General features: G+C 39.0%; 6 protein-coding genes across 7 annotated transcripts; 2 read left to right on the forward strand and 4 right to left on the reverse strand.

Moving 5' to 3' along the window:
- Positions 1–5,026: 5,026 nt before the first annotated feature.
- LRRC17 (leucine rich repeat containing 17) lies at positions 5,027–19,097 on the reverse strand. The gene is made up of 5 exons (XM_074144554.1): positions 18,827–19,097; positions 17,811–17,897; positions 11,136–12,010; positions 7,178–7,333; positions 5,027–5,949 (listed from the first exon to the last, which is right to left on the reverse strand). Exons 3-5 carry the CDS (start codon positions 11,890–11,892, stop codon positions 5,546–5,548), a joined length of 1,317 nt encoding a protein of 438 aa, XP_074000655.1. The 5' UTR covers positions 11,893–12,010; positions 17,811–17,897; positions 18,827–19,097; the 3' UTR covers positions 5,027–5,545.
- On the forward strand, positions 16,440–57,889 carry FBXL13 (F-box and leucine rich repeat protein 13). The gene is given in 9 exon segments (XM_074167690.1): positions 16,440–16,492; positions 17,741–17,870; positions 27,584–27,682; positions 28,313–28,434; positions 28,576–28,740; positions 37,907–38,018; positions 46,514–46,645; positions 49,977–50,152; positions 57,754–57,889. Coding segments are annotated over 9 exon segments (1,125 nt in total).
- A 1,215-nt stretch (positions 57,890–59,104) lies between these two features.
- FAM185A (family with sequence similarity 185 member A) lies at positions 59,105–107,475 on the reverse strand. The gene is made up of 8 exons (XM_074144557.1): positions 106,974–107,475; positions 99,583–99,692; positions 94,557–94,649; positions 87,489–87,627; positions 80,515–80,556; positions 72,556–72,651; positions 70,105–70,239; positions 59,105–60,837 (listed from the first exon to the last, which is right to left on the reverse strand). Exons 1-8 carry the CDS (start codon positions 107,365–107,367, stop codon positions 60,722–60,724), a joined length of 1,125 nt encoding a protein of 374 aa, XP_074000658.1. The 5' UTR covers positions 107,368–107,475; the 3' UTR covers positions 59,105–60,721.
- On the forward strand, positions 107,417–195,174 carry CCDC146 (coiled-coil domain containing 146). The gene is given in 19 exon segments (XM_074144555.1): positions 107,417–107,804; positions 119,458–119,624; positions 154,500–154,582; positions 159,242–159,451; positions 168,233–168,290; positions 168,875–169,072; positions 169,642–169,715; positions 171,044–171,271; positions 172,228–172,414; positions 176,119–176,214; positions 178,143–178,313; positions 179,658–179,746; positions 179,863–180,027; positions 182,367–182,591; positions 183,217–183,445; positions 189,956–190,084; positions 191,530–191,667; positions 193,505–193,753; positions 194,971–195,174. Coding segments are annotated over 18 exon segments (2,889 nt in total). The 5' UTR covers positions 107,417–107,804; positions 119,458–119,468.
- Positions 127,614–134,115, reverse strand: FGL2 (fibrinogen like 2). Its single transcript, XM_074168799.1, has 2 exons — positions 133,368–134,115; positions 127,614–130,624 (listed from the first exon to the last, which is right to left on the reverse strand). Exons 1-2 carry the CDS (start codon positions 134,113–134,115, stop codon positions 129,918–129,920), a joined length of 1,455 nt encoding a protein of 484 aa, XP_074024900.1. The 3' UTR covers positions 127,614–129,917.
- Positions 195,175–195,445: 271 nt separating the features above from the next.
- On the reverse strand, positions 195,446–242,205 carry GSAP (gamma-secretase activating protein). 2 transcript variants are annotated; one of them, XM_074166079.1, is made up of 31 exons: positions 241,986–242,157; positions 238,854–238,927; positions 234,936–234,992; positions 234,155–234,224; positions 233,672–233,728; positions 233,452–233,540; positions 232,980–233,049; positions 232,135–232,184; positions 230,764–230,868; positions 229,773–229,832; positions 229,066–229,109; positions 227,360–227,445; positions 222,822–222,899; positions 220,487–220,564; positions 219,900–219,992; positions 218,418–218,635; positions 218,048–218,117; positions 217,262–217,344; positions 216,553–216,606; positions 212,500–212,625; positions 212,029–212,084; positions 211,600–211,631; positions 209,959–210,020; positions 208,314–208,409; positions 203,721–203,791; positions 203,076–203,170; positions 201,931–202,050; positions 200,703–200,764; positions 198,679–198,783; positions 198,436–198,529; positions 195,446–197,002 (listed from the first exon to the last, which is right to left on the reverse strand). In XM_074166079.1, exons 1-31 carry the CDS (start codon positions 242,068–242,070, stop codon positions 196,902–196,904), a joined length of 2,541 nt encoding a protein of 846 aa, XP_074022180.1. In that variant the 5' UTR covers positions 242,071–242,157; the 3' UTR covers positions 195,446–196,901. The 2 variants fall into 2 exon arrangements, with proteins under 2 accessions (XP_074022180.1, XP_074022171.1); XM_074166070.1 differs by lacking the exon at positions 208,314–208,409 and having other exon boundaries at positions 241,986–242,205.
- Positions 242,206–278,899: the final 36,694 nt, after the last annotated feature.

A 278,899-nucleotide genomic window follows, 5' to 3' on the forward strand; every position in this document is an offset into this window, starting at 1 on the left:
CAATAATTATGGAAACAAAATGTATATGTGTATGGATGAGATGCTGAAAATAAAAGAAGGGTAATCAGTCCTTATTTCTGTGCTCAGAAATCTTAACTTTGCGGCCTGTTCTGACTTAGCCATGCAAACAAACTTCAAAAGGAAATACACATTCCCAGGGCTCAATCCCACACATGCCATGGGGTGCTAATGTTTGAAGACAAAATACACCACGTAGGAGCAAGAGTCGTGAGAGGAACACCTACGCTTTCAAACAGTGCATCACATTCTTACCTTGAATTAATATGAACAAACACAAGGAAAGAGGTACTAACATGCAAAGTGATAGAAGGAAAGCAACATAAAGAGTCTTGGTATAATGAATATACATAAAAAACAAGCCAAAGGTCATAAAGCCCAGAACACTAATGAGGCATGGAAAACCATGGTTATAATTAAGCTAAAGACATAGTTTTGACAAGTCTAGAAATCAGAGTGGTATTGACACACCATGGGATCTGTGGACTATTTGTAATAAAAAAAGCTGAGAAGAGCAAGGGTGCTTCTAGCAAGCTTAACTTTGGGATATTTTTCTTCTGTATAGGAGAGCTACACATTGAAATGGATTAATAACTACTGAACTTTTTCACACTTATAACCTGAACAGAGTATTCAAGGGAAAAATCAACAGTTTCATCCCTATGATAATTTATTGATATACTTAATTGTATTATTTGTTGCCAACATGTCATTAGTAACATAAATAAGCATGGCAATGATTTTTCTGTCTATATATACAGCTACAAAATGTATGTATAAACAGATTATGCCAGAGTTACTGTTACACTGGTGAAAGGGGCAAGATGCATGCGTAGGAGAACTGTTATTTCTGTAGCCTATTTACAAATCGTATTTGAGTTTTATGATTCATTCTTCCAACTTTGAAGATACCCAGTAGTTCTTTTTAAGAATGAAACACATTTATATGAGTGTACTATTGCTATTTAGATTACTAACATATTTCTTCTGTTAAAATTAATTGATATTGATCATACAGCCTACTGTTGCCTTCTTTTGAACCTCTTGTGAATGGTTTAAAATTGCTGCAAAACTATTTCTCTATCTTTTTTTAGTGATTGAAAATCATACTGAAATTCTCTTCCTTTGACATTTCTTCAGCTAAGAAACTGTGTTGAACTGTCTGTTCAGCTATAAGCTACAGATGTGATGAACCTTTCCATTCGAACTTCCCCAAGCTACATTTCTGACCTCATCTTTCCAAATAAATCCAAGATTACACAGATTTTGGCAACATGTTTTTATTGTTAATGGTAAAACAGCAACGATATTAACTGGGGTTTAGGTCTGTTTGGCTGGTTAATTGTGTTAATATTTTTTTGTAAATTTATTAGCTGCAATTTTTAAAAATTGACTTTATGTACTGCAACTTTGATATGCGGTGTCTGCATGAAATAGTCATCATTGTTTAATATCTACATATGAACGTTATATGATTCCAGCTCAGAGTGTCTTTGGCAAATGAATGTGTTATGGTGCCGAAGAAAAATGAGCATATGAGATGCACGGATTACAGCTCAGCTGTTTGTGGTATTACTCCACCCACTCAGTGATCTTTGAGAGTCATTTAACATCCATGTGTGACTGGGAACTGCATTTAAAAGCTGCCATTCACATGCATAGTGCAGGAGCTAAAATTTCCTCAGAAGTGTTTCATTCCCAGCAGAGGTCACGGTATTGGCAGACCTGTCCATTTTTCCTGCACCCTGTCATGGCAAAACATGGCACAAAATAATCTTTTTTGTGTTTCATGCGTGCTGTGTAGAGACAGGGGCGCTGCTTCTATAAAGTTTATCCCTTACCAGATACTGCCTATCAGGAAGACAATGCACTATCATGAAATTGTTTCCTGGATATGGACAAAGAAAGAAGGGGACTCAAGAGAGAGATTACTGAAAGAAAGAACTGAAAAAGCATCTAGAGAAAGGCCCTTGATTTTCTTTTAGACGTGGAAGTGCTTCTGGGACTTTTGTGATTAAATAGCACAGAAACAAAGAAACATCAACATTAAATTGTGGTTTGTGGCCATGGTTTTACATGGAGGGTGTGCTTTAGTTTACAGTACATTTCAGAGAAACTCGGAGAAATAGCAATTAAGCCTGTAATGCTGAAGTTTTTGTCAACTGCTACTCGTTTCCCCCATATGTATGTTTTTCAAATATATTTTCATCTTTTTCCTTGGGCTTCCACCTCCTGTGCTGTTTTCATAGTTCCTGTATGCTTTTCCTGTTCATACAGTCTTATCTTGCAATTGCAATTACTGTGTATTCTGCCACATCCTCACTATGGGTGTCTGAAAACGCCAACAGGCAGAAAACACTAATGTGTTCCATCTAGTTTTTCAAAGAGGGCTTCCCTCCACCCCTTTGTTTTTAATTATAGGAAACTAAACTGCCACTTGAATACTCCTATATCTATTTTATAACAATTCTCTAGTATCCTTGCAAAAACTGAAATATGCAATAACTTTAAAGGGTAAGGAATAAAATTATAGTGCATTGTAGTTAAAAGAATAGAACTTCTAGCTACTCCTTGAAAGCTCCAGAGGCCATCTAAGGAAAATAGTAGCAAGGACAATTCCAGCATTGAAAACTTCAGTCCATTCTTCTCTTGACTGCTAGAAGCCTTTTCTCTTATTGAATCTCAGAGGTCTAGACAGATTCGCTCTTAAGTATTGAATTTCGTTTTAGTGTTATTGCAGTGTTTCTTTCATAGAGCTTCTGAGATGACACTGATTTCGCAAGTTCACACTGAAACGTTTATTTGCAGAATAGTTGTTGAACCATGTTCCTCTAGAGTGTCCTTCTTGACTTGTCCCTCACAGATTTCACACTTAATAGCTGTCACCAAACATCTTGTGCTGTTAGATATAGGCAGCATGTTCAGCTTATCATCCCCCGTGAACCTTTAGCAGATGCAACACTTTCTGCTGCTACTGTTTGAGAACCTGAGTGAACACATCCTTTCCCCCTTAACGCTGGCTTGTACTGAACAATTGTCCTATTTATCACTGCAACACCCAGGTTTTAGCCTTTGTCCTAAGAGGGACATCTTGTCATCTGTTTAGGAATCCCCAGGGCCTTCAAACTTATTATTTACAACAATTAGGCCACTGCTTGTGGTCCTCGGTCTTATCCCATAACTTTTCCAACTGGTAACCTTCTGCTGACCACAGAGATCAGAGACCTCTCACCCAGCTTTCATCCCATATTCCTTTCCTGGATTGCTTTTCCTACCCAGACTTTAGCCAAACTTGAAGCTAGTGTTTTTTTCTTCACACTGACTCTTTGCAGAAATTAACCTAAGATGGTTTATACATTCATTTTTTCCTACTCAGCTTTTCTCCATTGGCTGGGCTGCCAATAACAGCTGTTCTGCTGTGGTTCCATTGTCTGTCCTCGTCAATCATTCCCAGTAGTTCCGTTCTGTACTGAAATAATCCTCCAGAATTTGAGAGGAGGAGGAGGAGGAGTACTTCACTTAACGCTGCCTACTACTTATGACAGATTTTTTTTCTTTCAGCACTTTTACATTTCTAGAAAATGCCCCATTTAGTGAATATTACTGGCCAAATGGGATTTTCATCTGCATTCCATCTTTTCAGGATTAACTTTTAATAATTAAGATAATGGTTAAGATATTCCCAGGAGCAGGGATGAGTCAGATACTGTTGTATTTGCTATAAAGTTTTTAAAAGATGCTGCAGATGAAATGGCTGAATTATTCTCTTTATCAGTGAAGCATCATTAAATGTATTTATAATCTGAATAATGGAGGACATGAAGGAAAGCAGTTAATAATAGGATGTGTTTGCTTTGGCATTCCAACTACCCTTAATAATTTCCAAATTTTTTCTTTTTGTTGTTCTTTTATTTCATGTTAGCACAAAAGTGCTGAGTGCTTTGTATTGCACTTCTAAAACAAAATATGTGATGTTTTGGGCTTGTGGCTAAACCACCAGAGGAATCCACAAATGCGGTAACTGTGTGCAGACCTTCAAAGGACCAAATCTTCTCCCTGCAGTGTTCCAGATCTTCTTCCATGATAGCCAACAGCTTGGTTAAAGTTTTGGCCCTGAATCTCTATCCTACACTTATGTATTTCTTGCTGATCTAAGAGCAGGAGATTGGTCTAGTGCTTGAGCTGGGAATACTGAAGTTTTAACCCAGCATTTCCTACTTGTCCACCATGTGAGCTTGGGGAGTTACTTATCCTTTCCACGTGTAAAAAAGGGTTTATAATATCTGTGTTTAAGAGGCACTAGTTCTGCTAGATCATTATGAACTGATCCAGAAATTAAAAAACCAGAAGTATTATGTAAAAGCCAAGAATAATCATTCAGTAAAACCAGCTTTTCTGTAAAGGAACTTTTAGCCAGTATATTACGTAGCAAGGAATTTTATCTTTAGAAATATTGTCTACTTAGCTGGGGTATTTGTATGACTCTGTTGCCCTAGTGTTAGAATAACCACAGTTTTTAACGAATGTATATTCACACAGACAGTTGTGTGATAAGGAGATACTATAATGTGCATTTTACAGATAAGCTGGGGGAAGGACAGACTTTGAGGATGTCCCACACTTTCAGTGAGTGCTCAAAAGTGTATTTACCTTCAGTTTGGATAGGCACTGGCATGCTGGAGGCAGACCACAGCAGTCTTTATGTGGTCCTCTTCATCTAGAAGTGGTGTCATGTAATCTGTCAAACTGAACATGACAACATAAAATGCTTCCTAGAAAGACTTCAGCTCTGCCTACTGCAGAAACCAAACAAAGCAAATATAAGGACATGGAGCTGGATGTTGGGAACCAGCCGTGTCTTGCCTACTCATGGTTTGGGGCAGCTCAGGTACGGAAGAGGCAGAGGCTGAGTTATTAAGACTGAACAGGAGCACTGGTAAATCAGTGAGTAGGACCCAACTTCTGGGTTTGAATCCTGATCAGTATAACAACTGCCATTTCTGTGTTTCTAGAGCTGTATTTAAGGTTAGTCTTCAGTTTGATTTTTGGTATACAATAAAACAACAGGAAGCTGATACAAAAATCTTAGAAAAGTTTTCTGGGAATATTTCAGGAAACTGGTAGATACAAAGAACTGTCAATACATTCAAGAAAAATGAGTCTTGGTCACAATCCTGCAGCAAGTTCCATCTCAACACATAAGCTGTGTTCATATATAAGGCAGCTCCTTCCCACCACATTATGTACATTTGTGTCTATTGATTTCTACTGCATAGTTTCAGATATTTGCCAAAATATTTCACAAGAATGTCCAGAACAAATTGTCAGAAACAATTACTTGATGAAAAAGGCTGTATAACTAATGCCATTCAGTGATTATTAACTGCAATAAACAGGAATCTTTGTAATCAGATAGTCATACAAACAATAGTATAATAAACGAAAAATGTAAACAGCATGTTTTTCTTTGTCAAAGTATCAAATATTTGAATGTACCAAAAAAAAAAAAAGGGGGGGGGTTCCCTTATTAGCCTATCACAGTGACAATTACACCGTGCTTCTGTACTGTTTGAACTGATTGTTCTTTGTGTCGTTCCCATTCCTCATCTTCTTTGTCCAGATCAAAAGTTTCTGGATAAATGGGAAGCTTGTCTTTCGGGCATTCCTCGTAATAACTTCGAACATATTTTCCAACAGACCATCCTTTGTATTCCTCAGGCATTTTGCATTCTAGGCCATTGTAGTGAACATTGTAGTGATGCTTCAACCAGTAGAAAAGATAATGAATGTTGTAATCACATCTCCAAGGATTGTCTCTCAGCCACAGTATTTTCAGAAAGTAAAGATCTTCCAGTACTCCATATTCAAAATTCTGCAAGCTGTTGTTTGATAGATCCAGCTCCTCTAAGTTATTGAGGCCTGAGAAAGCAGCTAGTCAATAAGAAAAATAGTTATTGGTACCTTATAAAGATAAGTTAGGAAAAAACATGCATATCTGCAAAAGGAAAAACATTTTCATAATTACACTTCTATTAATTTTAATTTTTTTTTTAAAAGGCTACAAAAAAGACTTTTCAAACACTGAACTTGAAAATATGGCTTGTGCCTTGAAAAGTGACATATTGGTATAAATATATTGACATTAGGGGGGTTGTACTGCTGGTGAAGTTATAAAACACCTAATGAGCATGCATGAGTGTAGAATAGGGACAGTGAGGGTGCATGAATGCTTGGTTTGCTCATAGAAGTCTACTGTTACTGCTATGATACAGAAGTAGAAATATGGAAATTGATTATCTATGACATAATATGCAGGGCTGGTAATTTTTGTATGTATGTATGTATGTATTTGTGTGAGTGTGTACAGCCTTTAAATTTATATTTTAAGATGCAGAAGATAATAAATATGGACCTTCATAATAATGCTTCGGAATGACATTTCAAAGAGCAGTTTGTACTTTCTGCAAGTATACTGTTTCATTTAATGGCAGAAGTCTTAATTTAAATAAATTGACTATGTGTAATGTTAAACCTCATAAGTAGCATTTTACTGATATTACCACTTTCTACTGCTGTTTAACTTCCAAAATGCTACTAGAGAAGGCTCATTTTGCTTCATACTTTCTATCTCTCTCTCCTTGTGTCTGCTTTCATTTAAAAACCAAATACACATAGGCGATAAGCAAATTCCCAAGAAGGCCACTTGATTTCTAATAACATACAACTTAAGACAAATTATATGTAGTGATTTTTAGCCCCAAAGAGTTTGTCTATTACTTTATTGTCCAGTATAATTTAAAAACAGCCTCATATATGACATATTTTCTTAAATTTGGTAAAGATATTTAAAAAATCATGCAACTATTTAGCATTTTGGGAATTGATTAGTCTTCAGTCTGCAGAATTAAATTTTTGCACTTGATTGGTTTAGTATTAAGAAAGGGCAGCTGAAATCAGACTCTCTTCATTGACTTCCACGGTGAATACATTTCAGTGCAAAACTTTACTGTGTGAGTTGGTGGTACAAAAGGTAAAATATGCACCAACTTCTAGATTTCTTAATTATTTTTTTCCCCACATTTATATCTGATAAATCATCAAAGTTTATAATTAATAAAAAACAAATCACTTTTTAATTAATATTTAAAATTATTCTTACCAGGATCAATGTAAGCTATTCCATTACTGTTCAGGTTTAATATCTTCAGTTCACTGACATCTTCAAACTCTTTGGTTCGTAGTTGTCTAATTTTGTTGTTGGACAAATCAAGTTTAACTATATCAGGAGGTATGTTACCCGGAACTTTCTTTAAATCTTAAAAAATGAAAAAGACATAACTAGCGTCAGCTTTAGACTGTTTTTGCTGCTTGTGGTATTACAGTTGCGTACCACACAGAGTGTTGTCAGTCTAGCCTAGTTTCTCATTTTTTTACCCCTGCTACTAGTGTCAGCATGTTTTTTCAACCTCTGAATTCCATTGCTTTTTTCACTTTTATCTTTACATTTCATGTGGAAATTGCTCTCTTCACTAGTGCTTATAGTAAAGCCTCTTTCTGTGTTCTATATTTTTATTTTAATAGAACTGTACTATGCATTTGCATAGGGACAGGGTAGGTAGTGAAGACACTATACTAATAAAAAGTATGTGTGAAGGGCTTGATCATTTAAAGAAAAGAAACCAGAGTATATAAAAAATGCTAATTGGTATGTGAACATCTTCCATAATGAAACCGTGGTGTGTTGTCTTACATCATTTGTTTCATGTTGCCAAAAAGTAAGATGTTCTAAATTTTATCATCAGTAAAAATGCTAGTTGTTATAGTATTTATAGTAGTAGACATAATTATAGTTGTTATTACAGTTATGTCGTGTTTCAGTAACATTTAAGTCTTTATATTTGTACCAATACCTACAGCTGTTACATGTCCAGACAGCACAGTGGCATTCTGTCTGTCCGCTTCTCCATCCTACCTGTACCGTTGGCGTTACCAAAGTAGCTGAGCACCTCTCAGGCAGCTCCGTACGTGCTCTTACAGTCTTCCTTGCAAAAGAGTTACAGAAAGAATAACTTCTAGTCCAGTAGTAAGGGCACATTCTTGAGAAGTACAAACTGTGGTTTGAATCCTCTCAGGACAATGTTAATAAAAATAATCTCCAGGATTATGTTCACTCAATGAGTGTTCTCATCCTGGGCTGTTATTACAAGAAAATGAGTGCTATCTTTTACTTGACCATCTTTGAATGAAAGCAAGTAGTCTCTGGATTTGTGCTGAATTTGTCTTGTCAGTGTACTTCTGAAGTTCTGAGGATGTCTAATGCATCAGGTATTCTTGAGACTAAAGCAACAGATCAGAGACTTCCTGCCTTATATCTGATTTTGAGCAGAGCTTTGGTATTATAAAGACATAAATATTTTAAGTACTCCAGTCTACTCTGGTTGGAGTGCTTCCTGCTTGTGCAGATGTCAAAGTTTCAGAGCCTACTTATGATCTAATGAATGCAAATAATACATTAATTTAGAGACTTCGAGAGTTTGGCAGTACTAGAAAGCAGATTTTTTTCAACTGCTCTTGCAAATACAAATTATTTTGCAGAAAAGCAAACAGAAGTTACTTTTGCATCCAACTTTTGTTGCTCTTCTTGGTAAAACAGAATCAAGGGCATAGGATACTTTCATTCTCAAGTACTGAAAGATCTGGTGTATCACTGATCTGATGAGATATATATAAGAAGTTCTTCAAAAAGGAGAACATATACATGGTTATATGTATTTTTAAGATGTTTCTTCCATGAGCTTTCTGACCGAAAGCTGCTGACCTGTTGGCGTATCTCCTCAGAGATACATAGTACTGGTATGCTGCTCGTCACTCCATCCCCTCCATTGTAAAGGAATAATGGATGGCAGCTTTTCATGTCATCTTGCTGGTTTGGGAACTGATGCACCTTTTTTCCTACTCTAAAATCTTGTTCATGTGTTTAGAGATATTTTTATGTTTTCTCAGGTTTTTGGGTCCATTATACTCCTATTTCTGAGGAAAATTCCAATGAAATTGTGCATCTGCTGCACAGTAATCATATGCAAAGGCAGCAAGTACAATGCTTTCATCAAAGATTACCATATGTCCAGAAATCCCAAATGTCCATGGCATATCTGCATCCAGCTGTCAAGCATATGCACAGTAGATCTGATACTTCCTAAAAAATATTGAGCATACTCATGTGTCCATGGTAGACATTCAGGAAGTCCTGGAGTGATATGCTAAGTTCTTGACCTGAAGGAGGGAGTCCCTGTACCCTCTAGTGCACTCATGTAGAGATTGAAGTAACTTTATTCCTTCATTATTAGTACTAAAGATAATAAACCATTTTTTTTAAATACTGTAAAAGCCTGTGAAACTGCCATAAAAAGCTGACCACATAGAGCGTTTCTATGAACTTAGAGAAAAAAGTAACATTTTTCTTGCCAAAAGTTTTTGATTATATTAATGTATTCAGCTCATCTCATTGATACAACTAAATGGGGAGAGCTAGAAAGGCTGTCTTTTCTTATATTAAGATTATAATATATATATTTGTTGCAGTTTACAGGAGGCATAAGGTAATAATGACATAACTAAGATCCTATGAAGGATAATTAAGATTGTAATCTGTAATGTAAGAATTAAGGTCCTATTTACAGGGAAAGTAAGGTAGGTCAATATTAAGAAATTAATAAATGTTAGCCAGTAAAAAGAATAAATTACTAATAGGCGGAAAAAAGTAAAAATGTAGAATTATAGAATCAAAGAATGGTTTAGGTTGGAAAGGACCTTAAAGATCATCGAGTTCCATCCCCCCTGCAATGGGCAGGGATATGTCCCACTAGAGCAGGTTGCTCAAAGCCCCATCCAGCCTGGCCTTGGATGTAGACCAAAATGTAGACCATTTTTTATAACGTACATAGTAGATAAACTATGTAATCAAATACTGAAATCATTAATTCTTTATATTTAGGTATTGGCTCCTTATACTGACTTCTGAGCTTATGTCTGGCATTAAGGTCCAAGAATAAGGGCACACAGAGCTGTTACATAAATTTAAGTCAGTGTTAGAGCAAATAGAGGTTTAGCAAACACACTGTAAGGTAGAAGCGGGCAAAACATCCTGCAGGGATCTGATACTGCAGGTCATGCTTCACAAAAGTTGGGAAAAAAAATCCTCCCAATTTTGGCTACTTCTAGTAATGCTTTTTTTTTCCAGATTTGTAATGTTAAAGAATGACTCTTTTCTGAATCGTTTTGTTGTTTGCTTTGTTTCATCATGGGATAAAATATGGGAAATATAAAGCATGAATAAATGTGCACTTTTGTGTTGATATATGTCCCAGCTGGTTTACCCTTAAGGCTTAACTGTGGCTTTTTGGAGCCTGAGAAGGATTTAGGAATGGAATGGTTCCAAGTGTCTGAAAAACATTTCTTGAAGGCCCTTCAACTTTGAAATGTTTGCTGGGTGCTGGGAGGAAGAACAAAGAGGAGGTATTTCTTTATGAACAAAATGCAATTTCTTCCCTTAGTAGAAGAAATCTTGCACAGAAAATGTGAGGACGCAATGGCCCTCCTTTGCAATCAGCATCCTTTGGGCATTGTCAGCACAGCTGGCTCCTCCAGTCCTGCTTCACAGCTAGCTTCTGTCAAAGCTGTTGCTATCTTTGTTGTTTGTACACTGGAAAGAAGAAAAGACACTCTGTGCTTCTCTCTATCAATACAACAGTTTCAACACAGCTGTAATTTGACCAATTGGTATGTGTATAGCTGTAAAATTGGACTAGTGAGGTGCTGGTCATTCAGTAATTTAAGTAGGTGCTTAATTTTATTCCTGTTGATTTTTGTTGGTTATCTCATACTAGAGCACTAAAGAATATCTGTGGAACTGGGGCTGCAGAGTAGGGGTAAAATGCAGAAAGAATTCCTACTTGTTGCTTGTAGTTAATGGGAGAAAAACAATTAACAGTATTAGTTAAAGTAAGTAAAGCAAGTATTTGTACTGCATTAATTTGCTGTAAGTGATATGTGAATAAATGTAGTAAGGGAGCAAGAATATTAAAATCATTAATTCAGTTATAAGGACGGATACAAACCTTTTCTTCTGCAGTTCAGAGTTGGTACAGGAAACACATACATGTGGCACAAAGAGGAATCCAATTCTGGTTTGACAGCTTCAGGCTTATCCTGTTTTATGTTCTGGGGGTCCTGCCTGTCCTCTTCACTACATAGCTGTTCAGCTTTTATCTGCTTTAGCTTTTGATTTTTCAGTTCTATTGGGTGCACACACTTGGCATAATTTCCCAAATTCCTATTTGTTGGAACCTGAAGCATTGTAATAAGAGTTTCTAGTTCACAGTTGCAATGCCAGGGATTATCATAAAGACGTAGGTAGTTTAGACTGGGCGTATAAATAAAAATCTCTTCGGATAAACTCTTAATTTGGTTATGCTGGAGTAAGAGTGTGGTAAGTTTATTCAAACCAAAAAAAGCCTCGCTCTCAATTTTTGATATATCATTCTGTTGTAAATCCAGACTTTTCAGTGCTTTATACTTGGAAAACATATTATTCTTCAATTTACGAATCCTGTTTCTTGCTAGCAGCATGTGTTTTAAATCCTCTGGCCAATCAGGTGCCACAAAAATCAATTTTCTTTCCTGACAATCTAGGTATTTCTCATGAAGATAAGTGTATATATCACATGGAAGGCCTTGGGCATTGCGCTTAACAGTGCTAGATGCTCTCCTTAAAATGTTTTCTCTTTCATTGTTTCTCAAACTCCTATTCCTTGTCTTCCTACAGTCAGATGCTTTACAAAGAAGAAGTAGTAGTATAATAGTAACTACTTGCATCCTGACATTCAGCTCTCCCCAGTTATTTTCTGTGACAGCTGGAACAGTTGAAAATTTTGGACAGTCTTATTCAGTGTTGTACAGATCTGAGGAGGCACAGCTGGGGTGTGTGGGATCCCTGCGTTGGAAGAAAAGTAAAACATTAGAACAGATGGAACAGGCATTTTCATGGAGGCTTGTTAATAATATGCAGCGTTCAGTCAAGTACTCAATCATCACACTACTTGGGACTTCACAAATACTTTGAAGATTTAACATCCTACCTTTTTTTTTTTTGGTTGCTTTTACTGGCTCTGATCTACTGTTATTCATTTTGATTAAACATGGGAAACTATATGGACCAATTTCTAACTGATCTTTGTTAGAAGGCTTTCATGTATTTAGGAAAATGGCATCAGGCTGAATCTTCTTTGTATTTAAGTTCATCTTGGAAGATGAGCTTGAAAGAGGAGCTTGAAGCTGTTATTTTCCAGCTTTCTGGGTGTTGACCCACTGGAACACATACAGAGCCCGACCAGGGAAAGTCATCCAGTCTCTCTCAAACCCCCAGTTTTAGACTGCGCTGAAGTGTGGACTTGTGTTCAGGTTGAGCCCCAATTTATCATAACTAGCCCTGCTACAATCGAGTGTTATGGCCCGTGTCAGGTAGACAAAGCTGGCTGGACTGCTCTGAAAAGGACCCAAAAATAACATTTTGCAAGAGCCTATGAGGCTCTGTGTCGTCAGAGTGTGGGCAGAGTGCAAAGGGAACCTGCAGGTCCTGGCTGCGGCCTGCTTCAAACCACTTCTGTGTCTGGCCGCCTGAGGAAGGAGAGTACAGAGAGGTAAGCCGGGAGCTTTTGCCTTTCCAAGAAAGTCAAATATAGTCATTATAGAATCATAGATTCATAGAATGATATAAGTTGGAAGGGACCTTAAAGATCATCGAGTTCCAACCCTCCTGCCATGGGCAGGGACAGCTTCCACTAGACCAGTTGCTCAAAGCCTCATCTAACCTGGCCTTAAACACTATTAGGAATTATTATTAGGGGAAGACAAGGACTGCTCCCTGCAACCATGTCCAAAATTGCCTCCGTATTTTTAGTAATTTTTTGGCTTATGTTCCCTCCTGAATTTCCCACAGTACTCCTGTTCACTGCCCTTTTCCTTCATTTTTAGTGAAGTTTGGCCCCAAGGTTGTGTTTCCTTAGAAATGTTTTAACCCTTTAGGTTTAACCCTTTTTTCTGTCTCAAAAATTTCCTACTTTTGCTACTCAGTATCATTCCTTCTGAAACTTTTTTTTTTAATTCTTCACTGTTTGGCTTAACTACTTACGTACTTCTTCTGTATGAATGTGGACAACTTTATGTTATGCTCAGTCTTTTTTGACCTTAGCACCTTGGAAGGTATTGAATCCCAATCTGGAGTGCAGATCATCGCACAGATGTTCTGTTTCTAAACCTCCATTGTTTTGGGCTCAAAAAACTTGTTTTATCTGGAGGAAAGGTGGCACAATAAATCAACTAATATCAGGTGAAGTTCTTGATAGAACTTTTAAATTGGTAGATCCACATCTTGACTGTTGGGCATTCTCAGCATTTGTGCAGTTCTTACTCATTAGACAGATGGAACAGTCTGGTCTGTGTGTGCTACTGCGTTCCCCTAAGCCGTGTGGCCAGTTGTTAATGGTACCTTTGCAAGACATTGATTGGTTTCTCCACTTTGTTCCTGCAGTTGCCAGCTGTCTATCTGCATTCAGATTCTGTTAGTTCACAGTGTGAATGAGTGTTTACATTGACGACTTTGTCCATTACATGAAAAAACGAAACTTTATTTGTTACTTTTTGGCAGCTATATGCCAGTCAGTGTAAATTGATCGTGTGTTTTAATAACTTGAATCATAACTGGGATCTTCTATGTTGTTTTGAACTGTTCATTGTTCTGCTAACGTGATAGCTCATTATATCCAGGAGAGCTCGGAAACAGAAAAAAGAACTTGGGGGGAGGAAAGGCAATAAATAATTATGCTAATATTCTTTCCTTTTCTTTTCCACCTCCAGGATCTGAACTGGCATTTTATTTCTATTATTACATTCTGTCTGCTAATTAAATTATAGTCAGCCATAATACCACCATGAGTAGCTGCTTTCAGTAGCGTGGAATCATAGAATCATAGAATGGTTTAGGCTGGAAGGGACCTTAAAGATCACCTAGTTTCAACCCCCCTGCCGTGGGCAGGGACACCTCCCACTAGAGCAGGTTGCTCAAAGCCCCATCCAGCCTGGTCTTGAACACTTCCAGGGAAGGGGCATCCACAACTTCCCTGGGCAACCTGTTCCAGTGTCTCACCACCCTCACAGTAAAGAATTTCTTTCTGGTATCTAATCTAAATCTCCCCTCTTCCAGTTTGAAGCCATTACCCCTTGTCCTGTCACTACATGCCCTTGTAAAAAGTCCCTCTGCAGCTTTCTTGTAGGCCCCCTTCAGGTACTGGAAGGCTGCTATAAGGTCTCCCCAGAGCCTTCTCTTCTCCAGGTTGTACAATCCCAACTCTCTCCGCCTGTCCTCATAGGAGAGGTGCTCCATCCCTCTGATCATCTTCATGGCCTTCCTCTGGACGCTTTCCAACAGGTCCATGTCCTTCTTGTGCTGAGAACTCCAAAGTTGGACACAGTACTCCAAGTGGGGTCTCACCAGAGCAGAGTAGAGGGGGAGAATTACCTCCCCCAACCTGCTGGCCAGGCTTCTTCTGATGCAACCCAGGATACAGTTGGGCTTCTGGGCTGCAAGTGCCCGTTGCCGGCTTGTGTCGAGCCTCTCATCAACAAACACTCCCAAGTCCTTCTCTTCAGGACTGCTCTGATATTCTCCACCCAGCTGGTCTTGTGGTTGATCTTCACATATTGTGAGCTGTTCTTCATTCTCATAGCCCCTGCCTTTGCCTTCTGCAAGTTGGGCGATATGGTTAGAACCCTTTCCGGTGAAGACTGAAGTAAAAAAAGTCATTGAGTACTTCAGCCTTCTCCGTATCCTGATGACCAGGTCCCCTGTTTCCTTCTGGAGAGAGCCTCTTATCTTCTCTAGTGTTCCTTTTATTACTAACATACCTATATAAGTTTTTCTTGTTGCTCTTGATGTTCCTGGCCAGATTTAATTCTATCTGGGATTTAGCTTGCCTAACCTGGTCCATGGCTGCTCGGATAATTTCTCTGTATTCTCTTAATCTATAATGCCATATCCTTATAAAACTAACATTTGTTTTGGCAAAGTTTTGCATTTAGCGTCTCCAGTCTTAGCGCTCATCTCTTCATCAGTATTATTTTTATCATAACCTGTGTTTTCTCCATGTTGGCTGATATTTTGTCTTTTTACATTTCCATATATTTATGTGGAAGTTTGGAACAGCTGTTCTATAGCTAATCTCAGCGTATGTTATTCCGGTTACCTGAGCATGCTGTTGCCACCAAAAGTTAGAACCGTTCATTTCTTTTGATGTGTAAATAGCACGTACCCAAGAAAGAATTCTCCAGAGCAGGTGAAGCTTTCAATGCATCAACATTTAAAAAAAAAAAAAAAAAAAAATCTCCACTGACAAAACATATTTTGCAGTTAACTTGTACCTCGTTAATAAGAAATTTTCCCAGTCACACGTGATAATTCTCATTTAAAACCATAAGATACCACTGTTTTTATTGTCAATTTTTGAACAAAAAGCAAAGCTCATTGTTTCTGAGATTATGAGGATGTGTGAAAAGTTGCTGTCCTGTGAAGATTTTGATAGCAGACAAATTTCATAAACATTTTACAAGCCATCCCAAAGGCGTCAGCTCACCGCAGGTCCTATGTGTGAGGTAACTAATACAAAGTTCTCAGAGGTGGCAGTATTGCATCTCATAACACTGCATGTGAATTTGGCTGTTGTATATCAGATGTCCGTTACTGGATCAAGGAACAAGTGAAGTGTAGGCTGAGCGTGCTCAAAACTGTTGGGTCATTTTTGATTCTCTCCTGCTGTTCCATACAAACATTTTGACCTCCATATTACACAATACAGATAATCAGCTACAATTTCCCTCTCAAAAGTTCTGTTGCATATGGCATACATGAATATTGCCTATCAGGAATAAGTGTCAGAAGCTTAATGAATTTAAATTAATTGAAAAACCGGTATGACAGAATTCCTGCAGAATTTGTCTATAACAGAAAACAAGGATTTTTTGTAGTCTGTGTGCTCAAGCCTAAGTTTTAAGAAAGCTGTCCCTTTAAAAATGGCATGTGCTAGAAGAAGGCATGTGCTAAAATTCCTGGCTCATAAAAATGGGTCACATGACCTGTAAAGAAAATCAGTGCCTCTTCAAAAGTATTGGAAGGTTTTGATCACAGTCTTCAAAATACAATAAGAAAGGCCTCCCTGTATCTGTGCAACATTGCAGCAACTTATACTTTTAAAAGTCTCAGGACTACCAGAGTATAAATCCCAGACTCTTAATTTGTGATCTATTTTGTCAGATAACTTTGGAAGTGTACTCTCTCTGAGTTTGATTTTACCCCCTCATTTCTGTGGAATATGTCACTAAAATGCAAAGAGGCTTATGCTTCTACAAAGAAGGATACATTTCTGTATTTAATATGAATTAAGTGTTTCCTTTAAAAAAAAAAACACACTACAAACACGTGACCTTATATTCTAATATCTGGTTCTGTTGCACATTGTGTGTCTTGGTTCTTGTTAGATTTTTTTTTTCATGAAATGTAATGTTATGTTCAATTTCTTACTATTTTTCTATGATCCCTTTTTATAGAATAACATTCTTTTCCAGCTTCCTATCTCTTTTTTTTGGCATTCAGTTCAAGTTAGCATGTTTCCCTACTCTATATTGAAAGTATTAAGTCAGTTCCAAAAATGTATGCCACTCCTTAAGCAGTCAGCTCCTCAGTGGGTGTTCCCATCTTTCTCCAAAATGCCTACTTTTGCTGACTCGCAGAACTGCATGACTATATCCCTACAACTAAATGTCTACCAGACCAGTAGGTCCTAATTCTAGGTTTCGATTTTCTGTGTGCCTTCATTCGTGGTGCTTGTGGCAATTGTTATTTATTCCAGTTAGAAATGTAGTTCAGTAAAATGAATAGTTTTCAGTATGTTATAAACCAAAGCTGCAGATAGACACTTAAGTATATTCAGAGTATAGATTCTTGCTTTTACAGAGTGCTGTTGATTAATATTTTCCACTTATATAGTTTTCTTTCTTTTAACTAATGTTTAATATAAAGAAATGTTTTCCAAAAGAATTGATCACAATCTAACATTGGATGATTCATTTTTGGATAATTCCCTTTTGTATCTCTTTCAATTTTTCAAATACTTTTAATAGTACTCTTGTAAATAATTATATGACTTGAGAAGCTCTGACTGTATATTTATGCTTTTAACGTCTTTTGCTAGAGTCCTGGTTTTCATTTCCAGCAGGCACTGCTTGTAAAATCAATGGCAAAGACAGTCCAGCAAACTCATACTGAAAAGTCTATTTGCTTTCAAAGTATGCACACAAAAATCCCAGTTAATTAAAAAAGTATGCTCTTACAGTTATTTGAGATAACTTTAAAATGATACTGTTTTCTTATGGTGAAATATATCGTGTGATAGTGCTATTACCCAGGAATTTGCAATACAAAGAGCAGAGGAAAAAGTACAGCAAAAGAAAGGGACTTTCAAACCTCAGCAAGGAGATAATTCTATTTCATATAGAATATCTTTTCTTTACAGTAAGTTTCCAAATACTTTAACTATGGTATTTTAGGTTCTTTTGATTCTGTAACATAGCCTTGTAATAATTTCTCTCTATTTTTTTTTGTTCTTTTGCAAAGCAGCTTCCCCAGTTTACAGTATCTGAATTTAGCTCACTGCAGAAAATTCAGAGACAAAGGTTTACGGTACCTGGGCTCTGGAAAAGGCTGTCACAAGCTCATCTATGTGGACCTTTCAGGTTGCATCCGGGTTTGTAGTTCACGTCTTTCTTTCATTCTGTGAAGAAGAGAATCCTTTATATGACTGGCTGCATCCTGCATTCATGGTATACTGAAGTTGAACAAGCGCTGCAGCAGACTTCCAGGGTTTTGAATTACATGACTACAGCTGTTTAAATTTTGCTAAGGAATAATAGCACTATAGGTTTGGATCACTTCCAACAAACTGTCAGATCTATAAACAGCTAGTACTTACTGCATAATGAGAACAAGGCTTGCTTTTTGTAGCCATAAATAGACTAATTCTGTGTCATGATTAGTTAGGATTTTAAACCAGGAGCTTTGAAAATGCAGTTTTTACAAAGATATCAAAAAATAAAAACCACTCTGCACTGGAAAAATAAGAATTTACATTTTATTTCCTGAGAAGGAAATTAATTAAAAAGTGAACTTTTGTTACTGCTTTATAATGGTTTAATATATAAATATATAAAGTAGTATTTATAACTGCATTCTAAAAATAGTTAATGGTTTACATTATCTTAGTCTCCTACTAAACTTCTAAAGAAAACCAAGGTTTTAGAATATGGTACTGTTTTAGAAACTTTCAAATATATACTGTATCTGGAAACATACTTCAAAAGCAGTATGAATGCCAAACTGTAAGGCAATAAAAGTCTGCCAATGTTTCTATGAAGACTCCCACATATATTTCTTTATACACTGAGAAGATTCTCCAAATTACAAAATACATGTGAAATGATAAAGAGATGGAGTCTGAGGCATATAATGGGGTTTAACGTCCCATCTAACAGAAGCTTCTCAGAACCAAGGATGAAGGCAGATGGGGTAACAGTCGTGTTCTGACTGCTCTTTACTCTGAGTGTCTGTTTCTCCTTCCTGAGGATCACGCTGAGACTATTGTGCGGTGAGAGTGTGAAACTTGGACTGAGGGCTAAGGTTAGAGGAAAGTTAAGAACTACCTACCTCTGAGTTACTTTTTCAAAATGCCAGTAATTGCTCATTTTTTCCAAAAGCAACATTCCTGCTTGTTCAGAAGTGCAATCACGAGCTGCAAGGATCTGCCTCTAGAAAGCATGGTCGAATAGTAGTCAGAGAAGTGTGATCATCATCGAACTGGGAAAACCACAATCCTCTCCTTTCCAGAGGAAAGTGGGTTTGCTCGCCAGCGTGTTTGAGAGCTCTGAGAGGGATTCCATAGCTTCCTCCATTTTGGGTTTCCCCACGGTTCTGGAACGGTGCTTAATGATTATGACTGAGTACTTAAGTAAACAGTTAAAACCAAAAAGAGCATCAAATTACATCACTGCTGCAGAAAGCATTTTAGTAAGATGGAATTCTTTTTTTTTTTTTCCCTCATTGGATGAACTAAAACAAAAGGAACTTCTGTAAGGCTAATGTTTCAGAATTAGAAAAATATCGTGAATCTATAGTATAATCATTTAAATTATGCTAAAAATTGTTCTATAGAGCAGAATATATATTCTATAGTACATGCTTTCCCTTTTTTTTTGCATGTTTCCTGTTTTTCCTTCATTTTAACATTACAATTCTTTTTATATGAGCTCTTATATTACCATTACTACTGTAAGATTTGAATATCTATTTAGAAAGCGCATCTGTAAAATGCCTGATTATGCTAATGATTTTGCGAGGGGCAACTTAAGGACCTGGACATTTAAATAGCTTGTTAAAACATAGTTAGGCAGAAAACTGTGAATTAAGCACACATTTTCTAGTCTTTTTTCATAAAACAAGACAGACTTTCCTTTGACTATTATATTAATACATGGTAATAATACTGGATGAATTGTAGGTATATTTTTTTGCATAAAATCTCAGTAATTGAGTCTTTATGACATGGATGGTAAATATTTCCATTAATGTCTTTCAAGATATTTTCATAAAAATATAGAGATTCTCTTGTGTCCTGCTCAAAAGGTGTCCTATTATGCCATTGATATTCTCAGAGAGTTACCTAGAAAGCCTAACATTTCTCTGTCCTGTTGCTGATGCTGAACAGTATAGGTGGAAAATTTTCTGCTGTTAGACACAAAACTGAAAAGATGGAAGAGTATAAAGCAATTGCATGTCATTTACCGACATTATACAACTAGAACAGTTTGGTGAGAGATATTTTCAGTTAAATTAGAAACATGGAGATTTGCAAAGAACTTGACTTTTATTTTTGGTGCCAACATCTATGGCTAATTTTCAGACTGGAATTATTCTGGCCCAAAATGTGGTTGAGTGGTCTATCAGTTGCTGTAGTTTACAACAGCTGGATAAGAGATCACAAGACACTGGGAAAAATAAATTTGAATCTTTCATATCTTGATGTCCTGCAGTGTTTGTGGGGATGTCAGAGAAGCTATTGGCGAATGTGTAAGCTTTACAAGTTTTCACCATCTGAGTTCTTTCTGCTCTGGCCTCGTTGGCAGAATTCTTATTTTAGCAGCTGCTATCAAATTCTGTCTTCTTCAGACGTATCAAGCAGCAAAAAGGGGCCATCGCTTGGGGAGAAAAATCTAAGCCGTGTTCTTTATTTATTGAAGAAGAGGATTCATTGTTTACATTTCCTCAGTACAAACTTGTGTAACGAAAGAGTACTTTATTATGAGTTACACACGCGCTATTCAATATTCTTAGAAATATGCTAATTCAGGCGTTAATATAAGATTTTTTTCAGACAGTGGAAAATTAAAAGAAAAATAACATGTGGAGGCAAGCCACCAATGTAGTGTGCCAAACATCTGAAAGGATGTCACAATTCATTTTATCGCTCTTGACAAACACAGAATAAAAAAAAAAGATTGCCCCTTGTGCACCACAAGAGCACTTCCTCAGTCCTGAATTTCAAGTTTCTCCACTCACAGTGCATTGACAATACTAGAATCATAGAATAGTGTTTCCTCAAAATCCCTTCTGTGCTGCAGACAGTGGTCTGCCGTACAGGGTGGATTCTACAAATGCTATCGGTTCAGGCAGAGAAAGAAGGAATTTCAAAGTAGTACTGTATATGTAGCAAATAAGCCAAAACCGGAATAAAAGTTCTGTGTATTCCTATTCTTTGAAATTAAGAAACTATAAAAAAGATGAAATAAAATTAATTTTGACATTCTTACAGGCATTTAATCATTGAACTGCATTTATTTTCTAAGTTTATGGGGACAAACCTTTAGCTGTGTTTTGCTGAATGTTTGTTTTGATGTACTTTCATTTCAGACCAAAGTTTACTAGTATACAGTTAAGAAAAAAACCCAAATCAGTCTTTTAAATATTAGACTGAAGACTCCTCCCAGACAAGGAATTATATTCATATATGATTATTGCATTTACTGCTGATCCTGTACATGCAAGAAAAAAGAATACATTTCTGAGTCATGCAGGAAAAGTCAGTTTTTCAGAATTTTATAGGATATAAGACTCATAATAAGCTTCAAAGCATCCTCCCTCACAATTGTTTTGAAGAAGGAAGTTTAAGTGGTATTTTACTGATCCGGGGCAAAGAATACAGTATTAAATTCCATGTGTATCCAAACATTGATTCTTGGGTCAAGCTGTTCACTCTTGAGGCAATCTATTAAACATTGAAATTCCAAGTAAGTTGAGAAAGCAACTGTTTTACTAAAATGTGCACAAAATTTTGTATTTCTGCACCTTATCTTCGAGAATGCCTGGAGTTTCATAGATAATTCATAGGAGCTTTAGAAACAAAATTCAAGATTAAGATTTTGTTGTTCTAGGAATAAAGAAAAATAAGACAGATCCGTATGCTATTGCAGCAGGATCTAAATGTTTACTAATTTAGTTGAATCTCATCTGAACACGTTTCACACTGGAGCTTTCTCAACCTGATGCCTGAGATCCAGCTTTAAGTTAAAAAATAGTTCAAGCGAAAAAAATTTGAAACAATCTGTGCAGGGGTATTATTAGCTGCTTCAGTATAATTGTTTTTGGCTTGCATAGAGGAAAACACTAAATTGCTGCTATTTGTGGTATCAAATGGCTGTGTTAAGCAAACAGTGTTTTTCCAGACAAAGAGATTAAAAGTCCTTTAGACTGTAGTTAACATTATGCAATCATTACTGAATTCCAGCAACAGATATGCTACTTCTGCCCCTCAGCGTGGTTGGGTCTGATCTAATTACCTGTTACCTATTATCTATCCTTTTGAGAACGGGACTTTCTCTTATTTTTAGGCATCTAACCTAAGGTAGTGCCTAGACAATTACCTTAAGTTATCTATATAACAATTAGAGAGGGAGAGAGGTCTCCAGAGGTCATTCAGACCTTTTCAGGTCTGACTGGTCTTGGGATCTTTCTTGCTCTTTGCTTGCTATACAGAGATCCCAGGTTTCATAATTGTCTAACACAGACACCTCAGTTATATTCCTAATTTCAGTGGAGTAAACAAAGGCTTTAGTATTTGCAGTCTATTTTTTTAATCATTATCAATATTATTGGCACTTTCTTGATTTAGCATTTTTCCTGCCTATTTCCCTGATTTTAAAGTCCTCTCAACTGTGATTCCTCTTCTACGATTACCAGAATAACCTGTAAGCCTCAGAAATATTTCATAGAATCATAGAATGGTTAGAGTTGGAAGGGACTATAAAGATCATCAAGTTCCAACCCCTGTGCCATGGGCAGGGACACCTCCCACTAGAGCAGGTTGCTCAAAGCCCCATCCAGCCTGGCCTTGAACACTTCCAGGGATGGGGCATCCACAACTTCCTCGGGCAACCTGCTCCAGTGCTTCACCGCCCTCACAATAAAGAATTTCTTCCTAATATCTAATCTAAATCTCCCTTCTTCCAATTTAAAACCATTACCCCTTGTCCTGTCACTACACTTCCTGACAAAGAGTCCCTCTCCGGCTCTCCTGTAGGCTCCCTTCAGATATTGGAAGGCTGCTATGAGGTCTCCCTGGAGCCTTCTCTTCTCCAGGCTGAACAACCCCAGCTCTCTCAGCCTGTCTTCACTGGAGGGGTGCTCCATCCCTCTGATCATCTTCGTGGCCCTCTGCTGGACCCGTTCCAACAGTTCCATGTGCTTCCTGTGTTGAGGACTCCAAAGCTGGACACAGTATTCCAGGTGGGGTCTCACGAGCGCAGAGTAGAGGGGTAGAATCACCTCCCGTGACCTGCTGGCCACACACCTGCAGGGCGCACTGCCAGCTCATGTTGAGCTTCTCATCCACCAACACCCCCAAGTCCTTCTCCTCAGGGCTGCGCTCTAGCCATTTATCTTGCTGCTCAGTTAAATAGCTAACATTTGCAAAGTCAGGAGCCTAAAAGCAGGCTCCAATTGTAGTTGGTTACAACTGGTGCGTGCATTTAGCTGAGTCTTACAAAATCTCTTCAGTTTGAACAATAAGCAGAGCTGAATATGCCTTGTTCTGCACAAGCTCAGCTTTTGAGCGACTCTTCCTTGGGAGCAGAGTTATTTCTTCTCATTATAGCGAATCTGCTCAGCAGCTACAAGGGGAAATCCTACTGTTATAACAGCTAAAGCATACTCAAATTGCTAAACAAACTGTGGCTGATTTTTTATAAGACTGAAAACCTCAGCCTGCTTTTGAAAAGGCATCATGTTCAGATTATAATGGACAGTGTTATTATCGTGTATTGCAACAAACTGCATGGTGTAACACACCCTCTCTTCTACTGGGAATGGTTTGCTCTTTGTAGTACGTGGGCCAGGAACAAGACTCAATTACCAGAACTTCACCTCTCAAACTGAAATTTCGGGGGGGTGAGTTCTTCTATTTTAACATACTAAACTACTTGGTGCGTGTTGCAGAAATGTGCTGTCTTCTGTGGTTCTGCTTGAGAGCCCACAGTGAGGAGGTCTGTTGCAGGACTAGGTGAACTCTTACTTGAATTAATTGGTCATGCCACGTTAAAGCAATTAGTGCTTCCTGACCAGCAGAGCATGGAGGTTTCCCAATAGTTCCCTCAGGCAGCTGGTTGCGTGATGTTCACGATTTAAGCTAATCCCTTTCATACAGACAGGAGGTTTTGGGCTGAGGAAAGGGGAGATAGGATTACATTGTCCTACATTAGAGAGTGAGTACAAAATCGTGAGTATGAAACTGTAGAATCTGGACAACTGAATTTCATATTCTGTCCTGAAAACTAGCACCCATCTTTCCATGCTGACATTTTACCTTCTGGTGATCATTACTGGTTGGAAAAGAGGTTTGCCTTTGCCACAGTAGCTCTACACTAGTACTGGTTGTTTTGCAGTCATTTGGGGTAGGCAAATCCAACCTATCCGTGCCGGTGGGTGTTACCCACTGATGTGTTACCCACATCAGCCACATTCCCAAAGTCATGGTGTCCTTTTGTCCAGCAGACATGTCTTGGTTGAAGGGTGTGTGAGTGCCTGGAGTGCACCAGCAGGCTCTACATGCTCTGACCAGTTTGTGATTACAAGATGGTTATCTTTCTGTATAATCCTTTTCTGCAGCCTTCCCTCCTACCCTCCAAGATGTTGCTTTTTTTCCTTCTTCAGGTCTTTCTTACAATACAGCTGTTTTCAGAGGAGCCTGATCCACGGTTACACAGCTGCACCATATCAGACCTGACCTTGAACACTGGGAGCCAATAGAGGGTGGTTCATAGAATCATAGAATAGTTCGGGTTGGAAGGGACCATAAAGATGATCTAGTTCCAACCCCCCTGCCATGGGCAGGGACACCTCCCACTAGATCAGGTTCCTCAAAGCCCCATCCAACCTGGCCTTGAACATTATTAGGAATTATTATTAGGGGAAGACAAGGACTGCACCCTGCAACCATGTCCAAAATTACCTCAGTATTTTTAGTAATTTTTTGGCTTATGTTCCCTCCTGAATTTCCAAGCTGGCCTTGAACACTTCCAGGGATGGGGCCTCCACAACTTCTTCGGGCAACCTGTTCCCGTGTCTAACCACCCTCATAGTGAAAAATTTCTTCCTAATATCTAAGCTAAATCTACCCTCTTTCAGTTCAAAACCATAGTTGATGGGATTTATATCACCATGCATTACCTGTAAAATATTTTCTATAGTTATTTTGACGGTAGGGTTTTAATTTTGCAGGCTGTTACAGAGCCACTGTAGGAAAAAACATTCATGCTATACTTGCCCTGAGCTTAACACACATTGGACTTGCATCCACAGTGCTACCGGTGCCAGCGCGTGTCATGAGCCACACCATATTCTGCCTGTCTGCACATGAGACCTACACAAACACTTTAAGCCTAAGAGCAGATTTGAGTGACACGTAGCCAGTTCCCCTCTAGTGCTGACACCCCCCTGCACAAGGGAAAAAGTGCAGAGTGCCACAATCCCTTCTGAAGGAGAGACATTTAACATTCAGATATTTCAAACAATTTATAAAGAATTGTCGTGGTTTTGGCTGAATTTACCAAAACCGAACCGGCAGATGGCCCTTCCCCCCCCTTCCCCCCCCTAAAAGAGGAGAGAGGAGGAGAAAGAGATAAGGAGATTCAGAAGTTTAGAATGAACTAAACTACTTTAATGAAGAATTAATATTAAAATAAAAATAAAGAAGAAAAATAATGAAATAGATACAATATATACAAAACCGTATCAAGTTCCCAGGATGACAGTCACATCACCAGCAGGCACTGGGGAAGTCCCAGACTGGACTCTGTGACGAATGGGAACTGGATTCCAGCTCTGGAGTCAGGAACACACGGATCGGGATCAAAGGCAGATGAACAGACAGAGTCCTCTCTGGACGTCGGCCATCGCAGGAAAGAGGGCTGACCCTTTGATCCCTCAGCCTTTATACTGAGCATGGGGCAGATGGGATGGAATACCCCAGTTGGTCAGGTTTGGGTCACCTGTCCTGTCCACTCCTCCCCACCGATGTGACCCCTCTACGTTTTTTCCGTTTCCGACCCTCTAAGGGGGCAAATAACGAAATTGGCTGACCTTGGTTGTTATGGCAATAAGTATAAGCAAGGGCCTCCCTGCATACCATTCCTTGGCATGGAGCACAAACACTGGTCTTATCATTCTGAGAACGAGCAGTTTTCTCCACAATATGCCGTTAATTTCAGACAGTTAGAGGAGGCCTAGCTAGGATGTAAAGTTACAGAACAGAAAATTGGTTCGGTTTTACTTCAAACCGGGACAAGAATCTGTTTAAAAGGCCGCTCCAGCCTGAAAATAAAGAGCAAGCCAACCTGGCCGTAAGTTGAAAGGTGAGGCATTGTGCCAGAAAAGGAGAGACAGTCTGCCTTGATTTAACTTTAAATCAGATACTCAGTCCATGAAAAAAAAATCTCACACGCAAAAAGAACCCAAACGTTAAGTTTGCAAAAAGAAGAGCCAGAAAGCCCCTCACTCAATGCTGGAGCGGAAGGAGAGCAGGCTTGGCCCTTGGTCCCACTGGTAAGTAGTTGTGGGGAGCAGTTAAATGTGCTACCAGGGCTGGAGGCTGCAAATGCAAGAACTGGAAGCATCTTCTGACGCGCTGCTCCCATGCTGACATGTGATGGCTGACTAGCTGCTGCTTAGCTTCGAGCTTGCTTTTCTGTGACTACCTCCTGTCTGCTAGCGGCGTCCCCTGCCAGACAACATGTATACCCCGAACAAAGCCTGTGTTTCACACTGCCGCTCCCCTTAAGCACTGTCACTGAGCAAACCGGGCTGCTGCTGCAGCTGGAGAGGTGGGGCACAGCAAGAATCCCTCCCAGTACACTTTATCTTTTGAAGTTTCCTCCTTTAGATTCTTGTCTCCTCAGGCCTTATTTGGTACCCAGAAGAACATGCCAGACTGCTTTTTTTGTGGATGTTTTTGAAACGAATTCCTGGTGCAGAGCACAGCTGTAGTCTGAGCTGCACAGGACTATTATATCATACAACTTCAAACCCCTGGGAAACAGTGAGATCTCTACAGGCAAATATGAGGGGGGACTATTTCACGTGGAGGAATGGTTCACATCCATGTTGTCGGTAGAACATGAGGCTAAAAGGAAACTGTCCTTCAAACCGGATGTATATGTCAAAGGAATGGCTTTATATTCCCAAGAGTGAGCTGACATCTATTGAATTCGGGCAGTTGAAGAACTGCCTGCCTGGAGTTACTCCCCAGGGTGATAAAGGGAATAAACTGAATTGACAGATCCACCTGTCCATTCATACTATCCCTGAATATTGCTGTGAGAGTGTGCAGAGTTGGTGATGTGGTCCTACATGAAGGATTCTGTAAACAAGCTCCATGTTATTGTGATTGCATAGAATCTTTCTCTGTATCCCACCTGGATTTAACACACATTTTACTATGGATCTAGAAAAAGCAATGAAGGTATTTTACCACATTCAAACCTTGCTTCAAACTAGATGTGAGCATTTGCCATGTGTGAATACCTCATTGGGTTGGGAAAACAAAGGTAGAAGGATGTGACAATGACATTCACCACTTCTCCCATAAATGGTGTTGACTGTAGAAATTGTTGTACCTCTCTCTTGCTTGCTTACTAGACACATTTTTGGAATAGGTCCTGGATTTGGATTATGCTGTTAAAATTTCAGAATAACATGTATACCTCATGCGTCTGTTTTTCTTTTAGTGGGATTAATGCATTTCTTGTTTTAGTGACCATCTGGATACCTACGAATTTGAAGTATTGAAAAGATCTCAAGCCTTTCCTGTACTGTCTTTGTTAGGCTTGTTAAGACATAAATATTTTATTTCTTACTTAGATTTCAGTTCATGGCTTCAGAAATATTTCCAGTGGCTGCAGTAGGATTCAAGATTTGCTAATCAACAAAATGCCAGCTCTTACAGACAGATGTATTTAAGTAAGAAATTGAAAATAAATCTGTACTTTGAGAAACTTTCTGATGTTAGAACTGGGTTATTCTCTCAACTGACTTTCTTTAAAGCTATGCAGATACGATTTAAGAGGAAAATCTCTCTCCTAAAATATTTTAAAGAACTACTATCTAATTATGCTTATAAACCTTGCTGATGTGCAGTTACTTTCAGAAAATCTCAGTTGTCTTGTCTTCTTTTGCTACTTGGGTATGGCTGAATTATATCTTCCAGTTTATATATGAGAGTTTATCTTTTTTTTTTCAGTGTTAAAGCAAATGTAATATATGAGAGCAGCATTCTGCTACTGATTTTGCCCATCGGAAAAGAATTTTCAGGCTTCTGCAAAAGCGATTGTTAACTAGACCACTGTCTCAGGTGTCTGCCATACTTCATGTCTCCAGTTACTTACTTCTTTTCCTTGTGTTCCCAGACATAATATGAAGAACTTCAGTCATTTATATACCACTCATAACCTAGAAGTTACTGTTAAAATGGATTATAACTATTTGTTTGAAATCAAAACATTTGGTATGATATGCAGAACATTTGCTGATCTTTTGTTACGTGATAGCATAGGTATATGAATATTTTATTTCACCTTTTTCCCTTCGAAGGCTCTGGTTGAAAACTGCCAACAGATAATGTCTGTTGTCTTTCTTGACTCTCCACATCTTACTGATACAACTTTTAAAGGTCTTGCTGAATGTAAACTGTCATGGTCAGCATTGAAGTATAATAATTCACAAAATTATTAGGATGATGTGGTTTTAAAATTCTTTCAGAAAATTTGAAATAAATAATTTTCAACGTAGTGGGTATTTGGATCAGGCCCTTCATGTATGTCAGATGTGTTACTTCCATCTTTATATAATTCAGCAGGGAATAACAAAATTACTGCTTTAAGTTTCAAGTTGATGAGTAAATGCTGCCCATACATCAAGCACATTCATATGGCAGATTGCCAGAGGACTACAGATGCTGCTCTTAAGATGATTTTGCCATTGAAGCATACTCTTGTGCTGGATGTAGCAGACTGCATAAGGTACTATATCACATCCAAATTTCTGTAAACCATTGTAAAGGAGTTTTAGTAAAGTTAATTATACTCGTAATCAGTCCTGTTAGCACATCTTTCAGTTTTAAAAATAAACTCTTAGAATGTTAATACATCTATCTTAATATTTTAAAAATATTTCATAGAGGTAGGTTTTTGTTCCTATATCATGTATTCAAAATTCCATTAATTATTATTCCAGTTCAAGCAAATAAATCAACTGTAGAAGTAATATTACTTCTGGCATATTTTGGTCCTGGAATGTGGCTATGAAGAAGGTGAAAATGATAACCAAAGACAATGTCAGTGCCACAACTCTATTAAAATTTGGATATTGTTTGATTTAGTGAATATTAAAATAATACTTTATAACTGTCTAGCACTAAGATGTAAACAAAACTGTCTATTTTTTACAATTGTAATTTATGTTGTAGACAAAGGATATATTTTGTGTGAAGACTGTTTTCCACTTCAGGTGCGTCATGTATCAGTAGAAACAAAGCCAAATGAAAGGGCTTCCAAAGCTGGATGCTCATTCCCTGGTCTGGGACACGGTGATGGAGTCAAGGGCGGGAGGGAACAGGGAGGGCAAAAACTCCAAACGTTTCAAAATCAACACATCTATAAAATAACACAAAGAAGCTAGAATTGCTGCTTATCTTAAAATTTCTGATGTCACGTGAAGTTTAGGGTTTCTGCTTTGATGTGCAACGAAAGTACTTTTTGTGCCTGTCTGAAAATGTGATGACATCGCGTGTAGATGCGCTGAGAAGTGCTGTAGTAATACCATGATGCCATGTTGGTAGTTCAGCTGGGCAGGTGGAACAGCTGCCTGCATTTTCTGGTTTAACATTTAGAAGGCTGGATTTTCCAGTCTGTTAGCCAGATCTCGGGCTGTGAGTGTGTTCGCACATGTGTCTACTGTCTCTACGGCTAAAGAATTGCTGAATTACCTTAACAAAAGATTTTAAGCAACTGTAAAGCTATTGTAAAATCCTGTAGTTTTTTTTAATTCTTTTTGCAGACACTTGTAAAAGTTTGATCATTAACAAAGTTACAGATTGTAACACGTCTAAACTTAGTGAAGAGTTTCTCTCAACAAGTACGAAAATACAAAATGGGAATTGATAGTATTTGTGTTTCTCTTACTTGGACAGTGTGTTGCTATAAAAGTTCACATTGTGAGTTAGAAACATTCAGGAATTTCTCACAGAAATCAAGGGAAGCACCATTCTGGTGGGAGAATCTTAAAAACAGATTTTGAAATGCTCAGCCATCTTATTAGGAGCACTAAGTTTCCTTTCTTTTTTTCATTGACTTTTTATCTTAGACTAGGAGTCTAAGTTTTTCCAACTTATTCATATGGAAATTTTTTTGAGAAATGAAAGGGACAGAAAGAGCAAATCTAACAATTCAGAAATCTTAAATTACAGGAAGTATTTCATTGCATGTGAAAAACGAAGAAAATTAACTGACCATGACTATTAGAATTAAGAAATAATAGAATGTGAGTAAATAGGTGTCTGAAAATGGACACAGGTAATGTGGTGGCTCATAGCCTTGGCACTTTTTCCCAGTTTAAGTATGTTATCTTCATGTATGATAAAGCAGTGTGTGGCTTGTGTTCCCATACAGTTAATCAGCCGATTAGAGAAACTGTGTATGTGTGTATTCACAGCACAATTATTTCAAAAGTTATGTCACTATTTCAGCCCTCGACCCAATGTAGTTACAGAATACCTTTTTTCATTTTTTTAATTTTTTTTTTAAATTTTGTTTAAATTCAGTTTACTGTCTTGCCAGGCCCTGCATTCTTTACAGACTTTATGCAAGTTAATTTTTCTGAAGGTATATTTCTTAAATTTAACTATCTCGAATGAAAACCAACTGCACTGTGAAATAACACCAGAACTACCACAGTGGCTGAATTATTGCATAGTGGTTACCTTAACACTTCATGAATTATAGCTTCATCTGTAGCTTGTGGTCACACAATGAAGCTCTGTTCTGGTTCTTGTTTTTTTAATAGTGCTATTTTTACCCTTACGTTTCTAGGACTTTGGGATTTGCAGTGATTCCTGTATTGAGTGCTACCACAAACTGTAGAAGCCAAAATACGATTGTGTCCTACACAATTCTGGGATTCATTTTTCATTCACCAAGGAACACAGAAGAAACACTGGGCATGCACTGAAAAGCTAACTGTACAAGTGATGTTAAACATAGCAGAGATATGAACTGTATTGAAACACTTATCCAAATTCTAGTCAGTTCTCCATCCCTTTCAACTTGGCTGAAAGGTTTTTTATCTATCTATCTACTTAATTTTTATAACCTCTCTGTATGTTAGGAGTTAGTGATTAATGTGTGAGACATACAAGCGATTAAGTGAAACACTCAGAGGAAGAACTTAGGTTAACTCTCCATGGATGTGTACAGAACAGCTACTACATACATACATATGCTACCTATGACTTTTGCTTCCGTGCTAGAAGATAATTTTTCCTTTAAATTTTTTCAGTTCCTTAAATTAATGAAGATACTAAACCAAATATTACTATGTTTAAACAGGTTCTCATACTCTCTAGATATGTTTTCCAAGCTCTGTCTTTTGGGGTGCTGTCATATCTGAGTGTTGGAACTAACGGAAGTTCTCATAATCTCCAACAGACTTTTTTTCAGAAAGTTCTGGTTTTCAACAGGTCCAAAGAGCAGTATCTTTCTAATTGAGCTATTAATTATTCTGACTCCTTTTTGGGTTTAAAAGGCTATTAAAAATACCATTATTAATTTGTACTTATCTACCATATGGGCTGCTGAATGCAAATTGTATATTGACTTGTATGGAGTAGGAAAATAAATATAATAAATATTTTCTACATTTCTTTTCTAGAATCAGAATAGCATGTATAAGTCACATTTTTTTAAAATCAATAAATACTCTTGAACTAGATTTTATGGTGAAAACCCCTGAATTTTAGCTCTACTAGAGGCACTGCTCTACACTGTGGTCTAGAAAATAATTGCTAGTGAAAGAATTACTAACAAGGTGTCTTCAATGTGTCAAGTTGCTAAGACTCTGGAAAGCAAAACAGTGAGTGTGGGAGCCAGGTTAAACATCACAGGCCTCCACATTAGATGTTCTTGGCAGGCCCTGCCTTGTGCGCGGGGTTCAGAGCCAGTTCTGCTGTTTCTTTTACTTTTGGGGCAAACCCTTTTCACTGGACGCAGGAATCTAGGAGAAACCTCGTGAAGAAAACTTGCCATAGAGACTATTCACTCAGGCACTGTTTAAACAGAATTCTGACCAAGAAGTTTATTATTTGGCTCTACCACAGAATTTGTGCAAAAGTAATTAAAATATGCAAAAGTAATTAAAATGCCTTTATCTTTTATGGAGGCCTGAAAATAAAATAAAAAAAAAAAAAATTAAATGAAATAAAGAGGGTTGGGAAGTCCAAGATGACTTCATTTAATGTAATAATTTAAAATATCATACAATTATATATGAATGAAATTTATAATGCCCCGAATTACAGTCCCACAATGTTTCAACATAAATGTTTTCTTTCTCCTTGTCTGGCACAGCCAGTCTTTTGAAATGCAGCGTTGCTTCTTACTCTAGTTTTCACATAGCACAGCCCGTGACCTCGGCAATAAGCCAAGCTCTTTTGCTTACACTGCATTTCCAAGGCTTTTCAGCTGCCTCCCTCCCACAAGAGAGATAAATTAACCCGGAAATTGACCATTCATCATTTTTGTGATTTCTGATCTGATTGCTAGTGCTAACTACAAAACTGTTATGTTTTTTGCTGTTCGCTGTGTTGAAGTATATACCATTCACACTTGGATAATAAATACATTTTGTAATCTTAAAACATTATTTGATAAAAGGAAATCTAGCGGTCTGCTTTGTAACAAGCTACTATTTGTATGCTTTGACTTTATATTACGCATTTCATTAGCTTATAGATGAAGTTGTATTGAGATCTCTTTCAATTTAGACTTTTTAAGTATTGCTTTAAAAATGTAGTGGAAAGCACAATGTTTTATGTGCGGTAACCAAAACCATTATGTTGTGCTCATAAAGAAAAATTGCCAGGCTCGTATGGTTTCCAACAGTAGATCTCTGTTGCTTTTGCTGGCTTGCTACGTAGTGCGAAAAATGTAGAATGTGCAACATGGGTTTGCAATACAGGAGAATTTTCCTTTCTGGTTTTTCAAATGACAGCAGAATCATTCTGTTCATCAAAGCAGAGCACAATTTATTGCAATATGAATGACATAAATGAAAGAGAGGAGTAAAGATGCAGTAGAGTCACATTTTCTTACACACACATTTTCTGTGTCTTGGGTATGACTGACAATCACAATGGAAGTTTTTTCCACTGTTGGTGCCTTCCTCTTCCTCTACTGTAGTTATTGGTGCCCAGTAAGTGAATGCTCCTGTTGCGATCTCTCTTCCATTCAGGGAATGTGTTGCATTTGGAAGAAATCCCTGGAGAATCCCTGGAAGAATCCCTGGAGGTATTTAAAATATGGTTTGACATAGTGCTTAGTGACATGGTTTAGTGATGGTTTTTTATCAGTTAGGTTAATGGTTGGACTAGATGATCTTAAAGGTCCCTTCCAACCTAGACAATTCTATCATTCTGTGAAATATATTGACTCTTAGAATTGTCCCTGACAAGAGATATTGTTAATAAAAAAAAATAAATTACAGTACCCTGTAGACTCACAGTAATTAAAAAATGTAGTGCTAATAAGAAATACATTAGAAGTATCTCTTATGTTTGGAGAAGTTCACTATCCTTGTTCTGAGTCTACTCATCAACAAAAAAAACTGGAAATCGAATAAAAACAATCGTTGCATATATTCGTATTTTGGTATTGTGTAGAAAGTTATGCATTTTATATGGAGAGAAAGTGCCTAGGCAAACTTCTAAACACAAGCTAGAATAAGGCAAGTAACTCATCACATATTTAAGTTGTATGTGTGCTTAAGTGTCTTGCTAAATAAGTCAAAGACCATTCATTAACAAAACCAAGTATCATCCAATGAAGAGGATGTCAGCTTTATGCATGTGAGAAACTGGTGGCATATTGAAGAAGTTACTGTACTTTTCCCATTAAGGCTTTGACTGTATTGCTCTTACTCTCATAAAATACATAATATTAAATAACACCACCCCCCAATTACATTTTAAATATTAATTTATTAACTCAGCTATTTTAGCATTCATCCTTTTGCATTTCAGAATATATTTTCTTCTTTATTCAAAATTGATTTTTAAAAAATAAATAACACACATTTTGAAGTTTCAATAACTTTTTTTTAATAGTGGGAAGCACGTATGTTCTGTTTTTGTTATTCCTGGAGTACTAGAAATTGGTTTCTTAGAGTTATAAACAACTTAAAAGAGACTTAGAAAGGAAAAGGTTTGCAACTTAGTGACCGCATTTCTTTTAAAAAACCCCAAATCTCAATGACAGAGCAAAGATGTTGAGTTCTTTGAAAAAAACTACCTTTAAATTCTTTGAGAAAACTCCCTTTTTTCTATCTATCCCCATCCCTCATTGTTTTCCCTCACATTTTGCTCTTCTAAACTCTCTCGAATAGGGACCATAGTGTTTTAATTGTCAGTATGTTCATGAATGCATAGATAATATCACAAGTCATTTTAGATATGATTGTAAAGGTATTTACAATATATGCAAGGTGTTTAAGCTTCTATTATAGAGCTGAAAACATTAGCCAAAACGTATTTGTCTTTCTTATAAAAGCAGACTCGGTGGAAATGCTTCCACGAGTCTGAGAAGCAGTTACAAGCTTTATTCTCATACTCTCCACATTATTGTTAAAATGTCTTGAACTTCTCCTGATGTCTATATGATACAGCTTTGGCAGCTTTGCTCCAAGTCTGAGAGTCTGAAAGCGTGCGGCTGCCTGGCTTTCCTCATTTCAGCACACGCTGTTGATGCATATGGCCTGGACCACCCATCTTCTTGGGACATAAAAAAACCCCTAAGTATAGAAGTGTAAGGACATTGTCTTAAATCAAGCAGGATCTAGTCAGAAAAAGCATAACAAAGAATAATAAAAGGAGTTGTTAAAGAAACTTAGTTGACTCCTGAGTTATATAGAACATCCAGCAGCAAAAACAGTAGATGCCCTGACATACAGTCAGGGAAGCTTAATATCAGTGGTAAATTCTATGCAGTGTAATAATGAGAGAGAAAAAATTAGCCTAAACCAGAAAACTGGTAAAATACTTAAAAAATACAAAGAACCCAGATACACTTCTGAAAGCAAAGATAAAAAGGAAATATGAAGTATACAGAGAAATAATCTTTGCTTCTGCATTTTTCTGTAATGACTGTCATGCATTAAATTCTCTCTTGTAATAATCTAAGGCTTCATCCTCTCTTCTGGACGAAGTGCCTCCTCAAGAATTGTCTGTGGCATCAAGTCAGTTAATCAGCCATAGATTTTTTTTTTGTGTGCTATGTGTAGTTACTCTATTTAAAGTTGGGGATAATTTGTAATCGTTGGGAACTCTGGAGTAGTGGTTATATTGACATATAGAGTTAGCTCAACTTTCTTCTCTTACGTGTTTGTACTTGATGATCTTCAGATCCTGGCTGGTCCTAAAGGCCAGGCTGCAACATAAATATTTACTAATATTTTAATAACAATTTTCTAAATAGATGACAGAGAAATAAAAAAAACCCAGTGACGTTTTGGCTTCCTGTAGTTATCTAGAGTAATTTCTTTGCACTCTTTGTGGGATTCTGAATCTATGGTGACATTTTGGTCCATTAGAAAATTAAGCCAATGGGACTGAGCAAGAGCCTTGTATAGGTTGAGAAAGAAATATTATAAGGTCTAGTAGATATAATCAGCAACAGACTGCAAATGAATTAGTACTTGCATTTGATTTCCAAAGAAAAGGATGTAACATATCACGTGCATTCCCAAGGCAGGAAAAAGGAAATGTTAAAATATATTACAGTGGGCGCCAAATTCATATGTTAGCACTCCAATTTCCTTGGGGGAATAGAGAAAGAGAGAATTTGACCTGGAGACTTAGAAACTTAATTCTGCATAAAAATAGGAAATACTAACACAGAGAGTCATTACAATCGATGCCAGGTGTGCTAACACCCTGAGTTTCAATGCAAATTAGGAATTAAAGGAACTGAGCAATGTTGAAAATTTGGCTTGGTATTTTTACAGGACATTTTGTTACAATGGAAGCCCTGTCATCTGGACTTAGTGTCAAGAAATGTTGGCAACCATATTTTCATAAGTTGTCACCTGGTCTGACTGCAAATGGTGTTAGGTACAAAAATTAATTTTTATGGCATGGATTATACACAGTCATAAAGGGGGATTTCTACACTGCAACAGAAAAATGTTTCTACAGTTGCTACAAACAGATCTGAACTAGCTTTATATTAGCTCACGTGTCGGAAACAGTACAGCTACACTTGCTTAAGAACTTACCCATTTTCCAGAAGGCTTTTGCTGTCTGAAACCGCCTTTGTCCTTCCACATACGTAGTGTTATTAGCAAAATCATACTGCACGATAGGAGTTAAATTCTTCTCTTCTAGTGTTTAATCCATGAAACTGGTGCGTGACTGTGGGTAATCTGTGCAGAAATCTGAACATTTTAGAGGATAAACTGAGACATTTAATATTAAATGACTCAGAAATGGAAGGTGGGAGATACCTCTTAAGAGCTGTCTTCCAAGATTGGAGGTGCTTGAGGTCAATCTGTTTGGTTTGGGGTTTGAACAGGAAGTAACATCTGTATATCTCTGGAACATAAAGACACATTACAGATGCTGACCTTTAAGGTTACAAAGAGATATGGGAACAGAAATCTCAGAAGAAGTTGAAACTAGTGTAGCACATGGTTATTGTTAGCAAGAGACGGTACATTCACTGCAGTCAGCACTTGAAAGGCAGAGACTTGCAGCTTGTGAATATCAGTAATAAAGAGTAGTTCTTTGCTCTGCCATAGCCTGGTGTTTGTCTCTAGCAGGAGAAGACCATCACCGGTTGGTACGGTAGGTACTCATTTTCTCATCTGCAAAAACCTTGGTGAAGTAATAGTAAATGACCTGCAAATGTTTGTAGGCGTCAAGTAATAAAGTAAACGGAACAAAACAAATATGTAAAAACTGCTTGAAAAAAACAGCTGTTGGAGAAGAATAAGTTTCTTTTGAAGTTGTTTTCTAAATGGAGATGGTAATATACATGCTATACAAGAGATGCAGGACAAAGTCTTCCTTTTTTCCATGGCAACGGAAGATTGATCCAAGATACGTGGGGTGATTTCTTCATGTTAAAGGAGAAATGCATTTTTGGAAACACGGAGAGTGGGTGATCCTAGTCTCTATGCTGCACAGTATCTGTTTTGCCAGCTTCTATTTCCAGGAGTTCCAATAATAATGTGATAGATCGGACCATATCTTTCAAAAATGTCTGGAGGCTTAGTATAGAAGATAAAAGTCTCTAGAAATAGGTCAGGATCCTGGATGGGGATCCCTGACATCATTTATCAGGGAATACTACTGAATAAATCAGGGAGTCGAATAAAACCAGCGATAATTGGCTCCTTTGTATATGTGTTAAATACAAAAATAATAGTTAAATTTTCATATAGAGTAGACTTCCTCCATAGAGCTAGTTTGAAGAAGTTTATTTTTAAGGATGTAAAAGTTTTGTGGTTTTTCTATGTGATAGTTCCTAATGACATTCCCTGTCTTCCCTGTATTCACTCTTTCCCTTCTCAAATCCCTTCCTAATGAAACAGCTCAAAGGAGACCTTGATTTTAATTGAAAAAAACCCTAGTTACTCTGTGATTCAATATCACTCTAATCATATAAAATGATTATAAATTAACTTTAAAGTCATAGCAGCATTAGTTGTCATGTAGCAAAAAAAGTCTTTATAATATTCTTTATTATTTCATTACCAAGTATATTAAAGTGGTGCCACCTTTAAATAAAGAAAAATGCAAGAAAAAATTATGTCCATGAGGTTACACAAATCACTATAAGTCTCTGCTGTAAGGAATTCAAATTCTGACATAACCCCATTTGGGGTTTAAGTACATAATTGGGGGTTTTTTGTCTTGAATAGGAGTGTTCTGGCCAACAAAAATTTGAAATCTGTAGATTTTCATGAAGCTGTTGAAAGTAATGGTCACCACGTAACTGTGTCTGCTGAGAAAAATGCAAATTTCTTTGTTTTCGTAAGTAACCAGGGTTGGGAATCTCTATCATTGTTCCATTTTTTTGTTTTTATTCAGCCTGTGAGGTTTCAGGAATTTGCAAAATTTGAACTCCAGCCGCACTCTTCCAGCACTGTCATTACAGTGTTCACATCTGGATTCCAGACACTATTTACTTGTGCTTATTTTTTCAAGATGATATTTCTTTTCTGTGCAGTGCTGTTCACTGTCTAATTGTAGATAATTTATTAACCATATGGAATAAAATGATAACTTTGTTTTTCAGTAAAGTTGATTTTATTGATATGAAGCAGAGAGGTGTTCTGCTGTGACTATCAAAATACATTTTACAAAATCAACATCTAATTCTCCTTCAGATTAGCAAGTTTAGGATCAAAACATGATCCTGTTCCTGGTGTACAAGCAGTAAAAAATCACAAAGCATCTTCAGATCCTTTTGCACTTCTAAAATAGGAATTTATCAAAGTTTTCACCTCCCTATTGTCTCGAATATGGGGGTTGTTCATGCATCTGTGAGTGTGTGGCAGCAGCATTTCAAATCTTGTCTTGTACCATAGCTGTAAGCATAAAGCCCTTACCGGTAAACCAATTATAAAAGCAATTTTAAGATATTATTTGATTGCAGCAAATAGGATTTTGTTCTTCCAACAAAATAATTTGTGAAAAGTTCTTTCAAACCCAAATTTTGGAGATCTGTAAACGTATTTTGCTTTATGAGAGTCCTGGTCTGTGTCCTGTGGAGGTGTTTCACACCATGCCACTTTTCTTCAGTTTCTTTCTTTCTAAACAGCTAGGAAAATGTAATTTTTTTTTGCTTTCTCAATTGAATTATTTGTACTGTGCAAATTGCAGTCTAAATTGTTGGTACTATTATTTCTTTCTTGCCGCACAAGTCCTTCACCAATTTCTACCTAAAACATACTTTCCCCATCACCGCTGCGGGCTTTCAGGTCCTGCTTTCTGCTTCCTCGGTCAGTCATTTGTTGAACGCCACATTTAGATGGCTTTGCAAGCCAAGCTCAATGGAATAGTTGAATTTCTTAATCTTAATTTCTTAATAGTTGAATTTCTTAATTTCTTAATAGTTGAATTTCTTAATCTTAATCTGTTACACTTGTTTTCTCATGTGCTGCTGATACATTGCTACACATCATTATCTCTTAGTGACACAAAAATATATCTCAATATGCCTCTAAAGGCATATGTCTTACCAGCACAAATGGTACGATTACTATGATTAGAAAGAACAAATTATATTTCAATAAGAAATGCATTTGCATTTTCTCCAGATTGAATAGATGTCGTAGCTGTTTTATGGGGAAAATAGCACAAATTGCCCTGCATCATTATTTGAAGAAAATCTTTTAAAATGTCCTGTAAAAACATCAAATGCATTAAGCTCAACATGAGCCGGCAGTGCAGACTGGCAGCCCAGAAAGCCAACCGCATCCTGGGCTGCATCAAGAGAAGTGTGGCCAGCAGGTCACGGGAGGTGATTCTACCCCTCTACTCTGCGCTCGTGAGACCCCACCTGGAATACTGTGTCCAGCTTTGGAGTCCTCAACACAGGAAGCACATGGAACTGTTGGAACGGGTCCAGCAGAGGGCCACGAAGATGATCAGAGGGATGGAGCACCCCTCCAGTGAAGACAGGCTGAGAGAGCTGGGGTTGTTCAGCCTGGAGAAGAGAAGGCTCCAGGGAGACCTCATAGCAGCCTTCCAATATCTGAAGGGAGCCTACAGGAGAGCCGGAGAGGGACCCTTTGTCAAGAGATGTAGTGACAGGACAAGGGGTAATGGTTTTAAATTGGAAGAGGGGAGATTTAGATTGGATATTAGGAGAAAATTCTTTACTGTGAGGGTGGTGAAGCACTGGAACAGGTTGCCCAGGAAAGTTGTGGATGCCCCATCCCTGGAGGTGTTCAAGGCCAGGCTGGATGGGGCTTTGAGCAACCTGCTCTAGTGGAGGTGTCCCTGCCCATGGCAGGGGTGTTGGAACTCAATGACCTTTAAGGTCCCTTCCAACTCTAACCATTCTATGATTCTATGATTATTTATTCATAGCTAATGAGGAAACTAATCTGCTGTCCTGGTGTGGGGTGGAGCAGGCCCAACTTCCTGTTCGGTGAGAAGCTCTTGCTTGTACCTGTTGCTGTGGCAACCAGGGTCAGCTGACTTGGTTGTTTAGCCCAGGGAGGGGTCGCACCTGTGGGGAGGCGTGGGCAGGTCAGGTGACCCAAACTGACCAATAGGGTGTTCCATCCCATCTGCCCATGCTCAGGATAAAAGCTGAGGGAGCAAAGGGGGCAGGGTGGCTCCTCTTCAATGGTTTTTTGATGGTTCTCTTTCTTCAGTGGCTCTCTTTCTTCAATAACTGATGCCTGAAGAAGACGCTGTCAGTTTGTCTACCTTCAATCTCCATCAGTATGTTCCGGAATCCAGTTCCTAGATGGGAGTCCAATCTGGAACTTTCCCAGTGCCTGCTGGTGACGTCTCCCTGGGAGCTTGATATGGTTTTGTATATGTTGTATCTATTTCATTATTTCTTTTGTGTTTTATTCTTAACATTTCATTAAAATAGTTTAGTTTTTTCTAAAGTCATAAATCTCTTTGTCTTCCTCTCCTCAGAGTGAGAGGTGGGGAGAGCTTCTGTCCTCTTGTCATTGGCCAACTCAGCCCAAACCATGATATCTGCTAGAAAAGGGACTAAATGTATTCTAAGCTAGATGTTTGAAATATTCATCTCTTATTCTAAACACCTCATCGTGCTCACAGCAAAGCATCCATTGAGTCTCACTGAACTTCACTTTTCCCATTGTTTTTCTTTCTAAAATTATTATATACAGTGGTTTTGAAATTTAAATATTGGATTTGGGAAATGTGAAGCTATTTATTGTTCTTAAAGATTAGGTTAAAACAGCTGTTGTTCAGAGTTCTGATCTCAAAGTTAGCCTATGAACTTAGAAATTTCCCAGAGTCAATAATCTTTATAAAGTAATCAGACAGGATAATTAATTAGTAGAAAGGCAACTTACAAATTGAAGTTGCCACAAAGAAAGTTATTTACATTAATGATAAGTTATGAAGTTACACTGTGAGAAAATATTTTCTCATTTGAATAATCAGCAATTATCATAGAAATATTAATACAAATACAGTATTTTAATTTCATTTTACAATGCCTATCAATTTTTTTCTGACTTACATTTAAATGGATGTCAACAACAAGACTGGACATCCAAATATTTATTAGACTTACACTATCATCAAAGCAGTAACTACACACTAAATTCTGATTTATTAGTACTCATTGTCTAGTTTTGGTAAAATCAATTATTCGGTGTTATTTTAATTCTTTTTATGGGTAAAGCATTGTACTGGAAACTAGAAAAGATTCAGGGAGGGTAATAGGGATGATCAGAGGTATGGTACAATCTCCATAAAAGGAACAGATAAGTAAGCAAGGAACCTGTGGTCTGGAAAGGAGATGACTGAGGAAATACAATGGAGATCTGTTCAATCACAAGTGGTGTGAAAAGAGTGGGTAGGGGTCAACTTCTTGCTGTTTCCTTCCACACATAATACAGTGGGCATGGAAATTCATAATATAGTGGTTTGGAAATTCAGAATGAAGAAAAGGACATATCTGTTTCCAAAATTTATAGTTAAGCTGTGAAATTCCTAATCACAGGTTGCTTGAAGTTTACCTAAATCCTTATGGAGATTTGAAAAATTCAATATGATTGCATAGATTTACAGCTTTGTGTTTCAGAGCAATATAAGAAATAAACACTACCTGGTAACTTTACAGTAGAAAAAAAGAACCACCCATCTTGTTAGGAAGGAGAGAGGATTTGTATCTAAATAAGAGCACTTTTTACTGTAACCGAGAATTGTTCCTAACCATTATAGCAGAAACACTTAAATTATGTTCCTAATGATGTAAATTTCATGCCCATGAACATTTGCAGATCATAAGGCTGCAGGTACAGGCAATGCCATCACGTAATCCCAGTCTTTAGCTTCTACATTTTTTCCATTATAAAGCTCCAACATCCATCATTTTATAGCCATATATTGTAAGAATGAGTCAGTTGTTGCTGCACCACAAGGGATGCATCTGGATTGAATCTTGTTACCCAACATACAAGTCAGGCCTTTAGGATTTCCTTCTTTAGGGATAATTCTGACTCGCCTTTCATGAATGTTCTGGGTAAAGGTCCACATTTTTAACCAAAACAATGACCAAGTATGTACATCTCGTGTGTATCATGGAAAGTTGTGCAGTGCTAGTGCTGCTGCTTTCAGAGGAGAATATTCACTTCTGCGTTGTGCTGTGCTTATGGCTGAGAAGCTATTTCAGTTGTCTCACTATGCGGAATAAGTTTAAAAAAAGACTGTGAATAAAGAAATATTTATGCTTTGCTTTCCTGCCATACGAGTTTGAACTTTTTGAGGAAGAAAATACAGCTGGGAGTACACATAGGAGTTATGGAAGCCATGTTGTCATGAATCTAGGGAGGGCAAGAGAAAAATGAAGAGATAAGGGATTAACTTCAAATGAAATGGCAGGTCTTTCTGTGTAAATTGAAAATTTGTAGAGTAATCTCATTGCATGCTGCACATCTTGGTTATCCTTTGATTTGAGCATACGATCTGCTGGGTCAAGCAATGGCTGACTGGAAGGTCCCAAAGAGTGGTGCTCAATGGATTTAAATCCAGCTGGCGGCCGGTCACAAGTGGTGTGCCTCAGGGCTCAGTGTTAGGACCATTTTTGTTTAATGTCTTTATTGATGATCTCGACAAGGACATAGGGTGTATCATCAGCAAGTTCGCAGATGACACCAAGCTAAGCAGGAGTGTTGATTCCCAGGAGGATAGGGAAGCTCTACAGAGAGACCTAGATAGATTGGATCATTGGGACAACATCAATGGTATGAGTTTCAACAAGGGCAAGTGCCAGGTTCTGCACTTGGGCCACAACAACCCCGTGCATTGCTACAGGCTTGGGGAAGTGTGGCTGGAGAGCTGCCTGGAAGAAAGAGACCTGGGGGTTCTAATTGACAAGCGGCTGAATATGAGCCGGCAGTGTGCCCAGGTGGCCAAGAAAGCCAATGGCATCCTGGCTTGTATTAGAAATAGCGTGACCAGCAGAAGTAGGGAGGTGATTATGCCCCTGTACTCAGCACTGGTGAGGCCACACCTCGAGTATTGTGTCCAGTTTTGGGCACCTCAATACAAGAGAGATATCGAGGTGCTGGAGCGAGTGCAGAGGAGGGCAATGGAGCTGGTGAAGGGCCTGGAAGACAAATCATATGAAGAGCGGTTGAAGGAGCTGGGACTGTTTAGTATGAGGAAGAGGAGGCTGAGGGGAGACCTCATCACTCTCTACAACTACTTGAAAGGACACTGTAGAGAGGTTGGTGCTGGTCTCTTCTCCCAGGTAATTAATGACAGAATGAGAGGGAATGGCTTCAAGCTCCAGCAGGGTAGGTTTAGACTGAACATCAGGAAAGAATTTTTCACAGAAAGAGTGGTCGGGCATTGGAATAGGCTGCCCAGGGAGGTGGTTGAGTCACCATCCCTGGATGTGTTTAAGAGACGTTTAGATGTGGTGTTGGGGGATATGATATAGGGGAGAACCTTGTAGTGTAGGGTAGATGGTTGGACTCGATGATCCCAAGGGTCTCTTCCAACCTGGATGATTCTATGATTCTATATGAAGAACATTTATATTGTGTGAAAAGAAAACGTATATTAAGAGGACTAACACTGTTAAGGTAATTGCTGAAAGTTATAAAATGCCAAAAATAATGTTGACTGTACAGTGTTAATTCATTTACGATATACTATAACAGTATATAAATGCTTATGTGATCACATACTTTATAAATAGGATCTTTGGTTATTCATAACTCTGATGCTCACTAAATGAGCAGCAGTTTAGTATTCTGTATTTTCATTACTTACGCAGAATTAAAATTGTGCAAATAAGTTAGAAAATCATGTTATTTCCTTCATATGGTATTCAATTCTTTGTAGTGTCTAAATGTTTTGCAAACATCATTTATCTTCACAACCTCTTCTGTTAGAAGAACCAGGGATGCAGAGGTGAAGAGAGCAAACAAAGCTCTTTGATTTCCTTTGATTGCAAACATAATTTTGGTGCTATTTGCAAAATAATTTAGGGGCAGAGTTAAAGTTATGAGCAAATTCTGAACGTAACTTCGAAGGATATTTTAAATATGTATGCAGACAAGCTCTGCCAGTAAAAACAAGATAATAGTATCTCACAGGCACTGAAATCTTGGCTTCAGCTTGTGCTACATACCCCAGCTGAGAATGTAGTGATTAAGTCATCATATCTGAGGCCTAATTCTGAAGGGTGTGCGGTTTCTCCTACACGTGGATAAAAAAACAGTTACTGGGTTTAGAATGTTTCTGTATTGGAGGTAACAGCCTGAAAAGCTAAGACTGAAATAAGAAAGGTACAGAAGTCAAATTTTATAAATTCTCAATTGCCACTCTTACTAGTCCTAAGTTAAAGCATTTGCATCCTGCTATTTGTAAAATAAAAGGAGCCCAAGAAGCTGTGCCTTGCTACAGCTCTACTGATAGACAGAAAAAATGAAGCTAGAGTGAGGGTACAGACAAAGAGTACTAAAATCTGTGAAACAAATCTCAGATTTATAAGCTGTTTCTTTGCATCTGTTTAGGTAAGACTTATGAAAATCACACAGCATCGCATACTTTTGGGTAATGGAAGAGCTGATATTTACCAGTGATCACCATATGTTAGTGCCCGAGTTCCTGTTTTTCATGAGGAAAAAATAGCTATGTGTCAAAGGCAATGCTCGATTACTATGGATTTTTTTTCAGAATAATAAGTACTACATAAGTATTTCCTTCTTTCCCCTATAGAGATAGAATTTCCATTCCAGTAAATGACAAATTACACTGACCTTGGGCCAAGATTAGCAGACCTGGAAGATCAGCTTAGTGACAAATTTAAGGCATCTCACTGTGGCTTCAGACTAGACATCACAGAAGAGGAGAGATTCTCACTGAAGCTAAGGCTTTGCTTGAGCAGAAAAATGTTCTGCAAAGCTCGCATCATGGCACCATTAGGTGAAGAAATACCATTTTAGGTTTTTTGGTTCTTGACTTAACAAATCTGCAGGCTCTTCAAGAGAAGGTTTCCACAAGCACAAATTATGGTCTAACTTCTCCTTCTCTTTGGAGGCCCACAAGTGAATATTTTCAAGTTTGAAAAAGATTCAGGCCAAAAGGTAACAAAGTTTCAGAGTGCAAAGGATAAAAGTGTATTTTATGAATCTGTGGGGGTTTTTTTAGGAGTTTCATTGCAAGGAATAAATGTGCACAGTATGACAAAGTTATAACTACCCATGAGAAACAAAGTTTTATGTGGGATTCTCTGATGCTATTTAAAATACACACTTTAAAGTGCATTTTGGAAAACATTTGTGTTCATATGACCACCCATCAGTGGTGCAACTATGAAATACAAGATGAAAAATACACAAACACATGGAGTTGGTCAAATTGTCCCTTTGTAGGAACATGTAGAAAAACTTATGTAGAAACTGGAATATCTTAATAGGAGCAGCAATAATAATAATAATACTGTCTTACACCTATTGATCACTTGCCATCTGCAGGTCACCAAAATGTTTTGTAAACAGCTTTTGCAATTTCATAGTGTGTGAGGTTATCTCCGCTCCATTTTATAAGTTGGGAAATGTCACCGGACAGTTTGGTCTGTTATTTTCCAAAATGATTGGTTTTAAAGGGCGTACGAAAAAGCTAATACCTGAGTTACAAAGGTGCTGGAATTGAAGTCAGTACGATCTGCAGGTGCTTATTTGCTCTAAAAACGGGGATAGAAATTGTAGTCAACAGGAATCACAGCAGGAATTACCCGGCACTTCAGCCACAGTTAACTGGCCTGAGATCCACAGAGCAAACCAGAACCTAGAACTCCCAAGTGACAGTCCTGAGCTTCTTATGCATTCCTTTCCAAGAAAATAGTGTAATTTATACAAATACAGTTTGTTCATTTTAGCAAAAAATAATAATAAAAGTTAATATACACAAAAATATGCATTTGCAGAGAGTAGAAGACTAAATGTATTTGGGGCTGGTCCTTTAAGCACAAACATTTAGGTTCTGGGTTGTGCTCAATTTATAGAACCCAAATTCAACATATTTTAATATACACAGTGGAACTTACATGAATGTTAGTCTAGTGAAGACGTAGTATAATATATAAGCAATGGAAAATAGCTTCTTAATGCATCTCTTCTTCTGTCGACGTTCACAGCCAACGGCTGAGTGACTTCACTCCTAATAAAGAGTACGTAGGGAACTGAACTGCCTGAAGTGGATGAAAGGATTGATGTAAATGTATTGTAAATTGAGAAAAATAGAGTAGGCATGTCACCTAAGAATGACTGGTTTGTTTGTCACTTTTTCAGGAGTTCTGCAAGGGCACAAGATACCTGGAACACTGCCGTGTCTCTTACTGCCCTCAGCTGACGGACGAAGCTGTGAAAGCAATGGCATTTCACTGCCAGGCACTGACGTCTGTCAGCAGAGCATTCCCAAGGGTATGCGAAAGAAATGGGGCGATAGTTCTGGGATTGTTAGTGCAAAGAAGTACTTAGAATTTCGTTCAGAAATTTGACCTGCTGGCATCTGTGTTTTGTCACAATTCTACAATGGACTCAACTGATTTAGAAATCAGAGTTTAAGTTCAACTGACTTTCTGTGAGTTTTAGGTTCTGAGTCTTGGCTCTCGGGAGTGTCTGGTGTTCTTCTAACGGTTGCAGTTACAACATAAAGGTGTTCATCCTGGATAAGGTAAACGTTTGTCTCTCCAGGGGTTCATGTCTAGGGAAGGGTAAAGAGAGAGAAGGTCTTTTAGTGATGCTTCCTGCAAACACTGTCTCAGCTTCTGGTGTTTTGGGTGTTTCCAAAGGATGGTGTCTTTGTTTTATTAACTCTTGGTATTTTCATTCTTGGAAAAAGTTGTTGTAGTGTAGTGTTGCTTCCATCAGTATCAAGTGGGAATATACTAAATTTATGAATACTTTTCCAAAAGTTAATATTGAACTCACCTTTAAAATTTCATCGTATTCATTGGAACAGTTTTACCCCTTTTTTCCTATGGAAGTGCTCACGTCCCTTTTCCTTCCACAATAAGATTGCAGCCATTGCTTGCCTGTGCCTTCCTCCTCTCCGACATCCATCTCCATAACCCTTGACTATCCTTTCAGCCCTCCACACAGTTCTCATCTCCTCTTATTCACTGCAGTGGCTGAACACCTTAGCGTCCTGGCCAACTAGTTTGAGCTGACCCAGCTGACTAGTTTGCTGGCCCTAAATTATACGCATTCTGATTGGTTCTTTAGTCTTCCAAAAGTTTGTAAGTTTCTCAGCTTCTAGGCCAAAACCCACAGGCTGTCTTTCAGATCTGCCAGGCCAAGGAAGTTGCTCTGTGTCTTACAATAGCTCTTGGTTTATATCTTACAGATACCTATCGTACAGCATTAATTATTATATACCTGGGTCTCAATCTGCTGTATCCTTTGCTTTTAGATAGATAGTAAGGTATTTGTCCATAATAACAGTGATAATCAAAGCTGGCATGGAGATCTTTCCAAAGGAGTTGAAGTTAGGTATCTTTGCAAGCAGTCTTCTCTGCCATGCTTTCCACTACACCTTATAGACTAACATGGAAAAAAAACAACCAAAAACAACCTAACCCCCCAAAACCTATAAAATGGCAGTAGATGCTTTTAGGCTGGAAAAATGGGAGAGTTTCTGATTATCAGAGCAGTGAATTGTAAAATAGCACGCTAGGAAAGGAGATGGGGGCAAAGTATTAAGGAGTGTTAGGATGGCTCTTGATAAAGGAATGAACTGGGTTGTTTTTTGTAGTTCCTGCAAATGGGAACAAGAAGTAAATTCAGTGACCTAGTAATCCCCTTCCAGCGCTTTGTTCCTAGATGGTATCTTTTCTTTAAACGGTTATAAAGCCAATCTGTTAACTGCTAATACCCTACTATTTTCAGAAAAGAACATCGAGACTCTTTCAAATAAACCTACACACAAGTTTACAAGTCTTTTTTTGACTTGAGTCCAGCTTGCAACTCCATAAAATGAGATGGGTACACCTGTGGTTGTTAAAACTAATGGGTCTTTCAAATACTTTGGCCATCTCTGGTGTAAATTGAGGGGATCCAGCTGCATAGTAAGGAAATATTTTCCACTCAGAGACAGTTTAAGAATGGTCAGGAGATTAAAATAAGGATGAACCTGTTCCAAAGGATATATATTAATGTCTGGCAGTCATGTCCTGTTATACTATATAAACAAAAAAGAATTTAAAAAAAATCATAGCAAGAGAACTTGGAAAAAATCAATATACAAATACATGTCCACTAAGAATGTTTTAACATGTGCTATGCAGGTTACTCTAAAATTAGAAGAGTTTATCAATTTATCATATCTACCGGGGCAAATTAATTGTCTTTGAACAAACTCCACTGCTTCAGTGAAAGCGCAGTGAGCCTCCCTGCCACGTTTCTATATTCCTAGGACAGGTACAAGTCATTTTGCAAATGCTGATACTAAAATATTCAGCAGAGCTGTTCTGAGTCTTACGCAAGAAATGAGCCTGATTCAAGACTAATTCTTATTTCATAGGAAAAAAATGAAGTTGCTGTGGGAAACATATCCTACACATGAGAAAATATAGCAAGAACTGAATATAAATCTCTGGTTAAATGAATGAATCAGCTATATAAGTAGCAAAATTGTGAAGACGCTGTTTGATGGACAATGAATTCTTTAATTCAGTACTCTTAAGGGAATAGGATTAAGTGTATGATGAATGTAGATATCTCTTAAATGCATATGATACTGATTACTGAGTTCAGTCAACAACTTTGGTTTATTTCAGTAGGAATATTAATCTCTTTATTAATATTTTAATCTACTTAGTAATTTATTGCAGAACTAATATTGAACATATAGCTAAATCTGGAATAAGAAAAGCACAGAATTATCTCCATATTCCAGGAAGACTGTATCATGAGATAGTGTGCTATTTTTTGTTCCACACCCCAAGGTCCCAGCTTCATCTCGCCTACTTGTCCCTTTCAGATTCTCGTGAGACTGGCTGTTTCATGCAAGTGAAACTCTCATCTCTCTTTCCACCATCCCACTCTGCTGATTTTAATCAAGTGTCTTTTAAAGGTCTTACCATGTCCCCTCTTAATTTCTGGTCCTGACTGAATACGGTAATTAAAGTGTATACGTAATTTATTCTTGACTGTTTCTACTGAAGTCAGTGGAGCAATTAAGTAGCTTACATGAGTGCTTATGTACCTTAAGGACTCTGTCTCATGTGTTTCCCAAATGCAAATTCCAGCATTAATGGCAATGACTATCAGTTTAGAAAAATGGAATTGTGAGGTGAAACTAAGAGCTCTACTGCAGAGATAAAGAAAAACAACTATATGTTTGAAGGGTCTTGGTGTGAGATGCTCGTTTGTCATAGAGAACTGAGATACAAAACGGTTATAACCAAACTATAAGTGCAGCCTAATAGTTTAGTGAGAACAGTGCAACGGAGAGTCAGGCTAAAGGCTCATATATGCTACATGCAAAATTATGAGGTTGGAAAATTAAACCATTCTGATTAGGTGAAAAAAACCCCACAATACTTTAGACTGTACAGGAATCACAGTTAACTAAGACCTAATATGCTCGGGATATTTAAGTGATAGTTCCTGTAAAGCCTCTTGAAGAGATTCAGAATTCTGATGTGCCAGAAATTTTACTTCCACGAAGTATTCTAAAACATAGTTTTCCCCCGCTGTGTTTTTTTCTTTTGACTATTCAATACTCTTCTAACTTCTCTGTGTCTTGTAGCTTCATTTACAGAAGGCAGATACCTGTATCCAAAACTTGGCTGCAGCTTGCCATTATCTCCAGTTCTTGGATGTCTTGGGTTGCATTCATCTTCCTGACAAAGCACTGAGATATCTTTGGAAAAGTTGTAAGCAACTCCAGATTCTCAAGATGCCGTACTGTAGAAATATTACCAAGTAAGAGGATATTTCCTATATCTTAATTCAGAGGGGGCTATAACCCAAAACCATGAGGTTTTTTTCTTCATTGGCATCAGGGTGCCATGCTGGGTATCTGGCTTGAACCACCTCCCTTCTTTATTTACCGGGTGTCCACAATGCTGCCTCAGGAGTCCTGTGGCCTGGTGTAGGTATCTACATATCCTACTGTCAGCCAGAAGTGAAGGGAAATAGGGACCCCATCTGTCTTTATGGCAGACAATGTCCTCTCAGGGAAGTTTCTACAGACACAGGATCTCATCTCGAGGGCACATGGAACCATGAAGGAGAAAATCAGACTGGGCCTAATGCTCGTAGCCATCGCGTGATGTACTTGAGCTCACTCCGAGGGTTTGCGGGAGCCCGTTTCCCAGTGACCACATGTCAGTATACAGCAGAAGCAGATTTGACCATTGATGTGGGCCTGTGCTCAAAACGCAGCATGGCTGCAGGGAATGAGTCAAGGTATCATAAGCATAGTTTCATGAAGTACAAATAAAATATACTTGTTTTTTATCTACAACTGGAAAAAAGAGGACGCCTGCCACGATGTAATCCAGCTTCCCTACTGGCATAAATGGACCCAGCCTCTTGATTCCCCACGGCATTTAAAAGCCAGTCAGCTCTGGTCAGGTTTAGACATGATTTTTCAGCTTTGTGTCTAAAAGATGCAGATCTAATGTCTGTCACCCTTCCATGGGCATTAAGAACATCACAGACCGGGTGCCGTACACCCAGAACTGCACAGTGGCCAGACACACCAAAGGGACTGAAACTATTTTGGAAAAGAACTAAAGTTTAAGCATGGCTGATATATCTGAGTGTATAACTTAATCAAACTTTGTGACTTCAGTACGAGTAAAAAATATATAATGCTATATTATATGGAAAGTATCAACCCTAGGAGAGCTCTAACCCCACTCTGACAGGACCACTGTAGATAACACACCCTGTGCTAAATCATTCCAGGGTTTAATAGTCACTGTAGAGACCACAAGACCAAGGCAGATCTTAATAACTTCGAAGATATTTCCAGTGTGCTTCATGCTTTCCAAACCGTCCTTGGTTTCTTTCCCTCTAACTGTCTCACCACAAACAATTCTGCTGTCATTACTTTTATTTTCTTTACTTCTCTCTGACTTGGTTTTCTTAATGTCATCTCAGAACTTCCATCGCAAAACCTCTACTTCTTATTAAATACTTGTAAGGTAAAGTGTTTTGAAGGATTGGTATGCAAGAGTACGAATTGAAAAAATTATTCTAAATGAACTACACTGTTCATTCTGAAAAAAGATATTGCAAATATAATTTCCTCATAACTTCCTGATTTACAGTTTTTCTCATATTAAGCCCCAAGGGGTTTTCTTTTACCCCTGGATTACTGCTGTTGACTTGCTTTTTCTGTGACTTCATATCTGTGTTCAGAGCTTTAAATAGTGTGTCATCCCTTTTGGGCTCTGGTTCCTTATACATCTTCCCGTAGAAGTGAGATGTAGTAGGGACAGAAATTTGGGCTCAGTTCCAATTTATGTTGGGTGAACCATGATCAAAGAGCTGACCTGACTTCTCAGAAGACTGTTTGCATTATTGTAGCCTTTGCAGGATGACCCAAGATTATGCCTCTGCCTCAGAGTCCCTCATGCTATGGGTTCTCCAAACATCTCGATTAAACTCTTCTGACTCAGCCAAGGAATTTCCCAACCAGTTACTTTTACTGTAAAAAAAGCCCTGGAGAGTTGGAGATCTTTACAAAACAAAAAGCAACCACGAGACACACATCTCCACCCAGTGTTATCTTTGCCCTTTTTGTGTTTTTTAGAACTAGGCAAACTTTGCCAATTTTACTTTCTTGAGCCTGGTTTTCTGGTATGCGATGGTGGATGGTTCTTTTCTTTGCCAGCCTCAGTCCCTTTGCACCGTATGTTCAATGACAGGAAACTCTTACCCTGTGCCATTTCAGTCTGGGACAAAAACCGTCAGATCAATCATGTAGAACAATTCAGCACTGAAGATTTTTTGCTTGTTCCTTCAACAGATTTGAAGAGCCTCCCTTGACCTAGCCAGGCTGCAGAATAGATTGACCATGTCAAGATCAGAGTGACTTTTCAGTGCAGACTCTAAAATTGTCTTTAGATAGAATGATATCCAGAAAACACAGGACTTCACAGCTAGATTAAGGTATATTCCACATCCTGTATGTGTCACACTATCGAAAAAAACTTTTTTACTGTAGTTCAAGGCCAATATTGCGAAGGACAATAAGAACCATTTGTTTTCTGCCACTAACGACATGAAAAGCACAGTAAAATGTGGCAGTGATGCTACACTGTTAGTCATCTTGCAGCAGATTTTCAGTAATTACTGTAAAGGCCAATGGAATCCTGGCTGCATAGGGAAGAGTGTGGCCAGTAGGTCGAGGGAGATTCTCCCCCTCTACTCTGCACTGGTGAGGCCACAACTGGAATACTGCATCCAGTTCTGGGCTCCCCAGTTCAAAAGAGACAGGGAACTACTGGAGAGAGTCCAGTGTAGGGCAACTAAGATGATTAAAGGATTGGAGCATCTCCCTTATGAGGAAAGGCTGAGAGAGCTGGGGCTCTCTAGCCTGGAGAAGAGAAGGCTGAGGGGAGACCTTATCTATGTTTACAAGTACCTAAAGGGTGGGTTGAAGGATGATGGAGCTGGACTCTTTTCAGTGGTTTCCAGCGATAGGATGAGGGGCAATGGGCACAAGCTGGAACATAGGAAGTTCCATTCAAATATGAGGAGAAACTTCTTTACAGTGAGGGTGACAGAGCACTGGAACAGGCTGCCCAGGGAGGTCGTGGAGTCCCCTTCTCTGGAGATCTTCAAGACCCGCCTGGATGCAGTCCTGAGTAATGTGCTCTGGGCAATCCTGCTTCAGCAGGGGAGTTGGACTAGATGATCTCTAGAGGTCCCTTCCAACTCTGACAACACACCGTGACATCAAAAGCAGTGACAGTACTGTCACTTGGATGTCAGATTATATTTTATAGAACTATGTATTTCATTCACAACCTGTATGTTTTTAGTAATGAACAATAAGGAACATATTGTCAGAAAAATGAACAACAGGGCCTCAGTCTGTGTTTTCAGACCAACTCTTACAATCTTACTTGGGTTTTTAGATTTTCAGACTGCAGAGGAAAGGGCTGTTTTCAGGTGTAATTTATGTTCTGTGGGTGTGAAACACATTTCAGAGACATTTCCTTCCTTGTTTAAGGAGATGGAAGACGACATCTATATACAAATCAGATTAATCTGGAGAACTAAACATGCTAGTGGCTTAGGTTCTAAATAAGCAATAGAAGAAATGTGGTTTTAGTTTAAAGTTGCCCTACAAAATCTGTAAATCATATATACTTCATTTTGCCAAAGGAATTCCCCATTATTTATTATTAAACGCTAGCCAGTCCTAGCAGACAGCTCTTAATAGCCTGAGCCTTGCAAATATTGAGGCATATCTCTTGTATTGTGTCACATTCTTTTTCAAAGTTTTATTTTTACTGTTTCGTTAGATTAAAATAGAAAACATATGGAGCCACAAATTTCTTCAAGTTTCAGTCTGATGCAGCTTCATAGGAAACACTTACGAGCATATAAATTGTCCATTCTTTCCAGTATCGGGTAGCATTTGAGATTATATTTGCCAACACACCAGCCTGGTTCCAGGTTTATTAAATATTAGAAGAAAAAAAAGTCTATGGCCTGATACCCTGCTGCATATTTCTGTATCCAGGGGCTAAACAACCTTTTAATTAATGCCGTTTCTAAATGCCATAAAGAATCATCGATAACCTGCCTCTGGGAGTAAATGGTACTGGCACAAATGCTATCTTCTACTAGAGGAAAAGAAAGCTAATTAACTGCTTTTAAAAATGTGGCTTCTGCAGGAAAAGGCTGTATTGCTCGTGATTCACTTCGGACTAATCCTAGAAGAAATACCACACGGGCATCTTCAGAGATGCACTTCTCTTCCCTGTGAAACATTCTCCTTAAACTTCAAAGCACAAATACCCTTTAAAGTCAGCTGCAGCGCTGCGAAAGGCGTGGTGCTCTATCGACGTTTCTGGGTGCAAAGCGAGGGAGGAAATCTCTCGTTGCCTTGAGAAGCCCTCGCCGGCCGGCCCCGTGCTCTCACCAAACTGCAGCTCGGCTGGAACAGCTTGGTTCCACCAAAAGCTGTTCTTTGAGAGCAAAATTAAACACTTCCTTCTTTTTTCTCTGCACTAATAAGAAACCAGTTACAATTCTTCTAAACTCGTGACTACTCTGTTAACGAGTGACTCCAACAAATACTATTACCATTTTTGTGTTTTAAATGGAAATGACATTAGGTCTTAATAGCTACAACACATTTGACATTTGGAGAACATTCTGATTTTTGTTTTGGTTTTTTGGTGGTGTGTTTTCTGATGGTTGCTGTTGGTTAGCAAGGAGATTCAAGAACTCTGTTTTCTTGAAAAAGCAGAATTTCTTAGGTATTATCCAAATAGTCACGTCTCAAGGCAGGAAGGATTTGGGAGTCCAACACACACGTAATAGGAAATGAAGACAGCCTACACATGATTTGGTAAAGGACTAAGAATAATTACTCTTAAGTTTCCTCTTGAAGAAGCAACAAAAATACCATCGTTCTGTCTTCTCACTGACTGCAAATTGCTCTTCAGAAGTGACGGCGGCTCCTGCAGCGCCATGTTTCAGCCATCCTCTGCTCTTGAACTGGATGCCATAAAAAGACACAACTACTGCAGCTGACATAGACCTCAGAATACGTCAGATTTTATGGAGTTTTAGCACTTTTTCTGACCTGGAGCACGCTTGCAGGATTCTCTCTGCTTTTCCCATTAGCTGCCTGCCTCCACTTCTCGCTTCTGCTTAATTTCTCCTGTATTATTTGCACTATAAACAGTTCTCCCATGTTTAAATTTGTCTTTTCCATTACTTTTTACTCGATTGGTTTTTTGTAACTTTACTATTTACTCTTATTTTTTTGTAACCTCATCTCAAAAAGTCTTTTCCAAAAGCTCTGCTTTTTATTATGATGCACCCAGTCAAACATTTCTGACTTTCGGAATGGCTCGGGATTCAGCCTGTGATGCAGAACTGTGCTTCCCAGCTACTCCCTCTTAGTAGAAGGGATTGAAACTTTGGGTGAGGATTCAATTAGATATTCCAGTGCTGCTCGAGCCATGTGTTTGGGCCAGTACTTTTGTCTGACTTCTTACACCAAGAGATATTTGCTTTGCCAAAGATGTAATTATTTGCTGAAATGCCTTTATTCATCAATGTGCTTGTTTAAGACACTATGTAAATAAATAAGCAGGCTCTATCATAGCACAGTATATCTTAAATAAATGACTTATTTTGCCATGTGTTGATGATTAATGAATGGCTGTTTCTGGCAAACTAATCAACTGTAGCTCCAGGCATGGGACAGCCTGAGTTTCAAAAAAAAAAAAATAGTAACAGCTCCCCTTATACATGCTTCAGACAGCCGCCATACATTGCACTTTCCATGAAAAACAGGAATTTGGACTTGGATGAGTTGATTTTTATTTTATAGCTTAGAGCTTGTAGCTCATATAAATTGCGCACACATTCCTCAATGGCACAGGCCTCCCTAATATAAAAACAGATAGAGCCTTGTGTTCATGTGGTTCGTACAGTGTGTCAGTGTTAAGACGGTTTAAAAAAATACCCCGCAGTGGTTGCAAAGGACCCCTCCTTGCTTCACTCATTTTGTGCCTTTTGCACCCCTCCTGCTTCCCCTTTCCTGCTGTGGCGGTGCAAGCGTTACGGCGCTGCCTCTTCTGTAACCATCTTCAGCGGTTTCACTTTGGGGGGAAAAAAAAAAAAACCCCATAGTAGCATTACTGGCAGATAACAGACTGCTTTAATTTGGATATTTCTTTTTTAGTATTGTCCAGATGCCATATCTTATACTGTTACAGAGCTTAGGAAGTTGGCCAGCAGGGAGAAAGGCTACCTCGCTGCGGCTGCGACACAGCAGCTCAGGTTGAATCTCCTGCAGGGGACAGGGGAGATGTGGAGCTGGCTCTTCCCCAAGAGCACGTGAGCGGGCTCAGCCCGGGGGGACTCTCTGGAGTGGAAGAGCCGGGGCTGGGGGGAGGCGAGGGGCTCCGCGCAGCCGGAGCGGGCTGGCAGCCAAGGCACAGAACTGATGGAAAGAAAGAGACGTTCAAAAGACTGAAAGTGGCGGGTTGAGTTTCTTCAGCTCGGGAAGGCAATGAAGGCTGCTGGGCTGATGCTGCCTGGAAAGGAGGGAGAGGAGAGAGTTGCTCTCCAACTTCTTTGTAGGGTCTCTCACTCAGCAGGCCCGATTTTCTGCTGTTTCCCCATCTGTTTGCTCTAGTTCATTCTTTCTGTGTTTCAACCCTGCAGAGGGGCGCTGGCCACAAAATGCCAAGGGAGCTCAGAGGGGCCATGGGTGATTTCGGAGACCATGTGCCGTTCTCTTCTGGTTCAGCTATCACAGAAGCTGCAAAACGCAGCCTTGGGGTGAGCTCGGGGCCAGCCCAGGTACCAGTGAAGCTCTGCAACGCTGCCCCTCGCGCCTTCCATTCAGTTTCAGAAACAACGCACTTTTTATAAAGAGGTGGGTGAGAGAAGATAACTACACGTGGGGCGGTCAGCCACAAAGCAAGCAGAAGGTGTACCAGCAAAGGGTAAAGACAGTTGGAGGTGCCCCAGAGACCGTCCAAACAAAAAAGTAGAGGTAGGGACCCGCGCAGTTACTACAGCCTCCTATATAGCTGTAAAAAAACCAAAACACCACCACTCTAGAGCCACTGGGGTATCTTTTGATGTAACTGGTTTATTTATCTTGTTTGGTGTTCTGTTTCCTTCACAATACAATGCTATTATTCCAATGGCATCGCCTACTCTGTCCCAAAGATCTGTGTTTTAGGCTCCTCAGCCCAGAGAGGCGCTGACAGACTCCAGCAAGCGCCGATGGGGGCCACCAAGACCATTAAAGGGCTGGAGCGTGTGAGGTGCAAAGAAAGGCTGAGAACTGGGTTGCTCAGTCACAAGAAGAGGAGACTCGGGCTGGAGGAGACCTTACTGCTGTCTGTAACTGATCAGAGGACACAGAAGAAAAGACACGGGCAGACTGTTCTCCGAGGTGCACTGATAGGACAAGTGGCAAATGTAAAGCTCTGATTACATACAAGGAACCTATTTTTTAATCAGGAGGCTGGTCAAACACGTGAGCAGGATCTCAGAGAGGCTGTGCAAGCTTCATCCCTAGAGATATTCAGAGCTCAGCTGGCAAAGCCATGACCCACCTGGTCCAGTTGGACCAGGACTAAATGATCTCCAGAGGCCCCTTCCAACCTAATTTATTCTGTAAGTCGGTAACCTAACAAATTACCTTAGTTTCAAGTTTCCACGACATCGCTTATAACGTTGGAAGCTTCAGTTGAAACAAGAAGCTCTTGCTCATTAAACTTAGCTTTTAACGTTCTTTTTAGAAACAGCCTCTGCAAGTTTTTTTTTTTTACTCTTGAAATTATTTTTTTTTACTCTTGTTGCAGACAAGCTGTCTTGAAATACGCAGCCAAATCGGAGAAACAAGAACATAGCGATGCTGACCCTCCTTCCTGGCTTGGATGTGACCGGGATGGTAACATAGTCACCTTCACCAAAAAACACACATCAGAGCCTGAATAAATAAATTCTTCAAAATGAAAGATGAAGAAATTGCACAACATCTTCCGCAGTTCAAGGGTTTTTCACTCGAGCATGAAAAGTACACTATATTTTTTTTCTTAAAACTAATCACGCTTTAATAAAAGGTGGTTTGTTGAATTAGTAGGGAATCATTGCAAATCCTTCTGGCGGGAGCGTGTGTGCCTTCAAGCAAGACAGCCGCACTGACACAACACTGTGACCGTTCAGATGCTGATTCAAGCTGTCTTCATCTTCCAGTAATGGGAAGTTTTCGTAGTCCCATGCAGAGTAAGCAATAAATAAATCCACGTGCGTTTGGGGTTCTTGTTTGCCATGAAGGTCCTCTCCAGGACATAAACACTCTGACTCCCCACAGAAGTTCACACTTGACGCGGCTGCTTCTCATCAAGTACAGTGTTCTTGAGCAATGAAGACCAGTGAATAGGTAGTGACTACTGATTGCCCAATAAACAACTATACGTGCACATTCAGGCACAGTTCTCTGCTCCTCAACACTCACTTGCGCATCCAGAGCCCTAATTCTCGTAAAAACCTCTCAGGCTGAGGTCAGGTCTCTAAGCGAGCTGATGTTTCCACGTGCAGAGCTGCGGGCTGGCTGGCAGCTGACAGCGTCAGGAGAATTGAATGAAAAGGAGAACAGATGAGAAAAGTGTTAAAGGATAAATTTTCTCCAGTTACAAGAACATGTCTTCTCATCAAACGGACAAAAAAAAAGAGCACATATGGGATTTGCCATTCAAATCCTAATTACTGATAATCCACTAATCTTTCCTTGTCTAGAGGAAAATACAAAGGTTCGCCTCACTATAGCAGACCAAGACATTACTCAAATGTCTTCAGGGAAACTCCCAAGGATTTATCTTTCTTCAGCTCATTCTTGACCTTTATGTTAAAGTTCTAGCTGGTCTCAACGTTTATTAGCTTGGAAAGGATATAATCTGAGTAGCTTTAGTGATAGCACAGTTTTTCTGATGGCTTATTTAAACTTCTTTAAGCAAATAACTACCAATGCCAATGTTTAACTCCAGCTAGGTTCAGACTATGAATGCCTTAGCTTGCTTACATGGACAAAATAACATGTTTTCTTACTGTGCTCTCCCCTTCCAGTCCCAAAAAGCACAACCTTAGTCCCAGAGGCTGGCAGGCTTTGCAGTCCAGGTGAATAACGGAACCATTAAATGGACTCAATTTTGTGAAGTGTCTGCTACGCTCTTTTATTTTCAATGCAGTATGAATTTAGAGGTGCTTCTTTCCCTTTGTCTGCAGCACTGCACACAAATCATTAATTTCAAAAAAATTTCAGGAAATCTAACCATTGCACATTTATTAATTTTGTTTCTTTTAAAAGTAGCATAATAAAAACTACTAATAACTATTAATAACATTTCTTTTAGTAATAATATTAGTAATGTTTTATCTATTAGTGTTTATATTAAAAATACATGTAATTCGCCATACACATCAGCGCCCACCTCATCCCAACAAACAGTACACACCACAGTAAACAGAACCTGGAGTTTTAACTACCCTGAATTATAGTAAAAACGCTGCCCTTGACTACTGAAGTCCATTAGCCAGGGGCAATTATACCTCTTGGGGAATCCCACAGGAAAGGAGAAGTTCATTTCATAATGTACCATTATGATCTAAAGTACACACACGTATACACAACTCAAAACCTGAGCTGACGCTCCGAATTCCTCATTGCTGCTCTCCATCCACTCAGTTGGCAGGAATTCCAATGTTTTAGTTTTAAAACACAAATTTCAGTACTTTTTTATAAGGTGCCATATATATGTACAGAAAGGCTTTTAAAAGCTCCATTTACTTTACTGTGTGTTTGCATTATGGTAACACAAAAATCATGTATGTCCTTGTGTGGGACGTACACGCTTCCCTCGCCTCTCTCATCTGCCCTTCTGTCCCAAAGAGCTTGCAGTCCCATCACGCAAGGCTGACAGGGGAAATATATCAAATAAAAAGATTCTTATTTATTAGGCAAATACTTCCGTTTGTTGGCAGCGTTTACTTTAGGGGAATGTTCATGTGGACTCTTACCTGAAGTCCAGTTGGTGGAGCATTCCTCCTTGAAATCACCCAAATTCATTGCACTTTTGAGATTTTAAAAGCTTTTCTTCGCAGCCACAGAGTGGTAGACACAGCTAGAGCTCTTATTTCTATCCACAAATACGTGTCAGGGTGACACGGAGCAAGTTCTGTCATTTCATATAAGTAGTTTAAAACATACAGTAGCCATGGATAAGACAGAATCTGCTCACAGGACACACACCAAACGAGAGACCAAATAAGAACTACAGTTGTGGAAGTGGTTTTATCCTCTCCGCGGCACAAATAAATTGGTTGAAGAAAATCCTCTACGCTTTGCATAAACTAGCGGAATTCCCACAGTACTGAGACGTTCGATTAAAAAATATAAAATAGCTTGCAGAGTGTGTCATCTTAGAAGTAAGTGTTCGGATTTTCAAATACCAGATATTGAAAATGCTTTTTATTTTTAAATGATGGCTCCAAACTTCAGTTTGAAAGTTACCAGCTTTATAACTTGACCCACTTACCACGCCAGTTCAACAAATTCTGAATATGTAAGAACTTGTCATTCCTAAGAGGCACTAAAAGGAAACCAGACCTGTGAAGCACCAGCCACTGTCACAGGCAAATCTTGGGTTAAAACACCCTCATTTTTAATATTGTTTCTTTCTTATATTAAGAATATGCATCGAAAAAGTTTCATAGTTTTACAAAATGTTCCTTTACAATTTCTTGATTTAATCTCTTCAGGCGATTTCACCTTTAAGAACTCTTCAGCCTGACAGACTGGATCCAGCTTTGGCTTTTAAGATACACTTTGCCATTTTGTGTGTCAGCCTTAATCCATTTGTCTGTTTCATTCCTTTGATTCATGTGACCTGGAAAAGAGAATTGTGTTTAGTTTAATTTGACATCATCTTCACATTGCCTTCTTTTTTCAGGCTCCCTGGAAATACTTGCAAGGCTTTTATTTGGTAGAATTTACGTGTTTTTAACAAGGGCTTCTGCCATTTCATTCGTGATACAAGTTTTTTTTGCATTAATCTCATTTCCCATATTATGTTATCACAATAAAGTTACGGTTTTTATTATGTGGTACCAGAGTTTTTATTATGGGCTAGGAAATAAGCCTACATTAGACATTAAACTGGCTAAGTAATCTGAAAATTTTTCATCTTTATTGTAAACACGGAAGAGAGACATGGGTAGGACCTGATTTTCTAGACAAGCAGACACGTTCCTGCTATTACTGCTTTCTTAGGATAATGGGTAAAAAAAACCCCACCCAGCAATGTCTGTCTTCTTACATGTTTCACATAAACGTAGCAATCCCGGTCCTGCTCTGAAAAGCTCACCGTACAACAAACAAAGGAGAAAGTTCAACTTACCCTCCTTTTACAATTAAGAAACTGATGCCAGGAGAAAATAAGTGACCTTCCAAATTTGTACAGACGATTTATGACCAAATTGGGAATTGAACTGGGATCTTTTAGGTCCCGAATCAGTGCCTTTATCACAAGATCAGCCTCCACTTTGGTTTATCTTTACAAAATATCTTTTATTATTACTTTAGCGTTTGTGTGACTGAGCGAGTTCTAAGTTTAGAACTAATTTGAGCCTGGAATAGCATGAGGGATGGCAGGGAAGCAGATTCTGAAGAAACTTTGCAAACATGCTCTGCTCTGACCTGGAGCACAGCTGAAGTTAAGTTTTGGCCACGTCAAAACCAGTGGCGAAGCTCCAACTGACATCACTGCATCGCTTTCCACAACTCAAGCCTACGTGCCAGAGCTTTTCAATAGCGTTTCAGCACTTGGGTACCTTGAAGTGAGATTAATTTAAGGTTACGGGCCAAAGCCACATCAATTCAGCAGCAGCTTGAGGTACTGTTTAAAGTATGGGATTGTCAGACTGTCCGTCCAACGCTGACGGAGCTCTCCCGCTGAATGAAGAGGTGTTTCAGTGTCCTTTGTTCTCGGACTACGACATGCCTTTAAGGACCTACATGTGGACGTCCTAGAACAATTTCTACCCTCCCGATTGCTCCAGGCAGCAGCAGTCTCCATCACACCCAGTCTCAATACAATTCCTGCTGTGAGGCACAATCCACAGTCCCGCTCCCCACCTAATTATGGACTTAAATCTATGATGAAGATCGCAAAGTTGGACAAATGTAATGTACACGACATCTGTTAAAATCTGACACTTTGATTCCTCAGGAGGCTTTCCTGACTCATTGATTTGCAGTAGTATTGTATCAGATAATATAGATCAGAAATGAAAACAAAAATCTATCTAGAAAATCTTGCTAGAAAGTTAAAGAAGAGTTTTGAAGGCACCCAGAAACAAATTACCATGAGCTGTTTTAAAGCTCAGTTGTTGTCTGAGCTCTGTTTCTCATTTTGCGTTTGCTGTGTGAACTTAGAAAAATGTTTTGTTCCTTATGCTTTTTTTGGAGATTTGCCTGTGGAGGGAATGCAGAAAATATCAAACTGCCCACAGGAAAGTGAGTGTCAAGTTCCACTCCCTCGGGATGAAAATCTTCAAACTATTTTAAGGTTATTCAGTCTATCGCCAGTAGCAGGTTCAAATCAAGCTTAAGATATTTAAATAGCTTTGTGTCTGAGGCGCTAATCAAGCAACAAGGCTTAGTTGGAGACCTTTTGATACCGTTTGGTCTTAACTGTACTCACTGCCTGTACTCTGAAGACAGAGGGAATGCAAGTGGATTTTGAGGATGACTGCTTTTGTTGTCATTAAGACAACAGCATGAGCTCAGGAGAAGACGCTCCATGGCCACCTTTTCAATTTAACACCCAGGAAAATGGGCTTTTTTACCACGTGTGGTCTCTAAAGGCAGAGAACACCGTTGCAGAACTTAACGCAGTCAAGTACTGACTGTTTATTCACTTGTCTTCCTGGAGACTGGAGAAGTTAGAGAGCTCTGTTTTCTTATCATAAAGCCCACCAAGAGGAACATACTTTAAGAGTTTCTCACTGGAATTGTTAGGACTGTGGTACATCTCAAAAAGGCTGTGAACAGCTTGAGTTAAATGCAAGCTGAAACCAATAAAAATCTGTAGGACAGCATCTCATTTAATGTGTTTTATAAAAGTTGGATGAACTTTCTATTCGACTTGAAGGAATGTAATCTTTTCCAGATACAACCTGGATCTTTGTTTGTTTTTTTAAGATACTGCTTAAGAATCAAGGCTTCACAGAGGGACAGTGTTTAGAGGGACACTGTAAAACAAAGCTCTTCCCACTCAATTCTAGTGGCAAAGAGTCAATAAAAATTGCTTCTAGGAAAGAAGGAAGGTTTTGAAGAAGTGCCTTGAGAACAGATAAAACAGGGAGGGACTTGGCAGTGAATAGTGTTACTCCTGGGACCAGACCTGCAACTCGGAATGCAGCAGCCCCGAGTCAGTTGCCCAGTGGGAGAAGGAGCGCCGCGCTTGGGCAGCTGCGCAGTTTCGGAAAAAACTGAAGTTTCAGCAGACTGACATAATACAAGCTCTTTCAGTTATTTCCCTTTTAAAGGCAAGTTACTCGCCTCACATTATTCACTGCCCCTTCAGCCGTGTTTGTATTTAACCCTGGAACTCCAGGAACATCCAGCATGACCTGGACAGGCTGGAGAGGTGGGCAGGGGAGAACCTAATGAGGTTCAACAAGGGCAAATGTAGGGTCCTGCACCTGGGGAGGAAGAATGCCAGACACCAATACAGGTTAGGGGTGGACCTGCTGGAAAGCACTACTGAGGAGAAGGATCTGGGAGTCCTGGTACATAGTAAATTATCCATGAGCCAGCAATGTGCCCTTGTTGCCAAGAGGGCCAATGGAATCCTGGCTGCATAGGGAAGAGTGTGGCCAGTAGGTCGAGGGAGATTCTCCTCCTCTACTCTGCACTGGTGAGGCCACAACTGGAATACTGCGTCCAGTTCTGGGCTCCCCAGTTCAAGAGAGACAGGGAACTACTGGAGAGAGTCCAGTGTAGGGCAACTAAGATGATTAAAGGATTGGAGCATTTCCTTATGAGGAAAGGCTGAGAGAGCTGGGGCTCTCTAGCCTGGAGAAGAGAAGGCTGAGGGGAGACCTTATCTATGTTTACAAGTACCTAAAGGGTGGGTTGAAAGATGATGGAGCCAGTGGTTCCCAGCGATAGGACGAGGGGCAATGGGCACAAGCTGGAACATAGGAAGTTCCATTCAAATATGAGGAGAAACTTCTTTACAGTGAGGGTGACAGAGCACTGGAACAGGCTGCCCAAGGATGTCATGGAGTCCCCTTCTCTGGAGATCTTCAAGACCCGCCTGGATGCAGTCCTGAGTAATGTGCTCTGGGCAATCCTGCTTCAGCAGGGGAGTTGGACTAGATGATCTCTAGAGATCCCTTCCAACTCTGACAATTCCGTGATTCCATGACTTCTGTGACCTTAGAGTAACCAGTACAGAATTTCTGATAACGAAAGCAGCTGAACACACCCGTAAAGCCTTGTACAGAGTGTAGGAAGCTCATGCAGCCAGCTCCCTCCTTACACACTGGCTTTGAAGCAACCCTACAGGGTTAGTCCACAGCACTTTATAGGCCGCTCTCCCAGTACTGGAGGAGAAGCTGTTAACTGACCAGTGAGAAGTAAGTTATTCCTGGAGGTAGGAAACCCAAAAAGTCAGAGACAGGACAGTGGTATCACTGTCCATCTTTTTCAAGGGAATCTGTTAATTAGATAGACTGTCTCTCTCCAGAGGCACATGAGGAGAAAGGTCATCTAAGGAGTTCCTAATGATTAAAAGAATACTTGGATGCTGGATCAACCCATAAGGTAGAGGCAACATCTACCTGGAAACTTTCACAGGAGAAAAAAGGTTAGAGATTCCTCTCCATCCCCAAGACAGACATCTGAGGGAAGGCATAAGTTAACATGAAAGACAGAGGCATACTACCTGTGTGGATGGTCACCAGAAGGCATGGCTCAGAGGAGCCACTGTTCAGATATGGCTCAGCAAAGCTCTAGTGCTGTAGATGGGGTGGGATTAGTACCAAAAGCTAAAAATCCTGTTAACTGCTAAAACTATTGTCATGCTGGATGAAATAGGGAGCAAGAATGTCTTGACTTAATTGAGGGAGGCGATTTTGCCCCTCTACTCTACACTGGTGAGACCCCACCTGGGAGTTGTGCATCCAGCTCTGGAGGCCCCAACATAAGGAGGACATGGACCTGTTGGAACGGGTTTAGAGGAGGGCCATGAAGATGGTCAGAGGGCTGGAGCACCTCTCCTATGAAGACAGGCTGAAAGAGTTGTGGTTGTTCAGCCTGCAGAAGAGAAAGCTCCCGGGAGACCTTGTAACGGCCTTCCAGTACCTAAAGGGGGCCTACAAGGAGAGATGGGGTGGGGACTCTTTATCAGGGAATGTAGTGATATGATGAGTGGTAATGGTTTTAAACTGAAAGAGGGGAGACTTAGGTTAGATACTAGGAAGAAATTCTTTACTGTGAGGGTGGTGAAGCACTGGAACATGTTGCCCAGGGAAGTTGTGGATCCCTGGAGGTGTTCAAGGCCAGGCTGGATGGGGCTTTGAGCAACCTGCTCTAGTGGGAGGGGTCCCTGCCCATGGCAGGGGGTTGGAACCAGATGATCTTTAAGGTCCCTTCGAACTCTAGCTGTTCTATGATTCTAAGATTTTAAGACAATCATTCCCAAAGAGCATGTTCTTTGTAAAAGGACAGAAAAATATAGAGGTTCATTTCCCAGCTTGAGAAAGTAAGAATAGGGAGACACAATAACCTACAAAGACAAACATCCACAGCCTCTGAGGAGCACCTGTGACGCTGTGGGACTTTTACCAAGGAAACTCATGCAAGTGCTAAAGCCCAGATGGAGTAAGCGACTGCCAAAGTTAAAAGCTCACTTGGCACCAAGTAGATGGATGGCATCAGGTCAAAGGTTGCTGCTGGATATGAACTTGACACTAGAACTGGGGCCAGTGATGGAGAAAGATCTGGAATCAGATGAGTCTCTGGCACCACTCAGAGACTTAAGATTTACATGGTGTAAAGAAAGGGGTTATATTCCAGACAATTGAATTTGGAAATTGACACCATCAGCTATAAGGACCAAAGAAAGTCTCTGAACAATTGCAAGACTTTTTCCAGCAAGTCTAGTTGTCAACACACAAGCTGGCTATGGAAGTGGGCGGAAGTGTGCCCACTGCTGCATTCATCTAGTCCCCAAATTCATCCACCCACATGCCTCATAACCTTCCTCTGAGTTACTCTGGAGTGGGTGGGAGCAGATGGTCACATCAACTTAGGACAGGAGAAAACGGGGCTGAAAGCAGCCTCCTGTGGACACACAGTATTTAACCTGACACGCTTGCCTGTTCTCCACAAGCTGCAGTACTGACGCTCCTACAGCCTCGCCAGATGAGTGCTTAATACCAGAAAGTTTATCCTACTATTTAGCTAAGTTTTTTGTACAGTAAGGTCAAATCATAATTTCTAGTCCTATCGCCAGAGAACAATTTATTTCTTCCATCTCTGCAGCAATTTCTTATGTACTGGAAAAGTGCCTCTCATCTTCCCTCATTTTTCTTTAGACAAAAGTGACACGTTTTTCATTCTTCCCTCACAAATCATGTTCTTAGGCCACTGATCATATGTTCTCCTTAGGAGTCTCTACAGTTGTCCACATCCTTTTTGAAGTACAGTACTCAAAACTGGACACCTTCCAGCAAAGTATTACTAATGCCACGTAAAGCCGAGGGATTGAGTTTTACAGAACAGTCGTGTTAATTCACCGTTTATTCTTTGCAACTGTGTATCCTTATTGTTTACTGATGTTTTTATGGAACTATTTCTCCTTTTGGGACCACACAGGTAATTATTCCTACCTTTGTACTTTGAACTTAAAAGGACTTATTGGAAAAACGACCTAAAAAGCATATAAATAAAGATTGCTTGAATTTTAACCCTGCTCTTCAAAATGTTGTAACCCCTCTGGCATGACACTCTCCTACGCTCTTTTTCTGCTTGAATATTTGACGCATTTTAGCCCTTCACTTTTTCAGCCCTTCCCTTTTTCAACCCTTCCTCTTACCATATATAGTTCCAGATATAGTTAATGATCCCTACAGGCTTCTTCAATCAGCTGATTTAAGAATACAGGCAGACCTAGAGACATGGGGAAGGCACAGACATTGAGCAGCAAGGGCCAAGCAGAACCCTCTCTTCCTACCCTCTTTGCCAGGGAAAGGAAAAGAATGCCTTGACATGGTGGCCATCAGAAATCACTGGAGTTACTCAAGCACTCTCAAACTAGACAGCTGGACCAGGGCTTAGCATGGAAAAATCTGTTTTTATACCAGATTTTGTTATATGATACATACTACTTCTAGGAGTGCCTGCTGAAGTCAATGGAAACAGATACCTTATCCTTGCAAATTCCTCTGCAGAGTAAACTCCCTGGCACTGCTCTCTAGTTCCTTCCCTTTCTCGGCACACGTCCCAATTCTGCAGAAAAGTCCCTTCCTGTTCTAAAAGAGCAAAACACCTTTTCATGCTCTCCTCACTCTGCCTCTAGAGCACTCACTCCAGGCTTTCATCATCTCCCTTTGACTAAATCCCGCTCTATTCCTTGTCTGTCTTACGAAACCCTGGATACAAGTGCTTGTGGACTGTAGTGTACTGATTCCTCACTCAGGCTGGAAACGGGAGCTGTGAAGCAAGGTGATGGCAGACACCATAACCACCGTAACAGTGGTAGGGAAGGCTTTCCTTGAGCAGGTGACAGACGAGGTGCACGTTTATCCAAGTCACAGAACTCAACCCTGTCTTCCCACTGGAGAGCCTCCGCTCTGACATCTCTCACAATATTCCCAAAGGCAAGTAAAGTTTCCTGAAAGCAGCCAGTTCCTGCATTATCCACGTGAGAACCAGCCAGTTTCTGAAAATTCATCTACTTTTAAGTAACCTTTGAGCTCAGAAGCATAAAAATCTAAACTGCCATGCTCTTGTGATACAGACTTTTTTTTCCACTTGGCAAAAACCCTCTTCTCTCTCCATTTTCTATTTCTTTATTGGCAGAAGGAGGACAGCTATAGACTCTGTACCTAAAACATAAAGAGTGGACAATGTTTCTATGACATAATGATTTTAAATTATTTCAGAATCTACTTGTCCAAGAAAATTCTCAAATACCAACTTTAAGAAGAAGAGATTGTTGAGAATGAGGGGACAAGTGCTTGGCCTGCAGAAAGAATACACTGTCCCGACGGGATAAGGTAAAGAGAAGGAGAAGCAGGATGCATCTCCTGTGCCATCCCAAAGGCATGTTACCAACTTGGCACAGAAAGGGGAGGCGCTGTTTTCAAGGGTAAGAAAAGCAAAGCAGATGTTAAACCCAACAATTTCATCTCTCTTCAGGTTTGTTGCTTCTTACTGACCAGTGACAAAAAGGGAGGAGAGCACTGCTATAAATCATTGGTTACGTTATATGAGAAAACACTCAGCAAAGCTAAATGCCAGGTATAAAGACAGATGAAGATACATTACTTCAGGCCAGCACTCGTTCAGCTGAATTGTATCCTGCAGAAAATCCATTCCGGGGCCTATTTTTCATTCACCTGTATTATGATCAATTTAGATCTATGTTTAATAATGTTTTTTTATGCAATGCTGTAACCTCTTTAAAAAACTGAAAATCAGTGGCCTAATGCTGTTGCCTCTGCATAGTTCTTGCTGATCTCCATGCTTTTGGAATTTTGTTTATTTGAGGGTTAACTAGAGCTACTTTCAGCCTCAACTGCCAAGACCATTTCCATACAGAATGGTGGGTTGAAAAATTGCATCCACTTCAGCGATGACTGTCCTACATAAACACTGACTGGGTCGAGAAGCCATCCAGCTGGGTGTATTTGAGACACCACTCTTATCTTAATGTTGCCAGAGCTACAAGATGATTGACTGGCTACTGGTCCTCATTCACTGGGAGAGGTGGTGTTTTACTGCTGATGCAATTCATTCCATAGAGCTCTGCTGGAATCTGGGACCCTTCCACAGGTTTCTAGCCTGACAACTTCCAACCATAGCTTTTTTAAAAATTGTATTTAATAACCACTAGTAAATTTGAATGGTAGTTACTGTTCAGGACCAGAAGAAATACACCCATACTCTTCAAGACTACTATTTTATATAAGGCGGCTAGATATTAAAATTTCATACATACACTTCTAACATTTCTTGACTTTGAGATGATCATCTTACATGGGGGAGGAAAAGAAGTTTTGTGCACATTTTCTAAGGTATAAAACCAAAGAAAAATTCAAAGCCTCACCCAATCTGCTATCCCATCAGGTCATACTGACATAACACATTCAAAAACAAAGCTGGAGCCTTCAGACACATTACGTTAGTGTTTTCTCTTGAGCAAACCGAGTAATTGGTAACAGCAACAACTTCTAGATAGACATGTCTGGAGAGGAGGAGAGAAACACGCACCCTGACAATGAACTGTACGACTGTTTGCTAAAGCAGGAAAGAGCAAGGCTTGGGATTCCCGAGTTCAATTTTAAATGCATTAGAAGAATTCTTCCAGTAATTGCAGGCACCTTTCCATGTACTCTATTCCTCCATGCTCCAGCTTCTTCTGCTCTTCTCCTAGCTATCTCCCACCCATCATTTCTCAGCCTATCCTGCACTGTTTAAAATTCATAGGGTGCATTTTTAAATATGCCACATAGGCCTTTTACTTCTCCCTCCCATCCAACAGAGATGGATAGAGAAAACTTTTCATTGTATTTTTAATAGACATTCCCTAGCAATTTATTAGATGTGACTGCCTAAGCCAACAACACAATGAGTGAAATTCAGCCCTGGATCACCTCCCACAAATTCCTTGGAATTACGTTGAGGATGAATTTGGCTCTAAGATTTTTGTTAAAGAAGTTGTTCGCATTCACAAGTCATTTACCAAACAAAATGAAAAGTTATCTAGTAACATGGGGAGTATAATGGTACAAGCAAACATCTGAACCTGAAACAGATGAAACAAGAAGCAGCCAAGAGCAATAAACTCGCAAGGAAACATAGATGCCACTGACTAAGGCCAGACAGACATTTATTGGAAGCCAAGATGAGTAAGCCTTACCACTTAGAGTTACGTGATCCTCTTTGGAGGCACTCTGTGTTTCTTTTAACTGGATCTCTGAGCTCACATCCACTTTTCTTCCAGATAACTGTAAATAGGCTTTGAGAGAGGCAGGTACCTTGACTGTAATTGAACCTGGTATAAATTTAAATAAAAGAAAGTTAGTTTAACACTGAGATCAAAGCATGACAAAGGCAATTATTTAACTAACTTGGATCAAGGTATCATTTGTTTGGTGGGTTTGGTTTTTTTGGTTGGTTGGTTTTTTTTAAACAGCCTTCACACACAGTAACCTCTTTTTTTTTTCTGAAAGGATAAATGAAGATATCTTCATTTATCATAACCAGAATACTGTATTTCACACGTAAAAAGTGGTGTAACAGTATTTCTTTAGCAGAGATGAAAATTACCATTGACATATACTGCTGGCAACAGCTCTTGGCACAAGATGTAATTACAGGAATGATCAAGGGAAGCAAATCTAATAGATCTCACAATTATTATGACTTCAGTTTCATCTTCTTGTTGCATATTTACAGTCCCGAGCAAGGACAGGGGATCAGATTTGTTGATTAACCCAGCCACTGCATGGCACATTATGAGAGAACTGCTCCTGTGGAACGAGGAGATGCCACTTACACACTGTGAATGCTACCAGTTGTCTCTGCTTTCCTGCGCAGGGCCAGCTGTTCTCATCCCTGAACAGATGCAGTCTCAGAAGTGACTAACCAGTTTAGACTATGTATCACCAAAACGTAAACTACTAGCAAAATCACAGCTTTGGTGGCCTGAATAATTCTACCCTTGAGATTAAAAACAGAAATTCTGACCTCTGCATCCCCTAAATATGTGTTTCCATGCATCAGACTGAGGCAGATGCTGGGCCCCCAACCTGCCCATGTCAGTCGTATTTGGAATTACTCAGTCACAATGTATGGAAGCTGCACCCTACACATGAAAACAAAAACCCACTGAAATTTAGTATACTCTTTATGTATACGTGCTCCGTAGTTTTTGCACAATTCCAACATTCACTTTAGAAAAACATTAAAAAACTTCCTTAAATACACTCCAAAATCTGAAGTAGGACACAATCAGGAAACTGATGTTATAAGAACTAAGTCGCAGTCAGAAAGCAACCCTCGCTTTGCAATTTAAATTCAGCAGAATCACTTGCCTATGACAGTCCTGATAAACACATAGCTGTCAGTATAATTTAAGCCTAAGTTTTGCTGGATACACAAAAGCCTTAGAATAAGAAAGGGAAAAGGTCTTCATCTTTGGGTCCCCCTTGGAGAATTGCTCAGTAATGTGACTCATGAAATCCAACACACATGCAGCTAATTTATCATGAACAGGGCATTTTCTACACTGCAGCTGTCAGCAGTTACTCTGAATTTACAGGGTAAACGAAAACAGAACTTCATCAACTTTGCCTTTACTAAACTGTGCTGCCAGAAGTAATGTCAGGCAATGTTTTGAAAAATAACATTAATTAGATTTTATGAAATACATTCCTCTTTGCTACTAATTCAAAGAGATGTGAGTTAGTATTAAGTGATTCAAAAGGTAACTAGGAAATAATATAGAAAATATTAAATACTATATATATCTCTAATATAAAAATAAATTTCTTTGCACCAATGGAACCAGAATAGCTCGCACAAAAGATTGGCACAAGTGATTTAATGCATTTCTTTCATTGTTCCCCTTCTGAGTAACTGCTAGGCTTTAATAAGGCCCAGGCATTGTCTCACAGACCAGAGGAGGGTACCAAATACCATGTTCATTTAAACCACCTGAAGTGCCTGACATGATGGTTAAAGTCAGCCATAGAAATGCTGTAGTGGGTTTTTTGCAAAACTAGGGTTAACAAGATGTATTCAGGGCTTTGTTGTTTGCCATTCAGAAGATGTGACACTGTAAAACTATGACTCCAATTTCAGAAGTGAGTTTTTAGTTAAGAAGTTAAATTCTAGTAGTCAGGAGAAAGAAGGATGAATGTTAGGGTAAGATCCTCATCTTTGTTTTTCTGCCTTCCAATTCCAATATGGGACATTTCACCAGGAAAAGGCAGAAAAAAAAGAAATGGAAACGTGATAGTTGTCACTCTGCACATACATTTATCAGACCGTGGAGTAAACTGCACTCGAGGCAAAGTGAAGACTGTAATCCAAGTCAACTCCGCAGAATTCTGCTGGGTAGATTGCCAGGAAAAAAAGTATTGAAAAAAAAATATTCTGTAATTCATTTTAAGTATCATTGCCCCTTACAGAGTGTACTGTATTATAAGTGTTTATACACATTTTCTAATCATGAGGTAAAAAAGAATGAAGATAACCAACAATCACAAACTCCTTTTTTCCAGACAGATAAACAAAATAACCCTTTTACCTCCTTTTCTTTTACATCATAAGCTGCCACAAAAAACATTTGGTTTAGTTTGCTAACCTTTCTGGGATTTCAGATCCACTTTTCTTAATTGACTGACATAAACATCTATTGTCCCATGATGCGTAGAAGCTTTTAGACTTCCATCTGATGAATCTAAAAAAAAAAGATAAAGAAAATAAAAGAACTTCTGTATCATTTGCTATTTTTAAATGGAAATTTGCTGGAATCTTTCTTTGTACTTTGAACTGATTTTGTCAATTCTTTTGCGTTTGAGAAATATCTTATATTAATTTACTGAATATCAGACTTCTCTTAGAAAAATAGGTTTCTGAACAAAACTTCTCCCCCCCAAGTCCAGAGCTGCAGCATACGCTGGTCCCGAGGCCACAGCAGCTGTTGCTGGACTTGTAGCACCTACGAGCCCTCAAAAACACTCCCCTCTTCCTACAAGGATGGATTCATCTTTGTGCAAAGATCAAGAACCAAATCAGAACTCTAAGATCTATTTTAGTTCCCAAAAGATTTCATTTGCTCAGACTCTGCACAGGGAACTTTACCCAGGAAAGCTACACCATGCAAACAACAAGCAATTGTGCATTGTGACGTCTGTGTAACAACACGAAGTGTTACACGAAGTGTTATTACAAAACCTGTGTTATCAGGCTTTGTAAAGTCTGATTCACTACACCCAAATTTTAAACAAATATTTGAGATTAAAGCACAATAGTTAAGTGCAGCATTTGTTCTTTGCCTGGGAATAGAGACACCTACATTTTCTTCTATAGCTTATTAGCTGAAATTTATGTTAACAAAACTTTCTGAAGAAACCTTTTTACAATAGAAAGCCTTTAAGAAGCCTTAATTGTACACGTGATAGGTTATCTTTAATTACTTGCAATGTATTCCAGTTTAAAATACACAAATTTCCACAATATTACAATGAAGTCCTAAAGAGCTAACAGCTGAACTACTGAACAGACCTACAGCTGATAAAAATTGCAAAGAAATTATGAGTAACTCGAGAGAAGCAAAAAAAAAAAAAATGTACATACATGAACAAAAGGTAGTCAATGAAATAGCTTTTTAGATACACTGATAGAAAGGAAAGGATTGGCAAGAAATCTTGAAATACTGATAGAGACTGTTTTTCTTAGTTTCTGGATGTGCACAGAAAAAGAAACACAACAAACAAAGCAACAAACTTTCAGAACTAGCTAAAATAACAAAATGAAACCTGAATGAAACTTCTCATTTTAAAAGTAAAAATATTAATGAGAGAATGAAGTTGATTAATAACAACAAGGATGCCTAGCATTAATGCCTCAAGCTTGCCATACAGTTTTTGCTCTAAATACACTCATCTGAAACTTTTCTGATGCCAGATCTCAAGCACAGATGTAGAAGATCAGTGTACTACATACAGAAGTAAAAACATAGAAAGAGATTATTATCCCAGAGCTAAAACTGATTTCTTTGGAGGGGAAAGGAATTAAAAAAAGTAGACAATCCATATTTAGTCAGCTGAGAATCTGAGACTATGTTTGACGAAACAAGAAAACAATAACAACTGGAATTGGGTGGGAATGTCTTTCCCATCTCAGTAGATAGTGTTAAAGATGTTTTGTTTCAAATCTGAAGAAAAAAAAAATCAACTCTTTGTTAACTGAAATTAATGAACTGGGGAAGAAAAATGTTTTTGTTGTGTAAATCACAATGAAACATTTTATTGCTAACTTTTTAAAATGCTTGTAAGTTTGAAAATTAAAATCGTTGAAACAGAAACAATTTATATAAATCAATCTTTTTAATGAAATTTTTTTACTAGCAATAAATCACATTTTCATATAAAAGCTACTTTTGCAGATATTCCAAGTCAAGTTTAATAACAGCCAATCACTGAGATTCCACATAACCTTGACAGAGATTTTGTTGGCAACAGATACAGGAAATATCCAGCCTCTAACTCTTCTGCTTTAAACAAAACATGCAATTAGTTCCTTTACCTGCACTACGAAGAAAGGAGAGTTTCCTGTGATAGGACAGTGACTCTATCCAGGGAGAACAACTGCCATCAGCCTGTGCAACACCACCACCTGATGCTACTTTACAGGGAAAAACATTTATTCAGTGAATCCTTCCTCTTCCCACTCTTCAAATGCAAAAACCAGGAGATTCTTCACTGTGGAAAGATGCCTTTTGCAAATCTACTAGCCCACTTCAAGATTGAACAAGGAGTTTCTTTCTAGATTTTCAGTTATGTGTGTATATATATATATATGTGTATATATATATCTATGTCTATGCATAAAAAATCTGAATTCTAATTTTCTGAGAGTGACTGGATTCTGCATGTAGATAGCTCAAACAGAATAAAAGATACAGGAAGTGGGCAGTAGGCATAGGTTCACTAAGGCACAGATTTACCTTGAAAGTACAAAAAACTAAAAACCAGACCAAACAACAACTTGAGGGAAAGCAGAACACTGTTTGGGAGGGTGACTTACCAGGTTTTGACTCCCGGAGTACACCACTGACCAGAAGTTTCTTACAGCAGAAGAAAACACAGCAAAGTTTCAAAAACACTGAGAACCTCGGCATCATTAGCTAAACCCTAAAGCTGACATTACAATACTTGTTCAGCTTTGATCTATGGAAATAACATGAAATATATTTTATGGAAACAACTGAATATGATTAATGGTAGGGATTTTATGGCTATGATATTAAATACAAATACTTAGATACAAATAAGAATGCTGAGAGACTTAAAGTTGTTCATCACTCTGCAAAGTCTACTAAAGATGCTGTTTAATTTTTGTATCTCTGTAACACTAAACAAATGAGAAGAGGGGAAAAATTGAAAACGGGTTAAAAACAGCAAATATGAGGTTATGTAACAAAAAAGGCCAAGTGTAAATAAATAAATAAATGAATATTTCAACAAGAAAAATTACCCTGTGTCAAGTAACACAATCTGGTAGGAAAAAAAATGAGTTTGCTAAGGACTGACAATTCCCTGACAAGGGGAAATACAAGGATGAATCGTTCTACTGGAAAGAGAACAGATGAGTACTCTTGAGCAACTTCAGCTATTTAAGAATTTACTAGTACAGAAAAAATAAAAACAAACTAAAAAAAGCTACAAAGCAAGTTATCCTTGACACAGTTTTTGTTAAGCTTTATGAAAAATAGGTTTTCTACCACAGACACCAGCTATATTAGCCTTTATAACTCAAAAGAAGAATTCTGACTGTGGTCCCAAGACGGGCGAACCTGTACGTGCTCAGGATCAAATAGAAGTGATGTGTTCTAACAAAGATACTAATTCTCGTTAGTTAAGAAAATCAAAATAAGTTACAAAGACTGGTATGTGAAGTAATATGCTGAAACTACATTAAAGGGCATATAAATAGTGCCCAGAATTCAGTTTTCATGGAATAACCTTAAAAATAATCTTACACAGCAAACAAAAGTAGTGGTTTTCCCCCCCCCAAACAGTCCATTATCTGCATTTAGCCGTTTTAGTAGTACAGCTTGAAGAATAAACCACATTAACTGTATCGTCTTTTTCAAGTTAAGATCACTGAAAGGTCCTCAAAAGTGACAAAACTGAAATATCATTCAGAACATTCAGTATCTCTTCTTCATTTTATAGAGCCAAGTACTAAAAAAAGGAATAAACACAAGTGATCTTTCCTTACTCTAAGAAAAAACAATTACTTTTCCTAATAGCACATAACAACTGACCTTGCTTATGTTAAAATCAGCTACAAAACTGATTTCAGTAGGAAAGCACAAAATATTTATTGTGCATGGTTAAAGATAGAAGCGTAAGATTCCAACATATCTGAAGTATGAGAAAGATTTTATTCCTACTTAACCATCTATTTAGTATTGTTTTTCATAAACACTAGTCAATTTTCTTGCTTTGTTGTTCAAAAACTTTCACATGAAAAATATTATGAGAAACCGAAATGTAGACACTAAATCCACTAACTACACATATTACTAAAAATCATTAGCAGTCCTTGCCACGCTCACCATCCAGACCTGGCAAAACAAACAACATTACACAGAAAGCAAAGAAATCTCTCATGAAAACAATTAATTTGCTAACTAAATTGTCCAAGCTGTCCTTTTATCTCTAAATGATCTATTTTCTACCTTGATTTTAAAGTTTTACCCATTGGTTTTAAAGTCTCTTTTGGGTAACTTATTTTGTCCAAAAAAATCATTGCATATGTGCCTCAATCCTGCATCAGAAATGTGCCAGGTACAACTTCACCTCAACAAGCTTCTGACCTAATGTAGGCCAAATAGGATCTTCCCCTTCAAATATCTATCCACGCCGTCCATACCTATGCATCTTCTTCCATAGACTACACCAAGTTTTTAATCATCCCTGCAAATCAATTGGCTACAGATGTCTATTATTTTAAATGTTTAAGAGACTGATGAGGTGGAACTTCTGAAGAGATTCCTGACAAGATGCATGTATGAGATTGTCTATAATACGAAATCCCCACAAAACCTCTTGTGGGAGTTTCACTAAATTTTGTAAAACTGCTCAGCAGTGAGCCTCAAGTTCAAGGCCAGTAACTAGCAGCAAACTCCAGGGTCAATACTGGGTCCAATCCTGTTTAACGTCTTTATTAATGATCTGGATGATGGAGCAGAGTATACCCCCCCAATTTGCTGGTGACACAAAACTACAACAAGTAGCCGAGATGCCAGTTTTTAGAAGTAGCTTCTCCGGGACATAAGCTCTGTCCAGAACGCTATATAATATGCACTCACAAGGACAAAGAGAAGGGAGCGGAACATCGAAACAAAGGCTGATGATGAAAGCAAGTAGTAATTCAGAAATTAGCAGAACAAGGCAAACTGACACCAACATATTTAAAAAATATATAAATTAAGAGTTTCTTGGATCTCAATATACAATTTTCCTTGCTAGAGTAAGTCCCTGCTGCCCACAAGCTGGTTAAGGTTGTTTCTTCACCTCTGAAATGACACAACCAGCATAAGCTTTATCATTTCTGACTATACTAAGCGCAGAAGATTCATTACTTCAATACATAATTAGGTTAAACATAAGTAATCCAGTAAGGAAAAACAGGGTTTTTTTGAGCTGGTAGGGGAAAATTTGGCTTGGCAGCAGAGTAGAGAATATATAATCAGAGGCCATACCAGTAACATTGAGAAATAAGCTAATTCTAGCAGGACTGAACACGAGCCAGCAGTATGTCCTGGCAGAAAAGAAGCCCAACATTATCCTTGGCAGTGTTAACTAGAGCATGGCCAGTGTACCAAGGGAAGGGATTACCCCCCCTCTACTCAGCACTCATTAGACCACACCTGGAACACAGCACTGGGGCTCCCAAGAGAAGGGAGACAGCAATACACTGGAGTGAATTCAGCAGAGAAACACCAAGATAGTCAGGGTGTGGAGCACCTTCCCCATCAGGAGAGGATGAGGGATGAGGGCTTGCTCAGTCTGGATAATGGACTGCTTCAGGACATGACAGCAGCTTCCTAGTATCTGTGAGGAGGTGATCAAGACGACAAAGCCAGGCTTCTCAGAGTGGTATATGATGAGAAACAACAGACATAAGCTGAAACAAGAGCGTTTCAGTCTGTATAGAAGGAAAATCTTTTGCGCCCTAAGGACAGTCTAGCAGTAGAACAGCTTGCACAGAGAAGATGTAGTCTGCATCCTTGGAGGTTTTCAAGACCACAGGATAAAGCCCTGAGCAACCTCACAGTTGGCATGGCTTTGAGCAGGAGGTTGGAGACTAGAGACTGCTTGAGCAGGGCTCTGGACAAGATGACTTCCAGAAGCCCCTTCCAACCTCAACCATTCTATGATTTTGCAACTTCCTGAAGGCTCTTCCAACCTGAGTTTTCCTGTGAATTCACCACATAAAAATTTAAAAGATTAAGCTAGTTCTAAAAAACAAAGTACTCCATTACTTTTTGTAAGATAATTCAGATTTCTAATGACTATTTTAAGTAGTAACTTAAACTAGAAATAAAAATAGGTCCGGTTGTTTTAAATTAAGAAGTCATTAAAAACCCATAGAACATTTGTTAGAAGTAGGAAGCTTCTAGTATAGGGTTGGAAAACAATTTGTCAGTAACTAAGAAACTCACAGTATAGAAAAATTAAAAAAGGAATAATTCCTACTTCCATATTTTAACAATGTCATGTGAAACACTGCCATATGCCAGATGCTTAAAAATCAGACTGAATTTTGGATAAGAGTCTTCAAAAAATAAAAATAGATTTACACAAACAAGTAATACTCCAATAAAACAAATCCCAACAAATAAAACTATTTTATAAATAATAAAAAGGCAGAAAATTAAAGAGGAGAGACAACAGCATTGTTTTCCTGTTTTAATGCAGAATTATGCAAGAATAAGAAACTGTCAATACAGTCACTTGCATTTTCCCCAAAATATTTTGAAAAACAATCCAGCACTCACATTTGACTTGTAAAAAAACCTCAAAAGGAAAGGATACATCCTCAAAATCTAGAAGTGAGTGCATTTTTTTTCAGTTAATTGATAAAATTCTGCCTCCAGTGAAATAAATAATTACACCCCTATGAAAACCCAGCCAAGGAAGTTGGAAGATCCAAGTTGTTCTTCCTATTTCTATCAGCAAATCCCTGTCAGGCCTCTGGCAATCCAACAAGCAACCTTGTGGCATAAGTTTCTCATACACAAAAACCTTTCACTTAAAACTTTACATTTTCTTTCCCAAGTTTTTAGAGTTAAACCACTGGATTTTAAAAGTCTTTTACCTTTGGAAAAATCCATAAAAGTCTCAAGGATTTTTAATGCTCTTCAGGAAGAAATTAAGTCTAACTACTGCTTTCAGTATTGAAATCTGAAAAATAAAGTTTATTCAACTGTAAGATGTGTCCTAATGTTTAAGCTGAACCTGGTATAATAAGGAAAATAACCATCATCTGTTGATGGAAAAACCTACCTCCTGTGTTAAGAACCCTTTATTTAAACACTCTTCATACTCTATGAGTTTATTTAACAGAAAGAAAAACAGACTAGCAAGCTTAATTTAATCCTGTGGTTTAATGACTAACTCATAAGAATGTGTATTGCATTCATTTTCCAGGACTGTTAATATAGATTGCTTAGAAACATAAGAAGAGTTGTAACAGTACAGATCGTCCCTGAACAATGCTTAATGAGTGGCTATGGTTACTACCATTAGCAGAAGTCTTTGAGATTTGGGGCTATAACCAAGTTTTACAGAAGGGGAAAATCCTTCTATGTCCATTCAAGAGACAAAGCCTTGACTATGATTCTGTTACTTCAATCTTCTGTCATAGAAATAACTAGAATTTGAGTTTCTCACTTCTATGTTGATGTACTATGATATATGTTGTATCAGTTGCATTTTATAACTGATAACGCTGTTACCCTATTGCATAAAAGCTCAAGTTCTTGAAAGAAAATTTGAGCCATTTTTATTTCTGAAGGGAAAATTATGATCAGTGTAATAGTTTGGAAATGTTGTTTAAATTATCACTAGCCTTTCCCCCCCAAATATGTAATATATCAATGATTAATGCTTTGTGATACAAAAATTAAACATAGCTAATCATTGATATCGACAAATATAAGATAGAGAACTAGGTTAAAGGCAAAATGATTGCATTTGATGTACGCTTAGTGTTTTCTCAAGTCCTTTTATCCCAACTTAACCTAAAGGATGACACCTAGACTCAGTCTAAGTTGTGCAAAGCCCAGCGGGTATTGTGGTACCAAAAGCATTGTGCCTTGCCCAACTGCAAAGGGCTGACAGTCACGTTTGGAAAGGATCTCCTTCAGCTACAGAGCTACCAGTGCTATTCCTAAAAAGAAAAGAGGGCAAAAACATCCGTGAGGAATCACCTGCTTTTTACTTTCCCTAGGAGTATTTAGCTTTTAAAAAGGAGAAGGGAAGATTTCGAAAAAGAGAACTCTCAAAGAGGCGGCAGAACCTACCTACTGTGATACTCCCTGTTTTGGTCTGAAGGCTGGTGTTACCTATTAGGAAAAGAAAAGGGGGAAAAAATGTTAAAAGCATATTTTTAAACTGATTTCTGAAATCATAACAAAGGCTAAAGTAATGTGATCCTATACAAGGGCATCATAGTTGTAGTATTATATCTGATTTGCATATAAAAGCAAACTAACATAAACCAGTTATATTGCTTGAGTATTATTGCTCTACAAACAAAAATTTCAGCATGTGGGTAACAATGAGGTGATTCCAGACAGTAAAAGCACTGAGTAAAGCTTAACGACACAGACTGGATGTGAGGGAAAGAAAAGCAGAGAGCCATTGGGAGGCTAAAGCACAATATTTACTTATTTTATTTTGGGCCTTTTTTATTTTTTTAAATTGCTCTGGTGCCCACACCACCACTATGGATGATTTAAGTAGTTTAATAGCATGAGTAACACAAGCGGTTTCTATATTCCTCTCTTATATAGATACATATATGTTCCCCTCCTGTCCAATGGGGAGGACATTTTTGCTTTATCCTCAAAGGCTCCTTCCTGGACTCACTAAACACGACCTACTGCCTCCAAACTTATTCTTACATGCATGACACCCCTCGTTAATGCTTTTCATTGACTTAAGTGAGATCTGAGTGTGTTGGACAAACTGGAGAACATCAAACAAAAGAGTGCATAAAGCATAAAATGTAGAATGGTCTCCTACTGAACTTGTGACACTTTAAACAGGCACTGGTGTTCTAACCTTAAAATCTCAAAATACATACTCCTCCCCTTTACCTATGGCATCAAGACAATCTGGAAGCAGGACAGATGTACCTCATAACAGAAAAGCCATCTATAATACTAACAGTCTAACAAAGTTGGTAGAAACTTCCATAGTTGCGTGTATGTTGCACATGTATAATTGCCTAAAAATTGTTTTAAATTAAAAAAACTAAACCACAACATGTCATTTCTGCCACTCCCTCATCCTCCCGGGAGGATAAGAGATTAAGAAGTGAGGTTGATCACAGTAATTTAGTCCAATTTAGAAATACAACAATTTTCAGAGTTTTTGGAAGAGGCCTTTAAAGTTGGTGCAAAAAAAAAAATAAAAAAAAAAAAAATCAAGCTCTGCTTCCATCTTCTGTAATTGCACAGTAGTAAACAGCCATGAGGGTGGAATGAATTCCACTGTATATGACCTGTAGTGTTTTTCTTAGCAGTCTGTGGGCTGAAAGCTAGAAAAGCAGCCTGTCATCAATATTCTTTAATTCATCATTTCAAGCACATACTGTACAAAATACTTAGGGGTTCTGAAAATCAGAGTAGAAACAAAACCATATTTCAATGAACTTGAAATATATTTGGCTTTACTGTTTGCTGTTTTTAAAAGGCACACTATAATTATCCCACCCTTTTCCCCATTTTATCATGACTAGTACTTATTTTTCTGAAACCTACAAGAAAAGCCTAGGGTTTTGTCAGCTAGCAACTCCCATGGGGCTGAAGCTAGATTATATTCCGTTTGAATACAGCCCCTGGGACTTGTGGATTGGCTGGTTTGTTCTTTGTTTTCCTGGGATTTTTGTTTCCTGTTTTGATAAGCAGGTCCTTGAAAAAAACTAAGTATTTGGAAATCAAACTCTTATTAACCACAGCCTTAGATGGCAGATACAACTAATGTTGTGCAATGTAAACATACTAGTGTGATAGGCTCACCTCAAACATCTAGCTAGAACAAAAGTTGCTTTTAAAGCAGATAGGAACATCCTGCTGTGTTGAGACCTGCAGTGTCTACAGACAGTGCACAGAAGTGTACTTTTGGTTATGCAATTGTTCCATGAAGGCCAACGGTTGACTAAATTTTTAAGCTAGCCAAGAATTTTTTGAACACATCAAGGGCAAAGAGAGAAAGACCTGACCAAAGGTAATTGCTAGTTTGATTATTACATCCAACTGACTTCAGCATTGTAGTGCAATACTATAAAGTCCAAAATAGAATCACAGAATTGTCTAGATTGGAAGGGACCTTTAAGATCATCTAGTTCAACCATCAACCTAACTCTGATAAAAACTCTGAATACTGAGGACAGTTGCTTAGCATTTCTCTTTTTATTGCTTCTGAAGAAACAGTTATCTTTTCTACCATGTGCAAGCTTTGCTTCCCCATAAACACTATAAATTGCTAGTCAGGTTCAGTATAGGATTAGGGGCAAAAAATGGCTAGGGATGCAGATAAAGGTATTACTTTACACTGTATCATTTCCATTCCTTCAATTTGTTTTGAATGCTCTCAAGGTGGCAGAGTTATTCTGGTGTACAGAAAAAGCAAATAAACCCCCGTGCAGCTTTTTACCACTTTGACTTTGCATTTTAAATTTGCATCAGACTAAAGCAGAGACATGCCTAAAAAGGAAAAAAATAAAGTTTCTACAGTCCCATTTTATATACAGTGAAATCCAGGAAAATAGCTGAAATTTATGGAACATACTTTGGTATATCAGATTCTTTTAAGAAGGGATTATAGAGTATTAAGCTCAAGCATTATACTATACTAGCTTTGAAACACTGCAGATTTTTACTTTGTCTTATCCTGTCAGTGACCTGACTAAGGCAGTTACATGTTCACCTTTTCCTATATATTAATTAGTGGGTAAATATATAAAGTAACTTCAACAACCATGTTTTCCAGGGCAATTCTCTTACATAATGAAACAGCTACTAGACTATGATAGAAGAAAAGGTTGAAAGCAATTATAAAGTCCTGCACATGAGACAAATCAACCCTGTAAAGCAGTAGAAGTTGAGTGCTGACTGTTTGCAAAGAAGGTTTGCAGGTAAGGACTGGGGCATCTTGGACACCATCTTCAGTATGAGTCGGTAAAGGAGGTCAACTGCATACTGAGCTGTATGGTTAACGGTACAGCCAGCAGGCAAAGCCTTCTTGTGAGACTGCATTTGGAATATTGTGTCCAATTTTGGGCTTCCAAGTCAAGAAAGACACTGATGTACTTAAGTGATACCAGAGAAGGGTATTGAGAAGATTAGGGGCCCAGAGCACACTAAAGATACTCAGAGAACTCGGTTTGTTTTGCTTGAAAAGGAGAAGACTGAGGGAGAATCTTCTTGTGGTCTTCAACTACCCAATGGGATGATATAGAGAAAAGAAACAGACTCTTCTCATGGTGATGCAGTAAGAAGGGATAATGGCTATAAATTGCCACAATGGAAATTGTTATTAAAAAAAAAAAGAAAGTTTTTTCCCACCAGAAGGATAATTCAGAACTGGAACAAGTCACTGAGAAAGGTCATGCAATCTCTGTCCTTGAGAATATTCAGAGCTCAACCAGACAAGGCCATAAGCAAGTTTGCTCTAATTGAGCCCAATTTAAGCATTGGTTTGGACTAGATATCAAATTCCTCTCCAACCTAAACTATTTTCTGAATAAAATAAATTAATAATTGACACAACTCAATCCAACACTTTGAGACAGTTGCAAAGAAGGGTTTCCTTTTTCTCCTACGTGTCCCCCTGTGTGGAGAAGTTTCATTATAGCGTTTTTGCTACTTGGACAAAGTAGCACATTTCTCAGTCTCGGAGCTGTTGTCCTTTTGGTTTTTAAGTGTCAACTAGAAAGCTCAATGGTGTCTGACATCTGTAATGCCCATTACAGAAACTAATTAAAATGACTCAAAACCAATTTCTTCAAAATAGCACATTATTCATTTGCCACCAAAAGTATGAAGCATGCGAAAGAGCAATTAAAAATGCCTACATGCATATTCTATTACCTTTACCTTTTTTTTTTTTTTCTTGGCAAGACTGATTAGATTCAATAGGCACCATTTACCCCCTTCCCTTCAGTTGTGGGTTGGACCACAGAAAAAGCTGTGTGTACTCAGTGATATTTCCATAGATATCTTAATCCCCCATTCTAAGGGCATCTTAAATATTTTACTGACTTCAGAACTAAGACATCTGCTGGGAACAGTCCATTTCTGGACACCTCAATCTAGCTTTCTTATTGGATATATGAATTACTTAGATTTTACATTAAAACGTGCCTGCAAAATGCAAGCTATTTTGTTATTTTGAGACAGCATTTCTCAAAATCCTTGTAGTGTATAATATAGGCCATTTCAGAGATAGCAATTTTAATAGGAAAACGAGTAAGAAAGACACCGTTAAGTAAAATCTTAAATTCTATTAAGTTTTTAAATTATTAGTACATATAAACACAACAATTATGCACTGCAAGGAGTAAAATCTAGAAGACATTAAAAAGTGAGTTAAACTCAATTTAAATTAAAAGTCAAATATTCAAACTACCATTTGTATTCATCCTACTAACAGCAATATAATCATTTTATAAAAAACATGACAGTAATTTTTGGGACAGTAATAATTGGAACTGTTTAGTGTGAGGAAGAGGAGGCTGAGGGGAGACCTCATCACTCTCTACAACTACTTGAAAGGACACTGTAGAGAGCTTGGTGCTGGTCTCTTCGCACAGGTAATTAATGACAGAACGAGAGGGATTGGCTTCAAGCTCCAGCAGGGTAGGTTTAGACTGAACATCAGGAAAGAATTTTTCACAGAAAGTGTGGTCGGGCATTGGAATAGGCTGCCCAGGGAGGTGGTTGAGTCACCATCCCTGGATGTGTTTAAGAGACGTTTAGATGTGGTGTTGGGGGATATGGTATAGGGGAGAACTTTGTAGAGTAGGCTAGATGGTTGGACTCGATGATCCCAAGGGTCTCTTCCAACCTGGACGATTCTATGATTCTATGATTCTAATTTTTGTTGTATAATAAAAATATTGTTTTCAACAATGTTAAATGCACGGTGCACACAATATAAGCTCACTTTAAAAATAAAAAGCTCAGAAAAACTTTTGTTTGTCATTTGCTAGTATCATGCTGCTGGAGTTTTTTTGTCTGCTTGTTTTTTGTGACAGCAGAGATATTTAACTTCTGATGATATGCTCACGCCTCCATAACCTGAGGCACTGGACAGGAAGAACATTGAAGACAGTATCACTGTTACGGGATTGCTTAAGGACTCCAATACAGAATCATTACAGCATTTCTACATAGAGTCAGTTTTAGTCTTTCAGGTCATAATTTTAATTCCATTCAGACTCTTCCTGAGCCCAGTTTGTACTCAAGCTGACACTGTTGCAATTGTACAGTCTGAGTCTCAACTACAAAATGGATCCCAGGCAGGTTTGTAAACTTTGTGTCGCTCTGACCTTGAAGTTCTCTGTTCAGAAGCAATGATGTCTAGCTCAGTTTTGTGCACAGATGTGCTGATTTTATGCCAAGTATAATTTCAGGAGATTTTCAGCTATAGGGAAATAGAGGGTTTAATTGCCTGAGGTACAATCTATCCAAGTGCTTACAAACAAAGCTACTACTAAAATTGAGCTACCTCATGAGCAAAGACTAGAAGTAAAAGTGATCATTCTTCTCCTAACATGAAATGAGGAGTTCATTTTTTCTGCTAATATATGTGTGCGTGTGTGTATATATATATGCTATATAATAATTTAAAACACTTTAAAAGTATTTGCTCTTACTATTAAAACATGGTTGAGGAGCATGATGTTTTGCAGAAAATATTTTTGTGAAAAAATAGAAGTACTGAGCAAGTGTCAATGTGCAATTGTTTTTAAAAGAAACAGCTAAAATAACGTTAGGTGTTCCAGATCCATTTTGCAGACAGCTCATGAAAATAACTGAAGTAACTTAAGAAATATCTGTATAACTTGGATACAATTCTATTTGTTTGCACTGTTGTTCAGCTAAACAAGAAGGAAGCAAGTCACTAAGTACAGCAGTTGTAATTTCATTTTTGTATCAAGAGAACAAAAATAAACTTTTGGATGTGCACAGAAGCATGAACATGCCCACAACTCATCATTCCACAGTATCATTATATGGGTCTGGAGTTAGAAAGAATCCAAAACAACACAGCTTAGACAGAAATACTAGTAACAATACAGTCTACATGCTAGAAAAATGTAATAACAAGAAGAAAAAAAAAATTAAAGTCTTATTTCTGGTTACGCATGCTGAAGTGAACTTTACTTAACAGGTTTAGAAACCAGTCTTAAGTTTACTCTAAATGAACAAAGGAGTTGCTCCTTTAAGTCAGAGCCAAGAGTCATTTTTGAAGCAAGATGACAACACAAAATTGCTAAGAAATTGCAGCAATTTGTTTATAATGTATATAATTTCCAGGAAATCTGGAACTCTGACCCAAGGAATTTTCACTTTGTACATCCTCCAGTTTTACTTAATGTTTAATCATCACAAACACATTACAGCACAGTCAGAATTCAGTGGGAAATTTGTTAAATTACAAAACCACACCAGATTCCAGCCCTGACTGCTGTTTATATAAAAGACAATCCAGTTAATTAGTTTCAGTTCTAGACAAAGGATGGTAAAGGGTGGATGATTAGAGATGTTTTTCACCCCAAAGAACATAAACTATCACCACTCAATTAGTATAAGGTGGTAGCACACACAGACCATTTCTGCTAAAAACTTAGCAATACAACTGAGTTCTACCATAGTTCTTAGTAGATGCTGTAAAAATTACTTCTCCTATGAAAAAAATAAAGGGTGGAGAGGGGGGAAAAGTCTCTTTACTACTTTTAGTATAATTTTCACCACTGAATTTTAAAATATTTTGACACCCTTAGTATGTGCAATGTATTTGTTTCCCATAATACATCTTTTGCTATTTCACGAGTGTGCTTATAAAATTGTTTTAAAAATAAATACAGTATGCTATATGGTAAATTAATTCTCACCAATTCAGTCTCTAACAAATACAGAACTCTTCTGTCCATATGCTGTGCACAGTTGATTCAGTGATAGTCTATAGCATTAGTCCATTTGTTACTGTGAACATTATGAATACCCTCAAAGCAGCTAAATTTGTAACAGTATTTCCTTCTTACCGTGAATACTTCCCAGCATAATATCACCAGCTACTGAAGACAGAGATGATGATTCTGCATAGAGATACTTAGTTTTCAGTAGCCCATCTTCAGTAGATATGTTGATGGATGTCCCCTGCAGCTTCTCTATATTCACACTCTAAGAGAAATAAACATAATGGAAAACTTGTCATCACAGTTTGAAAAGGCAGAGGGAAGTAACACTATTAGAGGCAAAACAAATGGAAAGCAGTTGTTGGTGCAGAATGAACAGAATCAAGTTCTTAGTTAAAAGCTACACAAGACAAAACAAAAACCCTTTTCATCTAAGAGCTCTGACCAACAAGTTAATGATTCTTTACAACATTCCCAGGAATTATTATATCCATCATACAGGTGAAGAACCCAAATAGTCACAAATGGCTGAAAAAATCCTTGACTTATTTTTAAAAACCAAAACATTTCATTTTGAAAAGTTAAAAAAGGATTAGCTTTAATAATGAAGGCTTAAGGTTCATATAATATTGTGACACTCAAAGCTTTGGTAATCAGTTTTATGCCACCATATACTGAAACATCTACTGTCTTTGTTAAAAATCTGCATAAACAGCTGAATGTAACTGGCTCACTTTGTAGACATAGCTTCAGTGAAGATGTGCAAAAAAGCCACAACTGCTCTTTTTCTCAGTATAATTGTTCGCATCACCTAGGTCACTCAGGCCTGTCTTGGACTTAAGCCTCAAGCTATACAAAGTCTTGAAAAATGAGGGATAAGATCACCATTTCTTCTTCTTTTCAACAGAAATTGAGAGAAAGGGTAAAATTTTAAAAGTTGCCCTATGGATACATTTGGGGAATAAAAGGGGATAGATTAAATTATCTATGTACAAGTAACTGGTTGTATGACATAACCTACACCTATCTGAACAAAACAGATCACAAGCTTGTGCAACTACCATATGAGTTTAATTCTATTCTTCCTCAGGTAAACTTGATTTATGATGTAATCATGCAATAGTTCATACTTAACTCGCACTCAATTTGTTTTTATTTTTCTTATGCAGACTAAGTGAATTACACAAAATCCTTATTCTTTACATGAAGTGATATATGGCCTTCAAGATCAAACCATGCCCTATGTCAAATTATCTTTAAATCCATTTTGTCATTATAGCATTGCCATCTTAAAGAAAAAAGTTAATACAAAAGAAGTCTGCTGACCCTTTCAGTGTTATATTACATTAAAAAAAATATGGATGAAGTAAGAGGTATTCTGACAAATAGCAGCTAGTGTTGTGCAAACTCCATGCTCTACTGTGTCAAAAAGTGAGCTAAAGAGGCTGGTTTAGTATGGACTTTATGACAGCCAAATGATACAGTAACCTTACCAATACGTACACACTCACCTTTACGCCATCTTTACAACTTAAGTCATAAGATTACAGAATGGACTACTGTCAATACTTTTTTACATGATGCTACCATACAAAGTCAATCTCCAAGGATGTAACAAACTACCTTTAAGAAAATCCGGGGATCAAAGTGCTGTGCTAGAATTAGACATATGTGACAGTCAATATCTACAATCTCTGATAGTGATGCTGCTTAGAACCATGATACAGAACCTACGCATCAACAATAAACAAACCCAAAGATCTTAAGGCATAATTTGTCACTACTGAAGTGACAGCAATTCAGCTTTTAAATCTTCCAATGCCTCTAACAAAACTCTAACAAGCAGAGACCTTAACAAACATAAGTTTACATTGCATCTGTCCTAGGAATGTTTCCGACAGAATACTGCACTACTCCCTCACCCACAATGGCAAAGTCTAAACCTGCTGTGGCATATGGCCAAAGCAACAAGGAAAACAAAAGCCACTGTCATTTTAGGCTCTATGATCTAAATCTGTTCTGAAGAGAGATAAATGACTTGCAAAGAACCTTTCAAGTTTTAGCAGGGCTATCATTGCTATCAGCACAATGAAAATAGAGCACAGCACACTTCAAGGCAGTGAGGGGGATAAATTAAAAATATCTGCATAGCTTGGGTGCCTTGTGGCACTCCTGTATGGGAAAAGAAAAGCTCAAAAAGCTGTATCTGTTACTATGGTATGCAAGTTTTGACACTATTTAGATGTTCTTCTTATTTAAATATTATGAAGTGCTTTATTATAAACAAGTTCACATACCCACTCATTTACCAGCCTCAGCTACCTTTCTTAAAAAAGCACAGCAATAAAAAGAGTTGTCTCAGCACATGATAAAAAGAAGCACCACGCCAGCTAGTTACTATAAAAAATAAAACAAACTACCAATACAATGAACATTTGTTTCAGAATAACCTGAATCACGGGGGAGAAGTCAGACTGCTCAAGTACAAGACTAAAAAAGTATTCTAGATAGGGAAAGCATAAAAAAAAGTTTGCTTTTTACCAAGACTAAATATGTTTTTGATCCCAAATTATTTAACCTTTATGAGTTTTTGGCAGAACATAGATGTTTGGCTCCGCTAAGTAAGTGTTACAGAAAAGTCCCTGTGGCACAGATTAGCTAATGACTCCCCAGTCAAACAAATTTGATTATTTTTGTCCATTGAACCACCAGGTTTTTGTGGAAAAATTCTCTCTCTTTAGAGGAGAGCCTTGGGAATTGCAGTTACTGAGACTGACCACATGCTCATGTTCCATCAGTTTCTTACCGTTTAAAGAAAAAGTGTCAATCTATCCTCATAAATCAGACTGAGAATGTTTTTGCACCTGAGCACATTTTCTAGATGAAAATTAGCATCTTGCTATGTTTAAATATGACTATTTAAGTTGGACTAGATGATCTCTAGAGGTCCCTTCCAACTCTCACAATTCCGTGATTCTGTGATAAAGAACTTCCTCACATATTCTTCTTGGTCTTCCTTTTTGTGCTATCCTTGCTCAAATATTTTACTATTGTCTTCTCCATTTTTTCCCTTAAAAATATCCTGTTTCTCAAGTGCTTGGTGTCCTTTACCACATCCTTTCCTTCCCCACCTCTGGGAGGGGGCTGGAAATGCTGACAGAGCCGTAATTACATAATGGTGACTGCAACTGATTGAAGAAACATCTCATACAAACACGCACAGGAGATATAAGTCTAATGGATTATGAACTGAAGTGGCAATTGAGAAAGGGTATCTCACACTGCCCTTCCTAACTACCCAGCAAAGTTTGTTAATGAGAAGCTGTGATGGATGCACTCGATCCCTTAACTAAACTAGCAGTAGTTTGGTACCAGCTCCAAAGGAAGGCCTGAGCCACTGCCAGGCCAAGAACTCGTAAAAAGGGACCCTAAAGATCATCTAGTTCCACCCCCCTGCCATGCGCAGGGACACCTCCCACTAGACCAGGCTGCTCAAAGCCCCATCCAGCCTGGCCTTGAACACTTTCAGGGATGGGGCATCCACAACTTCCCTGGGCAACCTGTTCCAGTGCCTCACCATCCTTATAATGAAAAGTTTCTAACCTCTTCCAGTTTGAAGCTACTACCCCTTGTCCTGTCACTACATGTCCTTGTAGAAACTCTGTCTCCAGCTTTCTTGTAGGCCCCCTTCAGCTACTGAAAGGCTGCTATAAGGTCTCCCCAGAGCCTTCTCTTCTCCAGGCTGAACAACCCCAACTCCCTCAGCCTGTCTTCATAGGAGAGACGTCCAGCCCTCTGACCATCTTCGTGGCCCTCCTCTGGATCCACTCCAATAGGTCCATGTCCTTCTTGTGCTGAGGACTCCAAAGCTGGACACAGTACTACAAGTGAGGTCTCTCCAGAGCAGATTACTGAAAACCCACAAAGGAGTAGTGACACAGTGAGCATCAATGCATATGAGCTTGGAACACTGATCATACAATTAACACATGAATAGCAGGTGGCTTTTCCAAGCCTCATTTATCAAGGAACAAAGAAAGCTGTAGATACAAGGAGTCTAATGCATACCTTTCCCACTGCATGTAATTTGACTATGAGCCAACCAGCTTATTCCATAAATATGACAACTTAAGTGAACCTTCTTTAAACTCTCCTTGCTAGGCAGCAGAGCTGTGATCTCCCCTTGAGCTGGGACATCTCTCAAGGTTGCTCCTTGAGGCAGAGAGACCTTTTACCAACAGTAGATCTTTAGTCAGTGACTGATAGCATGCTGTTGAAACATTAGTGATCCATGTAGCTATTTGTTATTATAAACTTGGTATAGATAATTCTGTTAGACATAAACCATTGTCCAACTCTGATACTAAGATTAGACCTGGCCGCACCTAAGCTCCATCAGGAGTTTAGAAAGTGAAGGGGTCCACTCTGAACATCTTGACTCAACGGGAGGGTCTCCCTTACCCTTCTCTGTCTCTGTATGACTCGTTCTAACTTAATTCTAACTCCATTTTCCTTTGTATGTTTCTTCCATGCAGCAATTAAGGTGAACCTTACCATAAAACTTACTGAACCTTGGTAAACCACTGTTAAGCTTTGTTAAATTTCACCAAATTTATTGAACTCTGTCAAATTATTATTTTTACCTCAATAAAACCTATTGCTTCTTTCGAGTGAGGTGCACTCTGCTCTTTTGTGACAAACTGGCGCAGGCAACAGGATCCTAAATCAGGATTTGTGACACAAGTTCAATAACATAAGCCAAAATTGTTATTGTTCCATAGCTGTAAATTCCTGTTAAAATGACTCACTTCGCTGAAGTTACTATGTTACAACTGTAAGAGTGACTTCCAGCAATATTACAGACTATACAAAAATTTATGACAACAAAGAAGCACTTCAACTAAATCTGCATGAAATTTGTTTTGTTGTTTCAGAAGGACAGTGTCTGAAAAAAGTCAGATTTTTAAACAGCATTTAAAGACTCAAAGCAAAACAATTATATTTCTCACTTTCATGAACTATATTTTCACATATATATCTAATTATTTTTCTACCACTCACTTGTTTTTATCAACGCTAGCAAGGTATTTGAAAAACTCCATGTACTGTGCTGGCGTAACAAACTAGTTTGGGACAAATGCCTAAGCAGCACAACCCTAATTTAAGGACAACAGCCATGCTAGTATGTTGTGAACAGCATGAACCCACAGCAGTCAACGCACTTCCAAGATAGAACTCAATTTTATTCACTGGTAGAACGCAAGGATTCCAGTTTTCAGATCCTTCCAACAGGAGCCCTTTTCAGGAAGATGGATGACATACCAAGAAAGTTGTGAACTACCTCTGCCCTCTTTAACTCCCCATAGCTGCTAGTGGCTTAGGATGGATCCTAACTCCACTAACTAGTAATAGTCCCAAGGAAACTGCCTATCAATTAGCACTGATCAGTCCAACTTGGTATCAACAGAGCATGTCACAGTCAGACCTTACCCACTCTGCTTTATGCTGGGAGGTCTTGCTGGGATGAAATAATGTTCATGAAGAAATATCAATCATAGAATCATTTAGGTTGGAAAAGACCTTTAAGATCGAGTCCAACTGTAAACCTAACACTGCCAAAACCACCACTAAACCATGTTCCTAAATGCCACACCTATATGTCTTTTAAATACCTCCAGGGATGGTGACTCAACCACTTCCCTGGATGGAACTGTCAAAAACTCCAAGGAAAGGAGGGAGAGAGATAGAAAGATTTACAAGTTTAGAAGGAACTAAACCATTTATTGGCAGCCTGTTCCAACACTTAACAACCCTTTCAGTGAAGAAATTTTTCCTAATACCCAATCTGAACCTCCCCTGGTGCAACTTGAGGCCATTTCCTCTCATCCTATCACTTACAACTTGGGAAGAGACCAACACCTCACCTCACAACATCCATCACTCTCTTTCAGGTAGCTGTAGAGAGTGATAAGGTCTTCCTTCAACCTCCTTATCTCCTGACTAAACAACTCCAAACTAAACAACCACCACCAACAGTACAGCTACAGCAGCCTCTGGGCTCTTTTGTACATAAAAGGCAGGCTAGCATGCACTACAAAAAACGTAGGCAATTTAATGTTGACAGTTTTTGGAACATCAATGGCAAGTTGCTTAGTTTACAGCACAACATTAAGAACAGCTCACAGCTGGCTCTATGTAAGTGAACATACAATCTTGGAACCCAGTTTACAATGGGTATGACAGATGATTTTGGACTCCTAGAACTTAATAGCTTGGTCTCTATTCTATCCTTGGCTAGGGAGAGCTACCTGCACTCTTTCTGATTCTTCCCAGTGATGCTGGTTTGAAGGGTACCTGTTGATTCTGACAGAGTACTGCATGCATCCAAGCTACTTGGCTTGGCTCCACATGTTCATATAGCAATGCTTCAGATCTAATGAATCCTAATGCAACGAGTTTCATGTACATTGTGATGCCTAAGCATTCAAGCTGAGCCTAAAACGCAGACTTGGTGTGATAACTGTAGTATTATGTAGGGAGTCTACCTCTACATTATTTTAAAACATGGAGAATTGACTACCTATGGCAAGAAACAAAACCAGATTAGAGTAGCATGAGGTTTGTCTCATACTGCCATCTGCTGAAAAAGGCAAGCTACTTCTCTATGAAACTTTTCCTGTTCATGATTCTTTCTCACTGCAGGTCATAACAAGATTACATGTGATTATATTTCCTCAGCTGGAAAGAAATACACAAAACCTTCTACTCTTCCGTTCTTACAACTATGTAATGCTGGAAGCATACAGCATGTACAAGTATCAAGCCACTATCCATGAGACACTAAAATAAACTCAAAGGCCTATTGCAGAATCCAGGTGCCTAGATATCAAGTAAAAAGTTTAAAGTGTTATGTGAGGGTCTACATAACTAAAGCTTGTTAAAGATGAGTTGTATCAACTGGCACAACCTCTGTGCTGATGGAATGATCACACGCTTATTACTGCTCTGTGGAGTCTGTTTACTAAGCCAAACCAAGTATAAGATAGTATAATTGAACAGACAAATTTAACAGTGAAATGACAATCAACCAGTGAGAGTCATTAAATATTCTTCAGCACATTCTCCAAAATTTAGTCATTTTGCAACAGATAAGCTGAATAAGACATTGAAGAGAAAGTTTTACTTCTTACTTACACCCTTCTCTGTTGCACGAATATCTGTATTTCCATAAAGCGTTCCAAGACCAATTACTTTACCACCATTTGTCCGTATATCAATTTTATGGCTCTGAAAAAAAAGTTTTAAAATAATATGGTTAGGATAATTGTAATTAGAACACAATTTATCTTGTTTTTCCAAGCTGTACCACAATAACCACCTGGGATCACAAACTCCCATTTTACTGTAAAGGCTTCCTCTCAAGCGATTGCCAAATGTGCTGTTTCCAGCAGAGTCAAGCTCCCAACAAGTCACTTTTCTGTGTAACCAGACAAACAAGGGAAAAAATGATGCCAAGGAAGCCTTTCTTCTCAGTAAATGTGGGGAGTTTGGTTTTGCTTTTTTACCTAGAAAATCATTCACTCAGGATATATTAAAATAAGCAGTGGGGCAAGAAAGGGGGAACTTTGCGTTTCATTAATACTCCATCCAGAAACCAAGGTATGCATACAGCTAGTGCTGCAGCAGATGAGAAACATGAGCTGGCAGAGAAAAATGAACTTGCAAGCTGGAGCCTTCCAGTGACCTGGAACCCACAGTGTCACAGTAGTCTGCAAGACAATCATATATATACACACAAACACACCAGAGAGCTACTCATGCTTGGAGTAGTATATATAGCCATGAACTTCTATGGATGCACACCAGTGCAAACCTTTGGCCTGCAAGTAGAACCAGATCCAACAGTGCTTCATTCCAACCAGATTCTAACTCAAATTAGGTATTTTGCATACATCGGCATTACAATCTCAATTTTTTCCACAAAGAAACCAGTTTCAAATAAAAATGCTATAGCCCCTATACCTCTCAGTTGCTGCTGCGTACCACTGAGAAGAGGGGAAAAAAAATGCACAGAAATATAAACAAACTACTCTCAGAAAGACAAAAAAAATCCCAGGTCTTGAGAGTAAAACCTAACCATTTGTAAGAAGGGAGAAGAAAAAAAGAAAAAAGAAATTAAAAATCAGATATAAATAGTATAACTGTATTCATAAGCTGCAACTTCAACAAATCTGACTTTAAGAAGTCTATGGATCTCAACAGCAAAGCTCTTTTCCTTAAGTTCACTAGCGGAAATGCTAGAATAACACAGAATTAAAAAAATATTCAGCATTTTTTATACTTCATGCTGGATAAGCTTACACCCCCCCCTTCATTTTCCCATAGCACGACCTCCATTTTCAGATACACTTGTTTCTGTTGAAAAGGGTATTATTCCTGTAGATGTCATTTAATTTAGGACACATTCATTAAATTTGACAACCATGTACACCAGAAATATTCAAGATATTTAGATTATTAAACACCCGTCTGGATAAGCCATAATAAATTGCATTAACTAGGTCTAATCAGACAGCAACAGGATTAAGGACTTCTTTTAATTAAAAAAAAATAAAAATGTATGAAATCAAGTTTCCAATATGGAAGACATGGACTTATAGACTTATACTGCTCTGACACATTTCTGACAAAACACCAAGAACCAGAAATTTGATGGGGTTTCATAAGACAGGAAGAACTCTAGAGCAGTGTTTCTTAATCTTTGGGGTTCCAAGTCTTGCTTTCTTTTCTTCATTTAAGAGGCTTCCCCACAGTAAAACAGAATGCACTTAACTTGCGACTGCAGTAGTGCTTCAGACCTTTTAGAAGTTGTAAATAACTAAGCAGTTCAGTTAAGCTTCTATACAAATACAGTAAGTTTTTCTCTACCTATACAATAAACAGGATAAAGTTAAGTTAGATGCTTCAGCCAGACATCACAGTTCCTTTAAGGCAATTACATTAGGCACATTATCAGAACAACAGTTAAAGAGCAAATCCTCCAAGCATGTAACTTGAGGAAAACATGGGAACTCATAAGATTTGAAGAATTCATGTATAGCAATGACTTGCCAGTATAGCCACTGATAGTTAAGTAAAATAAAACCATGACATACACACTTAATTCTTTGATTTTTTTTTTTTTAAACTCCATAATTTTTGGGATAGAAAAAGCTTTAATAAGACACAGGTTCCTCAACCTTTTTACTCTTAAGAAAATAAAACACCAACAAACTTTCAAAGCTAGGTATCAATAGAGACATCTAACAGACAGCAGGATTTGCTGAGAGAAGACGCAAGTTGTAATTGCCAAGCAGCTTTTTCATTAAGAGGGAATATTCCACCAGCTGAAAATAAGAAGCACTATTTTGTTATAGGGCTTCTCCTAGCAAGTGAGAAATGTTTGAGTAAGGAACAGGTAAAAGGCTGTGAAAGCCATGGCAGATGATAAAAGAAAAACAGAAAAGTTTGTTCCGTTCAAAGCAAGGAAGGACAGTGGTGCAGGACAACAAATTAGGCTCACTCTGAAGACGACCTAAAAGTCATAAATGTATTTTGGAATTACTGCTACTATCAGTCGACCTAGACACTTGGAAGGGATAGGGCAAACAGGGCTTTAGCCAATTACAAAACAACAACAGAAATCAATCTCAATAAAAAACCCTCAACAAGCTCACTGGCTGGACAATGCCTACCACACCAAAAGCACTAGTGAAAATCCATTTAAAAACTCATACAGAATACTTTTCTGTTCAACTACTGGCATGCACGATTAAGGGAAGTAGATGTCAAATTGCAAGGCCTTCTGTAAAGACACCATACAGTATATCAAAAATCAGCAAGTTTTTTTGCATTACAATTATACAAACAACTTCTTGAAGTGTGTGGCAAGCAAAGAGAATTAGAAGTTGTGATGTTGTTTGCTGGTGCTCTTCAATAACCTACACATGACTAGATTTTTTTTTAAAAAAGTATTTAAAGTCATTGATCAACAATCTTTTGCTCTCTACTGTAAAGAAAGGGTCTCCTGCTTTGCTAGTCAGTGAGTTTTATGGAGAGCATGACAGCTCTTGAATCCATCCAGGGGAGGGCAGTATCACTTCAGTTTACTCAATAAAGCACATTAGCTAAAGGGGAATCGGCTCATGCTGCACTACAGAATTCAGTCTATAAGATTTTTCAGTAGCTTTGAAAAAAAACCCAAAACATTAATAATTCTGCTTCTCTGCCAATTCCTGAGAGTATAATTCCTTTACCTATAGCAGAAAAATAGTTACAGTTGTAGTTCCTAGAACTACAGTACTTCTTAAAAACAACATTAGACCAAAAACTGACTGTACAGCTAAGAGACATTGTAACTGATCAATTGTTTACTCTTGCAAACACCTACATGATCAGAAATTTCAATTCAAAATCTTCATCTCACTACTTCAGAGTCAACAAAACCAAGAGTGGTAAGGTATCTTCCCTCGTACTGTATATTGAAGGCACCACAGTGACCAGAACAAAGACAACCAATCACCACTCACAACCCAAAAGAATACTTTGGGTAACTATTTTGGTTAAAAAACCCAAAAATTTATAATCTACCAAAGCTTTGTTTTAACAAGAGTTTCAGTTGAAATCTGCAGTTCTTTCTTGATACTTTAAATACTTTTAAGGCCTTTTGGGACAAGGCCATTCCTCTCATTTGAGGCTTAACGTACAAAAAAGTTTCCTGTGGCCACCAACATGGTGGGCACATGGAGGTGCATGCACAGGGAAAGGATCATCTTTTATACCTGTAGTTTCCCTGACATTTTTGTGATTTAAGCAAGGCTCAAAGTTGACAGAGGCAAAAAACAACACCAAGCTCCTCTGAACTATGAGGCCATGGAGGACTTGGTCTCAGAAGCCCCAAACTGGTGACTTTGCAACATTCTTTTCAGTTCACTAGAGAGTATTGTTTCATTGCTACTTGAAGTCTCAAGGAAAATAAAACTGATGTTTTAATTTTTAAAATTCAACACTTCACATCTTAGATTGTATATGAGAAAATATGCCAATGAAATTAGTTAGTTATCTTTCCTCAAAATGCCTTTTCCATAACACTACAAAAAATTCTTGACAATTGTGATGGCATGTTGTGATTACTGTCACTATTGCTGGCCAAAACTACCTTGCTTTCTCATATTATGTAGTTTCTCAGGTACTTCTGTTTGCTGTTATTATTGTATAACAGAGTCATTTCTAACCAAAGCTTTAGATGGCAATAACACATATAGTAGTTAACTATTTTTAAGATTTTAGTTACCTTTTTAAGAGTAATATGGTCAGTTACACAGAATCTGGAAGATACGAGCTGTCTGTAGTTCATTGAATATGGAGTAAACCTAGATCTATTGTATATTAAATTTGCCCTTAAGTTCAGTTTCCCATATGTGTGCTATGAAATCACCTCTTACTATGGCAGATAAAAACTTTAAGTATTTTTGAGATATAAAAGATTTCTCAAACTTTGGAATTACCCTATTTGAAAAGCCCTTCTTTTGAATTTATATCCATTCCTGCAGGTACAATCCCAATTATTCAAATGAATTTGATTCCAAACAGCACCAGATTCAGATATACTTCTATTATTTCTACAAAATCCTATATCAGCAAAACTGAAAGTCTTAAGATTGAAAAAACAAGGTCATGACCATGATAGATACAGCATTTATCAAATATATTTCAGTCAGGCATTTTGGACATGTAATGTGTAACTTCTGATTGAAAATTAACCTCAAGAGTTTGTCAGCAGCACTGTTTTATCAGAATTATTTTAAAAATTTTAAAAATTACCAAACAGGTAAAAAAAAAAAAGCAGCATACTGCAAAGTCCCAGCTGAGCAAGCATAACTATTAATCTACTAGACAGGAAACCCCAGTCTATTTAGCTTTTTTCAGGGGCAGGGAAGGCAGATATCAAGGTTTCTGCCATCACTGTTTCTGTTGGCTTTGGCTATCAAAGCTACGTGGACTTCCGACTCCACATTTTTTACTGTTATTGACTTTGTGTCATAATTGCATGCAATAAATAAAGGTGAGGTGCTACACACATAGTAACACTTTGAAATATCAGAGTGCTTCTCATCTCCAGAACTAGTATTTAAGTCTTTATGATAGTGCACCACACAATCTCTTTGTGGGCTCTTTGTACCTTTATTGACTGCAAGACGCTAGTCCCCTTCTCCGTTTCTATTTTGCAGTTATCACATTCAATTTTCTGAATCTTCACGCAGCCAGTCCCTGATGTTTTGATATCCAAATCTAGAAGAAAGAGAGTTTTATTAGCAAGAGAATAAGAAGAGTCAGATCTACTTAACATAGTACTTAAACACTTTATGTAGCAACTACATATAGTAGGGAAAAAAAGCAGCTGTTTTGTTACCAAAGAACCTTCTTGCAAAGTTTGGCCACATATTTTCAATTTCATGGCTAGTCACTAGCAACTATTGACACTGAAAATTTTGTAAGCCTGTGCATGGCCATCCAGCTTTGTGAGAACATTAAGAGGCAGTAGAGTGACTGTACCCTCTGGCAAGGAATCAGCAGGGTGTGGTCCTTTAATGAAGGGGGTTTTTTTGTTGGTTTTTTTTTTTGGTTGGTTGGTTCTCTTTTTTTAACCCCCTCCCAAACTCCACCTCCATCTCATAGCTACTCTAGTCACCAATTCTATTAGAAATTCTAATGAGATATGTGGGGTGGGAAGGTTGGCAGGTTGTTTGAGGCCACGCATAGAGTAATAAGATTCAACAGTACAAACACATAGGTCTTGCTTAGACGTACGCTGCCTCAACTAGCGAGTAGCATAACACAAAAACAGGTATAGAAGAGTTTGCATGCGTCATTCTTCCCTAGCCTTCTGGAAGCCCTGACTTACCCCCCCGGCATGAAGAAGCATGTTCTAGCCTGAATCACCTCATCTTATTACTGTTCATAGGCTCCGACAAAGAAGAGTCACTAGGTCTTGTAGACAATTCTTATCAAGGGAGTAATTTCTGGACTCACAGTGCTTCATGCAGGACCAGCAAAAGTATTTTTCTGCCACTTGAGTTCACCCTTGAGTTTAAGGAACCAGAAAGAAGCTTGTGCAGTCTGGAGATTCTGACCGTATTAATATCACTTACATTAATGACCACTGTAACGACTGGCAAAAGGCAAATGCAGGAGAGGAAAAAAGTGGTTTTGTTCCTAAAGGCAGAAAGAAGAAAAAAAAAAAATTGAACAGGAGTCAGAAGCATTTGCTGCAAGACATATAACTGAAGGACTAAGAGAAAGATAGGGATCCTACTGCTCTCTAAAGAAAAGGAGATTATCTGGGAAAGAAACCTTCATTTAAGCATCTGTGAAAAAAAAATAATAAATATAAATCTTTCTTTCACCTCCACTACCTGCTAAGGTGACCAGGAGTACACAAAGAAGAATCAGAGTACATATAATGAGCTCTGCTCCAACGAGATTCCCTAAGTTGGGCCCACAACACAGCAGATGCTGAAGATCAACACTGTCATGCTGCTGCTCGGGACAGATGCTGGAACCATGACAACAGTAGCTTGCAGACCACAAAGAGAGCTCCAATTAACAATGATGGGACGTTTTGCCACCTGACAAATCAAGAGAAAAATTTTTTCCAGAAAGCTGTTTTACTTGCTGATACTACTTTCTTAGCTTCTTCACGGAAGACTTCTAAGAACGGGATGCTGTAACCAAGATTTTAATCAAATTGTGCATTTCTTAAGTTTAAGTAAAATCTAAGATAGGCTTTGAGGCACATAATAGCACAAAATCTATTATCAGAGGCTTGAGGGCCTGCATCACAAGGTTTTACATTCATAAAGCTTGGACGGTTTCACCAGATCAAGAAGTATCTGAGAGGTATCAGAGCTATTTCGGTTTCACTGATGCTGATCTACAAGTTCTGAAGATGAGACAAAAGTTTTCCATAAAGTTTTACTTCTCAGGGAGCAGTTGGATTGTTTAAACACAGTTCTTGAAGAAACACAGAGGCACTCTCCAAACATCTGTTTCAAACAGTGTGCCCCTGAGCAGCACAAACCTGGAGAGTTTAAAAAGAAAGCAATATTATTTTTGAAATACAAACTGTCTTGCTCAAAACTGCTCAGTTCACCCACTGGAAAACTGCACAGTCCTTGGGAGGATATACATCCAAGGCTTTTGCTATTTTGCTTTCTGAGAAGAAAGAGGTCCAAAAGCCAGTTCGCTTGTGCAAATCTTTGAATTCAATCAGCTTGATACCTTGTTGCCCTTATTGCTTCTGGCAAAAGGGGTGACAAAAAGGGAAAAGGCTTAAAAGTAGTCAGTTTAGCCAGAGTATTAAGACTTTTCTACGAATAAGGTTAATAAAAGCTTCTGATCCTGCAGGGCATATTATGGCCATCATTTGAAAGGTAGATCAGTGGTGTAAACCCAGCTGTAACAAAGATGGGAGCCAAACAAGGACACAAAAGTCTGGGGATTCATGAGTATGTTGTTAAGAAACATCAGGGATTCCTAAAAACATACTTTGTGCCTTGATCCTCTGCAGAGTCACAGCACTTTGCTAGCCTTGATATAGCAAAAATAAGTGGACAAGGAATGGAGCCTCTCCACAAAGAGGCAGGCTAAAAGCTGGATAATATTGCTAATGGAATTTCAACAAGCAAAGAGGAACAGGATACAATCTGTTTCAGTGCCAAAGCTCCAAAAATAGCGAGTTTGATTCCTTCTTAGCACAGATGAGGGCTGAAGCCAACTTCAGCCACACAAACCTCAAAGAGTGCATGAAGATATTTGGGGTGCAAAGGACTTGTATTGGAAATAAAGGCACACAGAGTAAAGAAAAAAAAAAAAAACAAAAACCTTTGGTATCAGAATATAGGCAGGGATACCCCAGAAAAGCCACCTTAAGTCATAGCATTTTAAAGAGACCAGAAAATGACTTGATTTTCAAGTGACTCAGCAGCTCTGGACTACTAGAAGTACTTCATCATGATCCACTTCTCTGCTCGTAACAGAACCTTACCAGTAAGCGAGCATGCATGCAAAATAATTCAGTCCAGGAAAAACTATTTGTTGAGGGCATCAGATTACAGTATTTGCTACTCTGAGGCTTTAAGTCCGCCATACTCAGGAGTAAACACTGATGATCGGTTTTCCAACTCATTAGTATGTTAAGACTTGAGAAAAATACAGTTGTAAACATTGATGTTTGCTTTCCACTAACTTTTACAAAAAATAAAAGCAGAAACAAATAGTCCCAGGAGCTTAGCTTCTCCCCTCATAGAAGTGGGCAGAAAAAATGTTTAAGTGATGCCATAAAATTATGATTCTGGTAATTCACAGAAACATTCAAGACCCATACATTCATTCAGTTTGCTTAGGTAGTTCCACAAGAATCTACAGTATTTAGCCAAAACCATAAGCAATCACATGGTCTTAAATAAGACTAATGTGGAAGAGTTAAGTTTTCCCAAGGAGAGAACTAATAAAAATAAACAAAAATTTAAAACCCCATACTGGCTTACAAGTGGGCCTAGACCAGGAGTACTTGATCCTGTGCCAGAGGTGACAGAGCTTTGGTATTCCACTCTGTGAAGCTTGGCCACTACTTCAACACTCACGGTTCTCCTCCCTGACTTTGACATAGAAGCGTCTATTCTCTTCACCACAGTATAACATGGAAAAAGCATTGGAACAGTTTGCCAAAGGTGGTTATGTAGTCTTCATTCTTGGACATTTTCAAAACCAAACTGGATAAAGCCCTGAGCAGCCTCCTCTGACCTTGGAGTTGACTCTGCTTTGAGCAGGAGATCAAACTAGACACCTCCCAAGGTCCCCTCTATGCTACTTTTGACCAAATATAATATGTACTTACTAAAGCAAAACATAACCACGTGGTAAGACAGGACAGATGATACTCAGATTCTGGCTATGCAAGACCTCAGTTGGATTTACTTCTGAGTACTCAGTCAATGTACAGTAACCACAAATTGAAGAGGTGGTTTCAGGTTTAAGTAGCATAGGCAGTTCCACGTGCCAAGACACAGGGTTCTCTATATGCTGAGGAGACTACAAACCTACAGCCATGTGCCTACACTGTCCCTGAAATAAATAGCTAATGTATACATGTGACCTGAAGGAAAATAGATAAACTAGATTAAAGTGAAATTCATTGGCATCAATTATCTATGAAGGTTAAACGTATCAGAGAGTATTATCAGCTTGTGTATGATAATGGAAGACTGTGTACAGAGCATAAAACAAGACACTAAGACAGAAATAGAGTATCCTTTAGTAATTGCCCCAATAGGCTGCTTACTAGTTACCTATGGTTTAAAATACATACTTAAGCTCATTATCTAGCATCTTCTGCACACGCTTTTTCAGGGTCTGAGGAGTTTTAGCTAACTTCCTGGATAAGCTCCAACCTAAATTGCAAAAGCGGTTATGAAATGCTGCAACTTCCAAAACGAAGAAAGAAGCTAGAATACTGTAGCGACATTCACATAACTTCTCAACTTCTTACAGGTAAGTGATAAAATAGTCTGAACAGAACAGAGTTAACATCTTCCTCACGCATTCAAGGAAGGCCAGAGAAAAGCCAAAGTGCTTGCAGAGCAACAACAGTTTCTTTCTAGTTTGAGATGTGTTTTTACATGGGATAAGATCTTTTGTTTATGCAATGATGTTTAATGGGTAATTCTTTCCTAAATAAAGAAAAGCAACAACCCAAGCACTACTACTTAGAGCCCAAAAACCAAACCAGAGCTGAAAGGACACTTACAGTAGAACCTCACTGGCAAGTAGCAATTCTACTTCTCCGAGTACAAAAAATATTTATGTTTTAGGAAACATCTCTGGATATGCGTGAAGAACAGCATGAGCAGACAATACTAACATCATGCTAACTATGGGGTGACAAACAGCAACTAGTGGAAGGGGATTATAATCCACACACTGTCCAGGGAACCTGAATCACATGATCTTACCACAAACCTAAATGGAACAGCTTAAAACTTATTTCAATAGGGAAGACTGTAAGACGGTTTGTAAGGTTGGTTGACGTTCAGAATATAATAAGAATCTCAAAGACAGGAAAAAATAGGACAAGAGCTAAATAATCCCCCCCCCCCATCAATCAGGATTCATTATTAAGACCTTTAGGAAGGTTCCCCACATTGAAACTCTTTATGAAGGCTGAGATTCTCCAGATCTTAATACAATGAATTCAGTCCCCGGAGAGCAACCAAGTCCAGAGCAACACATAATAGTCACTCAGAGATCCTGGAGAAACTTAAATATTAGATCACTAACACCTACAGTAACCAGACACACTTGGTACCAGAGAAATGAAGGGTAACAAAAGGGATGCTGGGTTTTGGTTTGATTGTCTGTCATCCTAGAACGGACTCTGTGAATGTACTACACACAAGCCAAGGTAATCTTTGCACTTATGAAGCAGGGGAAAAAAAAAAAAAAGCGGTAAGAATATAAATGACAATTCTTAGAGAAGACTTAAAATGACAACAGTCTCTTAGATAAGACAGCCCTGCTATAGTTCAGTGAAAAAGTCAATGAATATATAGGTAACAGTTGATCTATTTAAGAGAATGAACTTGGATTTTCAGATGTCTTTGGCAATATCTTTAGTCCTATGTTGTCTTTTAGCTATAAGCTATGCATCACCTTCAACACTACATGAATTCGGAAATCAGCACAAATACCAAGGTTGAAAAGTCTCATCAATGACACTGAATTATTCAGATCAGTTAAAAACTCCTTAGGAAATTGCAGAAAGATCTTGGAATACCACATACTTTAAAGATAAAATAGCGGGAAACTGAATGGATGGTATGCCTTGTGTGATTCTTTGCCAAGAGGCATGGAGTTTGCCAGGAAGCTCTCACCCTGAAACTGTTTATATCTGTAAGTGGACTCTTGGAAGTGAGACCCACAGAGGGGATGAGCCGTATCAGGCTCAGAAAATCCCCCCAGCTGAAAACAGTTGACAGCTAAGAGAATGCTTAGATGAAATATCACTTATATTTGTCCTGTTCTTACTCTTCCCAGAGCATCTGTTTATGACTACTGTTGGAGACAGGACAGTGGGCTAGCTGGACTCACGGTACAAATCAGTACAGCCATTCTAACATAGACAAAGTAAAACACAGACGGGGGAGAAGGTCCTGATTTTATTTACAGAATGTTTGTCTCCATATCAGTTGTCAGGACACAAAAGAGACCGTAAATTTTGGTAAACATATCTAAGAAACACCCCTTTGGTGTTCAAAAAAGCACTATTATCAACAGTGTTCAAAAAAAACCAAGGTAGTAAATTATAGGGATGAGTAAGACTAGAATACGAGAGAGAATGCTGCTATGATAAATCCATAGCACCTCTCCATTTTGAATGATATACAGTTTAGGTGCTTCTAAATGAAAACAAGAAAGAAAGAAAAAAAAACAAAACCAAAAAACAATATAGCAGAATTCAAGATACAGGGGAAAAAAAAGGTGTAAAAGAAGATAAAAGGTGCAGAATGTGTTTGCTGCAAGGGTTTGGAAAAGATAGATGGCTTGGTTTGATAGATGACATATGCAGCATAAGCAGAATGAGATTATTCACAATTTCTCATACAACTGCAGCAGAGCATCAAATGAGATAAAAGCAGCAGTCTCGAACAACTACTTAGAGCAAACCAAAGGACTGGAGTTTTTGTACACTGAAAAGTTTTTCCAGCATGGTGAAACTTCTCCCGCACTGTATAGGCAATTGCACAAATCCATATGAAATAAACCACGTCAATGACTAAACACAAATCTCTCTGGGTCAAGTACTTCCAAAATCTCAGCTCACTGAGGGGAATTACCCTAGCAAGCTTGCCCTTTTCCTGCCCTAAACTTAGAGCTACTGTCAGTATTTCAGTCCAGCACAGATGTTTATTGGTTTCAGCCACTACAGCTGCTCTCTCAAGTTGTTTGTAGGTTCCATACCAGAAATCCTGCACAGATTTTTGCCTCGTGAACAAAAACATAATGTAAGACTTGTACTAGAGAAGGGAGCCCTTCTCGGCATTTCATCTGTATTGTTACCTTCCAGACTTTTTTGATCCTTGTGGCCAGCCACTCAGCATAAGAACAACTACTGGAGCTGGTAGGTCCAACAACCCTACTGGGAACAACCCTTGAACCGCAGGTGTGCACAGCACATGCTGAGGGCTGCTGTCTCCCAGCTGAGCTGTAGTTATGTCTTTTCTGGAACACCAGCTGTCAGAGCAAAAATAAAAGTGTGGTTGTATCTACCACTTAATAGCATAAGTTTCAGCGTTAACTATGGCTGACAAAAAGGTCAAGACCAAGCGATGGATCTAAATACCTAAGAAGTCAGGAAACACAGGAAAAAATGTGAGGCTTTGAACCCCCTTAATTAGAGGTGGCACGATGCCATTTCCCAGTATCCGCTGCCAACAGCGCCTCCAGCCGCCGAGCCCCCGGTGAGCCACACCGGAGGGAGCGATCCCGCCGGACCCCCGCCCCCGCTTCACCCACCGAACTTCACGGGCGTCCTGACGTCCACGGCGGCCTTGCTGTCCACGCCCTCCGCCTCGATCGCCATCTGCTCCAGCGCCTCGTCGTACTCCACCCGGACGCGGTCCCGCTGCCGCCCGCGGGGCGGAGGGCTGCCGCCGGCGCCGCTGACGGCCACCAGCACTCGGTCGGCGTCTGGGTAGCGCTCCGGGTCCAGCGGGCGGACGCTCACCTGGCAGGGCAGCCGCACCCGCAGCCGCCCCCGCGGGCTGACCGCCAGCGCCCACTCCTGAAGGGGCTTACGGCCGCCGGCCTCGGTCGACCCGCTACAGCCGCGACGGGGGGCGGGCGGCCCCCACCACTCGCTCGCCGCCCGCGCCGCCAGAGACCCCCAGCGCGGGGTCAGCGCCCTCATGCTGCCCGGCGGGGCCGCCCAGCCCCGGGACCGGCGGGAAAAGCTCCCCGAGGCTGGACGGGACGGGAGCTGCTCCTCACGGCGGACGGCCGTTAGCCCCGCCAGGTCACGTGAGGCGGCTGCACACGGGGAGCGGCACCGGGGCGGCTGGTAAACAGGCGGTGGCCGTTGGCGCGCGCCCCGGCACCGAAGAGGTTCCTGGGAGTCGTAGTTCACCGGCACGCGGAAGGAACTACAACCGCCCGGCCTATCAGCGAAAGGAAAAGGCGGTACATTTCCGTGTTCTGCTACTATTGGGCGGTGGGGCAGGATGCCAGAGCCAATCAGAAGCGTAGATGAAGGTCAAGGGCCGTTGAGGAAGGCCAAAGGAAGCGAGCCGGCGTCACCATAGCAACGCGGACGCCGCCGGGCGAGGTGGGGCGGCGGCGGCCGCACAGGTAGGGCCCTGCGGCGGGACGGTGCCGGGGGATGAGCTGCCCCGAGCCACTTGAGGCCGCCGGGGTCGGGGGATGCAACACTGCGGCTCCAACGTAGGGGCGGGAAGCGAGTCCAGCGGCGCCGGGCCTGGGGGATGCCTGAGTCCGGTTTGAGGATCCCGGGAGGGACGGGGCCCATTTTCCCCACCAGTGGGTCCAGAGAAGGGCCACAAAGATGATCAGAGGACTAGAGCACCACTCCTGTGAAGAGAGGCTGAGAGAGTTGGGGTTGTTCAGCCTGGAGAAGAGAAGGCTCCACGGAGACCTTATAGCCCCTTCCAGTGTCTGAAGGGGGCCTACAGGAAAGCTGGAGAGGGACTTTTTACCAGGACACGTAGTGATAGGACAAGGGGTAATGGTTTCAGAGTGGGAGAGGGTAGATCTAGATTAGATATTAGGATGAAATTCTTTACTGTGAGGGTGGTGAAGCACTGGAACAGGTTGCCCAGGGAAGTTGTGGATGCCCCATCCCTGAAAGTGTTCAAGGCCAGGCTGGATGGGGCTTTGAGCAACCTGCTCTAGTGGAGGTGTCCCTGCCCATGGCAGGGGGGTTGGGACTCGATGATCTTTAAGGTCCCTTCCAACTCTAACCATTCTGTGATTCTATGAGTCCTCGCCAGCATCCCTGTGTGCCAGGAGTCTTCTCTCCATGGCAGTGCCAACTTGCAGGTGAGAAAACGAGGCACCTCAGGGTGTGAGGGCCCTTTCTGTGGTCCCAGTGGGCTGCTCCTGGTGCAGCCAAGTGTTAGTTTCCAGCAGTGCTGGTTGGGTTTCAGCCTGCTCAACTCCCTGATGCAGCAGACTCTGCAGCCACAGGATTTGATACCTGCAAGGAGGAGGCAGGGAAAAAGAGGAATGGGAAGAGGGCAATGGGAGGGCTTTGGGTGGCAGCCTGGTCTTTGTTATGCTTAAGCCTACAGTGAGACTGTGTGCGTTGAAATGTTCTTGGTCAGAGGATAAAGAAGCAGTTTGGCAGATGTGCTGGAAAAAGTTTTTTCAAAAATGGTATTGCGGAGCTCCAAAATTGGTCTCTGTCAAGACAGCTTGGTTAATGTGTTATTTATTGTGACAGCTTTTTAGCAGTTAACATACAGCCTAGCAGTTCTAAAGCCAGCCAAAGAAATATTTTCCTGAGCTCTGTACAAATATGTCATGAGACAATTGTCCTTATAGAGTTTACGAATAAGTGGGGAACTGCTGAGTTCAGTTACAAAGACTTTTATGAACTTCGTAGCCCATATTATCATTGTATAATAATTTAAAAAATGAGGTAGGGGATGTGGGCATAGATGAAGTAAAGTCAGGGGCTGCATTCTTGTCACAGATATAGTTTACTGACAATAATGAGAGTGAAAGATGCATAGAAAGGTGCATTGTCTTAGCTACATGGCAACACAAGTAATAATGAAATCTGGGGCTGTTACTTTATTGTTTTGCTGCCTTTTGCACTCCATGTGTTGTTTTTCTTCTTTTCCAAAAATAACTGTGCAAGCCATGCAATATGATATTTGGTCATCGAGTTGTTTTCAACTCATTAGCCTCATTTCCGTTTTTATTGCTGTCTGGCATTGATTATTTATGAATCTGAAATGAGATCTGAGTGTCCAAGAGGAAAGAAAATGGCTCTCGCTTTTTGGTCCATCTGTAATTTTCACTGTGGAAAATTAAATAAAAATTTTTATTAATCAGTAAAGCCCTTCAAGTTAAATTATTTCATTGGTTTACATTATTCAGTCTCAAAAATCATAACATGAAAAACAAAAAGGGCCAGCCTGCCATATTATATTTTAGTATAGAAAAATAGAGTTCTAGAAAGACAGAAGTATATCAAGAAATGTCTTGGGACAGGATGGGGGATAGAAGTTATTTTTTTCAAGACTTCAGAAATAGTTGTTTTTTTGGAAAAAATACTACAAAATTCTCAGTCTTGAGACCAAATGCCAAATTTAAGTGTGAGATAATTTGTCAGGGAAATGGCTACAGACCTGTCAGAAGTGTGGTGCAATGTGCTATAATTCCACTAGATGACAGCCAATTCAACAAATAACTATTCACTGACTGTTCAGAGGGAATCCCAGGTCTTTGGTTGGGTGGGGCCTCCCACTGCCACCCACTTCTCCAGAACTCAGTGCTGCTGTTTCTTATCCTCCTACCTTATGTCTCCTTATGTCTCTTATGTCTCCTGCCTCCTCTTAAACATTAGCACTGCTTTCCCACTGCCCTCTTTTTCTGTGGTATCTTCATGTTTTATGCTCCTCGTGTAGGCAGAGCTTTATCAGGTTGGCTCTGTACCATGCTATGCATCATCTTTAATATTGTCATTTTGTATAGTTAAGAACTTTGTTCAAGAAACCATTCAAAGATGCTTAAGCCTTAAGTACATATTTCACTGTTTTGTCTTGGTTTTATTTTCATTAGGTACAGTCTAAGCGTACTTATATGGTTAAAAATATTGAAGAAAACACATAAAAAGTAATTGCTAGGAGGAAGTTCTTCTTCCTCCATGCATATGAAACCTCATGTTTTTAATGTTTTACTTATACCATCTATATTTTGGCTATAATATAAATATTGATTCCATTTCATTTTCATGCTCTTGATTGAATTCCAGCTGATCCCATATCAGCTGGTATGGCGTGTGGCAGAGTCCAACAGTAAAATGAGATTTATTTTCATCTTTAAGTTTCTGACTTGTCGCTTGCAGGAAAAGAAAACTATATAAAATTTAAAAATGAAGATTTAATTCGAGCTCCAGTTTCAAGATGCCCGTGTGATTCCTTAATGAATTACAATGCTTATTAGCCATTTTACCAGATACTTAGTGTTGTTCTAAGCTAAATAATGTTCTGTATTTCATGCAAAAGACAACAAAAACTAGACCTTATAAAGTGCTATGAAATAGATTTTAAAGCCAAAGCATTATTAGAGGCACTTTTAGGCTAAGGTAAGTGAGAGAGAGATTTCAAGGAAAGAGGAATTAAGTAAAAAAGGACATACAGGATAGGCTGTAGAAGGAATACTTTTTTCTAACTTCTGTATTTGGAGTTAATCACAGAGTAAGCTCAGACAGTAAGCTTCAGGTACCCACAGGGTATAAACTTGATATGCCTGGGCAAATAGACGCATGTGCTCTAATTGTAATGAAGAATTGCTGTAATTGTAATGCCACCCTGCAGGAGTGTTCTTACTGGTGTCATGCTCATGCTGAAGCTCCTACCTGCAGATGCAAGAGGACTTCAAGTTAACACCCAGCATTTAGGCAAGGTTCACCGCACACAAGGCTAACTACTACTTACCAATGTTCCTCCATATCATAACACTTAAGAATTTTGTAGCCAGGATATTTTTTTCCAAGTTTCTTAAAAGTTCTCCTGTGTTTCTATTATGAAATATTTGTATAACACTATTTTCCTTTCTTTATTTGTATTTTGTAATTTGCATTTGTAATTTTTTTCAGTGATGTATTTCTGAACTGCTTCCTTGAGCCTTCTTAGTTCTCAAGGCATGTCTAGGCTTCAGTGGGTAGGCAAAGCATGTTTTGTTTGTTATCCCCTCGGTATTTTAGTGTGTGTGTAGTGATAGTAACCATTTCTTCTCAGGGATGGCAGAGAGAGGCAGTCTCCAAATCATACAATGGTTTGGATTTCAGGGGTTTTTTGTTTGTCACGCTACCAGAAATTTTCTGAGGAAATTAAGTTCCTCATGGAAACCACATGAAAAGGGAAGTGGCAAATCTTACCATTCAAATTCTCCCTATCTTAACCATATCTAATGAGAACTCCAGCTGATAAAGTTTGTGTGTGGCTCAGGGTGTTTCCGTCCGAAATAGCAGAGACTTGAAAACAAGTGGAAACAATGGAAGTTATAACAGAAATTGTTAAGCAGTTAAGGTATGTGGTGTGCTTTCATTTCTCTAAAGTAGTTGTCTATGAGTACAGGACAGTCTAATCAAACATTCTATTCTGAATCAATCATTCTATTCTGATATTATAATGCCCTATTGTACATGATGTAATTTTATTTTTAATGATCATTTAATGTTGGTATAGCTTTGTTGTTCCCTTCATGCTGAAGCATGGGCTCTGCTCAGTTAAAACAGAAGGCTTGCTGTTTACAAGACTGTAAGCTTTAGCTTTGGGAAAAAAGCATTAAGAAACAAAATTTTATGGGATGAAAAGATCCCTGTGTCATTGAGTAAATCCATGGTACTCCTATGTTATTAATATTATCTGTAGCTCTCATCTCTCCCCTTCTCCTCAAAGAGGATATGGTAGAACTGGAAAAGTTCTGGAGATGGATGACAAGGACAGTGGAAGGCAGAGAAGGGCTTTCATGCCAGTGACAGCAGGTAGCTTGGCTTCTTCAGCCTAGAAAAAGGATTATCAAACGAACATACAATATTAGAAAAAATCTACCGGCATAGAAAAGTTGTGATTATTCAGTCACTCATCCAGTAAAAGAATGAGGTGGCATCAAGACAGATTCAAAATAAACAAAAAACTTCTGAGGAGAAGGATCTGGGGGTTCTGGTGAATAGTGAACTATCCATGAGCCAGCAATGTGCCCTTGTCGCCAAGAGGGCCAATGGAATCCTGGGCTGCATAGGGAAGAGTAGGTCAAGGGAGGTCATTCTCCCCCTCCACTCTGCACTGGTGTCCCGGTTTGAAGTAAAACCAAACCAATTTTCTGTTCTGTAATTTTACATCTTAGCTAGGCCTCCTCTAACTGTCTGAAATTAACGGCATATTGTGGAGAAAACTGCTCGTTCTCAGAATGATAAGACCAGTGTTTGTGCTCCATGCCAAGGAATGGTATGCAGGGAGGCCCTTGCTTATACTTATTGCCATAACAACCAAGGTCAGCCAATTTCGTTATTTGCCCCCTTAGAGGGTCGGAAACGGAAAAAACGTAGAGGGGTCACATCAGTGGGGAGGAGTGGACAGGACAGGTGACCCAAACCTGACCAACTGGGGTATTCCATCCCATCTGCCCCATGCTCAGTGTAAAAGCTGAGGGATCAAAGGGTCAGCCCCCTTCCTGCGATGGCCGACGTCCAGAGAGGACTCTGTCTGTTTATCTGCCTTTGATTCCGATCCGTGTGTTCCTGACTCCAGAGCTGGAATCCAGTTCCCATCCATCGCTGGGTCCAGTCTGGGACTTCCCCAGTGCCTGCCGGTGACGTGACTGTCATCCTGGGAGCTTGATACGGTTTTGTATATATTGTATCTATTTCATTATTTTCTTCTTTATTTTTATTTTAATATTAATTCTTCATTAAAGTAGTTTAGTTCATTCTAAACTTCTAAATCTCCTTATCTCTTTCTCTTCCTCTCTCCTCTTTTTTGGGGGGGACGGGGAGGAAAGGGCCATCTGTCAGTCTGGTTTTGGTAAATTCGGCCAAAACCACGACAACTGCATCCAGTTCTGGGCTCCCCAGTTCAAGAAAGACAGGGAACTACTGGAGAGAGTCCAGTATAGGGCAACAAAGATGATGAAGGGATTGGAGCATCTCCCTTATGAGGAAAGGCTGAGAGAGCTGGGACTCTCTAGCCTGGAGAAGAGAAGGCTGAGGGGAGACCTTATCTATGTTTACAAGTACCTAAAGGGTGGGTTGAAGGATGATGGAGCTGGACTCTTTCCAGTGGTTCCCAGTGACAGGACGAGGGGCAATGGGCACAAGCTGGAACATAGGAAGTTCCATTCAAATATGAGGAGAAACTTCTTTACAGTGAGGGTGACAGAGCACTGGAACAGGCTGCCCAGGGAGGTCGTGGAGTCCCCTTCTCTGGAGATCTTCAAGACCTGCCTGGATGCAGTCCTGAGTAATGTGCTCTAGGCAATCCTGCTTTAGCAGGGGAGTTGGACTAGATGATCTCTAGAGGTCCCTTCCAACTCTGACAATTCCATGATTCCATGAAAAAGCACTGGTTATTCATGGCGTGCTGAGGTAAGAGGAAAATCTCCATTCCCCTGGATTTCGCAGATACTTAAAGTTTTGCATAAGTTCAAGGGGAGCAAGGGGTGGGTTCAGGGAAGCATCACCACACTGTGACTGGTGGATTCTTCTGTCCCTCCCCAGGCATCCGGTGTTGGCTGGAAGTATGCAGAGCTAGATCAGCTTTTGGTCTGACTAGATACTGCTGATGTTCCAACTGCATTACATAATTTTTATAACTAATCCAGCATGAAACACTGTCATTTGTTTTGTTTTCAGAGTAATTTTTATTCTTTAACATTTGCGTGCAAAAGGAGGTAATGTGAAGATGTGGATAAATATCCTGTATCATGCCCCGCTGTTGAGTTGAGGTTCTGTTCATTGCCTCCCTGCTCTGGGTACTGCCCGTGTTTCCAGCCATCCTCGCTGCCTGCAGGCAGATGGGAAGGTGCTCCTTAGCAACTTCCAGAAAAGTTAGCCAACTGAGCTCATAAGATTGATTGAAATTATTCAGGCTTCCTTAGCTGATTTTGCCTGAGAAAGGAGTCCTAAAGTTGTTCCTCTTGCAGATCAGTGTTGAAGAAGGAGGAAGGTATCTCCTCCTGCAAAGGAAGGGAGCAATAAGTAACATCTACAGATGAAGCTGGCTGTGAAAGGAGAGCTGTGTCTATGGCCTGAGCTCAAATGAATGTGAATTTACACCTATTTGTTTAAATTTGGCTAAACCTTAGACTTGTGTTCTATTAAAACAATTCCCTGTGAGTTGGAGTTCCATGTCAGTCTACACCAGTTTAACCAACCCAGCTTAACTGAAATGGATCAGATTTTTGATGAACAAAGAATGAAAGAGGGAATATATTAAGAAATTGATAATTTCCGTCAGGAAGGAAGGTAGCACACATGTCAATGTATAATGTACCATTTATAAATCCAGTTATGAACCTGCATGTAATACTAGTAATTAGCTACTTCCATGAGTAGCTGGCTCTCACTGGAGCCAGTTGGACTTTGCACAAATAACTGATCATTGCTTTAATTAGCTTAACAGACTTCATAGTCTGGCCTGATGTTATCAGACTGAAATTATAAATTACCTTGAATGTACATTTATACAAAATTTTTATTAAAGTAATTAAAAAGACATAATTTTAACACATACACTTCAATATACAACAGTTTTTGCCTCCAGCAACAGTACTGTAAATAATTTAATATTATTCAAATGATGAATTAATAACTTTAAGTGGCTGGGAAAAATGACTTGCTTTATGATTATATTTCCCCTGCTGCGCTTAAAATAAAAAAAAGCATGCTCAAGTTGGGCTTGAAGGATAAGACTGGGTGACTGGTTTCAAAATCTTGCTGACACTTTTCTGAACCTGAGTGTTTTTCTAAATAATTTTATAAATGCAAGGGATAAAGTTTAAATGGGTTCATCAGTATATACTAATGAATTTGATCACTTGAAGTGTAGTTCCCTTAACAGAGATTTTTATAAATTTTGTGTCTTCTTAATCAGTCTAATTGGTGCATTTTCATACATGGAGCTGCATGTCTTCATGTTCAGAATGAAATTTTCCTGCATTTTGCATTTGTCACTCTGGAAAGAGTCAACGCAGCGAAGCACCACCTCTCTGGATTCTGCACTGACTTGTGCATGAGCATTGCTGTTTGCTAGAGAGGCACTGAAGTAAAGATCCTGGCCTAAGTCTTGGGAATCTGTGTTCAGGCTTTTATTAGTGCTGTCCTGAAGCTGTTTCACAAGACGGTTCTCAGCCTGATTTGACCCGGGTTCCAAAACAGACTTGGAATTCCCTTTCTCTGCAATTCTGTGTGTTGGATCAAGGCTGTGATATTACTTGCAGTTCTACAGTTTGAAAACATCCATATTTGTTGAACTACTCTGTAAATTTAGAAATCATGCCAACTTTCATTTCTATTTGAATTAGACTGTTTGTTTATCAGATACTGCAAAAATACAAAATTTTCACTTTGCTTTTGAACTTTAAATATCCAATTTTGTATAAGCTGAATTTCAAATATAATTATGTAGGAGGTAATTGAAGAATGCTAAGCTTTTTTACTGTCCCATAATCATACATATCTTGTTACAATCTGTCCCCTTCTCTCTTAAAAAGAAGTGGAGACTACTGCTTATCACCTTAACTAAGGCTGTCTAATTGTTTTCCTCTGTCTCAGCTGTCTATAGTTGTGGCTTAGCGTATTATAAAATTTTCAAATATTTTCAAATCCTGAAGATTGTTTTTGTTCTCTCTCTGCTCTGTTCTCTGTCTCTGCTCTGTTCTCTCTCGGACTGGAGTCTTGGGGTGGACGCTTTTGTACTACTGTACTGCAAGGAAGTGCATTTTTTGACTGGTATCAACTGTATGTTTCACATACAAGATCGACAAAAATGCCTACACCCATCAAGCTCTCAGTTTTTGGCACTGTCCTGCTTAGAGTTTCTGCCACTGTGCTTTTCCCTCTCTCTAAATTCTTCCAATATGTTTAGAGAAACAAATAAAGCAGCAGCAGCCACAAACATGAGATGCATATGTTAAAATATTCAGGAGTTCATTATAGAAAAATTGCTCTAGTTATAAATGTGTGTACATGTTTATGTACAGTATTTCAGAGTCTGTTTCTTGGCTTCTGTGATGTTTACTCTTGTTTCACAATGTTTTGACTCCTCCAGGAGAGATCATGAAATTGCTTTTTTTTCCATAAGCAAATAGAGCCGCTGAAATCTCTCTAAAAGTCAAAATGTTCCTGAAGGAATTCCAAACAGCTCTGAAGAAAGTCATAAACTTGCCAGTTTAATTTTCACTACCTTTACAGACAAGTGACTTTCAAAAGGTGGATACACACAACATGACATTTTAATATCCATTTTCCCACCACAGTTATAAAAAGAAATTATATTTTTCTTAACAGTCAGATTTCTGGCTGTGGAATGCAAAATTGCTCTGGTGGTTTCATTGGAGAAATATGGTATATACTATTGAAATATTCTCAAAAATTTTTCTCAATTTTATTACAGTTTTAATTTTGATTTACACTAAAAAGTTTATTGTTATACTAAAAGTTTATTTATTCTGCATAATAGTTAGTCTAGAAAGATCTCCTAGTGCCGGGTAAACACTTGCAGAAGTTGGCGATCTTTCTCCCAGAATTTTGAACTAAAATACTATGATATTGATTTGTCCATTCACTTTATGTACGACCAACTTTAGTCGACTTGTGAAGGAATTCTTGAATTCCTCCACGTTTGCTCTGTCTCCACTTTCTGCTGTGTTTTGCTGTACAAATACTCTATAGCTCCCCTATTTCACTATGTCATGGCAAGATTTCTGTGTGTTTCAGAAGTCCTTCTTCCCCTCTCTTCCCTCTGTAAGATGCTTATTGCCTCTCTTCAGTTATTCCATATCTCTTATGTCTTTCTCCTGAAATGTTTGTGTCTTGTTTTATGCTGCCTTCATGCAAAAGGTCAATATTTTAAAACTCTTTGAGTATACAAAACTCTTAAGATACTGTTATGCCAGAAGGTGTTTTTGGCAGCTATTAATTGGCATTTGATACAATGACAAATACGGACCTGATGGACATTGCTGTCTTATCAGGTTACCAGGAGCATTGTACCCCTTGTATTTTACCTCCTGTTTCCCTCTTCCATCTTGGCATTTTCACACAACTCAGACAGTTCTAATGACTGATGCCTGGGAACATAATTCTCGAGTGCTGGACTGAGACAGTAAACACAAAGTGAAGTTACATGAAGTTATAATAACTTGATGACATTAGATCTCATCTTGCTCAGAAATAATTAATATTATCCTTGATCTAGTTGTTCCTAATGCAAGAATCTTAGAGATTTGGATTCCTAAATGAGAGCTATGAAAGTGGAATTTTCTCAAACGTTATTGTAGGAAACTTATCTTCTTCAACAACCTTGCTTGTTCCAACTTTCTTTTCTCTCTCTGTGTATTTATTAAAGAACTGTGTTACCTAATTTGAAAAAGAACTTTCTTTGGGATAAAGCTTATACCAAAGGTACAATTATAAAATTTGGATTTTAGCCTCTTTTAAAGCTCTTTCTTTTGGGGAACAAAAGAAGGATCCCACAGCGTATGAGGGATCAAAATACATCTTGAATCCTGTGAGTTTTATTGGTACTCTTTGTTGTGGTTTAACCCCAGCCAGCAATTAGGACCATGCAGCCTCTTGCTTATCCACCTTCCCCCACTCCGAAGGACAGGGAGAAGAGGAAGAAAAGGAGGGGAAAGGTAATAAAACCTCATGGGTTGAGAGAAAGGCGGTTTAATAGAACAATAACATAAAAGGAAAATAATAATAATGGTAAAAGAATATACAGGACACAAGTCACTCTTACTGCCTGGCAAATTGGTTGCCCAGCCTGACCCAAGCAGAGATTGTGGATTCTCACCCCTTGGCCAACCCCCATTTATATACCGAGCAAGACATCTATGGCATGGGATATTCCATTGTTCTATCTGTCCTCCTTCTCAGCTTCTATGGGAAGCTGAAAAAAGTTCTTGATAAGTATAAACATCACTTAGCAAGAACTAAAATAATATGGATTATTGACATTCCTTTCACACCAAATCTGAAAACACAGCAACCACTATAAAGAAAATGAACTGTCAGCTGAAACCGGGACACTCTTGAATTAGTTCATTTGGATATTTTTCATGGTCATATTATTTTAGGAGAAGTCACAGATACTAAAAATGTAACTTGGTACATAACTGAAATGTTAGTACTTCATAAGAGCTTTGACTTCAGGAGATCTCAGAATAATTATTTTTTCCAATATTTTTCTATGTCCTGTTCTCAGATATTATATCATGTTTTCTCATTTTCTGTGGTTTCAGGGTTTATTTGTTGGGTTTGGTTTTGTTCTTTTTGTTGTTGTTTTTTTTCAAGTTTGGTCACGCAATGACTTACAGACATTAATAACTTTAATGATACTACTTGCACAAGTTAGACCAGTTCTTGTCCTCAAGATCTCTGTGTTTTGTGAAGAGATTCCTTTTCTATGTAATTACTCCATGCAAGGTCAAGGGACACCACAAAGGGTGGGCTTGTGTTGGATGGAGAGAAGGGGAAGCACATTCTTGGACTAGTCTTATGGAAATGACAGAGAAAAGATCATAACAGACCTATAGGAGTCCCATCCACTTGGGGATTTTCTGTATAAGGACCTGCTTGAAGGCAACATCTGGACTCCCCGGTTTAACAGATTTTCAAAACTCAGCTGGTCAAAGGCTTAAGCAACTCAATTGAGTTTTGAAGTTAGCCTTGCTTTGAGCAGGAGATTGGACTAGATGACCCCAGAGGCCTTTCCAGCCTAAATCTATTATTCATTGCCTGTTCTTTAAGAAATACTGTTTTGCATGCTAACATTTATGTGACAGTAACATAGCCAACAGTACAGGATTTTAAAAATTCAACCAGTGACTGTGCAGCGTCTTAAGGAAAAATCTTTCATGAAGTTATAACTATAGACCCACCTAGATTGCTCACATTGTGACTTTTGTTGTTTGAATGTGGGTGTCACATGTTGATGTTGTGCTCTTTACACTACACATTTAACTTGCACAGTCATATATATCCCTGGATCTAATTAACTGTATTTTGGTATTTTTTTTTACCTCATAGAACTTCAAACAATGAGTCAGGCTGGTGAAGAAAGTTCCAGTTCCAGTGACACAGAATTGGAAATTGAGAACGAGCAACCTATCTGTGCTCTAGCTCCAACAGTTTACAGCCGAGACGAGGGATCCACTGATGTAACAGCAAGTCCTGCGTTTCAGTGTTTAGATGAGGTACCATGTACCCCAGCTTTCTCTGTCTATAACAGTGAATATTGTGTCCAAATCAATTAATTTGAAATGTATTATTTTGTTGTTACTAATTGAAGGTTGTTGCCATAGGCTATCTGCAGCTTCCCTATTTCTTCTCTGATTTTTTTCTAAGTGGTAAGAACATTTTGTGAAGCAGAAACATACATTGGGGAATATTCTTGCTGGGGATGTTGTGTTTAATAGATAACCATGTTATTTTTTTTAATAATCATGGCCTGAAGGGGAATGAGAATAGAGAGGTCTTGTTTTTGTAGTATTCTAGCTATAGAGGTAATTGCATCATGATTTTTAGAAAGGCTCAATAGCTGCAGGAAAAATCCAAGGTAAGTGGCTCCTGAGGCACTAATAACTGATGATGATATAAGAAACCTTTTGGAACTCAGTTTCATTTGCAGAATTTTCTGTGTTAAAAAAACTTCTAGAATACTAGAAATATTTTAGAATTTAAGATATCAAATATGTATCAAATGCAATCCTTAAAAATGTAATGCCTGAAGAGACATTAGGAGATCATCTAATCCAAAATTTACACTAATTTTTTCTTTAAAACTTTAATTGATGAAGATAGCTATTTGGGTATCTTTTTTCAGCATTTCATCATTGCTGGAGTTTTTAAAAAAGAAATTTTTCCTAAATCACAGTTTAAATTTCCCTTGGAGCGGATACTGCAACTGCCTTCTTGCCTTTCCAACAGTGACAAAGGAAAGCAATCAATTTCTGCCCTCTTTATAATAAACATGAACATCTCTCTTATATCCTAACCAAGCTGTGTTCATACTTCACGTTTTTCTTGAAGTTCTTACTTTAAGTTGCTTTACCTTGGGCTCTTTCCAGCTTGGATCTATCAAATCGGTTTTGCACTGTCTGCTTTGGACTTAAGGCCAGTAGAAAGGAAGGGACAAGAATTTGTGGTGAAGAGGAAAATAGGACTGTCCCTTTCCTATCCTTCTATTAGATCATACTGAACATCACATGAAACTGCACTGTCAGTCTCTCTCTAATCTCCTGTGCATTCAAGTGAAGTATACAGGAGGGAGAGTCCAGTGCCAGTATATGGTGAGCCGACAGCTTCCAGTATTGTTGTAGCACAAAACCCCTTTCTTCTCAGTCCAAGGCAGCTGCAAATGTCCAGAACAGCTCAACTCTCAGAGAGCTGACCTCTCACCTTACAGAAATCCTCCTGTCTACTGGAAGCATGGAAACTGCACTTGGGGAGTACTTTATTTTTCAGCTACTTGCATACTTTTTCTATAGATTTTTCAGTTCTGGTGGAATTTTGTCAGTGGGAAGCATATGCCCGGTACAAGATGTCTTCACCCCCCACCTCTCCCCAAACAAAATAAAACTAAATGGTATAACGTTCTGGAAGACATTCTACATTTATGGGCTTTCACCCCCTCCCCCCCTCCCCCCCCTTATTTTTAATAATGGGGAAGCTAGGTTTTTTTAGCCTTATTCTAGAAAACAGTCAGATCATTTAGCTGATTTGTTTTCCCAAAAAAATCTTTCCAAACTGGTTATTCTGCATCTCAAATTTAAGGCCAACTTGCTTACCTCCAATAACATCGTAAACCATTAGTGGGAAATATAGGGTAACCTTAATATTAGAAATTGTTCCCAGCTTGGGGAAAAAGATGTGCAGTGGAAAACTGAAACAAGCAATTTGCATAAGATTTCATAACGAGGTCTTTTGGTCATTTTGCAAATTTTTAAAAGGGAACTGTGACTCATTTATTCTTACCAGAATTTTTAACAGTTCATACTTGTGCTTTATGGGTCATTTTGGCTTTTCATCACTTATTCACATTTCTTCTCTTCAACTGACACATTTGTTTTCGTTTGTTGAACTTTATACATAATTCAGAGATAAATATACGACTTCAGTCACCATAGAAGTTGTTGCATTGACACTGGCTTCATCTTCTTGGAAGAGCTTTCAGGATTTTTCCACAGAAGCAGAATTATATCATGTTAGCTCTGGTTTACTGGCTAGTCATTTATGCCTGCACAGCAGCAAATACTCATCAGAAGGGACACCTTTTGATATTATAAGATTTATTTGCGAACAGATATATCCCTTCTATAGCACTAAACCTTCCAGTCAAGCCAGTCTTGTTTTTCTCATGTAAAATAACATAGTCAAACATATGAAGAGCAACAAGTTAAACATCCACAGTCTGTCTCCTTCCTTTAATAATACATAACAACATTGTTTAGCCTTGAGGGTTGGGTTAAAAACTGGACAGAGGTTTGAACAAAAGCCACTCAGTCCATCATGACTTGCTTCTTTTCACCAAGTGTTTGCATTTATTACTAAGTTGACATCAGCCTAACTCAGTACTTCCACTGCTGTTGGTTAGAGAATTGTCATACATTCACTAAATGAACTTTCCACTTCTTTTAGCCTTTTTTGTCATGTCCTTGAAATAAAGACCTTTGCTCTAACACTTCTAATTGAATCTCTTGACTTGTGAATCTTTCCTCATATCCTGTTTTCTTCTAGTGTACACTGGAATGGAAAACTACATAGGCTAGTACCTGTGTGATGAAATAAATTTATTACTTGGATGAATGTTAAATTAAGGTGCAATAAATTATTCTGTTTCATTTTTAATTTAGTGCTTTATAGACCATGTATATGTAATTTGATTCTTAAAAGGCAGCAAAAAATGTACTGAATTTTGTCATGTACATTGCCTAAATTTCAAGAGCTAACTTCAGCAAAATGGTTTGAATTTATACTCATCCTTTGCATGCAAATTTATGATTTTTTTGCAACAGATGGTAAATGCATTTTACTCTATCCTTATCTCATCCTTGTTACATCAATACTATTACTGCTAAACCAGCACAGGACATACTGAATTTGCCATTTGAATAGAAAAAGCAACAGAACTTCACATGAAACTAGATTAAATGCTCAAATTGATAAGATTAAACAGAATGAAAGTAAAAAAGACTGATTAAAAACTGCCTCCTGCCCACTCTCATAATTTCTATCCTCGTAATTTTTGCCCTTCCCTGCACTGTATAGTAGCATTTTTCCCCTCTGGATACTCAAGTTTTTCTTTCCTTTCCTCCACCCAACCCAGGCTTTTCCATTTTAATGGAAACACAAATAAATAAAAATCAGTTGTCATAATGATACTGTTGATGTTTAGTTTGTAATCTATTACAGTCTTCAAATCCTTTTATGTTGCTTGATTTTTTTGTTTTGTTACCCAAATCATCATTAATCCCTGCCACAAAAAAGAGCCCTACTCTTTCTTTACCAAATCTTTCCAATTTGTTAGTGAATCATTGAATGCTGTTCTTCAGGAACAGTTTTACATCCACTTTATCTTTGCAAAATTTCAAAGATTTAATAAAGTTGATGAATTGCTCAAAAAATCTACTGGTTCATCTTTTTGATTCAAGACACTATCCAAAAACTAGTAGTCTTCAAGTTCTTTCAGTTAGAAGGAGAAATCAGTCATGGAGTCCAGTGTCTTTTAATACTGTTTCGTTAATTCTGTTTATTTATAAATTAGGTACAAGATCCTCTTTTTCTGGGAAAAAGCAAAAAAAAAAAGGAGAAATCAAATGGTGGGAGGGTAGCTTCTCCCAGTTTGAGGTCTTTTTTCAGTTAGTATTATATCAGCAGTTCTTGTTAGGCTTTACTCAAGGGTGATGACTCTCAGCTTTTCTATGCTGTGCTTTTTCTTTCTCTTCCTTTTGTTGATGTGTTCTTGGGTTAGAAAGATAGTTGTTAGTTCATTCAAATGTATACATCTATTTTTAAAACAATACCAGAAAAAGGATTCTGCAGCATTTATCTTGCATGTCCTTGTAGTGGATGCTACAAGGGAGCTATTGATAGTGTACTTGCGAGTGAAAAGTTCTTTACTACTTACCAGATTCAGTGAGTGGGTACCTTGTTTGGAAGGTACTGCAATAATACCTTTCTGCTAATAAACAACATCCATTTATATGCTAACTCTAAATGTGAAGAAAAATTAACTCCTTTGGGAGATTTCTCTGATCGGTCTAATGCAGACTGTTGCACTTGGCATCCTATAAAGACAAAATGGACTGTGCCCCGTAACCAATACAAGTACCAAGTCTTTCAATTGCTTTGCTTTTTTTTTTTTTTTGATGGAAATTGCAACTATTGTGCTACATTACTTTTTGCTGGTGTTCAAGCATCCTCTTGTCATCATCCATCAGGAAGCAGAAAGAACTTTTCATTAATAGTTTGCATGACTACTTTGAAACTTGGAGTCTTTTTAAGATTAATGAACTTCTTACCCCTGATAGCAAAAAGTGGTTGAAGTGCTAATAAAGATGTTAACCAAAATCCTAGTTTTACTGGAAATGCAGAGCAAAATCTCCATGTTTACCAAAAAATGAACAGTATAGTGACAGAGATTTCTTAGACCAGCTTCACTTCTGCTGATCTGATGCCGATTCATGTGGGTCTGTTTAGCTGGAAGAGCTTTAAAGTCATGGAATGATGCATATGTTCAATGTTTGAATGTGATGTAAGGGGACAAAGGCACTTTTAATTTTTCTCTTTTTTCTTATCTGTGCTGCAAGAAAGAAGAGAAAGTCACTTAAAGACTGGCTACAGCTTTCAAATATAAGTACTAATGATCAGTACTTCATATATTTCTTCATTGGCATTCTGACATTTAACGCCACGTCTCTAGAAAATAGAGCCTTTTGCAATTTCTAGCGAGCCGTTTTTTAATCCTCTCCTAACTTGGGTTAAATGGTAGGTGTAAACAACTTTACTTTTTTTAAAAAAAGTAAATACAACTTTAAATGATAAATTTCTTAGAAATGCTAGCTTGGTAGCCTAAGATATAAATTTTATTCTTTTTATATGAGCACCAATTTAATTTCTGGTCACCTACACATACTGTAGTGTGCTTTCTGGTCTTACAAAGTATGATCATCATTAAATTTTTTGCATGGTAATCATAGCAGTGGATAATTTGTTTCAGTACTCTCCAAACATCTATGTGCTATATCAAAGATGTAAAAATCTTAACACAGCTGTTGAATGCAAACAACATTTTCAAACTTAAGCTGATCCTGACACACTCCCCATTACATGCTCCAAAGGCTCCTGGCACAACAAAAAAGCTGTATAAATATGTTGGCACAGGCAGCAGAGACACATGTTGTCTCCACCTCCACCCACAGGAATCTGACTGCTAATTAAATAAACCTTTTTTAAACTGCGTTGATACGGTCACTTGGGGAGTCAGCAAGGGATGATAATGTGTCTGTAAGCTAGAGTCTGTGTTTTTGTGGAACAACTTTCAGCAAGCAAGCAATAGTTTTCATAGTGAACATTAAATCCATCAGTGGGTGCAATAGGTAAGTTGATTGTTCCAATTGGTGGCAACTCCTATAAAAAGCTGTGGAGGAGTGGGGTGAATTTACAGATGCCTTTAAACAGCAGGAGTGGGAACAGAGCCAGCATGATATGCTCTTTCTGTTGAGAGATTCTTTTTACCGCTTGCAGGTGATGTTGTGAGGAAGTAAGGCCAGGAAGCTGTCACATGTATTTCTATTATCACAAAGCAGGTGGTATTTCTATTCGTTTCTGAAAAGCACGATTGAAAGGATTTATGATGTGTTGTTTCTCTGTGCTGTTATTAAGTGCAGATTTGATGCCACACAGCTCCCTAAAGTTGTGAGGCAAGGAGAAGGAATAACCTTTAACTGCAGCATCTTTCGTATTTTGGCCTTTTCTCAATAATTTCTGAGACCCATCAGATTTAATAAGACAAGCGTACTGCTGTCTTATGTTCCAAAGCTGTCTCCCTCTTCCCCTTTTCTCACCCAAAATATGTATTTGAGAACTGATATTCCAAAACAGGGTGATCTTCTACTAAAATTGTGAGACTACCTGGCCTTGGCTTATGATGTTTATGTCAGCAGAACTGCGTGGTGAGGAAGCCAGAGCAATGTTAGCCAAACACACATTCGCTAAAAATGTCCAGCGGTGGAGGATCATCTGTTACACAGATTAGGTTACTTTCAATGTTTAAAAGGTGATTTCTGGTTTCCTTATTCAAAAAAAAACCTGTCCAAATACTCCTTAGTGAACAGAGCCTTAAAGATTTGCATGAGAAAGAGTCATCTTTGGATTTAGCATATAGAGGTTGAACTGCAGACCTAAGGAGAGGGGCTTTTATATTCTGTCTGAAGAAAGAAATGAGAATTTCAGAGTGGATGCTACTTTTCCATTAAAATAATTGACTCTATGCAATGCTTAAAAATAAGTGTGTAAAACATACTTACTATTTTCTACTGTGTAATTCCAAATACTGACATACTGTTTCAGTAGAAGTATAATATTAATTAGATTTACAATTTGTCTTGATTATTTGAACATAATTAGGTAATTGGTGATATTTTTTCCAGTTATTATTTTCCAAACAAATTCTTTTTTTACTGAGATCAGAAAAATTGATGAACAAGGACTTAAAAAATAATGTTGGTTCATACCCTGTTCTCATGACTTGTGTTAGGGTTGGGTTTGACACATCGTCTTAAAACATTGTTTTCTGTTTCTGGTTACCATTGAGGGTGATGGCCAAACTGACTTCTGGCAGAAGTATTATAACTCCTTAAAAATTTCATTAAAGCTATGAATGGAAGAGGTCAATTTATTAAGTGGAATGTTTGCATTAGCAGTGCCTATATTGATGGTATTGCTCAACCATTTTTCTTTTAAACTTATGTCAATGTTTTCAGGCCCATATATACCATTTAATTTTTCTTTTATCTCCTGAAAAAAAGAACACAGAACGCATTTATAAAAATATATTTCAAGTCTCTTTCTTGGTAGGTCAGTATTCAGTTCTTATCTCATCTCTTTTCTCTATGAAAACTTAAAGTTGCATCCTTCCTATTTGGATTTTTCTATAAGTCATAGAAGCTAAGTAAATTTGGCACTTCTATTTGTTTGATTTTGGTTTAATTTATAAACACAGTATTCTAGGTATGGATTGAGAACCATCTTAATTTCCTTTGAGAATAATCCCATAAATTAAAGTTTATTTTCCACCAAATCGTCAAACTATCCGTTGTTTGCCACTCACTCTCTGAGTTTGATTGCAGCGTTTCCCAAAAAACACCATTAAGGAATCAGATATTTGCATTAAAAAAAAAATAAGATCACTGCTTTAAGAACTTCTTTTCATTTCTTCTCTGTTTTTTTCTGATTTTTTTTTCTTTAATCAATGCATAGAAAGCCAAGACATTACAATCTGCTTGGATGATCACATTGAACAGATGGGTTTATGCCTTTATTTTTTGGAAACAGCCTATAGGAATTTTGCTAGCAAATCTGCTGCTAGTAATCTTCTTCACTAAAATTCACAATTTAAATATTAGCAAGCTAAAACTACAAGTTTTTTCATATGATAATCAATGTTAGATAGATGTTTTCCATAAAGTGAAAGGCATGTTTTGAATTATTAAAGCTTAAGCAGAGATCAAGTGCTTTTGCTTGTATACAATTTGCATGCTTTAATTTGGGGTATTTTTTCTATTCACATGCTTTGATAAAACTTGCATGTGATCTGAAAGGTTGTGTGTTATATAAAAAACAGATGAGTTTGCTTCTCCTCTTTCATGTTAAAGATACAGATTGTGTAAACTCTTAATCGGGCAATTACTTTTTTCTCTTCCAAAATATGAATAATTTCAAAAAGGTATCTGAAGTCTCAGCCTTTGGTATTGTCTGGCAGCTGAAATGTCATAAAATGTACCTCTTAAGAACTATCGTTACTAGCAGTTACTCCCCTGGCACGTCACATAGTCATCTTTGTTGGTCATCTGAAGTTATGTGTGTTTTCTTATTGCTTCAATTTTTACAGAAAACCAGTAAAATAATTTATGAGAATTTTTTTTTATAGTTCCCATAAACATCTGTGACAGTCGTACAGCTTTAACAGTGTGACTTAATTTTATTACACCAAAGAAAAACAAAAATAAAGCTTGCAACAAGTAGATGCAGTTACACTTTAAAACTAGTACACATTGATGGAGGTCCAGCTACAACAGTTCCAGGCAGGTAATATTCAGATATGTGTAAAAACATTACACTTTCTTTTTTCTTTTTCTTTTTTTCTTTTTTTTCTTAAGACATCAGACAAGGCTTTTTGGGTGATATTAGTCACATTTTCTTATTCTGTTAAAATTTCTGTGTTTTACAAAGTTTCCTTTAAGCAGGATAAAAAAAAAGTTTTTCTTCTAACAACTTAGCAGGAAAAAGACATTTTCAAGTAGAAGCTTGTAGATGCTGTAAGTCATACTTAGCTAGTTACCATATAATTAATAGGAGCAAATTGTGCATTTCATGCAAAATGATTAAATACAATCATATGCAATTAGATATTTGCTCTTCTAACCAATACTTCATAAGTTGCTTTTTTTTGTTTGTTTGTTTAGGCAATACTTTTTTATCCCAAAATAAATATTCTATAGCTTCAAAACATGTTCTCAAGCAAAGATTATACATCTTGCAATTAAAATTTTCCATTACTCTTTAAAACTGAAACATAATAAACCAAATTGCACTTCACACTGAAATATCCTTCAAAGTATTTACTTCCTTAAAAAATATATATTAATATTTTACAATTTAGCAATTGCCACTGTTGCTCATTTTAATAACTTGAAACCATAATAGTTCTTGTTATCATCTCAAAAAAACGTAAAGGTCATATTTGTAAAGTAGTAGGTCAAGTGTGTACTTTTTTTTTGGTCTGTCTCTTTTAACCAAAAAGCCTATGACAGCAAAGACCACACTTTAACTAGTAAAGAAATACAGTCTTAGTGTGGTTTATCTGCATCTCATGATTGGTTTAAGCAATATAGCAAAGTAGCCTCTTGCTGAGATAAATTGCATCTCCACTCAGTATTAGTCACTGTAATTATAGATACGTGTTTTCTAGGGAGGCAATAGATATGTGTAGTCAAACTTGTGCTTGCTATCTAAAACATAAGCCTTACAAATAGTATCTCTAATTTGCACTTCCTGATGTATTTGAAAATTTGATTCTTTCATTTGAAATTTTAGAAGAAAAAAGTCTTTCACACATTGTCTTTTCTGTTTATAATTGCCAGTGGGTTGTTCATGTTTCTGTTCATGTGGCTAGAAATGGGGTACTCAGAAAACGGGGAGAACACAATCTTTTCATATCTTACAAAATATTTATAATCTTTCTTATAATTTGAAGGTCTAATGGTACCTACAGTGAGAAGTACTTAAGTGAGAGCTTGAGTCTCTACAAGAGTCATGTTTAACGTTTGGCTTACCTAAAAGATTCAGGAGAAAGCAAAATGGCACTGGAAACTCTTTCTGTATGTATTTAGAGGCATTAATGCAAAGGCATGGGTTCTTCATGATGTGTCTTCTTCCTACCTGTCTGCCTCCCTATATAAATGTGCAACAAGCTACAGAATGTCTCCTTTCTCCCACAAACAACAAATAGGACCTTGAGCTTGAATGGAGGAACCAAAATGAGCAAGAATTGTTGTCTTTCATTACGTACTCACTACATTATTTCCACTTACTTTTATTCAATTCTTTCACCAAGTTCTTTGAATAATCTTTGATAAAGAGGATAACATTTGAGAATCAGCTTCAGTTTCTAAGTTTTCTTCGAGGTTTTTTTCTGTCTTTGGGCAAACGTGGCCCTCTGCTTCCTAGTCATTTAAAAATAATAGTATGTAGTACTTTTCCTATTTCTATTGATATTTGCACGGTATACCCTTGAAGTGGTGAAGAATGGATGATACCCAAAGTCAGACTGTTTCAGAGAGACTAATTTTCATTCTAAGTGTTGACAAATTTATATGTTATCAGTGACACTTCTGAGTAATTTTCCGGTTAAAATGTAGGTGTTCATTCAGACACAGCTTGTGGAAGGCCATTTAAAATTTTAAATCATAAAATGTGGTATATCACAGTCAGTAAAAGCACCAAAAGCAATGTTTAGAATATTTACATAATGATACCAAGACTCAACCTTTGCTAAGTTTTAGCAATAACTATTCAGAAACATTCATGCTGTTTTTAGTACATTATATGGGTCAAACCATTTCTAAAAGTTTATGTGGAAGTATGCTCTTTTGTCTAGAACTATTTTATGCCAAACATAACTGAATACTTGAATTCTGAGTATAATACTGAGTAAGTATGATTTTGAGTGCAATCCAATGCAAATTAGTTAAGAGAAAGGTGTAGAATTACTGCACAAAGCTTTTGGGTCTGATCATGATTTTTACTGATTTAAAGGGTTGCCTATATCCACCTGGAGTATCATCAGAAATACCATGCCATGTACCCCAGAAAATGCCATTGCGAACACCTTTGTATTTCTTGTGGTAGTACTTGCCGTTGAGGTTGGCAGACAAGCATGCATCAAACCACCAGCCAGAACTGTAGTATGCTCCACAGTTTCCTGACGGATACTTATCATTGTCCTTGTCTGGAGTTGTAAAGAACTTTTGATCGTGGTTGTAATGCTTGCTGTAGTGAAGGGCATCTCCTGCTGTGCCACTATAGCCATGAACACTTAGACGGTACTTTAGGTATTCGTTGGCCACATAGAAGTGTTCGTATTTCGCGTACTCTCTGATACCATTGAAATCTTCAAGTTCAATTCTCAGTTGCATTTCCTGGCTCTTCGTCAGGAGATGAATCTTGTCATTCCCCAGCCAAAACTCCCTGCTGAGGTTTCCAAAGCCATTTTTGTAGTCATTCCAGGTTCTGTTAAAGTTAGTGCTACCATCCTGACGCCGTTGCAGCATTGTCCAGCCACCTCCATGTGCTTGCATGTCACAGTAGACTTCAAAGCTGTCATTTCTGGGGTCAGGACTAATCCTGTAGATTCCGTTACTCCTTCTGCCTGCTGCGTAATGATCAGCGCAGTCTCTCTGCATTATTTGTATAACTGGTGGAAGAACACGTAGTGTTAGAATAAACATAATTTCAATTTTAAAATAAACAAAATTTTTACCCAGACTGATGTGACACACAGAGCTTGGATTGGAGGGACTTCTACATAGGAACTAGTGTTACAGCAATTTCAGTTCTAGGGAGGAACAGGTTTTTTCCATCAGGTTTACTCTATAATAGATGCCACCTCGGATCTCTGCATCAGATAGCTGTCAAAAAAACCCCATTTAAATGACTTTTTGTATCAAAACTGGCTAATATAGGGACATTTTGATTGTCTGCTTTCCCTTTTCTCTTTTTCTTTACCCTTTATCCTTTCATTACCTCCTGTGAATTCAGCCCGACTTCTTCAATCCATATTTCTAATACTTCATGTTTACATGCTTGCTGCTTTTCATATTTAAATGTATACCATCATACCCTGTCTATAATTTAAACCTTCATCTGGCAGTATGTAAGAGAAAAAGCTTTGTCCATATGGGAATGACTTTAACCTGGCTATTGTTCAGTTGACATCATTTGATACAGGACATAACATCATTAGGAATGTTTTATGTGGTAATGTTGACTTTACTTTAGGAAGCAGGAAAAAAAGTAATAGATTTGTCTCATCTATTGTAGTAATACTGTGATTCCTAGAAAGATGAAGCTAGGAAAGCAATGAAGCTTTCCTGTGTGTGTGCCATTGCTGGCTTTACAGTAAGGAAAAGTTTCAGCATCTATCATTAACACAGCTTTTTCCCACCAATGGGTGATGTATTTTATTCAGAAGAAAAATACCCCTAAGTTTTTCCTGCAGAGTGCAAATCCATTTTTGATCCATAATGTCATCCAGTAATGACATTGTATTCAACAGCATGGTATTGTAATTCCATGTACATAAGTAAGTGATAGAGAGCTCTCAGAAGTTCTAAGAGTCAAAACTGTAATGTTTATTGCATATTTGATTTTATGGGGACGTTCATTTGCAAGCTTGAATTGCATAATTTTCCTATAAAAATTTAAACAATTTAACTACTTCTTGAAAGGGAGGAGTGTTCTTAGGCAGGAGATAAGACTCAGGACTTCTTGTTTGCCAGTAGAGAAAACTGGACATCTAATGAAAGCATGGAATCAAAGGCTTAAAAGCCAAATCTACATCCACAATACATTCTTACTTATTTCACTGAAATTTGTGTAAGATCTTTGGTGGACTGTTTCAGAGCAGATACTGACAGAGAATATACATTTCAGCTAAAATGCTTTCATAATCCAACTCCTGTTTAAATAAAATTTTGCTATTAGTTTCAGTGGAAGCAGGAATAGTTCTTGTACATGAAACAGTTGTAGCTGTTATCCTTGCTAGTTTTCATAATGTATGTATTGCTGCTACAAACACTTTTAGCATCAGTTACTATGAAATATAAGGAATATCTACATTATCATATGCTATGAACAGTACCCAACCATTCAGTAAGCCTGAGGAATATCTAAAATGAGTTTATTCTGTTATGAAGTACTGTACTTGAATTTGATTCATTACCCATTATTATCAATATACCAAATATTACTAGTGCTTTTGTGAATGCTTTACATCTGAATTAGTGATTTATTTATACTGATATGTATCTGATTTAAGCCATTTGTTGATATAGTAAAACCATTACCTTTATTGTTATTCATTTGCTCTTTTCACACTTTCAAGAATTTCAGCTGTACATACACTGTACCATCTGCAGATCCTTCAATATCAAATATGGGTGGACAGAAGAACAGTTTTAAACTTGAAAGCCAAGTAACAGAGGCTTAAAACTGTAAAGCAGTCTGATCTTTCTTTGCTTTATCTGTAGAGAGCCCTGTCTTCATAGGTATGCTATCTGGTCTTCATAGGTATGATCTCTGAGTGATAGAATACACTGACAATCCTATGAATATTTCTTATTTTCAAAGATTTTTACATGTGATAGAAAAACTTTATGACCTAAAAAAAAAATCTTCCTCTAATAACTGTCAACATTAGAAAGAAATTACTAGTTCTATTTCTTAATTTTAATTAGGACATGTAAAAAAGTAATAGATAGTCAGTGATAACACCTGTTTTCTATTTTATATTATTTAGATATTAGATTCATGCTAAGAGTTTTGTATTAAAATGATGGTACATACATTACCTTGTTGAGAAGTACTGTTAATAAGCTTTTTTAGCCAAGCCTTTCAGATATTTGCTGTGATGGTAGAAATATTCATTCATTATCCCTCTGTTTAAAAGTTTTACTAGATTCACTTTATGTTTAATAATGACTTACAGACCATTTCAGAATAGTTGCAGTTTCACATTGGAAAAAGCAGACCTACAGAAAATTTACCCCTTCTCATCCAAGGAGAAAATATATGTAGTTCACTGACATTTAAAATCCATAATGAAGGGCAGTAGGGTGTGAAATAATAGGTAATTTTTCAAGGTATTTACTAATTTCATTGCAAAAATAGAGTCTTTGAAAATGTTTTAAATCCCATAATAAAGACTGATTCTAGGACAAACTGACTGAGCACCTGCAGCTATCAGTAACCCTCTAGTGGCAGGTGAAATGTTTTGCAGGAGTATAAGGAAATACTAAAAGAGCAAATACTTGTGAAGCTAATAGTACAGCTATTTAGTTAAAATATATTTTAAAATGTTTACCTAATATCTTTAAAAGCTTACAGATATTAGCTTACAGAAAGCTTACACAGGCAGTAAGAATTAACAGGTTACATACCAGGTTTTGGTTGCATTGCTGGACACTTAGAAGAACATTTGTTATCAAGGCTGTTCACAACAAACGTCAAATTAGCAACTTTGCTGTCAACATAATGTTCTATGTTGTTCATATTTATGAGGCTCATCTTCTCTAAACGACCGTTCAGTGTCTGAATCTCTTTCTTTGCATTTTTTAAGCTGGTTGCCATTCTGTTAATTTTGCTTTGCAGTTCCTTTACTCTGTTATCTTGGATTTTGCTGGTTTCTGCTGGAGTTTCTGCATTAGGTAGCAGGAATTCGTTACTGCTGTCTCTTTCTTGGTTGTCATCTGCCTGCAGCTTGCAATCTTGGCAGCATTTCTTCAGCTTGTTTACGGCTTCTTTAAGGGTCTGTACTTCTTTGAGAGTCTTCTCAAGCAGTCTGAATTCTTTGGGTAACTGCATGGTCATCGAAGGCAGATTTATCTGATATGGACAATCCTCTCCTTCATCACATTTCCGATTAGTTTTGAGCTTTATAGGACAAGTCTCAGTAGTTTTTCCTTCTTTAGCCTTCTCTTCATCTTCTAAAACAACTGCAAAGACATTTGTTAAAGGAAGGAGAGCTGTCTTCAGCAAGACTAAGTAAACGAGCAGCTTCATCTTCGCAGAGAAACTAGCAGTATGAGGAAGTATGCAAAAGTGGAACAACTTTATAAGGGCAGCTTGAAGCCTGTGAGTTATCAGACTGCCTACACTGTTCTTAGAAATGGGTGGGAGTGCTTGCATCACGAGTGATTAATAGCAGAGCAAAGTAGGTAGTGCTTGCAAGAGTAGCATGTTTCAGTGAGTATTCCTGACTCAGAACTAGTGTATGTAAGCAAAATGATGAAATACATGTGTGCACTTAAGCAGTTTGATTTCATTCCTTGCTGTACATGGATTTTCTTTTCCAGGAAAAAAAATCACTTAACTCTATGTTATAATAATCTGCTAACATCTGTTTCTTAACAGAGTGTTCTAAAATTGCTTTTCAAAACTAGGCTATAATTTTACCACAGCAGGTGGAAAAGGTGAAAAACAGTCCCTTTCCCAGTTTGAGGTTTATCACAGCAATAGCTTCACTGGTACTGAAACCCCTTCTTCCTAAAACTTTTTTAACTGAATAAATGTATTCATTAAAATGACTTAAATCCCAAAGCATGTTGAAACACACATGTAGGTTTGGTTCCAAACATTTTTCAGGGTAAAGTCACAAACTAAGAAGGATGAGCAGCACTTTCTTCTTCCTATTTTACTAGCACTGCTTAGAATGGTTATCTGGGATATTCATGATTTGTATGTGATATCACAGTTAAAATTCACTGTTACCTGATTCTGAGTACTTCTTATTGAACCTTTCTACGTGAAGGGAAGAGAACTGAAGACATCCCCCACTTTGATGTGTGGGATCCTAGGCTGTTGGATTAACTGTCCCGAAAAGCCAAAGCAAATCCTGGTGTTCTGAATAATGTCCTGAATTCTAAATCTAAAGCAAGGCAGGGAGCTGCAGAAGGAGCTCCCATGGACCCATCAGTTTGGGGTATTCTTTTCTGTGTTCCTGATCTTCAGTTTCTGCTTTTCTTTTTATTGTGCCTTCTATCAGCTTTAAGAGTAAATCATGTACTTTGCGTGACTACTCACACCAAATGGAATACTCCAGCCCTAGGTGACAATTGCCATGTACTTCCTCACTTTACTTCTACAGCCACCTTTGCCATTCTTATGTGGTGCCTATGCAGTTTTAATGATCTGTGCCATTTTCCTTGTGTGCCAAAGCAAGGCTACACGGGCATGTCTTTGTGCATTCATAGCTCAGTCAAGAGCCAAAAAACTCACATGAGTAAAGAACTTTTACAGCAGTACTTGTCCAATCTGAACAGTTTATTTCCCTAAACCCTATTTGAAATTACTCATAATACAGATTAAACATTAAACAGACATTAGTCACACACATACTCCTTAAATTCATGATCTCTGGAATGTTACCAGCTTTTATAGAGACCACAGGCTTATACTGATAGTACAGGAGGGATGTTTGGTAAACCTAACCTGCTACAACAATTCCTTCAGATTCCCACATAGCACAATGGTCTGGGCACTTTCTTGGGAAATGGATTTTGAATCTACCTTTCCCATATTCCAAATGAACATCCCAAAACCTGCTACGTTACTTTTTGTTCCACAGCAAAGCTGCATATCTCTCCCTTTCAGATCATGAAAGTTCCCCAGCAATGAGGTGAAAGATCCCTCCATGAACTGCAACTTGGGTGCAAGATATTGATATTGCTTTGGTTTTTTTAAAAAATGCACCAAACCTGAAATGTTTGTAACAACAGATGAAATGTAGGAATTTAATTTGTGAGTAAAATTTTAAATTTTTTTTATTTGGTTGATAGGATCCTAATTTATTTTTTTTTTGTATCAGACTAAAATCAGGTATTTACAGAACCTTGTTCTCCTGTACAGCTGCAACTGTCAAAACGAGGAAAGCTATACCTGCCTCTTTTGAGGGATTTTAGAAATACAATAGAGTTCCTAAATCCTTGTTATTTGGGAAACCACATTCCCTCCACACTGTGTGTTCAGTTTACAATGAACTCTGCTATCTGCTGTTTGACTTTGGATTGGACAAATTATCCTGTAGCTGTAAAATTAATAATAACTATCCTTGATATACCACATCTTATGAATTGCCTTGAAATGTTTAAATGCATATCAAATATTTTTATATTTTATGACTGTTGTGCTGCATTGAAGGCCTAAAATATTATTACAACTGAGTGACTTCAAGAAGGGCAGAAATTTCTAGTCAAAGAAAAGAAAGTTCAGACAGTAACGTGAGGTATCTGAGCTTTTCAAACATCTTTGTCCTGAGACAAAGGGACTATTCCTTGGTCCCTTATATATCTTCATTTTTGGATATTTACTTCCGCGTTTGGATGAGATTGCTGTGATCTTGAGAAGCTCTGCTATCCTCCTGATTTTGTTATTAGTTGATGTTCTGCTGCTAGCCTCCTAGCAGTCTGTTTGGAGCCTGAAAGACCCATTTCTCCATCAGGTATCTGTATGCTTCTCCTACCTGGAGAAGTCTTGTAATTGAGGACTGGTCTTTCTTCCTTTTTTGGCAGGGAATGTCCATTCCCAACAATTTGTGAGGTGTCTGTTCTTTCTTCAGGAACTCAAAATAATATGCCACAACCTTTTTTGTGTTTCATGCCTCTTCCTTGGGATAAATGAGGGAAACTTTCAAAACTGAGTTTTTCACAAGTCTTTTGCCCATAGAAGGGGCACTGAGCAAATTTATACTTTAAGATGCTGATGCAACTTAACTAATAGCAGAAATACTGGACTAGATAAAAATTGAGAACTACAGTTTGTTTATAAACAAAGTTTCTTCCCAGATGGGGCTTTTCTAGATCCCTAGAGTGCTCTGTATAATACTTAAAACTTTGAAGTAGTTAGTTAAACAATCACAAAACCCAAAAGTCAATCTTCTTCAACTGTGAAAGGATCTAACTGAACAACAGCTTATGACCATAATTGAGAATTTCCTACCAAAGTCTTTTGTTTGGTTAAAGATCACTTTTTTGTAGCTTTTCATCTCTTTTAGTCTTCTTTTTAGGAATTTATTTTTCCTTCAGTGGACTGAAGAGATATCTTAATCTTACAGATGTATCTTCCTAAAGATAAAGAAAATGACTGAGAGCTCATGATATTCTTAAATTCTGCTGAAGATTTTAATTCTGTTCCCAGAACTACCAGTGGTTGCAAGGTTAAAGAAGTAATATATTTTGTTTTAAGAGACTTGTCTTAGGACTGTTTATTCAAAGTTTATCAAAAGCAGCATGAACCATTTCCCATGATTTTTTAGAGCAAGTGTTTTTGTTTTCTTCCTGGCAGATAGTGGAATGTAGGTCAAATAGAAAACAACAAAGTTAAGAATGTAGGCAGATGTTAATTTAACTAGTGACTATAGCAATTTAAAACACAACAGCTTGCCATCTCCTTGATTTCTGGCAGAGTTGCTGCAAAACATCCAGGTTTGTTTAAGTGGTTCAAATGACTGGTATGAACAAACCTGAAGCACATCTAAGCTCATTTATATAAAACATTTTGGTGGCAGAAGTGGGCTGTGTTAAGATTCATCTGCTCCAGAAATATTTTTGATGTTTTTGTAGATTACAGTGACATTTAGGATGAGAAAGAGGGTGAAAAGTAATTAGATTCATCTTAAGTTTTTCCCACAATGTGGAATATATACCAAAAGTCCATACAAGAAACAAATTCTGATTTAGGATTCTTTTTGATTAATTCAATTCCTTTCTTTTTTAATTCAGTAGTCATTCTTCATGCAAGCAGTCTTCATGTTGTTCACTGGATCATGGGACTGCCTGTTCAATTTCCTCATCTGGCTATGAGAACATAGCAGAGCACAAAAAAGGAAGGTGGTCCTACTCCATTCGATTTTAATTGTTAATGTTCTTACTGAGACACAGATTACATAGAACTAGTAGCCGCGTGGATTCCCTATCCGTTTAAGTTGGTCTTTGCTTTATTTATAAATTCTGGCAACAGGCTGAAAGGCAACACTGACATAGAGCATATAAGTAGTACATCACATATTTATATAAGCAATTGTAAATTTAATACATATTACAAAATTCACGTGGTCAAAGAATATCACTCCGAGGACCGTATTTGTAAAGAAAGAGCTCTGTGAAACTAAGTTCCTATTCTTTCTGTTCCTCCCATGACATCTGAAAATCTGCCTGCCCAACATCTAGAATTTACTATTGAATATTTCTTTTATATATAGCCACAGAAGACCCTGTATTTGGCCAAGTATATGGAGAAAATAAACCAGAATGCACTCCTTTAAGAACGATGACATAACAAATACAAAAACCTCTCCCTGATACGTCCTTTTGGGAGAATTCCTTTTTGATTCCTGCAAACCCTGCTCCAATAAAACCAAGTGGTGAAAGACTGTACTGGATACTCAGTATCCTCCTTTTGAGATTCATGGCCAAACAGGTGATAGCAGGAAAGCTATCTCCTTTCCTGAAATGCCTATGCTCCCAGTCTCTTGTCCTTGCTTTTATCAAGCCATGTGAGACACAATGGGCCACCAGACGCGGTATTTTCTCACCCATTGTATCATCTTGATGGTGGCTGGTTTTGATATTTTCCACCTAGGGACTGCTTTTTCCCATGAACTGGGGGACAAAACGACTGTTATGAATGTTGCCTTGGGAAAGAATTCATGATATTATTTTTCCTAGTTGTTAGTTAGTTTTAGAAAGATTTTCAGCAGTTTATTTTTCATTAAAGGCTGATCCAGCTGTAATAAAAGAAGTAAAATTGTAGAAATTCTGTGTAAAGCAATACAGTGCTAGATCTACTATAAGTAGGTATATTAATGTTTTTCATGTATGTCTTTACCCCCCATTTTTGTCTTGGTTATGTAGCATCATCTGCATATAGCTTTTTTATGTGAAATACTTTGTAGTCCTGAGAGACAAAGGAGCCCAGGAAGGCTGGACGCTCTTCAAGAGGGAAATCCTAAAGGCCCAGGAGCAGGCTGTCCCCATGAGGCGCAAAATTAAAGGGCGGGGAAAATGGCCGGCCTGGATGAACAAAGAGCTCTTGATGGGACTTAAGGAAAAAAGGAAGGTTTACCACCTTTGGAAGAGGGGACAGGCAACTCAGGAGGAGTACAGAGATCGTGTTAGGTCATACAGAGAAAAAATCAGGAAGGCAAAAGCCCAGCTGGAACTCAACCTGGCAATTAATATAAGGGACAACAAAAAAAGTTTCTATAAATACATCAACAAAAAGAGAGTGACAGAGAATGTCCATCCCTTACTGGATGCGGGGGGAAACCTTGCAACCAAGGACGAGGAGAAGGCTGAGATACTTAATGCCTTCTTTACCTCTGTCTCTAATAGTCAGACCAGCTACCCCCAGGGTGTTCAGCTTCTTGGGCTGGAAGATAAGAATGGAGAACAGAACAACTCCCCTGTAATCCAGGAGGAAGTAGTTAATGATTTGCTTATGCACCTGGACACGCATAAGTCTATGGGGCCGGATGGCATTCACCCAAAGGTTCTCAGGGAGCTGGCAGGAGAGCTCACCAAGCCTCTCTCCATTATCTATCAACAATCCTGGTCAACAGGAGAGGTGCCAGATGACTGGAGGGTGGCCAATGTGACGCCCATCTACAAGAAGGGCCGGAAGGAGGATCCCGGAAACTACAGGCCTGTCAGCCTGACCTCGGTACCGGGAAAGATCATGGAGAGGATCATCCTGAGTGAGCTCTCAAGGCAAGTGCAGGGCAGCCGAGGGATCAGGGCCAGCCAGCATGGGTTTATGAAAGGGAGGTCCTGCCTGACCAACTTAATCTCTTTCTATGACCATGTGACCCGCTTTCTCGATGAGGGGAAGGCTGTGGATGTTGTCTACCTGGACTTTGGTAAGGCCTTCGACACCGTCCCTCACGGCATTCTCCTGGAGAAACTGGAGAATCATGGCATAGACAAGTGTACCCTCCCCTGGATAAAAAACTGGCTGGATGGCCGTGCCCAGCGAGTTGTGATTAATGGAGCAAAATCTGGTTGGCGGCCGGTCATCAGTGGTGTCCCTCAGGGCTCAGTTTTGGGGCCAGTCTTGTTCAATATCTTCATTGATGATCTAGACAAGGGGATTGAATGCACCCTCAGTAAGTTTGCGGATGACACCAAGCTAGGTGGGAGTGTTGATCTGCTTGAGGGTCGGAAGGCTTTACAGAGGGATCTGGACAGGTTGGATCAATGGGCCAAGGCCAATGGGATGAGGTTTAATAAGGCCAAGTGCCGGGTCCTGCATTTCAGTCACAACAACCCCAAGCAACGCTACAGGCTTGGGGCAGAGTGGCTGGAAAGCTGCCCGGCAGAAAAGGACCTGGGAGTGTTAGTGGACAGCCGGCTTAACATGAGCCAGCAGTGTGCCCAGGTGGCCAAGAAGGCCAACGGCATCCTGGCTTGTATCAGGAATAGCGTGGCCAGCAGGAGTAGGGAAGTGATGGTGCCTCTGTACTCGGCACTGGTGAGGCCTCACCTCGAGTGCTGTGTTCAGTTCTGGGCCCCTCACTACAGGAAAGACATTGAAGTGCTGGAGCATGTCCAGAGGAGAGCCACCAAGCTGGTGAGGGGTCTAGAGAACAAGTCCTATGAGGAGAGGCTGAGGGAACTGGGCATGTTTAGTTTGGAGAAGAGGAGGCTGAGGGGAGACCTCATTGCCCTCTACAACTACCTGAAAGGAAACTGTAGAGAGGCGGGGGTTGGCCTCTTCTCCCAAGGGAATAACGACAGGACCAGAGGAAATGGTATGAAGCTGCGGCAGGGGAGGTTTAGATTAGATATTAGGAAGAATTACTTTACTGAGAGAGTGGTCAAGCACTGGAACAGCCTGCCCAGGGAGGTGGTGGAGTCACCATTCCTGGAGGTATTTGAGAAACGTGTAGACACGGCTCTTCAGGGCATGCTCTAGTGCCCGGGATTGTTGGTTTGTGGTGGGGTGTTGTGGGTGAGGTTGTGGGTGTGGGGTTTAGTTGGTGGGTGCTTTTTTTTTTTGTTTTGTTTTGTTTTGTTTTGTTTGCTTGTTTGTTTGGTTTTGTGTTGTGTTTTTTTTTTTTTTTTTTGTTTGTTTGTTTTTTAATGTGGTTGGACTCGATGATCTCAAAGGTCCCTTCCAACCACTAAGATTCTGTGATTCTGTGATTCGGTAGTAGACTATGAGCCTTTCAATGCATATCATTATAAAAGACCATGTCAGAATTAAGTGAGTAGATAGTAATAATTTCTCAGACTCGTTTTTTTAGTGTTTGATTTTGTGTTCTCAGTTACTGGCTTGTCATATGTGGAACCAATGCAGCCAAGTCACTCTCCTTCAGACAAAAAAGTTCAAGGAACCATAAACCTTATGCCCTCACTTTGTGAAATAATTATGTGCTATATTTTAAAAGTGCCTGTTATCTTCTTATTCATTACATGTATGGTTTTCTTGGAATAGGAAAGAGGGCAAAATAATTTGTGAAGCACTTAATGAAATATAAGAAATCATCTTGTTAAATTATTTAAACTATTTCAGCTTCCAAATAGAAATGGCTTAGAAAGGTGATTTTTTGTTTCCTGTAAAAATATCACTTTTAAGGGAAAGCAGATTTACATATAAATGTGATATTATACAAACGTACTTGTTACTTTTTTATAATTTTGCTCATCACAAACATGAGAAGAGAATAGAAGGGTAGTTTGAAATGTTTCAGTGCATTTGTGCAAATAATAGCCTAATAGGTTCAGGTATGGTTATTTGTCACTTAAAGTAAATGTTGAGAAAACTCAGTGAAATACCTTTTTTCTACTTGAAAGGCTAGGAAATAGGCTTTTCCTGGGGCCTTCCCATACTTATACTACAAAATCTACTGCCTGTCAGTGTTTGTGTAGTTACAGAGGAGGGGGATTCTACCTCAATTTTTAACTCTAATGACAGCATTAATTTAAAAATCATTCCACATTTTTCTTTACCTTCTACCATCATAACCTTTCTCTGGAATAATGTTTGATTACTTAAACAAGGCATATCCTTCCCTAAATATCTGCAGTGTAGCTATTCCTGTCTGTACTTTAAATGTTTCCCAATCTACAAAAGGGAACGCAGAATTGCATTGAAATACTGATAGCTATGACTTATGGTGTAACTCAATATTTACAGTATTACTTCAGTGATTTTTATCTTCTTGTCTTATAATACTTTGAAATGTGTGCTGAAGCGTGAAATACTGTTGAGTAGAGAAATTCTAGATGATTTTAAAAGTGTTAGTCTTCTATAACTGTAGGAATATTTGAGGCATATTGAAAAATGAATGAGGTAAATGACTGAATAAAAAGTGTAATGATAATATTTACTGGGCATATATAAATTGTGATGTAACACCGCATTAAAACCAGAGTTTAGGTCATGTAAACTTCTGGTGCGTAGTCTGAGCTAGTTAGTCATCTTTGGCTCCCTCTGTTGTCAAAGTCAAATAAGAGCCTCACTGAGGATGTTTCTTGTTTCTTATAAATGCTGGAAAACGGTCTGAAATAATTTAATGAGTTAAATTTGATTATTAAAAAGAATCAGAATCTTAAATATATTATTATTATCCATTATTCCGACATCTCTTTTTGCCTTCCTTATGCTTCCTAGAGTCTCAAGGCAATACATTCCAGTCTTTAACTACATGGTTTGGAAAAAATATGCAAATGAGACAAAGTAAGATAGTCAGTGTTTAGACTCAGTGTACTTCAGGACAAGTCAGTATCTTCTTTTGGGTAAAAAGTAGAGAGAGATGCTGGTAAATCAGCAGAACAGAGATTCTCATATAACTGGTGCAATATTTATTCAGCCACTGCATCTTTCTTCAGTCACTGCATTTTAAAAATTTTACAGAACAGGGCCCTGTGGTAACCTGGTCTCGCTTTGGAGCTCTGCTGGTGTGGGGTGGAGCAGGCCCAACTTCCTGTTCGGTGAGAAGCTCTTGCTTGTACCTGTTGCCATGGCAACCAGGGTCAGCTGACTTTGTTGTTTAGCCCAGGGAGGGGTCACACCTGTGGGGAGGCGTGGGCAGGTCAGGTGACCCAAACTGACCAATAGGGTGTTCCATCCCATCTGCCCATGCTCAGGATAAAAGCTGAGGGAGCAAAGGGGGCAGGGTGGCTCCTCTTCAATGGCTCTCTGATGGTTTGGCTTCTTCAGTGGCTCTCTTTCATCAATGACTGATGCCTGAGGAAGACACTGTCAGTTTGTCTACCTTTGATCTCCATCAGTGTGTTCCGGAATCCAGTTCCTAGACGCTGAGACCAGTTTGGAACTTTCCTAGTGCCTGCTGGTGACATCTCCCTGGGAGCTTGATACAGTCGTATTTATTGTATCTATTTCATTATCTCCTTTTTATTATTCATATTTCATTAGTTTAGTTTTTTCTGAACTTGTAAACTCTTTCGCCCTTTTCTTCCTCTCCTTGGAGTGAGAGGTGGAGGAGAGCATCTGTCATCTTGTCATTGGCCAACCTAGCCCAAAACACAACAGAAGCTAGCTCTGCCTTGAGCAGGAGGTTAGACTAAATGGCATCCAGAGGTCCCTTCCAGCCTCAGTTTTTCTGATTCTATTCTTCTCTTGTATTACATGAAGTTTATTTGCTTTACTATATGTTGTAATAAAAGTGATGTAAACAAAACATTTTGGAAAATTCAAATAATTATTTTTAATATGTAGGGCCTCTTCACAGTTCAGAAAATACAAACAAAATAAAAAGATTGTAGTAATTGTTTTCATTCCTCACCATTTAAACTTTACAAATGACCTGGAGTTCATGTGGAAAAAACCTACCCTATATGGCAAAGTGGCCTGTTACACTATTTCCTCTACGCAGAAATCTGTTTTCTAATGTGGTCTGATTTGAAAAGAATTTGATGTTGACCTTGTGTTGCAAAAGAGTATTTGAGGGAGAAATCCTAGCTTAGCTGAAAGGGAAAAGATTTCATTATAGATGTTCAGGAAAATTTTTACTGTTCACTGGATTTTTCTAAACTGGACCAAATTTCATTGCTGTAAAATGTAAGGACATTTGGTAAGTAGACCTAGTCTAATTTACACTGGCCTTTAACCATTTTCCTAAATTGAATTTTAAAAGCTTGGAAAACTTAATTGGAACAATTTGAGTTGGTTTTTAATCTACTTTTTTAATCTAGAAAACCATGAAATAATTATATTCATTTATTTGTCAACAGCACTCAGAGTTAGGTGATTCTGGCTCTAACTGACTTAGGACTCATCCCTATTCCAAAATCTGTGGGAATTTTCTCACTGGCTGATTCCAGTAATGAGTTTTGTGTTCTAAGATACTGTCTCATCTTGTGGTATTGAAGTGCGTTCTTCAAACCCTGTAGCAAAAGGGGTGAAGAAGGTAAAAACTGTCCTGTATATTGTTTGGGAAATCAAATAAAATTGTCACAGAAGCCTTTACAGCCATTAAATTCTCAGGCGTCAGGACTGGTAAGGTTTAGAGCAGTGTTCCCACCCCCCACCCCCCCACCCCCAAGATAAATCCATTCCTATGTAGGTTAAAAACACTACCTTTACAGGTTTGTAATTGTTGTTCCTTCATTTTTGGGTGCCTCATCTTGATGTAGTCATGACATGATCTTCAGAAGTAATGAGAAGTCATATAAGTTCTCAGAAATTGAGAACAATATAAACTCTTATATTTAGCCCTTTAGAAGCCAAGTTAGTATTCTGCATTTTTCTTCATTTATTGTTAGCATACCACTCAGTTCTGATTGTTGGCAACAGTGATGCTAAGGACCTGGAGCAGATGCGCCTTGATTTCCATTTCTGTGTAGGCAGTGGTGCTAAGAAGCACTTGAGCTGTGTGGCAACCATCTAAAAAGTATGGAGTCGAGGCTTTTGACACAGAATAGAGCTTTCTATTCGAAGGTTAACATTTATCCTTTTTCTTCGCTGAATGTTTGAATATTTAAATATTATCCAAAAGAGGTAAGAAAAGCTCTTCAAATAAACAACACAGAGAAAATTCCAAACCTCATATAACAGACTGGCCAGAAGATCATTTGCCAAGTGGCTAATGCTATACTGAAATCCTGAGTATATACAAACTATAAAATATATTAATCCCTTGATATTTTTCTCTCCTATTATAAGGCAAAAGAGTTGTTTGACGAGACCTTTCAGATGTTTGAAATAAACAAAATTAGCATAAAATGTTGGATTATTCTGTGTTAAAATAACATTAAGTATAGTCACGTCTTGTTATAATTTCAAAACCTACAGCTTAGAATGGAGAGATGGAAAGCGTTATTATTCCATTGAAGCTTGTAATACATTTTAGTTACTTTGCAATATCTGCAAACATAATTAGAAGCATGTTAGCTCCATCATTTCTCTGAAATGCAGAGATTCTAGCTAACGACTGTTGAAATGAAGTCTTTCCTAGGAAGCCTTCACGTGTTTCACTTCCTTAAAGTTTATGAATAATTGAAGTTAGTATTTTCTTGGTGGTGGCTATATTTATCTTCGTGCTTTTCTTGGTGCTTTTTGTCAAGAGTGCAAGAAGTTAGATTAACATTCAGGTTGCATCATCTATTTAAGTTTAAAATTTGGATTAGTTTTATTAATTTATGGAGAGTCCCAAAAGAAACTTAAAAAGCCTTGAAATTCAAAATGGGGAATGTCAAAGTTCTTACAGTTCTTACTTATATCACATTTGAGTTAGAGAAAACTTGTTTTGAAATTCCAGATGAGTTCCTTGATCTATTGCTTTGAGCTGACTATCAGAAAGGATTGAATATAATCTGTTAAAATGCAAAATACAAAAGCCTACTGCATTTAATTGGGCTCACTTTTCCTTGGAATTTTCTTCAAGACATTTTGAAGAGAGCTCTGGTGAACTATTAGTAGCAAGCAAATAATGAACTTCTTACAGGTATGGATATAGAAAAAAAGAATATAGAAAAAAGTTATGCAGGTGTGTAGAACAGCTATCTGAGCATAACTATTCTTCTGTTTTTCTCATAGATTTTTACATTTAAAGGGTTTCTGCCCAGAGCCAGAAAATCCACCTTTCCTTGCTAGAAAAATATGAAGGATATGCCCTTCCCTTTCCCCTTTTCAGCAAAATCTCCCTCCACAGTCTTTGTCATAGGACAGGATTACCCAGTACTGTTATTTTATGGGACTATTCACTGATTGAAGGAAACAATTTGTTTTGGAATTTGGTTTGGGTTTTTTTTTGTTGTATTTTGTTTTTCTGGTAGAATAGCCAAGCTTCAGATAGCAAGGTAACATGAAAAAATGTAACAAAGTTAGAAAATTACACTCATGTTAACCAGTTAAAGGTGAATGTAAAGTAAAAGAAAGGGTAACTTAATAGGATAAAATAAACATAACAGAAAATTTAAATTAAACGGGAAAGAAAAGTAAATCCAGTAACAAGATACATACCTCCATACTTCTTACGTAATTATATTTATGGGAGTACAGGGAAAAAGAAAGCAAAAAGTTGCCAAGCAACCATCCGTTAGCAGCCAAATCTTCATCCTACTCTCCAGTAATTCTCCATTTAGATAAGGAAAATTTATTTTAGTTTATTTAGATGATCTATGAATTTTGGGTGTGTGTAAAAATGTGTGGGGTCCCAGTTTGATGTATTACAAGAAAGAAAAGCTGAGAAAAGCAAAATACAGTTAAGTACATCTGACATGGAAAGGGACTGGAAGACTCAACAGCTTAAGAATATTTCCTATTTATCCAACTATATTCCAAAATCCAGATTTGAGATCACAAGTATAACAAAATGATCTCCATCCTTTCCAGGGCATTAAGGTTAACACAGGACTGAAAAAAGATGTCCTCAGTTGCCATTCACAAGGTCTTTTTTTTTCTCACTACTGTGTCTTCTTACTCATTCTTTTCCTTTTCAGTGTAGCAACATAATTAGTTAAACTAAGGACAACACCAGTTTTACTTACCCCAGGAATGTGCAAGCTTACAAGCAATAAAACAAGCTGTGAGTGCATCCTAGAAGGAAGAGGGAGGATTGAAATGTAACTTCTTTTTAAACTTGAGATATTACTCTTGTGCGCAGCTTTTCTTTTTCTTTTTTTTTTTTTTTATAGAAACATGGCCAAAAGGCTAGAAGAAAATTATGAAGAACATTCATTTAGAAATGTTATGTTTGTATGTTGAATGTACACACGTAAATACCGTTGGCTATTTTATCATAAGTTGTTTCATTTGTGTGTTCTTGAATGATGAGTTTTTTTGAACTAACTTGCAAGCTTACTTCCCTAAGGTTGAAATCTGGAACCTCTGATAGTCATTACAGTCACTGCTGCTTAAGTATACTGTTTTTTTGAATTAACCCACAGCTTATTCAAACACATTACTTAAACTTGAGTGTTTTTACCAATAATCATAGAATTATTTAGGATGGAAAAGACCATTAAGATCATCGAGTCCAACTGTAAACCTAACGCTGCCAAGTCCACCACTAAGCAACATCCTTTAGGGCTACATCTACACATCTTTTAAATACCTCCAGGGATGGTGATTTCACCACTTCCCTGGACAGCCTCTTCCAATGCTTGACAACCCTTTCTGTGAAGAAATTTTTCCTAATATCCATCCTAAACCTCCCCTGGCACAACTTAAGGCCATTTCCTCTTGTCCTATCGCCTATTACCTAGGAGAAGAGACTGATCCCCACCTCTCTGCAACATCCTTTCAGGTAGTTGTAAAGAGCAATAAGGTCTCCCCTCAGCCTTCTTTTCTCCAGACTAAACAACCCCAGTTCCCTCATCCTCTCCTCATAAGGCTTCTTATCCAGGCTCCTCACCAGCTTCATTAGTCTTCTTTGGACACGCTCCAGGACCTCGATGTCTTTCTTGCAGTGAAGGGCCCAGAACTGGACACAGTACTCGAGGTGGGGCCTCACCAGTGCCCAGTACAGAGCGACGATCACTTCCCTAGTCCTGCTGGCCACACTATTTCTAATACAGGCCAGGATGCTGTTGGCCTTCTTGGCCACCTGGGCACACTGCTGGCTCATGTTCAGACGACAGTCGACCAACACCCCCAGGTCCTTTTCTGCCAGGCAGCTCTCCAGCCACTCTGCCCCAAGCCTGTAGCGCTGCATGGGCTTGTTGTGACCCAAGTGCAGGACCTGGCGCTTGGCCTTGTTGAACCTCATCCCATTGGCGTCAATCCATCGATCCAGCCTGTCCAGATCCCTCTGCAAAGCATTTCTGCCCTCAAGCAGGTTGACACTCCCACCCAAATTGGTGGTGTCTGCAAACTTACTGAGGGTGCACACGATCCTCTTGTCCAGATCATTGATAAAGATACTAAACAGAACAGGCCCAAATACTGAGCCCTGGGGGACACCCCTTGTGACCGGCCACCAACTGGATTTAACTCCATTCACCACCACTCTCTGGGCCTGGCCCTCCAGGCAGTTGTTTACCCAGCAAAGAGTACGCCTGTCCAAGCCATGAGCAGCCAGTTTCTCCAGGAGAATGCTGTGGGAAACGGTGTCAAAAGCTTTACTAAAGTTTACATAGACAACATTCACAGCCTTTCCTTCATCTCTTAGGCACGTCACTTTGTCATAGAAGGAGATCAGGTTAGTCAAGCAAGACCTGCCTTGAATCCATGCTGACTGGGCCTGATCACCTGGTTGTACTGTCTGTGCCACCTGATGGCACTCAATATGATCTGCTCCGCAACCTTCCCTGAAACTGAGGTCAGACTGACAGACCTGTAGTTCCCTGGATCCTCGTTCTGGTCCTTCTTGTAGATGGGCATCACATTTTCTAACTTCCAGTCAACAAGGACCTCCCCCGGTTAGCCAGGAATGCTGATAAATGATGGAAAGTGGCTTGGTGAGCACTTCCGCCAGGTCCCTCAGTACCCTTGGGTGGATCCCATCTGGCCCCCATAGACTTGTGCGTGTCTAAGTGTTGTAGCAGGTCACTCACCATCTCCCCTTGGATTCTGAGAGCTTCATTCTGCTCTCATAATCTTCCAGCTCAGGGGGCTGGGTTCCTCAAGAACAACTGCTCTTACTATTAAAGACTGTTGAAAAGAAGGCATTAAGTACCTTGGCCTCTTTTTCATCCTTTTTCACTGTTTCCCCCTGCATCCAGTAAAGAATGGAGATTCTCCTTAGCCTTCCTTTTGTTGCTAATGTATTTATAGAAACATTTTTTATTGTCTTTTATGGCAGTAGCCAGATTAAGTTCTAACTTTGGCCCTTCTAACTTTCTTCCTGCATAACCTCACAACATCTGCATAGTCCTTCTGAGTTGCCTGCCTCTTCTTCCAAAGGTCACAAACTCTCTTTTTTCCCCTGAGTTCCAGCCAAAGGTCTCTGTTCAGCCAGGTCATTCTTCTTCCCCACTAGCTTGTCTTTTGGCACATAGGGATGGCCTTCTCCTGTACCTTTAGGATTTACTTCTTGAAGAATGTCCAGTCTTCCTGGACTCCTTTGCCCTTCAGGACTGCCTCCCACAGGACTCTATCAACCAGTCTCCTAAACAGGCTGAAGTCTGCTCTCTGGAAGTCCAGGGTGGCAGTTCTGCTGACCTCCCTGCTTACTTATCTGAGAATTAAAATCTATCAATTCATGATCACTGTGTCCAAGATGGACTCCAACCATTACATCACCCACAACTTCTTCTCTGTTCACAAACAGCAGGTCCAGCGGGGCACCTTCTCTAGTCAGCTTTGTCACCGTCTGTGTCAGGAAGCCATTTTCCACACACTCCAGGAACCTCCTATACTGTTTCCTCTCTACTGTACTGTATTTCCAGCAGGCATCTGGTAAGTGGAAGTCTCCCATGAGAACAAGGGCTAGCGATTGTGAGACTTCTCCTAGCTGCTTATAGAATATTTCGTCTATCTCTACATCCTGGTTGGATGGTCTATAGCAGACTCATAAAACATGTTAGGAATATTATCTATTTCTTACATTGAATGTCCATGTTGCAATTATTAGGAATTAGGGTAATTCAAATTAATCAATGGAATCCTGTGTTACAATGTGCAATGTGTGAGATGGGCCATTTTGAGATTTGGTTTTAGTTTTTTGGGGTTTTTTTTGAGTAATCTTTGCAAGACTCTTGGCACCAGACTTCATAGAAATCTACAGACCTTTATACAAGACATGAATGCTCTCTGTATGTTATGAACATAGTATAAATTTTATTTAGTCAGTGGTAGATATAATGGACACAAACATTTTTAAAAAATTAAGATAATCCAATCAATGTCAAATCCAGATTTTAATTATGCAGCTGATATTCTGCAGTTACTCTACCACTGCAGGTCATGTGTCTCAGTTCTTACTGATCGAATGAAATGGAGTAGGACCTTTAGAATCTCTCTGTAGGTTCAAGTTAATGAAATAGTGTGCATGTACTCAGGATTTATATGTATTTGTGTACTTAACATATGTTAGTAGCCTGTAATTTTTACCATGACACAGCTAGGAAAGAACAATATCTATGCCCATAGCCAACATTATCTAGCTATAGAGGAATAAAATTATTAACCTTTGTTTCTAGTGAAATTTAAGACTTAATTTGTTACTTATTCTGTGTTAAAACATGCCTTTTATGATAGTAAAGACAAAGGTGAACCTAATTCAAATTAGACAGAATCTCAAAGGAAATGTGACTCATCTAGTGTGAACATTCAGAAACAGAGGTAAAAAGAATTCCAGTTCCAATTTAGGTTGTGATATTTAAAAAAAGAAATCTAATACTGAACTTAAGCAATAAAGCTGTATGAATGTTTTATTTTATGACAACTGGTTACAAGAATTTTTATATACTTCTCTGTTTAATCTGAGAGCCAAACGCAAAACCTGTCGTTTAGAGAGGCAACTGGCATCCAGAAATTCAATATATGGGTTTAATGTTCCTGGTTGATGTTTTACTGTTTACACTAGTGTAAGTTGCCTTACTTAGTAATAATTATTATAATACACTATAGTGCTTTATAGGCCATATTAGAAATATTACCCATTTCCCTGGTTTAAGAATAGATTAAATCTGTGAGTCTGTGGAAGGAGGACTACTTACACTAAATTAACAGGCAGGTAAGAGCATATAAGGACTCAAGGCATTGCCTACAATGTATTTCTTATAGTCATACACTGGCTAAGAGCAGTTCAGAGACTATCCAAATTTCAGCTAAATTAGTCTAATTTATATTTTACTGTTGATAATTGTATTAGATATACCAGATGTTTTTTAAACAGGGTAAATAGACCCAGAATGCCCATTAGATCGTATCTACCATTCAGGACAAAATCCATTTTAAGTACAGACATGTAAAATCAGGGGCATGATTTCATTTCTGATTCCAGCCACTTCTTCTAAAGCCAAATGGAGGTAAATGAAAAAAGCAAAAGGTGAATTACTATGTGTTTTTATTTGAAGGTTGTATGATAAGAGTCAATGTTTCAGCCATTAGTTAAGGAAATAATGCTCACTCTTGCAATTTAAGCCAATTTATGTAAGTGAAAAATTATCCTCATAAGTAAAGATTTGTTCTGGATTGTTGCACTTAGATTACAGTTTTCCAAATGCTGTTTTGATAGCTAAGGGGAAATTTAGTAGCTAATACTGTTCTCCACCAAAAGATGTCTGTCCTTGTAAACTATATATATAAAAAGTATGTGAGGAGATGATCTGGAATGGAATTTCAGAAGCAGAAGCATGTCTCCAAAGATAGGGCATAGGCAAGGTTTGTGATTACAAGCCAAGAAGGCCAAATGTGCTTTTTTCCCATGCAATGGAATAAAGCATAAAATATTCTGAGGAGAAACTGTACACGAAAAATTCTTATAATAGTTACTGTAATTTACCATTGAACTGAAGGATGTCTATGGCCCCAAGAGACAGTTTGCCTCAGGACTGTGAATAGCCATTTCAGAAGATGGAAAGACAGTCAATTTCTTGGCTCTAATTCCATTCTAGATATTAGTAGGAACCAAAGTCATCCCAGCTGGAAAACTGTTTACCTCTCTGCCCACCTGATGGCAAACAAGACAGACTCTCTCCTTTATACTGTCCACTGAGTTGTGGCTCTAAAAGAAGTTTATCCCTACGCATTTTCAGTATCTTTTGCAAAAAGCCATTACGCATCCCCTGCTGACTGTGCACAACCTTTGTTCCAGGTCCAAGTGGGTGCCTACTGTCATTGCAGTTCTATCCCTAACTTTTGTTATCAATAGGCTATGTATTCAGGGACTGGAAATCTGAAATTCCTCAACATGAGAGAAACATGTAAGGAAAACAATTGCTAGCCCTGTTCTAGACATTCAGTGAATTTCTTGGAGCACCCATTGATTCAGCTAACAGAGCTTCTGAGGTTCACTTCATTTATACATCACCAGTTATCACATATGTGGGAACGGCAGCCTTGAAAACATTATATATTTGTATATCAGGGGCCTCATGTCTCATCTGGTTTTATGACCACAATAATGCAATTTTTCTAAGGTAGGCTTATGTTTTTGCTCCCTTTTCCCACAACTGACTATTTCTTTCCCTCAAACTGTTGCCTCTCTCCTTTCTTTGCCTTCTGCCTTGCCAAGGATCTTGGAGAAAACAGTGTTCTGGGCTTTAATAACAAATCTTGGGATCAGGATTGATCAGCCTGGGATCAGCCCAGCACTGACTCTCTGATGGCTCTCCAAATAAAGTTGCGGTAATGGAAACTACCCAGTGAGGATACTTTTCAAAGACATCTTACCTGCTTTGACATGCTGGTTATGTTATCCATGCGGTCTGTCTTATGTAGTCCTCAAAGCTATTTGTCTTCACATTCTATAGGACCAGCCTTATTGGAATAGTTCTCTTAGCTTTGAACTGAACTGAGAAAATTAAGTGTAAAATATGTAAAAAGCTTATGGATATAAAGCAGAGGACATAGCCTTCAAGGGCAAGTAAGTTTATTTCTGCGGAAACATCAAACATGGCCTAGGTCTACAGTGAGAGTCTAAGCAGTAAGTAACTGGAACTCACAGGTCAGAGGAGCATGGAGAAAGGACAATAGCGAGGACAACTATAGCTACATATGAGGCTAAGAAATAAATGGGTTGAGATGGGGAAATATTATCTTTCTCACAGAAGATCTAGTTAGTATTGTGAACTTAAGTGAACAGTATCCTTGGATCATAGAGGATGCCAAAATAAATATTTGAGAGCTGCTTATCTTTAATTTCATGCAAATAAATAAAAGACAGATCTGCTTTCCCTTTCTCAGGGCTGCAGACAGCAAAGATTGTCTTTGCTACCATGAAATATTTTGCAGCAGATCCTAAAAAAATACATAAATCAAAGAGCTGTCAACAAAATGTATACTTCCTTTGGCATATTCACTTGGGTTCTTCTTCTTCCAGGACTGGTTCTGGATGGTTTCTCCTGGATATTCAAGAAAGGGGCCTCTACAGATTAGCCCACATGTGAATCTCTTAAATGGACCTTAGTTCAGCTCAGAAAAAGGCCTTTCCCTGGAGGCCTTGTCAAACACAAGGGTTGAAGTATGGCTTCTGGGATTTTCCTGGTGCTGTAGTAATTTTGTTTCTTATTTCAGGAGATCTGCACAACCACATTTCTTGGCAGGTTCCCATGAAAGTTGCAGATTTGACTTGTTGCCCCAAAAGGCTAGCTATGGACTTGTATAGAGCCAGATCACCTTACATTTTTTCCTGTATTTAACCTGGTTCTCTTTACCTGTAACCAAAAGAGGGGAAGAAAAGGTTTTCTAAAGACAAATTGCAGGAGATAGCATGACGTTGCTGCTGTGATATTTCCCAGTGGCAAAATCTGGCTTCTGGTGCTATTTCCTATTTCTATTGAGAAGGACTGTTTCACTGGCTTACTGCCAAATTACTGCCATCAAGAAAGACACCTGAGGAATCACCTAAGAGATGGGTAGACTGCATCACATGCATACAGGTTTTTTAGTATTAAATACATGGAGTGGTTTGCTCTTGGTGTTTGCCGAAGGCCTGCACAGGCACGTAAGGCAACGTTTTGTGGGCTGGGGATGATCTAGCTTGAGCCCAGCTCCTTTTTTTTTGCAACCATATTGCTTATGGACACAACACTTTAGCACAAACTGGATTTTAAGCCTCAGTTTTACCTGCTCAGGCCAGCTGGTGTATACCAAAACCGAACCAGTTAAGCAATGTGGAAAACAAGTTACTTAGAGGCCGAGTTCGAAGTCAAGACAGAATTATCATGAAATATTAATACAGACAGAAAATCAGAGAAGAAATGGTGCAAGTAGCACTGTAGTCCTGACAGACATATTCTTTATATTCTTATATTTCTGCTTTGTATTATTATGTAAATAAGCATTTTTTCATCTGTATATTTGATTTGATTATGTATTTGATATGGTATGTTACCAAAGACTGTATAAACTAAAAGGCTGACAATTATAGTTACAAAAAGTTGCAGCAGAATGAAAATATTACTGCTTAGAAGGTTTCATAACTGTCTGTTTCCTTTCCATAGCTATTTTCTGCTGGAAAAATCACAGGCACCAGAGTAGCTGAGCTGAAGGGAAAGTATACTCTGCTGCATAAGACTGTGTTAAGGTACGATATGCTTTTTTTAGACTTCTGTTTAAGTAGCCGAAGCATTACATATTTAGAGTAATTTTCTCCTGATGCTGGAGCCCAATTCCCGTTTAAGGCTTTCTTACAGTGATTGTTCACAAAGAGGAAGCAAGAACACAAGGCTGAAAAACAGTATTATTTAACAGGAAGTTTCAAGGTAATTTGGGATATTTAAATACTTGTTTGAACATCTTTGTAATATAAACATAATAATAACAGCAATGGATGGAAGGACAAACTGCAAAAGGCAATATGCAAGTTTAAAATAAAGATATATTTGTAGATCATGTAGCCTGGATTGTAACACATGAAAAGACTCTGACCTGCTGAGCTAACATCACAGAGAGCAACTGAAGGAGCTAAAGGCTCATTTCTAAGAAGGAAAATGAGATTCTGTCACATCTAAATAGGTGTGAATTTTACCCTCAGAGAATATTGACAATCACATGAGACAGAACTGCTAATAGATTTAGAAAGTTAGTGGAAGGAAAAGAAAATGGAGGGATGAAGTGGGACGAGATAATACAGTTGCATTAGGTGAACAGTGTGTCACAGAACAGGGCAGTCCTACTGCAAATATTGCAATACTACATTAGTACTTGTGATTAATAATTTTGTTATTACTTATGGTATACCCATAATTATCAGCAAAATCAGCATCATGATACTCCTGTTATATTTCTGTAATAAGTATTATGATATCCACCATATTAACAGTATTTTAGCCCAATTTCCCTGAGAGTTCACATGAAAACCTTTATGGCAGTTCTGCTTATAAGAGAACCATGGCTGTTCTGTCACTGAAGCTAAGGCCTAATTTAAGGATTGTAAAACTAATTCAAGTCATACTTGCTTACTTGGGTTGTGCTGGGGTTTGGTGTGCCTCCTGGGAATCTGAATAGCGGTAAGTGCTAAATAATGTAAAGTGATTTGAAAAGGAGTTCCCAAAATCCTCAAAATACAGTTTTTCCTGAGGTTATCTGAGTCTTCTAGTTTCATCTTAATAAAATGGGCAGTTAGAATATGGCCCTGACTCTGTAAGAAGTCATCTGACTTCATTCAGATTACTGCATAGCAGATATTTTTGGGAAGCAAAATTAAAAACAGCACTCCTAAACTAGTTCAACTCCCTAGAAAATGCAGGAAGCATTTTCTTAATGCTCAGAACTCAACATATTATGTGGACTTTGGATTAGTTGATTGAGAAGGCTTCTACCACACTGATGTTCACTGAGCTGAAGTAGAAATCCAGTAGCTGTTGAACTTGATTGACTTGTAGCCAGTGTTAGTTTGAAACCAGTCTTTGGTTGGAAAAACATATGAACATATTACTACATATATTATTTTATATATTATATTTATATAGTATTCTTTTATATAGAACATTCTTTTATGTAAAGAAAATTCCTATGTATGTTTAATAAGTGGAATATGGCCTGAGTGAAAACAGGACTCAGCTGTCTTTTCTGTCACACGTAAAACCACTGTAAAACCATTGTAAAATGCACCAAAAGCATGAAAATATGAGATGGTAGATTACATCTCTCATTCTTTCCATGGTTCTCATAGAAGTATGAAATTGCCATACTTCTGTAAGAAAGTCAATCAGAGAGAATCATGTCACATTCTTTACTTACATGTAGTCGTGTGTCAAAGCAAAATTGCCAACACGTGAACAAGTACTAAATTCCACAGATAAATTTCTCTTATTGCTAAAAGAAAGCAAGTGAAATCAATTACCAAAAATTGATTGTGGTCTCCAGTATATTTTAAGAACTTTTCAGACATCAAAAGTGGGATTCACTTGCCCATGTGTTAACATGAGTAGACGTGCACATCTGAACTAGGTATCTAGAGCCCCTTAATGGTCTATAGAACAAAATAGGGACCACACGCTTCCTCCTTATATGGACATCTGCAAGTATCTGCTTTTCTCTGTCGGCTATAAAGAGTCCTGGTGATAGGTTCAGTGTGTGTGTATACTCTTTTCCTGCAATGAACCATTCACAGAATGAATACCACTTTTTAATTTTTAGTTCTTCACCCTTATATGTGCAGTACGGTTCTGTGGATCAAGAACTTATTTTTTCACTTATTACAGTTGAATTTAATCTCTTTCCTAATTATCTCCATCTGTCCCACCGCTGCTACAATGCCATATGGAAACAAATGATGGCAGTTGAAGTCTTCAAGCTGTGTGTGTTCTTCTTTCATTTAGTTGCATACAAAAATCTCAAGGAGAAAATCTTAAGCATCTTAAGCAGCGTAGAACCCTGTGACAGCTATGCCAAACCATTGCAACTGATCTCTGTGATATACAACACAATTTTGTCTAATATGATGCACGCAACTAGTCTGTATGCAAATAATTTCCAAGGCTGTTGCTAGAGTACACAGATATGTAAATTTATAGTGTGGTCCTTTGTTTAGTGGTAAATAGTCCATTATTTCTTGGTTTCAGTTTTGCACAATTTGGCATTCTGGAAAGCTGAGAGATGTCACCTGGCAGATAACATCTTTGAGACATTTCTTCAAAGTGTTTCATGCTTTTAAATTTATGTTTGCTGCACAGCTGAAATTCTGAGAACAGGCTGCCATCCCATTCTGGTGCTGTCTTACCCATCCACTTTGCAGTGAGGCTGCACATAAAGCTATGTACCTGAGCTCATATTTGGCCCCTGAAAACCAATTTGATCACAAAATCATGTGGCCAAATTGTAAACTTTTATTTTTATTATCTCAATTTAGGAACCTAATATGAATATTCTGATACATCAAGCTGTAAGAAAGTCAGGTAATAATGATGGTTCATTGATAGTTTGGGAATCTCATCTTCTTAAGCCTATGTTAAATTATTAATCACTTCACAAATTCAAAATCTGCCACATCAGACTTGGCAAGCCTGCTTTTGCACTCATGTGGTTCTAGATGTGTACACTGTGTAGATGTTCAGTTATTTCTTCATTGTCTTCAATTAAATTTAAATCTTCACATGAAAAAATACTGTTGGTTACTATAGGGAGCAAGATCTGGTCTAGGTTCAGCACTCAGTTCTTGTTTCTATTTTTATCTTTTTATTATCTTGAAAAAATCAATACTAAAATAGAAGAACTTATGTTTTTATGTAATTTTATGTAAAATCTGTGTTTTATGTAAGAATTATGTTTGAAATAATGTGTTTTACTGCAACCAATTACATTTTCTCCTAAAACAGTATACATTCTGTTGGACTTAAAGAAGATCTAAATATTGTATGGGATCTTGTGTCGATAAGTCAATTTATTTTTCCCTTGAAAAGTTACTATGAAAATACATCACACATGAAGTTATTTGTTCATGATAAAGGCACACTCTTGTTTCCTGTTGAAGTCTGTGGTTTTCTTATTTTCTGGTTTAAAAAAGGAAGTGGTTATCTAAGCACAAAAGTTACAGAAAACAAAACTCTTTTCTCCTATGTTATTTCAACTACGTTTATGCAGTATAGTCAGTTGTATATTTTGTGTTTTTATAGTTACCATCTCAACTCAATTCTTCAGTGTGATACGTAATTTTGCTTTTTGTTGCTAAGCCATAAATGTCATCTTTGAGGTAAAATTTATGTATAGAGTTTCTCAGTATGGGAGATTCTAAATTCCTTTGGTTTAAAAAGTATTAAATTGCATTATATTTGTAATTAATAGAAGGCAAATGATAGTTCTTTATTCTTCCACATCATTTGTGACTAATTTTAGTATACCATTATACAAAAGTTATAAAAATATTTGGAAGGCATACACAATGATTTGTATAGCATAAAGAAAAGGTTTATATGTTGCGTGTTGTATAACTTTTCCATAATAATCACTGCATTTTACTAAAAGCCTTTTAAGATCTGTTAGTCAGCTATCACCACATAGGTTCCTCAGTGTATTGTGAATACCAATCTCCTAATAATGACAGAATATTACAGTTTGTTGTTTCTGTGAAGCTAGACTTAATACAAGTCAGATCAGACAATTGATCACGTCTACAAGCCTTATAATAAGCTTCCACAGAAGTCCACAAGTGTATTTGCAGCTTGTGTATCATTAAATGAGTTACTTCAGATACTAGTAACACTACAGCAATAGCAACATGCAAATAGCACTGGGTGACTGTCCTGGTATGTAGTAAATACTTAAAGGTGTCATACAGCTCAGACTGGACCTTCTCCTGGTGAATCCTTCCCTGTTACTGGTCCCCACGCTGATTCAGACCTAGCCTTCAGCCCTTCTTAGGATAAAATGGATTCTTTGTCTCTTCGCTGGTGCTAGGAGGTGCTAGGCAATTAAATTAGACTAACTAATCATCTTTCACCTGGTTAAAATTAGATGAGATGAATTGCACTCCAACTCTAGGTATGCAGAAAAATACCCTCACATCAGATTCTACTGCTCTTATGGCATCATAGGATAATTTAGGTTTGAACAGACCTCAGGAGCTCTCTGTTCCAACCTTCTGTTCAAGGCAGGGTCCACTAGGAGGTCAGACCAGATTATTCAGGACTTAATCCCATCTCATCTTGAAAACCTTGAATTAAGTATTATAGGTAGGTAAAGAAGTGTAAATACAAAGCTTATGCTTCTCATTGCCTGTTCTAAATTTTTGTATTTAATGTAGTTTACAGGAATCTGAGATCCAACTGTTACAGGAAGCCAAACGTCTTAGTGTAGAACTGGAACAACAGCAACATGACCTGGAAAAAGCAGAACAGTTCCCTGAAGAATCTTCCAGTGAAGTTTCCCGAACAAGGCAACAACTTCTTAGTTGCCAAAATGAATACAATGCTATTAAAGAAAGAGAGTATGAAATTCAGTTCAAGATGGAATGGTAGGTGATAGTGGTCAAATGCTGCTGATTTTATCATAGTTTATCTACAACGATAATAACATAGAATATAATTCAATCTCCTCTCCATTTTACATGGACACATTTCTTGACGGCTGTTGTTAAATTGCCATGAACTTTTCCTAGTAACAGCAGCTTTTCAGTGATGAATAAAATCAACCTGGTGCGATATTTGTAGATTATTTTAATTTTAGAACATGCTACAGTGTCCTTTGAAATGCTGTTTAAAATTTACTACGTTGCATGATTAATGTTCAGGCAGGCAAAATTAACAGGGACAATTCTAGTCTAGGGCACCTTTAATACAAATTATTAAAGTGTCTTAGAGATCTAGTGACTGGGATTTTATGGAAACAATGTTATAAATAGACCCAATGCTATTTTTTACATCAGAAGCACAGTTTATTGAAGTTTTTCTATTTAGATATTTAAAGGAGGAGAAGTACTTGAATATTCTCCTGTCGGAAAAATGAGAAATTTGCTGTGAAAGAAGTGAATACTTGACATTTCTATAAAAGGAAAAAAGCCCAGAATAAGCTTGATATTGTATATATTTTAATTATCTGCATGAGGTACATGAAGCTTTTATAGTAAAATTACAAACAGTAGTATTGCGTTTTTTAAAATATGTACCTGTGGAAAAGAATTTGTATTTTCCTTTTGTGAGTTGCTTTCTATTTTTACCTGTCTTCAATCCAGCTGTAGGGCAGTTGGTATATATAAATACAGATAAACAATGTCAGCAGCTCAGCAGTTAAAGCTATTTTTCTGCAAGGAGAGCAAGGGCACTGTGCAAACTGCATAGACCAGATTTTTCTGGCAGTTCTTTCCTGATTTTTTTTAGAGCCAAATGTTTGCTCTAAGAGAGAAAGAAACTTGAGAAAGAAGCAAATTGGGAGTGGGAGAAGTAAAGAAACATGGAAAGCATCTGGAAAAAATTATTTGCTATGAGATAACTAAGCAACATGAAGTTTCCTGAAGTAATTATTAAATACAGAATTTATTGCAATTTCCAAGCAGTCCAGAAATGAGCTCTTCAGAATATCGTGCTTTTTACCCATTTGTTCTCATTTCTTATGAACATTATTCACTAATTTTGCATCACTTTTCCAAAAAAAAAAAAGGGGTGTGTGTGTTTATGTGTTTAAGGGATATTTACTCTATTTTCTACCTCTATTCAAAAGGAGATTTCTGTCCTACACAAAATGCAGTTTAGATATTGTTTCAATTACCCTTGCACATTTACTGCATTAATTCTTATATATGAGTTGAATATCCTCTTTTGCAGATTTAAAGTACACTTTTTGGGTCAGTCATACTGTGAAAAATGTTCTTTCACTTTAATAAGAAACTTCCTCTGTTTGGTCTTACATATTGCATGAGATTAAAACCAGCTGTACAGAATGACCAGAGGTCCATACGGCGCAGTATCTAATAGCGACCAAAGGCACAGCCCCATCTATTTGTGATACAGGGATTTCATGGCCAAATTCCTCTATATTTAGGAATCCTCAGTTGATCCCTCTCCCTTGAAGTTTTCCTGTCTCCTCTTCAACTATATAAACTTCTTGGCATTGCAACACCCTGAGCAACTGAGTTCTACAGATTAACTACACAAGAACTGGCACCTCTTATCTTTTTTGAACTTGACTCCTATCAGCTTCATTGCATGCTCTGTAGTCCTTGTATTGGGTGAGACGCTGAACATCTCATCCTCTCTTCATCTTCACTGCTGCAATATGGTTTGATAGGTCTCTATTTTATTCCCCCCTTCCCAATTTGTCAGCTTTCTAAACTGAAGAGCTACAGATTATTTAATTGTTCCTTGTTTGGAATTCGTTTCATGACTGGTGGTAGCATTGGGTCTTCTGTGTGTTGTGGGTGTGGAGTGAGGAGGATGTGCCTTGGTTATGTGTGGATTCGTTTACTGGGAGTGAAGATACTGCTTCAATGAGAGAGATTTTCATGTTGGAGTAGTGTAGAACAAACAGGACTGGTAGAATACATACCTATGTGGGGAACAGATGAGTGAATAATAATGGGGAAATGAGCTATGAATAAAAACAGATAATGGCTGTGAATAGTTGTTTGTAAAGAAGGGATGGGTTTGGTCCCTGTGGAAGGCAGTGAAAATAAATGTCCAGAATAGAGATGTGAGTAGCAGGTGATCAAATAGTAGCACTAATGTAAAATGAAGATGCCTGATGGATTTATACAAATAATAAAAAAATGACTTCTGAAATACCTGTGTGTATGGGCAGTGTCATAGACAAGGGCAAGCTGCATCAAAGAGAGCCTGAATTTACCATTAGGTGACTGCTTGGTTTCCTTAATTTCTCAGTATAGAAACTCGTGGTCCAACCTTTCTTGGCCCTTGATCTCCCTGGAGCATAGTTTCCCTTGTTGTCCAACTGTATTAATACAGTCCCAGCTGTGCTTGGCACTTACAAGTAAACTTCTCTTTGGGAATTATGACTAATGGCTGTTTAGTCTGAAAACAAACATATTGCTTATTTACCTTCTTATGTATAGCAGGCAGGGAACATGGAGGGGAAAAGCTTTTGAAGGGAGTATCTGTGTCTATAATCTATTGCTTTATCCTTTTCTTAGAAGTCTTGGATCTTGTCTACTCAGAAATACTGCTGAGCTGGAGGTGAGAGACAATCTCTGCAGATCTTCTGCTTCCCTGTTTCTTTGAGCCTTTCTTTCCCTGAAGCATCTTTCTACTCTCTGCTACATTTAGGTCCTGCCTCAATTCGCTTTCTCTGATAGCTAAGGTCACTTAGCACCCTTTTGACACTCAGATTCAAATCTGTAAACATTTTCTTCTGAAGAGTCATACAGATACACCATAAAATTAGCGGTTATTTTTGTCTCAATGTCCCTTAGTATTCTATGTTCTCTTTTCCATATTTCATGTCCTATTTGCTTGCCTCTGTAAAAAACTTTTCTCCAGATCAGATGCCTTGCTCAACAGCTGAAGATGATATATCATCTTCTGCTTTAATTCTTTATTGTTCCAATGAGTATTCAACATTCCAAGAGAAAATTTAAATTACTTTCAGCACTGCAGTATCAGAAGCTTTTCAGAAATTTTGTGACATTTTTCGTAGCTTGAACAGGTACAAGAGGTACTCAGAAGCAGCTCTGATGCACTTTAGCTGTCAGGAAGGTCACCTCCAGGGTGACTGCATGGGTGTAGTGCCGCCTCTTCCAGTTTGTGTTCCCGTTCTGTTGTACGGTTGTACTGGGTTCACTGCTAGTGTGTCTGCCTGAGCGGTCAGCACAGGAGGGGAGCAACAGTTGGAAGGATTTTACTGAGGTTATAAAATTTGGGCCACTACCCCAAAGTCAGAGCTGACTCAAGGAGTTTTCTTCTGCTCAAAAGCTATTTGGCGAGTGTAATAAAGTAAAAGGAAAAATAGCAATCCCAATTCAGTTCCGATGCAATTGCATTCAGAGCCATGAAGTTTCTTCTGTAGCTGTGTCGTGATTTAACGCCAGCCGGCAACTAAGCACCACACGTGTGGATTCCTCTCGCTCGCTCCCCTGTGGTGGGATGGGGGAGAGAATCAGAAAAGTGGGAAAATTTGTGGGTGGAGGTAAAGACAGTTTAAGAAGTAAACCAAAAGCCGTTCATGCAAGCAAAGCAAAACTGCTTCCCGTGGACAGGTAGGTGTTCAGCCTTCTCCAGGAAAGCAGGGCTCCATCGTATGTAACGATTACTTGGGAAGACAGACGCCATCACTCCGAACATCCCCCCTTCCTCCATTCCCCAGCTTTATATATTGATCATGACATCATATGGTATGGAATATTCCTTTGGTCAGTTGGGGTCAGTTGTCCTGGCTGTGTCCCTTCCCAACTTTTTGTGCACCCCCAGCCCGCTTGCCAGTGGGGCAGTGTGAGGGGCAGAAAAGGCCTGAACTCTGTGTAAGCCCTGCTCAGCAATTACTAAACCATCCCTGTATTATCAACACTGTTTCCAGCACAAATCCAAAACATGGCCCCATACTAGTTACTGTGAAGAAAATTAATTCTACCCCAGCCAAAACCAGCACAAACTGAGAGGACTGAACAAGTCTCAGTAAGTAAGAATATAGACCAAAAAATCAGGTTAGCATAAGAAGAAGGAAGAGATCAATGTGATCAGCAAGGATTTGTTCTAGCTTGAGGAAACTTCATTTTAATGTCCATGTGAGGCTTAAAGTACTCGTTTGTGAGACAAAGTAAACAAGAGCTGCTTTTCTTTACCAGGTGATAGTATCAACAACAGTTTATTATTGAGAAATAATAAATTTATCATCTAAATTAATTTATCATCTAAACTATATGTTTAAAAGTAAACAATTAATCTGCAATGAAATTATCTATAACAAGAGTTTGTTAGGTTAAAGGTGCCTGATTCTTGAAAACAATTTTATTTTAAAGCCTAGGTCCAGTCTACAGCCCTCACAGTCATTTGTGCACGTAGCAAAATGGCTATTCGCTGAAGTACTACATGCTATTGCATGCAAGTCAGGATTGCAAAACTGAGTTTGTCCTTGTAGAAGCATTGCAAGTATGGAAAATTATTTCAGTGCTTGTAATTATTTCAGGATTAGTCACTCAATAATTAAAAAGTGAAAAGTTAAGCTTTTGTCTATAGTTTTTTCTAGTAAAGAATTACAAGTCGTAAGTAAAATAAATTGAGTTACAGTTGAAGTTGTTATCAACTAGTCTTGTGACTGCATTCTCCGGTACATACAAACTAATTACAGCTAAGAGCCTTACGGGAATTTCATGCTGGCTGCTTGTCAGCTGTGATATCTTCTATTTGTGGTCACTAGATTTTACTTGTGAGGTGCTGAAGACCTGTGGTTTCCTCATCAATCCCAGCTATGTGTTAGAGTAGCAGAAGGAGTTCGCTTTCTTGCATGATGGGTTTCATGATGATAACAACATTCTGTCTATTTTGTGGGCTGAGGAACTGAAACGGACCTCTGTTGACAACTACCACTACATTTCTTAATCTCTCTGACTTAATTTTTTTATTTCTGTGTCGGTTTGCAGCTGTAGACATCTCTCAGGGAAAAGTCTGGAATGTATTTTCATTAATGGTCCAATTTTCCGACTGCCTTTTTTTTTAACTCATTACATCTGCATCCATGATAGCTTTTCAAGTACAGTACTGCTATTAAGCTTCATGAAAATAAGTAAAGCAATGTGAGAAACATTTGCAAATATCAATGCTTAAACTTGAGTTTCATCTTCTTTTCCTTATGTATGTTGTTATAGGTATAATAATGATAATAATAAAAACCACATGACGTTGAAAAATATGCTCATCAAAGAAGGGCTATAAAACAATGGGAATTTTAAATGCTTAATGCCAGTTGCAGCTATTTTGTTTGTTGTTGTGATTGATGTCTAAGTATTTTATAGGCAGTCATAAGGCTGGTGTCCATATATCATAGAGTATGAGATTCAAATGCTAAATGGAAAGACCAGATTTTCTCTGCTTACCTTACATTAGGCTTCTGTGTCCATATATCTATTCAATCAGAGATTAAATGTAAAATATGTGAAGAATCTTATTTGATTTCACAGTCTGAGTTAATCATCCTGGTCTTCCTTTAGAGTCAACAGAGACAAATATGTTATCTTTAACCAGTAATTTATCTCTTCCTAGAACAGGTACCTGGGATGTCAGATGACCTCCCCTTTGGCAGTTCCTGCTTTTATCCCTAACAATAAGGAAGCCTGGGGATGTTAGCATAGGGGTACCTGTCTAACTTTTGGATATGGGCAGCTCATATGGGGACCAAACTCATTGCTTAAAAGGGAGAGATTTAACTTATTTCTTTTACCCCCCTTTTTCTTTCCCCACCTTCACTCGTTTTTGTGTGGAAGTAGTTGGTCTGCTAGCTCTTAAGGTAATGTAACTTGGTGCTTGCCATTCAGCGTTGCCCTTGTTTATGTCACAGAAAATGAGGTGTCCAAATCACTTTACTTTTGCTGGATTGAAAAGTCTTTGTTGTGAAACTGGAATGGCTCCACAGGAATCTGTCCTCATGAGTGAGGAATGTGACAAAAAAACAGTGTCAACTTTGCTCTCCCTCCTGATTTTTGGGATTGCTCTTTTGATCGTCTGGCGTGATATTCAAGAGGGCACAGCACGGACTGATGACAAACAATACAGTACCTCTTTAATCAGTTTGCACAGGACTTATTTAATCAGTTTTTGTGGCAGTCAAAGAGTTATGGGTATTTGTTCAGAGTGGACATTCATTGTAATTAGTGTGATTATGCCAGTCCCAAGGAGTCCAACTAGAAATCCTGCCAAAATGTGTTGGGAATATGAATTGTCCATATTAACTTATTTATACACTTAGGCAACCTGTTGTTCAGTGAAAACATTGTGGTTGCCCCACATGGCATTCCGACACAATATACCCAGTTGTAGCTTACGGGCACAGTACAGAGGAGCAGACCAAAGATGCTGTCATGGAATTGAAGTAGCTCAGTTTTCAATGCAGTTTGATCCCTTTGCTCTCCCTCATTGACTGTAAGCAGTGGCACATAAAAGGAGTAGTTCCTGAATCACCTTATGGTGATTCATTCTACTTGCTTGTACACTGTACACCTGCAAATACTCCTGTGTCTTCACTCTTGTGTGCAATTTCTTAAGTTATAATAGATTTTGCAGTAGAATTGTTTTTTTCAATAATTCATTTTATCACTTTTTGTACAAGAGTGATATAAATTCAACTTTTTTCTTTGAAAGATCTGTTTTGAAACCTCATTCACTCTGTGGGTGTTCAAACCCTCTGGCATTCAAATTAGTTTTTAGATTACCAATCCCTCTAGAGGCATACTTGTAGTTTGCCCATGCAAATATACATACGAGCTGTAAATCAACAACATCTACTCTCTGCCTTTATTTTATTTTCTCTTTGCTCTTCATCTGAGCCAGAGCTTGCTCTTCATGGCTTGGTTGTTTTTTTTTTTGGATTGCAACACCACCAGCCAGTTCTCTTTTTTGACTGTTTTGAGGCTTCCAGGTATAAGCTTTTCTCCTTTTGTTGGAGGAACAAAATGTAAGAAACAATTTATTGTGGGGGAGAGGAACCTTAAATCAACACTGATAAAGAATTGAGCACAAGATTCCAGGCAGGATCCTCCATAAAGTTGGCAACTAGGGGACTGATTCCTCTCCCCATGACCACCACCTTCTGAAACCTGAACCACTGCCCCACAAAGTCTTAGGCTGCTACTTCAGAGAAAAAAGAAATACTCATCAGCTGCCTCTCTTCTGTATCAACCACATTCAGAGGCAACTGTAGTAGCTGCTTTGGGTAGGTGGGACTGACCCAGGACTCCCTTGCCACTGTTTGTAGCTCCAAGTGACACAGCTACTTCATGAAGGCCTGTCCCCTTCTGTTAATACTCCCCTTATTTAAAGAGTTATTTATTCTAACAGGCTGCCCTGAGTCTCAAGAAGGCCTGACCAGGAAGTACATCCTCCAGCTGAGTTACAAATTTAAGTGCTGAAGTTTATTCTTTGCTATATCTGGAACAGAAGATTTGGTTGTTTCACCTGTTCCCCAGCTTTATAGCCTGAGACTCAGAAATGTCACCGTAGATACTAATTACATTGCAAGAACCTGCCTCCTTGTTCTCAATCAATAGCACATGGACTTAATTAAGTTCAGTTTGGTTGTGACAGCATGCAGACTGCTGTAGCCCATTTATCTCCTGTAGGTGCAGAATTGTTCTGTGCGTGCATTGGGGACATACTGACGTATTTCTTCACTAGGGCTAATTTTTTATATTTGGCAGTATTTACCTACCCACCACCAAGACAATCCCTATGTAACGTGCTTCTTGGTTCAGCTGCACTTTTGTATTCACACCTTCACCTTTCTCAGGGCAACATTACTAAAAATACACCCAGAAGATATAAGAGCTTTCCTATTTTCTCCTTTCATCCTTCTGTCCTCCTTCATCATCTGTCTCTCATGTTGCCTGAAATTAAATTGCAACATAGTTTTGGATATATGTTAAGATCATGGCTCTTCAGTGTTAGGTTGATGGTTGGACTCAATGATCTTAAAGGTCCCTTCCAACCTAGGCAATTCTATGATTCTGTACCTCATCGATTTAGTCTACATCCTCTGTCCCTTTTCAGTATTTTTTTTTCACAGTAGTCTGTTCAGATTTGAGGAGATTCACTTACGGTTGTTTACAGTGTGAATGCGTGCGTGAGCAATCACTCAAAGGAAAAAGAAAGTTTCTCGCTAGCAACTGCACTTTCTTTGATGTATGATGTTTTTGTGGATATTTATAACCCACCTACTCTTTCCGTTTGCCACAGTTCCACGTTAAAATTTTGTTTACTGAGGTTGGGAGGAACTGTGGGTGTAGGGTGGCTTCTGACCTGTTATACAGAGCTAGATAAGGGTGAATGAGGCACAAATAGATTCATAGATTGGTCCAGGCCGGAAGGGACCTCCAAAGCAAATGCAAATGCAAATGCACCCCTGCAGGAGGTGGTAAGACTATGAAGAATCAGGTTCAAAAGTTTAGATGTGCACTATAGAAAAAACCTGCATAAGTATGACCTAGTTACCAGTCAGCAACCTGCCTTTAAATCTGGACACCTTTCAGTTGCCCCTGATGATAATTCACCATACGTTTTAGTCTAACACAGGATAGGCTTCTGTACTTTTTAATTTTTGGCATATTACTAATATATTTAGCTCTGTTTTGATTTTCTTGTAGTTTGCAAGAAGAAAAAAGGCTTCTGGAGAATGAATATGAAAGAATTCCAAAACAAAAGGTAAGTTTAAAACATGAGAAAAGCCATGGTTTATGTTCTGCCACCTAACACAAAAACATCAATGAATGTTTTCACAGTGTGTAGCTCTAGAGCTCTGGAATACATAGAAAAATCAAGAGATATATATTATAGGAGAGGCCAATTATATCACTAGGGTTTGATAACCCTAGGGCAAGCAGTGAATAACTGATTCAGAAAAGATCTGGCTTTTCTTTACTCAAGAAAATTTTTTACTGTAGTCAGCAAATGGATACTGCATGCAGAGGTAGCTGCAGATTTTTGGTTCTAGGATGTGAGTATGGAAAATACATTTGCAGTCATAAATCGTGATGGATATTTGTGGTTTTGTTGGAAATAAAATTCTGCTGGTTGTTGATAAAAGAAACATATACCTGGTAAAAAATAATGTTCTATACCTGTTGTAAAAAATCTTACCATCATCCAGTGTTAATGATTCTGTCATATCACAAGCCTGCCTGCACAATGTAAAAAGGAAAATAAAAATTTACCTCATTTACTTTACTAAAAACTTTACTATTTACAAAACTTTTTACAAAACTTTACTATTTACTTCATTTTTAAAGGAGATGGATAAGAAAATTAAACAGCTGAAAGAAAATTGTGATGAGCTCTGCAAAGAAGTAATGCAAAGGAAAGCAGAAATTAATGCAATAAAGGAAGGTGTTTTGTCCAAGCAAAAGCTGATGTTAACAGACAAGAAAGAAGTGGAAAAGCTTCTGGAGAAGCAGGCTAATTTAAAAGTAACATAAAATTAATTGTGTGTACGAATATCTCTGTGTGTGTGTGCATGTATGTGTATATGGGTACATGCATTTGTCCAAGGAAATGGTGAGTCTTCTGGATGTTGTCTGTCATTCCAAATTCATTAGATGGCATTACCTCAGATATTACATCATTTTTCAATAACTGTGAAACATGCTGCTGTGCCATATCCATTATTGCTCCTTTAGGAAATAATAATAGTCATAGTTTTGATTAAAAATGTGGTTTTTATAATGACATGTTTGCTATGTTGTGTTGTTGTAGGCTGCTCTAACATTTGCTTACATCCAAGTTAATACAGATTTATGCTGACAATTAAAAAACATACCCAGGTCTTTGCCGGTTTCCTTTCCATGGTATACGTAACAGTCAAATGGACTAATAATATTCAAGCATAATGTTTATCTTGCAGACATAATGAAATATCATAATGTTTAGTTTCAAAACAAAAATTCAAACCAAAATATGTTTCTTGCCCGTGTTCACAGCAGTTCTAGGTGAATATTACTTCTATAAAATCTCACCAGATTTTGAGGCTATCAATGTAAACTTTCTGTTTTGTCACTAGGATGAGCTAGTTAAGATCCTTGGTGTTCCAGCACAACTTGGAAAAGAAATTGAGAAGATGAATCGGAAAAAAATGTATGCTTTTAATAAATAATTATAGATACATAAATATGTATGTGTGACTGCTTTTCATCTGTTTGTTACAGAGAATGCTGAGTATAGTTGTTGATTAAAATTAGGATCAACATTTTAAAAAGCATCTATAATCCACTTAAAATCCATGCACTGTACTGAAAAATACAGTATATGCAGTGAAACATTTTATATTTAAGTACAACAAAGAAAAATTTAGAATAAAGCTTGATCAAAAATTGTTTAACCACCTTACTGTGCTGCGTTACTATATATTAGATCTACTTAGCAGAGTTGTAATGGAAAATAATTTTACCATTTAATCTAGCAGTAAGGCTTTTTTACAGTTTCTAGTCCTCAGTGACTGTATATTAGCTTATCTCTGTTGGCCTCAGTGAAACTAGCAGCTTTCACAGCTAACAGTCTGGCCTGAGCTAAAGGGTCGTTCTCCTGTGATACTTCTGTACCAGTTTTTTAGTCAGAGGTGCTTTGCTGCAAGCTCCTGATGCGAATTCTCATCTCTAACATTTCGGCATGGAAAAAGTAAGCCAGTAGCCAGCCTTTTCTTACTCTCTTTTGTGTAGCTGGGGTTTTTCTCCTCTGGCATGTGCTGCCTTCTGTATGTGTAAAATCTAATTAACACTGTGCAGTTTCAGCCAGGTCACTCACAGATCCAAGTGCCTTCCAGATGGCGGATGTTCTTTGTACCCTATTTGGGCATGAGGTTACAGTGAAGTTTTTGTGTCTCCTGCTTGCAGTCCGTATTTGTAATATAGAAATTGTTTGACTACATTAAATTTCTCAGTTTTAGAACTTGTATAATGGTTTCCTTCTACATTTTCCTCACTACTTAATGCAACTCTGCTATCATAAATATAAGAAGTTTTTGCTATAGTGTTACAGAGAATCAATTTTAAAAATCTAGTGCATTGTGTAGATTGTTAATAATAAAGCATTTAAATGAGTTTTTCTGCTTGTGTTGCATCCCAGAATGAACTAACTGGAGTTTTCAGCCTTGGGAATAATGTTTAGAAGTGTCACACCCATGTACCTAGTAATTTGGACAGAAATCAATTTAGTAGAAGTCTTTCTAATACTGTCATGGTGCTAAGATGCCTGTTAGTCCCATGGCCATCTACAATTTTATTGTTGATCTGTATTGGCATTTAAAGATTTTCACTGCATGTAGTCTGCTTTCAAACATATAATCTAGACAGTTGTGGTGTTGAAATTATTTTGTGTGTCCATGAAAACTAGCAACTTACATTTTGCCATTTAAACATGCATGTGGAAATGTTAACCCCTACTCTTTTGTTAAAATATATCCACAGCGATGCAGAGAAGAAGAAAGAAGCCCTTAATGACCAAATAGAAGAGCTGAATGGTACCCTGAAAGCCATTAAAAAAAGGACTGAAGAGATTTTGCAAGAAAGAAAAGATGTAATGAAGGAATTGGATGGGAAACAAATTTTGCTTTCTAGCAAAGAACAAGAATGCATTACTTTGACAAAATTACTAGAAATTAGCAGAGAGAAGGAATCAGTGGTCCTATCAGACAGGTGAGAGTAGTAGACATAAACCATGTAGTATGAGTGAACAGTTTTCTGTTCTCAAAGACATTTTTTTTTTTCTGCTGTATTGCTTATGTTTTCAAGTTTTATGCTGCAGCCAGTGCAGACTAGAAATTATCAGGCTTGTTTTTTGACTTCAGAAATGTTTGTATAAACTACTGGAATCTAGGATCTGGCTTGAATAAGAACATCAAAAAGCATAAGTATTTGATAAAATCCTGCAAGAGCGAAACTGGATTTTGCTCTGAAAGGGAAATCTTTTAGGAAGTTTCTCTCTCCATTGAAAATACATTTTTTTTTTCTGAGTAACCCACAGAAAGTAAATTGAGCAAGAAAAAAATGTCAGTATTTTCGTTTTAAAATGAGGATGGTAGATTTCTGTACACACATACTCCTTAATTTCAGTGGGGGCTGGTTACTCATCTCTTTAATATTCCCTTGAATTATGAGCTAACATATACTTGGTAAAGTAAAGTAAACTCTTAGGTTGATTGCAAGCTTCAGATGACACCTTCTTTGCAGAGGTAAACGTGTAGTTGTAATCATGGCCATAGGCCCAGCAACAATGCTTTTGCCTTGAAAGTTTTGTATTAAAGGTTAGTGGCACTTTAAATTGAAATGTTTGAATGAAGCAAACATATACATAATCCCTCATACTAAAAAATGTGTTTTCTTCTTCTTATAAGTGATAGTTTCTCTGGAAACTTTAGCATATTTAGAACAGACTGTGAGACTTCGTTGACGTTAGGAATATTATAATTGATTGAAATTATAAAAATGCTACCTTTTAAGGTAATTTGTGTCAGTCGTTTATGAGTTTATCTTGCTGCTCAGCCATAATGATGTAGTACTCAAAACCTATTAGAATGGTAATGATCGTGCCTGTTTGCGTACATGTCTTGGTCAATTTACCTGTTTCTAAAATTCTGTGTCTATCTATATAGAGAAGCTCTGGAAGATAATTTAAATAAATGTCTCTTGGAGAAAAAAGCGCAACATGATGTTCTCATTCAAAATCAAACACAGAAAGATAAAGAACTAAAAAATTTAAAAAAGATGGAGTTACAACTGAATATGATTTATGATTCCTTGGAACAACATAAGTTACAGCATAAAAGACTCAAATTAGAGGTCTGTATGAATGCATTGATCATAAGTATTCTAAATTTTCTTGTAAGAAAACTGTCTATGAAATCTTTTGACTGATCCTAAAAGAGGGGAGGGGGGAAGACTATTTTAAGTCTTGTGCACATAAAAGTGTCAAGAGTGTTGCTACAACTAACAAAGAAACTCCTAGGTGCTCTGGCTGTAATAAAAATACTGCACCAGGATATTACAAAATTAGTTGGGAGCATCCTGTCAAGGACAAGTGGGAGATGATATTGGCACAGTGGTGTCATGTCTTCATTTAAAACATTGTGGAATTGTGGTCATTTGTGAGTGAAATAATATCGTGACTTGGCCATTGGCATCAGAGAAATTTGTATCAGAAAAATAGAGCCAAATACTTCCTGTCTCCCAAATGATGCAAAGATACATATTTTTAAAAATTGAGGGTTGTTTGTACATTACTGTAAATAATTTATAATGTATTTATCATTCTAGGGGGCAGGAAACTAACGCTAAGTATGCTATTAAATAATATTAAATAATTCCCTATGTTGTCTTTGTTTCCACTCAAATTTCACCTTCCTCATTTCCTCCCTGCATTAGTATTTCACTTATTCCTCTTCCCTTACCGATTTACTCTTTTTTGTTTTATTTGTGCCTTCTATTATGCTGATTTTAAAGGGCAGTCTCATTCTGCATGTCTATTCAAAGCATTTTCTTTCTTTTTCCATTTCTTTCTTAAAAATTTCCTGTGTCTATAACCTTTTTGTGTTCTCTTCCTCTTATCGCTGGTTCTTCCATCCTGTCTTTCTTAAGCTTTTCTCCTGTGCTAGATCCTTGCTTAGTCTAAATGAAAGTCAGTCTTATCAAATTAATTTTGCTTAGTCAGGTGAATATTTTTTTCACATGACTTGATGTTTCCTACCTTGACACCATGCCCTTGAAATTTTTGTTGGTCCTTCAAAGCAATTCAAGGAAGAAAAACATCTTATGTATTCCACTGTAAAGTTTTTTAAAATAACTGTATAATATCAAAACCCACACAGACTTAGCTTTGCTATTTAAACAACTCTAAACACTACTGAATAATATTTAATATTATTAAGTAATACAATTATTTTCCTGTCTCCCCTGAAATTCCTCGTGAATTCACAAGTGTATTAATTACCTAGTAATATAAGCCCACTTGGGAGGAGGGAGGAAAGCTCTATAACTACACAAAAAAGTTTTAGATTGAATTTCCTCAAATAGTGATTAAAGGGCTGACTCATATTCCAAACTTTGATCTTAAAGCTCATACTGAGATCTTTTTCAGTACCAGCTAAGGGAATATGGGAAATGGTATTTTTTCCTGTGTTCCTATTCAAGAAATATTCCTGGAGGGAGAATCACAGCTGTTCAAAACCATACATTGCTAAAATCAAATGCCATAACTCACTGACAGCTGTGGTTAGAGTTTGCTGTCTTGGGTGAGATTCAAACCCAACCCCTTTACAATGTGTGAAAGGGCAAGAGACCTGTAATGAGACTCTCAATGGTTAAGTTGTGCTGCAGAGGGTTCCCTCAGTGCTAACGCCAGGCTATACCATAGGCTTGTATGTGTTTTGCAAGTAGCAGCGTCATGGGGACCAGGGGAAGGGAATGCCAGCAGAGACAAAAGTGGAATTCTCTGCAGCATTTTACTCCAGAAGTTGCAGGATGTTACCCTAACACAAACAGCCCATGGCAATATTGTTGTCCATCTTCCTCATGCTATTTGTTTTCTCTGATTCCTTTCTTGAGTCTTTTAGAAAAGCAAATGTGAAACCACCTCTCCTCTGCAGCATGGTCTGTTCAAATACAGTTCTGGAGTATGAAAGACTGGAGTGGCAAACTTGATTCTGCTCGGTTTTGGCTGTCTTGAGACTATTTAAATTTGGAAGGCTTAGGAGCATACCTAGGAAAAGCTAAAATATTTTAAGTAGTTATAATTCATTTAGCTACCTTAAAAGCCAGATGTATATTTATTCAGTGTGAGTCCAAGTGAAAAAATTCACAATTAATTACCGGTATAAAAAAATGTGATTGGAGAAGCAGCAGTATATCAGTGTGCTTTCCCATGTTTCTCTTACTTTAAATCACGTGCTAAGTGCAGAATGACTGGTTTGTAGAATAAGGAAATTACAGGAACACTTCCTTCAAATGTGTTTTTCTTCTTAGTAAGTTGTGAAAGGTCAGCTATTGCTAAACGCCGACATTCTGTGTGAAAGAGAACTGGCCGCTCCGGCTATCGCCAGCCCAGAGCAGAACTGCTGTTCCTCTCCACGCACGCCTTCTCTTCGGTCAGGCCAACGTGGAGACAGCCAAAAGTGCCTAAGTTTAGTCATGTCTTATGTGAACAAAAGTCCTTAACAGATTAAAGTTGTTTATATGAGCTTTCTACTTTTAGATTCAAGAACTTGATGGCATCTTTAGAATCCCATCTTGAAAATGTGGAAATGTCTACTTACAGCCACTACAGCCTTTTACACAGCAGAAGTGGTAACTAGTATATGCTCCACAGAACGGCCGTGTTTGCTCCTTCCACAAGAGTTGAAGCAACTTGCTTAGAATAGGTTTTATTGACCTTTCAGCAAACCTAAGTCAAACCAAATCTGTCTCAGAGTTGGCAGCTGAAACCAAAGTTAACTCCAAAGCTTGACCTTTACTGTGCCTCTTGTTTCCCTTTCCCTTAATGCAAGTGAACAACATCTAGTTATATTAATACAGAACTGAAAACCATAAGTGCAAAACATCTCATTGTCTATATTGAGGTATAGTGTTTTGAACTCTAACATCCGGTTGAGATCTGAGAAAGATACCACGGGGTTGCGTGTGTTATCGTTGAAGAGCTTCCAGATGTGTCGTTCAGTGTCATTTTTTCCCCACCTGTAGATTTGCAATTACACCAAATTTGCAATTATAGACAGACAGCATATGCCTCCATAGTTAGCCTGCTGTAATTATTTCTTACTTACTTATAACTGTAGGGAATTTTTAATGAAGTTACTCACTGTGAGGCCAGTACAACCCTTTGCCTTATGAGTTTTATCATGCAAGTAGTTGTAGTGGGATTGTTCAGATATATTTTAATCAGAAAGTAGTTTCTAATGTGTTTTCCTTCACACACTTCATTTTAAGATCTAACTGAATAAACAATTTTCCCACAACATACAAGAAAAGAAACTCCAAAAACTGTGCTGTTAGTTTTGACGTTCTAGAGCCTAAGGAGGAAAAATCTTATTTTAATAACTAAAAGAAAAACTATGATAGCAAATCTACACAGATGTGGAATATTGACCCCATTAAAACAGTGGTAAATCTATTTTTTTCCTTCAGTAAGGTCAGAATTTCATTCAGAAAATCTTCTGTGAATTTAGAAGGTGACATTTTTGCATAGTCGCTCTTTGTGATTATATACTGAATGATGGTTTGGTTGCTGAAAAACATAACCCTTATAAATTCAGTACTTAAACTGGGCTTTGTGAAGTTTAGTGTTTATAGTTAAATTCTTAAAAGAAAAATTTGAGAAAACTGGATATGTTGCTGAGGCGCTCTGCTCAACAAATAACTCTTGGACTAGGTATTGTAACAAGACAGAAAAATAATTTCTTAATGTGTGTAACTACTTCAGACAGATTATCTGCAGTTTACATTTTTCACATCTTTCATTTGCATGACTCAGTCTGCTTGGTTTATTTTTGTAGGCAGAAGCCATCCCTAAAAGTAACGGAGTATTACTAGAAAGACGACGAGAACTGCAGAAGGAAATTGAAATGATCAAGAGAAGTTTAGCTGAACAGGTCCTGAGTTCTGCTTTCTCATACTTTTTCACTATAACAGGTGGTTTTCAATCAGGATAATAAAGGGACTGTTTGAAGAGAAAATCATGGGAGTTTCTAGTTGCAGCTTTCTGGAGAGAAAACATGCCACAGTATTTATTCAGTTTTAAAGACCAGTTGTTTGTCATATTTTAAAAACTTTTTTTGGTGTTACAGGTCATATATTGGAAGGCAGAAAGCAAATCTACTTTCTAGGTTAAGTCTTTCTGAATATAATTAACTACATTACAGCTAGAAATATGATGGGTATAAATTTCCTTTGAGTGTCTTGTTGAAACAAGGACAATTCATCATTTGTACATCATAATTTTTCATTTTCACAGTTTTGTCATTTGTGGATGTCTGTCTATACTCAGCACAACCACATATAGTGTGGAAATGCAGATACCTCAATTATGAGAGCATTAGTACCTGCCACTATGTAAGTGACTTTATGAGAAGCAATATATTTCAGACACACCCTCTTCTTGAGATCATACCTCCTTATCTTCTTACCCTTATAGCCATTTTCTTTTTGTGCTGTCTTTGAACTTGTTAGCATTATCAGGTGGGATTCAGCTTGTGTTTGAATACATATACATTCAGCGTTTACATGTCACTGTTTGTGTGTGGGACGTATCGAATGTGCCACAATAGTCAATAATATAGTCATGCAGTCGGTGGAGCCTCGGAAGCCATCCATTCACCTCCCGCTAAAGAGGTTAGCCTGGGCTGGGTAGGGCAAACAGCTCTTTAGAGTTCACCAACTGTAGTGACTCAATCATAGAATCATAGAATGGTTCGGGTTGGAAGGGACCTTAAAGATGATCGAATTCCAACCCCCCTGCCATGGGCAGGGACACCTCCCCCTAGACCAGGTTGCTCAAAGCCCCATCCAGCCTGGCCTTAAACACTTCCAGGGATGGGGCATCCACAGCTTTTCTCACAGTAAAGAATGTCTTCCTGATATCTAATCTAAATCTCCCCTCTTTCAGTTTAGAACTGTTTCCCCTCATCCTATCGCTACACTCCCTGATAGAGTCCCTCCCCATCTCTCCTGTAGGCCCCATTTAGGTACTTGAACGCTGCTATAAGGTTCCCCCGGAGCCTTCTCTTCTCCAGGCTGAACAACTCCAGCTCTCTCAGCCTGTCTTCATAGGAGAGGTGCTCCAGCCCGCTGATCATCTTTGTGGCCCTCTGCTGGACTCGTTCCAATAGGTCCATGTCCTTCTTGTGCTGAGGACTACAAAGTTGGAGGGAGTACTCCAGGTGTAGTCTCACGAGAGCAGAGTAGAGGGGCAGAATCACCTCCCTGGGCCTGCTGGCCACACTTCTCTTGATGCAGCCCAGGATGTGGTTGGCTTTCTCGGCTGCCAGCGCACGTTGCCGACTCATGTTGAGCTTCTCATCCATGAACACTTCCAAGTCCTTCTCCTCAGGGCTGCTCTCCAGCCATTCTCCACCCAACCTGTATTTGTGCCTGGGATTGCCGTGAATCTCCAACAGATCTAGGCATCTAGATACTTTGCTCTGTTTTAAATGTCTAAATTTGGTCTCTTAATGTGAAAGCTCAGTGTCTTCCATTGTGTAGTATGGACATGTCCAGACCTGACAGTAAACATTTAAAGATTATATGGCCATAAGGAACCATTCTGCCCAGTGGGCAATAGCTGAAAGATATGCTAGATGGTGGAACAGAAATGCTTCTAGGTGATAAAATATTTTGATGTGTTATTATAAGGATCAGGCATGGTGTTTCGGCTGGTATTTTAAAGCAATATTTTATTTTTTTAAAATCCAGGTAGTCTGTATATATCTGTACTTTGCAGATAAACCCAAAGTGTTTTCAGCTTTGGGTTTGCCAACACAGGTGCATCAATGCATAAGGAACTGAATTTCATTTTCTTTAGGAAATGATGTCAGATACGGATGCCCACACGTTAGAAAAATGTATTGCTGAAGAAGGCCGGCTTTTCAAAGAGCAGGAAAAATGCAGACATGAGTTATCCAGGCTTGCACATCTGACTTGGCTCAAAGTTGAAGAGAGGGAACAGAAATCTAGGGATGTTCAGAAAGCCCAGGTAAACAATTATCTTGTATATTTGGAAGAGTTTTCTAAAGTCAAAGCTGCTATCATCTGGAGATATTAAATTACTAGTGAGGAGAGCCTTATGGACTCTCATTTCCCACTTTACTCTGAAGTTCCATCATAGGACAGGAAGCTCACAGTATTGTGTTGCTTTATTGGCAATTTATGGTGCAGGGCAATAGTATATTAAAGTATCGCGCCACAACTGAAACGAGGTGTTTGAAAGGACATTTTCTTTCAAGCCTATGGAATAAAGAAGTAGAAAAGCAGATAGCCTCAACTGAGATTCTTGGAAGTAAAACTGTGTTTATTTTATAAATATTTTATAAATATAAATATAAAAATCAAAAGACAAACAGAACTGCTACTCATTCCAAGGAGAGGCAGCAATTTTTATCTTCCTGACACATTTCTGGGTGTAAATTGTTATATTAATGTGAAAAAAGATGGAAAGAAAACTTTTCCTATGGTCACAGAAACTAGGATTACTCATTGGGTTTGCTGTCTGCAGTTTGCTGGCATTATAATATCATATATGTGCTGTGATGTTACACAGTTTGTACTAACTACTGGGTTTGTATATGGGAACAAACTATTTATGCTTCCACAATGTATGTCTGTATTCAAATAAATTATATGAGGTACGCATCTAGCACTTTGAGAATCTTTGACTGTCTATAAAAATAGAATAAACAAACATGTCAGGCTTTGCACCTTCAATAAAAAACTGTCCATAAACAGATTAAAAAAAATAAACAGTACAAAGTAATGAACACGCACACACATGCCCAGAGTTGCAACCCAACATCCACCAGCTTTTTATCTCCTCCTCCTGATACCAGTGGGAAGTGACAAAACACCTGTCCATTGAAGGTTAATGACACAGGCTATTAAGGACTGAACACAATTGAAATCAAAAGATTCAGAGCCATAACAAAATGTAAATGTAACATTCTACAGTGATTGCTTAAAAGCCAGAGTAGAGTAAAAAAGAAATTTTATTTGAAAAGGTACAATTTCAGTGGTGCATATGCCAAATAATTATATAGTGATGGAACCAAGAGACTGATTAATAGAAACAGTAGAATTCCAGCTACAAGGGGCCAAGCATTGTAAGATGCAGCATCATATTATCTACATTAACAACAGCCGTTGTAAGCTTAATATACATAGAAAGACTGTGTTCTTTAATGTTGCTACAGTAAAAGCATTTCATTATAATAAGTTCTTAGAGTAATCTTGCCTCGCCATCTTCTCCTCCTCTAAGAGGAAGAGCTGTTCTGAGTAAATTCTTTGATGTATCTAAAGTGCTCACTGAATTCTATTTAAATTTCAGATACAAGTCCAAAATATTATTCAAGAAATAAAAAGAAAGGATTTTGAAATAAAAGAGTATAAAAAGAGAAGAAGAGAAATCCAAAAACAGTAAGGAAATAATAACAATACATTAGTTAAAAAATGTCTTTTAAAGAAATATTTATCCCAGTAATGTATGCATAAAAATGTAATAATTATTTTTTTCACACTTGTCATTTCTTCAGACTCCAAGGATTTGCTAAAGTATTTGATGTTATCCAAAATGAAAGGAATAAATGTATACATTTGGTGCACGCGGCTCACCATAAAGCAAATGACATTAAAAAACGGGTAAAATTGCTAGGAAATGAAATAGAAAATTTAAGGAATACTATTATAACCAAGGAGAGGTGAGTTTTAAGTAAGTTGTAGATCACAGTTATAGAAATATAAGATTAGAAAGAATCTTAAGAGATAATCTAGTTCAACTTGAGCTATGCCTATGTCATCCTTGGTAGTTACTGTCCTGATTGTTAAAACCTGATTCAAAGACATTTAGCCACACCCGTACATAATCTGCTTGGATTTCTTGTCACCCTAACACTTCACAATTAGCTTGAGCGTCACTGCATGGTACAAAGCATTTCTGAAGTTTGTCTGGCTACTCTCTCACTTTCCTGTCCTTTGAAGGGATAAATTGCTGTCGCGTTTCCTTTGTACCACAGTTCTTGAGCCTCTAATATCTGCATTCTCATGCTGTTTCATTCAATATGAACAACACCGTTGTGCTCTCCCTCACTTATCCTTAGACAAAATGCAGTCCAATACATATGTGATTCCACAATAGACTGGTGCATGGTACTATTAAATGAGTCACTAGCTAGTAATGCAGCTGTCAAATTATTAAATTAGAACAAACTGGGTTTCTTGGTTCAAACTCAAACTGAAGTTTATTGGATAACTTCTATTTCAGATCAAACAAAACATGGTTTCAATTTCCAGGAAATCCAAGTCAAAATGAAAGGTTACAGCAAACCTGTAACAATAAAGAGGGTGAGGTGGACAGTGGGTGGATGTGACTATTTTTCCTAGACTATTGTTTAGTGGAGATGTCCTTTTGCCATCTTTTTGTCATCCTAGTGGTGATATTCTGCAATATAGACAGAATAACAACATCTGTGAAATTGGTAGTTGGGAAAGTAGGAAGCTAGTGAATAGTTAACTGTGTATGCAAAACAGCACAGCCAAAACTGAGTAATTTAAAAGTAATTTGATTTTCCCAAATCTTTTTTCTTTTTCGTGCCAAAAAATTGCACAGCCAGGACACAGAATGCATTCAGGATACATTCACTCAAAGTATATTGTGAATTTCTGAGTAGCTTGATTTCAACATCATGCTAGAGGTAGCTAGAAAAGAAGTGGAACTTCAGTGGTTTAAGTGATTTTGTCAAGATGCACAAGCTGACATTTTGTGCTAAAATTTTTGAGGCCTTCCCTATTAATTACTGATGAAAGGAGGGGGGGAAATAAGGCTAAGATGCTTATATATTGTCTAGATAGCAGAAATATCTATGGACGACCCTACTCCAGTAAAGATCCAACAGGCATTTTTGATTTCTGCAAACTTAGATGTAAAACTAGCAAGAGGTACTGAATTATCAGTAATTCTGTTGCCTGTGGAAAATATTTTTAATCCCAGTAATAGACAACTGCAGCCTACACAGTTTGGAGGACAGACTGAAGTTTTTCAGAAAATATTTAATAACACATTGCATGTCTGCAATTCTGTCATGCTTTCAGGCTGAAACTTGCTTTACAGAAGTTTAATTTGATTCAGTAATACTCTGTGGAACTGGAAAGTGTTACACCGACGGGAGAAATGAACCAGAAAGCGGCTCACTGCTTTGTACAGAGTAATTTGTACAGGGCGATGATGGAGCCCGCGAGGGGAGGGAGGATATTTCATCTGCAGTTCTGTATTTTAACAGGAGACTGTGCTTCTCCTTTCACTACCTCTTTTGTCTTGAGTATCTCCCCAGTGTAAATAAAGCAGTGATACTTGATCAAGAAGTGATACTGCAATCAAATGCAGTAACTCTAAGTTCCATGTCGTGAGCAAATGAATGATCTGTGTGGCAACAAGAATCTGTATTTTAAGCAAGGGACCATCATCTAGTGGCCAGCAAGGTCCCGGGAAATGATGAGTTCTATTCTTCATTTTTATGGGTCTGTAATGTGATCTTTTCAATAATCTTGCATTGTGATTTTATTTTTTCTCATCTGTCAAGCAGGGAAACTGATAATATTCTTTCTCATGTGAATGTTGTGATACATGCTTTTATAAGCAATGAACCTGGAGACCTGCCAGCAACCACAAAATTATTTAGATATCATTCTTTAAATAGAAGGGCAGGATTTCTATACATTAAGACTTTGCATCACAGTTTATGCTTCTGCTCTTGAACTTTCTTTCTTACGTCCCCTTGGGCTACCAGTGAAGAAAAGCACTGCAGTGCTCTATTTATAGCATTTTTGGGGCCATAATCCAGTTCTCTTGAAGCTGGAAAGAGCTTGCAGAGAGAAGCTGTTCTCAGCTACTGTTCTACTTCTTGTACTGCTTCTGTGAAGCAGAGGGACATAGAAGATCCTTTGTGTGTTTGAGGAATTAGTTTAAGCTCTGCTTTTACTTGCTGAAATTGCTCTCAAATTGAAAGGGCTAAAACTTTCCTACTTTTCTGTTATGTTAAAGAACATTGCAGAAACAACATCTGAAGAATGCAAATAACGTAGCAATTGCAGACAGTCTCAAAAGTGATTATCGCAAAATCGTACAAATCATGCAGGAGATGAAAGAAAAGAAAAAGCAACAGTGTTTGGCTCTTGAGAGGCTTACCAGTATGGTCACCCACGCTGAAGAGGAAATGGTGCAGCTACGCAAACAATACCAAAGGGCTATACAGCAACAAAATGAGAGGTATAAGTGTAAATTTGAAATAATGTAGTGTTTAATTTTGACATTCAGGAATCAAAAATATTTTTCAACTTAGGAGCACTCCAAATTAGGACTACTGAAAGACTGCCTCGCTCCAATGTTTTGCTAAATGATTTGCCTCGCGGCAATGTCAGGGCTGCTTTGCATTACACAGGTGGGTTTTCTCCATTGGTGAAGATGCTCGTCCTTCAGAACTGCTATTAAAAAATACGGTGGATTGGCTACTGAATGCCTTGAGAGCTTGTAGCCTCCTGACCTCTTTGTGCTCTGTGTGCAGATAAGGTATAAAAATGCAGAAGATGCAAAGCTCCCTGATCATGTTAATCTGTTTTTAAATGAATGCTGTGGAAGGTCAGAAGCGCTTTTAAAATTCTTTGAGAGACTAGATTAACCTTTGCAATTGTTTGTTCTGATTGTTGCATTGCAATTATTTTGTTACGTATTTAAGAAGTTGTCATGATTTTAAAACAATATTTGTGAAACCTTTGTACATTTTCCCAGATTATTACTATCTTTCCGGATTGACAGTTATGTTCTTGAATGTAATACACTGACTATGAGCAATTTTTTTTTCTTATTTTACCTTTTCATTTTGGGCTTATTGCAGTGGTCTTCTGCTCAGAGATCGAGAAGAAGAACTATGCATTTTATATGATAAAATAAACCTGCAAGAGATGTTGTGTAGAAATGGAGATATTGAGATGCAAGATATGGATGAAAAGATCAGATTTCTGAAGCTGAAGGTAGCAGAGAAAAAGAGAGTGATTAATTTGTGGCTAAAGGTGCTCCCAAAGAAGAATGCCCTGGATGCACACTTGGTGGTACTTCAGATACAGGTTGGTGGGAAAGCAAGCCCTTTTTTCATTTGTATTATACTGTGTTTTAAAACTTAAGGTAATTTCGTACAAAAATAAAAAGTCTTCATGTACAAGCTTTATTAAAACAGAAAGCTCAGTAATACACCTGTCTAGCAAAGCCCTGATGCATGTTTGTAACTTCAGATACGTGAGTTTCTACACTTTGACGGAACTGGCTGACACACTTTGTTATGCACATGCCAAGTGCTTCCTGGGTACGGAATCTCAGCTAACCCTCCCCGTAGCCTGAAATGTCAGTATGACTAAGCTGGAGAATGGGAGTCATGAGGAAAAAATGGGAACGTAGATAAAATGTGTTAAAACTGTATTGATGGGGGTAGGTGGAGGGGTGGGAGATATACTTAGCTCTTCAAATTTCTAAAATAATAACTCAATTCACACTTGACCCTGAGCCTGGGAACTCTGCTGCCTACAATGATATAATCCACATAGATTTTCTTCTACACAAAACCAGTCTAAGTTTTAGTTCTAGTTACAAGATGACATTAAACAACTAAGAAACTGCAGCGTTCATCATTGTTCGGGACATTCTTTCCTTGCTTTCTGAAATGGCTCATTTACTTTTGACCTTATCTCCAGATGGTAATTTTTTCCACACATATTCTGTTAGTGTCTGCACAAAATCATAAATTGGGGTGTACCACTGCCATTTGCACTTGCACCGATGGGAGCTGTGACTCACTGTTAAATAGCGCTTGCACTTTCCTCTAACTTCTGGTGTTTTAAAGAGACTGTAAGCTCTGCTCAAAGAATAAAATGTTGTAAAATACCTTATGCAAATTGTACCCCAAAGAACTTTACGGTGCTGTTACAGATTTAAACAATGAACAGAGGGACTATGGAAAAGATGATAGACTGGAAAAAAAAATAAAATGTTTTCAGGTAAGATTTAGAATGAGATTGAAAGTCACTGAATCAAATACAGTAACAAAATGCAAATAATTCTTGTGAACTGACAGATTTTCCTGTTCTGCATTACTAAAACTTTCTCCTTTGTGACGATGGTTCATGAGAAGCCTGAAGTCACCATTAAAAGGAGGCTACTGTTCCAGGTGCTTTAAATATTTTTGTAATAATGCCATAAAATTAAAAAGTAGGAAAATACAGAGTAGTGTGATATTACACATGGAATGTTCCCAAGTCAGAGATTTTCCAGTGAACAATGGCAAATAACCAGTTATCAGCCTTTAAAATGTAACTAGGTACTGTGGTTACCGACTATTACGAAGGTTCTTCCCTTTTTCCTACCCTCCCTGTCTCCCTAAGTCTTGGGTGTTTTTCAGACTCTGTCATCATAGAATAGAATCATAGAATAGTTCAGGTTGGAAGGGACCTTAAAGATCGAGTTCCAGCCCCCCTGCCATGGGCAGGGACACCTCCACTAGAACAGGTTGCTCAAAGCCCCATCCAGCCTGGCCTCGAACACTTCCAGGGATGGGGCAGCCACAGCTCCTCTGGGCAACCTGTTCCAGTGTCTCACCACCCTCACAGTAAAGAATTTCTTCCTGATACCTAATCTAAATCTCCCCTCTGTCAGTTTGAAGCCACTACCTATCGCTACACTCCCTGATAAAGAGTCCCTCCCCATCTCTCCTGTAGGCCCCATTTAGGTACTGGAAGGCTGTTATAAGGTCTCCCCGGAGCCTTCTCTTCTCCAGGCTGAACAACCCCAACTCTCTCAGCCTGTCCTCATAGGAGAGGTGCTCCTTTGATCATCTTCATGGCCCTTCACTGGACCCATCCCAACAGGTCCATGTTCTTCCTGTGCTGGGGACTCCAAAGCTGGACAGATTACTCCACGAGAGAGAGCAGAGTAGAGGGGCAGAATCATCTCCCTGGACCTGCTGGCCATGCTTCTTTTGATGCAGCCCAGGATGTGGTTGGCTTTCTGGGCTGCCAGTGCACATTGATGGTTCATGTTGAGCATCTCATCCACAAATTTTATTCTTATCTGTCCTGTTTCTCTTCTTTTGCATTTCCCAACTTTCCCATTACCCCAGAACTTTTTTGCTTTTCCTTTCTCCACAAGTGAACTAAACATTCTAGTACTGAATGCTGAATGATTTTCCAACAACAGGTATCCGTCATTGGTAATACTTGAAATATAGAGAGAGAAATCTGAAAGGAAAACAAGATCCAGTTTCAGTATTTGTTGATTGCATTTGACTGAGATCTTTTGACGTTTTTAGAGACACTGTTTGATTCCAAGTCTCACATATTCTCAACGGACGCTTTGATCATCACTAAATTAGCTGTTCTGGGATGGGATATCTATTTCTGTTAGAGATATACCTCTTGGAAGAGATGGATGAATGAGTACATTGTATGCAATGGGCTGCAGAAACTTAGCCCCTGTCTCGGTGGCTGTGGTACCCATTGGGAAGTGGAAAGCACAGGTCAGGGCTACATGCCGGTTCAGGAAGAATAAAAATTTCGCCTGGGTCTCCCATACACCTGTACTGCCTTTATCCAACACAAAAAATACCTGGTGAGATTCTAAGGTGAATTTTTTTGTAACTTTTAATTGGGACTGCACATCAAGGGGCTTTTCCTGCTGGTTGAAATGACCCATGAAAACTAATCTGCCTTCACGCATCAATGAGAAATACTTAGCATTAATTAGTTCAACACGTAAACCTGCTGAGCTGTCAAGATGGCATAGATGAGACTTTTGTGCCTCAAAGTTTAAGTAACATGACAGGGACTGACAGTTTCATTGTGACATTTGGCATCAACATTTATCCAGGTGTTAACACAACCCCATGAAAACCTGCAGACTACATCAGGCAGTCATAGGAAAAGTAGACTAGTAGAGGGAGAAAGATTTTCCCTAGGCAGTGCTGCTGCTGCTCCAGCACCGGGTTGCCTGTCATTCCTGAGAGGGCTAAGCCGTGCTTTCAAACCACCAACGGTGAACTCTAGCTTCTCCAGCAAGCCATCCCAGTCCTCCCTTAACAGTGGAAAGATTTTCTTAATCTTGATATTTCTTGCTGCAATGTAAGCCTATTTATGTGTATTCTGTCACCAGGGCCGTGACAAATAGATCATTCTCTTTCTCCCTGCAACAACATTTCATGTTACTAGAAGAAAGTTAATCCTGTTCCCCTCCCATCCTTTTGCTGAGCTACACAACCCTGTTCCTTTCCATCAGCCCTTACACATCTTTCTTGGATCATTCTTTTTTTACCTTTCTTTTATTTTTGGCAACATGGTCTTTATTTTTCTTGAGGCGCAGTGCCTAATGTCAGTGGGTGAGAGCAAAAGGATTCACTCAGGCATCTTGCAGGTTGTATTTCTGCTTAGGTGTCCAGATACAATGGAAGCCTTTCTTGCAACATGACACATTGCTTCGTGTTCATGGAAGCGTATCTAACGACCAGACCCTTTTTTAAAGAAACAATACCTAATCAGTTGACCTTGATTCTATATTTGTACAGGTAAATTTTTCTTCCTACATGTAGCACCTTGCATTTATTATTTAATATTCTCTCTTTTGTTCAGATCTTTTTTCAGACCAAGGTAATTTTGAATTTGAATCTTCTCCTCCAAAAAGTATTTGCAGTCTTTCTGAACTTAACCTCATTCTACTTACGTAGTACTTACCTTATATTTTCATCAAGTCCCCATTTCCTTAGCTTGTTTACAAGAATGTTATATGAAACAGTATCGAAGTCATGTAAAAATCAAGATGCCTGAAGATAAGTTATGTCTAGTTCCATAGCGCCTTTTCCACCCATTTTTAAAAATAGGTATGATATTTCCCCTTTTCTAGTACCTCCTGCCTTCTCTGAAATTTCCAAAATAAGCATCAGATCTCCACTTTTTCAGACCAATCCCTTTCTGTAGGTATGTGTTCCCTCTCATCTCTTCATCCTTCAACAACTCCTCCTGACTGATTACAGTCAAAGGTAGAAAAGTCTCTCTTGTAGAGCCTTTCCCTATCCCCTGTATCAAATCTGCTCCAAGAAAGAAGAGATTTTTTTTTTGGCTTTAAGACTTAGAATCTCTTAGAACTCAGATGAAGTCTTCTTCAAGAAAAACACTACAAATAAGGAGAAAATAAAGACAGATGCCTATAGCTCCATCGTTTCAGCACACATGGAATAGCGTGGTTATTTCTAAATAACTTAAAGTGCTTTTTTTTTCCATACTTTTGGATTAGCCTGAATCACAGAATCCCCATGGTTGGAAGGGACCTCTGAGATCATCGAGTCCAACCAAAAAAAAAAATAAAAAAAGAAAGAAACCCACACAAACAAACCACAAACAGACACAAACCAACAATCTCGGGTACCAGAGCATGCCCTGAAGTGCCACGTCTACACGTTTCTTAAATACCTCCAGGGATGGTGACTCCACCACCTCCCTGGGCAGGCTGTTCCAGTGCCTGACCACTCTCTCAGTAAAGTAATTCTTCCTAATATCTAATCTAAACCTCCCCTGCCACAACTTCAGACCATTTCCTCTGGTCCTGTCATTATTCCCTTGGGAGAAGAGGCCAACACCCACCTCTCTACAACCTCCTTTCAGGTAGTTGTAGAGGGCAATGAGGTCTCCCCTCAGCCTCCTCTTCTCCAAACTAAACATGCCCAGTTCCCTCAGCCTGCATCCAATCACTCCCAATTCATATTGCATTTAAAAGTAAGCCTAGTGTTTAAGTTTCACATAAAACTTTTATGGATTTCCTTTCTGGTTCGGACAGTGTTTTTGCTGCAATAGCCCTTCGTCTCTAAATTAACTACTCAATCTTGCAAAATTGTCTCTGGTGAGCTGTCCCTAATCTCATTAAGGTACCACTGCCTCCAACAAGGCACTTTCAGCTGAGTTAGTGGTTGAGAAATTTTGGCCCCAGATACGAAACATCACTGGAAGCATAACTGCATCCTGTTGTTTGTGCTGGTCCTGCTCTCACATTCTCCCTCTCTCTATATTATTAGTCTTGAGTTTTAATTGTTTACAATTAAAATAAATCTTTCAGTACCTAGTTGTGCACTGACTGGCATTCATTTTAAACCAAATCATGATTTGACAAGGAAATTGTTCATTACAGTTGTTTAAGGTTTTTACTTGGCCTGCTCTCACAGTGTGGTAGAAAGAGCTGCACGACACTTCTTTTAGCAGAAAAAGCAGTGTTTAAGACAAGTATTCTGGGAACATTCCATAATCACCTGAGAAGATCTGTCAGTTTTCCCTTTTCCAGTTAAACGCAACTTGTTAACTTCCAGTGAACAAACCTCATCCCGGTAGCAACATCTAAACATTTACTTTGTCTTTTTGGTGACTGCTCATAACTTTTAAGAGCCAGTGACCACTTATTTCCTTAACAATATCATCACCTGCAACTGATGGTTAGCATTTATAGCAATTTACTTGGGTCACGTTATGTTAGAGCTCATAGGTCAAGGCTGGAGTGACAACGTGCTGACAGATGTCCAGGTGCGTATCAAAGCACACAACCACTGTCAGTCCTGCAAGTCCAAACATAAAGAAATGGTCCCAGTCACTGCTCCAGTGAGTATTTATGTGAAGCATGGATGTCCATGAGCGTGTTCTGGGAAGCGTTATTCCATGGGAACACCTCACATCAGAAAGGTCAGGGAACACCTGCCTCTCTGGGTCCCGGGAGTACCGCATCGCTCAGTGTCACCACTGAGTCACTTCAGGACATGTGCTTGGGAACTTTGATGTGGAAAACTTGGACTCCTGTGATTAGACCTTTAGCGCTAACCAGCAGGGAAGCAGGACTTCCAGATTTAACTTGCAACCAGACTGTCAGGCACTTGTATCCCTCCTCCATTCCTAAATGGATCTTGTGGGTCAAACAGAAGATTGTAGGTATAAAGGAAGACCCCCCCCCCAACCTCAAATGTTTGGTGTATTCCTGAGGCTAGAAGTAGCCTGAGGACAAAGAAGCAGACAGAACTCAATTTCTGGCAGACAGCAGGGTTTTCCTCTGTCCTGCAACTGTCATACTGCAGTTCCCTCTTAAAAAAAAAAAAAAAATTAAAATGGCTCATAATCTTCTGTGTTCCCCTCCCTCCTTCCCCGCACAAGGAAATCTTGTCTGTTAAAGTCTGCAGGGTCAAGCTCTGGGGGTCCCAGAGGAGCCCCAGGTGCCCATCGCTGCCCCAATCCACTGTTTATCAAATTCCCGTTCATTAGCAACAGGACAGGAGAACGACGTACGTCCACGTCTGGTTTCGTAGGGAAATGTTCCCCAGCGTTTGGCCAGTACCATTTTGCTTAGTCCTACACCGCCCAAGCATCCCAGGCGTCTCCCAGCAAGGCTGGAGTCTCGCTCCCAAGCCCAGGTGCTGGCAGCGCAGCCAGACCGACCAGGTGCTTTAGTGCGGTTCTCCTGCCGTAAATCAGACACACTGAGACCTTCCATCTCTGGTTGTGGAGTAACAACGGGGCTTTTGGCTTCTTGTCTTAAAAAAATAACCATTGTGGCTTCTTGTTTGCTAGTATTCCCAGTGCAAGGACAGGATTAAACGGATGGAGGAAATCTTTGCTGACCCCGCCAACGAGAGCAGAAAGCGAGACTTGGGAGGGAAGGACCCATCGGCACCCGAGCTGCTAAAAAAGATTGAGCAGGTAACATCACTTACTGCATCACAAGCTCTCCCCCTGTGACTGACCTCTTTTAGAAAAAACAAATGGTATCTTTTATTTTTAAAATTGGCTTCCCATAAGAGGAATTAAAATAATTATAGTTGGCTAATTGGAACTCCGGCACAGCACCTGCTTTCCAGGACAACTGGACATGGGACATTTTCACCTCACTATGGGAAGACACAGAAAAGGCAGCAGAAGGAAATAATTGCAAAATAATAAATCGCTAAGGAATGAACGTGCCATTGTTCTGGAACTGCCCATTAGCTCTTCCACTGCAATGCTTGGGCTGTGAGCTAGGGGCAGTCCCATTACCCTCTTAAAGTCTCTGTATGTGACATGGGATGAAACAAGCATCCTTCTCAGCCTTTGATGGCACTGCTTCATTTCCGTGCCCAACAGGGAGCCACCGAGCAAACCTTCATGGACAAGGCAGCCAGGCCGGCCAAGCAGCCGCACGCCTGACTGCAGCTCCACCAGCGACTGCCAAAGGAGGCTTCAAAATGAAGCCTTAGGTCCAATATGAAAACCAATCTCAGGGCAGCTCCTGGATGGCATATGTAGGGAAGGTAAAGGAATGGAATGAGCAACCAAACTATTTTCCTCAATATTTTTGCCTGTCCCATTTGTAGAGACACAAAAATCCCCCCCCCCCTCCCCCCCCCGTATTTAGTGTTTGGGGGGATTCACAGGGTAACAGCAAGCTGGGAGCAGTACACACCTAAGTCCTCCTTTTGAAACCCAGTTTGTAAGGTTTTACCATGAACACTTTGGCATGAATTACTTGAGCTTTTTGCTTTACTGTCCTATAGTCCTTGACAGGAGGCAGCTCTGCACGGCCAAGCAGGCTACAACACAGCCCGCTATCACCAACCCACACATTAAAAAGCCAAATTTCTTGGAGTCACATGAGAAGTTTAGATGTTCTCTCTCAATCTCCTTGTGTTTTTGAAGTCTGTCTAGTTGCACAGTACTTTCTGTCTTTGGAGTCCATACTTTTATTTTTAGCAGTAGGAAGGAAAAAAGTATTATTTAAAGCAAGAGCTGAAACCTCCTCATTATGGTTTGACTCAAGGAATCAGAAGTTTAAAAAAAAAAAGAACAAACCACCAAATCACTAGAAAAAAATCATTGCTTTCAAGAAAAATCACAGCAAGGCATTAATAAGGCTGGTGTAACCCCCTGTGCCTCAGAATGGCCTGGTCTGATATGGAAGAGCTGTACCACTGACAGCAACAAATTGAACCAACTTTGGCCTGATACGTGACAGAGAGGGGGGAAATTTTGAGAAAAGTGATGGTGCAGTGATTATTTATGGCTGTTCACGGGTATTATTTCAGCAGCTCTCAAAGCAGTCACAGGAACACCTTATGCTGCAGCTTCCCCCCCCTTTTACCTCCACCTTGTAATACCCCTTCTCACTGCAGCTGGAGGTGGAGCTGGTGCAGAAGGAGGAGAAGCTGCTGGAGACAGATTTTCTCCATGAGCACGTTTCCCGGCTGACAGACAGAATCCGCGCCACGGCAGAGAGCGGGAAGCAGGACACGCTGCTCTTAGCTAAAAGGGTAAGAAGGAAGGGCATTGCTTGCTCTGCTTGCTGGCCTATACCAACTGAAATAGTATCTGGGCAAGAGGTAAGATGACTCACTCACAAATTACAAAAGTGGCTGGAAACAGTGATAGATAAATCATATGTTAGTCTTCAGAAATTACACACGTTTAGTAGTAACAGCAGTACAGATATACCAAAAGCATTAGGTGATTGACCTCACCTGGAGTACTGTGTGCAGGTCTGCAGCCCTCAATATAAGAAGGACATGGACCTGATAGAGAGGATCCAGAGGAGGGCCACGAAAATGATCAGGGGGTTGGAGCACCTCTGCTACGAGGACAGGCTGAGGGAGCTGGGGTTGTTCAGCCTGGAGAAGAGAAGGCTCCGGGGAGACCTAATAACGGCCTTCCAGTACCTGAGGGGGGCCTACAGGAAGGCTGGGGAGGGTCTGTTTACAAAGGCCAGCAATGACAGAACAAGGGGTAATGGCTTTAAACTGGAAAGAAGCAGATTTAGATTAGACATTAGGAATAAGTTCTTTACTATGAGGGTGGTGGAGCACTGGAATAGATTGCCAAAGGAGGTGGTTGAGGCCCCTTCCCTGGAGACATTCAAGGTAAGGCTCGACGAGGCCTTGGGCAACCTGGTCTAGTTGGGGGTGTCCCCGCTGACTGCAGGGGGGGTCAGACTAGATGACCTTTGAAGGTCCCTTCTGGCCCAGATGATTCTATGAGGGCATTTTCTTTTTGAAAGAAAGCTGCGCCATAAGCGGTGCCTTTCATCAGGATACAGAATTAGTTATTTCTCAGGTAGGTGCTTCAAAACTTGGTGGAATCCACCTTTGCACGTGTACTTAACAGCCCTTCCACAGAGCCAGGTATGTTCTACTCAAACACAAAAGATAAAACAGATATCTGGGTTAATGTTTCTTTGTTATTTCAGTAGGGACATCCACACAGGAAAGAAATACCATTTTCAATAGTTACTTTTCTATAATTATAGCTATTTCCTTTAAACTGCCAGTAATACTGTTTGGGGAAGAGCAAAAGTCCTTTCACCTCCACCTCCTTAGTGAAAAAGCTCCAAATAGAGCAGAACTGAGTGAAAGACAGAACAAAAATGCAATGTAATTATTGTAACACAAGGCCACAGTTGATTTTTTTTTTCCTTAGGTGTTAGGTTTGGCACTTGGAAGGGCTTAAATCACAACACATCTTTGTAGCAGCAGATCTTTCATTTTCCACAGACAGAGGAATAACATGGTTGTTATTTGGGTTTGTGGGATTATGGCCACTGGCTAATAAATTCTTGTAAAAATGGCAGCAGGTCAAATTTACATTTGCAAGTATTTTGGGGGGTGTGGGGTTGGTTTTTTTTTTTTGTTTAAATCATCTCCAGTCAGACTCCACGATTCTTGTCCCATTCCTTTTCTGTTCATCCCCCTGCCAAGGATCACTTCACAGCCCCGCTGTGTCTGCCTTATCACTCAATTATCTTGCAAGGATCAGGCTTATTACACTTGTATTACAAAGTTAATTGTGGACTAGGTCAATAAGAATCTGGGTTTAAAAGCTGCCCCTGAGGGCAACGGGACTTTGGCTATTCAGCAGAAAAAAGCAGGAGAAAAATGCTTTTCTGTATCTTGGAGTAAATATGACTTCTTATGCTGCCAGTTTCTGTGGGTTTGAGTGTATGCAGAGACATACAGCCCCTTTCATTAAGTCATTTTCAAGTATGGAACCACTTTTTAAAACATAGTCAAGTTGGACTTGTTTTCACGTACCTAAGTGTCATGGCCGGGAAGCGTCTAAAGGGAAGTCCTCGCTAATCGTAGTTGTTACTCATTCCAGACAAATGAAATGCAGAGGAAGATAAAGGACAGGACCCAGAAGATGATGGCCCTCATTGCAGAACTGTCCATGAAGCAAGCTCTCACCATTAAACTCCAGCAGGAAATGAGAGACAAAGAACAATTTTTTATGACTGTTTCATCAAGGATAGATCGAGGCCTTCCCCCTCCCAAAGAAACAGAAAATGAGTGGTTGAAGGTATTACGCAACGAGAAGATGCAAAAAGAGGCAGCTGAAGCCAGAGCTAAAGTAAGTTTTTGCCATATGTTGCAATTAGATCTTCAGCCCCATCCTTTCACTGCTCTTGCTTGACTTCCTGAAGGAGCTGTGCTAACTCACTGCATAGCTGCTCCATGACAACATGGAGCTCCAGGAGTCAGTGGAGATGATGGTATAGATGGACACAACTCCAGAAGTGGTACATTGTGGGTTTGTGGAGTTATAACTAACCAGGCACGCCACTTAGCACTGGCCAGTGAATCTTAAGGAGAGAATACGCTAAAAGGAAGACTTACTTTCAATTATTAAAGTAATTTGGGTGACCATGTTTTGAGATGATGGGTGAGAGTGCCATCAGCGAAGTGCTGCTTTCCATTGGATTTCACGGTAACACTGGAAAAGTGGGGTGTGGGGCTCCGGAAAAGTAAGTTCAGCACCTTCCACATACCTGATGCAGCGAACATCACATCAGAAGTAGGAAGGAATCAGGTTGCTGGGCCAGACACCGAGGGCAGGCAGGGCAGCACAGCAAATACTGCTTCAAACGCTACCCTGCTGGGTACTGAGCAGAGAGCTCCCAGAGAAGAAAAAGTAGCATAAAAAAAAAAAAGAACCACTGAGATGTGCATCCTGGGGGAACTCTTGCTGATGGGAAATTGGCTTTGCTGTATGAATCCTTTAGTTGATTGCTCCATGGGAATCTGAAAGGTGCACAAAGCTGGGAGAGGAATACACTGTCTATACACTTAAAGAACTTGAAGTCACACAGAACTGCTGCAGTAAAACTGGTTTAGAATAAGACACTTCCTTGTCATTAACACTTCTCCTCATGCTGTGACTCAGTTCCCTCTCAGTGCTGTGGATCCAAGCTCGCTGCAGTAACTGGAACAGCAGCTGTCAGGGTAAATATAGCCACATTTTGAAGCATCAGAACCATTATCTTGTTCCTGAGATGTTCTGTGCACAGTTATTACAACTTAAGTTCATCTACTCTGTTTTCTTCACAAATAACAGAAGCATTACAGGCTCAGACTGTATACTATTTGAAAGGACAAACTCACACCTACGTGGCCAATAACTCATGCTTTCCTTTCAATAAACAATTAATACCCCTCTGGGTTTCCTGGTTTGCTAAGGACTAGGCTAAGGGTGTTGCCTTCGTTAGGCATTCGGTACCGTGGCTCAGGAGCGTACTGAGGCGTGAAAGCCCATAATCACTGAGCCATCCCAAGGTGTTTCTTTCACAGCGCGCTGAGGAAGAGGAAGAAGCCGCAGCGCCCGGCTGCATCCACACAATGGCTGAGCAACGCCCGACCGCCTACATCCCGGACGACAGCTACAGCCTCCCGCTGCCACGGCCCTACGGCGCTCACCCCCCTTTCAAACCAAGCGAACCCAGCTCACACATGAGGCATTTCAGAAAACCTACCGTCAAGCCAATCGAAATCTGAAGAGACAGCACCTACAGCAGGAGAGGCCACTACCAGTTGCTGAATCTCTGGGGTCAACGGCATTTACACCGCACTGAAGGAACAGCTGTTAGTGTTTGGCCAGATTCCATATTGAAAATAAAGGTAGTTATTAATGCCAGAAACACAGCTAATTCACCAGTCATACAAGTTCCCTTCTCCTGGCTCGGAGGAACCTGGTATCCTAAATGCAGTGCAGTATTTTCAAATGTTAAGAAAAAATGAGTGATCATCATTCTATGCTTATTTTTTTCCCAGGTGAAGTTTTATTGCATCTGATTATATTTTATAATACATTTCACTAAAAAGAAAAGGCTAGAAAATCTTCTCTTATTATTAATACAATATGAACAAAGTCCCCAACACTTACGCAAATACACCAACACAGCTTTCTGCAGGCTGGGATTGGAGCTTATGCTTGCCAGAAAAATTCTAATTACATTGAGGAAAAATATTCTTTCCCTCTGTGCAGTTACCGAGAAAGCTAAAACTCTTGCTCTCCTGATGGCAATGACAAAGGAACAACCATGAACTGGCCGCGTCACTCCTAAGAACTGGATCTTTTTATTTGACTGGTTGGGAACAGGAAACATCAGTGGGAACTGCTCAGAGAGAGTATCGGGGGTTGCTATTGAAAACCTCCAAAATCTATCAGTTTGTCAATGAACTTCACTAGTTTAATAGTAGGAAACTTTGATAGAGTTGGTTTTAAATCCAATAAAGACTGCAGAAATCCTACACGTCAGAACTTAAGATAGCAAACCACTATTACTATTTTAAATTAATGTCACAATTCAGAACTTAAAAAAAACCCCAGCAAAACAAAACACAACACTGGTTCAGGTATTTATATATAAAAGTTGAAAATGAAGGAAAACCAAACCTCCATCATTTTGTAGCTGAAGCTTGAACTGTAACACTAAAAGTTGTAAGGAAAGAATTAAGTAAAATTCTGTCCAAGTCACCATTAAGGTAAATTTCTAAAGAACTTTTTCCTTATATTGTATTGCTTACAATATATTATACATATCGCAAAAAGCAAACACAAGACCCTGTCACATGCACTTTAAGAAGATTATATTTTGCACTAATTACAAAAGTAAATATATTAGAATCCAACTCCAAAGGCAGAAGTACCGTAAGATAACACACGGCCACCCCAAGGAATGAATACATCGTTACTGATGATATAGAGAGACCCATTCAACATTTGTTACTCTTACCTGTTTTACATAAATACAGCAAGAAATCCTTCTATTTATCTAAATGAGTAAGCAGTTACTGGCTTCTTGTTGCTGTACAACACAACCGGACTACCGTTCTCAGGACTGTCTGTCTTGTTAAAATAATTGACATTAATACCAATTTTCACAGTGTGTTTTGATACTCACTGTAGTCCCACTCACTTGACACTTCAACATGAACCAACGAAACCACAGATACCTTTCACTGGAAGCCTGGGTTTGTGTCAGATTCATTTCTCTAGGATTTATCTAGAAGTCAGTGATTTCAGCCTTAATACATTGCATCAAACAGTATTTTGAGTAGCTTATGTCAGTAATGGTGCCTGTGCAAAACTGCAGATTATTTGGGAAACAACATGACACTAAAGCTTGTTTTAAACACAAAAAAACCCCAGGTGGTAGCACCCTTCTGTGTGAATACTACGTCAGAGTACCACAGGTAGGTTTCTTCAACAGCACGTTATTTCAGGAATATTTGAGGCCCAAAAGCATCATCGTGTGTTTGAGTGCTGTTTCCTCTACAAATCTTACATTTACATCGTCTTGTTTTTCATAAGGATGCACACCTAGAAAAACATTGTCAGAAAGTTAGTATTTACAAAATCCCAAGTGTTCTTGTACACTCAGTCCTGCAGTCTATTAAACATCTTCAGCTACAACACTGAAAGATCAGGTAATACATGGAAACGTGTTTTCATTTCCACAAAATACCTACAGCTCTCAGTGCAGTCACTTGGATGCTCACCCACGGCAGAAACTTTCCTGTTGGTGGGATAAGTAAAGGACCAGCCACCTCTGGAGACCACTAGGGATCTCCATGCTAATTCTACACTGCAGATCCAAACCAAGATTTTAGCACAGTGGCTATATAGTACATAAAATGGACCAGGGCACAGTCTCATATGCTTCTATATGGTTTAAACTCTCCTTCCTCCTCAAACGGGATAATATCTGCACATGGACAATCCTGTTTTAGCCTTCAGGTCCTTATCCAGACTACTTTTTTTTTATTAATATAGGCATAACCAGTAATGCTAAACAGTATAAGGCTTCCCGTAACGCACCTTGTTTTTTCAGTGGAATTCAAAATCTTCAGATGCCTCACTGTATCAAGCAAGTGCCCTAACTAATTTGAATTTCATTTCAAAAAGAGGACAGCATCGCAATAAAAAACAGCTGTTACTTCAGAGCACCTCCTCACCTAGTGACCTGGGTACTCTTTTTGGAGGTGGAAAATCTGATTTTGGTTGCCTCTTTGCCACCATGCTGTGTAAATAAGGACAAACCCTTCCCCCCATTTGAAGACAGAGTAACAGCTACCACCACGCGGTACGTGAGCCGTGTTTCACTACATGTGTTCTGAAAAATGCAGGTTTGCTAACTGGATTGAACAGTTCATTCATCCAGCTAACTGGATTCAACAGTTCTCAACTGGAGAAGAGAAGGCTGAGGGGAGACCTTATTAACGCCTATAAGTATCTCAAGGGTGGGTTGAAGGAGGAGGGAGCCAGACTCTTTTCAGTGGTTCCCAGTGACAGGACGAGGGGCAACGGGCACAAGTTGGAACATAGGAGGTTCCACTCGAATATGAGAAAGAATTTCTTCACGGTGAGGGTGACAGAGCCCTGGAACAGGCTGCCCAGGGAGGTTGTGGAGTCCCCTTCTTTGGAGATTTTCAAGACCCGCCTGGATGCAGTCCTGAGTAGCATTCTCTAAGCAATCCTGCTTCAGCAGGGGAGTTGGACTAGATGATCTATATGGTCCCTTCCAACTCTAAAAAAATTCAGTGAAATTCAGTGAAACACACACTGGATTTGGATGAAGAGATACACAGTGCAGAAGCCCCTCTGACAATTCCCATCAGCAGAAAGATGACCAAACCTACATGTTCAGACATCACTGGCGTTTTAGGGCTCAGTTCTAAGCATAGTCAGGACACGGCTGAGCGTGAGCAAAGAGTAACAATTACTGATCTTCCGAAGTACAGAAGGAACATTACCTTGGTCCTCTATCTCTGCCAGCACATTAGTCAGGTAGTTGAGTGGCAAAAACTCTACAGGGACTGAGAGTCTCTCGGGGAAAGGCCTGTTGCGCTGTAAGGGAGAAGACTTCAGGTTACTTCACAAAGTCACACAGTGCCAAATTTCAGTGTTGTCTTCAGTGTGTTACAGTCTACAGAAAGGTCAGGAATCTCAAGACTGTCAAAGCAAATGGTTTTTTAAGATGACCTACATGCTCTTACCTGCCGGTTCCCCAGCTTCTCAAGCAAAAGTTTCACGTATTTCCGTGCAATTAAATTAGCATTTATGGGATGATTCCAAAACTGGCGGACCTTTTGACCAAGAGCCTAGTAAGCAAAAAAAAGAACCCAAAAACCTTAAAGCATAAACACAGGAACAGTGGACACTTTGGGGGGGGGGGGGGGGGAGGGGGGGGAAGGAGGAAAAAAGGAAACAAAATCCAAGCTATAACATAGACTGCTTTGCTTTCAGACACTGATGACAGAAGCTAAGATGTCATCATTTTTACCACCAAGCCTTCCTTTTGCAGCCAGTAACTAAGAGATTACAACACACTCACAAAGTGTGAGAAGCAATCGAATCCTTGCTACTCGGTACCCACTGAGCTACTCAGGAAGTTTCTATCTGTCTGTCCCACTTCGCACGTTTACTTAAATATGAATTGAGGCTTAAAATAAGTGTTTATCCTTTACTGTGACTTTGGTTTAGCTCCATTCTTCTCCCAAAAAACAACAGATGCCCCATTCCTCAGTGCTCCCTTCAGAACAGGGCTTCTCTCGGGCTCAGCCTAAGGAATCCTACAAAAGCAGAGCACCAACAAGGAGAGACACTGGGAACACAATTTTCATCTCACTATTTGGGGCACCTTCCTGGGAACTGGTGACATTGATTCACATTCCTAAAGGCAAGAGAGATTCAAACCCAGATGTCTCAAAGTTTCCAATCCTAACCAATAAGCAAACAAATATGAACACACTATGAAGTTAGCTCCACCTTCTGCCATCTCCCCTGTCCAGACCTCCCCCCCTTTCAGCTGTATTGCAATATTCTCAATACTGAGAGTTCATTTAGGAAATGCTGGACAGTTTCAATGGTGCTTAAATACTTGCTTTTGATGCAACTAAAGTCATCTAGTGAATGTAACCTGCTCAAAGTCCAAGTCACCCCAAAGCATCCTTTTTGGCAAACAAACTATTCTCTGCATTTTTTCCCAAAGCTGTAAATGGATACAATAATGCACTGAGTCTACTGTGCGTAACTGGCAGTCCATGTCCCCTAAAGCGCTCACAGCTCAGCCCCTGGTGTCAAGCGTGGTGGTTGGAATGGTGTTCCCCACCCACCAGGCCTGGGCTAACAGCTCAGAGAGGCCCCGTGCTGACCCCAGCTCACCAACCCATGCCCGAAACAAAATACAGAGGACAAAGAACGTCCTGTGGAGTTCTCCTTCCCTACCCCTTCTCAAAATTGCTGCCAAATAAAGAAGCCCTTGTTAGAGGAAACCAAAGCGGCACTTCTGGCCATTTGAACTATACATAACAGCCCATAATGAGCAAACAATAAGCAACTTATGTTGAGAAAAGCCTATTTTACAGCAAGGCACTCCCCAAGGGGGATCCCGGGCTTCCCTCTGCTCACTGAGATGTTGTGCTTCCTCTGCAGTGCTGTGGTCTGCACCCAGGACAAAAGGAGAAAAGCAGAAGTCAATCTCGCATTCTGTTGGAACTTTTAACGGAGCATCAGTAATTGGTTCCCGCATGTGGCTAAACGAGTCACCTTATCAATGGGCAAGGCTCCCCCTTTCAGAGGAGGAGGTCTTGTAGCTCAACCCCTGCCACAGTTGCATGAACAAATTTTACAGCTTTTACTGTACCAGCTTTTTAACATATTTGATAGAACAAATAAAACCAAATGCACAGGTCACAAGCAAGACAGACATTTGTGGATGCTAAAAATCACACACACAAAAAAATCTTCTTTAAACTCCATAAAACTATTATTTCTTTATGCAGATGAGTACCCAACAGAACAGCGTCAGTCTTGGCTATTTGATTACTGGAGACACTACAGACAATTTAAGTTATCAGGGTGCCCTACAGGTCACGAGCAGCAGATGGAGAAACTGTGGAGGTTCAGGTTATACCTGTGCCCTATTTGAATCCCAGCTAAGTTTTCCACTGGCTTCCATTGGAGGAATTTCCTATCAATTCAAAGAAACAAAGAAATGACATTCAAAGTTATTCGTTACCTCAGGAAGCCTCGTGATAATACTGAACTTCAGCTTTTCATTCTCCTCAGTGTCATCCAGATCTACAAGGGAAAAAAAAAAAAAAAACCACCATCATTAGTGGTAACTACATACATAAACCTTTCAACTTTCAATTAAGGCATTCTGAATAAATATCATCTCTGTAATGAAATTAAAATTTTATTTTTAAATAAGTGCTATTAGGACTGCTATTTATGTTGATACTGTTTATATATATATTTGTATGTAACTTCACCATTTTATGTAACAACTTATTCAGTAATTTAAACCTGTTTTGACTAAGTAGAACCCCCCATATTTATAATATTTCATTTACCAAGACCAGGCACAGACTAATACTGCACATTGTGTGCCTCTTCTTGGACACCAGAGAAATAGCACATAACAAGGGAACGTCGTTGCAGCTGTGATGAAATGCATTACTGTTTGAGAGTTGTATCACGGTGCTACTGTATCCCAGGAAACTTGCACTACAGTTCTCTCTTCCTCCCTCTGACGCTGAAAAGGCAATTAACTCAAGTGTGTGGCAGCTGCGGGCACGGTTGCCGTATCTGCCTCGCTCCCCATTTTGTTCCGAAGCCTTAAGGCCCCTCTTGATGACTGTATGGGTTCATACAGAATTGATTTTAACTCCCACCTTTAGGTAACCTTGATGATATATTTAGAAGACATTTACAGCCTCAATATTTACCAGAAATATTGGGATGCTGGGTCAGGTAGGCTTTTGTTTACTTATTTTGAATTTTTGCTTCCTAGCACTGAGTTTCCAGCTGTTTGCCAGTCCCAGCACCAGGATTGTCTTGTTCCAAATACAATTAAAGCAAAAGCTGAGGACGGGATAGCAGCCTGACTTCCTTACACGCATGCGTGCACCTTCATAAGGTCACAGAAATCTCCCAACGAATTCTATGATGACCTTTAGTATTCACTTTTCTGAGAAGTCCCGAGTGGAAAGATTATAAGTTCAAATTCTTCCTAAACAGGTGTTTCTTTGTCTACTACAGTAAAGCTCAATCATGTCGTCTGAGCCCTAATTTTCTCCTTTCAGCTGGGCACTGCCATCAGCTACAGCCCTCACTGAGAAAGCGCTCTGGAGAAACCGAGTCTCCTGGGCAGTCAATCCTGTGCCCGGGTTTGAACTGGCTGAAAGGGCATCACTCCCAGTTAACCGGCTGGTAACAAATGAAACACATGAAACTCACTGTACCTTTCAGCAATTTCCTGACACACGTTTCTGTCAAATGCAAGACTCCACTATCGATATAGTGCAGGAGGGTGTGCAGAGGGAGACATCGGACACCAAGCCCCAAGTGCAGAGTGTGAAAACCTGTGAGAGACAAACTTGTTTGGTACAACAATATTAATATTTTTCCCTAAGTCTGTATTAGAGACTGGCACTGCTCTAGCTAAAGCCAACACTCTTCTTAATTTCTGACCATTTCTAGTTGGTGAGGAAATCACTTTATCAAAAATCATGTAGTCTTATTTAGGCATTCTTTAAGTCCTCTGAAGTACAATCCTTCAGAAAGAGGAAAGCCAAGAGGACTCAAAACAGTCACTAGCATCGCACACAGTTATTAAACATCTCCAACTGCTGCCTTATATCTCAAATGTGCTATTAATTTGCCTTTTATCTCTCTCATTCTGCCCAATTAATCAAAACCTGAGGCATCGCATGACACCGTTACATGGCAGAGTTTGCGCCCACGCAGTGTAAGTTTGAGGGACAACCTCATACCAAAAACAGTTTCAAAGACTAAAAACAGATCAGGAAACACAAACTAGAAAGATTCAAACAGAATCAGAAAGAATTAAGAAGTCTTTACCAACAAAAACGAGCAAGTGTTTTGAAAAGACTCTAAATGATTATGAGGAACTCTAGGAAGTGAAAGTCTGCTATTAAGATCAGCTCTTCCATCAAGGCTGGAGGGAATCCTCCCAGGATAAAACTGAAAAATATTAGCAGGGCAATAGCATGAGAAAAACCACTTTTTTTCCTCCAGGACGCGATTTTCCCTTGTAGCCCATGACACTAGAGTCCAGCTAAGAAAAATACCTAAATGAAAGAAGTCTAAATCTTAGTTCTGAGCTAAAATTGTGCCCAAACATTCCACCGGAAGCTGAAAACAGAGAACTAGACCTCTGATTTGTTGTTTCTATTTGTAGTAACTACTCAGTTTTGTTCATTTCACTTGCAAGTGTTTATGGAAGGTCTTTCCCTCTGTAACGGTCTTGAACAGATTTCAATTCTGCCAAAGTTAACTTGACACACGTGCTGCAAGTAGTGCTCTTGTGGGAGGAATTCATAGCACTGCTCTCCTCACAATTCAAACAGCAAAATGTAGGACTTACCAGGGGGCAAAGGCATGCACATGCCATTTGCAGCTTCCAGAATCCGACTCATGATGTGGAACACTGCAAACTCTCCTGCACTTCCTCTCTCATCACTGTATTTAACAAAGGAGCAACATATTAGGAACCTGAGATGCCCACGCTCTCATGGAGATACAGTCAATTTGTTGTATTACCCGTGCGCTAAGTGCATGCATTTGGGGTGAACTGCCATGGCATGCTATCTTGTTTGCTGAGGCATCTGTCACCCAACAGCACTAGCTGTTCATCTAAACGTTGACACACAATGTCTCTGTGGTGTCTCTCAGCAGCACTTGGTATCAACAGCAACCAGGGAAATATTTTGAGAGTTGGTATAAGTGAACACCTATAAAAGCCAGGTCAACACCCACCACCCAGCTTGAGAGCACTGTGAGCTCAGCAACTTAGAACTCCAGCTGTAAAACTGCCTCTATGATTAATAGTGATGTTGACTTAGAGAGGGCAGGCAGAATCATCAAAAAAAAATAAATAGATGACACTCCTGCTGACGTTCACGGCAGAGTAAGCAGTAACTGTTGAAGAGAGTAGTATTGTTGAAGACCAAAATTATTATGCCCGTGTTATAAAAGGCAGCCTGAAATCTTGAACAAATGACTTGCTCACAAGCAGAAGGTGCAGGAATGAAGCTGGTATCTCCTCCAAACTTCTTTCATTATTCGATGTACCAGATTCAGCTAAAACAAAAAAGAAAAGACTGGATGTTTCTAGAAGCCTATGTACAGCAGGCCCTTGGCATTCATTCATTTCACAAACCAGCTTATGTTAAAAACTTATCATGAGGATCCTACTAAGACTTCAGTATTTATCTTTTTTTTTTTTTTTTTTTTTACCTAGGGGCTTCAACTGTAAAATTAATTAAAATTGGAATTGTGACTGAATTGCCCTATCCCAGAAATTTAAAGTAAGTGCTTCCAGCTCATCAAAGCATTGTGCAAAACATGCAGCATCTTAACACATTGTGCTTCTTGGGGACCAGCTGATCTCATGCTCTTGCATCAAATTCTCAAAGATTTGTTTGCCGTGAACGCAAAACCTGCATGTCCGAGTGGCTGAGCATTTGGCAAGGAAAGGTCCCTAGGGCCCAGACAAAACTCAGTTTGCTGAATAAAGTCTGCAGCAGGAATCGCAAATGCAGCCCTGGCAAGGAGGAAAGATAAGACAAGCAAATGTCTCTCCTCTTCTGTTGAGTTTCTTTTTTGTCCATAGTGAAGTAAAGCAATCCCTTGGCCCATATTGTTGCTTCTTTATGATCCCAGGCTGACCTCCAGTACAGACCACTGGCATATAAAAACCACAAGCCCTGTTCTCACTTGGGACTTCTAAGCTTCTACAACTGAGAGAGAGACAGCACGCATGAAAGAGTTGAAATAACTTCCTCCAGCCACCCCTCACAGTTGTCACATGTAACCACTTCCATATCTTAGTAACACAACTGAGACACTTCCTCTACCCCTTTTATCTCTGGGCCTCAAAGCACACTAATCAACCAACCCCAGGAACCTCTCAGGAAGCAAGTGTGACCCCCGTTTTGCAGAGAGACATCACGAGAAGATATAAAGCCTTCTCCCCCCAAGATGGCCAGAAACCAGGAATTCTTTTCCCCCCCTCATAGGCTCTGCCCCTTTCAACCTCTAACTTGTCACAGGCTCTGAGCAAGAGAGGAAAGGGGACACACAGGAGAGTTCATATGCAAAGGCTGGAACAGGAATATTGGTCTTCAGAAATGCTCCTGAGTGCTCTCCTCTGCACCTCAGCCAAGGTACCTTTACAAGGTACCTCTACCTTTTCTCTCTACCACTCCCATCCAGCCTTGCACAGGTACCTGATGCAAAATAACCACCTAATATTTTCCATTTCCATACTTTCTGGATGCAGTGGAAAGCTCCACTTTCATCTCTCTGGAGCATGGCAAGTTTTCTCCACTCACTTTCCAGGAAATGAGTGATTTCCAGTTTTCAGAGAAGGGTCACAAGAACCACACCTGCTGCCAGAACGACTTTCATCTCTGGCCAGCACACAAGGTGCAGCGAAGGCCTCTGCAATGGGAGCTACGGCTGGGTCTGAAGATCGATGTTGAGGTGAAGGGAAGCTTCTTACAAACTCCAGAATCACTTCTTACTATTTGTACAACAAAAAATTGTTTTCACGGTTACGATACTCCAGACTCAATATTCTTTGCGTAACAATTCAGCAAACTGTACGGCTCTCACAGGGTATAGAAAGACAACAGCTTCTTAAGTCAGTGTCAACCCTGCTACCACAACACGCTCAAATCTCAAATACGTCCACGTTTGTGACATGATACCCTTGCCAACAGCACTACGCACTTTGGAAATCAGCCACAATGCAAACTGTAGAAAATACATAAAGAGAAGCCACGTCTCAAACCTTTTTCAGTATATAACACACAGAACAACATGAGAGCATGAGAGAAAAGAAACATTATCTGTTTTATAGAGGGAGTAGAGGCAGCTCCCCTTCCAAGGCCAGCAGCGGGTCTCTGGGGGAACCAAGTTAAACCCATATCTTCATGGCAAAGCCATTTTCCATTTAGTAACAAAGACACACAATATGAGGTTTTTCTGGGCAAGTATCAGAAGCCATTTTCCTCGGAATGCTCTAAGCTACTGAGAGAAAACATGATCAGTAGTGAGACAGTGGATACACTTGGGCCTAGGCTGACATTTGCAAAGCACCTTGCTGTCCTGAAACACATCTATGTTTCCAGGCAAAGGTGCTGAGCAGACTGAAGTTCCACTAAAGTCCTTTGGTACCACAAATGCTCAGCTCCTGTGGCTGTTTCTACAGGAAAGTTGTGGAAGCAGCCAAAGAAAAGAATAAGGAGCAAAGGAGAAAAGGGAGTAAGACAGGCTCTTGCTGTCTTCCAGATTTCCTCCTGCGTGAGGGACGTGAAGCAGTCCTCCTCCTGAGAAAACTCAAATCCAAATGGTGTCTGTCTTCTGTTCCCCTGCAGTTGTGCCCACACCAGATGATAGCTAGCCACAGCCATCAGCCAAAAAGCTGCAGCCACTGCAGCGACTTCCAGAGAAATTTCAACATTCTGGTCTGTCTCCTTCTTGTGCCACAGGCTGGCTGTTCACTCTGCCCCCTCTTTCACTTGCTGTCAGGGCAGCAAGTGTCACACTTTCTCCCCTTCCCTGCCCTGCTGAAATGAGAAGAATAAGAGAAACAGATATGGAGTAAAGCTAAGGTAAAGAGCTTGCAGGAGAGAGAGAACATGGACACGCAAACAATTAGTGAAGGCTAGATGGCATACGAACTGGTACCCAGGCATACTCGGGCTCTGCAGACCTCCTCGGCAAACAAGGGAATTCCCACTGAGGGATTTCATTCACACTTCCCCATGTTACTTCTCTGTGTACAAACACACACAGTTCTGTGACAGCAACCAGCCATGAGTCTGCTGTTTTATGAGAAACTGTTAATGCTCCCATGTCTTGGCTACTGCGACTTCAGCTGCAATTGATTTATACAGTGGCTACACACCACGGAGCCCTATTCTCAAACACTCCTTTGCTCCTGAATGTATTATTATAAAAGCAGATAAGCAAATAATTTCAAGCCTCTTCCTATTTCCTTAGCTTCAGTAGCTCAGCTACATGCTGCTGATGCTACAGAAAACTGTTGGAAGAATCAAAACACTTCATTCCCTTGAAGAACTTCCAAACATTCAGGATAAAGATTTAAGAGTTTCTGACTAGGATGATGGGAAACACCAGCCTAACAAAGAAATAACTTCTAAAGATTTCCAAACAGCACCTAAGATGCACCAGCCAGAGGGCAGAAGCAATTTTTGGAGACATAGTATCTTTGTTCATAGTAGTTTTCCCAAGAACTAGAAGTCTGTAAATTGAGTTGATACCATTCTTGCTTTCAGTAATGTTAAAAAAAAAAAAAAAATCCTAAAAGCTGAAAGTTTGCTCATGGGGAGGGCTGAGATTTGTTTTGATTGTAAGATTTAGTCTACAATAATTTAATCTTGCAGATCAAGGCTGCACAGGTGTTCTCATATTTTTTAACTTAGTTTATATTAAGAATGAACAGATGATAACTGGAAAACGAATGAAAGGAGAGCAAACGTTCCACTTCTGCTTCTTTCAGTGCTGTTTTCAGGTACAAAGCTTTGGTTCATGCTGTACTGTTCCTATTTTAATCAGTCATTAGTTGTTATTTCCTTCCTATAAAGACACAGAACACAGCCTGCCAGTTACCAGTAAAACACCCTGTCAAGCTACAGAGCGAGGCCTGAACAGAAAAGTCAGCAACCTCAGTGGAAGCTGCAGCAGTTCAGAGAACACTAACTTTGACAGCACAACTGATTTGAGGAGGACTTCAGAAAATATGCAGGCACCAGTAGCCTCAAGAAAGTTTCCTGAGATTTCCATCCCTAGAAAACAGCACTAAGGGGAGTTTCTGCTGAATCAGGTGACAGGACTAGCACAAAGAACACGATTTACTAGTTGCCATGAGAGCTCTTGTGGACTCTGCATTCTGCCCTTAAAGGGTCTGATGTTGAGACAGACAAGATCAGCTACAACAATTTCTGTGCACAACAGCTGCAGGTTTTACAGATTATTTTTTTTTAAAAGTTTCTCTTAAGAGGATGAAAGACAATATTAAGAATCTGCAAAGCAAGTTTTCACTGTAGTTTATATGGATTTCTTCAGGCAAAACTGTCTCCTGTTACACTCGCAAAAAGCCCATTAAAGTCAGTATGTAGGAGCAGTGATGATTTACTTTTGTGCCATATTGGAGAGAAATCTTTTTTTCTTAATTTGTATTTCCCCTGATGGCACTTTCATTATTCAAAACATGCAGCAATGTATTCTACAGGAAACAAAATTGATCTAAAGACCATTCTTTCATGATGAGCACACATTTTTACTTCTGAGAGTAGTTCGTATTTCTAGAAGCTGTAAAGGGAACTGTTTCTTCTGTATTCTGAGTGACCAATTAACTCTTTTTAATATTATTTAAGTATTATTTAATATTATTTAAGTATTATTATGTCCTTTATCGATTTAAACAATATTAAGCAGCAAAATAGGGTTAATCATCTTAAACAACCTCCTCCCACCAAACATATGCTATATACACACAAAATACATACCCAAGACCCTCCCCCCCCCGCCAAAATACATGCTTGCTCACAATTGTGACTGAAATCAAACTAACCAGGTTTGCAACATAATCCAAAACTATTTGGTCAATTTTCTTTTTTCCTACATACTGTAGATGTCTCATAAGATGATCCTTTAGCTGAGCAACCATCTAGAAAAAAAAAAAAGTTAACAATTGAGGGTCCTTATGGCATCTTCAAAAAGATGCAAAAGCTCTAGCAGGTGCAGGGCCTGACCACAACAAAGCATTCCCCTATTACAAAAGTCCCCTTCGGAGTGAGATCCCGAGCTCCCATACAATCTTGCCAAATTCAACAGCACATTTGAATAGTCAAAATGGTTACTTGGTGCAAATTCAGCAAAACCAGCGCTGAGTTGAACTTTCAATGACACTGAAGAGAAAAAGCTTACAGTTCTTGCATCTCTCTGGGTCAAGCCAAGTGAACAGAGTGAATGAAGGATTTTAATATGAACATTGAATCCTGAGAATGTAAGTACTTATTACATACAAATGAACCTGAGAGATCGTACGATAGAGAAAACTGGCACATAGGTTCTTGGTTACTATCGTGAACTGTGAGAACCTCAGTGATTAATGGCAACTTCAGGTTAAATATTAATTATAAAGTCTTTAAAATCAGGTGGCTTTTAATCACGCAGTCCATGCCACTCCCTACCCTCTCCTTTCTGAAGTATTCTCTGACCTCTGATGTAGCTTCTGATCACAACTCAAGCCCATGCTGCTTCTTTCCTCAGAATTACTGTGAAGTGCTATTTGTTTCAAAGCTCAGATAAAAACTGAGGCAAATAAAATCTGCCTCAAGCAGTTTACAAGATTAATCTCAATGTCAGGACAGCAATATAGATATTAGGATAGCATAGACAAGGACAGCAGTGACTTGCTTTTTGGACCTGTCTGAATAAAGTGCAGGAAAGGAACATAGAGAAGCTTCAGAGAATGAGGACTTGGAAGCAAGGGAGCAAGTCTGCAAAGAATGAAAGTTTGCCTTAAATTTGGACAAAGAGGACAGAGTTGATATGCTCTGCACAGATGCAGCACTGAAAGCTTCCAGTGCACGCTGAAGAGTTCTATTTGGTTTTAATAGTAAGAGAACCAGAGATAAGTCAAGATGTGTATTTAGACAGAGGGAGCACAGGTAAGGATTTGATATAGGACTTACTACCCAGAAGCATAAGGATGGTAGATCTTTTGGAGAGATCACCAGTGAAAACAGTGCAAAAGAGGAAAGGATCTCAGAATAGCCATAGCAATCCCAGAAATGAGGTAGAAGGAAAAGGAGACAGTAAAAAGATGTTAAAATGAGGAGCAAGAAGATCTCTGATCTTCTCTTTGAGGGAAACAGTGGGTGGGGAATTCACCTATACATGTTTTAAGGGTGTAAAGTAGCCCAAAAATAACTGACAGATTAAGAAGAATTCCAAGGAGGATGGAATAACAGTTTCTAGCCAACGAGAAGTTGTATCGAGAAAAAGCATTTTCACAAATCAGCCTTCCATTGCTGGTTCCCCCCCCCCATGCTCTATGGTATCATGACTATGAACTCTAAAACTTCGGAGAAACTGTTTGTTCCAGAGCTACTCTAAGTAACCTTCCACTCGACACTGGAACTTGTAAGTTTACTCTTTACATTTGTTGAGGCTGTGCGTCCTCTAGTGCACACTGTGACAAAAGCACATACCAGTCCCATTAGTAATTGCTGCTGATAATCTTCCTCTTGAAAGAGAGGTACTAGCCTTTCCTCTGAAATAAACAGAGCAAGAATCATTCAAGCACATGACACTATAGAAATACCATGAGACTTCAACCAGCTTCAAAAGTACTTAGAAACATACACAAACAAAGACAAGTTGTGGTTTGATCTACTCACCTACAGGATTACGATAGTGAAGAACCAAGGACTGCATAAGAGAGAACTGAGGAACGGAAAACAACCCTGCATCTGCCATCTTCTCCCTCAAGTGTTCAACATTGAGCATAGAGGAACCCAAGCCTGTCACACCACTTTACACTTCATTTGCATCACTCTTTTCCTTGATATTTAAGTGAGAGTTATCCCAGTGTGGTGATTCGGTAGAGCAAGGAGAACCTTCTGGTACCATCAATGCAAATGCATATGCTATGTAGATCTTGTCATTTACAAACAAACATGTTAAAACAGCTGCATGGGTTTTCCAAGGAAATAGCTAGACAAAAAGTAAATACTCCACAGGATCACCTCCCACTTTCCTGGTTCTCTCCCATGGTCTGACTGCTTCTGTTATTTAGATTTGCAGACCACTATGTAAAAGAATGCAATTCTTCTAACTAAATGGAAGGACCCTGTATTTCCTAATCAGTGCTTCCTGTCTAGTAACAGCAAAGGAAGAAAATCTCCTATTTCATCATTTTACGGACTCAAGTGCTAGTTTTTTTTACGAAGTTCTTTCCAGCCATCATTGCTCACTTTGAAATACATTTACTCCACCACTTAGCAGCACAAAGACCTGTGTTGCTTGATTTTAAAGGACCTGAAGAATAATCTACAGGGAAGACTGATGCTTATTACCAGCTGCCAGCTATCCAGAAGTTCTCTAGTATCAGTTAAACATCTGACTTCTTTATCAACAAGCACTTTTGGAAAACATGAACCCGAGGCTTGTGAAGTTGATTCAAGGTCCCTCAAAGTCAGCGCCCATAACAATAACCAGCAGTGGTGCGGATGACTGGTGTTAGGGGCTGGAAATGAATGCACTGAAAATTCTTTGTAATAAAAGGAGTGAGCAGCACTTGGATCAGCATCATTTCAGAGCACACGCTGGCAGGGCACATAGAAGGCACTGATGTGTGAACAGCAGGAACAAAATTTACTACTAAATTCAGTTTTACTTATTTGTAACAGAGGAACGGAGCATCACAAAATCTCAAGTGTTCCTGCTTTCTTTACACCAGGATTTTTCACAAGCCATAATCTCCTACTGTACACAAGCTCTAGAGTTGCAAAGGCAGCTGTAAGTGGACAAGACTCAATAGTAATATGGCATCATTGATACTCAGCTCCAGGAGAAAAATCCTGAAAAAGAAATCCTTAGGCAGAGAAAAGGTTGCTGCTTGATCCAATACTAAACAGGAAACTTATTTTCAAGGGTTTCCTAGTCAGTATATGATCCTACCGCTACTATCGGAGAGAAAGTTTTCCTCCAATTTAATAACTGCTCATCTTAACGCAAACTCTTAATGCTGAAAACACATACAGTAATCTATTTTTAGCCAACAACAGCTAGATGGAAATCTTCTAATAAACCTTACAACAAAGGCCTACATCAAGGCAAGTTTTACTTACCAGAGTCCCAAGTGTCCAGATAAGAAAGCACCCTAGGGTTGGAAACAAAAATCAGCTTGTTTCATAGGCATTACTCTAAAAGGATTCCATAAGGACATTAAAAAACTTAAATGACCCTTTGGTCTTTCAAAGACCGTGTGACTACATTTAGTAAAGATAATCAACAGTATTAAAAAAATTCTACCCGTCTAGGTTGCACAAAAGTAACTCTCCACGTCTACCATAAATTCCCCAGCTCTAGAGGCCTGGATATTTCAGATCATGCTGTAGTGATTACAGGGATTCCAATAATTGATTTTCAGCTGGATAATTTTCCTCAAAGTAAGATATCTAATTAGATACCTATTCAACTATTTCAATGGCACGCTCAATCCTTCAACATGCTTCAACAAAATAAAAAAGGTAAATATAATAGAAAACAGTACCTACTTTTTGGCATTTTCAAAAATATTCCTCAAGTACGCTGTGGTTTTTCTCTCCTCTCTCTGGTTTGTAAACAAACAAAAATCCCCAAATGAACAAAGTAGAAGGCCAATTAAAATACTCCCTGATAAAACACAGATGAGAAATGAAGCTGGTTTTCCCTTGGGATGGAAATAATGCAGTGGGGCTTCAACCCACCTTCCAACTACCCATGCTTATAGACACACACATCTGACCTACATGACAGTACACGTACGTGCAAGCTGTTTTTGTTTAATTTCTCACATTATTTTAACAGAGTAAGATTTACAGGCAGTCACCTTATAAGTAAAATGACTGCAAGTCTCTGCACTTATAATCAGATTCCCATTTCTTTATCCTCAAATTAAGAAAAAAAGGCCATCTCTTCCATGTTTGGCTTTAAAACATGCACTTCAGAAGCAGCTCTGGAGACAGTTTCAGTACATGCATATTTACCTCTTCTGAAAGGTTACGCCATTCCCTCCTGAGCACATTATTGTGGTAATGCAAGTGTGGCTCTGCATACTTCACACTCTCCAAGTTTGAGTTGAGTTTCTCCCAGAAGCCTTTGGAGTTTTGGAACTGCAAAGCATTGCAAGGAAAGCATGAATAGAGGCTGCACTCTTAAAGAAACACCTAATCACCCTCCCAGTAAGTGACTGAAAAGAACTGTGATTATTGTAGCTTCATAACAACCTAAGTGAAAAAAGTTAAACAAAAGCAGTTACACCATTTTTTTCCCAGTACTTTTATTTCCTTGATTTGATGGCAGGAGTAGCACTTACTTAAGTCTGAGGTCAAGATTTGGTGCCTGTAATGCAGATACCTTGCCACCTAAGGGTCCTTTTAAGTCACTGGGAAGAAATGAGTACTTCTAGGTCATAATTCCTCTGACCTATTTCAGACATTTGGGATGGGAAGAACTGCCCCACAGACTACACTGGCCATATTGTCTAGACTCCTGCTGACTGTAAAAGGAGCCTTAGGCAACTGACTTCAATGTAAATGTTTACATTGGGTCAAATAAATCCCATTCTGTGTTTCTAGTAGTTCCAAATAGAGAAACACCACCATGACCCTGGCAGCTGCAGGCCACCACTGTTTTCAAGCTGCATCAATACTTACATTGCAAATATCCAGTTGCCAACCTCAAGTAACAGCACCTCATCCCAGAAAAGAAACAAAATCCAAACATTTCCATAGCAATTATAAAGCCTTTGACTCTAATGCTGAAATTAATTTAAACTCAGCTGTGAACAGACAGGAGGAAAAAAACCCAAACAAACACACACTGGTTTCCTGAGCTTGTTCTTGGACTGGGTATAAAGATTTGCAGCCGCTGTTTATAAAGGGCGAGTGATGTGATCATTGCTGAGGAAGAGATGAGATTAAGGCAATTCTTTTTGGCAGTTTTAAAAAAACAAGAGATGGTACTAGCTGTTCTTGCCCCTTTTTATATACATTTACCTTCCCATACAGACATTACAGTCGTGACATTTGAAGGAAGAGAAGATTAAGTTCACAATATTCCTTCATCTTGCATTAACATGTCGGATTTTGCTCCCTCTCCCCTACTTTTCTACAATGACAACAACTTTAGAAGAAAACATCACAAGCTTTTAAAACCACTTCCTACTATAAACTACAATTTGCCAAGGAAAATAAATTGCAGAGACTCAATACTGCCAGCCACTTCCCTCTTGCTGCTAGTGCTGATTTTCACTTTATTGTTGTAGCTGCAGCAGAGAAAAATAAATCTCCTTTTTGCTTCATGTTAGTTATATTTAGCAGCTGGAAACTAGGAGCGCATATGGCACCATATGTTCACCCTGCTGGAGCTAACCAAACAAGATCTACAACCTATTACTGCAGTATGTTGCATAAATGTTACCAATACGAAATCAGAGAAATATCAAGAATATAGCGTAAGGGTATCATCTAGTGACCAATTTATGCAACTGCGAGCGCACCACCACTGCAAAATCGCATTCAGGCCACACCGGGTTTTGGTTGATGTGTGGCAGGGGGGAAGCAAGACAGCAAGTTTCTTCCATATATTGAGCCTGTAACAGGAAGTGGCAGACTTCAGAATTAAAAGCAGACACTGCTGAAAACCTGCACTGTATTAGATCTCATTAAAAGTCAAACGTTTAAAATCAAGGACTATTTTAATTAAATCTGTTCTTTCTTGAGGATCATCAGGGTAAGGACTAGAAAGAGAAGACTTCTTCATCTTAGGTGGTGTTTATTTTGCAGACGTTTCTAGAGAGTCAGGAATTAATACCTAAGTGTGAACACCGAGAAGACAATGTATTACCAGAAGTCAAAGCAAGGCCTTACCAGGTTGCAATCTAAGAAAAGCTCCTATGAAGCCTTTCATAATTAGTGTTATTTTAACTGAAGACAAAGCAAGCTCTCAGCTATACCCCTCTGAAAGGATGCAGGGTGCCAATGACCTTTAAGAGGCGCATGTGCACTCCCTGGGAACTGTAGTGCTACGTTTCCCAGCAACTACGTAGCTGCGCAGGCGGCAGCTACTCCTTAAAACATCACTCTTGGCCCCAGTGGCTCGGCACAGCATGAGGGAGAGGCTGCCTTTTCCTGTGCTGATCTCTCTAACAACTGCTTGCACTCAACATCTTCACTCTTCTCCTGGACTTCCTCCTTTTTTCTTCCCTTCTTCCTCCTGCCCCTTCCTTCTCCCCTTCTGATCGAACCTATTTGCACCCCTTCAAAAACTTTGCTCTCTGTGTTTAGAAAGGAAAAAAAAAATAAAAATCAGACTTTAATTAATTACAATCCTTATATAAAGCTTTTTGACAATCAGACTCTGACTGTTCCCTGTTTCTCACAGCCTCTCAGTATCTCTTACTGAACAGAAGTTTAGTGACAAAAATACACCTGTTGCCCAAATAGCACAATTTTTTTTGTGAATACGAACAGAGCCCTCCCAAAGGCTCTCAACAATTCACAGGCTTAAGAGTGCCAAAAAGCGTCTCAAAGCAACAACTCACCATTGTTTCTGTGAAGTGCCATAAAATCTTTGCAAAAGAAATACTACTTACAGGACCAGATTTGTCACCAGGGTCTGTCTTGTGATGCCAACAACACACACCAACTGAAACCCCAACAACCGACCAGCTGAACTCAAGCTATGGTGGGTTTGTGTCACTGGAGTGGTACAAAGCAGCCAAAGCACTAAACCTTACCCTATGTATTATCATCTTTGTGCTCACTCAAGAGTTAGAGCAATTTGCAGTCAAAAGTAGCAGGAAATATTTGTCTTTAGTTCAACTCTGACCTTTTCAATCTGTTTAGGTTTCAGACAGAAATAGGAAATGAGTTCCACAATCAGGAAGTATAGCTGCTAAAGGCATTTGCCCCCAGGGGCTTGAGGTTCAATCTCAGACAAATTAAAGCCCTGCTAACTTTGACCTCAGTGAATTACAAGGATTATGTAGCAACAAATTTTCTCAAGATCTGATTTTCCCAGGTGTCCCAGCTCTCAGGGCAGCCTTCCCCAGCAAAGCACGCAAAGCCTGATTCCCTGACAGCAGTCATGTGAATCTTCAGCAGCACAACTGTGACGCAGTGTAACTTCACTGATTTTAAAAGACTTTGTGAACGCTGAAGCTTTATGAGCTAATTATAAGCACCGGGGATGACCTCACCTCTTTAAAGTGCTACGTGAAACAATATTGTCATGTACCCAGAGTCTACTCCCATCTGTTGCTGGTACTGTTAGGTTCAAGCTCTGACTCTTCACATTAGCCCTCCACATGCAGTTGCTTATTAAAAGCCCCTTTCAGATTTTGTAGGGGAAAATTAGGAAAATTTTAAGTATTTGTCTAAACTGGAGCTGAGGGAGTGGAATGAAGATGGGAAGAATCATTCATGTTGTTTTCAACGGAAAGTACGATTTCCTACCCAAACACCACAGGCTCTCCTCATCCAGCTCGCTGCCTTTCCCAGGCTGTGCAGGAATTTGTCTAGATTTAGGCAGCCAAAGCCCTGACATCACTTTAATCACAGGATGCTCTGGACAAAAAGTGAGAGGGTCAGGAACCACTGGTACCAATGGTAGCACAATGAAAGATCCCTCAAAGTGGGTATACGTAGAGATACGTAAAAATCCTACATGTCTGTTGTGCCAAGTTTACCTCCAGCTAATGAAGTCATGAAATGAAGAGGTGACCAAATCTAACAAGAATTTATTCTTGGAGGACCTTCCCTGTTAAATGGAAGGAGTCTCTTCAGAAAAGGCAAAAAAAAAAAAAAAAAAAAAAAACACACAACATCTGAGCTAGCAAACATCAGTCTGAATAGCTGGTATTTTAGTAAACGTGTAAGACATTTCAAAGAGCACAATTTTCTGTTCACCCCTACTGTTGGACAGGGCTGTGGGGACACTGCTTCATTTGTATTTAGTACACCCCCACCTCCCAAAAAAAAAAGTGCTCCTAACCTATAACCCGCAAACAAGCATGTGATTTTTTTACTGGAACTTACCTCTAACACAGGCAGAGAAATAATGTCTGTTGCACATGTTACTCCAGGGATAATCTGTAAATACAGACAAATTATAAGAATATAAATCATTTGCCATAAACATGAGCCTGTTTGGGTATCTAATGGAATCTCCATTATTGGTTTCCTTTGTGAAACTAGCTAGCTAGGCAAAACTGTACATTCAGTTTCGCCAAAAAGAAATATCAAAGATGTTTCATTTATCTCATTTTAAAAAAGACAACATGTTACAGCAGTATCAGATAAGAGAAATTAAAATAAGCTATTTGCTCTAACTGTAGGGTCTTGCCTAAAGTTACTTATTTTACTTATGCAAACTTACTCATGAATCTTAAATCTAGTGATACTGTTTGTCTTGGAAATAACTGGTTAAATATATTTTGTATTCATTATAAACCTGCTATGATAAGCAATAAATTAAACACCTCATTATGAAAACTGAGAAATTTAATCTTCCGTTACATTATAGTAGCTGTTCTTGTTTCATAAATGCTTTTATTTGTTGACAAAAAATAGGACTCATGGAAAAGAGCACTACCTCAAAACTTGACAAAATAAAATGGGCAGAAAGCACAGATACGGATTTAGAGCATGCCTATGAAATAGCAAGGCATACGAGTTAAAGGTGGTATTAAAGAAAAAAAAATAGACTCCCTCTAGCTATTAATTAAAGTACCAGCTGTTATCTTACCCCAATCCAGTCAAGCAGTGACGTGTAGGGCAAAAGTTTATCCAGGTTGTGAGTTTCTGGACACATTCTGCAGTATAGGGAAGCTGAATGCAATGTAAAAACATTTATAAGGGCAAGAATGTATAAACTATCAGTTAACGAGTAAGCTTCACAGTCAGTTCCTTATCTAACTCTTTTTTAGGGACAAATCCTGCTGCTGTCTCTGGAACAGCTTCCTCCATGGTGGAACTGGTCCCATTCTGTGCACAAAAGGAGGAAGAGAAGTCCAGATGGCTGCAGGGCCGGGTCAGCTGTTTGGCTACAGCTCAGCACTGCAGGGGTCCTTTGTACAAAGGCTCAGGGCACAGGACACGCACCGGCTAGGCTGAGGAATCAGCTATTAGACAAGAATATCATGATATGCCAAATCCTCATGAAAAAATGGTTTGGGCTGGGCTAGAGGAGATTTGTTCCTCTGCTCCAATCTCAATTATTTACATCCCAGATATCCAAGACAGGAGCCAGATGGAGAATTTGCTCTCCAGTGACCTAAAACAACAATAAATCTATTTGTCCCACTAGACAGAAGAATGCATTTGAAAAGTTTCCCTGCCAATCTGATTTTGAGAGATCTAGGTATCTTCTAAACTACTGATACTGTCTCTGACACCGCAAGTGCAGGTCAGTTAACGTAAATCATAACCAAAGAGTTTCGAAAGAAGAGTCAGTTTATGACATTGTGGCTTCTCCTGAAGTCACAACTAGAGTACACAGGAAAATTCAACATGCAGGAAAAGAAATACCTACCAATGATAAATTCTTGAATGGGGTCAAAAGAATGACATGTTGACAGGTTCTCAGAAATCCAACAAATAATCTGTCAGAACGAGAACAGGCGAGTTTGTCAAATCTCTCTGTTCAAGCATGTGTTGTAAGAGACTGTCAAAACTCTGTTTTCAGTTGTAACACTTTGCATGTAGTGATACAGTGATAAATGTTTTCAGGATAGCCTTGACCATAAAGCAGTTTGGGCAGCTCAGCTGATGAGCCTCTTGGCGTTGCCAAAAAGTACATGTGAATCAGGACATTTCTTTGGCTGATATCATCCATGCCCTGACTTTGCTTTGTATAAGACATCAGTCACTGAAAAAAAACTTAGAGAAGGGTCTTTTCCCACCTCCATTTCCAAGTCTTCTGTGTGTCGGAAGTGCAACAGAGCACAGTGTAGAGCTGCCAATCTCTCGCTGTCTCGTTTGCTGTTGTGTAGGAACTGTAGTAAGGCGCTGTCACTGATGCTCACGGCATACATACTTCCTACGTGGCAATCTAAGACTGTTGACGTGAGCGGGGATCGGATGGAACAGTTTTGCAACATGTCAATTCTTGCATCCTCACCTGAAGAACATTGGTATGAGAAAAAGGACCAAGAATATAAAATCTGGCTGCTACCTGTATTTCTCTTAAGACTCCCAGGATCCCAGCAGCAAGAAACAGTCTGCCTCTTGTACTAGCTGCCCTGGTATTATGTTGAAGATGAGGAGGAGGATGGTACTGGCTGGGTAAAGGAAGTAAATGCAGAGCACAGTCCATACTCAGTTCTCTCCTTCCCTACTGCTGAAGCAGAGAAGGTGTACAGATTTGAGGCTCACAATGTTGTCAGAGGATGTCTTATGTCCTGTACACAGGATGGAACAGAGCACAAGGCTAGTAATAGGGATACAACACTAGGATTAGCACCTAAGCATACTGGTACACTTCAGAACTGTTCACATGCAGAATCATGATAGAAATTTGCATTGGTGGAATTCCTATCATCAATCTCAATGGCCAGAACAGAACGGTTCTGCTCTATAAAGCATCAGATCAAGCTCGCTCTATTTATGCTAGTAGTAAGGTTCACCACCACAGCAGCATAGTAGGATTCCAGACCCTCTGCATCACAGAAATCAGGCCCACCATACAACAGCGATGTTTTCCATTCCTTTCTAGCAGAACAGTATTTCATTGTGTATATACAACAGGTATTAGCTTCCTGTGATGCTGCCCCTGTGCCAATTCCCACTACTTACCTCTCCTTCACCCAATCAGAAGAACAGGTATCTGTTTTCAAACAAAGGCCCCCCCACTTCCAAAAATAACCCACTTCCCATAAAGACATGTTTGTTGGAAATGAAATAACATGCCTCTCAGATGAGGCTCTAAATCAAATTGCATCAGCCTGATCAGGTGAAGGAAACACAGATTTCCTCTCCCCACACCCTCCAAACACACACATTTAGAGCAACTCAATTGGAGGAAGGAAATGTAAAATCAAATTTACATCTCCATGTGAAATTTGAGAACAGTGTAGGACCGAGAAGCATGTGCAAAGATGGGGGAAGGGAAACTATGAAACCAAGGCAAAGAACTTCAAATTTAGTGGAAGGTCTTCTTCCATTTCATAACAAGCTAGAAGTACGTAATAGATGAAGTATGAAATGTCACTTCAGATTCCCTTTTTAAAATGGAAAGTGGCAAAAATGTCTTTTTCTTTTTCCAATCTCTCTCCTTCTTCAGAACACCATGCAATAAAGCAAACATTGAGAAATACAACTTTCACATAAAGAGATTTGAACAAGTTTCCACCACAAGAATAAAATTACTTCAAGTCTTACTATACCTGTCAGAAACAAACTATAGCACAGCAGGTCAGGATGGTGAATATTCAGGAGGTGCAGGAACTGGCCAGGCAAATAAGCAGCCACATAATAGTCTATTTAAAGAAATAACAGTGGTCAATTTAGCACTTGTTCACTTATTTGCTTTAAGAGGCTGTTTCACATGATTCTTATCTTGGCCCACTTCTCTCTGATGGAATTGATTTTATCTAGGAAATATAAAAGGAGTTAATTAAAAGCTGCTGTTGTATTAACACAGGAAACACTAGCAATACATTTGGGTTTCCAGCGGAGGACTCAAGAGGCTTGAGACACTCAAGAACTCAGCAGCTCATCTCCAGAGAAGATGCTGAGGCAATTTCAGAGGAAGTTGCTTACTAACAGCAAGGTATTGCAGTGGCAAATGCCAGATATAAAAGTTAAGCAAAAAAAAAAAACCACCACCAAAAACCACAAACAGCAAAATAACGCAACTACTTCAAGTCAAGAAAAAAATAAATCCTTTCCTTCTAGAGACGTGTTAGCCATTTGTCTCCCTACTGGGGACAGAGAATGGCAGTCACACAGGGAAGTAACACAAGTAACCTACCAAGATTCATAAAAGCCACTTCCTTCAATTGATGAGATTCTGTTCTTTCTAGCGAAACTGTAAAAGTTTTGTTGTAACCTGGGGAAAAATAATAATATTTTTTAAAAAGCCAAACAATAAACACCATCTGTTACAAGCCAAGTATGACTTTATCACTAGAAACTTCAGCAGTGCCAATACACCCTATCAGGGATATTTTAAGGCTGTTTTACAGGCTTGTCTGCACAGACAGATTTACTTCATCCTAAACAGAGTTGCTGCGTACTTAGTAGACCTGCACCCACACAATGTAGTTCTTTAGTATGCAGAAACTGGCTGTTTGTGTTTAAAGAAGCAGTCTGCCCAGAGCAAGCTTGTGTAAAAATACCTCACCCCGCCCCCCTCCCCCCAAAAAAAACCAAACACTAATCCTTTACAAAGCCATGCTTCACATTTTGGTGATCTTTCAACTGCTTTAAAGAATTTCCAGTTTGTTTATCTGGATGCCCTATTACTGTAATTCAGTTCAGCTCTCTTTAAACATAGGCTAATTTCAGACCTACTGTGTTTGCAGGGGCTTTGCATCAGCACAGCTGTTATTTTATTCTAGACTTGCACCACTCTTCTGGCATCCAGTTAAGAATGACATGGAGCCCTCAAACTTCCTCATTCTCTGAGAAAAGCTGAAGATTAAAATAACTAGGAGACAATGACTGGCCTCCAAATGTCCATGCTGCAATAGCCTCAAGGCTGAATGGTGTCATGATCAAGGTGCTGCTTAATAATGCATGAAAATTCAAGGTAAGGCAAGAGGACCACAGTTTATAAGACCACCAAGATAAAAAGTAGATCGTGAGCCATGCTTCAGCCACCCATCCAGGACTTTAATTCCTGATGCTAGCAGAAAGATATGCTTTATCTATGCTGGAAAAAAAAAAAAAAAAAAAAAAAGAAATGAGACCTCCAAGACCAACAGCAGCGCTACAAATGAAGGGGTATCTAAAACAAAGTTTTTCACACAAGATACTGACTGAAGCTTGCTTGGCATGAGTCAGTATACTCATGATCACCACCCTGTTACTTGCCAATGCAAACACACCCAAGCTAATACCAGCACTGTAGAATATACCTGCAACATCATCACTGTCATGTTTTCATTTACATCAAGTGACTGTGGCGACCTGATTTGACAGGGGGAAGGAAGCTTCCTTCCAAGTTCACAGATACTGCAGCACAGTCCAAACTCCTTATATGTCTTCAAAATGGGGCTTATGGACCTGATATACCTCTGCTTCTATGGGTCACCTCAGGATCAGTCTTAAAATTCTCTTGTATGACTGAGGAATCTTACATGAATCCAAACAGCTCTGCACCAAACAACTCCATTCCATGAAGGTTCTTTCACATAGAGCTTCCTAATACAGATAGGAATGTTCAAGGGCCATGGTTGGCTCCAAGCAATACAACCACCCTTCAGCTACAGATCAAGTACATCTGGGGAAATCAGCCCTTCACAGCAATAAAATGCAGAGTGCTGCCACACCCAGAATGGTCTTTTCCAATTTGTTAATGCCTTCACGAACACAAAAATGCAGTTCATTCAATCCCACAGTGTTCCAGCAGCAAAGCAACGTGTTAGTGCAGCTCTGACACATGAAAAGTTTCCTGACACAAGAAAGAAAACACTTAAAGTAAAACAGAGGTATGTTGTCCACTCGAACACGGATACTCCATAATATGCAGCTTCTCAACTGAAAAATTATTCACCTCTCTCCTCCATGTATCAAACGAGAAAGATCTTGCTCATGACAAGTTTTGCTGTGATCAGAATAAAGCAATGTTCTTTATCCTTTACAAGAAAAAAAAAAAAAGTCTTAAAAATCAAGAGCTAGAGCACCACTTACATAGCAACTATTCTTACAGTCAGTGGGTGTTGCACCTCTTGCTGTGAAAATGACATGTTGAACTGGAACTCTAAACAGACATTCAAGCTAAGAGCTGTTGGCTCTATTTCCCATACAAACGCCTTATGGCGTTAAGTACAACACACCTGCAAGCTCCCACAGATTTCATGGATGTTTATGCTCAGCATGCCAGAAAGTCTAGGTAGAAATATGGCACCAAATTAATAGCCACTCACGAGGCCGCTGGTTTGAAGCTACTCGTTCAGCATCAGGCAGGAAGTCCACAGCAGGAAAGTCAACTTCACAGCTAAAGGCAGTTGCTGTCTTTAAACACCAGCCACAGCAGTTTGTCTGCAGACTTTGGTAGTTATTTGTTTTGCAAGGCATTCTGTGGTTCTTTCAGCAAAGTGGCATTCTCCAAAATAAAGCATAACTTAAAAAGTTAATCTTACCTTTATGTAAAAAATATATGGAGTATCTTATTTCACCAGGAATATCAGAGGGTAGGCTACAACACACACACAAGCCTCCTAAAAAAAAAAAAAAAAACACACACAAAACAAAAGAAAAAAAAGGAAAAGAAAATTGACTTGCCCACCTGAATACCTAGACTGCACTCTATCTTTACACTGCACAAAACTAAAAGGAAGATATTTCAAATTAGAAACTAATCTCTGAAATATATATTACATATCTCTAACCATCATTTACCTAGTGAAACACAAAATAAGAGAGAATGGAGGCGATATGGCACAATGGAAACCTGGGTTCTGGCGTGGCCAGTTCTTCTCTTCAGAAATACATTTTTAGCCCTTCCCAGTAGAAATCATGCTTGCAGCCAGAAAACTGGCCAAGCCTTTCTCTCCAGACTGCCTCAATCCCTAAGTATTTTCTGTTCAGGGACTGTCAAATACATACAGAACAACATATTGCTTTCTAAGTAATTTCATATTGGAAGCAGCATGATATGCTACTAGAGCTTTCTCACACTAGAAATGATAGCTACTTCTCCCCTTTCTGTCCAGAGATGTTAATTCCTACTTTAGGAGAAAAGTCAGTCCTCGGCACAAGCTTATTTCAGCCTAGGTACCCCTGTGCAGGAATGCTCCCCGCCTCCCAGCCTAATTCTAAATCAGACTGATAGACTGTTTTGACTCCACTGGATGGTAGCCCTCCCTCCATCTTTTATAAAAACTTTAATCCACTTACACCGATGCTTTGGCATTCATTTTAGAAACAGCTTCCAAATCACATTATCCCAATACAGCTGGGAAAGCTGAGCCACAACTATGACCATTCACCTTTTACCTTTATTAAAAATTTATAACTTAAAAAAAGAGGTAATACTAACCTTCTGTAAAAAATAAAGGTTTATGTATATGAAGTATACAAAAAAAGGCACAGTATGGAAAAAGCACAAGTACAAAAAAAGCACAGCTACCAAGGTATTTTACTTGATTAAGTGCCTCATACTTCAGGCCACAAGACTGTGCCATAGCTGTGATATAGTATGGCTGAGGCACTTTGCACTTCTGGGTAAGGTAAAAGTGTGAGATGCAATTCTGAGATACAATTTTTTTTCAGTTGTTTTTTTTCTGCTTATTCTTAGGTTGATTGAATATTGTTTGATACAGTTTTGCTTGGATATTTAAGTCATTTAGACAACAGACAAGGCATTCTGCCAGAGCACTTGGCAACTTTCAGAGCACGCATAATTTTTAAAGTAGCAGCATCAGGACTCATGAGGAAGACTGGAAAAGCTCCAGCAACCCACAATGCTGTTTTATTATCAACAGCTCCCTTCCAACACTGCAAATTTCTTTCTTGTATGCTGGAGACTAGTGTATACACTGTTCTGTAAACTGCACAACATGCAAGTGAGTGAGCTCAGACTGAAGTGTCAGTGGGTATATATACACGCTGATCACAAAAACAGTGGCTATGGAGGACTATTAAAAGGATGTGCACCTTTCAACTCTAGTGTACTGGTCCAAATGCTACCAATCTGAACCATGAACAACAGAAAAATATCACACGGTACTTCATTAATAGAGATAGAAACACGACAGTCTCAGATCAGCAAGTGTCCAGGCAATGTTATTTACATCTGATACCATCTTGGCAATCCCATTAGAGCAGCCAGAGACTGAGAATATAAAATAAATTCCCTTCCTACCCTTACCAGTGCTCTCTCCAAATTAGAGCTGGGGGTGCTGATACAGGGAAAGCTTGTTATCCTATGGCACCTATACAGTAAGTGTTTTATGCGAAGGTAGAACCAAGTCTTCTACACTACGTGTTTCAAAATAATTAGCAAACAGTAAGAGCTGTAGCTAAATGCCACAAGGTGAGAAGACTCACATGAAGATGTGTTTGGATGGACTCTTATATTTTCAGAAATAAAAAGGAAAAAAGATCTCAACCACAACACAGGAAAAAAAAGGAAGCATTTAAAAATTAAGTTTTACTCATACAAAGTAACAGTGAGTTACTACATTCCACAGAACTAGGGACACAACAATTACAACTCTGCCACTTGAGAAATAAACATCATACCAGTGAAATTGTAAGAGTCCTTTCTATGAAGACATGAAGCTTTCCCTACAAAACTTTAACTTCAAAATCCTCATTTCTGTTCACGCAGAACTGTAACACATAAGTTTGTACCAATATCTCAACACAGCATCCAAATGTCACAATTCAAATATGATATTGCACCAGGGCATTTTGTCTAATTGCCCTGGCTTAGGAGTGACTTGCCTCACCTAACTTCAGCCATCCAAACATCTCCTTTAAACTCTTATACAGCAAATGAAGGAACATGGATAGAAGAAATCATCCTCTGGAGATGCCTATTTCTCTCTATAAATATTGTCCAGATGCTTAACTGTTAGACAGGTAAGGTTAGGTGACAGTAATCCAGGGTTTATGTCATCTTACTGCCTCCATTTTTTTTTAATACCAAGCAGATTTAACTGAAAAGTACTTCTAAAGCACTAAAAAGAAACATAACAGGACAGCGTTGTTTAAATTACCACTGAACTCTGGACATACAAAGTTAATTCTGAGACTAGAGCTGCTTGAACTCAGCTGATCTAGATGTACATGAGGGTTTTTATCTGGAGACATTTTGTCTGTGCTGAGTATAAGGAACACGGCTACTTTTCTTCTACTGCGGAAGTCTGAGAAAGGAAGAGTGATTTCATTCAGAGTTCAGATTGGCAGTAGCCAATAAGAGTTTTATTAAATGGGAAGTTGCATGGAATATTCCATTTTGAAGTTATGCCAATTATTCTTTTCCAGAGATGTCCAAATCGTACAAATAGGGATATTGGCATTAATATTTCAAGCATACTAGCAGTTCCACAGAAGGCATAGTCTGCACCCCAAAGAGTTTGCAGTCCAGTTCTCTAAATCACTACAAACGAGATATACAAAAGGGAACTTTAGTGCGATTACCCGCAGTGTTCTTTGACGACTAGATTCGGTCTTAGCACCAACGCTATTTGCTCCAAACCATCAGTTCCTCAAAGTGGAGTAATCCTCAATCCTCAGTTTTAAACAACATTCAATGAAAAGCCACATACAATAATCTCATTTAGTAAGTGCAATTGTAAAATTATGTGTTTTACATTAAGCGCAATGAAAAGCGCATGTGAGAGGTTCCACACAATTTAAATACTCTGTTGCCAGATGGAAAAGAACATTTTCCTTCAAGGTAATCAAACAACAGTCTTGTTGTTGGAGAAAGACTGAATTTGATCCTAAACTAAAAGAGGGTGTTTTGATCTGAACAAACCCTATATACAAATCAATAACATTTTCCACTATTGGACAGGCTGTTTGTATAAGAAAGACTCTGTCTCGCTTACAGAGAAAAAGTAGCCTAAGCTACATTTGGCAAATAAAAACTTGGCTTTTCTAATTCCTTCCCCAAATCTTTCTAAGCGTGCTGTCTGCCTTAGTAAGAAAAAAAAGAAAAATCCATGTGAGGAAACTGTATTTCAAGTGACATTTGCATTAATGGTCATTTCAACGCAACTGGCAAATACCTCAGCAATTCGTCCATGTGTATGCAGCATGCCTTAAGTAGTGAGATGTAAAGAAGCCACTTCTGCAACACGTCACCTCCCTGCACAACTCTGTAGGCTATTCGAAAGGTTAATCAGATACCATCTCTGCTTGGCAGCATGGTCTAATTTAGAAGCTGAAAATGCAGGCATCTGTGACGACCAGATGTCTCCTGAGTCCAGCTTTTAAACCAAAAAGCTCACGGCACACATTAGGATGCAGGGAGATTCCTAAGTCCTAAGGGTTTAAGGAAAATTTTAGATTAAAGTTTAAGGTTCATACTAAACCCTAAAGTATGACATACTAAGTTTAGTATCACATACTAACAGCAATATGAAGCTCTTATAGTCTGTATCACAGATGCTCTGTTTATGCGTGTCCACTCTGTAACATAATTATCTGCTATGTGAAATACCCACATAACAGATCTAGCCAAAATCTTCCCTGAATTTACTGTCTAATATATTTTTGGTCAGCTTTAACATTATATTGCTCTGATGTAATACACAATCATGCTTTGGTACCACCTGTGTTCTGAAACTAACAGAAAATGCTACAGTGTGCTTAGACTGAGATATTTCACCACATGAGTGCGTAACACCAGTTCTTTGAAGTGGGACTACCAGAAAATTTCTGGGTGACTGTTTTATTGTTGGTGTTGATATATAAAACCTTAGGTACTCTTCAGCTCAACTTGGAATGCAGCTTTCAGAGGATAAAAAGCTTAATAAAAAAAAATAGTGCAGTTACCTGTCAAATATACTCTAAAGGAATATAAATCTCACACTCATACAAAAAACAACACAAAAATACAAATATATAAAATGTCTTATGAAGAAATTTAGTAATCAATTATGATTACACTGCATGATAATTACTAGTAGAGATCATTTTGACAATACTTTTATTTATTCATTACCTGCTTTACTTGTAAAAACCTGAAGATTCAAAGATTTAGATGCAACATCTTGGTCTTCACAGTAATCGTATCCAAAATTCACAAGTCTATGAGCAAATAGAGATCACTAAATAAATCACTTCTTCATCCATGGTGATTCATCACAACATAAATATGAGAACAGTAACTATGTAATCAAAAGTACTAATTAAGTTATAATCAAGTGTTCTGTAATGCAAGTTAAATTAGGCTTTAATCAATCAGCTCAATCTTGTTAGAAATGAGAATCCCCAAACTGCACACTTATCAAAACCCAACAATTTTGCTTACACCTGCAAACTTCATATTTGCTTACTGCAGCAGTGTCCAACCATTCTGATACTTTGAAGTAAAAGCAAGTTCTGATGAAGTACTGGAAATCCAAATATTCATCAGACCTGAGAACATAAAGGCTTTGCAGCCTAACTCTACCATTCTTATGTTTGTAAAGCTCCATTTTAATCTGCAATTAGGCACATAATTTCAGCGGAAATACTTGAAAAAGAAAGCACAAAATCACACGCACACGGAACTTGTTATACCATGACATTCTTTTTCAGTTGCATGCTGCCTGTCCTTTAAAGGTTTTTCATATCGTTAAAATCTACAAGTCCTATTTTTGCCATGCAGAACATGCAACAGAAGACTGTAGTAAGTCTGCTTTGGCTTTCTTGTTGTTGGTTTTTGTTGGGTTTTTTATTTTTTTGTTTGGTTGGGTTTTTTTCCAGAAAGGATTTTGATCCTATAGGAATTTTCCCCTAGGCCTTCTGTAATAATTTTGAGAAAAAATTATAACGTTGAAGCTCTTACAAGAGTTGGATTTTTTTCAGTACTAACTGCAAGAGGATACGCTGCCTGTTTAGGGCAACCTGCATGTGCAGTAGCACCACGCTGAGCCTCCCGCACAGCGCTGAGACATTCTGAGACACGCAGTTTGGGCAGGGTGGAACTCAACTACCTTCAGTTGTTGATATCCGATCTAATAGCTTTGACCTCCCTATTTATTCACAAAGAGAAACAGGCCCATTTGGAACGTAAATTCAACTGACTGAAGATAGATGAGGATGAGATGAATTATGAATGAGAGTCAGACCGTCCTGACTAGTTTTTCCTCAATTAAAAGGGAGCCTCAAGGAGACAAACTCAGACGCAGTAATGCACAGTAGACACAGATAAAATCAGACTAATCTTAGCCCTTGAAAGTGCAGGCTGCCTGAAAATAGCATGCTGGAGGAGAAAAGGGTACAGGCAGTGTCTCATAAGCTATAAGAAGGAGCTACTGGTTTGGTTAACTGCCCAGTAAAACACGTAACAGCAATTAAAAATGGAGAGCTTCCCTTGACAGGAATTTTGACATCACCACTACAACATGCCCAAGATTAAAACAAGTTAATTTAAATAGGTACAGAATACTCAGGGGAAGGACGGTTTAACCTCTTCAGACAAATAATTTTTATAACTGGCATGAAAAAGCAGTCAAGGATTAAATTACATTTTACAGTCGACCCCGATGAAAACAAGAGGAATTGGAGGTCTGGACACAGTGTTCATAATATTCTTATGTTCCAGTACCTTATAGGCAACTGCAAACAAAGATACTGTGGCTGGGACACAAACTTTACTTAGGTTTGTAAAACATTACCCTATATATTAAAAGGAAAGCAACACAAAACATAAAAACCTCTTACTTTAATTGTGTGCCATTTACAGGAATATCCAGGTGTGATTCCAGCTGTTAACCAAAAAAAACCAAACCTGTTACATGGTGAAGTAAGTATACTACGATTAATATTTCAGCCCAGTAAAATGTGTTGAACTCGCATTTCACCAGATTCAACATTTTAACAAAGTTTATTTATCTTCCCCTAATCGTTGCAGTCACCCCCAAAACCAGAATACAGATTATTTAAAAAGATGATATTTAATCTCCTGCATTAGAGCAAATTTCAGCCACTGGGACAAAAAGCTAGTAACAATTACATGTTCAACAGTTGTAATTTTTATGTTTTGTTCTCTGTATTTTTGCTGCAACAGATTTTCCTGTCTTGCTTAAAACTGACACAACATTAGTATGTGGTTTTTTTGTCTAGTGCATTTGATAATCCTGCTTTTCAATACTTGAGTATAAGATCACTATAGTATCACGAATGACACTTACTTCTAGGTTAATATCTGTGCAAGTCCAGTGAAGTTACCTTACCATGGTGCAATGTGAATCTGACTGAATATATTCTTGAAAAGAATATAATGAAAAAAAATGGAAAAACAAACCCCAGTTTTCCTCTGCAAAAGTTCCAATAATAAAAGACACTTAAGTGGATCTCTGTATCAGTGCTTGGACCACAAAATTACATCCAACTCAAAATGATTGTATAAAGAAATACTAATGACTTACTGTTGAGTTAAAATTTTCATCAGGATAAAACTGGACACATTTTAAAGTACTCCTTGACTCCTGGAATTAAAAGGATGTGTTTTGTAACTGATAAAACAGAAAGCATATCACACAGACTGAAAAGTGACTGGATACTCCACAGCATTCTATATGCTCAACCCATTTTGCTCACAGACATGCAGAAGTTAGGGGACAAAAGAAGACTTTAAAAACCACATATAACCCCCCACAATAGCACTATGACATGCTTCCTTCCTGTCCCAGATCATTATCTGCCAATCATCTATAATTGCGTGGGCTTCTACTTGAAGCACAGCATTATCTCTCACACACACACATTCTAGAAAGTTTAAAAAAAATGTTTTCCATAACTACCTATATGGCAAAAGAAACTGTTATTTTATTTTGGTCAGTTCAAAAAGGTATCTCAGAAACAAAACAGGAATACATTTCTCCATCACAGTTCACTTCCTGTTATTTCCTAACATTCAAATATTTTTGGTGTCTAAGAAGAGTTAAGAAAAATCAATTTCCATTTATGTAGAATATATCAAATGCAACTAGTCCCTCAGTCAAAATGAGGAAACAAACAAAAGAAGTTTCAGCATTTCTAACCTGCCCTCATTTGGTTACTCAGTAAGCCTATGTACAACAGACTTTCTAGATGTGAATTCTCTAAAACAGAGGCATTCTACTCATGACAGCTTTTGGTAGATTTAGATCCTTTTGAATAAAAGACCTTTTTAAAGCCAAAAAAATCTAACCATTCCACCCTTTTTTATAGAAAGCACCAAGACCACCAGTTGTGCAATTTACTATGCACAAATGGCAGCTAGGGCAAGTTTGGCTTTTGCTTTGGGTTAGCTGAGGCTGGAACGAGACATACTACTATAATGAAAACCAAAATCATACTATTACTAGCCCCCACACTCAAAACTTTACTGTCATGAGACGGACAGGAACAAAACTACCAGAATTACTTTCTTCTCACCTTCGGAACAATGTAGAAGAGCCTTTGTTCCATCATATCCCATTGTGCCCAAATGAGATCATCTGCAACTCTGGCTCTTGGAAGCTGACCCGAGTTTTGTATCACCTAAAGGGAAAGAAAGAACACTAGAAGTTGTCAAATAAGGTCCCGTACTGGTGATTATGCAGTCAGTGCTTTAAAGAGAAAAGTAATGACAGAAGAGGTGCAAATACTTAGGTGCTTAGAGGGAATATGCTACTTGCTGGCTGCACCAGGTCCACCTTTTTTTGTGTGTGAGGTGCTCAGTTTAAAGAGATCAGAAGCACAATTTTTTCCAGAAATTCACCACTTAAGCTGCTCAAAGTGTACAAAGAAAAACAGACGTCACTCCATCACAGAGAAGGGAAGAGGAGTGAAATACCACAGTCAGCTCAGAATCAGCTACATTAACTATTGAAGGAAGATGCATTAGCTCTGAAAGAGATTTCTATCCAAAGTCTCAGCCACATAATAGAGAGTCCTGGCAGCAGGAAAAGGGACAGGACTGGGGAAAACTGCTGGGACTCTATAAATGCACTCTTGAAAGACGTAAGGAGATTTCATGTCCTTTAACAGATTTGTTTTGGTTGACATTAGATTGATCTGTTTTTTCTGGTTATACTCTTAGTCTTTACTCCACTACTGTCGTCCAGCATATAAAACTTATCTGCTTTAAAAGCAATAATAAACTTTGAGATAACCATGAAAGACTTCAAAGTGACTGAAAATCAGGAACTTAGCTTTTTCCTTCCAAGCCTACACTTGTCTCCATAAAGCAAAACATTGACTTTGTGACACAATTCTTTACTATATTGGATGTATGCTTATTAATAATAAGCTTTTTAAGCAAAACATACACTGTCAATTTGTTGAACACAAATTCACGTTAAAAACAAGAAAAAAAAAAAAAAAAAGATGAGGGTAAAGATGTTGGAGCATTCACAGTACTTGGAGTGTATCTAAGTTGCACGCCTTCTGTTTGTTTTTCAAATGAATCTTTTACTAGGGACACACAGACTCCCAGACGGCAAAGTGAGGAAGGTGACTCTGCAAATATTTTGAATGGTTCAAAAGTAAATGTACACTATGTTTTCTCTGAATTTCTAACAAACAGGCAAATTCAACAACAACAAAAAAAACCCCAATAAAATAAGTAACTTTCCTCATAGATTACATGGGTTTTCAATCAGCTTTGCAGTAGGCTGCATAAGTTGCCATACTTTCAATACTTTATTTAAAATACTTTGTGTTATCCAAGGATAAAGCTACAAAAATATTTAGCTAAAATTACAGACATTTCAATTTTCAATTACAGTAAAAAGACCTCAAAACCCAAGATTTTTCAAGTCTTACCACTTTGTGTTCTTCTTCTGCAACAACACGAACGTCAAATTGTTCAACATCTTTAAAATATATTTTAAAAAAAATATTACAAACATACATTTTTATATGCTTTTGTACAGCTAATTAAACAACCCCACCTCTTACAATGCTATCACAACACATTAGAGCTAGGAAAGTTCTACTCAGTGTAAGAGGAAACCTGTGATATCTGAACACAGGCGCCTACGCAGAGACCCAGACCCTGTTCCTTCTCTGAGTGGAGGCTGGCCTCAGCCGTACTACCCCATGGAAACAGCTTGCTGCCCCCATCAGCACAGCACCCTCAGGGAAAGAAGATGGGCCTCCCCAAAAAGATGGGAAAAAGCGATCTCACTCTATAATAAGACTAAAAGACAAGAGGGATAAACAGCCTTTTCCAAGTGTCCACTTCTGTCCATTCCCTCACATTAGATTAGGCTGAACATGCAAAGTTAGCTGAGTCTGAGGAACTACTGTCCTGTTCTTATCCCACTTGTCATGCGTTAAAACACAATCCATCTCTCATAGTCAATTGATCTGTTCTGAATTTATACAGGCAGCTACAAAAGTCTATTTTAGATTTTTTAGAAATAAAGATAACTGATGAATGCACAAACTAAGCAAATAATTACAGTCAAAGATCGCCATTCTACTAAAATTGAAAAAAAAAATCCCATAAAATTATATAGTTTTTGGAAGACATTCAACATACCTAGAATAGCTCACACCCTTCTTTTTTCTATTTTTTTTTCCAATAAAAGTCTATCAAAAATATAATCTATAACGATAATCTAAAAGTAAAAGAATGATAATGTACTTTCAAAATATTAACTCACATTTATCTTCTGAAACTAGCAAGAGGCGACTTCCTGTATAAGTATTTCTGTCTTCAACTGGGTAAAGAAACTACACAGAAAGTTTCACAAAAGTAAGTAAATAACCAAAATACTTTAGAACACTTATCTAAAATGTTTTTCTTTACCTGGATATTTTCATATTTTTAAATTAAGACAGGCACACTAATGATATTTAATTAATAAAAATAGCTACTATTACAGACTAATGGTCACCAATCACTACAATTACAAGCTTCAGGGGATTGAAGAGAAATAAAAAAAAGCTGCCTTCACATCAGAGAAATAGAGAAATATTCAACATCAAACATTTTTCTCACTCTATGAAGAAAAACAGGCACACTACCTTTGTAACAGTGGCAAGATAGCATGAGACATTTCTGCATTCAACCACCTTTTCTCTCTAGCATAGTGGACTAAAAAGGTTTACATTTAGATTAGTTGAATAATTTACCTGTACTCGAACACAGCTATCCACAGCCTTTAGGACTCTCACATTATTAATGGGATGAATTTCAATTAGCAAGGTTAAATACTTGGATACTGCAAAAAGAACATGTTTTAAATAACATTCTTTATGCACAACTCTTTCTCTAAACAGAAATTATGTGGGGGGAAAAAAAGCAAAAGGGTACAATATTTCTAACAGTGTTAAAACGATCCACTTGTAGTACCTGACTGTAATAGTCGACTTACTCTTTCTTCCTCTGTATATTGACGGAAGCTGACCGCTAAGGGGGGAAAAAAAACCCAACACAATCACAGTGAGCACGCATATTTGATATTAATCTTATTAAACATTCTTGGACTAAAGAGCAAGCATCACAATTTATTTGTTTCTACAAAAAGCATTCTGTTAAAGGAACAACAGAAGCTCTTCTAGATATAGGAGGCATGTATAAATGCAGAAGGGGGAAGTGAGCAAAGGGTCAGCATGTCTTCAATTTTTGTTTTAGTAAAACAGCAATATCATTACAGCTGTGTCTTTATGTTGTCACCTATGTTACTCAGTATAGGTCCAGTGAAATATGTAGGCTGCTGTGGGTCAAAACGGGCCAAAATAGATTTAAGTAATTATAGACCCAAACATATCATCCTACTAAACTAAATCATCTTGCCACAACAACAAAAAAATTTATGATAAAACACATATTTACCCAATAACGTCCTTTCATTGTTGACCGAACAACTGATTATGCGGAGATCCCTCTCAAACATATAGAGGTGCTGTAGAGAACACATTAATGCTAATAAATAATTTTAACTATATTAAAAAAAAAAAAATCTAATTATTCCTCCTTAGGAAAACACTGCTGACCAATACACCATTTCTATTTTTAAAACAAATAATTTCACAGTCAGAAGAACCACATTGCAAGCCTCAATTCTGTTGCTTCTCCTTTTTCTCATTTGTTTGTTTCTTACTGTTTCTTTTGAGCTCTATGTTGCCACTAAAGCAGCACAGCAGACATTTATGTAAATACAAAATTTCACCCATTTCATAATGTTAATGGGGACACCTGCAAAGGCCCGTTATCATGATTCCAGCCACTGAATTGCAGTACATTCACTTTCAGAATAATTTCTTACACACGGTAGTGCCAAACAAACCGAAGATGCACACATAACACCAAAACCCCAAAACCTTTACTTCTTAGCACACATGTTCAGCATGAAGAGGAGTGGAAATGGCTTGAATTGGTTGTTTAGAAATAAAGATTGCAGACATGACACTTTACTACTCCAAAGTCATTCAGATGCTCCGTAATGTTCTGCATCTAAATACTACTAAGCATCATTCAAATACCTTTTCTGGTCTCTCTTCTGTTTCAAACACGCATGTGCTCCTTAAGAACAAAACATAATTGTTGCAAGGCATCAAAATCTGAAATGCTACAGCACTGTCTTCACCAGGGAGAAGTCTGGTATTGCTCTCACCTCATTTTGTTTAGTTTGAAGATCGTACAATCCAATGTGAGTATTTCTCTGATTTCCCTATGGATGAAAACAAATTAGTTCTGGCAATGTAAATATATACAAACTTATATGTTGTTTTCATTTTTTTCCTACCTCCCTCTCCTCTTCCCCCAGCCCCTTGACACACATCCTCGCACACTTCCCTGTCCTATAAACAGGCAGTTAATTATCTAATTCCAAGAAAGCGAGGCAAGAAAGAGAACAAAGATTATTTTTTTTCATTTTAGAACTAACGCATAGGACAAAGCTGAAATGTGGCCAATCCACAGCCCACAAGCCATTGCATAAGCCAAGTGCGCCTCTCTCACTCTCACTTTGGCTCTAAATTGGTTTTCATTATAGGCAGTAGGGCCAGGAAGCAGGATGTCTGTACGAGAATGAAAGGGGATGCTATGACCCCTGGAAGATTTAAGGCTGGGATTCCATCGGTTCCATCCAAAAGGGAGCACAGAAACATCAAACATCACCCAACGCAGCTTCCAGGGGTCTGGCTGCAGGCTGAAAAAAGGATTTCAGCTCCAAAACGCTAACATCCTCCGTACTTAGCTATTGAAAAATAGACTTTACAAGACTGGTAACAGTACTACACCAGTGCCCATATCTGTGCATAAGCTAACATGCTTGCTTTCACGTTTACTCTAAAGATTCTTGTATTGCCTTGCAAAATAGAAGTGCTGACACCAGAATTCACTTCTGTTAAAAATATCTTCCTTTACATCAACTATCAACGTCACAAAAGACAGACACTTTCAAAACTACAGTACAACTCAATACTCTAAAATAAGCTTGAAAATAAAGCTCATTCTCCACCTTCCCCTGATTTCAGGCAGAATCCACTTGATTTTCTTCCACTTAGCAGACAAAGGTTGTTTTCTATTTGTATCTATTAGGAAACAGGACAGGGCAGCTCAGTTTAGTTTACATCCTTGTTTGTGCACTACCCTCTCTAACAACGTCATGGCTACAGTATGTTGCTCTAAGACCAACAGGAAAGGCTCACAGACATATAGCTGCGCCTTACAAAAGTGGTAACTCATTAGTTATAAATAGTTTATCATGAAGTGGGGGAGAGCGACAAAGAGATATTGAACTGCCTTAGCAACTCAGTAAGATCTGTAGCTTGTTACAAGATGTAATTAAGTAATGATTTCTCCAATCTAAGCTTAAGGAAACACAAGGACTAGCTGCAGACACTAAAAGCAGCCTGTTTTCCCAGGTAAGTTTTCCAGTGTGATGACGTATATTAGCCCAATAGCAGTGCAAAAAGAATACTTATATTTTAGAACAAGTTTGTAAAAATTTAAAAGTGTCAAACTGGGGCCTAAAACTACTTGTCATTCACTAAGACGCATACACCAAGACTCTTCTTTCTCCTATGCAAATATGAATGGAGACTCCTCTTAAAATTTTTGCAGTAAACTCCAAAACCACAGAACTATACCCATAGGTTGTCAATGGACTGTTTCAGAAAAGGAAACATTTGGATTGAATCCTTGTTAAGTCGTAGTAAAGTGTAAAAAAACAGACACAGACAAACAATACTCCCAACATGTGCTGGTTTTTGGCATTCTACTCTTGAGAGTGGAGAAGAAAAAATTCAGTCCTGCTGTAAGGTACCACAGTCCCAAGGTGTGACTGCAGCGGACACAGATGCAACTGGTCTAACAAAAGCACAGACATGAGGAAAGCCCAGCATTAGCAGCTCAGGACGCCGGGTAAGTGCTACGCAGCTACAGCCTGGGCCACCACGTGTGCTGCCACCAATACAGGAGCCACCCAGACTAACAGGAGCTCTGGGGCAGACGCACCCACATGTTCCTATCGTGCAGGCAGACAAGCGTGGGCGTATTGATTCCCGTTGACATCAACGGCACCTAAGTGGATACCAACACTTTCAGCTGAAGAACAGAATTTTTATTGATCCAACAACAAAAAAAGCATACCACACACTACAAACAACTTCTCTCTGGGAGAAGCATCACATATTTAATGCAATACCACCTTAAGGTACATTTGTTCTTTGTGAGAAAACTCCAGGAAGCATTCTCCAGTTTGCCCATTAGCAAGTGTGAAAAAACAGTTATAGTAGAAGCAAACAAAATATGTCAGCATCCTTCCCAACACTGGAATAAAGAGAGGCTGGCTCTTCAGCAGGCTGACTCACTCAGGAGAAAAAGATCAGACTACTTTATCATGGTAAAAGAACAGGAAAAGAAATATCAGTGTATCCTTCAAGACAGCATTTGAGAGGTGAAAACTGCAGCACTGCTGTGCAGTTTGCTAGTTCCAGGTCTCAGGCTCTGCCATCCAGCCATTCCTACCACACAGGCTGCAGAGGTCGTATTATTCCCAGAATTAGGAAAGCAAAATTACAGTGAACAATTTCAGTGACTTCTTATGCAGCCTTGACCTCTAGGTTTGGGGAACTAAGTCTAGGTGTTTAAATCCTCCAGAGAGTCAATGGCCTATTCAGTCCATGGAGTCTAATGGGTATTTGTCCACCTCCTCCACCCCACACACCTCCCCCCAAAAGCACAGGCTACAAGTGGCCAGTTCTCTAAACTCCACCAACTGTTTTGACTAGATCCCTATTGACCACAATGGGAGCTTAGACATCTAGCACGCAGGCAGACACCCACGTTTAGATGTGTGAACCTTGAGCTACAACTCATCCCTTATGCCAGCTGCAAGAGCCTGAGCAGCACACAAGGCAGTTGGACTCCACTGCCACAAAGCCCAAAAAAGCTTAGTGTGAGATTCCATAGATGCTAGGAAGCAGCAACAACACATGTACACAGTACCAGATCACCTGTTGGGAGCTAGATGGGTTACTTTCATTAAGTCTTTCTAGAGTTTTATGCAATGAAAAAAACAACAAAAAAAATTTAAAAAACTGACACATTCTTTAGTGTTGTTTTTATGGTTACTGTTGTCTTGTGCAGACTCTTCTCCCTATACTTGTACTAAAGGAAACATCCACCCACAGTTAAAGTGTATTATACCTTGATGAAGGCCTCACCTCTTCCCTTAACCCTAGGGAAGCTGGAAAGTTTTAGCATTGTTGAGCTGGAGGGAAACAAAAGGCAGCCCTACTTAACTGAGGTATGCTATCTGCAGGCTGTACTCTTCAAGAACCAAGGTCCTCCAGAATCCAGCTGGGTTTACAGATTTCTCCAAGATGCACAAAAAAAGAAAAGAACCTTGTCTCGCTTGTCTCATCAAGGGGAAACCTTCTCAAACCATTTAAAAGTCTCTTTGAAATACAAGCATTTCAATTTAAAATCTATACATATGCCATGGAGAGCAGAGTGCTACGTTAAAAAGGATAGCTCTAGATACTTCAAGATAACAAATAAGCAATGGTTACTTCAGGTTACTGGCAGCAAAATGCTATAGACGAATCTTAAAGGAATGAAGAAGAAAGGCAGAAGCACAGTTAGTGTTAGATAAATGGCATCTTAATATACATACTGGTAGGAGGAAACATATTTAACTAAAGCAGTGCACATGAATTTAATAGTCAGACTTCCCTGAGAAATTCTGAGAGTGAAAGAATGCACTGCTTACGAAGAGTTTATCTGTTAAAGAATGGGCATTTCATTCAGAGTGAGATTCTGGCCCCCCAAAAAATCAGCAGCAAAAACCATACGGACTTAATCATAGCAGTACTTTACTCTCCATTTCATCATTCTTAACCTTTGTCTGAAGTGGAGACGGGTATTTTCTCATTGCCCAACCCTCCCAAGCTGTAATCAGTCAAGTTTTCACGTTCTAACCCTCACTGCAAAAAATTTTAAACTACAAGAACTCAATTCAGCATAGATAGACATACAGTGTTATTCTCTGCTATGTTTTTATTAAGTTACAACACAGACTTACCTTCCAGGTATAAATAATTTTTCCATTTCTTTCAATATTTACAACATAGAGCTCTGATGAATTCTCAGAAGTATCTGAAACGATAAGTATCAAAAGACACAGAATTTTCATTTGAGCTGGTTCATCATACAATTTATGCACACTTTAAGCAAAGATACTAAATACATTTTTACATATAAATACTTCACATGCCAAAATTACTCCCTTCTGGAAAGAGAGAGGGAATATTTCTTACACCATGATTTAAATCTGATAAACTTCAACACAAAATAGTTAAGGGGTTTCAAAACACATAGGAAAGAATTATTTCTGCGAACTCCCACCTCTTCATTATAGTTGTTATTCTAATAGCCTCTACCTTTTATGAAGAAAATGGAATGTGCTTTTCCACTACCTTCCATTCACAGAAAAAAAAAAAAACCCAAACATTGCATTTATCCATTATACACAACACAAACAGCTCAAACAGTTAAGCTGCACTCCAATCCTCAGAATATTTCAGGGAGATAGAACTAGCCAAAGGCAAGCGTCACTTGTTCCCAGCTGCCCTTCAGCATCCCAAACTAATGCCTCGGCAAGCATTTAGTCAAGTTCGACACTATGTACTTTGCAGTTATCATGAAGCATTGATGGAAAACATGTAAAACTTATAGTTTCACAAGGCTGGTATTATAAACTAGCTTGTACAGCTTGCAGTGATAAGGAAAAAAAAACCAAACTTTTTACAAGTATTATCAGAAGGAAATAAATTCTGTATTTTGTTGCGGCAGGACAAAGAAAATTCTTCATGTACATTTAGCAACATATCACTTTCGACTGGTTTCAGATCACTCAAAGCACACTACAATACTGCTACATTAGGGCTAGGCAGTGATGACTGAGAAGGTCTCAGATAACCATACATTCTGCTCTTCTCTTAGTGGAAACTTCCCGGAACTTAACCACTACCTCAAACTTTCAAGATGAGTACTATGGCCTCAATACTTCTCTCTCATACAATACTTCCTCAGAACAGAATTTAGTTAGAGAAGAAGGTCCTCAAGAAATCTCCATGTCAATGAATTTCTCTATCACCTGAAATAGAGATCTCGGAGGTGTTGGAAAAGTTCTGTGTCAAAAGCAAGTTTCACGCCACTGAACACTTGTGCGATTCCCACTGAACACTTGTGTCAGTGGGAATACTTGCCAAAGAAGAAGTGGCAATCATCTCTGCCCTTGGAAAGTCCTGCAGTCAAATTCTGCACGTAGAATTGTAACTTCTTCCTCATCCCTACAGCTGAGACCAGCAGATGAAGGGCTGCAAAAGAACCAACCCAACCTGCCTGCCCAGCAAACAACTCTTATCAACACACTCAGGAGAACACAGTTTGATTTCCTGAAGGCCATTATATGCAGCTCATATAAAAATAAGTGGAATAAAGAGAACAAGGCTTGTTTTCTTCACTTGACACTCCCCTCCCATCATCATAGCTACTCCCAGCTCTCACGCAATTAGAAATTCTCACACGCTATCAAGGGCTTTCAAGTCGTCAGGAAAGAAAATAATAAATGTGAGTAACTATAACATCTGAAAGCACTGACATAAAAGTACCATAACTCCCAAAAATTACTTGCTGTGAATAGGTATTTCTTTGATGTTTAAGTGAATCTTTTCAAATTCCTACCTCCCTCCTTCACATTCCTAATACAACAGCACTACATCAGGGGAAAAAGTCAGTATACACAGACAAAAGCTGAAATGCAATATAGCAATGCTGGTATCTGATTAGATGCACCTTCCAACCTAGATTCTTCCAGTTCTGTATTACCAGGGGCATTTACTGAACGAAGAGTCTGTATTATATTTTAGAAAGCTGAATACAATTGTCCCTTTCCCAAACACAAGTCAGCACCATTTTGAAATCGTAATGACAGAAATGCACAGGTTAATTGACTCCTTGAATTCAACACAGATGAACTTATCAATTCATAGATTAATTGATTACGCGTGGAGAATTTCAGAGTTTTACCTCAAACCCCTGCAGTACATTATTCAACAATTCAGTTTCTATCTAGTTTAGGCGAAATAATTTTTAACAGATTTCACAATTGATGGCTTGGCAAATAATTTTCTCTTATAAAACTAGTAAGAGCTGATACTTTCCCATTTACCTCCAAACAAGTTCTTATGAAACTATTTGGTAACAGCTCTTCAACGCGGGAAGCAAGTTAAGTATTTTAATTGAAAACAACCAAAGGAGTTGAGGTTTCAAGTTCATCACACGGTGCATCAATGACCATCTGTTTCTACTGAAGTAATAATTATTAGATTATTTTTTTTTAAATGAAAGTTTCCATCAGTTTCTGAAAAGCAGAACTGAGCCATCTGCCCTGCAGATGAGTAAGAAGCAGCACAAGCCAAAAACCACAGGGACAAGAATACAGTGGGGTCATTCTTTTTTTTTTTTTTCCAACCACCACCTCCAGCGCTTGCTACGCTCGCTATCGCACACTGCTGTGGCACCTAACACTTTGCCTAATTTTAACTTGCAGTCATTTACCACGTAGACAGAAGTGTTTGGGTTTGGGGTGGGGGGTGGCGGCGGTGTTGCCTCAGAAAGGGGAGTAGCTAAGGGAGGCACGATAAGTCTTTTGGGGGAGAAAATAAAAATAAATGAAAAAAAAAAGAAAAAAATTATGTGTGAAGCAGCAGAAGAAGGAAACCAGCTGCGGAGCGCAGCAGGCGCGCACAAGTGCTTTCGGCATGGGAGAAGTTCCTTGAAGACACCAAACTTCCCCACCTCAAGCACCCCGGCCACCGGCACCCGAGGGACGCCGCCGACACTCGGCCCGGGGGCAGGCGTCGATGGCTCCTCCGGGACCTAGCCGAGGGGGAGCCGGGGGCCCCCCTCCACAGGGGGACACTCCGACGACGCCATTACCCCCGGCCCCCCGTGGCCGGCGGCGGCGCGGCCCTGAGTGGAAGGCGCAGACCCCTGGGGGGGTCTCGCCTCAGGCCCGGCTCCTCCGCAGCGTAGGGAGGCGGCCGGAGGGAAGGAGGTGGCTCTCCTCAGCCCTCCCCGGGGAGCGCGGTAGCGGGCGGTACCGCCGCAGCGGAGCCCGCCGGCACAGCTCCATCCGGCGCGGCGTTACCTAGAGCCGCGGCCCAGCCCCGCGCTGCCAGCCAGGGCACCACATCCCTCCGCAGGTCAAATTCGGCTACCAGGTGAAGCAGCATAACGCCCTCCTTTCGCCCCGAGCCCGCCGGGGGACGCGGGGAGGCCGCCGGCCCAGCTCGGCCCGGGCTCCGCTCCAGCCGCCGGAGTTCCCCACTCCGCCGCACCGGCACCCGAGGGCCGGCCGCCGCCATAGGCCCGCCCGCTCGGGCCGCTTCGGCGTCTAATTGGGCGCGGCGGGTGTCACTCAGCCGGCGGCGGCGAGGAGAGGAGTGGCTGGGACTCTCCCGCCTCCCTCCGTCCCCCTCAGCCGGCGGTGGGGCGGGACGCGGTCGCTCGCTGAGGGGTTCCGGCGGGGCCGGTGCCGCTCCAAGGCCCAGCGCCCTACCGGGGAGCGGGAGCCGCGGAGAGGGAGCCCCGCAGTCCCGCCACGGCGGGTAGGCTGCGTGGAGGTGACCGGGGGGCTTCAGGTGGACTGGAAGGCCGTGTTTTGCCCGTTGGAGGTGGCGCCCAGGCTCCTGCCGAGGCATGCGGGAAGAAGGGGTGATCCTGTTTGATCCTTTTTGAAGCTTCGTTTACTGAGTGACTGAAACAGTTACTGTGGGAGAGGTCTGGTGTCAAGCTTCGGTCCTCCGGTGCCCACTGATCAAAAGGCCCCCAGCCATCTGCTATCTTCCTCACACGACACCACCCCCACCCCCCACCCCCCCCGGAAGCATTAAGTGTTTTCCACAATTTCAAGCAGCATCCCTGTTTTCTGAGATTTTTTTTCTCTGAAATTGCAACTGACTTGATCGAGTCTCTCAGTGCAAACTGCTTTGGCAGAGCTCAGGATGTCCTCTCAGGCTAGGCCTGGCCTGATCCTGCTTTTCATCTGTCTACAAAGGAGGTAAAGCTTAGTGTAATCTTAGGGGGTTTTTTTGTGGTTTGTTTGCTTGGGATTTTTTTTAGGTGCTGAAATTAATTGTTAGGCTGATAAGATGCTACTCCACAGCTATCTATAGCCTGCCTGTAATTGCCATTTCCTTTCCCATGTGCTGGCTGATGTCAGCCCGCTAAAAGTGGTGTAAGAGTGGACGGGCTGTAAGGACACACACCAAGCTAGACGTATGCTGAGTACGGAACAGCTTGAGTCTGTTCCAACAGGTAATCCAGTACCAAGTTTTTCCCCCTCATTGCTAAGCTTTGGAGCTATATAAAGACCAGATGAGAATCGGGTACATCTGCAAAGTGTGGATGAAAGGCACGTTGGTAATTGAAATGCAAAGCAGGCATATGCTCTCAAACTCCCTATTGCCAACTTTTTACAATTTTATCCCAAGTTTCATAATCGGTATTCTTAGAGCTCCTTGGACCAAGTGGTTGTGCAAGAATTTCAGCTTATATTTTCACTGTTGTGAAATAAAGCTTGAAAATGTGACTGGAATATTTATTTCAGAGACGAAAGTAGAAAACGGACAAAAGGTCCCAAATGGATGCATTTTTTAAGACATGAGGTGGGGCTAATTCATGATTATGAGTCTTTGGGAATGACACAACCAGAGAGGCAAGCAAAGGAGGGAAATGAAGCCAATGAAATGATTGATTCTGTAAGAATGTGCAAAAAGGAGAATTTTCACATGGAGAAAATCTCCTTTGCCCAACACTATAGAGTGCATTTAAGGTCAGGATGAGGCCAACTGGCAGAAGTTTTGCTTCTGCTGTAAAGCAAAACAAAAAGAAATGTGGAGATGGGTAACAAAGAGTCAGACTAACAGCGAGCACTCCAAATGCAAAAGGAAAAGAAAGAAAATTAATTATAGCTACCTAGTTTGACGGTCTTGCATTAAAAAAAACCACAAAAAAACCAAAAAAAACCCACAAACCCAAAACAACTGTCATTGTTCTTTTGTTTCAAAATCAACCATGTCACTTACAGTTCTTGAAAGAGATCCTACTTAACTGATGGGTGAATTATTCCCTAATATTTACAGACCGAGAATCGTGATGATGCTGTTCCCCTAGAGCACCTTACACAATATGGGAAAGGCCTTTCTGACAGTAGGAGCTGCAGGGAGTTAATGAGAGCGACTGCTCGGTCTGCCATAGAACTTAAGCTGGTTAACACGATTAAAGGAAATTGGAAATGTTCTTAGATGATGTGAGCTGGTGAGTAGCTATGCAGACAAATGGGTGTGGAGGAGATCCTTTCACTCGTGGCCTGTGCACAGTCCTTATTCGGGAGAGGACTGGAAGAGTTTGTACAAGTTGCTGGAAGAGTTTGTGGAAGTGAAGACTTCACCGTCAGATGTGCAGTAGGAAAAACCTTTCTTGTTGAGGAACTAATCAAAAAAATTTCCCCCCAGACTGTGTTTTCACTGCAAAGGACTCTTCATTATTTTTGTATGCCAAATATGTTTGCATTATCTCACGGAAGTTTATAAATACACTTTCTGGAGACTCCAGGCATAGAGTGGGATCTCACCTCCAGTGCACCGCTCCAGGAAATTGGAATCTTCTCTGAATTTAGTTCCTGAAACCGAAGCAAGATAATTTCTGTCAGAAGTCTTCCTGACTTTTCAGTGAGAAGATGGAAGTTATAGCTTGACAGATGAAGAGATCTGAGGAACAGGAAGGGATGAGGTGATTCATGATAACTATCAGGGTTTAGAGATACAGAAACAGAGAAGAGAACCACGAATTGCTGGGGAAGATGGTACCAGCAGGACCTGAAGGAATTGATAGGAGAACAGTGCCAGAAAAAAAGGGAGTGAGGAAGAGGGAATCTGGGAAGACAAGACAAAGGTTTATAACCTGTGCAGAACTGAAGTTGATCTTCCCAGAATTTAAGTCAGGATTCCTAAGTTTCTCAGTTGTCCAGCAAATGATTAGAAAACAACTATTTACCCATATAAAAAGACAAGATTTTTCTTCTGCCAGTTTCTTTGGTTAAAGTGGTAAAGGTTTCCTTGTGACTCTTAAAGGTACAACACTGCTGATGACCCTTGGGAATGTCATTATGATTCCATGGTGTAATTGTCTGTGCTTTCTCAAAAAATCACACACAATTATATATAAAAATGACAATAATACCACTTCTGGTTTAGATAACAGATAACAGTCTTATTTTGTTGTATCTTCTTTCATTTCTAAAACTTAATCCGTGCTATGGGCAAAATAAAAGGGGAATCTTAAGGAAAATGGACTGTATACTACAAGATGAGTGATATAGGATGCAGTCCTGAGTAGTGTGCTCTCTATTGACCTCTGATGATCTCTAGTTAGAGGTCCCTTCCAACTCTGACAATTCTGTGATTCTGGGATTCCGTGATTTCAAAAAGAACTAAAGAAACTATTGTTTGTATAAACAATGTTTTTTTGGCAATTTCTTGTTTTTGAGAGCTTAGTTTACAGTCATGATATACGTTAGGTATATATATATCTGCATTCAGTTGCCAAATATGTATTTAAGAAAAAGCAGATGGTTTGCCTGCCTGTTTGTGTGTTTATATAGTACAGAGGAAATACTTCCAGGCAAATAAATGAGTTCACAGTAAAAGGAGAAAGTGATGCAGTTTCTGAATTGATTAACTTCAGCAGTCAGACTTTTTAAATTATCTGAGGAAACATCATAAAATGCTGACATCAGTTGTCAGCATTAACCTTAAAATGAAACTCAGAGTGCCTACCTACTAACATGCACAGGATAGCCCCATCTTTCAAGAAACAACAGACAATCGCAGACTTGGGGCTGTACAGTCCTACATTTAAGGAACAAGCGAACGGTCTCACATAAGAATTTGCAATGCCAGGAAGAAAACTTAATCTGCTGCTGCTCCTTCTCCTCAAGGTACCACTATCTCAGTGATTGCTACAGCCACTGTCACCTGAAGAGCACCGAATGCTTTGAAGTGGGATGGGGTTTTTTCTTTCTCATCCTGTGTTCCCATTGTTACCTGCTGCTTTTATTTTCTCGCTTCTACCTTTAATATCTAGTTCCTTCACAACTGTAAAAAATAATTCACAGGTTTAGAGCTTGCTATGTAAAACTCGTTATTCCCTGAGCTGTCAGTCTGGCTATGTGCATTAGAGGCCATATCTACGGGCCCAGAGATCCAGGTTGAATTCCTAGAAGCACAACATATTCCTCAGAAACCACAGAGCTGACTCATTCAGAGTACTTCAAGTAATAACTCAGTACAGTGTATCACGCCACCTCAACCATGATACATAAAATCAAAAGCCTCATGCAAAAGCCATAAGAATCTAAAAAGAGTCCTTTACACTTTCTTCAGCAGGCTTTGAATTAAGACAGACGGCCTGATATATTCTTGATAACATCTGCCAAGTTGGCTAGATGGAGAAAGAAGCTCTTGGTTTAAAAAAAAAAAACAAAAAAACAAAAAAACCAACAACAATTTCTTATCTCTGTCAAGTGAAATTAATGTTATAACCCATGTCTGACTTTTGCTTCCTTTTTGCTTGCACCATGAAACCAAATAGTGAATTTCACTTTCTATTTATACTCAGTTTCCTTTTCTGATTATCATGCTCAGTTAGTTTGGGTTTCTAGAGCCGGGCTGAAGCTGTGTGCAGGCACAGGAGCTGATCCTAATGGAGCAACCTGCGGGATGGGGATGTAAAACTAAAGCTTTTAGAAACAGAAGCTTTTAGAAGTCAGATTAAATTTTTCTATCTTTTTTTTAATCAGGAATCTGTTCCTGCCTTAGTAATGGAAGGGTCTCCCTCTAATTTTTAGCTGGAGTGGGTCTTGACCATAGTCGGGCAAATCATCAGACAGCAGTAGTGGCCCTACTGGTCGCTGTGTAACCAGCATCACCATTTTTTACTACTAACAGCAATTTTTGTGCTAATTGTGTATGTGCCTATCATCCCTTTTTAAACAGTTCATGTGGCAGGAATTACAAAATCATACCATGAAACAAGCGTGGGGCTGATGAGGCATTGCCCCCCATTCTGGCATTGACGGGTATAACATAGACCTTTTAGCTCTCTCAACAGAATAAAGCTTCATTCATGGAAAAAAACATACGGAGCCATAAATCATCGATGTGTTCCGCATCAGGAAATTATCCTTAAGACTTCTTATGAAGAATGAATATCTGAATATATTTAAACACATGACAGCCTGGCAAACAGCTCATGACTTCTTTAGGAAGTACTGCTTACTGAGGGCAACCTCTTTTCCCACCATTCCAGCAACAGAGGGCTTATTGTCATCGTGTCTAGACAGTTGTTTCCTTGAAGAATGTTTTCAGCCAGTCAAACACAAAATATATAAATAAATTGTTTTCCTCAAGTATGTGGTCAATACGTTTATTGAACCCTCTAGGAAATGCAAATAAGATGCAATTAGAAATCAATATTTTGGTAGTCAAAATAAAGGCTGCGATTCAAGAGTGGTAAAATACCTTTATTTCAGTGTGTGAGAATAATACTTTTTCAGTATCTTTAATCACAGAATATCAACATAAATCAGAGTAGTTTCACCGAAGTCAGTCAGCATCCGTTACAGATGCCAGTGCTTTGTGGATGTGTTTTCCTATGCTTTGTTTAATAATTAATCATAGGAAATAGTCTTTTAATTACTGAGGAAAAAAATTCCAACTTGCTATTCATGCTGACATCGAACAGCACCTTCTCTTAAATAGCTTCATTGAAGCCAATATCATGCTTAAGCCAATAACATATTTCAAATCAGCGAGGCTTCTGAAACAATTAAGGTATTCCTCAAAGCGAGGGAGGGGAGGGGAGCGGGACCTAACAAAGTCCCTGACTGTCGTCCAAGTGGCCTTTCTGTTTCCGCCGGTTCTCCCTCCGTGGCCCAGGCTCTGAGGCTCCTTTGTTCTTCCCACAGACTGACCCCTGCTAGTGCCGATGAAAGCTCTGGGAGCGCACGCTGTCTCAACAGCTGTTGAAGGAGCTCTTTGCTCTGTGTTTATTCTTCCAGCTACAGCCTCATTAGGACTCGTCAGTAGTGTTTAGAAACTTGCGCTTTTTTCCTTTGTGATCTTTCCGTTTTGACTTCATTTTGCATTGCAAGGGGACAGTGTCGATACTCTGCAATAGACTTTTGGATACTCTGCAATAGACTCTTTTGGACCAGATACAATAACACATTTATCAGCAGATTAGTTCCAACTTCTTTCACTTTTTCATTTGCCTTTTGTCATTTTGTGTCTTTTCATTTTCATTGTCATTTTTCTTGTAAAATATAAAAGAAATATTTAGCACAAATGCGTTCCTTTGAAATGTGAGGCTACAGTGTGGTAGAGTGGAGACTGCAGGCAGGGACAGCAGATGAATGCATCAGTTGAATTTTTTCTCATTGACCTTCAGCCGTTTTGAAACCAAGGTTCTAGTACAATTTCTTTGTTAAGGGTCCTTCCGGTTAATGAAGAGAGATAAGAACTCCAGAGGGCAATTGGTACAACCTGGTTTTGGCACACACTTTATGGTGCATTTTGCCCCATCTGGATACTGGGTCTCCTGTTGGCTCCCATCTGCTGTCATACCTACCAGGAATGTGCAGCTGGAAGCCTGGAGGAAAGCGGGACTGACCCTTTCTGTGTCTGCCTCCAATTAGATCACATCCAGTGTAATATGGAACGGAGCCCTGAGGGTGTGGTTTGATGAGCAGCTGATCCAACAACTCATGACTGTTGAAGGGATGGTCCCAGACTTCCTTCCCTTCTTATTTTTTCTCCCTAACCTCATCCCCAGGTCATCCAGCCTCTTTGTTTGCCAGCTCTGCTGCACATCTGACATCTCTGTGATCCAGCTCTACTTGCTAACACACTAACGTCTATTTACCCCTTTTTTTTTTTTTAATGGTTTAATTTTCTGCCAGGTTATGAGGGTGTCTCTGATCACAGAAGGCTTTTACAAGTGCCACAGCCATTGCAAAGGGAAGTGATGGTAGCCTGCAGCTGCCAGCAGGGAGGGGAAACAGAAGACGACCTCCCTGTACTGGCAGCAGTGAAGAGTTAGACCCCCATGGCTCATTCAGAGCCTTTGCCAAGCACTTTCCTCTGACTCTGAAGTTGAAAGAAACAGGCCCAGCATTTCTTCCGTCCATTGCCAGCCACCACTGGCATAGTTTCCAGACCAGAGAACTGATCCAACTGAAAAGTAACCTTGAGGACAAGGTGGGAGGGGCTGCTTTCAGTAATATTACCCATCGAGTTTACTGAACCTTTATGCCAACAAAAATGAAGGTGGAATGGAATGGAACAGAATTAGAATAGAATAGAATAGAATGGAATAGAATAGAATAGAATAGAATAGAATAGAATAGAATAGAATAAAATAATTTCAGTTGGAAGGGACCTACAATGATCATCTAGGTATTCTACAGAACTGCGAAAAAACCACTCACACTGGGCAAGAAGCCTTGAGGAAGCTGCTTTTTCCGGTGTTGGTGCTCAGTTAAGCCAGTTTAAGTTTGTGCTAAATCACAGCCCTAGGACGGGGTTAATTGTCCATGGAGGCACCTGCTTCTCTCAACTTACAGTAAAAGGAGTCCAGGTTTCAGCTCTTCGCTGACATATGTCAGGCGAGGAAATCCCATTCTTGGCATCCTCGGCCTGCTTTCCTGATTCCATCAGAACCAATAGAACCCACTAGTTTTTAATACCTTATTTGTATGCTCCAAAACCCATTCCTTTGATACAGTGCAAAACTTTAAATACATTCAAAATATTCTCTCAAAATCTGAATACATTTCCCTGGCACATCCTAAAAATATCTTTTCTTTATTATATGTGTTGGTTCCAGACAAATGTCACATTAATAAGCAGAGAGGGTTGGGTAGGTGTACGTCATTAGTCACGCAGTGGTTTCTTTTTCCAAAATACTTCCAGAATTCAATCTGACCTCTTTTAACAATGAACTATTTATAGGATTCATAAGGGCCTTATCCTCCAACCCTGACTCAGCCAAAACTCACCACTGACCTTGACCTCCTGTAGTCTATTCTTACAGCCTTACTCATGTGAGGAGCTTTTATTCCCTGACCTGACTTGGGGAGTGTATTCTTATGAGTATGATTTTGCAGGCTTGGTTCCCAGTTCAGTGGGAATTGGTAAATGTCACAGAATCAAGTCCTAAGGATGCATATATTATTTTTACAATGTTATAAATACAAAAAAACAGGGCAAAATATGCAGCTAAGTTCTGCTTCCAATACCACAATAATAAACCGAATGCAATTACATTAGGTTTTGAGCTACAAATGAAAGCATTCAATTCTCCTTATTTTGGAAGAGTGCATGTATTTTTAGAAGAAAGCAGTCACTAAGTTTCTGAATCATAACAATCATTACTAAATAAAGCATTTGCATTTGTTTTTTCTCAACAAGATATTATTGTTTTTTAAGTAGAATGTTGTTGCAGTGTTAGGTGATTACAGTGTAACCACTGTATGCACAATATGACAATGGGAATTCTTTTCTGTATTTTTTGCATCTTCTTCTATAACATCTAAAATACTTTTGATCTATAACTAGCATCAATATCCCTAATAATTTTCTGTTTTTCATTCTGATATGGGATGATACATTTTTAGAAGCCAATATATTGTCGTTAGTGGAGCTGGGGAACAAGATGTGTTGTCTATATCAACAAAATATTCTTACCAGTGTACTATCTTTCAGTTTGTTTGAATGACTCTTCCAATTATAAGATTATAAATAGGCATTCTTGATGTGTCTTCTTTCCAATGTATGTTGTGTTACATATCTCTTTCATTTCCTTACTTGTTTTCTCACTTTTTATTTCCCTATATTTTATTGTACATGGTAAAAGCGTATTTATTATATACTTGGATCATCAGTATATTATATGGTGGTCTTTTGTAACTCCTGTATTTTATTTGTTCTTTTGAATATAAGTGTGCAAGGAACAGATGTCTTCAGTTAGCTGTTACTGCGATGCCTAGGCCTTTTTCTTGAGTGTTACAGTACAGGTGGTATTCATGATATTTATCGATAATTGAAGGAATTCCTTCCACTCAGCACTGTTGTGCATTTATCAGCATTTGACTTTATCTGTGTTGCCAGTCAGCCCTTGGAGCTTTTTGTATTTTTTTACAAGTGAACTTTGTAAAAAAATTTGGTAATCTGCAAATGTTGCCAATGTTCAACATGCTTATTTTTCCAGGTATTCTAAAGTATAGGTAGATACCTTCCCAAAGCTAAGTGGTAGCATTTCATTCTACAGTAGTTGCCTTCCTCTATATACTTAGTGAGATGTATTTGATCATCATGATAGCAGCACAACTTCTTCAAGGTTTGGAACTCATGTAGAAGTTGCTTACAGGACATACAGAGTTTCGCATCCTTCTCCTCTTGTTTCTCTTCCTAGCTTCTTCACACCGTGAGTGTAATTGCCACAACTCACTGTTAAAAAAAAATGAAGTCTCAGAAGCACATACATCTTTCCTTGCTTCTGAAAAACCCACAAACAGCAGGGGCACAGGCAGAAAGGAGTTCCCTTTTATCAACCATGTTGGAAGCTAAGGCTCAGCTTTTCTTCTCTCCCAAGATCAGCCCAAGGCCATGGTGGAAAGCAGACCATGTCTGCCCTAACTATTGCATTATGGGGATCAGAGGAGACAGTTCTGCTACTGGACCCCAGGACAATTCTTGTCAGCTAGGTCAACGCTTGCAACTAGTATCTACAAGGGGACTTGCTAGCTTATTAGTTGTATGAAGACTCTCTGGGTTCAGGTCCTCTATCCATTCCAGCTCCTTCATGTAGTCCTTGTGTTTAACGGCCATTGACCCTAATGTCCTACAAGCAGCAGCCTTCATGCCTTGTCACTTCTTTTTTTTCTGCTCCTTTAATCCCAACCAGCAAACACAAGCATTGAAATCATCATATCCGACATGCTTACAGCTGCCCATCTACCCTGGAGTTGAACCAAAAGCCTTCTTTTTTTCTTTCCGCTTTCTCTTATTTTGGGCTGCTGGTTCCTCATTCCACTACAAATGCCACCAGTCCCAAACAAAGGAATGCTGCAACTTGATTCTGCCTCTTCCCACAGCACTACTTAATTATTCTTGTCATGGCAGGAGTACAGAAATTGAAAATGTATTTAAAATTGCATATAGATAGCACTGTTGTACCTTCAGAAGTGGTCAGTTCCAAATGCTTCTGAGAAAGATACAAGAAGCCCTGTGATTGTCAACTAAAGATATTCTGCACCTGTCTTGGATGTTAGGTTTCACTCCAGTCTCTAACAGTCAGAGATTGATTTATGCCTCAAAGTCTAACATTTAATATTCCAGGGTATTCAGATTAATTAGAACTCTGCATATTCTTGAAATCCATAGAAATGTTTAATTCCTTTTTAACTTTTGGGCTCAATGACCTTTTTTATCCACAGTCTAATTACAGGGTACATGAGAAGTAAGAGAGAAGTAAGAAAGAGAATTATTTAAGAAACTGCCATCATTTAATTGCTTTGAATTAAATTCAAACTCCTGCTCCATCTTCCCTGTAGCACTTTTTAGTCTTCTGTGCTCTTTCCTAAGTTAATCACAATTAATCTTTCAAATTTATCTTCAGAGAAGATGCATTCCATGCTCTGGATCATTATTATAGCCTTTCCTGAACATCTTCTGAAGAGGCACTTTGAAAAACTTTATTTAAAAAACAGAAATAAGTTATATGCACTTGTTTTTCTGTTTTGTCATCACACTTAGATAAGGAGCATGGTTTCCCTTTACATGGGCTCATGGTTAGGCCTTTTATAAGTCTGTCATTAGAGACTGTGTCAACCACCTGATCTTGTGATAAGGACTCTCATCTTATAATTCCTAGAAAACTTTTTTTGTCTTAATTTTGTAGATATATGCACATGCTACAGACTTATAATACTATTAGATAATTAGATGATTTAAATGAGAACGTTTATATGTTAGGTCATGAACTTTCTTATTCTTGAGGTGTGATTGGATGTATCCTGCCTGGTTTTATTTTAATTTTAACAGTTTATATTAACATCTATGTAATTTACTTTGTAATTCTTCTGCTGCTGTTGTGTTTTTATTATGAGAAAAATAAGATTCTAACCAATGTTCTCTGCTGGGAAAATGGCTAAACAGGGGTGATTATTTGTTTTGCATAAAACTCCAGAGTAACTGTGCCAGTCAGATCAAAGATCCATCTAACATCACCTTGCCTCTGACAGTGGCCAGTAATAGATGCTAAAAGAAAGCATATATAAAAACATAAAAGATTATATTTCCTTCTGTTGTAACTCTTCCAGATTACAAAAAACAGGGATCGAGACAATCTTGAACCTATTAATCATTTTGGCATCTAAAAAATCACGTGACAATTAGTGCAATGGTTTAATAAATGTGAAAAGGTACATCTGTGTATTTAATTCTTCTGCCTGATAACTCTGTGACATACTCTAGTTTTTATATTAAGAAAAATAGTGCATAATTGTTTTATAATCAGGATTTTATATATGTTTATCATGTTTTTCTTTCCCCATCATCTTTATACCAATGTGAGGAGTCTATTTAATGTCTCTTCATGTAAAATCTGTCCCCTACCTCTTATCATCATTATTACACTTCTTTGTGTTTTTCTGTGACTGCATATTATATTTGAAATGGGATACAGAGGCCTTATTCTTTGTAACTGTTGTTTTTATTTTCTTGGGAGTCTCATGGATCTGTAATTTGTATCTTTAATATTGTAAGAAAGTTCCCTGTAATTTGTCTTACGTCGATGCCTATTTGCTTGTCAAATTCTCACCTAGGTCTTCTAATTTCCATTTTATACTTTACTTCCCATAAGTATCTTTTTTCAAGGCATGTAAACGAGTGGTTTGCTTTTCACAGGCACAAAATCCATCTAATGCTAATTATCAACTGTAGTTCACACATTGCTTTTTGTTGCAGTTGCTGCGTACCTGTCAGGGCTGGCTTTAGCCCTAGGGAAGGTAGCAGCTGTCTAGGATGGCAGACGGTGGGGACAGCAAAATCACTGTAGAAACAGTCTGTACTCAGCAGCATTCGCACTGAAGGCTTCAGAATATCAAGATGAACTGACTTCCACAGCCCCAATAGTGAGACACCACAGCATCATGTGAACCCCATGAGGTTCAACAGGGGCCAAGGGCAAGGTCCTGCACCTGGGTCGGGGCAACACCTGGTATCAATACAGGGAGGGGGTGAAGGGATTGAGAGCAGCCCTGCTGAGAAGGACTTGGGGGTGTTGGTGCACAAAAAAATGGACATGAGCTTGCAATGCGCACTTGCAGCCCAAAACGCCAAACATATCCTGGGCTACATAAAAAGAAGCGTGGCCAGTAGGTCCAGGGAAGTGATTCTGCCCCTCTGCTCCGCTCTGGTGAAACCCCACCTGGAGTACTGCATCCAGCTCTGGGGCCCCCAACATAAGAAGAACATGGACCCGTTGGAGTGAGTCCCGAGGAGATGTTAAGAGGGCTGGAGCACCTCTCCTATGAAGACAGGCTCAGAGAGTTGGGGTTGTTCAGCCTGGAGAAGAGAAGGCTCCATGGAGACCTTATAGAGGCCTTTCATTACTTAAATGGGGCTTATATCAAAGATGCAGAAAGATTTTTTACCGAGACCTGTGGTGACAAGACAAAGGCAAATGGTTTTAAATGGAAAGGGGGTAGATTTAGACTGGACATAAGGAAGAAATGTTTTACAATGAGGGTGGTGAGACATTGGAATAGGTTGCCCAGAGAAACTGTGGATGCCCCATCATTGGAAGTGTTCAGGGTTGGATGGGGCACTGTGTCACCTGATCTAGTGAAAGATGTCCCTCCCCATGGCAGGGTGGTTGGACTAGCTGACCTTTAAAGGTCCCTTCCAACCCAGACCATGCTATGATTCTATGATCACTACTTGCCCAACCCATTTTCTTACCTGCTACTTGCCCAGCAGGAGGAGAGCAGCCACACAAAACAGCAGTGCCATGCAGTGGCAGTAGGGTTTACATATTCACACATTCCTGGTGGGGACCGTGGGTAGAGAAACGTGCAGGGTGGTGCTGGGCCCACAAGCAGTGGGACTGTGGTTCCTGGTTATGGGAACAAGAAGCTTGCTTAGTTTTCATGTTTTGAACTGTTAAGAACCTCAGATTACATGGTCTGAACTTTCTGAACTGAGAGCCTAAGGAGGTTAGCTAATGAGTTGGGTGTCCCATGTTGTGCAGAATGAATGTTTCTACAAAATTTTATTTGAAGAACTCCATGAATAATAGCCTTGAGTGGTATTCTCAGGCTGGAAAACATCATTTACATCAAAAATGTAAATATGGCTTTAAAAAAAATGGTTTTAATTATTTAGGAGCTGAATGCACCGAAGAATGCCTTAATTCAAATCATCTGATTGTTGTGTGACTTCGCTCTGAAGTGAGGTTACAGTTGTATAGGTACCTTAAGGACACATTGCTATTTTAACTTATTTTATTTCTACTATATCTAACATGAACTCTGAGTATTCTGGGCTTCAAAAAGCATTTCTTTTTGTTAATTACCCCAATCGTATTCTTTATTCTATGCTTTAATTACTGGTATATAGAATCACAGAGTCTTCATGGTTGGAAGGGACCTTTGAGGTCATCGGAGATCATCGAGTCCAACCGAAAAAAACCCAAAAAAACCCAAAACCAAAACAACAAAACCCAAACCAAAACAAAACACCACACCCCACACCCACCCACAAACAGCCACAAACCAACAATCTCAGGCACTAGAGCATGCCCTGAAGTGCCATGTCTACACGTTTCTTAAATACCTCCAGGGATGGTGACTCCACCACCTCCCTGGGCAGGCTGTTCCAGTGTCTGACCACTCTCTCAGTAAAGTAATTCTTCCTAATATCTAATCTAAACCTCCCCTGCCACAACTTCAGACCACTTCCTCTGGTCCTGTCATTATTCCCTTGGGAGAAGAGGCCAACACCCACCTCTCTACACCCTCCTTTCAGGTAGTTGTAGAGGGCAATGAGGTCTCCCCTCAGCCTCCTCTTCTCCAAACTAAACATGCCCAGTTCCCTCAGCCTCTCCTCATGTGACTTGTTCTCTAGACCCCTCACCGGCTTGGTGGCTCTCCTCTGGACATGCTCTACAGATACTCTGTATCAATATTAGTCTCCTTTTCTCAAAATCCTGAAATAGTATTTTTGGCTCTCAATGTGAAGGTCAGCTTCATAGGTCATTTTAAATATCGGTACATCTCAGAATGCCTGAACTACAGCCAGTGAAGTCAGTGGGGAGTAATACAGCCTACTGCTGATCTGCTTTTTGTCATTTCTGGAAAGTTTTGAAGTTGTTTAACGTACGGAAAGTTTGCAAAAGGGTAACCTTTCTTAAGATCTAGGTGGACTTAGAACATTTGCTATTGTCTCCACCAAACAACCCGATGAAGTGATCACCAGGGTCACCGAGGAGGGTAGGACCGTCCTGCAGAGCCGCAATTCCAGCTCGCTGATGGGGCTCTGTTCACGCGACTAAGAAATGCATTGAGGAGCAGCGCACAAGATGCAAATCTAACCACTTGTTTGTACTTTTTGTAGTTCTCACATGACTAAAAAGCATCACTCAGTCGTGAGTCATGTATTTCAGCCTTTTATCCTGTGTCTTTTTATCTAAAGATGGGAACCCCAAGACATCACCTTCCCCAAACTGTGGAGAGCACAGAGCACTTATTTGTAGAGATGATTGTCTCAGTGCTTCATTTTCAGATGCGTCAGTCGGAGCCACCCCTTCTCCAGCAGACCCAGCAGGCTCTCTGGCCCTGCACGCTTTACATCTGGCTTTCAGACAACCGGTGTGAGTACGTCTGTGTCGGTGGCCAGCGAGCACTGCGAGGGGAGCTCTGTGCCTGAAGCCTGTGGCTTTCGTTTTGGTCAGGGCTGCAGCCCTGCTGTAATGACTGCCTTCCGATCATCCTTTCCGTAACGGTTGTCATGAGCTGGGGAAGCCGAGTGTTTTGAAACATGCTGTTGTTCCTGGAAGAGCGGTTTAATCAGAGCAGACTGGTCCTTTCAGGTGAATATGCCATTAATTCACTTACAAGTCCTGGATGCACAAAATGTGCGGTAACTATGTGACTACTTCAGAAAGTGAAGTAAGAGTCCTCCCCGTGATTGAAGGGGATGAGCGTGAGGTGGAAGGCTTTATTTTCTCCAGTGGGGGCTACAAAGTTTCAACGCTTAGCCAAAGGCTAATGAAAACACCCAAGTCCTTGAGAATTACCTAAGAAAGTAGCCTTGTGAAACTATTTATCCAGAGGAGGAAGAAGAGAAAGAGTTATTCCTCCCCAGGTGCTTTGTAATACAAAGCCACACAAGCAAAATGTAAGAATAATGAACTCAACTAGCAAAATTATTACAACCGTGAGATGGTCCTGCTGCTGAAATAAATGGGGCTTAGGAGCCTGCGAGGGTGAATTATGTTCGTAAACGTGGGGGAAACGAGTGGGTTTTTCTTACAGGTTTGTTGAGGTTGGACTAGACGGGGCTATAAATGTTGCAGAAGCAGAAAAGCACAGGAACTACTGCTCAGCCTGAAAGATAAAGCTGCAAATTTTAGCAAAACTGTGCACGTAGCATTTTTACTTAAAATGGGTTATCTCTGAACAGTAAGCAGTAGATACGTTAGGGTCTCTAAGTACCACAGTAAATATCTTCTATTTTTATTTGCCCAACAGAGAACAGAATGTCATTGTAAATTAGCTGGCTTATTGGTCTCAGACTGTCCCAGATGCTGGATTCATATTTCAGCTGCTGATACCCCACGAGTACACAGTTGAAGCTACCAGCAGTTAGAGCGTACTTTCTAAACACCATAATCCAATCTTTGGTTTGGTTTCCACCTCTCCCAGCCCATCTAGAATACAGAATAAATGCAAAGAGAATTTGAGAAAGATATTAAAGTCTTGGAAAAATAACTAATAAATATAAAAGCTGGGAAAAAAATTCTGTGCAGCAAAAATAAATTAACAGGATTAGCATAGCATCTTTAAACTTTCTTTTTTTAATTGAAACAACTCCAGAATTAAAGTCACTTAAGGCTTGTCTTCAGGCCAGACTGACTGGAAAACGTTTCGATTTCAATAAACCGCTGTTTGGTTTAGTCTAAAACTGGTAGAACGTGAAAAACTTCAACAAAACCTCATTTAAATATAGTAATGCCCAATTTCGGTAATGTAACATGTATAAACAAGATGTCCATCAGTTTAGTTGGCAATTTTGAAAGATTTCCACTAAATACTCTGCAATCCTCTGAAGCATTTGAGAACCACAAATACTATGCACTTATTTTGTCTGCTATTTAGAGAGTAAATGTAGCTTGCTTTCTACTGTTATTTTATGCTTGTATTTTTTATTCCTGTTTCAGTGTGGTTGGTGCAGTAAAGCTTTTGTTCAGAGTCTTTTATTCTGTTGGCTACTGGTTGTGCCTTTGACCTGCACTGGGGATTTACTGGTGCAGAACAGGAACATAATTTGGTTTTGGTTTGGACCAGAATTTGATGTAATGTTTGTAACATTTGCATTCCGTTTGCATCATTACAGATTATACTTACAGGCAAAGTATTGGTGCACATTTGAAAATCAACTATTAGCTTTCTAGAGACTAGCTAGACAGGTAATTTTGCTGGTGGGAATAAAATCAGGATTTAAGGGGAACATTAGTGAAGTTTATCATCTGCTGCTTTTTTTGTGGGTTTTTTTTTCCTCTAATATTAATTAGAATGACTGTATATTTTCAAATGTGTCATTTCAGCTTTCAGTTTCTAATTTTACAGTATCAGATGGCCAAGACTGCTTTCAGGTCAGAGTTTGGATTTTTTACAGACAAATGTAATTTGTACCCTAAAAAATATCTGTGAAAACTCAAGTCACAAATCTGCAACAACTGAAGAAAGAGAAAGTCAGGTTTATACACATCAAAGGAGTTACACCAGGGAAAAAATTGGTTCAGAGACCAAGCTCTGGCAACTCAAAAGGATTCACCCTCTCTAAAGGGGTGATTCAGGCAACGCGACTGCACTAAGGCATCAGTTTTCAGTTCGGTTCATTTAAACTCTTTCTTTACCAGAAGTGCAGGCAGTTTGCCATAAAAGTGGCCAAACCAGGAATGTATTGTTCTAATGTTTATGCAGTCAAAAAACCCCAAGCAGAAACCCTTCAGCCATTCTATCCCACTTTGTCAACTCTTCGAAACTCTTGCAAAGATAGGGTGACATTAAATATGTTTCATTTACAATAAAACATTCCCAGAGAAAATTCTGAGGGCATAAGCCACATTTCTGAAAATTGCAATGACTCAAGTGACCTCTTGTTCTGACAACTGCAATTTTAAGCCTCTACTTCTCTGATCTGTAATCAAGATAGGGAAAAAGAAACAGCGATGTGGGCAAGACAGACAGGACTGGATTGCGTCAGAACATGGTATTTGTTTTCTTGGCTGACCCAATATAAAACATAACTTTGAGATAAAGAGTAGTAAGAAAACTTTAAGGACATTTTCTTTCTCTTAAATCTATTCAGTTGTACAATTGTTTCAAGTTGGTCATTTACTTTCAGGATTGTTTCCACTGCACCAGCCTAAAGGCGGTCCTGTCTCTCTGGAATTGCAGTACTGGAAAGCTGGATGGGATTTCAAGAGATTGGTGGTGCATTCCCCTCGGCTGAGCTGGTCAGCTGTATCACAAAATCACACAGAATCACAGAATCTTCTTGGTTGGAAGGGACCTTTGAGATCATCGAGTCCAACCAACAACAACAAAAACCAAAACCAACCAAACAAACAAACCAAAACAAACCAAACACAACACCAAAGTATCCTAGACCATCCTCAGTGAAAGTATGCCTAACTGTGTGTAAGTCCTTTAGGTTGGAAAGCATTTTCCTCGTGTCTTTGCTAAATCTCCCATGCTATAAATTACGCCAGTTATTTCTTGGTTTTCCTCTTGTGGCCGTGAACAAGAATTAACCATCTGCTCCTCATTTAAGGAGAGACTATTTCATTTTTAAAAATCTACAATTCTTTAAATATATTTTTAATATCATCAAATGCAATAATACTGGCAGGAAGAGGATTTGCTGCACTGGACCTTAGTTAGCGGTCTGTAGGCTCACTCTCCTTTCTCTGTGCCAGCCTGCGAGCCTTCCTTTGCAATAAGAGAAGCCCTCCCTTCTGCTGGATGAATGTCTGCCTGTATCTACCTGCGCCGATGGGACCATGAGTAAATTCAGTAACATCTTGCCCTGCTCTGAATTTTTACACTTGTAGGGCAGATGTAGCAGGGACCTAGGGTGCTGGCAAATATCTGCGTTCAGTGAATTTGTCTCAGGCATAAATTTTATCCCACAAACATAGTAGCCCCTCAGAGAAGCTTAACCTCAAAATGAGTAGATCCTGCCATTGCTTAAAACTATGGAATGGAATCCTGTAAGACCACAGCAACGGCTTTGCAGATCAGGACACAATTTGATTCAATGTTTTACCATCTTTAAAATATTTGTAAACACTAAAAGCCAAATTATATTATCATGTAAAGCTGGAGAAACTGAGTTCCACTGAGTTAATCCTGAGTAACGCTGCTGCCTATAAAAACAAGTTTGACCTCAATGTGTATGACAGACAGGATTAATCAATTTAAAATGTTTTCAGTATTTCAGAAACATGAAATGCTGTGTAAATGGTAAATATTAATTTCTCTACATAATGTGGATTTTATTTGACAATGGAAAAAAGTATTTACCCCAGTGACCAACATTTGGTCTCAGTGGAAGTTACAGACTGTAGCTCTGCGGAGTGGCTGTGGTCATCCTGCTCTTACTCTGGGCTGCATAGAGGGAACTTAGTGCAAGCAGAGTAAATGGGGATAGTAAAAAGCTTGGGATAGCAAAAGCTCAAGAGCAACTCAGCAGAACAAAACTAACTAAAGAAATAACAAGTACATTTCAGCAGGTCCTTCTACTTCTGTCCCCCTGCATGCTTTGAAGCAGGATTATCACGCACACAGGCTGCACAGTGGATCTGTGTCATTTAAAGGGGCATTTTTGGGGCCTACCAACAAATTCAGACTGTCCAGAATTTCAGGAATCATTAACAAAAATGGATTTTTTTTACCTTATAGTTATGAAAAAATCTCCAACATGAGCCATTTTGTCCAGGCTGCAGAACTGATGCCACACTATCTTACTCAATTTGCAGAGGTACCAGAGACCTCCAAAGTGTGAATATTTCTGCCTTTCTTTAGGTCTTGTGACAATAACACCTTTATAATACTTCTGCAGCAGTACCATCTAACTGCTTAAATGCTGGCCAGGTTCTACCCTTGATCCTTGTACAAATCATCCTCTGGAATTAACTGAGAAGTGACTAGCGCAGGGGTAAAGTGCAGACTTGGAAATTCTGCATTCCCTTAGCCTTTCTGCAGCTCCCAACATCCCTCCTGAGATCCAACATCATATTCCTGGCTGTGAACTCATGATGATAGCTTCACCAAAGGCATCCAGGCAACAAAATTTTACTCACTGGTTTCATTCAGTTTCATGCAAACCTAAGTATTATTCTAAAATTCAGTGGGATTTTTCCAGAAAATTCCAAGTCAGTCAGTATTTCCATGTGGGTTAGAAGAACAGAAACAACACAAAAATAGAAATAACTCCACATCTTGCCCTCAGTTCTCTTAATGGAAAATCCAAGCACTCAGTTTCCCAGTAAAACTTCTCAGTGCTAATTTTCACGCAAACAAACCACTGCTTAGAGTGCTAATGTGTCTTTTGCTATGACTTGTGAGACATGTTTCACTGTTTTATGATATTCTTTTGTAGGTGCAATAGCAATCTATTGCCTACATAAGATTACGTTTTCAAAATGCAGTCTTTTTTAATGTATGCGCCATTGTTCTGGCAATTTGAATTGCACATAAAAATTAGTATGAAATTTTGCATTGTAAATTGGCTTTTAATGTGCAAATTACAGTGCATGCATGAAAGTTTTGAGTCAAAACATTGGGAAAATGGACATAAAATGCATTTTTTTAAAATGAACTGATAAGGAGTTATGTGGAATATGCAAAAATATGTAAGAAGAGGAGAAAGGGTAGATAAAATGTCAACCTTGACATTTTTGTCACTGCTCATTTACATTTTTCACAAGTGAAATAAAGTTCAATAAAATGCCAGATCAGCTTTTATTTTCCTTACTTTGAAGCAGCATTTTTAATAGTTAAAGTTAGACATTCACTAACTGGGGCAGAACCGGTCTTCTGTGGTCCTAGCTTTAAGCTGTTACTTTCAATTAAAGTTTTCCAGAGTAAAGACTTTGAGATTTGGTTCTCCCAAAACATGGCATAGAGTTCAAGGAAGAATTCCTTCTGCTTGAAATGGGCTTTGCTTCTCAAAACAAAGACACAATGGGATGGGACAGCTCTATCCTCTGCTCACTGCAGTCAGTAGGAAGTCTTCTACAGAAGAGCATCAACCTCATAGGGAACGTTATAACCAGTAATAAGCATTTTCTGCAGCAGAGCCTTGATTGCAGTTTTTTCTTTGCATCAAACACACAGTCACCAAGCCAGCTAAAGCATTAGAGCTCTCCGGAGTTGCAAAAAGACTCAAGTGTCCTTTGAATTTGTTCCAAAGGGCATTCAAGCCTATCTCTACAGTTAAACTAATCTTTGGAGCTTTGCAAATGCATTGTATTAATTTTATATTAAAGTTCTCTTGACTCGACTCGTGCACACGGTGCAAAAAAATGAAAAGATGTTTTAATAATATAACTGCAGATATCTGAACGACAATCAAATATTAATAATCTCCTTGTTTAGTTTTGCAATTGATAGAGGCTAGGGAAATGAAGCCTTGCAAGTGCTGCTCTAAACCAGAAGGGCCATATGAGGAGAAAGTCTGTATGAGTATATTGGTAGAAACTATACAAAATAATACAAAAAAGTAAACACCTTGTTCAGATTGATATGTTGGAGAAAAATCAACAAAACCTCTGTACATGATGTGGTGTTTCACAAAATTATTAGAGATGTTAGAGGTCAATGGGCAAGGGTCACCCAGTAGTTATAGTATACTGATGTTTTCAAGTTTTTTAAAGCTCAGGTTCCTCACCAAAGTCTTTGAAAGAAATGGAGGTATCATATAATAAAAGAGAAAGTTCTCTTCAGGGTTCTTGGCTTCACAATGAAGGATGTTATGAGCAGTCTCTGAAAGTATCTGTACTGAGACAGATATTAATAAAGTAGCCATAACCAGTCTCAGATAGACAGAGAAGATCCCAGTGATAAGGTTGAAAATGGTGAAGAATTATTCAAAATAGTCAAGTCTGAAGATGACATCTAAACATTGCAAACATTGAGCTGCTAGAACAGCTTCTGTATGAAGAAAGCCAAACTAAATTTGGACTGACCAGCTTACAAAAGAAAATTTAAGGAAGGATTGAGAGCCAACTCTGAACTTGTGAATGTGACAGAGGCTAGTCATCATTTTCTGTGATACGAGGAATTAGGTAGAATTAAATGAAATCCTATCAGGCAACAGATTTAAAATGAACAAAGGGATGTACTTTTTCACATAACATATAGTTATGTTGTGGAACTCGATACCACAGAATGTCTTGGACATGAAATACATAGTGTCAAGAAGAGGAGCTGATATATTTGCAGATACTGTCTGGTAAGTATAACACAGGACGATCAATATACAAGCTCTAGTTAAGGGTCTCCTTCAGCTGGTAAGTGCCAGTGCTTCTGGAGGACCATCCTATGGATGTGCTGTCTCTCGCATTCATTCCCTTACCATCCACCGTTGGCCTCTTTAGAGACAGGCTACAGAAGGATGTGGACCCAAATGGACTGTAATCCAACCTACCATAACAAAAAAATGTTGTAGTACTTCCTTTGTTGACATTTTGGAAAGAAGTACAATTAAATAAGTTTGCTGAAATTCACTCTTTGGCCTCTGTGTACACCAAATACCAGTACAAAAAAATTAAGAGGGGTACAAACAGACAAATTGTTAATATTAGGGCTTTTAGTGAATATCACTGAGTGACAACTGACTGACCGTTATGGTGGGAAGCCATTACCTATAGAATGCCCACCTGTTGAATTTGGGGGGAGAGGGAAATGGGGAAGGATTTTAATATATGTTGTTAGTAGTTACACGCACATTAGTACGGTACATTCAACAGACCTATGCTTTCTACACTCAATTCCTAATCCTTAGAATTTTATCCCATTTCAAGTGACATTGTTGGAAAAGCTCCTTTTTCTGTTGTACTATTTCTCTTGGTAGCAAAATTGACCTGAAAACATTCTCTCCACCTGTCTCACGAACGGTTGTTTAAAAATGTAGAGAGTAAGATGTGCTGACTTTTTAAAGCTTGGGTCATGAATCATTCTTCTTCAACTTTAGTAGAAATTAAAGCCTTAATGAGTAGAAGTGTACATTTAGTAACCACCTACCATAATCCATTGTGAATGATAAACTCAAAAGGTGACAAGAAAATAACTACTGAAAGTGTATTATCATAAACATTTATGAGATGTAGGTTCTTCTGTGAAAAACAACTGAGATCACTGGGAGGTCAAAATGAAGAAGTTTGCATTAGATAAGTATGTGATGAGCAACCAGCATAAAAATGGCAACAAAAGGAGTGAGAGGATTAAGTATTTGGCATTCATAGTCCATACTCTACATCCAACTAAATTATGAATTAATAATATAAATAAATAATTACCTGACCTCCAGAAAGCTATTTCTAAACCCCATGTTTTTGAGACAGATGCTTCACAGTTTTTCATGCAGAAGCTGAAAGTATTTCAAAATGTTAGAGCTTCTCTGTGCGTTTTCTGCCAAGATGGAATATGATATTTATGACATTGATTTTGTTTCTGCCTTTGCAAATTATTGCTAATGACAGAATAAAAGTGCACATCAGAATCCCCTAGTATTAATGTGCTAAAGCTTATTCAGTCTTCATTTTCTTGTGGCCGCACCACAAAGAAGAGGTTCAGAATTCAGCAGCTATTGATATACTCTGAATAAACAACTGCCAAAGTTGGTGCCCACTGGACTCCAGCAGTGCTACTGGTAATTCCCTGTACCCCTTTTCCTCTGGGTGACCTGAATGGGTGTTCGTGCTGGCTACCTCCATTCCTCCTCACAGAGCATGTGGAGCAAGAAGTCTAAGCAGGGCTTATCTCCTCCGGCAGAAATACTGTATAGGAGAAAAAGCCACAAACGTCTGCTCCCATATTGTCCCCTGTCCCCTGCTGGGCTGTTGGCTGCACAGGAACCTCCCGCAGAAATCGGATTTTAGTTGCTGCTGGGGGTGTCTGCAATAAACATGTATTGTCATTATATATATGTCCCAAATATTGTCATTTGGGACATTTTTCAGCTTACAGTATGGCTCTTTGTAAAGTATAAACTAGGCTGATAACTATTGATGAATTACATTTGCTTAAGCCTTTAGGAGATGAAGTGAGTAATATGTAATAAATGTAATAAATCTCTCTACCCATGTGTAATGCTTCCCTTTAGAAAAGCCAAGCTGTTGAAATCAATGGAGGCTCCAGCTTTTTAGTGATTGACTGCTGCTGCTGAGCTGACTGCTGAAAGCAGAGTGCAAGCTGGAAAGCCTGGTAATTCCTGAACATGTGGAAAACAAAGGAAAATGCTACAGGTTTATAAGCTGCTTCATAAGCAGCCCTTGGAGCAGCCTTGTGGCAGGAATGGAGCAAATGGAGAACACTGATGCTGAGGTTGCAGGATTGTGCTCAAGCAGAAAAAAAATTATTTCACATTGTCACTAGATGTCAGAAAGTTTATCTGTGGTCATTCAGCAACAGTCAAAAGCACCAGGGTCCCCCAATAGAAAGTCACATTAGTAACAGTAAGAAAACTTTCCATATTTTGTTATGAGACACATGAAAATCATAATCTGCCTACAAGAACTTTGAAGTGAGACATAATGACAGGGACAGCACGGATAACAGTCTGGACAAGCTCTGGGTAGGTGAATTGTACAAACAATTCCTAGAAAATATTCTTGAGGAAGGTTTGGTATCTCCGCTGCCAACTTTTCAGTGAAAAATCTTAAAAGATGGAAAAATATAGCTTGTAATTTAATGTGAGACTGGGGAGAATTTTGACAAACAGGTCTCACTTTATTTCAGTGTATAAGAAGATGTAAAAGATGTAAAACAAAGGAGAACAAAGAGCACAATACACTTACCATAATCTACAAATGATCTCTCAGACATAGCAACAATGCTTTTAAAGAAACCAAAAAAATTTGGGATGGTGGGTAGAAAACGTCATCGATTCTTACAGACATCTAAAATAAAAAAAAGAGAATTGACTGTATGAAGTGGACTAGTCCTACTAGAAAACGAAATAGTTCTTCTGAGGAAAATGGATAGATTCGGTGAAAATTCCACAGAACACATGCTAGTATTGTCCTGATAAAAAACATGCAAGAATTAGAAAAAAAAAATCCAATAGAAGGCAGAAATGGAAGACATTATGTTTTCACTATATAGAAAATACTAAGATTAAACTTACAATAAGCCCGTGCTAACTTGTGAAGCAGCGAGCAGAGCCTGGAAGCATTTGGTAATGGAATTATTTGAAAACAGAGGTGACCAGGACCTGCTCAGAGCTGACTATTGCACTAGTTTTATTAAAGAAATTCAGCTAAGTAATTCGTTAGTCAGCAAGGAAATGAATCACAACAGAACAGCATTAGCCAACAACATCTATGATAAAGTTGTTTCAGATAACAGAACACATAAAATATCTCAGGAATTTCAAATACTTGAAAGGTATGGAGGTTTCACAGACACACTTCCAGCCTGTATTATTCAGAGGTCAATGGACTTTGAAAATGATGTTGAAAGAGCAAAGCAAACACTAAGGCAAATGAAGATGATTAAGACCCTATCTTGGTTTACTTCATTAGAAAGCCACACCTCTGTGTTCGAGAGCCTCAGTCACACGTGTAATACAGACCAGGAAGATCAGGTTGGCAAAAACGCAGACATTTGCGGGTGTTCTCATGAACTCAACTGCCTCTCATTATGACAGTGCAACTCGTGACGACAAAAATGACAAGGGTAAAGAAAAGTAACTGTCTAACAAACCTTTAGATCCTACCACCAAGCAGAGACAAAGAGGCAGCTCATTTGCAGACAATGAAAACAAGAACCACCAAATGATATAAAACCTGTCTCTCAAGTCAGAGAAGCCACATTACCTCCAGATAAAAGAGGATATTCCAAGTAGGACTCCCATCCTTCTGTTTTCTCATGAATACACCTTCTTTCTCACTTGGAAATTTTGTCTGGCACGATATAGAGGAATTCTGTATTTATCTAAGATTTTGAGGTATGCAGCAACCCTTTTCCTGGTAAATCTGAGGGTTTTGCAATGACAACAAGCATGCACAGTTGCGAGTGGAGGCTTGACATAGTTTTGGAAACCCTGGTCATTTACAACACATTGGAGACCGTGGCTCCATGTGTACAGTAGGTTTGATGTTTCCTCAAAAAGTGTGGCTGTGCGTGCACAGTGCGATGGCGCTGCCCAGAAATTCCAGGCTCATTCTGCGGGTCCAACACGGAACACTCTTATTGTGCACTGACTCTGCACCGACAGTGCATAACCCCAATTCAAACCTGAGTAATAGCAATACAGGTAAGATCAGAGTTTCATCTAGCTCTGCACCTTGTCTCCAACAGTGACCACCAAGTGAGTGGCCCAAGAAGTTTATGAGGACCCTCTAGAGAGCCTTCACAAAATATTTTTTTAGTATCTAGTGATCAGTTATTCTAGGGCTTCCTAAACTAGATGGTGTGGGTTTGTATTGAACAGCCCTTGGTGTCCTTTTCTTCCATGAATTTATCAAATTCTTTCCTGAATTCAGGTACATTTTTGGCATTCATAATGTCCTGTCACAAGTTCTGTTGGTTAATTATGTGATGTGTGAAGACGTAGCTCCTTTTGTTCACCTGGAGACTGGCATCTTCTGGTTTCATTTGATATCTTCCGTATTTTGTATTGAAAGAAGCAGTTATTTCCTATTCACCTTGTCCAGACCACTCCCGATTTTATTGATCTCTAGCATATGTTTTCATAGTGCTTTTCACAACAAAAACCTTCATCTATTTTATTGTTCTTCATCCTGTAACTGCTCCATATCTTAACCATACTTGCTGCACTCATCTGTACCTTTTACAGTACTTTTATATGTCTTCTGATGGATACGTAATTTTTAACACTATTGAAGATGTGGATATGTCATGTATTTATACAACAGCAAAAGGATATTTTATCTTCTTGATTCCTTTTCTAGTGATTTCTAGCATTGTTTGACTTCATTGTACATTTCTCTACAGTGAACTTTTGTTGCCTAGTCATTATGTGGGAGGAGGTTCTTCTGTGAGTCTGCAATCAGCTGTAGTCTATATCACTCTGACTAATCCAGTGTCATCGGCAAACATTTTCATCCCTTTTCAACACTGTTTTCTGATCACTTGTGATGCGTGTTGAGCAACGCAGACTTCAGCACAGAGCCATGTGGGACTCCACGTGTGATCTCTTTCTACTGTGAAAGGCAACTCTTAGTTCCTCTCCCTTCTTCCTATCTTCTGAACATTTCTTCATGTCTGATTAGCTTCCTGAAGTGCCTCGAGGGAAGTGACTTTTTGTGTGCCTTCTGGAAATCCAGCCAGATGGTATCAAACAGATCTGTGTTGCCAACATGTTTTATTGACTCTGTCAGAGGACTTTGGTAGATTAGTCAAGCACGACCTCCCTTTACAAAAGCCATGTTGACTCTTCTTCACTCTACCATATTTATCCTGATGTGTACTAATTCTACTGTTTATTATCATTTTTTTTTCTGGTTTAACCAGTACAGGTTGTTACTTCACAGTATTGAAGATCTACCCTGGAGTCCTGCTTAAAAACTGCTATCAGGATAATAAGCACTAGGTTTAGCAATGGTGTGTTAAATGAACGCAGTCAGGCAGCTGGAGCTCTGCCCCTTTAAAGTGCCTGCAGGAGACAGCTCCAAGATGCTGTGTCCATGCCACGGCATGGTTTTGAGCGGTGCTGTTGGGATCACCATGTTTGAGAAGCCTCTTAATAGAAGCCCTGCTGAGTGTTTGCTCTCCTGTGTGGATCTCCATTTCTGCATTTCTCCATCTCTCTTCCATAGACCATGACTGCTCGTGTTTCATTTAGAATGAAACATGGCTAAAAAAAAAAAAAAAGCTTAGGCAGCATCTAGATTTGAGCTTAACCACAGATCAGGCTTTTCAGGATTGGCGAATTTTGCTGAGCATATTAAAAGACCGTTTATTTGGTTCCACTAGTTTCCCAATACTGTGACTGTTGACTTCACTGGATTTGTATAATGGAAGTAAAGGCTAAAATCAAAAAGCAGGTTTAAACCATGAGTACAGCTGACTGTGAGCATTCTGCCTTAGGGGTTTTGTGTAGTCCTGAGAGTAGTTTGGTTTTCTCTATTTTTATATTTAGTATTCAAAGCATTCAGCCATGATATTACCTACTCATTGACTTTGCCAGACAGATTATGGGAAAAAAGTGGTTTATTATGTTACAGGCTCTTGGGTTCTTGTTGTTTGGGAGAAAAATAATGTAATCCAAAGAGTTTGTAATGGATTCTGCAGGTATTTCCAATAAGACAGCCTGTATGTATACATAGAAGATTTGATCTATTAAATGTTTGTCAATTACGTATCTTATTCTGGAAAACTTCCTGTCCACTTCTTCAGCAGATGTATCCCTCCAGCACACTGACACCATAGTCATTTGTAAATGGCAGTGTGTCTATCACAGGGCATGTGCTGTAACATCAAAAAGGCATAAATGGAACATGTTTGCCTCTTATTTTTTTGTACATTGCTTGTGACTATTGCTATCATAAATTAGAAGTTCTCAAGTGTGTTCTCCATCACGTGCACTTTCTTGGCTTGATGCTGTCTGTGATGAAAGGCACAACTTTAGCTTTGCTGCTCTGCCCACGTGCTTATGCCATCTTTCTCTTTCTTGATATTAATAACTTCCATCTAGCTACATTCTTCTTTTAAAATGCTTAGTATATGCTATAATACCTAATGATGATTTATATCTTGCTTATTTAGTGTGTGAAATTACATCAGTAGAGGAGGAAAAGCCATTCTCAATTTGTTATCACAAAGTCCCCAGACAGTATAACCATCCAGATGGCAGTGAGTGTGAATTTTGCATTTTGATTGAGATGGTTAATATTGATGTGAAAACAACAACAAAAAAAACCCCACATTGGCAGAAAATTGCCTCCTGACTATGCATCTGGCAACGTAGCAGGTACATCATTTATTCCAAGTACAGAGAACATGTTGCACTTAGAAAACATAACCAAGTATAATGGTCTCTGATTCTAATCGAGTAGAGTTTCTCTTGTGGTGAACGGAAATCGAGGTGTTCCCTACTTGTGGAAGGTATAAATTGGTATAGCAACCTATAAGGAAAAAGCAGTGAGTTGTTTTAAAGTTAATAATAAACCAGAAAACATGTCTACGATCAATACTGCAACCAAGTTATGTTAATGATGAAGTCTTAGTACTTTCAAGAGTGCATGCTCAAAAATGATAGCCAAAAGCATGTGCAAAATAGTTTTATGACTGATTTATTTAAGCAATTACTGCATTTTCGTAAGTAAGAGCTAAATAAAAGGAGGAAAGGAATTAATTTTAAAAGAGCCTCATTTTACTTTCCTTCAATGGGTGATGCTGAAATATAACAGCTGTGTTGTATTCTCCCCTCATTCTTTGTGCAAATTTCCTTTTATTACAAATGAATAATTTTTTTCTTCCTCTTTCTATTTTAGTTCATAAATTTACAGATTTCACCATCCACTTCAGTTTGCTATCAAACTAAGAAGCCCGAACTCTGTACTATGAAAATGGAACATTTTTAACTACTGAACATTGCATGCTAATATTTTTGATTCTCTAGATCCTTTTGCTCCATCAAATTTAATTCAACAAGTGCAATATAGGTGCCAGCAGACAGAAACCAGCTTTTTAAAAAGAATATTCTATCACAATAGCCCTGTTAGAGAAGCCAAACCTGTATGCTGACATTTTTTTAAATGATCACACATGTCAGTACCCAGCTTCAATGCTGATATTTATTTATTTACAAAACAAAAACCAAAAAAAGGAGGTAAATCTAACCTTAATAAACAATGCTTGTCAATGACCAGTTACAGTAAGGAGATGGGGATTAGTTCAGGGATTGTAAGGTAAATATGGAACTGTCTAAAGCAAAGAGTGGGCTGTCCTGGCAAGATGATCTTCTGGGTCACTACTTGCAGGTGGAATTTCTTAGAATTCAGTCTTGGGCAGAGTACCATTCAATGGTCCTATTCATCACCCTCATTAATGATCAAAAATAAGAATATACTACTTTTTGATGGCAGAAAGCTAAAATTTGTCAAGAAGAAAGACAATCCTTGAAGACATGAGGACTAGGAACAGGGTAGAAGTCAGAGTGAACTCCATAGGGGGCAGTTCCTCTACAGGCCTTCGTCACAGAGTCTGTGTTTACATCTTGTAATCATCTTGTCATCTTCTAGATGGTGTAAAAAACCTTTCCCTTCAGAGCTTGCACATGAATGAGAACAGGCACCACCTCTACTGTATCATGATTCCTCTTTCTCATGGCAGCCACCTAAATTCTGTCCCTGCCATCTAGGATGTCCTTCGTGAGTCTCTAGGTCAAAACTGTGACTCCTGAACTGAGACATTTGACTTGTGGCCAAGTCTGTCTGGGTATTTCTCCTTCCACAACCTCCAGGTTTCTAAGGAAGTTCTACACTGAGGGGGAGAAAATACGGGGCACCTTATTTATTTACTTATCCAGCATTTCCAGTGGGCCTAAGGTGCCACAACTGAATCATATGGACTGTTTTCTGAAGAAAAAGCCGTCCTTGAATGCTGGACCGGTTGACTTGGTTTCTAGGTCCTATGTCAATGTCACAAAGCTCATAGCAATGCTACTGCCTTGATTAGCCACTAATGGAGTGTGCCATGAATGTCTATAGTTTATTGAAATCTGTGTTGCATTCCTAGTGCGATGTATGGCTTATGGTGGGGATAATAATGGCTACCCCGTAGGGTACCTTTGGCCACTCCTTGCTGCTGACATGCTGGTCTGCTCTTGCTGACCACTAAGTAGCAAGACTCTAACCGAAAGCTTCCTCCTGTGTCTGCTTCTTTTCCATCAGAATTTCATCTACTCATCGTGTCTTTTACCCTTCATCCCTCGCAAGCGGACCCAGACATTAGGAAAGTTTTTCAATAATCTGGAACTTGGCACATATCTAATCTTCCTTATCCAAGAACGACTGATCCAGCTTAAAGAATTAATTCCATTCCCCACCTATGGAGAAGGCCTGTTAGAAATTATTAGAGGTTTATGGCACAGGAGAACAAAAGTGTAGCTTCTCTAATACAGTAAGACAAAGATGATTGCGATGAAGAGAGATTTCGCACGGGAAAAAATGTCCTTGAAAAATTGAGGTTGAAAATATGAAAAAACTCCCAACCACAGTGAGGTTCTGGAACAGTCTTCTCGTGGCCAGCAGAGGCAAACAAGGTGATTTCTGTTGAGATGAAGCTTGACAGTGTTATTAATCAGATTATATCCAGGTTTACATGTGATGGCAGCAGCTTGGATTTAGTGATTTTTGCTACTCCTTTCCAGCTCTTACCCTGTGTTCATCTGTTCCTAGAGTTAAGGGGCAGTTGTGCCCACAGATTTCAGCTATATATAGGGCTATTATGCCTTTTTTGCTCTGTCACTAGTAGTTCATCATGCTCCAAGCCTGTAGTGTGGCATCTGGCATATCTGGTGGAGACGGTGAAGTACCAAAGGCTGAATGAATTGCCACATTTTTTTTCTATGCGTTCGTTAAGAACACGATATACATCAAATCAGAATATTTAGAACAGGACTGCAAATAGATTTCCGCAGAAGGCAAACTGCACTAATGGTTTCTGTAAAATGTGTGTCCCTCATGTCACCTAAATAATTCTGAAGAATTCCTCCTTTTCTGAAAGACTTTCCTCTGAGACGGACGTGGTCAGCAGTCAGAGAATTCTTAAGGAACTGAGGACTGCGGGGGATCTCCCAGGTGAACTCCACAGGATGCTCTTGAAGGCAATAGCATTAGATCATTCTCTTAAAGAAACAGCTTCTCCTCCTCACTCCGTAAAGTCTTCTTGGGAAGTTACTCTTCTCAGAATAAGATGCCTAATAACTTCTAGATTTCACAGACTGTAGTTATTTACTCTTACGATAATGTTGTCTTTTAGCTTAAGTAGAACTTCTTTCCCCTTGATTTTTTTAATCCCTCGATATATTTATAAAGCAGTCATGACCCTTTTCAGCCTTCATCTCCAAGTCTTTATTACTGTCCAGAAAGAAAGAACTTTCCATTCTCCTGTTCACGTGAGTAGCCCCCCTGGATGTGACTGCAATCTCATTACAGGTATATTGATAAAGCAACACTAAAACTCATTTTATATGAATTTTTCTACAAGGTCTTGGAAAATTCAAGTTGAAAAATGAGTTTACAGAGAGAATTGGCTTTCCCACCTCTATTCAACCTGTTTATTTTTAGCTGAGTATTACTGAATATGGAAGCAGTCCAGTTTACATCCTGGTTTGATTTCCTGTTTACATGAGCCAGTCTGGTGTCACCATCGTATTTCTGGACCCCTCTGGAAGCCTGTGTGCAGCCTTCCTTCCACCTCCGAGGAGAGCTGCCCTACACAATAGAACTATTGTTGTGCTCTCCGATAATGAAATATGAATATTGTTCAACACAGTATACGTTGGGCCTGTGTCGCTTTGTTAAATGTGCACAGACGTAACAGCAAACCTCTCACTGAAATGTGGGAGAAAACGCAAATCAGAGATTAAAGCCAGAACTGTACCCATATTTGTGTGAAGATAATATAAAAACAGACCTGGTCGCATACAGGGTGGCTCCTACAGTAAAATTTTAATTGGCTTGAGGGAGAGGGGTGTCTTTAGTTTTCTTTTTTTATTTTTCCCCATCTGGTTTTGTTTTGACTATAAAGCTCACTATATCCCTTAAGAGACTATTAAAAATATATTTTTTTAATCTACAAAATAGTCGAGAATCTGAACTGGCCATTATGACTGCTAATGGTCATAACAACAGGCATTTCGCAGGAGGAACTCTCAGCGAGCTCAGTTTCACCAGCACATCTAATGCATTAGTAGCAGCGGTCTCAGTCCTTGTTATTATTATTATTATAATAGGATTTTCAGAATAAAATGGAATAGTATGTGCATCCAGAGAATGCAAATGCCCCGTAAAGGAACAGTGTTTGATCACTTTGGCTTAGATTTTGTCTAGTCATTTTTAGTTTTGTTTTCAGTAAAGACGGGTTTTAGAGAAGTTGAAATATTTTAATTTGTATCAATTAATACAGATCTAGAGACAAACATTAGCCTGAGGTTTGTTTAAGGATAATACATATATTGCTACACTAATGGATAAGAACCTTGAAACAGAGCAGATAACAAACAGATTCATTCTTTTGTTCTTGAGGCTGATATAAAAAAACCTAAAAATGATAAATGATGCAAAGCTCATTCAGTTTTTACACATCTTTCAGATGATTCATTGATGCAAGATTTTAGTACTAGGATTTTTGGGTCTTTTTAAAGGGGCGCTGCAAACATAATTTGTGTTCGACCAACTGTTTTCAAAATCAAATTCTGAATGGCACCCAACACGCCCGGTGCACAGGCTTACCTTCTGCTGCGGGCATTTCCATTTCAGATGTGCTGCGGCCGTGCCTGGGGAATACCCTCCAGGAAAGCCTTGTCACAAGGAGGCAAATGAGGTTCCCCCAGCGCAGCCCCCACTGCGGTGCTGCAGCTGGCGGCTGGCCGGCAGCGAACCAGATCCAGGTCACCTTGTGGCACTTGGACAGCCCTGTCACAAGGTAGAAAAATTCCCGCTTTAGAAATGGTGTGTCCAATTTTAATACGGTCAAAAAATACAGATGGAAAATGGCTCCTGATTTTCCTGATCCTATGTCCAACGGTGCAAAGCAGGTATCCTACTGAAATCAGCGTTCCTACAGAAACACAGAATGATATGGGGTTGGAAGGGACCTCTGGAGATCACCTAGTCCAACCCCCCTGCCAAAGCAGGTCCACCTAGAGCAGGTTGCACAGGAACGTGTCCAGGTGGGTTTTGAATGTCTCCAGAGATGGAGACTCCACCACCTCTCTGGGCAGCCTGTTCCAGTGCTCTGCCACCCTCAAAGTAAAGAAGTTCCTCCTCATGTTTAGATGGAACTTAACTACATGAAGAGTGACATGTAGAAATAACAGTCATCAGGTCTCTCAGGGATTTACTGTGAAACTATTGAAAAGTAGCTATTGAAAGGACACACAGCAATTATTTTTATTGCTATTTATTTTAATACCATTAAAATCTTGCAGGAAATATTCATTGTATTCTGAAACTCCCTTTTTTTTTACATTCACAAAAATCAAACAAAATACCTCAATCAACAGAGTATATCTTTAATTCTAAGAATATTTTTAAAAGTCAAACAGAAAAATTTCAAGTCTGGACAGTATTTCACAGCTGGTTTTTTTTTTTTTTAGAACTGCTCATGGTAGAGGATGATGTTGCTGATTATAATGCACACACTTATTTTTGTTTCAGCTGCACATTAGCAATACCTAAAAACCACTTTAAGCCTGAATGCTGCTACAGTAAGTACAGCAGCAAGAACAAAGTTTCTTCTATGTATGGAAACTGTGTGTGCACGGTGTGTGTGTGTCTGTTAGGGTTAGAGAGGAATCCAAATTATGCACTGGTTATGAAACTCAGTAATTATGATCTAAAATATTTATTATCTGTACAAGAAATGTCACATTTAAAGTGTTCTAGCAATATTGTGCAATGAATCCCAGAAGATGGCAAGTAAATAAATAAAAATTAAGCAAGCCAGGTACAATTAAACTGTAGTAGTATTTTCAGTGGTAATTATAGAAGAGGAGTCTGTCATTGCCTAACTGAGAGTCATCGAGGCAAATGTCAAGAAATCCAGCAGTCACATGCCACTTAATTAGTATGAATGGAACATATTATACAGACACTGATCAGGTTTTTATGACTCATTTAAAATGAGATTATTTTTTGGGTTTAAATCAGAAATTCAATTGATTTGTTGTATACAAAAGGTACAATGTATCTTCCTCAGATTTATTGTCCACAATATTCATGGAGTTATGTTCAAATGGAGTATTTTGAGAGTCCATGAGGATTGCTTTTGTTAGTTTGTTACTTATAAACTAAAAGTGGCCAAATTGTAACTGGAGATCTGCCAGAAAACCCAATATGATTATTTTTATCCTCTTCGGAAAGAAAAGTGACTAAATACCAAAATGTTTTGAGGGTCAGAGTATACAAAAGGTACTTGATGCTGCTATTCCTGTATTTAACTACCTTCAACCAGTATGGAAGCTTTTGACATTTGTGGAAAGACACATTGCATTTCATTTTGTCAGATCAAAGACAAATGTTTCATTTGGACTTAGTTTTTATGTGTACCCTTGAGCTGTTCAACAGCTTCCTGCCATTTTTACTCCATGCTCCAGTTCTTTCATGTGCCGGGTCCCTATCCCAAGTTGTAATGTCTTCAATGGTAAAGACATTTCTGCATCTGTAAGTATAACAGTGCATTGTTTTTGTCAGAAAGCAGAAAAACTTGGGCAAAGTTGTTCCCTATGGAAAATTTAATTTTTACAGAAACAGCATTTTCCGTTGAAACACCACATTTATTGAAAAATGCCAACCAACTGCACTTAAAATATTACAGGAGTGTTATTTGAAAATCTACAAATGCTAACACCTATTCTTTACCCTAAATTATCTTGATTACAAAATCTTTTCAGACTCTCAGTATAGATAAAATTCATTGAGATTTCATGTACAGGATATATTGATCATAATTTAATTACAATTACAGCAATACATTAGTAATTTCACACCACCATAACAATATGTTACTTCAAATAGGTAGTCAAAATACAAGTTTGTAGATTATTGCAAAGGGGAGGAGAAATTGGTGCCAAAATGAACTCTCATTGTAATGTAGTCACACCAAACTAGAAGGAACGCACAAAGTCTTGGTTTGCTGGGCAAAGGAAGAATCAAGCTATAGGAGACAAAGCCCTTAGTCAGAGCTTTAGGGTTCTTTCAGCCTCCCCTCCCACCCCAGCTCTTTGATTTCTTTCTGGAACACAAGTTTGGGTAGATATGCACTGGGTTTTGAACGTAGCTCCAGGCCACACAGACATTGCAGCCAAACAGCTTTGTGGTGAGCCTGTGCTCCATCCCTCCATCCCAGTCCTCAGGGAAACCTCCGAAGCCTGGTAAACCAGGATGTTTGGCACTCCCGCCCATTGACCAGGCATAACCATGGTAAGCATGCCGGGAAACACATTTACCAGTTAGCACATGCTTACCTTGTGGGAACACGAGAAGCCACCTTTGAACAGAAAACACTGGATGTCTCCCTTCCCTGCAGCAGCTGCAGTAGTGCACGGCAAGACAAAATGAGATTAATAGCAGAGAAGCTGCATTTAATCTACTTGCTTTTATCCAAGGACCATACTTGTATGGATTGTTAAGACACAACCACAATTTTCTTCTACAGACTTTGGTTGCAACTTCCTGTTCTATCTATAGGGTGAGTAATTCACCCTGCGCCTCTCTCTTTTTCCGCCTCTCCTACAGCTACACAAATACACACTCATGCACACATGCCAGACTGGTCAGATGTCTGGGTTTAACCCAGACAGCTTGAGTTTCAGATCAAAAGTCTGGGTTAAAAGGCTGCTTTTACTGCTGAAAGTTTAGGTTTCTGTGTTCAGAGCACAGAGATGAAACATTTGCAGGGCTGAGGGAGATAACACCGGTGCTATTGGGTTTATGCTCAGGACTGCCTGGCAGCTCTCACAGGTACATATGCATATGCAAACAATGCTAGGCAAAGTTCTCCACCCAGCTACTTCTAATTTCTTTGTTTTGTATGTGCCTTTGTTTTGGCTAGAGACACATGCCTGGTTTGGGGGCTTCTTCTTCCTTCTGACATTGTATATCCTTCTTATCAGTTAACCCAAATGAAAGGTCACCGTTACACTTGCTAGTGTACAACAGTTTATTACAGACGATGGACCAGGCCAGGCTGGAAACGGGGTCCTTTCAATGTGAGGCAATAGTGACATGAGATTCAAATGCAATAATTCATCATCTTCCCTTCTCTCCTAATCAAGTCCTCTGTAACTGTTTTGTGAATACATGAGCGGAGTGAAGAAGACCATTCCACGTTCAACACTTGATTCATTGGTTACTCCGTCCCAAGTTACCACTTTTCTAAAGTTACATGCCATCTGGCACTGGGAACAGGTTTGCCGGGGCAACTGCTGAGCAAACTAAGAAACCTTCCTGAAGCAGACGGAAATCAAGCAAGGTGGCATGAGAAGATTTGATGACCCAAGTCACAGCTATCCTTGGTGATCTCTGTGCCCTATCCATCTGTCTATCTTGTTTCTCTATTTCCCTTTTATGCTGCTTTTTGGTAGGGGAGAAAGGAGAGGCTTGGAGAAGAAAAAGAGGGATTAGAGCAAGAAGAGCAGGCACCTTCGTGGCTCTTCAGGGCCAATTGATTATCTTACTCATGGAGGCTGGTGCAAGGACATGGAGAGGAGACTGAGCTCTGACAGCTGATGT

The sequence above is a fragment of the Numenius arquata genome, chromosome 2 (assembly GCF_964106895.1).
Source record: "Numenius arquata chromosome 2, bNumArq3.hap1.1, whole genome shotgun sequence".
Classification (NCBI taxonomy): domain Eukaryota; kingdom Metazoa; phylum Chordata; class Aves; order Charadriiformes; family Scolopacidae; genus Numenius; species Numenius arquata.

Excerpts from the sequence above, each read along its gene's own strand:
- LRRC17 (XM_074144554.1), bottom strand. The coding sequence starts at position 11,892 with ATGCAAGTAGTTACTATTATACTACTACTTCTTCTTTGTAAAGCATCT. Across the intron at positions 7,334-11,135 it reads TCTGAACTGCAGAAGAAAAG|ATTTAAAGAAAGTTCCGGGT; the intron begins GTTTGTATCCGT and ends TCATTTTTTAAG. Across the intron at positions 5,950-7,177 it reads AATAGCTTACATTGATCCTG|CTGCTTTCTCAGGCCTCAAT; the intron begins GTAAGAATAATT and ends CTTATTGACTAG.
- FAM185A (XM_074144557.1), bottom strand. The coding sequence starts at position 107,367 with ATGAGGGCGCTGACCCCGCGCTGGGGGTCTCTGGCGGCGCGGGCGGCG. Across the intron at positions 94,650-99,582 it reads GCGTCTTGCAGTCAATAAAG|AGCCATAAAATTGATATACG; the intron begins GTACAAAGAGCC and ends CTTTTTTTTCAG. Across the intron at positions 72,652-80,514 it reads AACAGGGAGTATCACAGTAG|ATTCATCAGATGGAAGTCTA; the intron begins GTAGGTTCTGCC and ends TTTTTTTTTTAG.
- FGL2 (XM_074168799.1), bottom strand. The coding sequence starts at position 134,115 with ATGCAAGCACTCCCACCCATTTCTAAGAACAGTGTAGGCAGTCTGATA. Across the intron at positions 130,625-133,367 it reads AGCAATGCAACCAAAACCTG|TTATACAAATAATGCAGAGA; the intron begins GTATGTAACCTG and ends TTCTTCCACCAG.
- GSAP (XM_074166070.1), bottom strand. The coding sequence starts at position 242,202 with ATGGCGGCGGCCGGCCCTCGGGTGCCGGTGCGGCGGAGTGGGGAACTC. Across the intron at positions 229,833-230,763 it reads TCTTCTACATTGTTCCGAAG|GAGTCAAGGAGTACTTTAAA; the intron begins GTGAGAAGAAAG and ends TTTTAATTCCAG. Across the intron at positions 222,900-227,359 it reads GGTTTTTACAAGTAAAGCAG|GAGGCTTGTGTGTGTGTTGT; the intron begins GTAATGAATAAA and ends TTTTTTTTTTAG.